The sequence below is a fragment of the Hemicordylus capensis genome, chromosome 3, assembly GCF_027244095.1.
Source record: "Hemicordylus capensis ecotype Gifberg chromosome 3, rHemCap1.1.pri, whole genome shotgun sequence".
NCBI lineage: Eukaryota > Metazoa > Chordata > Lepidosauria > Squamata > Cordylidae > Hemicordylus > Hemicordylus capensis.
This window is the reverse complement of record NC_069659.1, coordinates 139,423,349-139,711,706: the sequence shown is the minus strand read 5'-3', so window position 1 is coordinate 139,711,706 and position 288,358 is coordinate 139,423,349. Positions and strand designations below refer to the sequence as shown.

Below are 288,358 nucleotides of genomic sequence, written 5' to 3'. Positions count from 1 at the left end.
TATTATTGTTTATTTAATTTATATAGCGCCCTTCCAAAAATGGCTCAGGGTGGTTTACACCAAAACATCCATTACTGCTGTCGTGAACAGTGCTGTGCTTATCTTGTATACATGTAAGCTTTACATTGTCACAGACTATACACACCTTTTATTTCTCTTTCCCCATGTATATATAAACTTGGCAACTGAAGAAAACACTTTATGCATCTTTTTTTTTCTCCTCCACCAAGTAACCTTGCTGACCTGAGGAAATCTTCTGTCACATCTCAAGGATATTTTCAAGGCTATAATTCAGAGGACACAAGCAATATCAGTGTCTTCTACTCGTGAGAAAGGCACAGAGGCAAGGCATGCTTTCCTGACAGTGTCAAGAAAACATGAGATTTCTTGACACTCTGTCATTGCAAAGTTCCCAGTCTTGGGGCCCCCAAGGTGAGGTCACAAGTGAAATTTCACAGGTGATTGTTTTACACTTTTACTACAAGCAGGTGTGTGGGAAGCCGGCCACTCACCTTACCTGACATTCTGCTATAGCCAGCATGCATTGACTTAAGGACACTGGCTCAGTTATATAGTGAAGGTCCAGCTAAGATAGCATTTAAGGTCACAGGAGAGTTTCCCAAGCACCCATGTCGAGACATCCTTTAGTGACAGCAGGGCAAATGTGTTCTTGCCATGTCCCGGCCTTCAAAACGTGAGCCAGGCTGTGTTCAGCTGAACTGGCCCAGGATCACTGTGGCCGCCCAGTATTTGCAGTACCACAAGAATGTCTTTATCATCATTAATTTAGGGCTGCACACACACACGGCTATACACGCAGCTGAAACCCTGGGGTCCACAAATTGTAGCTGGGCTTGGGGGCCAACCACTGTTTTTGGTCACCACTACTCCATTCTCCCTCTTTGTCTAAAGCTGTCTCCTCCTCCTCATTATTATTATTATTATTTATTTGATTTGTATACCGCCCTTCCAAAATGGCTCAGGGCAGTTTACAATTAAAACACACCACTAAAACAGTAAAGAGCTAAAACAAATTAAAAAACAACAATAAACAATTTAAAAACATTTTAAAACAATTAAACAATTGCAGTGATTAAAAACCCCAAAATCGGATTTTGAATTTTAAAATAAACCAGAAATTAAAAACCCCACAATTTAGGAAGCTGAGAAAGCTTGGGTAAAAAGACGGGTTTTCAGGTGTTTTTTGAAAATTGCCAGAGATGGGGAGGATCGTATCTCAGCAGGGAGCACATTCCACAATCTTGGGGCAGCAACCGAGAAGCCCCGTCTCTGTGTAGCCATCAAACGAGTTGGCGGTAACTGGAGACGGACCTCCTCAGATGACCTCAATGGGCGGTGGGGCTCATAATGAAGAAGACGCTCTCTTAGGTACCCAGGGCCTAAGCCATTTAGGGCTTTTATAACTAGCACTTTGTATTTTGTCCGGAAACCTATTGGCAGCCAGCGTAACTCCATCAGTAAAGGAGTAGCATGGTCTCTCACAGATGACACAGAGACCAACCTGGCTGCCGCGTTCTGAACCAACTGAAGTTTCCGGACTACGTACAAAGGCAACCCCATGTAGAGCGCATTACAAAAGTCAAGTCTGGAGGTTACCAACAGATGTACTACTGTTTTGAGGTCACTGATCTCGAGAAACGGGCGCAGCTGGCGTATCAGCTGGAGCTGATAGAAAGCACCCCTGGCCACCACCTCAACCTGAGAAACCAGGGAGAGGTGTGAATCCAGAAGTACTCCCAGACTGCGAACCTGTTCCTTTTGGGGAAGTGTGACCCCATCTAGAACAGGCAGATCAAAATTGTCTCTAGAGTTCTGACCCCGCACAATAAGTACCTCCGTCTTAGCTGGATTCAGCTTCAGTTTATTCTCCCTCATCCAGCCCATTACTGCTTCCAGGCAGGCATTTAAGGAGGATAAACATATTTAAAACATATTTGTTTGGCCTGGCCTTCCAGGGCTTTAAAAAAATTTTTTTAATTTTTAATTTTTAATTTGATTTAGGGTTTTTAATTACTTAACACACACACCCCCGGCCTTGTGCAGATGGGAGGGAGTTTGTCCCAGCCTGTCCTGCACGAAGACCAGGAAGGGTTTCGTTTGACCCTTTTGGTCAAGGGGCGGGGTTTCAGCCAGGATTGACCGATCCCCGCCCCATTCTCCATTCTCTCTTCAGTTAGGACCAGGCAATCACAGGAGAAGGAGCTCTCCCCTCCCTCCCTCCCCGGTACAGAGCGGGTCTAGCGACTGGTCGCCTGAAGGGGCCGAGTAGGAATTTTTTGCTCCCAACGCATTGGCCACTGTTGGGGTTTTTTCCGCCTATTCCGTTCTGTGTCCTGGGTGCGTAGTTAGAGTTAGGTCAGCCACAATGGCAGGAACAGTGCGGGCGGGGTGGTAATTTGAGGGTTAGAACATCGGTGAGCACCCTTGGATATGTAAAAGGGGTGATTGGTTAATCGCTCCTTTGTAGCCTGTGCGGCACAGGGAGAATGATTGCCATGAACCCTGCTTCAGGACTTCTCCAACCTTTGGGCTGTGCGGTCCGGGGTGAACGAATGCCTAGAAGTATCCAGATCCTCTCTTACAGAAGGGGGGGTTGGCTTTGAAGGAATTGGGTATTGGGAATTGGGAATTGGGTGGAGTGTACCTGCCCATTCCCGAGCCAGGGTGTGTCACCCGGTAGGGCGCTGGGTAGGATTTCAGAGTTCTGACCTGCTTCTATTGGCCCGCACTGTTCTCTAAGGGTGATTAATCACCTGGTGTTCCAGTCTGCCATGCCTTGTGTAATAGTTAACAAAGTTGTGGCCCTTTTCTTCCATACTAAGTCTATGTGTTTTCTTGAGCTGGGGTCTGGGGACAATGTTTAATTTTTGTTTTAAAATATTTTTAAATTGTTAGTTGTTGTTTTATTGTTTTAATTTGTTTTAGCTTTTCATTGTTCTATAAGTTTGTCTTAATTGTAAACCGCCCTGAGCCATTTTGGAAGGGCGGTATATAAATCAAATCAAATCAAATCAATAAATAAATAATATGCCAGTTCCTGAAGAAGTTGACATGGAGAAGTAGATCTGGTAACACCTAGCTCCAAATCCCCTGATGATCTCTCCCAGCGGTTTCATGTAGATGTTAAAAAGCATTGGAGAAAGTACGGAGCCTTGAGGGACACCATACTTAAGCTCAGATTTTGAAGAGCAACAGTCTCCAATCGACACCATCTGGAATCTATCCGAGAGGTAGGAGCGGAACCACTGCAAAACAGTGCCTCCCACCCCCAACACCCTCAGACGTTCCAGAAGGATACTATGGTCAATAGTATTGAAAGCCGCTGGGAGGTCCAAAAGGACCAACAGAGTCACACTTCCTCTGTCAATTCCCAATTGGAGATCATCCATCAAGCCAACCAAGGCAGTCTCCACCCCATAGCCTGCCTGAAAACCAGTTTGAAATGGGTCTAGATAATCAGTTTCCTCCAAGACCACCTGGAGCTGAGAGGCCACCACCCTCTCAATTACCTTGCCCAGCCATGGAAGGTTGGAAACAGGCCTATAATTGCTCAACTCTGAGGGATCTAATGCAGGCTTCTTTAAAAGAGGTCTAATGATTGCCTCCTTAAGACAAGGAGGCATCCTGCCCTCCCTCAGAGAAGCGTTTATGATATCCACCAGGCTGTTTACAACAACCTCCCTGCTAGATCGAACAAGCCATGTTGGACAAGGGTCAAGAGAAGAAGTGGAAGGCCTCACCGCTCCACGCAGCTTGTCCACATCCTCTGGAGTCACAAACTGAAACCGATCCAGTTGAATCACATAAGAGGAGTCGTTGGGCACCTCCAGCTCAGACAACAAATTAATTGTGGAGTCTCCATCTAGGTCGGCCTGAATCCGAGCGATTTTATCTGCGAAAAACTCTTTAAACACATGACAGTGGGTAACTGATGACTCCAAATTCTGGTTCAAGGGAAGGGGGGCAGATACTAATCCCCTCACAACCCTGAACAACTCCGCTAGACATGAATTCTCAGAGGCAATACAGGCTGAAAAGAACCGCTTCTTTACCGCACGTATTGCCTGAGCATAGATCTTTAGATGTGCTCTATGTCGCAATCTGTCAGATTCGAGTCGAGTCTTCCTCCACTTGCGCTCCAGTCGCCTACCTTGCCGTTTCAGCCCCCGTAGATCTTCCGTACCAAGGGGCCAAATTTGAAGCGAGTCGGAGGGGATGCTTGGGAGCAATTGTGTCTACTGCCCTGGTGAGCAAGTTGTTCCAATTCTCAACCAGGGCATCAACAGGATCACCAGCTAAGCCAACATTAAATCCCTCCAAGGCTTCTTGGAATCTTAGTGGATCCAATAACCTCTTCAGGCGGACCATTCTAATCGGCCCCTCGCCCCTGCAGAGGTGGGAAGTGGTTGTAAGTCCAACCTTAACCAGATGGTGGTCTGTCCATGACAATGGGGAAATCACAGGAGTCCCCACCCACGGAACACCACCCTGATCTGAGTAAAATACCAAATCAAGCGTGTGACCTGCAATATGCGTTGGTCCAGAGACCACTTGGGATAGGCTCATAGTTGTCATGGCCACTATGAACTCCTGAGCTGCCCGGGACAGATTGGTCCCGAAATGAACATTGAAGTCCCCCAGCACCAAGAGTCTGGGAGACTCCAACGCGAGTTCCGCGACCAAGTCCGTGAGCTCAGTAGGAGATTCCACTGGGCAGCAGGGCGATCGGTACACCAATAGAAGTCCCAATCTATCCCTGGTCCCCAAACTCACACATTCAATATGGTCCGATACCCTGACAGGGACCCTGGTAAGGGAGATGTTATCCTTATAGACCACAGCTACCCCACCTCCCCACCCACGTCCCCTCACCTGCTCCTCTACAGAATATCCTGGAGGGAGAAGCTGGGACCAAACTAGACCACTAGCCTCCCCCAACCAAGTCTCTGTAATACATACCAGGTCGGCCCCTTCATCCATGATCAAATAATGGATGAGTTCAGATTTATTTTGGACCAACCTGGCATGGGAAAAGCTATGTGGGTTGTTGGCAGTGCTCCCTGAGGTCAGAGAGCTGGCAGGACAGCCGGAAGGGGAGACCGCTATTAAATTTCTGACTACCCTTCCCCTGGAACGGCCCGCTGACCTGCCAACATTACTTCTTCTATTCCCCACCACCACCGGGATGGCTGCCCCATAGTCAACGAAGGCACCCTCTGTCCCCCCTCCCCATCTTCAGATGAACCCAAACACATTACAGCAATTTCAACCCAAGTCTAAAACAGCTTAAAACTAATTAAACAGAAGCCCTCTAGCCCTCACCCTCATTCTCCCCCGAAGTGGCTCCCCCAAAGTGGTGACCCCACCGGTGGCGGGCCCACCGCCACAAGGAGCCTTCCTATAAAGCCCAAAACTGAGCAGGTGACCCGAGGAACAGCTGAGTCACTCAGGGGCTGGTCCCAGTCCTGCCCACACTTCCCACAGATGTTAACTTGAGGCTGCAGCCCCACAGGGGAAGCAAAAGCAGGCAGACAACAGCAGAAGGTACCCCAGCACTCACCTGGTCTCTCACTCCGGGCAGCACTGGGTGGGAGCTAGATGGACTCTCCCTTTCTCTCTCTGCTGGGTTTCTATCTAGGCTTCTTGCACATGCTTCCTAGGCTGCCCATGCTAGGGATATGCGCGAACCTGTTCGGAGGCCCTTTTATGAACCTCTGAACAGGTTCAAACACAGGCCGGTTTGAACGTTCAGCAGTGGGGGGGGGGGGAGTCGGACTTTAAGGGCAGGGGAGAATGCACATACCCCTCCCCCCACTTTCCCCCTCCCAGTGCTCGGTTCCTGTAAAATCCTTCAGGGCAGCAGCATACCTCCCTGCCGCCCCTGCCCCTCATCAGCTGGAATTGGCCGGAAGTACCTGGCGCACGTGCACACACCAGGTGCATGCACGCACATGTCACACACACGTCAGACAGGCTGGCACGCATGCCCGACACGGACATGCGTATCCCGTACTTCCGGCCACTACTGGCCGAACGGGGAAGGGGCAGCAGGGAGGTATGCTGCCGCCCCGAAGGATTTTACAGGAATCGAGTGCTGGCGGGGGGGAAGGGGAAGTGTACCCTCCCCCACCCTTAAAGTCTGACCCCCACCCCTTCAAACCACCCCCACCCAGTTCTGTGCACATCCCTAGCCCATGCTGACCCTGTCCCCATGTGTATTTCTGAAGGTGCCAGATCAGTAGAGCTAAAACTGGAGGAGAGCTTCACAGGCGGGAGTGGAAGTAGAACACAACATACAAGCACATCTTACTATGTGCAGAGAAGAAGTCCCAAGGCTGATAAATACAAAGGCTTTATTTAGTAGCTTCACTCCGTGGACCTAGTGATTATCTGCCTCAATGACTTCCTACAGCTATTTTTAAGACTCACAAGGGTTAGGGATAGTTTTTTAGTAGAAAAGCAGTGCAGGTAAGAAGCTTCAAGCAGCAGCCTCACAGCACAGCACTGGTGGGGGATTGTCTCCCCAAGAACTGCAAAACTGCATAACCCTATCCAGGCATTACTTATAGGGAGAAAGTGAATGTATGATGGGGTGCAGACTAGCCTTGCTCCCTGTGCCAAGGCACTCCCTGAACATGCTACTTGAATGTCCCTGTGTTAAGCAAAGGATTCAGATTCTGATCCAGATTCTTGATCATGGGACGATCTCTCCCCACAGTCAGTGTTTGCCTCTGCAGATAAGTGCTGAACACAGGACATTCAAGCAGCATGGTCAAGAGCGCATCAGTGTGAACGACAAGGCTAGCTGGCATGCTGCTGTTGCCTTCCATCCCATCACATGCTCCCTCTCCCCAGATAAGCAATCCTGAATAAGACTCATGTAATGTGTAGTTCCACCCTTGGGTAAGGGAATCATCCTGGGTCGCTATCATCATGGGTCACTGGAGGATGCACCTCTGCTCTGCCACAGGGCTCCTTCCACTGCTACTGAGTGACCTCCAATCCCTGCCTATCCCTGTGCTGGCCCGTCACCTCCCTGCTACAGAAGCTGGTCAAGATGGGCGACTGAGCTAGGCTCAGTTGTGAAGGCATGCTCTTTGGGAGGGAGGGAGGGCAGGCAGGCAGGCAGGCAGGCAGTAGGGAAGGTGCTGGATGGATAATGATTCATCAGAAGGGAAGGAGGCTGGTTGGTGGGCTGATTATGCAGTGCTAAAATGCTGCTTTCACAAAACAGCTGGCTTGCAAAGCCCAAGTGCCACTTCTACTCTCCTCAAGTCTCAGGCTAGCCAGGCTGGTTGTTTCAAATTATGCAGGCTCACACTTGCATAGTAAGGAAATAGTTTCTATTTGTTTCATTGTGCCAAATTAAATTCAGGGTTGCTCCTCAATCATCATATTTGGGGATCACTGACTGCAAGTATAATGTAAAAGGTTTGTGTGAAACAGCCATCACAGATCCACTACTGTTTACAGAGGATTCAATTCATACCTCAAGCAAGCCATCGATAATGACTAAGCTTATTGATAACATTATTACATCATAAGTATCACCGCAATGAAACATGTGAATTGCTCCAATTTATTGGACTACTGAAGATCACTGTGGCAATTTAACTTGGTAGCCTACAATTCTTGGAACAGAGAAGACTCAATTACTGTTGTCTACGGAAAGTTACGGACTGTAAGAAAACTCTTTAGAATACATACTGCACATTTGCCATTACATAAAAGAGAACAATGAATAAAAAATACTTAATGACTTTTATTAACAAGTGCAAGTTATGTTGCCAAGCAAAAAAAATATCCCCTTTGTAGTTCTTCCCACCAATCATTTACCACATGCCATATGTTGTTTCCTTTCAGGTTTGATACACTGACTCATGGCATCATCAGAGCCACACACTTCCTCAGAGTGGCAATCTTGTAGGAAGTGTTTGTTTGCCTGACATGACACATTTGTCTTGTTTATGTTCAAGGGATTTGGATAAAAATAATCTTTTCCAACAGAGAAGGATCCAAATGCAAAACGGTGAAAAGCAATCACATCAATAGATAATGCTTGTGGATCTCAAACTATAAACGTTTAACGAATATGCTTTGCTTTCAGTCCATCTGCTGAATTCTTAAGAAAAAAATATTTTATACAGAATTGGGGGAGAAGAGGGACACACCTGTCACAATAGGCAACTAGAGATGTTTTTAACAGAACAAGTATTTGTACAGTGGTTTTTTTGAGTATGCAAAATTCTCAACATGTATTCTCTTGATATAATCCTTACAACAACCCTGTAGATAAAGTGATGTTGTTTTCCCCACATTGTAGCTGGTGAGCTGGGGAGGGGGGCAGTTTTACAACGCTACCTATTTAGGTTATAGCAGAGGTGAAGTTTGAACTGGGGAAATCCTGATTTTTCAAGCAGTCTCTCAGCCTCTATGCTACACCAGCTGCTAAGAAGAGTATTCACTTTTGTGGCCACTACAGTTAATCCCATTGTATCCCAAACAACATACCATACTGTACATTCAGTCTTTAGAGTTCATCCAGCATGCTTACCTGGATGTCAGTCCTATGGACTTCCACAAAATTTAGATCAGCTTCAAATGTTAGAGCCTGTGAAAGCTTTCTTGCCACATCTCTGCTGTAATGTCTAAAGGATGTTGCACGTAGTGCAAAAGCTCTTTTTGCAGCCAGAATTTGCCCATTCTCTATGAGCAACTTTAATTTCAGGCATTTTGGTACAAGCATAAGAGACCTTGCACATCCTTTCACCATAATGTTCAAGGCTACCCTCCTTGTCAAATAAGTATGCATAGGGTTGCAACTGAATTTCACTACCAGTGAGGTAAAAAGCTACCTGTATAAGGCAGGTGTAAAATCCTAGAAAACAGCTATAACCAACCACATTATTGATTTAGAACAGTCCACCCAACACCAATTGGCACCAAACTGCCAACATTCGGAAGAAGAACCTGCTATGTTATTTCCACCTCATATTCACTTAGCATTTTGACGCAAGATGCACACTTGCTATAAAGATACAGTAGCACATCCTGAAGGTGACAGATGAGTGCAAGTCACCGAGTCCTTTGACATCAACAGCCAAGTTGACATTGTAATACATATGCTTAGGAAAACAGCCACAAGGACATCAGCTTTGTGCTGAGGTTTTGTATGGGCTCCCAGCACATTTCCAATAGCTACTCTTAAAAGTTCCTAGCAAATGGGAACTTGGCTTCACCAATTCAATAGAACAGATGAGAGGTCCTGAATGAAAATGAAAATCAAGATCTCCCATGACTAGCACACAAGCAAAAACCTATTCGGGGACAGGAAAGTAAGAAGTCTAAGAAATGTGATGGTAAGAACAACTACAATTAGGGCAAGCTCACCACTAGTCTGAAAGTAACATTATGGAATAACTTGCTTGTTTGAAACATCGATTACAAATCAGACACAACTTTCATATTACAGCCTACCAACACACAATGCTTTTCAGTGGATGAAGTTCAAACCATCAGCTGCAAGATTTTGAGAGAGAAATAACTGAATGATGAATCATCAAGTGATGCAAAAGCATGTGAATCAGCCCCTGAGCCCAGACACTGGCTTCTTGAAGGAAATATTTTTTACGTTAAACACACACACACACACACACACACACACAAACCCAGAATGATTTTCATAGTGTATACCAAAGGGCTTAATAATCCCAACTCCAAGCTTCCCACAGTCAGGTTATGAACACTTCATATTCATACTTGAACCATTTTTTCCTAACCATGCATACAAAAAAAATCTACATTAAATAGAGATTACAAAGCAAAATAGATATAAAAGACCAAGCTTTGGTGTGCAAGAATCAGCATGCTTTCTGCAAAGTAAAGTCTTGAGGACGTCAACAAACAGGTAGAGGGGGTGATCCAAGACATATCGTATCCATGGTTCATCAAAAAGCTTTAGAATCACTCTCCCACCAAAAGAAAAAAGCAATTAAGGGATTAGAAGATGCCTCTAAATACCAGGTGCAGGGGAGCAACAGCAAAAGAGAGGGCATGCTCTCACCTCTTGCCTGTAGGCTTCTCAGAGGCATCTGGTGGGCCACTATGTGAAACAAGATGCTAGACTAGATAGGCCTTGGGCCTGATCTTATGTTCTTAAGCTCTTCTGGATCAATACCTGTTTAAGGCTAACCACACAGTCCTAAGCATACTTAATTAGAAAGTGCCCCACTGAACTCAGCGAGACTTACTTTTGAGTATTAAGATTAGGCTGTAAAACCTCAGAAGGAAGAGGGTAGGAACAGACAGACACTTTTCACAATTGGGTGTGGTTCCCCCATTTAATAGGCAACTGTATCCCCCCCCCATTTATTGGGACTACACCTATTTCACTTACAAATTGTCTTAAATAATGAATAGCAAGTTGTGTTTGCAAATGGCACCAATTTAGGATAATAGACTCACAAAGCAGACTCTGAAATACTCCAAAAGGACCTATCCAGATTGGATAAGTGGGCAACAGGGATTCAGAAGAAGTTCAGTGTAGTAGGTACAAAATTAGGAACACTAAGATAAAAATGCCTACCTTCATATATGCACTTATAATGTCTAATATGGCATTTCATTGGTTTTCAATGAAATCTACTCCAACAACAAAATCTTTCTTGAATAGTTATAATTCAAGAAAGATCTTCTTGGAGTAGATTTCATTAAATGAAATCTAAGGAGAGGAGAACTAGTCTTGTGGTAGCAAGCATGACTTGTCCCCATAGCGAAGCAGGGTCTGCCTTGGTTGCATATGAATGGGAGACTTGATGTGTGAGCACTGCAAGATATTCCCCTCAGGGGATGAAGCCGCTCTGGGAAGAGCAGAAGGTTTCAAGTTCCCTCCCTGGCTTCTCCAAGATAGGGCTGAGAGAGATTCCTGCCTGCAACCTTGGAGAAGCCGCAGCCAGTCTGTGAAGACAATACTGAGCTAGATAGACCAATGGTCTGACTCAGTATATGGCAGTTTCCTATGTTCCTATACACCTAACTACCAGAACAAACAATAGGAAACATACATCATAATCAAGAACAGCTTTCTGGAATGACCCATCTAGTCATTGTTCAAGACAAAGTGCTGGACAAGATAGACTTTAAGACTTGTCTCGTTAGACTAAACTGTAAATAAACTGATAAACTTTTTAGACTAAACTGAAGCGTCTCCATTCTGTACCCACAATTACTGACACAGATTGAATTCCAACTCATAATCATTTATTTTATTTTATTTTATTTTAGCATTTATATACCGCCTTTCATTAAAAAGATAACCCCAAGGCAGTTTACAAAAGTTAAAAACATACAATAAAAAGACAATAAAAACATCATGTTAAAAGTATAAAAACATATAAAAACAGGCATAAAAACAACACAACAAATACAACAAATAAAAACACAGAGAAGCCACAGTAGAAAACGATCATGTAAAAGCCTGGGTAAAAAGCCAAGTCTTTAAAAGCTTTCTAAAAGCCGTAATGGAGTCCGAGGAACGAATGGACACTGGGAGAGCATTCCAGAGTCTGGGGGCAACAACAGAGAAGGCCCTGTCCCTAGTGCACGACAGCCGGGCCTCCCTCATTGTTGGCACCCGGAGCAGGGCCCCCTCAGATGTCCTTGTCAAGCGGGCAGCAACCCTTGGGAGCAGGCGGTCCCTCAAATACCCCGGGCCCAAACCGTTTAGGGCTTTAAAGGTCAAAACCAGCACCTTGAATTGGACCCGGAAACGAACCGGCAGCCAGTGCAGCTCTTTCAAAATGGGGGTGATATGTTCCCAACGGGCAGCTCCGGATAAAACCCTCGCTGCCGCGTTTTGCACTAGCTGCAGTTTCTGGATATTCTTCAAGGGCAGCCCCACGTAGAGCGCGTTACAGTAATCCAGCCGCGACGTGACTAAGGCGTGGGTAACCGTGGCCAGATCTGCCTTCTTGAGAAAGGGACACAGCTGGCGCACCAGCCGAAGCCGTGCAAAGGCACCCCTGGCCACCGCCTCCACCTGAGCTTCCAAAAGCAGAGCCGGGTCCAGTAGTACCCCCAAGCTGCGTACTTGCTCCTTCAAGGGGAGTGCAACCCCATCCAGAACCGGTAAAATCTCCTCATCCCGATTGGCTCTCCTACTGACCAACAGTACCTCCATCTTATCCAGATTCAATTTCAGTTTGTTAGCCCACATCCAACCCATCACGGCCTCCAGCCCCCGATTAAGGACATCCACCGCCTCCCTAGGATCAGATGACAAGGAGAGATAGAGCTGAGTGTCATCCGCATATTGCTGACAACTCAGTCCAAATCCCCGGATGACCTCTCCCAGCAGCTTCATGTAGATGTTAAACAGCATAGGGGACAAGACCGATCCCTGTGGAACCCCACAGGCCAACGGCCACGGGGCCAAGCAGTAGTCCCCCAGCACCACCTTCTGGACCCTCCCCTCAAGAAAGGACCAAAACCACTGCAACACAGTGCCTCAGATTCCCATACTCGAGAGGCGGCCCAGAAGGATACCATGGTCGATGGTATCGAACGCCGCCGAGAGGTCCAGCAGAACCAACAGGGACGCACTCCCCCTGTCTAGTTCCCGGTGTAGGTCATCCACTAGAGCGACCAAGGCAGTCTCAGTCCCATACCCGGGGCGGAAGCCAGATTGAAAAGGGTCCAGATAATCCGTATCATCCAAGACCCTCTGCAGCTGGGACGCCACCACACGCTCTATCACCTTGCCCAAAAAGGGGAGGTTAGACACAGGTCTATAGTTGTCCAGGTTGGAGGGATCAAGGGAGGGCTTTTTTAATAGAGGTCTTACCACCGCCTCCTTAAGGCACGATGGCATCCTGCCTTCCCTTAACGAAGCATTAACGATCACCTCCAGCCATCTACCTGTCCCCTCCCTGGCAGCTTTTATTAGCCATGAAGGGAAAGGGTCAAGAGCGCACGAAGTCGCCCGCACACTGCCCAGGATCTTGTCCACATCCTCAGGCCGCACCAACCGAAAAGAATCCAACACAACGGGACCAGATGGTACCAAAGGCACGTCTGCCAGAACTGCCAAAACTCTGGAGTCCAGGTCAGCACGGATGCAAGCTACTTTATCTGCAAAGCGACAGGCAAACCGATCACAAAGAGCTGTAGATGGCTCCTCCCCCATTGTCTGGGGGGATGTGTGGAGCAAGGTTTTCCCCACATGAAACAGCTCTGTTTGTCTGCACTGAGCAGACGCAATGGAGGCGGAGAAAAAGCATTTATTCGCCACCCCCACCGCCACGGAGTAGTCCCTAAAATGGGCTCTAGCCCGTGTTCGGTCGGATTCGTGATGACTCTTCCTCCAGCGACGCTCTAGCCGTCGTCCGAGTTGCTTCATCGCCCTAAGCTCCGAGGAAAACCAAGGAGAAGAACGGGCTCCACCAAGCCGGAGAGGGCGCTTGGTGGCAACCGTGTCAACAGCCCGGGCCATCTCTCCATTCCAGAGATCAACCAAGGCCTCGACAGGGTCACCAGCTCTGGACACTGGAAACTCCACAAGGGCCGTCTGAAATCCAAGCGGATCCATAAGCCTCCAGGGGTGGACCATCCTAAGCGGCCCACCACCCCTGCAGAGGGCAGACGGAGCAGTCAAACTAAACCCCACCAGGTGATGATCTGTCCATGACAAGGGAGTGGTCTCAAATTCCCCCACCTCCAGATCATTTATTTCCCGGTCGGCAAAAACCAGATCCAGAGTGTGTCCCGCCACGTGGGTAGGGCCCAATACCAATTGAGACAGGCCCATGGTTGCCATGGAGGCCATGAAATCCTGAGCCGCACCCACTAGGGGGGCCTCAACGTGGACATTGAAATCCCCCAAGACAATAAGCCTGGGGGAACCCAAGGCCACCTCCGAGACCACCCCCGCCAGCTCAGGAAGGGAGACTGAAGTGCAGCGGGGTGGTCGGTACACCAGCAGAATCCCCAGCCTATCTCGGAGGCCCACCCTCAAGGACAAACACTCAAAATTCTGAGATTGCCTGACCGGGCACCTGGAAACGGGGAGGGTCATGCATCAGGAGAGGTGAAAAATTCCATTTATAGTTTTAAGTCATCGTGATTGTAAGTATGAAAGAATGACTAGGATATTGTGAGAGGTAACAAGTCTGCATAAAGTGATATTTAGTAGGTACCCTTATACTATTATTAATCATCATCATGTCAATTATCAATAATGTTAAGTTGCATATTTTCAGTCATGTCAATGGGAATTCTTATACTGGCTCTGTTGACCATTTCTTTTGAATTTTGATGTAGTTTAGCTCTTTGGTTTGAAAGAGTTGCCAACCCCTGTTAAAGATCCAAGATATTTTGAAATGAAACCTCACAGTTTTCAGTGGGGTCAAAAAAGCAAAGCTACTTATGGAATGAGGCACCTGGGAAATCTAGCAGGCACACATGAATTGACATTGAAGTCATCCGATTGGTTCTGTGAGTGTTATACCCCTCCTCCCAGTACTGCTAGTACAGATAAAGCAGCTACTGGAAACCATGCAAATGAAGTATGCTGATTTAGCCATGTTCAATTTTGTATAATATGCAAGAAGTTACAACCCTCAATATAAAGCAAGATGGTCATTGTCTTATGAAACATTATAGCCCCCACTTTTAAATGGTCTGAGGTTTCACTTTTTAACAACTTTACTTTTTCTTTGCAGGTATTGAAAATAAAGTGTTCAATATGAATATTTTACTTCATTTGTTGAATCTGAAAGAAAATTTTGAATATTATATTTAACTCATCAATGTTCTGAATGAAATGGCACACCCATTTCCCAACACATTTCAGTAGTATTTTTACAAGATCACATAATTATGCTGAATGTACTCTGGCAAAAGTTATCACATCATTTTCAAACTAGAGCAGTATTTACCACCCAGATTTGCATTATATGATGGGCGTGAATTTCTGTTACAAATGTCAAGCTTTCTGTAATGGTAGAAAAAAGCAAAACTCCATTCTCCCTCTGGATTTAGTTTGTTAAAGGTATAGGCCTTGCCCTTTAACCCAGTACAGTCAAAATAATACCAGAGAGAGTTTTAATCTGCACCAGTGACATCTGTCGCTTACTTTCTAATGATGTGGTCTGGAAGTCATTCAACAACTAAAATAATAGCACATCTTTCAAACAAATTAAACTACCTTCTGTGGTAGCCCCACAACAACAGATTGCTGTGAATAGTCAGCAGCAGATTGAAACATTAGCAAATTGGAATATGAGAAATCTTTATTATGCTTAACACTTGTGATTTTATGTTCACTTTCTCAAGGTCTGTTTACTATGTTACCCACAAAACTAGTCCACCAGTATTGTTTGCATAAGTATGCCACACAATTCAAACCTTGGCTGTGTACAGTTGAAAGTTTTTCAGAGACCTGAAGAATTGCCACTACCAATAGAACACATGTGCAATTTTTTGACTAGCTGTGGTTGCCTTGAGCAACTTTTTAAGGACCACATGGGACAAGCATCACAGTGGACTGAAACACATAAAACATCACTGTTCTGTATTACAGGCAGTGATGACTCTACAATATCATCCTGGTGGCAAAACATGATCTAAAACCACCTAAAAGCAGCTGTATGTCATACTCCAACCTCATACAGTTAACTACATAGCTCTCCCATTGAATCCAGGATCTGTGCAACGTCATGTCACTTCTACGACTAGCACCCTGAAAGGCCAACAATGAGCATATGACATCCGCTCTATCTAGATCAAAAGAAGAGAGAAAAACAGGAGAGAGTGAGAAAGAAGTTTGATTTTGTTTTCTTAACTGTGTCTGGAAAAGATGATGCAGCTGCAAAAACCCGTTTGGCCCTCAAGATGTTATGTCAGGAAACCACCATCTACATTTGAAACAGCAACAGCTATCTCCCGTGTCCTTGCCTAGCCTGTTCTCTCTTGCGCTCCATCCTGGATAAGCATCTGACTCAAAGACTTTGCAGAATAATTGCAAGACAAACACAAGAGCGATCTCCTAAAAAGGATGGAAGTAGCCTCAATACACACAGAGCGCAAAATATAACAAGTTAAATGAAGTTTCACTGAGTCTCAAGGAAAATGCTAGTATGGTGCATTTAAGGCTTAAGACTTACAGTGGTGAGAAAGAGGAACCAAAAAGAAAAAGAAAGAAATTTCACCATGGCTGCATTGTGCCAACAGGAAATGGCAAGAAGAGGGGCAGCTTTAGACCATTATGGGATGGAACAACAACAACAACAGGAAACTAGCAAGAGTCAATGGAATGAGTCGAACAATAAAAGGATAATACATTCCAGTAAAATGTCAAGAACAGTCACACAAATGACAATTTTAATTAAAAGAAAGTTACAGTGGGCATATGCAGGGCAATAAGCAGAAATCTATCAACAGGTTTGGTCATAAGAAAAACTGCAGTGAACTCACTGCAAATTAGCAAACATGTAAGTCCTGCACCTATTAATATGCCACTGCCAAACTTTAAAATCCTCAATCCCATTAAGAAAATGACAATCCATAAACTGAGACTGACACACTGATTCTGGGGTGTCTAAGTTCAGCAACAGCACACACCATATAGCATCTGGCTAGTCACTACCAGAAACAGAACATGGACTAAAGTTTAGGGCTGTGCACAAATTATTTATTATTTGTTTTGTGCCCAAATCAATTCACCCCTGATTTGTTTTGTGTCCAAATCTGTCCCCCCGAATCACCCAATTTTATTTTGATTCGATTCAAAATTATTTTGATTCAGATTGGTTCAGACCACTTATAAAGATCCTAGGGGAACCAAATGTGGGTGGTGGAGAGGTCCTCATGGGTGCCACCTACAAACCATATTTCAAGGCAGTGGGGCACTTGGTTGATTAATTATTTCAATTTTTTTTTTTACTGGTTTTGTATATTTCCGCCATAGGAAATATTGGGGATTTGAAGTCACCTTATCCTAACCCTAACATGGATCTCCAGCTTTCTTTAAAAAAAACAACAACCCAAAAACAACCTAACCTCTAGCCCTTGTAGAAGTGGAGTTATGGAGCAAAATGTGTGGTCACTATTTTTCAAGTGTTTGGATTCTTTGGTGTCTAATAACTTTTTCTCATAATGAATCCCTATGAGGATTCATTGCACACCTTCATTTCTTCTGTTCATTTTGACCCCACTGCTTTGCGGGTGGGGGTGGGGAATTAGTGGCATGCCATGTGCCAACTACTTCCCAACCTGCAAGTCACTGGGTACTCAGTTTATATTTTAGGGATTTTTGAGGTGTTTAGGCTCTTTGGTGTGTAATGAATCCTCATAGGTATTCATTATGAGGAAAGGTTATTAGACACCAAAGAGTCTAAACATTTGGGGGGGAAATCCTAGAACATAAACTGAGTAGTACCCTACTGCCTTGCAGGTGGGTGTAGTTGGCACATGGCAGTTGACACATGGCAGTGTAGTTGGCACATGGCAGTGTAGTTGGCATGTGGCAGCTGGCACTGTCCAAAGACAGTCAAAATGAATAGAAGAAATGAAGGTGTGTAATGAATCCTCATAGGGATTCAGAAAATTTATTATACACGAAAGAATCCAAACACTTGAAAACTAGTGACCACACATTTTGCTCCATAACTCCACTTCTACAAGGGCTAGAGTTTAGCTTCTTTTTTTTTTTTTTTAATGAAAGCTGGGAATCTGGGAGAATTAATAGGAGGTATCCAAATCTCAAATCAATTTGAATCAAACCTGGTGCAATTCAATTTGGACCCAAGTCTAGCCAATGGATTACAGGGTGATTTGTTCGGTCTCCAAATCACTCAAATCAGCTAGATTCAGGTACAAATCGATTTGTACCCAAATCGATTCGCACATCCCTACTGGAGATACATTAGTCTGGTACAGCAAAGCAATTCTTACATCATTTTCAAATTTTATAAACGAGGCTCTTTCCTCGCATCTTGCTAGCCTGACATGTGATAAACCTTTGGTTTTGCAGTTTCACCCCTTCCTTCTACTTGTTGGCATCTTTGTCTGCTAGTAGTCCTTCTCCAGTGTAAACTGTTCCCCTCCCTGACCGTCCCTGCTGTGCATTTTTGTGTGTGCGCACATGCACAAAGCATATAAAGCTATGTAAATAGAAATCAAAATATCCAATGTTAATCCTTCTTAGAGCAGACCCATTAAAACAATTGGACTTGAGTTAGTCAGGAAAAAAAGCTTTAATCTTATGTCCACTACTTACCTGGGAGTAAGCTCCATTGAATTCAATGAGACTCACTTCTGAGTAGGCATGCAGAGTTTGCACCATTCTTTAAATACTTTTATTTCAATTAATCTACTATAAATGTCCAGATCAGTGAACGGAAAAGTAAGTAACTGCTATTTCATTTTAACTATTGGTTTCAACAAATTACAGAAGCGGCTTTAAGTACACAGCCCACAATACAACAACCCAAAAGGCAGTGTTGTGTAGAGGTCAGAATGTTGGACTTGGTTAAGAGCAGAGCTCAGGAAATACACCAGTCTACTTGTCTGTGATGAGTGAAAAATGATGCCCGGCAAGTGAAAAAAATCCTGACGAGTAATATACCAACATAGTTTGAAGAGTAAAAAAAATTTGGCTGGTGATCAGAGCCAACATTTCTTGACCCTGGATAACAGACTCAAATTTATATATCCTTTCAGCCATGAAACTCACAATGCAGTCATATGAGTCTCTTCAATCTAGAAAAGAGAAAAGAAACAGGAGAGAGAGAAAGGAAAGAAAAACCACGCACATAGGAAAATAAGTTATGGACAAGCTAGGGAGTGAAAGGGAGGAGGAAAACTGCCAAAAGAAAGCGACACAAACCAGAAGAAGAAAAGGGGAATGGAAAACAAAGAAACTGGAGAGATACAGACAAGAAAGGAAAAGGAAATGATGATGGAAGAAAATCAACAGCTAGGTGAGAGGAGTCAAAGTACTAGAGAGGGGGAAATACTACATAAGAAAGGGTAAGAGTCAGGAACAGCAAAATAGAAGAGAGCAAACGAAGTAAAAGGCAAAGAGATAAATAGTAATAAGAGAAAGAGAAATGGATGTGAGGGAGGTGATGTGTAGTTGTTCCATTGCCCCCATCCCCAGTCAGTTCAGTGCTGAGCCCTGAAACAAAAGAGGTGGAAAGCCGAGGGGGAGGGCAATAAAAGCCCCCTGAAAAGTTGAAAGGGACTCCACTATATAATCAAAAGGAGAGGTCAGAGCATTCTTCTGAGGCAATGGCATAGCAAGGTTGGAGTGAGTCCTGGTGCAAGTTCTGAATATCTGACCACCACCACCCGCCACACGTTATATCTTAGGTAACATGTAAATAGGAAAGGTAATAAATAAATAGGGCTAGAAAGGCAACTTTAGAAGAAAATGGTCCTCTGTAGTAAAGTACCAGGATATTATTGCTTTTAAAAAAAATCTAGAGTACTCCTTGCTTTATTTCTTTTACATCAAGACCAAATCTACCCTGGGTACCTGTCGATGTAGATCTAGTACAGAAAATATATAATCAGTTGTATTTTGGAACTCTTAAAATTGATTACACAGATATTCTGAAGAAAAGCACCATTTTTGTGCTTGCAGGGTCAAGTTCTGAGTTTTTAATTAACTATAATCAAGATGGACCTTAGAAGGTCTGACTTTGAATGAGGAGACAATTAGAGCTGTTGGTCTCTTTGCATGATGTTTAACTCCCTTTTTCTACATATAGATTTCAACCCACAACCCTGAGCCTCTGGGAAGCAGGGCAGGATATCAATATGACAGATAAATGCCAGATAATTGCATAAGAACATCCCTGCTGGATCAGGTTCAAAGCCCATCTAGTCCTGAATCCTGTTTCACACAGTGGCCCACCACCAGCTGCCCCTAAGAACCCCATAGGCAAGAGGTGAGGGCATGCCCTTTCTCCTGCTGTTGCTCCCCTGCAACTGGTATTCAGAGGCATCTTGTCTCCAACACTGGAGGTAGCCTATAGCCACCAAACTATTAGCCATTTTTAGACCTATCCTCCATGAATTTGTCTAAGCCCCTTTTAAAGCCGTTCAAACTAGCGGCCATCATCACATCCTATGAAGAATTCCATAGATTAATTACGTGCTATGTGAAACAGTACTTCCTTTTGTCAGTCCTAAATTTCCTGGCCATTAGTTTCATGGGATGACCCCTGGTTCTAGCATGAGAGACGGATAAAAATTTCCCCCTCTCTACTCCATGCATAATTTTATACACCTCTATCATGTGTCCCCATAGTCACCTCTTTTCCAAACTAAAAAGCCCCAGATGCTGTAGCCTTGCCTCATAAGGAAGGTGCTCCAGGCCGCTGATCATCTTGGCTGCCTTCTTCTGTACCTTATCCAGTTATACAAAATCCTTCTTAAGATACAATGCCCAGAAGTGTATACTCCAAATGTGGCCACATCATAGATTTTTATAAGGACATTATAATATTAGCATTTTCATTTTCGATCCCCTTCCTAATGATCCCTAGTATGGAATTTGCCTTTTTCACAGCTGCCGCACACAGAGTCAACACTTTCAATGAGCCGTCCACCACGACCTCAAGATCTCTCTGCTGGTCATTCACTGACAGCTCAGACCCCATCAGTGTATATGTGAAGTTGAGGTTTTTTGCTTCAATATGCATCACTTTACACTCGCTTATACTGAACCACATTTGCCATTTTGTCACTCACTCCCCCAGTTTGGAGAGATCCTTTTGGAGCTCCTCACAATCTGTTTTGGATTTCCCTACCCTAAATAGTTTAGTGTCATCTGCAAATCTGGCCACTTCACTGTTTACCCCAACTTCAAGGTCCTTTATGAATAAGTTAAAGCGCACTGGTCCCAGTACAGATTCCTGGCCTGGGGGACCCCACTTCTTACTTCCCTCAATTGTGAAACTGTCCATTTATTCTTACCCTCTGTTTCTTGTCCTTCAACCAGTTACCAATCCACAACAGAACCTGTCCCCTTATTCCATGACGGCTATTGACAACCCCTATGAACTTCAGCCACCAACCAAATGAAGGGATCATAACAGGGGGTTGCAACAGCATGGTTGCAACCCCCACTTACCTCCAGTCTACAGAAAAATCAACTGCAGGGATTTTTCTGCAAAAGCCACAGTATTCAACACTACCCCACCACTGCCATCTACAATAAGAGGGCAGAATTTCACCAAACTACACTGCAGGATTGTCAATGGAGACTTTCAGCCTCAGCCCAGCAATCCACATTGTGGGAACAGTCTCCTCCACATCATCAGCCCCCTCCCATATCAGCACCAGGAAGACAATAATACTGGACAGTATAACTCTCTGCTCCTGACTCAGGAAACATTTGCAAGATAATATTTTAAACTGGGGGTGGGGGGAGTCACCACAAGTTTTTCACCCATTTAAACCACTCAACACTCCTCTCTTGGTTTCTCTTGGCCCAAGGAAGTGGAGCAGAATGACGTACATCTGCCCAATCAATTCACAGTCACGGATTTTTTTTCAAGTCCTCCTCTGCCTGTCTCCTACAGCAACTGTTGCCACTTTTCACTGTAGGTTGTGTGTGTGCGTGCACTCGCGCTTGCTCCTCAGTGTGTGGTAGGGTTGGATGTAGACTTGATCCTGCAGCAAGGATGGAGAGCAACAAGCCCCCATAAAACAACTGATCCTCTGCCAAGCCGAGAGGTCTTCCTTGGATGCATTTAGGAAACACAAGCTCCCCACCCAGCCTGGTAAACCGACACCAAATTTCAAGGAGCTCTTACCTCTTGCTCCCTCCCCAGCCCAATTAAAAAACAATGGTCCACTCCCACCTCCCCTGTGTTTACTTTATCTGCGAGAGAGAAGTTGGGAATGGAAACGGCAAAAGGTCGGCTGCTTGTTGGAAAGCCTGTTTGCTTAACGTTCTGCCGCCACAGACTGACGGGTCTCGCGCAGTCAGTGCCTGCTGCTGGGAAACTCGTTGAGGACGGAGGGACTAGCGGCGCAGTAGCTATGGGGCGGGAGGGGGGGAGAACACGTGGGAGAAGAACTAGGGGAAAGGACCCTAGGGGTGGGGGGAGGCTTCCGGAAGCATGCGCCACGGAGCCCAGTCGGCTGAGGTGCAAAATAGCTCTTAAGGGGAGAGCCTTGTCATTCTCTGGCAGTCCCCTCCCGCTCTTCCTTCCAGGTGTCAAGGCTGGGGGGGGGCAGTGCCTCCTCTTGCGCCCCCCCCCCAAATTGGCTGGGGCAGTCACATCTGTCTTGCACTTTAGGGATAGATTCCTGTGAGGAAGCAAGGGCAAGCAGAACGGTCAGTGCCGTCCCGCGGCGAGGAAAAGCCCCAACAGCTGAAAAAGGCAACGGGACACTCCAGCCCGCCCCAAGCAGGCGGCCGCCGCTCTGCTCAGCCAGCACTTCTTGGAAAAAAGAGAGACACGTCTTCCCGCAGCGGACCGTGCAGCACCCTTAAATAAAGGCACCAAGCCAACCCTCTCCCGGTACCGGCCATCCTGTGGAGCTGTAGAGAGAGTCCCTGGTCAGTATGAAGAAGCGCCCTCCCCATTCCCTTTGTTACTCTCCCGCCTTTCTTTCGCGTACCTATTTTTATCCTGACGCTCTGAAACACCCGGAGCCCCTCTTCTTCCACCGCCATGGTGCAGCTGGCGCCTCAGCAGCGCCTCAGCTCCTCCGCCGAGAAAGAGAAAGAGGCCGGCTCCGTTGCTGCACTCGCTGCTTCGGATAGACTGCTGTGTACAAACGCGGCCAGGACGAGCGAGCGAGCGCGCTGCGCTTATCCCCGCCTTCGCCCTTCTCTTCAGAAGGCAGAGCGAGAACATCTCCACCAGCGGCCGCCCCCACAGCCGCCCTTTCATTGGCTAGCAAAAGGCCGGGAGGCGCCTCTCATTGGACAACCTCAAGCTGGCCGCTCCCTGTTGGGAGGGGGGGAAGACTTAGAAACCGAGAGACTTGTCTGGACCGAACAGCTGGAACGAGACAGGCTGGGCAAGGCAGGGCTGGCTAGCCGGCCCGGGGAATCCGCTTTATAAGCGGAGCCAGGGAAAGGTGCCTGCAGCATCCTCTTTTTCTCGGACTCCACAATCGTGAGCAACGGCAGGAAAAGGGCTGAGTAGACACCCCTGGAAATCCATTAAGGCTGCAGTCTATAAGCAGTATTATGCTCTAAGTCCCGACTGAATTTAGGAACACACTTCTGAGTAAATATGCTTAGGATCGCACTACCTATTTCTGCAAACTCTAGGGAAGGTGCATCTTCCTTTTATCTATTATGTGCAGGTGGGACTCCTGTACAAATACTCTTTATGTGGCAAAACAAAGGACATACTACTACTCCTAATACTGTTGCCATTTGAAAGGGTTTTTTCCTCCAGATTACTAGGCAAAGACTAGGAGCTCTTCTTCCAGAAGTGTTCCTTGTAGTGCCGTCCTGATCATTGCTTTTCTACTTTGAGTGCAAGCAGATTTGCATCACTATTTCCATACCTACATGCTTTTGTGTACATATGTCATACTATCCAGAAAGCTTATACAGCCTATGTAAAAAGATGGAACAGTAGCACTAGCAAGAATCCACACATGCAATTGTACGCTGTACCACAGTCTTCAAAAAAAGACAGGAAAACTCTTAATCATTTAAGCTCAGAGAAAATACAGGCTGACACATTTTAACTCTCCCCCCACCCCGCCAAGAGCAAATTAACAAAGCACCCCAGAATAAACACCTCATCTCAAAAGTGCCCTAAATTACACAGGCCCACTTATTTAACTTCACCACCAGCTTCCAGGCATTATCCAACAGTGGAATTGTGAGATCCCAGTAATCTTATTTTTTTGGTTTTGATAAGGTAGGCCACAACTAGTAAAAACTTTACTAACCTCAAGTTATTTAAATTCAATAATCTCTCAAAACAGTTCTGTTTTCCATGTGGCCATCAATCATCAAAGGAAAGAACAGTGACCATGTATCTCTATATTTAAATAATTTTAAAAGCCATTCTACAGATGTGCAAAATAGCTACTTCTCATTAATTAAGGGAAGTAAACCTATGCGAGTAAAGCTCTGTTTTATGTCATCTTCAAAGGGCTTTTTCTCATAGTTGCACAATAAAGGCTTATTTATTATATGCAGGTCATGTATTTAGCCCCTAGGCTGCACTTTTACTGTGGCCGAAACCATATTTCAGAAACACTAAAAGCACAATATTTTGTGCTTGGGAAATGCAAAATTATGGGAATCTTGTTCCTTTCTGCTGGAGTCAAATGTCTAGGTGCCAGGGGTGGGGAAAGGACCAGCAAAGGAGCACAACTATCCCACAGAGGAAGGTTGTCTCCCTACAGTAAGCCTATCCCATCCCTCATCTTGAGAAGGCAGATCTGGCCACAGATAGGTTACCCATGCTTTAGTTGCATTATGTCTGGGTAATTGCAATGCATGGGAGCCACCCTTGAAGAATAGCTGGAAACATTAGCTAGTGCAAAACATGGTGGCCAGGGTTCTTTCAAGAACCACTCACTGGGAGCATACCAATCTCATTTTAAAAGAGCTGCACACTGGTTGCCAATTTGTTTCTGGGTCCAATTCAAAGTGCTGTTTTTGACATTTAAAACTCTTTCCAGTTTGGATCCTAGATATCTGAGGGACCATCTTGTCCCAAATGTTTCTGCTAACCTAACAAAGTCACTGGAAGGGGAGAATGCTCCACATGTTGATACTTAAAGAAGCTCGTTGTCATATACACAAGTCAGAACCTTCTCAGCTGTTGCCTCCAGACTCTGGAACACAGAATGCTGTTCAGGGGATGTTCATTTGTTATCTACCCTTACTGCCTTCAGGACTCGAATAAAGACAATTTTATTTGCCCAAGCTTTTCTCCCTTAGGAGGTTTTATGGTTTTTACATAGTTGCTGACTGTGCTTGATTGCATTTAATTGTTTTCATTGTTGTGTGTTACTGTTTTAATGTTTACTATTTTTCCTGTATACCACTGTGAGATATGCTTTTAAAGACAATGTATACAAATAACTATGAATGAATGAATCAAATAAATAAATTTATTATGTGCAGGTGGAACTGGAAAGGGACTGTTCCACAAGTATTGTGTAAAGGTTCAAATTTATTTATTCATTCATTCATTTATCAAACTTATATACCGCCCAAACTTTTGTCCATGGTGGTTGAATGCATGCAGTTGGACCATGCTTTGACTAATAATAAAAAATAGCTCTTCAAGAGAGCTACTGGAACCTACAGAATATGATGGATGTTCAAGGTCTGGATAGCCATATTTTGAAGCATATGCCTTGGGGTCTTTCACACGACCTACCAGGCAGGTGGGGGGGAAGGCTTCCCAAACCTTGTCTTCACTCCTAGACAATCGTCCAAAACTCAGTGGGAGCATGGAGCGTGCTCTGATACAGTCAGCCCTGCTCCATGCAGCGCAGTCTGGAAACTCAGTGGGAGTGCAGAGCACGCTCTGATACAGTCAGCCCTGCTCCATGCAGCATGGCCAGGACTCTGTTTCCATGAATACCGTAATACACTGCACAACACATGCAGAATGCATTGGGGGATTCCCCCAGGAGACGGGCACTCTAGGCACCCATCTCTGTGTGCAGCCAAGCTGGAAGAAGCCCGTGCTCGCAGTTGAGCAAGTAGCCAGGAGTAAGGGAACATTTGTTCCTTTAACCTTGGCTAACAGCCAGGGTAAATAGCGGGGTTTGGCGGCACTGGCCCACCAGGATCGGGCCTAATCCTGCCAGTTGTCACACGCAGCCTTACCTGGCCTTGGCGTCCTTAGCCCAGGTTAGACCGCATGTGAGAACAGCCTCATTGTCTCTTTTCCTTTAAAATTTTGTTTTACCAATTATTTCTGCATGTTAGTCTGCAATAGATTTGGCATTCGTTTTGTCTGTTGCGGGGGGACAGGAAGAAAGGGACATTCTTGATATATTACACTCTAGGCTAGATTAATTAGACATATAATTTTATATACAATTATTAGGCTCCTCTCCTGTTCAAAATTCCTTTTTCAGAACTACTACAGGCACACAAAAGCACACAGAGCAACTGGTGGTGGTGGCGGCGGCTGGTGTTTTATCTAAGCAACGACTAATGTTTTTGCATAGCTGCTCTGTTTCTCATAGTGTTCTGCCACGGCCATTCATTTTAAAGTGAGAGGCTTGCAACCAAATATTGGATTATTTCAAATTATATCTCACTTTCAGCCTTCCTCGTCTCTTTGGGTTCCGGGATATGTCCTCCATTCCTCTCTGACCATTTCTCTCCTGGTTTTCATTCTCCTCTGAAATTCCTCAGTCTGGTCTTCTCCTGTTCCCATGTTATGTGTTCCTTTGAAACATACATCTCCTTAAGCTCAGTGGTAGAGCATTTATTTTGCATGCAGAAGGTCCCCAGTTCAATCTCTGGAAGCATCTCCAGATAGGTCTGGGAAAGACTCCTGCCTGAAACCCTGGAGAGCTGCTGCCAGTCAGTGTAGACAATACTGAACTAGATGGACCAAGAGTCTGGCTCAGTATAAAGGAGCTTCCTATGTTCCTAATCACTAGTTTTCTGATAATGCTGGCCATTTGAGCATTCATTGGTTTCAGATGATAAATCATGCAGTACCCTCAAATGTTTCAAAACATTGTTCAGTATTCATAGATAGGAGCCTTCATCGATTAGATGAAGGGACCCAAAGGAGTCCCTTAGAGTGCCCATTCTGACACCCTAAGGAGTTGTGTGTAAACTAGGCAAGAATGAGGTTAGTCCAGTTTACAGCTATTACTATGATTCCACCATAAAACTACCCACATTTATATCACAATTCTCAGCCTGCTTCCCAGGAGCTGAGGGGGTTGCCCCATTTTATCCTCACAACAGTTCCATAAGGAAAATTAGTCTCAAATTGCACAATGAGCTTCATACCTGACAATGCATTCAAATCTATGTCTCCACAATCCATGTCCAAGACTCTAACCACTATACCACACTGGCTCTATAAACAAAGACTGTTACCATCTGCTGAGTTTTTTATTTATCTCTAAGCAGCAGGACTCCAATACTAATGGTCAGCATAAGCTATACAGGATCAGAGATCTGTGCCCAATTCAGACATTACGTTACATCTGTGCCCTCTTCACATAGATTACACAGGTTTTATATATTTATTTATTATTGTAGACAAATAATAAATAAATACATAGAATTGAGAAATATTTATTTATTATTAAAATTTATTATTAAAATAGTACCTGCTAAACTGTTCCCAGATACTAAGTTACAGCAGGAAAACAAAGTTTTGTATGCAAGAAAGAGGAAACAGGCTTCTCTAGGAAAATGCAATGAAATCTTGAATGTTTCTACTATATAGCTGATTTCAATGGGATTAGTAATACCTAATCCAATATCTGGTGGTGTGTCGGTTACACTTGCAGGGTAGTGTGAGTTGGTGGTTCTCATCACAGGGACAAGACAGAAAGGCAGGGAAAAGGAGAGACAAGTGTGCCACTCGCAAGCCAGGAAACCAGGATAGTGTCTGGTTCCAAGAAAAGTCCAGAGGTGGTCAGGTCTCTAGGGTCCAATTCTCTAGGGTAGCCCAGCAGGTTGCACGGTTTGGGTCTGGAGACAAGTCCAAACTGCAAACTGGGATCTGATCTGGAACAAAAGCTGGAGCAAAAGCTGGAGCTGTTGGTATGGCTATAGCTAAAGGACATATACACACACACACCATTTGTTGGGGATTGGGCTAGAAATAGGCAAAATCATGCCTTCAGGCCTTCCACAGGTAACAACTCCTTGCTGTTGGGACTGAGATCCATGATTGACAAAAGAATTCATATTACTTTATTTGATCACCAGTACCTGTGAACTCAATTAACAATACAGTAAAATGGTTTGAGCAACCTGTACAGTCTAGCGGGAATGGGAGAGCTCAAGGCTTATCTAGCACACCAGGAAGACCTTCCAGGTGGGAAGATAAAGATTCTTTTGAAACTAACTACTGACCCTGTTCATCCACGCCAGACCATTAACACAGCAATAGTAGAGTGGGAGTGCTTCAGCCTTATTTGAATTCCTGTGAAGATGATTAGTGAAACTAATCCTTCCTGCCAAAAGAGGGAGTTTTACTATTCTCTTGAGAAATAGTCCTTCTCCCTAACTTGCATCTGCTCAGCCAGCCTCGTTCTCTGAATCAAGAGGAGCCATAGGGTCATATCTTGCAGTCGCTAGTTATCCTGACCTTGGGTAACAGTTACCCCATGTTGCTTGTGCTAAGCGACCAACTTGAGAGTTCTGCCAAATATGGGCATATGCAGAGTTTACAACCCCATAAGCTCCCATAACCAAGGTGGAGACTGCAAGCCTGCAGTTCCAAATCACATAGTGGGGTACTGTTTGTAGCCCCTAAACATGCTGTTCTAGCAACACCTGGATATTTTCATTGCCAATTAGCACTACTTATTCTCAGGGTCTCTGTATTGTTATATTCTTAATTTTTTGTGATATTTTTTGAGTTCTCATGATATTTTATTATTTTGCTGCCAATCTCCATTCATCTTATCAAATTCTCCTTGCATTCAAGACTCATTTTCATTTAAAACTCATACAATACAGTGACTTTGAAATACACAGGTAGGCACATAAGCCACAACAATTCAGTGTTCCCAGTACTAAATGTTACAAACCCCATAATGCAGCGTATGTTGCCACTAATATACACATCCATACTGATCCACTGAATTCCGTTTCAGATATGAAGATGCTTAATAAAATCTGTTCCCTAATTCTGGATCAAAACGGTTCAAACTACAGCTCAACAGAAGAATCTGAAGTAATACATACTACAAGTACAAGTGTCTCCTAGGCCACTTCAAGACAGGCTTCTTGCAACACTAGCCAGTCCTTGTTTTTCCACTTGCAGTCACATGCAGAACTGGAAAGTTCCTTCCACACCATAATAGATATAGCATATTTCTGGAAATGGTAGACTGACTTCCTTTTATGTCTCCCATTTCTGTGGTGTCTGTTGTATCTGAGTGCATGCCTCCTCCCACAAAAAGAAAAAAGAAGAAAAAAGAAAAAGAAGAAAATTTGCAGTGACAACAATCCACATATGTGGTCATCTGAAAAAAGTCAGTTTTTGTCTCCTAATAAATGTGACAATATAAGTGTCACAAATACAGATTGTCAACAGATAGATGATGATGTCATGTGAAACCCAAGAGAATATGTGAACCCTGGACTAAACATTCTGGCTGACATCCAGACTACCAAATTGGATGCAGAACATGAGTTGCATGCCCGCTGGAGGAACTAACATAATGGTGCATTGCCCAGCACACAGTGGGGAGGGCACATTTTGGGCCCCTAACTCCCTTTTCAGAGCACTGTGTGCCTGGTGAAAATATGTTCCTGAGGGTTGCACAGCCCTTGGGAACATAACTTTTGTGTGGCGTAGAGTGCCTCCAGAAAAAGCAGCAATATGAGGAGTTGAATGTCACCCAGTGCTCTTCCCGGAAGAGCTCTGCACCACACGAAGTATTCAGAGAGCTGTGTGACCCTCAGGAACATATTTCTAACAGGCACAGAGCACTTCCAAGGGAAGGTAGTGTTGGAGCTAGGACCCTGGCAGCATCAGCTCTCAGCTGCAATGTCTCATAGTGACCACTGGGGGGTTAGGGTCATGGATAAAAGTGCTGGACTCCTCCCCTCTTTTTTCTTCCTGTGTTATTTTTGTCTCTCCAGAGATGGCTGTTTGTTTTGGTCTCTCTTTTCAGCCATGAGCTACAGCTGAAATTAAGCTGCAGGCTTTTTCACATTTGTTTGTAAACTTTTCTTTAAATAAATCATTGTAGTTCTTCAATACTAATGAACTGTCTCAAGACCTCTTGCTTTGCTGCTTTCTCACCAAACTGGTTTTGCTTTGCTATTTGGGGACTGAACTGCTATTCTTCCCCTACAGGTAGAATCCCTGAAATTCACCCTCCCCACTGCACACTGAGTGCTGACTTCTTCAGGAAGGCTGCAGGTGCACAGCTCTCAGTTCCATGCCGGCTTTGGTAGTCTGGATTTCAGCCCTTGGAAGGGCCTCTAAGATAACTTACTCAAACAGGAAAGCTGAAAGAATCTGCTCTCTTGTCTTCCCACTTCTAGACCTCAAAACAATTGGTACTTAATTTCACTGATCTAAATGGAAAGCAATTTCCATTTAAATAGCAATTGATTTCAGGATCAGGGCCAAGCGTTTATTGGTGCTCTGTATCCAAAACTATATGCATTCATATTATAACTCTGCAGAAGATTCTGAAAGCTAAATTAGGCAACAGTCACAGAAGGTCATTTTCTGTGAGTAATTTCTGCCAGGCAAGGAAATCACTTCCTTTCAATGAGCTACAAGAGATTCCCCTTGAGAGGAAGTAGAGTTAAGAGATTTTCTAATTACTTTAACATAATGGAAACAGCTAACAAAAACATGGGATATGCCACACTGTATGTTCGTTCATATCTATTTACATTTCAACATTCTTGTGTAGGACTTCTTCACCATAAGTACTTTAAAGAGATCCTTCTAACATGCCCTGTTACGATTCTGGAACAACTTTATTAAAGTGTTTTTATAATCTCTATACGGATTGTGAAATTAAACATGGATATTAGCTTTGCCTTGAAGAGTATTATATTCACACGTCACTTCTCTAGGGCCCAGAGGAAGTGTGCCTCCGCCCTCTGCTGGCAAGATGTAAATCTATTTGTATATGGAATCTCTTATATGTCGCTTCAGCAATCCTCAGAGCTAGGGAAACAGGGACAGAAAACCTGTTGCTTCTTTTTCTACATCTTCTAATAATGCATGAAGTGGGAGTCATACATTTTGCCTGAAGCAAGATCTGTGAATGTGCTGTATTATTTGACCTTTTGTCCAGATAATGAAGTCATAGTAAAAGTTGCTTGCATCTATGGCTTTTGGTCATATTCTCAGTGGAATTGCTCTTTTCATGACACAGTTTTGATGTGGTTTGTTTGGGGTACAGTATATCTTATAAGACGTCCATAAAGATGGGTTTTTATGAGAAAAGTTTTGAAATTAAGTTCAGGTCAGAGGAAAAACTGCAGTAACCAAACAATTCAGTGTTAGAGGATGCTAACCAAAATAATAATCTGAATCCTCACATTCTCTTTAAAAATAAAAAAGAAAACATGTGTGGGGATAAGAACAATGAGGAATAGAGGCTGGTTCAAGAAAATCAGTTTTCTCACTTTATGATGATGTTTTGCATTTGTCACATAGAGGAGTTTAAGGAACTTTTTTTTAAAAAAAGGCTTCATTATATATTTAATGTCAAAAATCCATTTTGCTGATAAGCCTCACTGTATGGTAGCTTCTTTCACAAGATCAAGATACATGTGGATTTCAACTTTTCAGGAAAACCTACAACAGGTAATTGGCCATCTGCTGCCTCACAGATATGAGCAGGGACGTAGCAAGGTTGGAGTGGGCCCAGACACAAGATTTTAAAATGCCCCCCCCCCCCCGAAGCTCGGCTCATCCTAAATTATTTTTTTAAAGGTTTTGTAAATTGTGGACATGCAAGTCATTTATTGGTACTAGAGAAAGACATGCTGTTCTGGTATCTCCAGGTCTTAACACTCACATCAGTTTTGAAGAATGAATACAACTACAGGAAGCTCGGGCAGGTGCGTGGCTGGGGGAGTCAGTCATGTGACTTGCCTCAGGAGTCGGTCATGTGACTTGCCAAGGCAGTGGACCCCCAGACAACTGTCTCCCCTTGCCCTATTATAGCTATGCCCCTGGACATGAGTAATCACAACAACCCAAATTTTATACCAATAAATTCTATCTCAGGTAGGGTTGCCAACTGTCCTGCATCGTGCGGGATGTCCCTCTTTCCTGGGGAGAAATTCTCATCCTGTTCAGGACTCAATTTCTCCCTCTTTTTTACCTTTAAAAAAAACTTTTTAAAATGCCACTGTGCAGCAGCGGCGCAGTGGGGATGGATGGCGGCAAGAGCTCAGCAGCACGCCTACCTGTCAAACTATGACAGCAGGTGGGTCGCAGTGGGCGGTCGAGCACTCTAGAAGTAGGGAGCAGGCAGACTCAGAGTGGCAAAGAACTCCCTCCCTCGGCCTGACCTTCCTCCCAAATGAGGCAGAGCAGCCGATGTCACGGGCTTGCAATGATCTCAACTGCACAGGTACTCCTCACAGTTGCTTCAAGACAATGCCCCGAATGGATGGGCTCAGCGTTGTTCCTGCGCACACCCCACCACTGCCTGGGGAGGGGGAAGAAGGGCTGCTCCGCTCCCTCCGCAGCCACGGTAAGATTTTTTAAACAAAAAACCCATGGAGCTTTGACAGGGTGAGCACCCCAAAGAAAGTTTCGGGGGACCTCGCACAGGGAGGGAGTGCCTTGTGGCTGGGTGGTCTGGGCACCCAAGTTACCTTGGTGCACCCCTGTGTTCATATATATACCACACACAAAGCAGAGATAACATGATATTGAAATGTGGAATATTTCTGTTTCTCCCAACTTGAAAAGATTTTCAGAAAGTCTTCCTTTTGAATGAAATTGTGGGTGAAACCTTTTACCATATCTTGGTAGAGCCTCAGGGGCCAAATCTGGCCTGCAGGCTGCCAGTTAGCCACATCTAGATTACACAATTAATGCAATGGCTTTATCAAAAGTTGCTATAGAGATGGCTTGATAATCATGTTTTGCCCCTCAGTTCCAGTTGTACCTCAGCTAAACCAGAGCACATAATCCTCAGATTTAGGTTCTGGTCCCCACTCAGTCACAAACCTTACTAGGTCACCTTGGGCCAGTCATTCTGTCTCAGCTAATTCTACCTAAGGGGCTTCCAAGAAGATAAAAGTGTAGAACGCTTGTTCTTTTTGGAGGAAGAGCAGGGTAAACACTGAGATAGCTAGGATTAAAAGGTCTCTGAGTGTGCCTGCACAACACATGAGGGGAGGCAAATTTCCTTTATTCTTCCAGTGCCCCCAGCCCCTGAAAGTCACCAGTATTAAGATTCCTGTTTAGAAAAGGAGTTGAAGCATGTGTTAGAACACAATGTGAACTGTGAATCCAGCCTTTCAACTGTGGAATGCTATTAACTGACGTGGAAAAGCTCTGGTGTAAAATTATGCGGCAAATGTGCTGCACTGTGTCAGACTGCTCAGCAGTTTACCACATCAAATTCTGCCTTAATGTTCTGGGAAGTCAGAGACGGAAGAGCAAGAGAGAGAAAGCACCCAGCTTAGCATTCTTGACAGGCACTTAATCTCTGCTCCCTTGCTACAAGTATTCTCATTCCATTTGGCAGATTCAATAAATTTACCCTAGACATCTGAAACTGGAGTTGCCATCTTCTGAAGTTAAAAATACTGACCCTCTAGAAGAATTAGGCAGATCGGAGCCTGATGGGTCAGGTGTGGAGCCTGGAAGAATTTAAAAGTCAAGGGTGCAGCTAGAACAGAATCCAACAGGTCTCAGGAGTGGAGCAAAGATGGAGCCTGGGCAGTAATGGATAGCAGTGACATAACTAGGGGAGAGGCGGCCCGTGGTCACCCCTCTTCCCAGTGGCCCCTCAGAGTGAGGGATATAATGAAGAAAGGGGGGGCAGAGCTGGGGAGCCCTCAGAGGGTGGGGGCCCTGGGGGTTTTGAACCCATCTGCTCAATTATAGCTACACCCCTGATGAATAGAACCCAAGAGCTGTGGACTGGCAGAACCCTGAGTTTATTGGCATGTTGGGACCCACCCCAAACACTAAGTTCATGACAAATTTCCTACATCTGTCCAGTACGGATGTGCACAAAACTGATTTTGTATTTTGTTTCGGGCTCGAAACACTAGAAATGGGTCATTTCAACGTTGAAACGCTTTACACATCCCTACTGTCTGGTTACTCAGAGCCACTTACTTGCAGTAAGAGCTGGGGACAGCAACAGTTAAAACCAATCAGTTCCATTTATACTTTCAATGGCATATATTTTGCAGTTGGGCCAGCAGCTTCCAGACAACTGGATTAAAATTAATACATTTTTGTTTTGTTTTAAAAGAAAGCTGAGGTGTTCCTTCCGGGTATGATCATCACACATGGCGATCTAGGCTTCTGTTCATTATTTCTTACATGAAGTGTTTTCCATGTAATCATTTTCTAATGTGCAAGGTGGCCAGAAAACAGGTTTAACAAATGATAAGGGACACACTTTATTATGTGTCTTATGCTATACTAGTGGTTTTGTAGCCCGTTGGTTAACGGGCGCTAGTGGAGCTCTGCGCTCCAGATGTTCGCCGCCATTCCCTCTCCCGCCACCCCCCGGCGCCCGGGGGTCCGGCTGGGCCTGCCACTCACCGCCGCCCGCGGCTCCGGCCGGGCCCGCCACCTTCCGCCGCCCACGGCTCCGGCTGGGCCCGCCACCCACCGCGGCTCCGGCCTGGCCCACCGCTGCCCGGGCCCACCGCCGCATTGTTTTGTCTGCCGCCTCGTCCGGCGGCCATCCTGGGCGGCCAGAAGCGGCCGCCCCGAAGAAGCCGGGTAAGCGGCGGCACGGCCAGGCCTCGGCCATGGCTCTGCCACCGGGTGCTGGCGGTCCTGCCTCCCTGGCTCCTTCTGGCCATGCGCTTCGCGCATGCCCAGAAGAGGCCAGAGAGGCACGGACACACGCTTGGTGTCCGTCCACGGACGGACACCAAGCCTTTTATTAGATAGGATTATAAATATCACATCTGTGCAAGCCTATATTTACTGAAATACTATAAAAAGTATTACTAAGAAATCTATTACTTTTCCTTAATTGCTTAGTAACTGAAGTATAATTGTCCCAATGATTAATGTGCTGAATAGGGTTGCCCTTGGAATCTTAGCTTTAGATGCTTTGCAATTCCTTCAGCATATTGTTTAAAATACTGCCACCAGCCATTCAAGTTTTCCTCAGTGATACCATGACAACCACCACATGACCTGCTGCAAACATACCATAGTTGCCAGAGCTTAGTTCAAGAAGGTTCTTGCTGGTGACTCATTCTCTTTGAAATAGTCCAGATTTAAAGATGTTTTATATTGTTTAAAATGCATCGAGCCTACCAGCCCATTTTGCCATGTGGCAACAAATATCTTCAGCAAAAGTGGGACCAAGCTATCTATGAGGAACACAAGAAAAAGGTAAGCATGTCTCTCTAATAACAGAATCATACACACAGCCAAACCTGTTGAAGGGAAATATCTTTGCATTCCTGCCAAGAAAGACCTATTCACCATCACCTAACTAATTTTTAAATGAGCACTGTATGTTGCGCCACATTTTAAAGAATAACATAATAGCCTCAAAATTATTCTAAGCAAAAATGCAGATTTCCCCCCATATTCTGCAGGCCACTTCCTTCCAAGAAGATTTTTTTCTGTAATGGCGATTAATTTCCATGATGAAAAGGCATGCATTGATTAAAAGAAGCATGGATGTTCTACCATAGGTATATGGACCAGAAGCTCTATGTCTTTTCAGTTTCCTATGCCATCTTCAGAGCTTTTGCAACTTTTGGTTTTGCTGTAAATTGAAATGTTAGATAAAAATTAATCCCTTGACTGAGAACTTTTCCTGTGATCGTTATGGTTAAGAAGAAAAAAGAAAGAAAAATTATTTGTGGGGGCTTTTGCAATTATGTTATACTAGTATTTTTAAGCCCGTTATAACGGGCGCTAGCTTTCTATCCCGTCTTTTCTGTCTCTCTCTCTCTCTTTCTGTCTCTTCCCCCCCCTTGTCCCCTCTCTCTTTTTGTTTTTTGTTTTGTTGTTGTTCTCTGTTTTTGTTCTTCCTTATTTTGCTTTTACTTTTTTTTTGGGGGGGTGGATGAATAACGACCAAAATGGCCCATGAGAAGGTGGCCGCCCCCGCCTATCGCCCTCCTGCGCACCCAGCTGCCGGAGCCCACCTTACCCGCTCCAGCCTGAAGGAGAAGAGAGGAACTCGGAAACAGAGCTATTCTCTGTGTTAAGCTGCTGCCTATACTGTCGCAATGGACGCAATAGGCGTCCTTTGCGTCCATAGCGGCAGTTTGAGCAGTGACTTAGCACAGAGAGGAGCTCTGCTCGTGAGCTCCTCTCTTTTCCCTCGGGCTGGAGCGGGTAAGGTGGTCTTCAACAGCTGGGAGGGCGATAGGCGGGGGCGGCGACCTTCTCATGGGCCATTTTGGCCCTTAATCTTTTTTGGGGGGGAGCGGGGAAGGTGATTTTGGGCAGCTGGGAGGGCGGGTGAGCAGGCGGCGGCGGCTGTGAGCGGGCGGGAGCCTCGTTGGCGGCTTCGCCTCCACCTCGCCCAGCTTCATTTTGGGCAGCTGGGAGGGCGGGTGAGCAGGCGGCGGCGACGGCTGTGAGCGGGCGGGGGCCTCATTGGCGGCTTCACCGCCACCTCGCCCAGCTTCCCTGTCCCCCGTCTCGGTCTTCCCCCGCCGCCATTGCCCTCGCCTTTTTCAGGGCGGCCGCTTCTGGTTGCCTCGGCCTCCTCTCGCCGTGCCGCAGCTCATGGCTGAGGTGGCGGCTCCACCGCAGCCTCGGCCACTTTCCCCCGCCGCCACACACCGGCTAATGGCCGCCCGTGGCTGTGGGACACTGGTGTCTGAGGTCCTGTGTCCCTTGGGCTCTTCTGGGCCTGCGCTTCGCGCAGGCCCAGAACAGCCCAGGGAGGCAGGGACGCAGATCCCCAACATTCCAAAGCCACGGCCACTCACTTAGCCTTTTATTATATAGGATTATGATTATGATAATACACTTATCATAAATAATAGATAATTACAGCACAACACTGACTTCATTTCCTCTTTCAGACCAACAAACTGATAAAAAGTTGCTATTTTGTTATCTGAAGTTCTATCAGTCTGAATGATACTCTCTCAATCTATCTTAATCCCTTTCTTAACACTAATAAAAACACAAAATATCTATACATTGGATATGCATATATCTTGTTAACATTTAATTAGAATTTTAGGAAGTAGGAATTTATATCCATATTATCGGTCAGAGTTTATTAAAATTAACTCCTGGTGTCTATTATCTGGACAGCAACATCCTGACCCTAAATGTGCAAATACAAAAGTAGCTGAAAAAGCTTTGATCAGATAATGAGCTCTGCAATAGACTATTATGCAACACTCTTCTGAACATTTAGTGTTTCCTATAATCTAAATCTGATATCCTCAGGTTGTGAGCATTCAACCACACATTAACTCATTAAATTGTATCTTAGCCTAATTGTCTGGGCTCTAAGGCAAACATTTAAATCTTATCTGTACTACTAAATAACAGTCCTACATTTCTTTCCTACAGCACTAGGCTTAACACTTACGAAAAAGTAAAGAATTAAAAACATATTAAAATTAAATCTATTTATATTTATATTGCTAAAACCAAACTCCCAGGAGACCTTGTGCTATTATTAATTTATACTCATTCTAACCTACTGACTAGATAAGGGACTAGAACATCAATGAATAGCATTGTGTATTTATAATGTGTTTCTCTTGAGGAGCCAAATCCTGTAGGAAGATAAGTAACGTTATAAATGGGGAAAGTTTGGTTAGTCATTTGTCAAGTGTCATCACCCGGAAGTAATCTCAGACAGTCATTTAAAATTAGGTATCAGATATTTGACTACATTTTCAGATGTAGATAAAGATAATTACTAGGACACAAAATTAACACTTGACCTTGTGAATGCAATTGCTTTTGTATGTGTGAAAGGAAGAGGAATGAGTTTATAATAAACTGCAAAAAACTGAACTACGGAAGATGCAGAAACAGTGTAGATTAGCTAATCCAAACTATGTTTTTGAAATTCCAAAAGTTGGTAAATACTGCACTGACCAACCATACAGTTACCATCTCTGATTGAGGATATTCCTGGATATTTCCCCAAAAAAACCATATTTATTTATTTTTATGTATGTATGTATGTATTTATTTATTTCACATTACCAAGCCATTAAAATCTCCAGGATTACTTCCAATAGTCCGCTAGACATATATGCTGATTCCTAGAGACTCCAGAACAATTCAGGAGGGTTGTTAACCCTGAACCCTCATCACCCACTGTGAAAGAGCCTTTGCTTAGTAAGAAGGCAGTGAGTGAGATGCTGAGCATCCGAGCTTTAGCTAACAATAACCAGAAAATAAATTTCGGTTACAGCACCTGAATGAAAGGCCTTTCATTAAGCAATGTGATACAAAGAAAACTATTGTGGTATATAATTATACTGGCAACTTAAAAGCTGGTTCACACAAAACACCTGCAACATGGAAGTTACTTTAAATTGCTCCTTGTGTTGGCTGTCTCTGTATGCCAAGCAGTTTAGGAACCAAGTCTGCCCTTGCAGATCAGAAGCTTTTAATCACTACAGTACCACAAACCTCCCAAGCATGAGTCTACAGTGGTATAGAGAAAACTCCCAGTCTGCACACTGAGATTCTCTATTTCAGTCAGTGCTTACTCCCACTGTATTAAAGGGGCTCTTTCTTGTTGCTACAGGGATTTTTATTTACTTGGCAACCATTTCATTTCATTTTATGATGTTAATAATCTGCTCTTATTTATATGGCTCAGCATAAATGACTTTGAATAAGCATGGGCTGCCTGAGGAGGCAACATGCAAATATTTACTCGTGGGATGCACTTTTATTCATGATGCTGGAGCAGGGCTCTCTTTAGCAGCAAAAAAACCCACAAAGCCTCACATTTCATTTGACTTTGTTATAGTGAGTCTCAAGGTGTAGGAAGGAAGCTATGAACAGACCAAGAGGAATAGAGGAGGAATAAGAAACTAGGGTAATACATGAAAGAGGAAGGTGGTAAAAAATAGAGTTGGGAGAAGAAGAGCTTAGTGCTTCCCTTGCTAGTTGTCTGAGCTTCAACAAGAAATTCCTCCACTGCTCTCCACACCCTGTTAGAGAATCTCTGATGTGCAGGGCAAGCCTATGCATGTTTACTTGAAAGTAAGTCTCAGTGGCTGACATCCTTACTAAATGTACTAGAGGAAGATCTTTTGAAATTTAGTAGTCCTTTAGTAATTACCTTTTTAGGGTAATACCTGTGTTATGTTTTAGAGTAATTCAATCAGTCTACTTTGGATGTCAGGCATTGTGTTCAATGGAACTTGCACCCACAGGGCAAATTTAGAACAACTGCTATGTGGAATTGAAAAAACATACTGTATTTATCTTCCAAATAGCTTGCTCACAGAATACTCTATGCACTGGATTAATCTAGGGTCTAGTTCACAAAATGATATGACAGAGCTGGAAGAGATCTAAGAAGTTATTTTTTCAGGGTCTTCAATAGAAAGGTAGGATACTAGAAAATCCGATTTTCTAGTGCCAAAACTGTGGACTTACAATCACATGTTAATCCTGAATCTGTAATTCACCATCTTCTATTTTCTGGGTTCAAATTGTTACTCAGCATGAAGCCAACTAAGTAGTTAATAGACAGGTCATTAACCTAACCTTACCTCCTAGGGCTGTTTTGAGATAAAATGGAATCGCCCCATTTCCATTGCCCTGAGTTCCTTGGAAGAAGGATACAATACAAATGTGATGGATGCTTTTCTGACTGATCAATTTATTATTATTATTATTATTTTACATTTATATCCCGCTCTTCCTCCAAGGAGCCCAGAGCAGTGTACTACATACTTGAGTTTCTCCTCACAACAACCCTATGAAGTAGGTTAGGCTGAGAGAGAAGTGACTGGCCCAGAGTCACCCAGCTAGTATCATGGCTGAATGGGGATTTGAACTCGGGTTTCCCCGGTTCTAGTCCAGCACTCTAACCACTACACCACGCTGGCTCTCATGCATTTGGTATATATAATTTCAATAATCCTCACAACACTGAAAACTAATATTATCAATCCCATATTATACAAAAGGGGCTGCAGTTGACAGGAGAGCTGGTCTTGTGTTAGCAAGCATGAATTGTCCCCTTTGCTAAGCAGGGTCCACCCTGGTTGCATTTGAATGGGAGGCCATATGTGAGCAATGTAAGATATTCTCCTTAGGGGTTGGGGCTATTCTGGGAAGAGCATCTCCCAAGTTCCCTCCCTGGCAGCATCTCCAAGATAGGGCTGAGAGAGACTCCTGCCTGCAACCTTGGAGAAGCCACTGCCAGTCTGTGTAGACAATACTGAGCTAGATGGACCATGGTCTGACTCGGTATAGGGCAGCTTCCTATGTAGATAGTAGTGTGTTTAACAGCAGCCAGTATAATAATAAATGAACTGAGATTCAAGAACTTCCAACTCCTAAACACTACCTTAATACAGAAGTTCCCTTTAATTCCGCAACAAATACAAACCCAAAAAGCAGTCTTTTTTCCCCCCGGCTACAGATCCTGTTAGCTAAACCGGTGGTAGACACATCTACTCCTCCAACATATGGGCATCTTCATTTGAAGTTAAGAAAACTTAAGGTATGTTGCTGCTTAGGATTCTTAATCAATATATATGAATGAGCTAACATTCACTTAGGTTATCAAAATAAGTTGGTGTTGCAGAGACATAGCCTTACTTATTTTCAGCTTGATCCTATGCAAGCTTACTTAGAAGTAAATCCCACTGGAGTCTGGATTCAATGGGATTTGTGCCCTGGTAACAAATTCCAAAGGAATAGTCATGTTAATCTGGTGTAGTAAAAGCAACAAAGAGTAGTAGGGCCTTTATGATGATTATCACTTTCATTACGATACAAACTTTAATGAGATGGAGTTACAACCTAACTATTGATTGGAGAGCCAGCATGATGTAGTAGTTAGAGTGGAGAATCGGGGAGATCAAGTTCAAATCATCATCCAGCCATGGTAACTCTGGGCCAGTCACACCTCTCAGCCTAATCTACTTCACAGGGTTGTTGTGGACATAAACATAACCATGTAAACCACTCTGGGCTCCTTGGAGGAAGAGCAGGATATAAATGTAAAAATAAAGAAAATAAAGAAATAGAATGTATTTTTTAGTCTTTAGGTGCCACAGCACTCCATATATTTTCTTCCTAGTACATATGTTTAGGCTTTCACTCTTTATATTAAAAAAAAATTAATCTTAACATAAAGCGATGAGAAGAAGTGGTTTACAAAAAGTGATCCACATGTCAGCAATACTCACCTTCTGAAGAAACACTTTATGTCTTTTACCTTAAGCGTCTAGATCTGTGAATATATGAAGTACTGGGCTTTTTACCTAAACCAAGAATCTGAAGTATGCTTTTTTGTATACAGTGTCCATTGAAACCAATGCAACTAATTCCAAGCAAACATTATTAGATTATAGTATAAATCACTATAGCTAATGGCAATCACAGTTTACAGGTATGTTTAGATGCAATACTAAAGCATGGTTTGGTATTTTTAATGCATGTATTTATTTTTAAAAAATATATACTCTGCCTTTCCCTCCCCAAAAATGAGGTGTTCAGGGCAGCTAACAATAGTTAAAAAAAAAATGTAATCAGCAGCAGTTGGTGCAGGCACCGCCAGCGGGGCAGCAGGAGGCACCTTTAACTCTAAATGACTAGGTGCTTACCTCTCCTCCCACCGCACCTGAAAGCTGTTGTGAGTAGCGGCACACTACCCAGCACCTGCTGCGGCGAAGGACTGGCTCCGCCACTCAGCTGGCGGCCTCTGCACATGCTTGGAGGCCATTTGCTGGCCAAGCAAATGGCCTCTGCCAGCTGACTGGCGGAGCCAATCTTCCGTCGCAGCGGGTGCTGGGCAGGAGAGGTAAGCACCAAGTAATTTAGAGTTAAAGGTGCCTCCCACACGCCCCCGTTGGCACCCACACCAGCCGCTGCTGAATATAATAAAAACAAAAGCTCGTACAGCTATTGATACATTATCCGATTCCATCGACATTAAAAACCCTAAATCCATTCAGTGTAAAAAAAGCAGAATGAGAAAAAGCTGGGACCCACCCTCCCACAAAAGTACAGAAAGCCAAAGCGGAGGACTCAGCAGGCTCAATGGAACGGGTGGGTTTTCAACCACTTATGAAATACCGGCAGTGAGGGGAACAATCTGATTTCCTGTTCCAGGAAGTTCCACATGCTTTTCTGGCCACACAAAAGGCTCTTGTGTGTTGCCACCAAACAAACTTTTAAAGGTGGTGAAATTCCACCACCTTCAAAGGTTTTTTTGGGGGGGGGGGCAACACAGGGAATACACAAGAAGTCTCGTCCAGCTGGCCTCAGGAGGCAGGCAAATTCATATAGGAGTAGACAGTCCCTCAGTCTCAAGCCATTTTATGTACTGACCAGCACCTTCAAGGGTATCTGGAAACTAACTGGCAGCCAGCATCGTTATGCAGCAATGATATAATACAATTGTGATATCTGGTGATGAACAGCAGCCATGCAGCAATATTCTGCCTAAAATGATTTTCAAAGTGGTCTTTAAGGACAGTCCTGCGTAAAGCATATTATATTACAGTAATCCAGCCTCCATGTACAATGCATGAATAATAATAGCTAAGTAGAAAAAAAGCTAACACTGGGAGAAGACATGCTTGACCACAGCTGACACCTGAGTATCTAGGAACAAATTTAGGTCCAGGAGCACCTCCAAGCTATGAACGCGACCCTTCAAGGGAAATGAAATTCCATCCAGTACAGGCTGGCAAACCATAACAAGAATTCCAGGTCACCTGACCAGTAGTACTTTTATCTAGTCCAGATTTAATTTAAGCTTGATTTCCTTCATCTAGCCCACAATGATCCCAGACAGTGACCCAAAACTTCAGCAGTCCCCCCAGCTTGAGATGGTACAGAGGTATAGAGCTACAGTATATGTCATTCATATACTGCTGAGAATCAATCCAATTTATCTTGATGACCTCACACAGCAGTTTCATGTAGATGTTAAACAACATGGAAGACTAGATTGATCTCCATGGGGCACTATACACAAGAGGCCAAGGCACTGAGCAGGAGTCTCTCCAACACCACCTTCTGGAATTAACCCTGCAGGAAGGAGTGGAATCAACACAACACAGCAACCTCAGTACCCATGCCAACAAGAAGGATGATATCCAGAAGGATATCATGGCTGACAGTATAGAAAACTGTCAAGAGGTTCAACAGGGCGACATTCATCCTGTATGTTTCCTGATGTAGATCATTGACTAGGACAGTTAGGGTCATTTCCATTCCAAAGCCTGGCTGAAAGCCAAACTGAAGAGTTTTGTACAGGAATTCTTGAAATTGAGTCACAACTACCCACTAAACCTTGCCCCAGAATGGAAGGTTAGAGACTCCTAGAGTGCTGCATGATAGGCATTAGGGTCATGTGCTCCATTCTACCTACCCTTCCCTATATCCTCATACATGCCAATTGCCCCCTATAATTCCTGTTCCTTGCCAAACCATAGTCTTCCATTTTGTCCAAACCTGGTAAACTATGGCTTGCACACCCATTTTTTGCCTGGTTCAGATAAAATGACAATGATAGTTTGTCAAGAATGAGGAAGTGTGGGAGGGAAGCAGGCGAGGACAGGAGGAGCAAGAGGGACTGTGTAAGCCCAAGACTCCTTCATATAGTACTGGGTTTCCAACTCCAGTTGTTGCTGAGCTACAACTCCCATCATCCTCAGCTACAGTTTATTGCGCCATAGTTCTAGAAAGTAGGGGTGTGCATGATTCGTACACTGGGCGGTCCGGTCCGGGGGTGGGGGGTAACTTTAAGAGTGGCGGGAGGGTTTACTTACCCCTCCCGCTGCTTTCCGCTGTGGTGCCCGTAATGCTCTGTGTAATTGGGGCGGCTGGACACCTCCCTGCCGCCCCTTCCCCGACGTTACTTGCAAAACCCCCAGCAGTCCTTTGCACGTGCACGTCACAGAGATGAGCGTGTGCACGTCTCTGTGAAGTGCGCGCGCGCAAAGGACTGCTGGGGTTTTTGCAAGTAACGTTGGGGAAGGGGCGGCAGGGAGGTGTCCAGCCGCCTCAATTACACAGAGCATTACGGGCGCCACAGCAGAAAGCGGCGGGAGGGGTAAGTAAACCCTCCCGCCGCTCTTAAAGGTACCCCCACCCCTGGACCGGACCGCCCAGCTCCGGACCGGTCCAGGCCCATCCCTACTAGAAAGCAAAGATGACTTATCACTACTACCACCATGCAAAAGTTATCTTCTTTTGAAATATCTTTTCTTTCCTCCCAATTCTCACTGTGTTCTGAATTCCTGAAAATCTAATGACTGAACTATTTGAAAATTTAATCTAGATGCATACTAAAACACTCAGATTGTATGAAAGTCTGCCCAATCTGCCCATATTTTCTCAGCCCTTAGACTCTCAGGGGTGCACAACTGCAGGCCCTCTGCTCGTGTGGAGAACACAGTGAGAATCATGGCTGAGCTGAGTACAGACGAGGACTTCCAGGACCAAGACCAATATTATGTTCATTGTATCACACCAACACTTTATTATGGTGTCTTAGAGCTATCATATTGGGCCAATGCATGGAGTGGGAACTACCACTTGGTGCCAATATCATACATGAAAACATATCACTTATTCAACTCATCATAACAGGCACCACACTTGATTTTAGTTAGAAACAGGCTGAGAAGCTAGCAAAACAGTAACAGATGGCAAGACTCCTCTTATGTGGTTAGGTTGGATCAGTTCCAGTTTGTGACTCCTGAGGATGTGGACAAGCTGATTGGAATGGTGTGGCCCACCACCTGTCCTCTTGACCTTTGCCCGACATGGCTTGTTAGATCTAGCAGGGAGGTTGTTGTAGAAGGCCTGGTAGAGATCATAAATGCATCTCTGAGGGAAGGTAGGATGCCTCCTAGTCTTAAGGAGGCAATTATTAGACCGCTTCTGAAGAAGCCTACCTTTGATCCCTCGGAGCTGAGTAACTTCAGGCCTATCTCCAACCTTCCATGGCTGGGCAAGGTAATTGAGAGAGTGGTGGCCTCCCAGCTCCAGACAGTCTTGGAGAAAACTGATTATCTAGACCCATTTCAAACTGGCTTCCGGGCTGGCTATGGGGTGGAGACTGCCTTGGTCGGCCTGATGGATGATCTCCAACTGGGAATGGACAGAGGAAGTGTGACTCTGTTGGTCCTTTTGGACCTCTCGGTGGCTTTCAATACTATCGACCATAGTATCCTTCTAGAGCGTCTGGAGCGGTTGGGGGTGGGAGGCACTGCTTTGCAGTGGTTCCGCTCCTACCTCTCAGGCAAGTTCCAGATGGTGTCCATTGGAGACTGCTGTTCTTCAAAATCTGAACTTTTGTATGGTGTCCCTCAGGGCTCCGTATTGTCTCCAATGTTGTTTAACATCTACATGAAACCGCTGGGAGAGATCATCAGGAGATTTGGTGCAGGGTGCTATCAGTATGCTGATGACACCCAAATCTATTTCTCCATGTCAGCATCATCGGGAGAGGGCATAACCTCCCTAAATGCGGTAATGGGCTGGATGAGGGATAACAAACAGAGACCGAATCCAGATAAGACGGAGGTACTCATTGTGCGGGGTCGGAACTTGAGAGATAATTTTGATCTGCCTGTTCTGGATGGGGTCACACTTCCCCAGAAGGCACAGGTACGCAGTCTAGGGGTGCTTCTGGATCCAAGTCTCTCCTTGGTGTCCCAGGTTGAGACAGCGGCCAGAAGTGCCTTCTATCAGCTTCGGCTGATATGCCAGCTACGTCCGTTTCTTGAGTAAGACGACCTCAAAACAGTGGTACATCTGCTGGTAACCTCCAGACTGGATTACTGCAATGCGCTCTATGTGGGGCTGCCCTTGTACGTAGTCTGGAAACTACAGTTGGTCCAGAATGCGGCAGCCAGGGTGGTCTCTGGGTCATCCAGGAGAGACCATATTACTCCCGTATTGAAGGAGTTACACGGGCTGCCAATATGTTTCCATAACCTATAAAGCCCTAAACAGCTTGGGCCCTGGGTTTTTTTTTTAAGTGAACATCTTCTTCATTATGAACCCCTCCGCCCATTGATATCATCAGGAGAGGTCCGTCTGCATTTGCCACCGGCTTATCTGGTGGCTACTCAGGGACAGGCCTTCTCCTTTGCTGCCCTGAGGCTTTGGAATGCACTCCCTAGTGAAATAAGAGCCTCCCCATCTCTGATATCTTTTTAAAAGTCTCTAAAGATGCATTTCTTCACCCAGACTTTTAACTGATATTGTTTTGATTGTTTTAATGTTGTTTTTAGAATATTGTTTTAAAATTTTAAATTGTGTTTTAAATTACTTGCTTTTAAATTTTTTTGTTTTGTTTTTAATTAATGTTTTACTTTTAATCTTGTTGTAAACCGCCCAGAGACGTAAGTTTTGGGTGGTGTGAAAAATATGATAAATAAATAAATAAATAAATAAGAAATTGAGAGTTCTCTATGACTAGAGAAAGAGCTTAAATATTAGGTTCCAATTATAGTTAGCCTCATATGCTTGGTGAAGAGACTCCTGTGAAAACACATACCTGTTCCATGAGACAAATGTGAAGGATGCAGTAAGAGAATCTAAAGAAAAGGAAGGTGTTAATCAAGAAATCATAACAATCTACAGGTTTCCTGGTCTATCTGGCATGGTTATATGTTAGACTAATGAAGGAAATGTCCTGCACTAAACTCAATGTATTTGATTCATAAACGGAGTTTTCACAGTGAAGGACAGCCCAGTGTAAGGCTACAAGCTGATTACTGTGTCATAAGTTAATCTTGCATGCCTTTTCCTACTCCACGCATTGGCCTAGCCACATGAGCAACTGTAGTTCTATAATTTGTGAAAATCAGTGTGATATGGCCACTAGATGGACTAAGGGAAGGGAATCTCCAATTCCGATAGGCTAGAACTAATCATGAGTTGGTGTGTGGGGCCAAGGTCAATTTTCAGCTCTTTATTACATTAAAAAAATTAGCAATATTAATGAATGCAATTATTAATTACTTGTGGATCTTTCCCTTCTGTCAAGGGACCCACAGTTTTAACCAAGGGTAGTAATGAGGAAATAAACCCTGTTCCTGCTCTGTCACTGGAGCACCTGGAGTGCACCCCAGACCCAAACAAATGTCAAGTTCTTTCTTCTCCCAAAATCGCTATTGCTTTCAGGTTGTAGGCATGCTTACTGGGTACACTGTGGGATGTATTTCCAAGTAAATATGCATAGGATGGCATTGCCAAGCAGTTTATGGAGAGCACAGAGAATGGCCCACGTCCTGAGAAGAGAGAACTGAGTGAGTGACTTCTGACTTCTGGGGTATGCTCTGCCCACTGCCATTGCTGCTGCTCAAGAAGAAGCAACTGGCTCACTTGCTTGTCGGTCCATGGCTTCCACTTGCACATCATTTGGTCTCAAGTGGCCAAGTGCATTGAGCACTTGGAGAGGAGAGCTGGCCTTGTGGTAGCAAGCATGACTTGTTCCTTTAGCTAAACAGGGTCTGCCCTGGTTGCATATGAAAGGGAGACTAGAAGTGTGAGCATTGAAAGATATTCCTCTCAGGGGATGGAGCCACTCTGGGAAGAGCAGAAGGTTCCAAGTTCTCTCCCTGGCTTCTCCAAGATAGGGCTGAGAGAGATTCCTGCCTGCAACCTTGGAGAAGCCACTGCTAGTCTGTGAAGACAATACTGAGCTAGATAGACCAATGGTCTGACTCAGTATATGTATATGGCAGCTTCCTATGTTCCTATGTATGTTCCTAGCTGTTGCCGCTGCTCATCAGTAGGACAAGCCAAGAGTGCTTCATGGCTCCTGATGTTGCTGCAGGAGATTCCTACCTGGGGGCCAGCAAAAAAAAGTCCCCACAAGCCAGATTCAACCTTCAGGCCTTGTGTTGTGCAGATCTGGACGAAGGAGACCTGGGTTCAAATCCCCACTTAGCCATCAAACTCACAGAGTGGTCTCAGGCAAGCCATTATCTCTTAGTCTAACCTGCTTCATAAGGTTGTTGTGAGGATCATAAGGGGTAGTGCCTTGCATGCTGTCCTGACCTCTTGGAAGATAGGTGGGTTACAAATGTCGTACGTAAATGTACCTATCTTTGTCTGTGTATAAGGTTTTAATGTTTGAAACCATTTCAGATCTAATCATTTCTATAAACATCCATCAAATACATACTATTCTTTAATTCTACACAATAATCCCAGCATGGAAAAAGTCTTTTCATTAAAATAATGATATCACCATATTATCTTCAGGGCTCTGCATTTTTTATCCAATTTATTATGTCATATTACAATTAATATGCTTAGGTTATCCAGGTTTTTTCTGTTCCTAATTAATCCAGATAATTAAGAGTTATCCGTAAGTCTCCAGACCAAAGTTTACTAAATTTCTGTACTTTGTGCCTACCCTGAAGTCACATCCCACATGAGGCAAAATTGCAGATGTGAAATGAAGGACATGCATCATCAGTATCCTTTGCCAGAGGAAGCATAGATGAAACTGCTGTTTCTACAAGTACTATTCTTCTGTCTTTTTTAATGTATAAGCTTGAAAAGGAACGCCTGTCAATCATTGAGCGAGACAATCGTTTGCTGCTGGAGAAGATGGCTCACATCATGAGAACTCAAGGGAGAGTTGATAACAAAAATGATTATAAGGCCAAAAGGTAAAGTTTGCAATGAGACTGATACAGGGTTATCAAATTACTCTGACAGTGCTGATTGCGACAATGAATCTGTGTTAACAAGAACCTCTGGATTAATAAGAACCTTAGTTTCACAGACAAGGAGCCCAATTCACATGACTGGGCAGGCGGGCGGCTTCACTCCACTTACCTTCCCCTTAGATGACTAAGAGAGATTGTTGCTGGGAGCGCTGTCCATGCTCCTAAACGATACATCCCTGGAGAGCCAGGACGATGTGTCTTGGCCTCTGGGTACCCCACAGTGCACTGAGTGCAATGCCCGAGGGGGGGATTCCCACAGGAGGTGGGCGCTCTAAGCATGCATATCTATCTCAACGTGAGCTGCAAGCAAAGATACCAGGAGCCAGATTAAGGGAGCCTTTCTGCCCTTAACTTCAGCCAAGAACCAGGCTTCAGTGCTGGATTTGGCGCTGCAGCAGGCTTGGCTGCTTGTGAGAACAGCCTCAAGATTTCTGTCCTCCAAATGCTTAGTGAAAAGTAAATTTCAGTTCTCGTTCTTCTTTTAAAATCCATCAGGTCATGGAAGGGGTCTTCATTTAGACATTCTAAAAAGTGACAGTGTAAGAACCAGCACTTTACAGAGCCAGACTTCTCTTTTAAAAAGAATGTGCAAAGCCCAGTGGCAGAGCAGATCAGTGTTCTCTCTTAACAGGGATTTCCAGATGTTGTTGACTACAACTCCCACAATCCCCAGCCAACGGCCATTGCAGCTGGGAGTTGTAGTGAACAACATCTGAAAATCCCTGTTAGAGGGAACACTGGAGCAGATAGAAACATTAGTGGGGAAGAGGAACTGTAGCAATTTGGTAAATAAATGCAGCAGGAGGATTTAACTTCAGCTTGGAACCAATTTAGGACTAATACTGTTCATGTATTCTCCCAACTACACTTAAATATCCTTACACCCAAACTTCTATGTATATTAAGATTTTGGGTATTTCCCGATTGAGAGCTTTTTATAAATTCAAGAATGTATTTACAGATATAGTGATTTTGTGGCTGTCCAAATATATGCATGATTTGGGAGGGAATTGGGTGTGAGTAAGTAGGCATACAGAGGTTCTTGGTATTCAGGAGACCTGCCTGGGGCCAGTGAAAACCTCTTCCAGCCCTCCTTTGGAGCAGGCAGTACTACCTTGTTGAAAAACATCCGCTCCAAAAAAAACCACCCCACAAACCCCCCAGCTAGCCTTCAAAATAAATTTCCAGCTAACCTGCACATCCTTGTATATCACAAGTGGGTTTGGCAAGCTACTTCTCAGAAGTAGTGACACCCAGAGTATTCTGCATTAGCATTTCTACAATCTCCCCCATTTTACTTTTATTTACCATGTATAGTAAGTATAGGATAATCCTACCTTTCCAATAGCAACTGTACCTTTTTGCATCTTCCCTGGAACTAGATGCATTGTATTATTGGTTTTTATGGTTAATTTTAACTTTTATAATTCACTCTGGGATCTTTCATGGAAGTGTGGAAATAAATAAATGTCTTGCATTGGTTCATATTATCTTCTTTAGCTTAAACAGAGAAAAACGAGAGCAAGAATTACTGAGAGTGAGTCAAGAGAATTGTGCCATTCTGGAAAGGATTATAAAGTGTAAGCCTCAGTATAAAATCCAGAAGTGGAATGAAGACTGGCAAAAGGCTGAAAAATATATGGACAGTATTGCAAGATATCCTCGTGGATTATGCAAGACACAGGTAACCCCCTGCTTTTAAATGTGTACAGATGTTTGCAGCTCAGTGGTCTAGATCTTCTAGTTCCAGACTGGGCTTCTAGAAATTATTCAGTTAAGTAGAAGGAATCTATACCAATGTAAAGCTTTGAAATTTGTAAAGATGTAATCTGGGGCGCTGCACCCCCTGCTGGTCAACACTTGCATTTTGTGATTAACCCTTTCCCTTTCGAACTTCTTTTCTGGAGAATGGAGTTAATCATGAAAAGCAAGAGTTGACCAGCTGGGATCACAGCGTAAATCACACCAGGAGCCTTCTTCCCATGTGACCTCCTTCAGATCCTAAAAGAAAAGAATCTGTAGGAGTGTCTGAATTCTCTGTAAGCTATCGGCTTATATTTATTCACAAGCTCTCTTTATATAGTGTGTTTTACTGTTTCTAGAAAATCTCATAGAAATCAGCGAGCGCAGCCTCCCAGTGGCCTTTAGTCCTTGGCCTATAGCAGAATTCAGAGTGTTATTTGCTTTGGTTCTATAGTCCTTGGACAACTGGAAGTTGGAACAGAGTGTTCTTTCCTCAATGCAGTTAATGATACAGAAAGTATCATTTGTTTTCAATTGGAGCCATCACCATGACACTGTGTATGACATTCTTTTAAACAGACTTGATGCATCCTTACTAGATTATTTTAATAAAATAATCCAGATGACTAAACAAACCATGGTTTTCTCAGGCATGAATGTGACCTAGAATTTCTCATGTATTCCCTCCTCCCCTTACCTCCTCAGCTCACATATCCAGGGAGTCTTCATTTGGTTAAACAACTCCACATGTCACCAAACCTGGGAGCTGTTGTTTAACTGTGGTTTAAAAACCAGGATGTGCAGCCAAGAGTTAACTGATGCTTCACATTCTGGCTTGAAACTGCAACCTTCAAATTGAACAATCAAAACTATTATTCAACCCAATCAGCATGGGTTGATGTCAGAACTCTGCCCCAGAGGTGAGGAGATAAAGGAGAGGAGGTGGGAGGCTTCAAATCATGCTTATGACCCAACAAACCATGGTTTGCTTGGTTGTCTGAACTGACCCACTGTACTATTGAATCAGTTGATGAACAGATTAACCTGGAGTTTCCAAAGTACTGCATTTGCACCCTGTAGTGAAGGAGGTGTGTGTGAGTTTATAGCATATGTTATAGCATAACATATGGACTTCTGATGACTCGACCACTTATTTATTTGCTGCATTTTAATACTGTACTCTCTGCCTTGACAAAGGCACCCAAACCAAAAAAACAAACACGTTACATGAGATTTGCAAAGTATTGTTATCTCAAGCCATTGATGGTCTTTTTAAGAGCAGAGGACAAGAGCTCCCAGGCCTGGGTGCCTCCTTTCTTATTTCCCTCTCAGCAGGGCCAGCTTAAAGCAGTGGCCAAAGGCGCCGAGAGTTAATGGGCACCGAAAAGAGCCATGGCACACGCACAGCCAAGGCACCCCCTTGCCCCCTCTTGTACCGCACCCCTCTTCTCCCCAGCCAGTGTTTCAATGAACTGCTGATTGGGGAGGGATGGGAGAGGGTTCTCCCGGAAGGGGCCAATACTGGGGATAGGGCCTGCCAGCCGCTCAGCGCTTCTCGGTCAGATGTTCATGGAATCGCTGACCAGGAGCTGCTTTCCCTCCCTGCCTCCTCAGCAGACACAGGGGGCGAGTCTTTTGGGGGTTAAAAATACTAGGGCGCAGGGGACTATTTTGGCCAAGGGCGCCACAAGCCCTTGAGCCAGCACTCCCTTTCAGGGCACACTTGTCTTTCAGTACTCCTGGGAAGGTGGGGGAGGGGCTGCCCCAACAGCCCTCACAGGTCAAGGCTGGTCTTTATGGGAGCTGATGCTATGCCTTCCCCTGTCCTAGGCGCCTTTCTTGTCTTCCTCTCAGGGCACACAGGTCTTTCAGTACACCCCTTTCAGTACTCCCACTACTTTTTCCAGTAGTGTTTATGTTTTTGTCAGATATTTTGAGTGTCTAATAATTGTGCACTTCCACCCAAAGCATGCTGTGTGTTTGTTTATAAGTTCCACTGAGTTAAATGGTGCCCACTCTCAAGCAAATGTGCACAGGATTACATCCTTAATGGCTTATCAACATATGGTGTTTGAATTCGTAGGTGATATTAATATAACTTGAATGAAACTGCAAAAGTACAGCTTATAAATTGAGAGTAGTTTGTCTCTCATTAACTGCATTTGCTCCAGGACCTCTGCAGCCCAAAATCTGACATTAAATCCATACAAATGTTTTTCATTCTGCCAGTGTTGGCCAGAGCTCCAGCAGTCATAAACCACTAAAGATACTCCTTGAATTGAGGCTGATGAACTTCTATGGAATTTTGAGCTACAGCAATTTTACTTCAGTTTTTGCTGCTATATGATGTAGCTTATAATGAATCAAATATAGCTGAACGTAGTATTATAAAGTACTGGAGCAGTTACATAATTTTATTTATATTTGTCAAGATGTGAAATAAATCCAGAAATAATCAATCCAACTTACAGCTCACCCTGTGAAGAAATGGAAATGTGATTGCTACTGGAAACTTATTTGGGGAAGCAAGAAAAGTACAAATCTGTTCAGCTTACATAATGGGGACATAGTTTTGGTGTGTGAATTGGCTCTTAGTCAGAAGGAGGGCTTTTTATATATAATCTTCCTACCTTTTCTTTCTACTAGACATATATGCAAAAGTAATAATAATATTGACAAAATAAGAGTACAGTACCTATTTGCCTACCCACCCTCTAAGGTCAACTTTTATGTTTTTAACTCCCCAGTCCCCACCCCCAGGCCTGGTCTACCTCAAAGATCAGTAAAAGCAATTCTCAGAAGTTGGAGACTAGGAAAGGCACCTTCCCCTAAGAAGGATTTTAAGCCTGTTATCTTTTTGCAAAAGATAAGAGATTGTATGCACCACATAAGGAACAAACTGCAAGTTACAAAGCTGCCATCTAACATTTCTCACAAATCTCAAGAAACATGAAACTAAATTCCTGAACTCAGGAATTATTGCTTTTACAGGAAGCTGATAGTAATCCCTCCCCACACCTAAACACCATTCATTTCAATTCAATGAGCACTGACATGTGCTATGAGAACAAGTCTAGCCAACAACAGAATCATAGAGAAAGCCTAAAACAGGAGTATAACCTAAAATATGTCATCTACGAGGCTAATAAAAGCATTGATTATTTGAATATCATGTGATTTTTAGTGCTGGATTAATGTTTAAATTCTGATGGCTGAAAGGGCCTAGTCAGATTATCTTTTTTGTAATTATAGTACAAAAATGCATTTTTTCATTTTTTAAAAACGTGTCTCTTTAGAAGCACCTGCATTTATACTTTCTCTCCCTCTGCACAGAAACAAATGTTCAATGAAATGACACCAAAAAAAGACAGACAGAAAGATAAGCAGCTGAAAGATGAAAGTCTAACTAACAAGACAAAGGAAGGAGAAGAAATGACCTGCAAAAACAAAGAGGCAAATAATGAACATCAAAGAGAAAATCCAGTAGAAAAGGTGTAATCCAGCCAAAGGATATTACTAATAATATCCATTCCCCTGATAGAAGGGAAATCATCATCTGGAAATTATCCTAGTAATATGAAGGTTAGATACTAAAAACAGGTCATCTTTATTTTAAATATGCTGGTATGGTAACATATAAGCAGCTTGCTAGGGCAACAATCCTGTGCATACTTGAAATCTGTATGAATTAGATTTTCACTGAAATCAAAACTACAGTATTAATTATTCACCAGTTTTTAAAAACAACAAAAAAGACAACACAGTTATTAATAAGTGTTTTAATCATGCTAAGGTGACATCTCACATTTTATGAGCCATCTCCTGTCAATTATAACCAGCATATCTCACTTCTATTTATAGTTCTTGCACTCAGAAATAATATTTTTAATTATTCTGGTTGCTTGATCTTAGAGGTGCAGTACCATCCTTTTTATAGGGTTCATTGCATTCTATGATCTTTGGTGTACAGGAATTTGCTATTAACTGTTCTTTTTCTTGTTATTTTCCATGGGCATTGCATCAGTATGCTGTATTATCAGTATGTGTTTCAGTATGTGCTTCTAAACCTTGATATTTGGACCTCTTTTTCTACTTATGTTTGGTGGTGGTGCTCTTGCACCAACGTGTGTATCAAAACCCTAGCCCCATTTATGTGGATGTAACTGTACTAGCTGTCAATACTCTTCATGCCAGTGTCTAACTTGTGCAAAGCCTTGTACAGTATGCCTGGAACGCTTGCAGTATTATCAAATCCTGTTTTAGTGCACAATTACGTATGGGTTAGTTAGCAAGGGGCCAGAGTCAACCCATGGACCACCAAGGCTCTCTTTGGGGAAAGTCTAATGCATTTCAAGACTTCTTTTTAAATTTCACAAAGCAAAATACACAAAATAGAGTAAAAACAAACAGATTTGTATGTTTGAACAACATGCAAAATACAAAATATGTTACCAGTCACTGATATGAGAACATATACAGTATAAGCATATTCAATATATATTTGTGTTTTTATTTGTGTTTTATTGTCAAAAAGTTATACCATGGGGAAATTTTTCTACAACATGCAGGTCAATCTAGTCCTTAAAAGATATATGAGGAATGGATGACATTCTCTATACTATAGGGAATTGTCATACTATGGAGAAAATGGCATAAGAGCCTTTGCAATCTGGGGAAGAGAGCCACAGTCATGCTATTTTGGTAACTGTAACAGCAGAGACTGTAAATTTTGATAGTTTTAATATGTAAAAGATGTTTCCATGGGGGGATATTTTAAACTACCTATAGATCACACAAACCAAAGATCAAGTAGTCTTTCTTCTCCATATATTCACCTCCAGTATTTTCAGATTAAGCACTTATCCTATTATTTTCATTTATTTATTTAAAATACTTATATCCTGCTTTATGAAAGAGGCTTTCAAAATGGCTTATAAAGATTCTCACAATAAGTTACAATAAGTCATGGACAGAAATAACATAGTGTCTACGGGGTTCCAGGATCATTCATGCTGCCCAGTCATTAATTTTCGCTGGTATTGCCCTGTGGCACCACTTACTAGGCTGTAGTTCCCACTGAAGACTTCTGAGGCAAAGGAGTGGGGCTGAGCAGATGGAATTCACTGAGCCCATGATGGAAGCAGGTCTTCCCTTGAATACGATGCTTTATTTGTAGCACAGACCACCAATGTGGTCCAGAGAGACACAAGTCTCCTTTATTATACTAGCACATTCGTGATCTTGGATGAGGTCATGCTCTCTCTGAAAGACAAAGTCTGCAGCTTGATAGTGCTTCGGGACCCAACGCTGTCCTTGGAGGTGCAGGTGGCGGTGGTGTGCAGAAGCGCCTTTTACCAACTATGGCTAGTACGCCAGCTGCGACCCTACTTGGAGATGTTGGACCAGACCTCAGTCACTCATGCGTTGGTAACATCCAGATTGACTACTGCAATGCGCTCTACATGGGGCTGCCCGTTAAGACTGTTCGGAAGCTTCAGCTGTTTCAGAATGCTGCCACAAGGATGTTCGTGGGTACAAGTCTCTTCACGAGTATTACACCCATCCTGCATCAGCTTCATTGGCTACTGGTCCGCTTCCAGGCTAGATTCAAGGTGCTGGTATTGACCTTTAAAACCCTACATGGCTTGGGGCCAAAGTACCTGTCAGACCGCATTCGCCCATATGAATCTGCCAGGGCCCTCTGCTCATCTCCTCAGGCCCTGCTCATGGCCCCGCCACTAACAGAGATCTGGTTGGCGGGGACTAGAGACAGGGCCTTTCTGGTTGTGGCCCCTCAGCTTTGGAACACCCTCCCTGAGGAGCTTCACCATGCTCCCTCCCTCGGTGTTTTTAAAAAACATCTTAAAACACACCTTTTTAAGGAGGCTTTTTAATGCTCCATTTTTTTGTTATATCTGGTAGGTATTGTTATATAGCTATATCTATAACATTTTATATCCCGCTCTTCCTCCAAGGAGCCCAGAGCGGTGTACTACATACTTAAGTTACTCCTCACAACAATCCTGTGAAGTAGGTTAGGCTGAGAAAGAAGTGACTGGCCCAGCGTCACCCAGCAAGTATCATGGCTGAATGGGGATTTGAACTCGGATCTCCCCAGTCCTATTCCAGTACTCTAACCACTATACCACGCTGGCTTTTCAGTTTTTAGCTTTTAAAATAACCTTTAATTTGAACCTAATAATTATTGTGGTTTTTAATCTGACAACTTTTTTGTTTAATTTAGTTAATTGTTTTACTTGTATTGTATCTTGTATTGTATCTTATTATTGTGAGCTGCCCCAAGCAGTAGTGCACTTGAGGGGCAGGGGATAAATATTTTAAATAAACTAATTAATAGAATAGAATAGTTAAGATGGAGAGTAGCTTCAATATTCCATCATTATAAGCCCTGAACATTCTATTGCTTATAAAACAGAAACCACTGATCCCATTAGCCTGCTCATTAGCACACATCAACTAGGTGATAGTAGTTTAGGAGACATACTAGCTGTGAAAATCCATATGCTTTTGTGTATAAACAGAAAAGGGTCTGCTTGACAAAAAAGAATTGCAGCCACACTCCTCATCTTCAGAAAGGTTCCTATCTGAAATTAGGCAGCAGCAGTTATCACACCAGTTCTTCACCAATATTTTCTTCCTGTGCAGCTTTAGCTTCACAGGAGGATCTGTTTCAGAATCTGATTAATGCTGGTTTCCCTTTTGGGGGTCAGTAGCTGGAGGCTCTCCATCTTCAGTTTCCAAGAGGGGTGCAGGGTTGGTGTTACAGCGACCACAGTCACAGTCTAGCTTATCATCCTCGTCCATTGGGTCTGCCGTGAAGTTAGTTTCTGGAACCGGAACCTCACCTAAGGTCAGCCATCTGGTGGGTTTTCAGGCCAGTAGGAGGGTAGGACAGACTCACCAGTGTCATAGGCCTAGTGTTCACGGGTGTCTGCTGCAATGATAGGTCCATGGTCGCAGAGGGGTCCTTGCATCAGCTATGGTCTCTGTACAACAGTAAAATGGCCTCCTCTAAACATGCAAGCCCTAGTCTTGTTTGTAGAAGGGTAATTTCACCCTGTTTCGGCCAATAAAGTTACACAAAATTGAAAAATGGGCCCTCTTAAAAGTAAATAAATTGGATAAATGGTCTGAAATTTGGGATAACTTTCTTAATCTTTTCTTAGAATAAGAATCTTTCTGACCTATCCACATCTTAGTGCAATGGTGATTCTCCCTTCTTCTCTCCCTTTTTTCCTCTTCTGTTTTTTCTTTCTTTCTTTCCCCTTCCTCTTCTTTCTTGGGGGAGGGTATGGGGGCGGGGTGGGGGGCAACTTGGGCATGTTGTTGCAAAATATAAATTGTTATAAAATGTTTTAAAACATTAAACAAACAAACAAACAAACAAACAAGTTACACAAAATGGCCACCCAGCCATTATCACGCCTGCGCATTGGGACCTTTCTGAGCTCCAAAACCTATTCCTATTGGTCCAGGGTGGTGAGGCATGTTCATAGAGGGGTCACATGCCCACCTTCAGGACATGCCTGGTCATATTCTGGGATAGGAGTGGAGACTGGGGCCAAACTTCTGGGGGTGAGGACATATCCCTAGTTCTGAACCTTTCCGGTTACATAGGGGCCTCCTTTAACCATTTCCTGTGACGTAAGCCCCTCCTTTTACCATTTCCGGTGACATAAGCACATTCTGGCAGCTCCCATGACATCAGTACCCCACGTGGCACCATGATGTCATTCCCCAGCCACGTGCTTGTGTTTATACACAAAAGCACATGGATTTTGACAATTAGTATGTCTCCTAAACTACTGGTAATAAGAGGTACCACTCCTGCAAATTTGGTGGAGTTCTGAGGAAAAATGGCTTGGATACATCATACAGCAGCAATTCTTCACTACTGAATAGGGCTTTGCAGTGTTGGCAACTTATTTTCAGCCTGAGGAAGTCCTATTTAATTGTTTTTGTGGTCCCTTTAAGCAGTTTCAGCCATTTGGCTGCATGCTGGCGAAGTGTCTTTTATATATATTTCAGGGATCCCAAAAATGAATATTTTACTATTGTTCCTCAAAATAAAAATTTTAAAGGCAAAAAAATGCATCGATCTCACTAAGAACAGAAAAGAATCTGAACAGCAGCACTTGGAGTTGTAGTGCCCACAGCACTGCGCATAACCAGCATGGCAGCCAGCTCTTTCCCTGTCCAAGCCCCAGGAGGTACAGCCTTTCAACCTCTTTCCCTGCCCTCTTCTCTCTCCCTCCTTCTCCCACCTATACCTTTAACTGCTTGCTTCTGGCAACATACTGACTGGCTGTACAGAGTAGCCAACCCTGCACAGACAACTCGGGAGGAGTCCTTTTCAGTCCAGCCAAACCAAGTGCATATGATCCCTTCCAGCAGTCCACATCAAACTGGAATTGCGAAGGGCTTTTGCCCAAGAAAATCGAAGGAGGCGCTAGGATGTGTTCAGGTGCAGGGAAAATTTGTAAATCAAGCAGGTGAGCACTTGCAGAATGTTTCCAGTATGTTCCCAGTATGCCAGAAAACTTAGGACTGACAGAAGGAAACACTTTTTCACACTGCACATAATTAACCTATGGAATTCTCTGCCACAAGATGTGGAGATGGCCACCCCCTAGGTGGCTTTCATAGGGGCTTAGATAAATCCATGGAGGACAGGTCTATCAGTAGCTACTTGGCTGAGGCCTACAGGCCACCTCCAACATCAGAAGCAAGATTCCACAACATACCAGTTGCAGGGGGGCAAAAGAGAGGGCACATTGGGAATGTTTTAATAGGATTAAAATTGTGGTTTCCTTTATGAAGATTCATTTTTATTTATGATCATTCTGCATTTGTGTATCTATACTGATAACTATTTCCCTCCCCTGCAGCGTGGGAAAACAGTGCCAGGATTATGGATTATTGCTAGCTGGGGAAAGATGTTCAGTAGGGAAAGGAGGCCAGTAGGGTTGCACCTCTGTTCTTCATCAAAGTTAACGCAGATTGTCTGGTAATTTTGAGATTGGATTGACTCCTGTATTCTTCCCCCACAATGCCCTATTAAAATGGAATGCATTTTTTAAAAACCATAAAATAAATATCAACCTTAAGTTTAAGATGACAGTTAAGGTGCTGATAATTTTCACTCTCTCTCTAAAATTTTGCTATATAATTGCATACTTATAAAGGTAAGGAAATTAATGAGACTCCTACCTACCTGTCTGCACTACAGCTTGTTTTGGGGTGGAGGAGTGAGTGAATGAGGCTTCTTTAAACAACAGAAGCCTTTTAAAAGAAGAGGCCTTTTAAAAACATGCTAAGAGCCAATGTTACCCTTCTCTCTGCCCAGCATCCTATTTCCCACAATGTCCAGACAGATCTTCCTTTTTAACAAGCCTACAAATTCAGTAATAAAAAGTCTCTGGTTTAAGATGAGAGTGAAGATGGGTTTACATTTCCACTCCTGCTCTAAAAACCATTAAGATTCCCAGTTAAGAGTTAAGGCCCCACCCACACAGTGCTTTACCAATCAGAGGTAACAGAACAGAAGCACTGTGGTGATTGGGCAGTGGGGATTCCATGTGCAAATAGGGAACTAAGGGAAGAGAAGCAGGAAGCAAGTGAGGCAAGTGGCAGGGAAGGGGTGAGTGAGAGAGTGAGCAGGGAGAGAGAGCAGCAAGGAGGGGCCGATTGAGCGTTCAAGCGGTGGGGAGGGGTCAACTGAGCAAGCAAGCAGGGAGCAAGTGAGGCGAGCGGCGGGGAGGGGGTGAGCGAGCGGGAGGGGGTGGCTGACACTGAGCAATAAAACAGGAGCTGTGACAGGGTACAAGGAGAGCAACAAAGTCCTAGCTCACAAATGCTCTGTGTGGGTTCACTGTATCAAGTGTCATTTCATGTCACAGATCACTTTGCAAAATCACTGGTATCAGTCTAGACAAGTTTCTAGGACCCAAACTGCCTATTAAATCCACTGCAGATTATTTGAGAACTACAGGTGAATAGGTGAGAATTTAGGGTAGCACTATGCCTTGCAGAGATGTATCAGGCAGAAATTCATTTGGGGCATCTCTAAGAAGCGACTTGGGAAGCTGCACCTGTTGAATGTCTGCCTGGATGCATCCCTCCCCAACCCAATGTCCAGCTGAAGGACCAAGGCAAAGTGTTGGTAGATGGAGCATCATTTCTAAAGCCAGCATGATATACTGGCCTGTACAAAGTCTTTACAGCTTCTATGACGCACAAGTTAAGATGGGCACCTTAACTTGCAATTTCCATGCTTTTTAGAGCACAGATGGAAATGTAAACCCATCTTAACTCTTATCTTAAACCAGAGGGTTTTTAAATTACTGATTGTATTTGCATAACTTCCAGAACTCAATTTACTCAGGTAATGGAAGGCTGAATTTTTCATTAGAAAATATTAAAATTCTGCTAAGTATGGCATCAAGAGCAAAGAGTCAACATATTTCTTTCTGTCTTCATGCAATTTGTTGTCTGAAAAAAATTCTGTATGGGCATACTAGTAGAAACATGACCAAGAATATACCACAAAAATACAAATGGCCCTTGTGAATGGCAAATGTCATTGCCATCTCAAAAAGAATTATGTATTTAGCTAGCAAGAAATGCAACATCTTCTTCATGCACAGTATTATAATAGTGATACAGGTGGGACAGTGAAACTAGGCCACCTACAACAAGGCCGGAATTTCTGTAAATTTGAGGGATTCCCCAGGTATGCGGAAAAATAATCATGGCTAAATACAGCCTGATAAAGACTGAGTCTTTGCTTTCCAGGAGGCACAGAATGGTGAAGGCAACTGTACATCAACTGAGAGACCAAAAAGAAAAAGAAAAGAGGGAAAGTGGAGAGAGAGGCAGAATTGGCCCAATCAAGCCCCTAACAGCTCATAGTATCTTGGAATTGTTGGGAGAAAGCATCAGTGTTGCCTTCCCCCACCTCAACTATGTTATAATCTTATGAGATCTCTCACCACTTGGAAGTGAAAACAATGCTAAAGAGAATTAATTAGGAAAAATAGTTTCATCTGACTTAATTAATAAAACCACCCCACCCCCATCCTAGAGCACTCTTTAAGCTGCTATGAGGGAAGCCACAACAACTTACATTACCCTGGAATAGGGGAGGTGTGTGAAATTAGCCTTGGAGAGAAGGATTGTGTTTGCTACAAGGTGTGTATTCCCCCATCCCCATCTCACCACTCTCTATATAGCACCTGGAAGGAGAGGTAAAAACACCCCACTTCCTGCAATGAATTGCTCAGGTTCTAAGAACAGGTTGATCTAACACCAACCTAACATCTGGCAAGTAGATTGTTACCCACGAAATTGTATCATTAAACTCTCTTATAATCTTTTCAGTTAGGATACTACATACCCCAGCAATACAGCTCTCCATTGGGAAGCAACATTATTATTATTATTATTATTATTATTTCGATTTCTATACCGCCCCTCCAAAAATAGCTCAGGGCGGTTTACAAAGAGAAACAATAAATAAATAAGATGGCTCCCTGTCCCCAAAGGGCTCACATTCTAAAACGAATTGCGTGTGAACTGCTCCCCGATAAGTCACAGGGACTTCGGGGTAAATCTAGCTGATATGTGAATGCACCCTCTTCATTCTGGAGGAGATGCAAGTTAAAGGGCTTCAAAAGCCCCATGTGAAAAGCTTCCAGGTAAGGTCACATTGGCATATCAGCCAAAGCTGATAAAAGTCACTTCAAGCCACAGAGGCCACTTGAGCCTCTAGTGACAGTGCCGGATCAATGAGCACCCCCAGACTGTGAACCTGGTCCTTTAGGGGAATTGCAGCCCCATCTGGAACAGGCTGGACATAATTCACATTGTTCTTACTTTGTACCGATGGCACACGTACAGGAAATGATATGGTTAATTCATTTGGTAATACCTGCTATATTCACTACAAATTAAGAACAAAACATATGAACAGCCCTGCTGGATCAGGCCCAAGGCCCATCTAGTCCAGTACCCTGTTTCACACAGTGGCCCACCAGATGCCTCTGGAAAGTCCACAAGCAAGAACTGGAAGCATGCCCTTTCTCCTGCTGTTACTCCCCTGCAACTGGAAGTAAAATCAGGGGAGGTGGCCGTCCCTGGGAAACAAGGGGAGCCGTCAGCGAAGGAATGGACAACTAGAACAAAGTTACAGAGGGTTACATTACTGGGGTTCTAGTGACCAATTTGCTTAAAACTGGGAGAGACATAGGATTGGAATCCTTCCCAGGGAGATCTGGCTGGAATCTACCTATGGCTGGGCAGAGAAAACCCCAGACTGCCTCCTGGGGCAGTCTTTTGGATTAAGAGTTTCCATGGAGACTCTCCTCTCATCCTGGGAAAGAGTTGGCTGTCTTCCCCAAGGGATTAGGGCCTTTTCCATTATTCTAGTAAAAGCCAGAAGCTGCTAGGCTGGCTGGTCCATAAACAAACAGCCACCTCTGCTGATTTTACTTCCCAGAATGCAGTGCTTCCCCTTCATTTGCATGGTCTCACTTTAGGATAGCTCAGTAGATCTGTTTTAAGAATGAAGCCCTTTCCCCCTAATCCTTCCTAGTTTGTCTAATTCTACTGCTTTCTTTGACTCTGCTTCATTTACATAGCCTAGACCTGTCCCCTAACTAGGATGGATCTCCCCCTCTCCATCACACACAGAGAGACACTGCTCTCCCTTGGTCCTGGGGTGTTTATTGTCTCTGGTTGACTTTGTGACTGAAATGCTCTGTATTCTACATTTATTTATTTTTTGTAATTACATTAATATTATAATGTTATGAAAATTTTTCAATATAAATATCTTCTTTAAAAGAAAGAAATATGGCTGTTTCTGTGTGTATCTAAATATCCAGAGAGAGAATCTGAGAACCAAAATATTCGCTTGCCTTGAGCTCCTTCAAGCGAAAGAACTACTGTTTTCCCCCTCCAATTTTTTTCCACTATAATAGCTGTTAAGATCCCGAGACAAAATGCAGAACCCTCCTAACGCTCACTACGGAAATTAAGAACACCGTACCTCTCCCCGCATGCGGAACTTACGCGAAGCGTCCGTGTTTCCGACGGCGGGCAGGGTACAATTTTGAACGTTACTCCAAGAAGACGTTGAGGGGAGCGTAATCACCGACGGACTCATAGGGATCTGTGTGGAGCAACTGTTCCGAGGAACCCAGCAAGAGTTGAGAAAGGAGTGGGGCGTGGGGGTGTCCCGGGAACCCCCAGGCGCGAGGCAGCGACGAGATCCCTACGAAAGCAGGCGCGCGCCGCAGTGGGGGAGCCAGGCCGCTTCGACCAGTGACTGAGTGACGCGTCCCGCCGGCGCGCGCTGTGAAGAGATGAATCTGGAACGCCTGAGGAAGCGGGTGCGGCAGTACATCGACCAGGTGAGGCGGCGCCTTAGGGGGCGCCCTCTGCCCTCCGGCGCCAGGCAACGACGCTGCTGCTGCTGCTTGCGACTGACCCCTTTAGCGAACCGCCAAGACGACATGTGTTTTTGGCACAGTCAGCGCTTACCACCCGCCCCTTGTGAAAATTGACCATCAGGGGCCACGTGTAGGGTGTGTTTATGTGGCCTTTATGTCAACATATGCGAAACAGCCCAAGGCCAGGATTCCTCCCGCTGGGTGACCTATTAGGAAGCCATGAGCCATGACAGCCAGCCAGGGGGGTGACATAAATGACGAAAAGTTCCACTGGTTGAAGTAGTGTTTGACATGAAGTCGTGTCTGACATGCGGCATTAAAAATACAGAAGGCACTGCCTGCAGGGAAGGGGATAGCATCCCTTTTCTCAGCTGTGTGTTTAAAGTTGTTGGGGTTTTTTGCTGTTGTTTAAAATGATTAATAAAATGTAGTCGAACTTACTCTAATAAAATGTGCTCTTAGAGTTTATTTCAATTTTCAAATTTGCTTTTTGAAAACGGTTAGTAGGAGCAGTGCTTATATTCTAGTGGTTTTTATTACTGGCTTTCTGATCTATACAGTGACTAATGACCCAGAAGAGAAGTATATGCGGTAAAAATAACTGTTTATGTAATGATGTTAGATCAGAGTAGAGGGGAAACCGAAATTTCAAACCCCTTTTCAGGCAGAGACACAGCTTATGGTTCTGGGCAAGCCATTGTCCTTCAGTGTCAGTTCCTCATCTCATATTAAATTACCTGTTTCTCAGAACTGCAAAGGTGAACAAGATAAAATACAAAATGCTTTTGTCTTTAAAAGGTGATTGATACTCCTGCCCTTCAGACTTTTTATTATATAAAATGTAATGTGAGATTGTTACTCAATTTCTCTCAAACACTAATGTTCATTTAGTGAACTTGTATACTACTAGTGAACTACTAGTAGTATGAATTCACTAAAATGTGTTAAAAAAATTTCCTGTTGCCTAGCAACAAATCTGAGTATTAAAATAAGCCAAATTGAATTGCTCTTAATAACAACAAAAGCAACCCACTAATGTGCCATTTCAGGCTATAAGGCTAAGCATGATTACGTAAAAGTATTTCTAAACTGATGAATATTCAGAATCTAACAGATGGTTTCTCCTTATTGCCTCCTTCCCAGTGTTCTCCTTTGTTTAATTAATATCTCTGTCAAAATAAATCATCTGCATCGCTGGGACCAGTCATCTTTTTATTTTATTTTAAGGAAGGAATATTCTTTATTTTAAGAATATTTTATTTGTGTGCTCATATTCTTTGCAAGGTTTGGATTTCAAGGAACCCAGCCTGAATTGTAGGAAAGAAGCACCCAGCTAGAACTGTAGGCGGAAATGACAATTATTAATTATAAGAACAGCCCTGCTTTATCAGGCCCAAGGCCCATCTAGTCCAGCATCCTGTTTCACACAGTGGCCCACCAGATGCTGCTGGGAAGCCCACAGGCAGGAGCTGAGGGCATACCCTTTCTCCTGCTGTTACTCCCCTGCAACTGGTATTCAGAGGCATCCTACCTCTGAGGTTGGAGGTAGCCTGTAGCCCTCAGACTAGTAGCCATTGATAGATGGCTTCTCTATGAAGTTATCCAAACCCCTCTTAAAGCCATCCAGCTTGTTGGCTGTCACCATGTCTTGTGGCAGAGAATTCCACAAGTTGATTATGTGTTGTGTGAAAAAGTATTTCATTTTGTTGGTCCTAAATTTCTTGGCAATCAATTTCATGGGATGACCCCTGCTTCTAGTGTTATGCAATAGGGAGAAAAAATATCCACTTTCTCCACACCATGCATGATTTTATAGATCTCTATCATGTCTCCCCGCAGTCATCTTTTTTCTCAACTAAAAAGTGCCAGGTGTTGTAGCCTTGCCTCATAAGGAAGGAGCTCTAGTTCCCTGATCATCTTGGTTGCCCTCTTCTTCACTCTTACCAGTTCTACAATGTCCTTCTTTAAGTATGGTGACCAGAATTGTATGCAGAACTCCAAATATGCATCATAGTTTTGTATAATAAGGGCATTATAATATTAGCTGCTTTGTTTTCAGTCCCCTTCATGATGATGCCTAGTTGGGTTGTTTGTTTGTTGCCCCAATATGCATCACTTTACACTCGCCAAAGTTGAACCACATTTGCCATTTTGTCGCCCGCTCCCCCAGTTTGGAGAGATCCTTTTGGAGCTGCTCACAATCCGTTTTGGATTTCACTACCCTAAATAGTTTGATGTCATCTGCAAGTCTGGCCACCTCGCTGCTTACTCCAACTTGTAGATCATTTATGAATAAATTAAAAAGCACCGGTCCCCGTACAGATCCTTGGGGGACCCCACTTCTTACGTCCCTCCATTGTGAAAACTCTCCTTTTATACCTACCCTCTGTTTCCTGTCCTTCAACCAGTTAGCAATCCACACATGTACTTGTCCCCTTATCCCATGACAGCTAAGTTTTCTCAGGAGTCTTTGATGAGGAACTCTGTCGAAAGCTTTTTGGTAGTCCAAGTATAGTATGTCAACTGGATTACCTTTATCTACATACCTGTGACATTCTCAAAGAACTCCAAAAGGTTTGTGAGGCAAGATTTACCTTTGCAGAAGCTATGCTGGTTCTCCCCCAGCAGGGCCTGTTCTTCTATGTACTTTACAGTTTGATCCTTGAGGATGCTTTCCATCAATTTGCCTGGAACCGACATTAAGCTAACTGGCCTATAATACCCTAGATCACCCCTGGATCCCTTTTTGAAAATTGTTGTTACATTGGCTACTTTCCAGTCTTCCAGTACAGAGCCTGATTGTAGGGATAAGTTATATATATATTTGCAAGGAGGCTGGCAATTTCACATTTGAGTTCTTTAAGAACTCTTGGATGGATTCTGTCTGGCCCTGGTGTTTTGCTAGTTTTTAATTTTTTCAGACAGTTTAGAACATTATCTCCTGTCACCACTATCTGACACAGTGCTTTAGCCTGAGAAACCCGGTTCAGGAACAGGTATATACTCAGTATCCCCTGCCATGAAGACAGATGCAAAGACCTCATTTAGCTTTTCTACAACCTCCATATCCTGCTTAATAATCCCTTTCACTCTCTCATTGTTTAACCGTCCAACTGCCTCTCTGGCAGGTTTCCTGCTTCTGATGTATTAGAACATAAGAACAGCCCTGCTGTTAGGCCCATCTAATCCAGCATCCTGTTTCACACAGGATGCCTCTGGGGAGCCCACAGGCAAGAGGTATGTGCATGCACTCTCTCCTGCTTTTGTTCCCCTGCAACTGGTATTCAGAGGCATGTGTCTCTGAGGCTGGAGATGGCCCACAGCGACCAGACTAGTAGCCATTGATAGACCTGTCTGCCATGAATCTGTCTAAGCCCCTTTTAAAGCCATCTAAGCTGGTGGCCATCACCACATCCCATGGCAAGGAATTCCAAAGACTTATTACACGCTGTGTGAAAAAGTACTTCCTCTTGTTGGTCCTGAATTCCCCAAGCTTCAGTTTCATGGGACAACCCCTGGTTCTAGTGTTGTGAGAGAGGGAGAAAAAATTATCTCTGTCTACCCTCTCCACTCCATGCATAATTTTATACATTTCAATCATGTCTCCCTCTTTTCCAAGTTAAAGATGCTGTAGCCTAGCCTCATAAGGTAGGTGCCCCAGGCCCCCTGATCATTTTGGTTGCCCTCTTTTGCACCTTTTCCAATTCTGCAATATCCTTCTTAAGATACAGTGACCAAAGCTGTACACAGTACTCCAGATGTGGCCACACCATCGATTTGTAGAAGGGCATTATAATATTAGCATTTTTATTTTCAATCCCCTTCCTAATGCTTCCTAGCATGGAATTAGCTTTTTTCACAGCTGCCGCACACTGAGACGACACTTTCAATGAGCTGTCCACCACGACCCCAAGATCTCTCTCCTGGTCAGTCACTGACAGCTCAAATCCCATCAGTGTATATGTGAAGTTCAGGGGAGGGGGGATTGCCCCAATGTGCCTCACTTTACACTTGCTTACATTGAACCACATTTGCCATTTTGTCACCCAGTCCCAAGAGATCTCCAAACTTCTATTTAAATAAGTTTTTGTTATTCCCTGTGATGCATTTAGCTAAATGTTCCTCAAACTCTCTTTTCACCTCCCTTATTTTCACCTTGCATTTCTTTTGCCAGAACTTGTGTTCCTTTCTGTTCATTTGGGCAGGCCTTCCAATTTCTGAAATAAGTCTTCTTCCCCTTTATAACTTCCTTGACTTTACCTGTTAGCCATGCTGGCTGGCATCCTCCCAATTTTGGTGGAACTTTTCCTCCTTTTCGGTATACATTCTAACTGGGCTTCTAGTATTGTGGTTTTGAGTAAACTCCATGCATTTTGGAGCGAAGTGACTCTCCTGATTTTCCCTTTAATCTTTCTTTTCACCATACTCCTCATTTTGGAGAAGTTTCTTCTGAAATTCAAAGTGTCTGTGTTAGACTTCCTTTGTGATTCTCTCTCTGTATATATGCTGAATTTGATCGCACTATGGTCACTGTTCCCTAAAGGGTGCATGACAGTGACATCATGCACGAGGTCTTGGGTGCCACTCAGGATTAAATCCAAGGTCGCCTTCTCTCTAGTTGGTTCCATGGCCAACTGTTCTAGGGCATAGTCATTCATCGTATCTAGAAATTTTGACCTCTTTGTCATTACCTGACTGTGAATTTACCCAGTCTATGTGTGGGTAATTGAAGTCACCCATTATTACTGCCCTGTCTCTCCTTGACATCCTGATTTCCTTCTGCAACTCCCAGTCACTGTCAGTGTTTTGTTCCAGAAGGCGATAGCACGTCCCCAGTAGCACATTTCCTTTCAGACCTTCTATTGTTACCCACAGAGTTTCTGTGGAGGACTCCGGTCATTCTAGGTTTTCTAGCTTGTTAGATTCTATCCCTTCTTTAACATACAGTACTACTCCACCTCCAAGGCACCCCTCCCTGTCCTTTCAATAGAGTTTATATCTATGGATAACAGTGTCCCACTGGCTCTCACTGTTCCTCCATGTTTCTGTTATGCCCACTATATCTATTTCTTTGTTAGCAACCAAGCACTCCAGCTCGCCCATTTTGGATTGGAGGCTTCTGGCATTGGCACATATGCGCCTATACACTGAGTATTTATGTATTTAGATTTATATGTCGCCCTACTCCCATAGAACTCAGGGCGGCTTACAAGAAAACATATACAACAACACAATTTCATAAACATATATCTTACATAGCCTCATAAATTCCATATGACATAATAACGAAGGATTACAAGATCACTTTACGACCAGCTGTCTCAGTGACTGAACACTCGGCGGAACATTTCAGTCTTACATGCCTTACGAAAGGCCAACAGATAATGGAGAACTCTGATATTATCCGGGAGACTGTTCCATAGAGTATTTGATGTGTGCTGTCTTTCTTTTAACTCTTTGATCTCTTTGACGAGCTAGCACCGTCTTCTGTCCACTCTTTATGTGGTTCTACTCTGTCCCCTTCTGTTTTATCTGAATCTTTTACACCGTATTTGGTTCAGCAACTGCCATATCCTTTAAGGTGTGTGATGGTGTAAAAGTGCTCCTGGACCCAAAGCTCTCTCTGGTTTCTCAGGTTGAGGCAGTGGCCAGGAGCGCTTTTCAGCTACGTCCATTTCTAGAGGTGAATGAGATTAAAACAGTGGTACGTATGCTGGTAACCTCCAGACTTGACTATTGTAATTTGCTCTATGTGGGGCTGCCTTTGTACGTAGTCCGGAAACTACAATTGGTACAGAATGCAGCAGCCGGATTGGTCTCTAGGACAACATGAAGGGACCATATAACACCGGTGTAAAAAGAACTGCACTGGCTGCTGATATGTTTCCGGGTGAAATACAAAGTGCTGTTTATTACCTATAAAGCCCTTAATGACTTGGGTACAGGCTATTTAAGAGAGCGCCTCCTTTGTCATGAACCCTCCCACTTTTTACAATCTTCTGAAAAGGTACGGTTATGGATGCCACCAGCTCATCTGGTGACAACTTGGGACCGGGCTTTCTCTGTGACTGCCCTGGAGCTTTGGAATATGCTTGCTGAAATAAGTGCATCTCCTTCTCTATTTATTTTCAGGAAGACCCTCAAGACTTTCTTGTTCTCGCAAGCTTTTAATTAGAATTTTAATAATTTGTTTTATATTGTTTCTAACGTGTTTTATGTATTTTAACTTGTAGTTCTAATGTGGGGATTTGTACACCGCCCAGAGATATACATATCAGGCAGTATCAAAATATGATAGATAGATAAATAATTGTATATATATATATATATATATATATATATATATATATATATATATATATAAATATATATATATATATATATAAATGCTTATATCCTGCTCTTCCTCCAAGGAGCTCAGAGTGGTGTAGATGGTTATTTTTATCCTCACAACAACCCAGTGAGGTAGGTTATCCTGACTGGTCCAGAGTCTGACTGGTCCACACTGGTCCAGAATCAACCCTGACTGGTCCAGAGTCACCCAGTGAGTTTCATGGTTGAATGGGGATTCGAACTCCAGTCTTCCTGGTCCTAGGCCAGCACTCTAACCACTATGCTATGCTGGCTTTCAATTTATGTGCAGTCTCAGGAAACTCCCATACAAATAAGGCAAGCAATTCAGAGTTACATTCAAATAGTAAATCAAGGCAAGAATAACAGCTTACAATAAGCTTTTCAAGGCAAGAGCAATTAGCTCAAGGAACGCCCCTTTTGATCTAACCCTCCCTAAATTAATGGTTCACTCAGAGAATAACATGTTCTTTACCATATAATCCCTTGCAGAGAGACGTGGGATAGATGCAGGCCTCAGTTTGGCTAACTGGGCTTTTGGTTCTGGTACTGGGCAAGTCACCTGGGCTACAACCAGCGTGGTGTAGTGGCTAGAGTGCTGGACTAGGACCGGTGAGACCCGAGTTCAAATCCCCATTCAGCCATGAAACTAGCTGGGTGACTCTGGGCCAGTCACTTCTCTCTCAGCCTAACCTACTTCACAAGGTTGTTGTGAAAGAGAAACTCAGGTATGTAGTACACCGCTCTGGGCTCCTTGGAGGAAGAGCAGGATATAAATGTAAAATAATAATAATAATAAACATAACAGCAGCCCCTGAAGAACTGTCAGAGCCATCATCACCAGAAACCTCCCAAGAGACTTCTCACCCTTACTCTGGATCCCAGGCATCCAAATCATCATGCCCCAAGACTGCCCACTGGGAATCTCCACACAAATCTCTGCCAGCATAATCACAGAATGACACTCAAAAGGCCAGCATAAGGTCTGCTTTCTGACCTGGAATGTGGCAGGTTGGCACTCCAGCTGCAGTGATGTCTCTTTCAATGACTTCCTCACTGGATATGATGTCCTATTGGTACAGGAAACCTGGGCAGCCGAGGACCTCACACTCAACGGCTTCAGCTCATACTCATTGGGAGCAGAAGCCAGTGCAGGAAGGGGCAGACTTAAAGGTGGACTGGGAGTACTAGTCTTCACTATCCTGTGTGAAACATCAACAAGATTCTCCTCATTTGATCAACCCACTATGGCTGTAAAAACCCACTTCAGTCACTGTACCTTTCCAGTAATCAACATCTACCTATCCCCACCGAAGTGGAAATCCCAGGTCAGGAAATTGTGGTCTGATCTGGAATGCTACATAACCGACCTCTCTACCTTCCCCAATGCATGCATAGTAGTAGGCAGCAACTTCAATGCCAGACTAGGCCCTGACGTTGTTACTTTGTACACATGCTACCAGTGCTACCCACCCAACCCGGAAGTAGCTATACTCTCTTCATGCATCACTCAGACAGGAAGCCAAATTATACAGGACTCTGCCTGGCCCAAATAGCCAGTAGACTGAACCTCCACATCCTAAACAGCTCCCTTGAAAATGACCACACTGCTGAATTTACCTTCTGTCCTGGGAAAGGGATTAGTGTAATTAGTTATGCAATACTCTCCAGAAACCTCCTCCAATTCATAGACCACTTCGAGGTCACACCTAATTTGACAGTGACCATTTTCCAGTCTCCCTGTGACTAAAACCTTCCGTTCAGCAGGCCCACACCAAGACCCTATACCATCCACAGATCTTACCAGCAGGAAGAGCTTGCCACATCAGATGGTCACCACAATTGGACAAAGCAATAGTAGAACAACTAATTTCAGAACATTTCCTCCAACTGAATCCTGGAGAGCTACAGCTACCTAGTGCAGGAACTACAAAAGCATCTAACTCACAAAAACACACCTCGCCTCAAGCAGCACCTGCGCCACTCCAAACAAAAGAAAGGTCATTGCCAACTACAACGCCTAGAAAGTGAAGGCAAGGATCTTCATCTGCACAAGACCTCCTTAAGCAGAAGAGGCAATACAAGCAACTTCTCAAATACAAGAAAAGAGACACTATGAAAGACACCTAGACAAGTCTCATCCAAGCAGTCAGAACCAACGTCTTGGCCCTATTCTGGTACATCACCATGAATCACCACAGCAATGGACCGATGCACTTGGACAGGTGCATTCCACCAGAGGTCTGGGAAAGACATTTCAGAGAACTGTACAGAGATAAAGTAGGGGACTATAGATGTCCTTGGAGCAATATAGAAGACCTGCCTGCCTGGCCACTGGTGAAACCTGCAGAGGTCAAGGACCTGATCTCCCAACTTAGACCTGGGAAGGCACTTGGGGACGACCTAATCCCTCCTGAGCTGCTAATAAAATAACTCATGGTGGGCCTCCATCCTGGCCTTGCTGTTCACATTTATTGACAAGCACGGTCATATCCCTAGGGACTGGGGGCTAGCAGTCACTGTTCCCATCTTCAAAAAAGGTAGGAGGGATGACCCAGCTAACTATAGACCCATCAGCCTCATCAGCACAGTCAGCAAGCTCTACACCAGATATTTGTAGTGGAAACTAAAAGTCTGGCTCAAACTAGAAAAACTCCTAGTGGAAGAGCAGGTCGGATTCAGGGAGGGACAATCCACCATTGACCAATGCTTAGTGCTCCAGCAGTGAGAAATATCCCACCCACAATGCAGTTTTCCTGTATGCTGCCTCCATAGACCTCAAGTCTACATTTGATTCCATCTCACGAGCTTAGCTGTGGGAAAAATGGCATGCCTCTTCAATCGATTAGTGCCCGATATTTCTCATTCATATCTTTCATGACAGCATGACCCTGAAAGTCAGATGCAACCCCCAAGGTCATCTTACAAGCACAGTCTCTACCTGTAAAGTCATTAAGCAAGACTGCACACTTGCTCAGCTCCTATTCAACTTCTACATAAATGCCATGGTGGACCACTTAAACAACTTGGACTTTCATCCCCCTCCCTTAAGCTGGCAGAAAAACACATTTCCATCCTGCTTTATGCAGATGACACAGCTATTCTTTCCAGGACACCCATAGGTCTCAGAAGAGCATTGAAGACTCTTGCCCGATACTGCATGGAGGACCATCTGGAAATAAACTATCATAAAACATGGCCTTTCCCAGAAGACCAAAGACACACTCCTGGCATATAAATGGGAACACAATTGAGCCTGTTTCATGCTTCAAATACTTGGGGGTGGCTTTCCACGAATCCAGCACCAGGAAAGCCTACGGTAGCTATGTCACCCAAAACACCCAGAGGAGCACTGCTGCCATGCTAAAATTCTTCTGATCAAGAGTAAATACCCTGCAGCCCTCAAACTACTTGAAGCCAAGTTGCTGGCACAACTTCTCTACATAGCCTAACTGGACCCCACTCCAACATTGCCCCTCTGGAGCTTGTCCCATCCAAATTCCTAAGAACAATATTCCAAGTACCTTGCTGTGTTTCTAGTGCTGGCTAACAACTAGAGGCAGGCCTGGAGAAAGTGGAGGCTATATGACTATCCATAACTATTGGCTAAAACTATCCTTCCTTCCAATGGGCCTAGCCACCCTCTCCCCAATGCTGGAGGACCTATACCAATCTACTTGGAAGCAAACAATGCTGGAGAAGCTAACATCTCTCGGGTTCTCCCCCCCCCCCACTACTCTCCTTGGGCCATGAGCAGGCCAGGATGCTTCTTAGAGTGCATAATGGACGCAGAGCACCAAACTGATCTAAGCAGAGCCACAAACCTCACCAAAAGCCTAAGTATATAGTGGCACCCGCTACATACCTGGCACAGCTAGATACCTAGCACACCTAACCACAGAAGAGCCTTCGCCTTAGTTTCCTGCAGCACCCTTCCATCAGTTGTGTTAGATACAAGAAGATGCCCTTCCCCAAAAGACCATAATAAAGATTGATTGATTGATTGATAATTTTTCCTTGGCTCATAATTTGTTCATTTTAATCCAATCTGTAATGTTACATCACTGACATTGTATTAGCAACTGGAAGGTTCTTTCACCAGGAGAGTGAAAAGGTAAAAGGTAAAAGCACAAAAATTAGTTGGGGAATTAGACAGCAGGATATTTCTAAATGGAAACATATGAAGTGTTCTCAGAAATGCTGATTTTCCCCCCCAGTGCCCTTGGCAAATTGAGATTCTCAATGATAATATAAAACCAAGTACTTTCGATAGAAGCTTAAGGACTACAGCAGCTATTTCTTCTATAAACACTTGTTTCTCTCTCTCTCCTGAAAACAGCAACAATATCAAAGTGCTCTGTTTTGGGCAGATAAAGTAGCTTCACTGTCTCATGGTAAGTTTCAGGTTTTACATTTAATTCTATAATTACGATTTTATAATAATTTAACTTCTGAACTCTTTTGTAATTTCCCATTAATGAGCGTTTCTATATCATTTTCATTTTTAAAAAATTTCCTCTAAATGCTGTCGCTTAGTCATTTAGGTCTTTGATTGATTGTGCAACATATGTACAGGCATAATCTCAAATAAAGAATTGGAATGTGCCAGAACCATTAGATACAGTATCCAGATCTGGTTTATGTTGCTGCAAAATGTGTTTGACATTTAATTCCCCAGTGTAATGTATCTGTTTCCTGTCACGTGGTGGCTGATACACATGACTGTCCAAAATTTCAAGAACTTAGGTTGCAGTCCTGAACACACTTACCTGGGAGTAAATTCCATTGAACTTAATAGTATTTATTTCTGAGCAGACATGCATAGGCTAGTGTTGTTAGTTTATATATCAATGAGTGTAAAATATTGTAAAAAGATATATAAAATTCCAAGAATTGAATTTAATTTCATTGTAAAACCTTTTTTTTTTAGATGGATGAAAATATGAATATTATATCATAGTTTAATTTCTTCACTATATATATTTTAAATTCAAAAGTAAATATACCATTATTTCTGAAAGTACTATGTATTAAATATATCCTATATACTCAATATCAGAGTCATGATATTTATGAATTTTGGATCACATTTAATAAAGCTGTGTGGTTATCTTTAGAGGAACCACAAGACATCTATTGGTTGGCTCAGTGTCTTTACCTCACCGCTCAATACCACAGAGCAGCACATGCCCTTCGATCAAGAAAACTAGATAAGGTAAGATACTACAGACAAGTCTTGCTGGCTTCACTTTTTAGCTTTTTGTTTTACAGTTTACTAAGCTGGACATTCCCAAATTTTCTAGTTCTTCTGCCTACCTTGGAAACTAGACAATAAACTCCTGTTTGTATACATGAAAAATTTGCCCTATGATGAAACGATGTCACTTATAGCTAAGTTAACTTATGATATATGTGAGACAGATCAACATACACAACATAGGCATGCAGGAAAATAGGGACATGAAGAACTGTTGAAAGTGTCGTTGGTTGGCTGCATGGATAAAATAAGTATCTGACGCTGTGGAAGCAATGGGAGTAAAGTTCAAAATTCGTACAGCACAAATGGTAAATCAAATCACAAAACCATATATCCAGAGGTATTTTGCTAAAACAGACAGTGGATAGTCAAGTTATGGAAAAACAAGCAATGGAAAAAGATTTGTGTTGAAAGTACTCCTGTTTCCTAAATTGTGTTATTAATGCATAGAGAAATAGGATTCTTTCAATATTAAAAAGCAGCAGCATCTTTGTAGGCAGAAGGGAGAACCCTGAGAGAGAGTGTTCAGTGATAAAGGAAATGGAATAATTGACTGAAGGTATGTAGAATGGATCAAAGGGGTTGGATGAAAAACAATTAGTGGGAAATATCGAGAACCAGTGAATAATATGAGGTATATTCAAGGTCTTTACTCTTAATAAATTAGCCCTTTCCAGAGTACAAAATAATTTGAACAATATTTATTTCTCTCTTAGTTATATGAAGCATGTCGATATCTTGCTGCTAGATGTCATGTAAGTATTTACTTACAGATGAACCATATTGCAGGAAACCACATAGCAGAAGCTGCTATTATTGTTTATATACAGTGTTTTAACACAAAAAGTTCTCAAAGCACTAAACACAGACTATGCTAGTATATTTCTGATTAAGATAGAAATTTGAAAATACGAATGTTTTGAAATTCCTAGTTTAAAATATCCCACAATTTAAATTGTGGCTTCAGCTCTGTAATAGTTCATATCAAATCTGTGCTAAACAAAGGCTCAAAACAGTTAATATCAAACAGGAAAATATTGTTCCCTTTCCTGAAAACTCACTTTTAAATAAGACACATTGGTTAATATCCTGACTAAATTTATTCAAGGCATACCTAACTTGGCCTTTTACAACCATAAAAATACAACATATACCACTTTTCAGCAAAAGTTACCAAAGCAATTTACATAGATGAATGAATGAACGAGATGGATTCCTGTTCCCAAAGGGCTCACAATCTAAAAAGAAACTTAAAATAGACACCAGCAACAGTCACTGGAGGGGTACTGTGCTGGGGGTGGATAGGGCCAGTTGCTCTCCCCCTGCTAAATAAAGAGAATCACCACTTTTAAAAGGTGTCTCTTTGCCCAGTTGGCAGGGGCTAACTTTTAATTTGGGACTTCCTCAAGTAAATGTAGTCAGGATGTCAGCTAGTGAGAGTAGGGGCACAAAAGAAGAGCAACAAAAGGACAGAGAAAAGGATGGGGGACTATCTCTGAAATACGTTTGGAAAAAGAATCTATAGAGATGGGGTGGGACTAAAGGAGGCAGAAACCAGTTATAGAGAATAGGGTAGGCAGGTGGGTTGATGGAATTGAACGCATGAAGAGAAGGTTGGGGATTTGTAAGTTCTTGTAGATTTTTGAATTTTGGTTTGAGGTAGTTGTAACAACCATAAGATAAGTGGGGTGGTAGTGATGAAGCTGTTATGGAGCAGGTACTAACTAAGACATATAGTCTGCAAATGTATCTACTAATACAAATTCTCATCATCTTTGCATGACTACTTAAATCAGAAATGATTATATTCTTAACTTTGACTTTCTCTATTTAGTATGCTGCAAAAGAATATCAGCAGGCTCTTGATATTCTTGACATGGAAGAACCAATCAACAAAAGACTGTTTGAAAAATATTTTAAAGATGAAAGTGGACTGAAAGACTGTTCCAGTGATTGGGAAGTTTCACAATCCTCCGTGAGTAAAAATTATGTACACACACAGACATGGTAGTTCAGTGATTATAGTTAGAAGAATAGTTAGAGGACGTGGCAGCAACAATTATTGACATCTTCTCCATTAAATCTTAAGATCTTGACTAGATTAAAATAGAGCAGTGTTTCTCAACCACCGGTCCCTGGACCGCTGCCGGTCCCCGAAGGGTTGAGTGCCGGTCCCTGACTGGGAGTCAACCCCCCCCCACTGAAATCAAGGCACTCACTTACTCAATTTTGCACATGGCACGGAAGAGGAAGAGTATCACGGAGGCGTGGGACCCTTCTTGTGCCTTGCCTCCACGTGCTGCTGAGATCTTCCTACAGCTATCTTATTCCCTATCTTTACAGCTTCAAACTGTATGCGATGCGGGGGCATGGAGGAAAAAGTATGGCAGTGGGCGCCACTTGAAGGGCTGCTGGTTCTTGCATGCTCATTGTTTGCAGCCAAAGGTTGGTTGATTGAAACCCAGCTGCCTGTTGTGGTCGAGGAGCCTTGAGAGGGAACGCTGTTTCCCTCTTGCATCAGTGGGGCTTGCTTGTATGTTGTTTTCATTGGCCCCATGTAGCTTTTGAATTTTTCTAATGGCCCAACATCCCCTCTCCATTGAGTAATCACAAGCACCTCCACTCCAGACATACTGGAGACAAATTTGTTCACCCAGGCGTTTAGATTCAGGGGTTCTCAACCTTGGGTACCCAGACGTTGGTGGACTTCTACTCCCATAATCCCCAGCCATAATGGCCAAATGCCATTGTTGTTGGGGGTTATGGGAGTTTAACTGAGGGACCCAAGGTTAAGAACCCCTAATATTCCATGTTTGCAAAAGATTCCAAATTTAATTATTTTAATGCTTATATTATTTTCATTCTAAACTGCCCAGAGATGCAAGTTTTGGGCAGTATAGAAGTCTGATAGACAGACAGACAGACAGACAGACTTGAAACCCCTTTACTAACTGCTGGTCCGGGAAACTGCGCATGAAGAATGTAGCGGTCCTTGAAACTCTGCACGAAGAATTTAGCGGTCCTTGACTCCAAAAAGTTTGAGAAACACTGAAATAGAGTATTTTATATTTACAGGGGTTCCCACGGTGTGTTTTCAAATTGTATGCATGCTTTAAAAACAACAAAAACAAGCCACATGCCCACATCTTAGAGGCTACATGAGTGCTCATAGTACAGGCGTGATGTACCCACTAATTGACTAATTTTATAATTAATGTTTAGTATATTGTGTGTACAGTCTACTGGAAGATAATCAGATCCCTCATGGATGAAATGGTGTTTTACCTATCAGGTTTGATTTGTGCTCAAACTCAAATTGCAAACATTGGTTCAGTCTCTGACCTCCAACCATATTTTCCCACCAGATCAAGAGCTCTATTTGTCTTTTGCGGGGGAAGATCTATGATGCCCTTGATAATAGAACCCTGGCAACATTCAGCTACAAAGAGGCCTTGAAACTTGATGTTTACTGCTTTGAAGCTTTTGACCTTTTAACATCACACCACATGCTGACAGCACAAGAAGGTTTGTTTTTTCCTTTTCAAAGATACAAGAAATCTCTATCCATTGAACAAAATGTTAAATTACATCAGCTGTTTATTAAAGATACCAGCTGACATCCTAACTAATAAAGCACCGACGCAATAAGAGAAGCACCATGTAGCACCTGTGCTTCTGAAGAGTTCCAGCTTAATGCTGTACTGGTGATGGTGTGTGTTGTGGGGTGGGGGTTTAAACTGCCTTTCCTTCCCTCAGAATTCTCTGTGTCACCCAAAAATATGTCCCTGAGAGTTATGTGACCCTCGGGGATATATTTTTGGATGCCATCGAGTGCTTCCTGGAGGAGGGGATGTCATCAAATTCTGCCCCCACTCCTGAGTTAGCAGTGGAGCTGAGTTAGCTGAACATCTTAGAAGCACTGGTTCTTCATTAGTCAGGATGCCAGCTGCTTTTAAAAATAAACAATAATTGCTGGATAGAGCTGAAATATGTGCTGCTGTCTTGGCTATCTCAGGCCACCATTGCTCTTGTATACACATATGAAAAGAGTAGTTCTGTTACACTGTTGCATCACAGCAGTGATGCTTAGGGGAAGGGCTACACAGGGAGGGAGTAGTTCAAATGGTTAAATTTAGTTCTGAAAACTGTAGTGTAGGATACAGATGAAAGGAGGCAAAACCTGCCCCATATCCCGAAACTGGAGTCACCAGGAATAGGGAAAAATTTAGCTTCCATCCCCATTGAATCACTGAGCCAGTACTCTTTTGTGTTCTATATAATTGAATGACTAATACTTTTTATGGTGAAGATGGAGCAGGGCACTTCAGGACAGTGGTGGAGTAAGGGTTAAACCTGCTCACCATGTCTTAAGATTGAGTGATGAACTCCACTGACGAAATTTCTTCTGGGTGTAGTGTAACTTTGTGAACAGAGTGCACTGCTTTATCAATGCACTGAGATGGATTGCACCCTGATCCATTCCTTTGAGTCCTTACAGCATAATGACCTTCTCTCCACCGCTTCTTTGATGTTGTCATTATGGGCATTTCACAAGTAATAACAAAATCTAGTCCTCCAACTGACATATTACTCCTGCTAGTTTGGTTTTAACATCCCCTGCATGGTATAGACTATATAAAACAGTGGCTCTCAAACTGTGGGGCATCCATCTCCCTTATTGGGTTGTGGAGTGTGTTGGGGAGAAGTTCCTGGGAAGGGGAAGTTCTTGAGATAGGTGAAGCCTTTCTCTTCTGCTAGTTAAGACTTGGATAGGTTGAATGCCCCCTGGCAAAGTACCCTCACTGATTCACATTAGGATTGTAGGCATAACGGTATCACTATTATCACATTTTCCTGAGCAGAAAGTACAGGACGAACTCTTGTGTTAATATCTAGTGAAAGTTCTTGTGCCTGACCCCACCCCCACTCCTAAAAACCAAAGATGTCCTCCTGTTCTATTCCTCTAATGCTAGTGTAGTACTCTAGTTCTCAGATTGTTGCATGCAGCAGCCGAAGGCTACCTGAAACTGCATGTTTATCTCCACATATTCTCTTGTGAAACAGATTATTGGTGCCAGGGATGGGGCATGAGGTATAGGAAATTCAGAAGTAGGGCTAAGCTGAACAAGTTCAAGAGACACTGCTATAAAACTAATGTGATTATAAAATATGTTTTGTATCCCTTTGTGATTGTACTTGGTACTTATTGTGCTGACTTTGCACAGTACCCAAGATTTGCTGCAAATAAATGCAAGGGGAAAGATGTGCCAGTGCTGCTTCAGGCCACTATCTCAAAACATTTATTTTGTTTATTTTTTAAAAGACTTACTTTCCCATCCCAATATATGTGATGCTTAGTTTGCAGTGAGATATATTGCAAATTGTAGATCTATCTAGAGAATTGAGAGCACTTAGATACTTCTTATATTTCTCATCTTTTCCAAGGGTGGGTGGGGAGAAAATAAGCAATTTTGTACTGAAGTTCAATTTCAATATTGATATATTCAGAAAAAGAGCTTCTTGAATCGCTACCTCTTGGAAAACAGTGCACAGAAGAAGAACAAGTATTGTTACACTTTCTGTTTGAGAACAAACTTAAAAAGGTAATAGACTTATTTTAACATACGTTAAACCCTACCTTGACATTAAATATAAATTTGATTATAAGATCTAGTTACATACTGCTTAGTATATAGATCTAGTTACTTACTCTCTAGTTACATATTGTTTTTTTCATCAGGTTGGCATCAGTCAATATTGGTTACTTCAATGTTGGACATAAGTGAGAGTTATATGGCTGCCTAAAAAAAGTGAGCTAGATTAATTACTCTGTGGATGGAGAAGAGAGCAGGTTTTTCCTCTTCCATTCCCAAAAGAAGTTCAAGTCAATTTTAAGTCTTGCTTTTTGAATAGGTACTCCTTTTCATTCATCTTCAACTAGGAGAGATTAGTGTAATATGTGGACGTCAGCTGTAAACAGAGATTGCCTTATTGCAGCCCATGGGATCAGGATACTAGTGGTAGGATTTGACTGCAATTTAGAGGGTTAAGTGTACAGCTGGGTGCTTTTGTATATCTTTTGTCCTCAGTTTAAACATTTGGAGTTTTAAAACACAGATCTGTACAAATGTAAGTAAAAGCACTCGGGAACACAGATGGTAAGGGCTTCACTCATTATTTAATAACAACCAATGTCCATATTAAACTTTGATACAAGTACTGTAGCATGCTACATAACTATAATGGAATTTTAGAATATGTATTAATCTCATTAAGACCTTAGTGAGAAGACTTTCAAAATTATGACTTTCTCAGCTGCTGGATGAGGACATCTCACATGGGTTATCCTTCCAGCATTCTCCAGAGGCAGGACAAATAACTTAAGTCAAGCCTTTAGAAGGCAGGGAAGGATAGCCCCTCACAGTTCACTTTGTCCTGCTACTGCTCCAGAGAAGGAACTCCCTTGTTCTTTTCTAAGTTCTTCCTTTGTTGGTTCAGTGTTTATTGTGGGGTTTTTCCTTAAGCTTCTAACTGTTTCTCCCCCCACTTGCCCCCTCCCCCCTCGTGTGTGTGTGTGTGTGTGTGTGTGTGTGTGTGTGTGTGTAACACTGCTTTACTTCCTTCCTTCCTACTTTATCCCTCTCCTCCCCTCCCATCAGGGAGTGGAGTTCTACATATTTTGCTCCCGAAAAGGAAGAAAACTGCAGCATTCAATCTATCTGGTAAGCACTCAACACCACAAGTTGCTAGTGCACACCACTGGAGGCCTCTCTAAATGAGGCCTGCACCAGGTCCTTGCCAGAGCTGCAGGTGGGAAGGAAGGGTACAGACCCCATAGAGTTCTCTTCGGGTTCTCCGTTCCATGAGAAGACATGTGTCAGGAAGCATGATCGCCCTACAACCCCATGAAACAGGGAGGAGAGCCCAGGCGTCCAAACCCTCAGTGGGCTCAGTGGGGGTTTTGCAAGGCTGGAAAAAGCTGCAGGCGCCACCACATAAGCAGCCGTGCTGGGGAAAAGACAAGTTGACACCACAAAACCACGGGGGCACCATTAGTGGCTAACAGAGACTCTGCAGCATTTGGAGGATAGCGGGGAAATCCCAACTGGCGGGAACAATCCTCAAAGGCTGGAACCAGTTGAAATACCAGCTCTACCCCCGTTTCTATCCTCCCAAGGTGCCTCAACACCTGGTCCTTCTCACCTTACATGTCATGGTTCCTGGGCATGTTGGAAAAATCCTTACAGCAACATAAGCCCCTCAAACCTCCTAACACTCACAAAAAAACACCATATGCATGAAGAGGTGTCTTTATCCTCATCTGATGACTCCTCTTCTTCAGCCACTTCTAACAGTTCCCCAAAAAATACAAAGAAAAATTATAAGCGTAAGAAGACACAAACATCTAAAAGGCTTAAAAAGCTTGCATGTAAAGCAAAATGCAAAAGGGCTGACTCAGCTCACTCATTAGTCATATCTGAATATGATTCCCCAGACCGCCACCCTGGGAGGCCTGCTGAATCTCTATTGCTCCTGGGACCCAATAATCCAGTGGACACCCTGGTGGACATTCATGACAACCTAGTCCAGGAGGGGGATTCTAAGGAGGAAGGGGAATGATCTGACTGCTAACCTGTGGAGCTGCTTTCACACTCACACAGACTTTTCCCATCTGATAACTTCTCATAGTTGTTTTACAAAGCCCTACATACTCTAGGGCTTCAACAAGCACAGTCACAGGAACAACCAGTCCGTCAAAGGAATCACTGGTGCTACCTACGACCTCATATGATGATCTCCTGTTCCCTTTTCCTGAAACTTGCAGTGAAACATGAGTGGCAGGCTCCATCAGCACATAAAAATACTTGCAAATAAATTAGTTGCAAATAAATGTTATAGTTTTGTTCCCTCAGCTTCAGCTATGTTACAGACACTTCCAAATGATGCTTCTGTGGCAGCATTTACTTCAGGCATGGTCCTACCATATGGGATGGGGAATCCACTTTGAAAAACCCCACAAAGAAAGAACGAATCTCAACTCAAGAAGACTCACAAATCAACCTCACTCTCCATTAGAGCCTCCACTACAGCCTCAGTCATATCACAGACCTCTCTGCTATGGATGGATGAGCTCCTCCAGTCACCACCTCCTGATCCTACCAGACAGAGACAGATCCTGCTAAAAATCCAGAAGGCCCAGGCCTACATTGCAGATGCAACACTGGACGCGGTAAGTTTCGCATCACATTCCACAGCATTGACTGTGGTAGCCAAACACACATTGTGGCTCTAGCATTGGCATGTGGACTGTGCATCATGCAACAACTTGACGGCCATCCCATTTGCATCCTCAAAGTTGTTTAGGGATGAGGGACTGCAGGACAAGAAAAAGGCCCTTCCATCAGCTACGCACAGGGATGACAGATTGCCGGTGAGAAAGTTTTTTCAGGTTTCATCTCAGGGATAGAGACATGAGGCAACAATGCTCCCTCTGGAACAGACGTTTCCAGCCAAGGAACAAAGGCCCCAGACAGCGGTTTGGACAACAGCCCAAACCTCTACAGGCTTCCTGACTTACCAGATCTGGGTGTGGGAGGCCACCTATTTCACTTCTTTCGTGCCTGGGCGGCCTCCATTTCTGACAAATGGGTCCTGGACACCATCATGCACGGTTGCAAAATAGAGTTGTCAGTCCCCCACCTCCTGCCCGCCCCTCTCTCTGGGTCTAGCAAGGAATATGTGGTTAATTCGTGGTTGATTTTAAATTGTTAAATTGTTTTAAGTTTTTGTATGTATTTTAACTTGTTTTATACTATTGTTAACCACCCAGAGACTAAAGTTTGGGGCGGTGTACAAATGTAATAAATAAATAAAACCCAAGACCTGCTACTGGAAATAAAATACCTACTAAAAATCTCAGTGATAGAACCAGTACCAGTACACCAAAGGGGCGAGGGCATATCCTCTATTTTGTTTACTGTGCCCAAAAAAGATGGCTCGTTGAGAACTGTGTTAGACCTAAAATACCTCAACAAATGGGTAAAGCAGAGAAAGTTTTGCATGGAGATTCTTCGCTCCATTGCAAAAGCTCTACGCTGATCACCTAGCATTGGTGGATCTGACTGAGGCGTACCTCCACGTATCTATACACCCAGAGTGTCATCACCTATTTCGCTTCATGTACAATGGTCCACATTACCAGAACACCACGTTGCCATTCGGCCTTTCCTCAGTCCCAAGGATCTTTACCAAGGTCCTAGCACCATGGATCCACACATCTCGGACTTCAAAATATCAGAATCTTTGCATACCTGGAAGATCTACTCATTCGGTCTCCATCATCAGAATTGGCAGTTCTGAACCTCAGTACCACATTATGCACCCTGTCAGTTCACAGGTTCCTAGTCAACAGAGCAAAGAGCCATTTGACTCCATCAGCACAAATAAATCACCTTAGAGTTCTCATAGACACCCTACAGGACCGCCTGTTTTTGCCACAGGACCATGTCCTCAAGATTCAGTCTTTCATCCAACACATCCTGGCCATGTAGAAGGTTCCACTCATCACCCTGGCACAACTACTGGCTTTCATGGTGGTATCCTTTGAAGCAGTCCTGTGGCCACGCTTTCATCTTCATCAACTTCAGTGGTTTCTCCTACCACATCAGCAGGCGATAGCTCAACACCAGCAAACCAAAGTGCAATTACAACATTCCATCAGGGATTATTTACGCTGGTGGCTTCATCCTGTTCACCTATCCCAAGGCAAACCATTCCTGGATCATCCCAGGATCATTGTCATAACCGATGGAATTATGGCGGAGGGGGCACATTGTCTGCATTATTTGGTGCAAGGCAAGTGGACACCACAAGAAGCTCAACAGAGCATCAACTGGCTGGAACAGAGAGCTATACGCCTTGCACTGTGAACATTTCAGACCACAATCCTCCACCGTCATGTGTTGATCAGAACCGACAACACCACAGTGAAAGCACACATGAACCGCCAAGGAGGAAAACTTCACCACAGCAAGTTTGTGGTTCCTTCCAATATCTCCAGACCTCCTCAGCCAAGGTCCAGTGCTACACCAAGATCCAGAGTGGTTCATGCTTGCCACTTGGCGACTGAGCACAACATCTTGAAGAGCCATGACTATGCCTCCAAAGTCTTGGACACCATCCTGGCATCCCAAATGGCCTCCACCAGCAGGATATACCAGAGCACACGGTGTGTATTTCTCTATTGGTGTCATCAACGTAAGTTGGTGGTTGAGAAGTATGGCATTGCAGAACTCCTGCTGTTCCTTCAAGATGGTCTGAACAAGGGCTTGAAGGCGAACTCCATCAATCATGTGGTTACCCTGACCAAACTGTTGTCTCCATTTCCATCCGCATCTCTGGCAGTTCCTGAGAGGTGCCACTCTCTCTTCTCCTCCAGTCATACACAGATTCCCCTCATGAGACCTCCACAGGGTCCTTAGGGTCCTTCATGCACTTCCATTTAAGCCATCCCTCTCCATAGCTTGTCATTCAAGTTGGCGTTCCTCATTGCCATTACTTTGGCTAGGAGGGTATCCAAACTAAGAACACTGTCATCAAATCTGAGATTTTGTGTAGTTTCCTCAGACTCAGTTTGGCTGATCCTGGACCCGTCAGTCCTCCCCAAGGTGGCATCTGTCTTTCACTGTTCCCAGTACGTCGTCCTCCCTTCATTCTGTCCGAATCCTACCCACCCCAAGGAAAAGGAACGGCACAAGCTGGATGTACACTGCTGCCTCAAGATATACCTGTCCAGAACTTCTTCCTTCAGGTCCTCTGAGGCACTGTTTGTCTCATTCCTGCCATCTTCCATGGGACAACAAGTGTCAACCACCATTATTGCAAGATAGATCAAGGCATGCATCACACTAGCCTACGAGGTTCAACATCTGCCTACTCCTCTCAAGTTAACAACTCACTCTACATGATCAGCTGCCACATCTACTGTATCCTCTACAAATGCTCCAGTGGCTGAAATCTGTAGAGCAGCCACGTAGTCTTCTCCAACCACATTTACCAGGTATTACAAAGACATCCGCAAGTCCTCTCAAGCCACCTTTGGGAGATGTTTTCTTCAACATATTCTTCTGCCCCAGTAGCCAGTGATGCCCCTCTTCCTGGGTCTGTTTGCTGTGGTACAGCCCATGTGAGATGTCCTCATCTGGCAGCTGAGAAAGGATCATTGGTCACTCACCATGAGGGCTCCTTGCAGCCAGATTTGAGGACATCTTGACCCACCTGAGGGGCATCAGCGTCTACTGGTATGCACTTCCTTTGTTCTCTGTCTGGTATTCACCTTTCTCTTTATGTTTTTCTAACTGCTTGGCTTGACTAACTGGGAGGGGCTATCCTTCCCTGCCTTTTAAAGGTTTGGCTTAATTGATTTGTCATGTATCTGGAGCATGCCGGAAGATGACCTCAAATCTGGCAGCAAGAAGGCACCTTCACAGTGAGTGACCAATGCTCCTTTTCCTCATGTTCTATGATGGTGCAAAATATGAGAGCCTATGTACCTCTAGAGTGGATTGTGGATCTGAGCCATGACTTGGTTATTTCTTGTCTTTCAGTATAATAAACCCAGTGAAACATTGATTCCTGAATCTGTAGATGGTCTACAAGACAATCTGGATGTTGTAGTGTCTTTAGCAGAAAGACACTACTACAACTGCGATTTCAAAATGTGTTACAAGCTCACTTCTGTGTAAGCAGCTTTTGTTATAAAATAGTACTTATCTGACATAACTTTATGAGTTAATCTCAATCTGTGAGTGATTTATTAAATATGTATTGTGGAAGCTAGCTGATATTGTGCTATTGTGTTCTGCATACTAAATTGGTTAATAACTTCCTAGCATTTATCTCTCTATTTAATTTAAAACATAATATATTGTATAACTGTGGCCTGTGCTAAGTTCTATTCATTTTGGACATATGTGCAAGGAAATAACTGGAAAGCTTCAAGTAGTAATGCACTATCTGGGGTGGTATGAGTCTTGTGGTACCTTCAGTTTGCTTGCTACATTTCTCTGGCAATTAGAAGCTCCAAAGGAGGGGTGAGAGCCACTGTTTGTAGAGCACATAGTATAGGCACACAAAAACACTGACCCCTGCAGTTGTGTGTGTTTTAATCGTATCATTATTTTCTTGCAGGACATATTTGATTACATAGTTTCACACAGGATTATTTTCATGCTTTAATAAAACAATTGCATTATATTGTAAAGATTTAAAATATTGTAATAGGCATCTAAAGCAGGGCTTGCACAAAAGCACAAGCCATTTTCCCCCACCCTTTCCTTCTCTCTACAGCTCCCTGAAAATATATTCTTGAGAGTTGAGGGACCTTGAGGGTTGAGGGACAATGCGAAATACAGCACAGGTGGCTGCAAGGGGAGAGGGGAATTCCTGGAAACTGGATGGAGGCACCTTCTGTATTTGGTAATGAGGTGTTTCAGTTAGTTTTACAAGATTTCCCCCACTCCCCCTGTAGCCACCTGTGCTTCACCTTGTGCCATTGCCAAGGTTCCTTAATCCTTGGGAAAGGACTTCTGAAGGGGGGACTCACAAGATAGCAGAGAGGAGCAGGGGCCTAGAAAAAATGGCTTGTGCCATTGCTTGCGCACCACTGTGGATGCTATCCATGGAGTTCATGCTTTCAAAGAAGACAGAATATTCCAGAGAGCACTGTCCACACTCATATAAAGTGAATGACACTTTTAATAGTACTAGATTACCAAACAAAAAAAAACCCCATATGTCTTATTGAATTAACTTTTATGGTTAAATGTGAGACTTATTTATAGAGTGCAGTGATGAGCAATTCACAGTGCCCTCTTAATAAGGTAATATGTAATGGTCTCCCTTCCATCAATGATTAATGGAAGTGATGGCACCTTGAGACCACTTTCAGTGTCCACTGACTTCTGATCTTGTCCCCTGCTTTTGGCAAGGTGAGATTCTCATCCACTGCCACTTACCCACATGGTTTACATTTTCTGTTCATTCTGGAAACCTGTCCCCAACCTGGGAATCCAGATGTGTGTTTATGATGGAAGCATTCTCAGCCTGGTGGGGAGAAAGGATAAGCCTTTCAGGGGGGAAGTGACAGGTAAGGAAAAGGCTAAGTAGCACCTCACACAGCATTCACCCTGAAAACACCCCATCACCACTTGGATAAGAGAAACTGCCATCTGGCTTCCCAAACACTTTGTTCACCATTGAATATGTAATTTTGCCCAAAGAAATTAGTGAATAATACTAATATCTAGTTTTATATAAATTATAAATATATATTACAATCATTAATTATCATAAATATCTAGAGTTTTATATAATATAAGACAAACTGCAGCCTTTTCTGCATTTCTCAAATGCTTGGAGGATAGGAGGGATACAAAAATAAATAATGTTACAGTATGTTACAACAGCAATGATCTACTTAAGTAACTTAATTAAAATTGGGGGTCTTATTTCTGGATATTTTTAGAGTAATGGAAAAGGACCCCTTCCATGCCAGTTGTTTACCTGTGCATATTGGGACGCTTGTGGAGCTGAATAAAGCAAATGGTGAGAATTTCTTTTAGCATATGTCAATTATTTCTTATAAAAGGGACTCCAGGCATATTTTTCTGTTGTTCATCCCTCTACATGTTGCAATGTCTCCAGAGCTGGCTTCTTACCTCTGATAAAGTAGAAAATGTGAATTTTTGTAAGTAGTGATTGTTTGAGAGCTGTGAAGGAGAAAATATTTTCCTATGTTTTACAACTTACTTTTACCCTTTAACATTCTGTTGGCCAGCTTCCTTTTTACAGTAAAATGAATGCATCCTCTCCTTATGGGTTATTAGATCTATTTTTTGTGTTTTGATTTGAGAAAGAAGTGAACTTGTAGAGATACCTATAATCTTCCTTTGCAACAGAGAATAGATAAATGTGAAAAATAACTTGATGTTATGTAGGCTGCATTTTCATTGGCATGATTCTTCCGTTTTGGAGTGGTCAATTTTCCTCTGTAATTTTAGTGTTCAGGATGAATTTTCACATTAAGATTGATTTAGTTTGGATTATTATGTAAGCAGTTACCACAATGTATAAAATCAAATGCATTAAATATGGATAATAATAATGGATAATAATCTTTGTTAGCCGCTCCATAACCAACTGTTCTTTGATTGGCTCACAACACCTCATTAACATAAAATAAACACACACAACACATCAAAAGGCAGTGGGGAGAAAATGCAATACAATTTAAAATCTCTTTTAAAATCAGTTTAAAAATCAAAATTTAAAAGACCTAAGTCAACAAAAAAGTATTTACCTGGCATCTAAAAGAACATAGTGATGAAGCCAGGTGAACTTCACTGGGGAGGCTATTCCATATATGGGGTGCAACCACCAAAGAGGCCCTCTCACCTTATTTGGCAGGGGCACTCAGAGGAAGGTCTCCGAAGAAGATCTTTAGGTCCAGATTTAAGGATTTGATTTAACTACTAATGATGATGATAGATTCTTAAAAAAAAAAAAAAATTCTGGGTAGCTGATTCATCCTATTAGACTGCACATTTGTATTTTAAACCTTGGCTTGTATTCTAAGGAATATCCTCACCCCCTCCACAGCAAAGCAGCCCTCTGCACCTGAAAATCCAGTTCTAAGGGTCATGGAACCTTCCGTAACAGCATTATATGGTGTGTGGAGGGCTTAAGGAAAAATGGGTGATGGACTCTCTCTCTCTCTCTCTCTCTCACACACACACACACACACACACACACGTAAACAGAAGTGCCTTCTGTTTGTGCAAGAGCGGATTAGGATAAAAGCCTCTTATATTTAACAACTGTTAAGATGACGTTAAGTAGTTAATATTTGTCATTTTAAAAATATTGTCATTCAATTCTTACTCGTAATCTTGCACTTAATTTTTAGTGCAGAGCCAACAAATCTGTAGTAGTGACTTATCTGCATGGGAAAAGAGTTAAGTGCAAGAATTAATCTTGTTTAGGCAGTGATCCATACCAAGAGAAGGGAACTATTGATACGCTTATTCCTAGCAAAAAGGTTGGCTTCTTACCATAAAAGTGGGGGGAGGGAAAGTGATAGCCATGCAAAATAAATGGAAAAAAGAGAGCTTTGCTGATAAAAATGTGTTAGTGTTTAGGAGGTTTTCAGTGTAGTTGTAGCTGTTTTTTTGTAACTCTATATGTGCTAGCCATTAATATATTGAGCAGTAGTTGTTTGGAAGGATTTGTATTGAGATTATTTTTTAAAAACTGATCTCACTGGGTTAACTGATGTCCATGGTGCCTTTAAAAGTACCAGCCATGTTAGAAAATAATAATAAAAGTGGGATGCAGATTTTCCAGGTTTTTTTCTGGAAGATTTTCTCATGCACATTTTTTCTCTTTTGCATAACATTTGCATTGAATTTTTTCCTCAGAAAATGTTCTCAGAAAATTTTATAATGCATATTCTCTTAATGCCTTAAATGGATTGTGATCTGATCTGGCATGTTATTTGACATATTTATTTAGTTTCTTTTAAAGCCTTATTTATTTCCCAAGATGTATCTCAAAGGTTTTTCAAGTAGCTGAACTGAAATATTAGATTGGGGTTGTGGGGTGGGAATAACTAAAAACACTTAATGTGATTTAAATGTTATGCTGAAAGGAATGAACTTTAATAGGCCTGTGCATCAGAATCTCTGGCTCTGATAGAAATACACGCTCTCCTGGCATCGCATGGAAGTGGCTGCTCAGCTCCAGACAGTACTTGCTATTTCTGGCACCTGGTGGGGGGCACAATTTTCACCAGCATCTGAGGCTTCTAATAGGATGCTGGGAAGCTGTAAGATTGCTGGGAAGACGTGTGGAGACCACCTAGGAACTTCTTCCAGTGCTGAGGAAGCACTGTTTCCAGGTACGCCTATGTGCCCTCCCAGTGTCCTGTTAGTACCCTCCTGGCAATTCCACGCAGCTTCCAACATCCTATTCCCACTCTTTGATTCTGGGGGCAAGCGCCCGGCACCAGAAAGAGCAAGTATTGCCTGGTGCTGATTGTGTCAGGAGTGCCTGCCTCTGCATTTTGTCAGGGAGATAGGGTGCTGATTCCAGTGTACAGTACCGACAACTTTTATTGGAATGTTCAATAAAACATATAACTTCTCTCTTACATACTTCCTAAAGATAATCGCCTGAAAAACATTAATTACAACTGTAGAATTGCTAAGCTTCCCTAATACTGCATTGTAATTGACTTATGGTTACAAATCAATTTTATAAAACAATGACCAATGATTAGCATTGCAGATGATTTTCTCTGATCTGATTTCCCCTCTCCTCTGAAGCTTCTGGTGTGACACAAAAATATTGAGAGCCAACATAGCATAGTGGTTTGAGTGTTAGACTAGGACTGGGAAAACCTGAGTTCGAATCCCCATTCAACCATGAAACTCACTGCGTGACTCTAGGCCTGTCATGTATCTCTCAGCTTAACTTAACTCACAGGGTTGTTGTGAGGATAAAAATAACCATATATACCACTCTGAGCTCCTCGCAGGAAAAGCAGGATATACATTTAATAAATAAATAAATAAAAATATGTCCCTGGGGGTAATCTGGACCTTACACTACTGCATATAATTTTTATAAATGAAAGATTTCCCCACAGAAAAGTAAAGTATAGGGAAATGCTCCACCCATATCTCTGCATAAAAGGAAGAAGAGCAATAGAAGACATCACTATTTCTGTACAGTACTAATTTTGGTATCCAGCATGAGAGACTGCTAATGATGAATAGTATCCAGGATAAAAGTCACACAACCAGTATACTTATGGATGGGATGGTTTTCAGCAACATATTTGCAGAGGAGTTGCGGGGCTGCAGAAGGAATTGAGAATCGGCCTACTTCTGCTGTGTGAGCAGAAGCATTCTGCTCACATCGCTTTTAATCTGAATGTTTCCCAGTAATGATATTTCTAACACAGATATTATTTTTAAATGTATTACCATTTTTTTCCTCTCTCCTAGAACTTTTCTATCTTTCCCATAAACTGGTTGACTTGTACCCAAATAATCCTGTAAGTTGTATCTTTGTTTTTTGTTTCATATACTTTGTACTAGCATCAAAACACAAGTTAATTAGAATATATATTGTAGAATCCACAGAAAAACTGAAGGATAATGTTGCTGGAGGTACTGCTTCTTTGTTAGTGTTACATAAAGTAATAAACTAGACTTTTTAAATTGCACAAAATGAGGTAGGCCTGGTAGAGGAGGGGTTGTGTTGAACATCTCTCATGATGTCTTAAGTACTATTCACAAAGTATTTGACATTCACACAGCCCAGTCTATGCAGCACTGACAACTGCAAATGCTTTTTGGGAAAGTGGTTTTTCAGCAACAAAATACTATTGATTGAGCACTAGGAAAATAAGATATTGCCCTAAGAGAAGCACATTATTCATGAAAGTCACCTGTAACCCCTGCAACAAATGTCTAACAATACAAAACCTTTGGAACATTTTAAAGATATATGGAGGCAATTCTCACGCTCGCCAAAGTGTGGGCTAAGGGAGCCTAGCCCGCTTTTTGGTGATCGTGTGCTGCAACGGGAGCCACATGGCTTCCGGCAGCAAACTTCCCAAAGTACCCCTCCCCTTAGCTGAGGTTAATGGAGTGAGCGCTCCGTTAACCTCAGCATTTTGCTTGTGTGTTGCCGCAGCACGCAGTGACACACGAGTAGACACCCAACCAGGAGGCTGCAAGCAGCCTCCCAGGCTCGGGGGTCTCTCCAGGATGCCCCGTGTGCTCACGTGGGGCATACTGGAACTTCCGGGGGCTACGCGACCCCTGATCCCAGCAGCCCCCGCTGGCTCCGTGACGGAGCCAGCAGTTGTGTGGGTGGCCAATCCCCACTAACCCCACTCTCCCCGCTAACCCCCTTACAGTGAGTCTCACTGATTGTGAGACTCGCCTCATGGTCAAGGAAAAATATTTTCATTGCCTAAAATGAAAGCCTAACAAAGTTTTGATATTTCAAATAATGGCTATTCATTCTGCCTTTAAAATTCGATCTTATGTGGGGCTATTCAGTTCCCAAGAACTATGTCTAAATGAGCAATGGCATATTTTTTAGGATTATACACATTAAAAGGAGAGCTGTATTTCTTCAGTGAGCACTCATTCAAGTATGTTACCAATGTAAATGTAAGAACAACACAAATGCCAAAGCAGTTTGAGGTTCCACTCTTTAACAAACAAAAGTTGAAAGTCAGCCTGAATGGATGCAAGCCCTTGAGTTGTATGTCCTGGGCATCATCCTCAATAAGTGGCCTGAAGTTCAAACATTTGCAAAGTGCATATGCCTGTGTTTGCATAAATAGTGAAAGATTTGTCTGTCATTGATTTTTTATCATATCAGTAATCTGCTATATGCTTAATAATTTTTATTTGGTGACTAGGTCTCCTGGTTTGCAGTAGGATGCTATTATCTTATGGTTGGTCACAAAAACGAGCATGCCAGAAGATATCTTAGGTAAGCTTAAATTTACAAACCTTAAAGCTAAATGAAACAATCTTGTAAAATGTATACAGTTTTAAACATGTAAGAAACCCTATGCCTTGATGGAATAAGCAATTACAGGTCACAAGAATATTTGAAAACTAGAGTTTGCACAGTTTAGTAAATACTTGATCACTCTCAGCACTATTTTTCAAGCTTCCATTTTTTGCTAATATGCTATTAATATTACATATTTCACTGACCTTTATTTTGAGCATTTGTGTTTTGTGTTTCAGCAAAGCTACTACACTTGAGAGAACATATGGGCCAGCATGGATAGCATATGGACACTCATTTGCTGTTGAAAGTGAGCATGATCAAGCAATGGCTGCATACTTCACAGCAGCCCAACTAATGAAAGGGTATGTGAGAATCAAATTGCTATGTGATATTAATATAGCTTAATGAAATTGTCAGGTGGTCTGCTTTAGTGAAGGGTGTATCAAGATGGGGTAATCTTTTTTCCCCATTTAAAGTCGCTAACAAGGAAAAACAATCTGTCCTAAGAAGTCCTTACTGTTTGAGTTGTACTTTGCAATATCATTGATGACATTATCATAGGAATGTATTTGTTGCTCACGGTTGGTATCCCACACATCAATATTAGTGTGTTGTGGATCAGCTTATCAAACTATATAACACTAGTTCACATGCTTTTATTGAAACAAGAATGGTTTGCTATTGTGTATATCTTTGGTCAGGAGAGCCCTCAAAAGGCCTGGCCTTTCAGGGTTTTTAATTAGTTTTAATTGTTTTAATGCTATAACCTAGTTTCCAGGGTTTTTTAATTGTTTGTTTTTTATGATGTTTCAATGGTTAATTTATGTTTTATATTGTTTTTATTTATGTTTTAACTATTACTGGTTTTAATGGTTTTGTTTTAATTGTAAACTGCCCTGAGCCACTTTGGAAGGGCGGTATAAAAATCGAATAAATAATATGAATGAATGAATGAATGAATAAATATCTTCTTTATATATATTTCTCTAAGGCATACCCGTCACTAATCCCATGTGTGGCAGGTCTCGCAAGACTTTGCAAGCAGTTGCCCGGAGAGTGACGGGGATGTGGGAGAAAATGGTGGTGATAGCCAGCCATCTGGCAGGCAAATAAAAGGGCAGCAAATGGTGGCAGCCGGCCAGCCAAAGAAAGCGGTGGGGGCAGGCGGGCAGAAGACGAAGACGGCGGGGGGAAGAAGACAGACGGCTGGTGGGCGATGAAGATGGGGCAGGGGGGCAAAGAAGGTGGTGGGCGGGCAAAAAAGTGGAGGCGGGGTGGGCAGGGGGAGAAAGTGGCGTGTGAACTAGAGGCACAGATGCTCTGCGCCCAGCTAGTAGTAATATAGTTTTGTAGTTTGTCTATATCTGATATATTATATTTATCTTTATTCTTTTGCAGCTGCCATTTGCCAATGCTTTATATTGGACTGGAGTATGGCTTGACCAACAACTCAAAATTAGCTGAACGATTTTTCAGCCAAGCTTTATGTATTGCACCTGAAGATCCTTTTGTTATGCATGAAGTTGGGGTAGTAGCATTTCAGAATGGAGAGTAAGTTTCTTTTATTGTGGCTTATCTTTGTAGATACGGCACAATCTATGTATAATTTCCTTTTCTTGTTACCACTTCCATAGGAATGGCTATGTTAGTCTGTAGCAACAAAAACAATCTTGTGGCACCTTAATTTTTTCGTGGCATAAGCTTTTATGAACTAAAGTCCACTTCATCAGGTGTATGAAATGTACTTGTAATCCTTCTATATATACATGAGTACTGAACAAAAAATTTGAAAAGTAGTCAAATGGTAGGAAATGTGGAAGGCCAATCTGGTGATAAATGTAAATATGCTGATAATTCACATTAGGTGGCATCTTGAGTGGCACTAGGAGAAGATCGTTCATACAAGTCACTTTCTGAGTTTGCCTTCTCGTTGCATCCTCCAAGCCTCTTGAAGAGTTGTTTCTGAGGGTCAAGGGATTCAACCTTCAGTGTGTGACACAATGCCAGTGGCTGGAAATTAAGAAGGGAGTCCCTGGAAACTACACAGACACACCTTCTGCAAACAGAGCAGCCCTCTGAGGATACCTGTCTACTAAAGAGTGCATTTTATTTTTCTGATCGTAGTGGACATAGTTCACAAAAGCTTATGATACAACAAATGTGTTAATCTTTAAGGTGCCACAAAACTCGTTGTTATTTCTGGTTAGCTCCTCCATGTTTAGAAATCATCCTCCACTCATTAGTTTAAAATATTGCAGTGGCAGTGATCACTTTCCATTGCCATTGGCAAAAATACTGCTGGCTTGTGAAATTGAGAAAGTTAGACAATTAAAATCAAATACTGTTTAATATGTTGTTACTGCCATATGAGAGAGAGAGAGAGAGAATGCAAATTAGTTGGCATATACCACCTATCACAGTAACTGATAACTAGGTTGTTCATCCAGTATATTATTTTATCCCTCAGGTTTGTTTTTAAACTCTTGACTACTTCTCACTATTCTGTATCTTTTAATAACTTTTCTTACACTGTTAAGGATAGTTAACAAACAGTTACTTTGGAAACTCATATACAGGCGGTCCTCAACTTAAGAAGCTCTGATTGAAGATGAAAGGCACTTAAGACATTTGTAAATAGCCACCTTATTTCAACTTAACAATTGTATTTCAACTTTACAACACTTGCTGCAGGAGGGAAGGCTCTGCTTCATGACTACTGATGCACAGGCTAGAGGAGGAGGAGGCAACAATGGTGGCTCAGATTCACATTGTCATTGAGACTGGCAGTCCTGGTGGCAGCAGCTGCTGCACCTGAAACTGAGGACGCTTCCCTGCTGCCACTGCTGCTTCCACTCCTCCTCCTCCTTCTCCAGACTCAGCTGCTGCTGTGCTCTGATGGAGGGGGAGACAGCCCAGCCTATTCCCAGCTTCCACACACTGCTTCCTGCCCACCCCACTTTCTTCCCTGTCTGTTGCCCAGGAAGAGAAGGAGGTAAGCTACCCAGTTGCCTGCCTCCCTGCCTTCCATGGAAAAATGAGAGAGACCCAGGAAGGATGTGCATGGCACGTGTAAATATTAATATTAATAATAATAATAATAATAATTCAATTTCTATACCGCCCTTCCAAAAATGGCTCAGGGCGGTTTACAAAGAGAAATAAAACAAATAAGATGGCTCCCTGTCCCCAAAGGGCTCACATTCTAAAAAGAAACATAAGACACACACCAGCAACAGTCACTGGAAGTACTGTGCTGGGGGTGGATAGGGCCAGTTACTCTCCCCCTGCTAAATAAAGAGAATCACCATGGTAAAAGGTGCCTCTTTGCCCAGTTAGCAACTTCTGTTTCTCTACCATCACTTTCTCTGCTACATGTCTGCACATCTGGGACTAACACACCTCCAGATTTGACAGCAGCACGAAAAAAAATAGGATATTTGGCCTTGGTTCGGAAATCTAACCCCCATTTATAATATTGTTTCCTATGGAAAAATTGATTCTGATTTAAGATGATTCTTAAGAAACAGTTTAAGATGATTCTTAAGAAACAGTTTTCAGCAACCAGTTGTGTCGTAAGACTGAGGACTTCCTGTTCATCTGTGTATACCTTTTTAAAGAAAGTTACTATAGGTACTTTTAATGCTGGATGTTAATAACCTTCTCTGTACAGAGACTAAGAGAAAAAAAAGTTCCTTTAAAATAAAACATAGATTGTTAATTTGAAGGGATTTATCAGTTAGAAGAGATGAATCAGTAAGTGTGCTTTATCTTGGTGACCTCTTTCAGCTGGAAAACTGCAGAAAAGTGGTTTCTTGATGCATTAGAGAAAATTAAAGCCATTGGAAATGAGGTATTTTGATTATTCTTTTAGTCCTTATTAATATGATTGGCTACAACCCTGCCTTTGCCAGAAGATAACATGCTGGAACCCATCAGGGACGGGCTATGCCCAGCCATGAGCACCCTACTCAGAAATTATCCAACTCCTAGAAGCAAAACACATGCAGATCCCCACCTCATGCTTCAGTAGACCCGGACATATATTGATTTATCATCATAGCCAAGCATTCTGTGCTCCTCCCAGGAGTATCCAGACTCTGTCATTCAGGCTATTCATATTGAAAAGTGGAGCAAGACCATCACAGTGGGTTTATAGGTTTCTGACTGCCTCATGGGAAGTTGTGCATTTGGCTGTTGTGATCTGAAGGTGTGCAGGACACACTTCACTGTTCAGTCACCAATGGAGAGTGAGAGGGACCCAGGCTGTCCTCCACCATCTTTGTTCACTACTTGTATTGTTCAGATGCTACACATGTTCAGTGATCTCTAGTGACCAGCACAACCCAAGAATTTCAATTATTTTTTCCTGTGCTGGTTGCTAGATGTGTCCTAACTTTCCTCACCACTTAGCAATGGCTGTCTGATGTTGCAATCCACCCCTTGTGCACATGTTTTGACTTGAACAGGATTTTGGTACAGCTGCATATCTCAGTCGCTGTGCCGGTGGGTAGAATCGTAGCCATTATAGCCTTTCTGTAACATGTTACATAATTATTTATAATTAGGCCTATATTGGGCTACATCATTTATAGCTGGCATATAATTATACACACATCTAGATCCAGCAGCCCCTAACATTGCATAGCAAACTTCTTTACTAAGAGGAGCTTCATATATAGTTTGTGATATGCCTCTAAATACCAGTTGCAGGGGTGTAGCAGTAAGAGAGGGCATGTCCTCATCTCTAGCCTGTGGGGTTCCCAGAGGCATCTGGTGGGCCACTGTATGATGCTAGATGTTGGACTAGATGGGCCTTGGGCCTGATCCAGCCTGATGTATGGACCTTGACCTTGGGCTTGATCTAGCAGGGCTTTCCTTATATTCTTATGGCATTGAGGTCTGCCATTCAAAGAAAGGGGGGAAATCTTTTAATCTGCTCGGCTTGCCCAAGGACTTGGATGCACAAGTAGCTTTCTGGATCCTAGCACACAATTTTTTCATGCAATACATGGTTTCATGCCATTTGAAAGTGTTTTTATATACACACACACACCAGTTAAATTTTCCTTTATGAGACACACATTAAAATGTGGTTTTCACATATGATTTGTGCTTGTTTTGCAGGTGACGGTTGATAAGTGGGAACCTTTATTGAACAATTTGGGACATGTATGCAGAAAGCTCAAGTAAGTGGAAAAAACAGTATTTGACCAATTGTTATTACTTTCAAAAGCATTTGTATTTAATTGCATTGAGGGCCCAGTTTTATGTGTAGTTTACATTTTCAAGAGTTTATGTATTAATGGCATGTGACATCCTGAAAATTGCAGCTGTGTTTTTAAAAAGAAGAGTTCTAGTCCTTGTAGTTGAAGAGAGAAATTTGGAAATACTTTAGTAACATCTAACATGCTTTAGTAATATTCAGAAAGCCAAGGGCTGAATTGAGCTTCCAGTAGCCAGGGCTGAATCTTCAGTGTCCTTCAAAGTTCATGACTACTGTTGACTACATATCTACTAACGATGTTTTACTACTTCTGACAGCTTCAGTTTCCTTTTGTTTTCTTTCTCTTCACCTTGTGGAGTTTGGGTGGTGGTTGTTACTTTTAATGACAAAATTCTTGTCAATTGTGTTTTCTAGAGATTCTTTCTCTGAAAAAGGAATAGTAAATATGAAGTGACCCTTTAAATGTGAAATATGGTGGGATCTTGTTAATAGCAGCATACCTCTAAAATACTGCTATAGTTTTGTGATATAAGTGATATTTATTTATCTTAACAGAAAATATGAAGAAGCTCTTGAATACCATCGTCAAGCTCTAGTGCTGATTCCTCAAAATGCTTCTACCTATTCTGCCATTGGATACATACATAGTTTGATGGGCAACTTTGAAAGTGCAATTGATTATTTTCATACAGTATGTGTATACATTTTCTTTATGACAAAGTTCTTTGCTATTAACCTCCTGGTTACAGGGGTTTAAAGTAATATTTACCCCTTCTTAATGTTGTAACTTGTCTTGTTTAATCAGGCCCTTGGTCTTAGAAGGGATGATACATTTTCAGTTACCATGCTTGGACACTGCATAGAAATGTATATTGGCGATTCTGAAGCCTACATTGGTAAGTAGTTTTGTTGTTCTTACATTTCTGGTACAACTCAAATAATCCTATACCACTATGGGTGTTGGTACAGGAGAACCTCCTTATCCACGGTTCTGTTTCTCACGGTTTTGCATATCCACAGTTTAAAAATAGAGGACGAACCTTGTTAATCACGGGTAAGGGGTTCGCGTATCTGCAGTTTTTGGTGAGGAGTGAGAGGGAGAAAGGAGAAAAGGAGTGCTGGCCTTTTTCTCCTGTGAAGGCGGCATCCGGTTCTGGCTTTTCCCTGCAGCGGAAGTGCTGGCCTTTCTCCCTGCCAGGGCACACTAATGCAATATCCCCTGTAGAGCAAGGGCCGATTGCTAGCCACTTCCACACATGCTCTTCAAGCACTGGCCTCTCCCCCTGCGCTACTACCCATGCTCCTTGAGTGCTGCCGTCTGTCAGGCAAGAGGATGTCATGCGAACATGACATCCCTGTAGACTGGGTACCACTAGAGGCAGGACAGGGTTAGGGTTAGGATTTGGGTCTCACGAGACTTGTGAGGCCTGGGAGGAATAAGGCAGCCCTCACCCATCAGCCATGAGGGCCAGTTCTCTGAGGAAGACCCTCCTCATGCCAGTCCAGTCCTGCCCTGCCTCCAGTGGCCCCCCAGTCTACGGGGATTCCGCAGCACTCGAGGAGTGGGCAGGTGGAGACACCAGCACGAGGAGAGAGGCCAGGACTCGAGTAAGCAGGGCAGTGGCTGCCGATCGGCCCTCTGGTGGCCCCTGCTCTACAGGGGTATTGCATTAGTGCGCCCTGGCGGGGAGATATTGCATTAGCGTGCCCTGGCCAGCACTTAGGAGAAATCCCTGCTTGGGGCGAAAGGCCAGTGCTCCTTTCTTTTTCTTGCCCCCCTGCGTTTGCATTGAGTTAACATCCCGACATCCACAGTTTCATTATCTGCAGTGCTGGGCCAAGAACCTAACCCCACAGATAGCGAGGTCTACTTGTACAGTTGCTTTCAAAATAATACTGTATTCATTTATTTTGCCATGTTTGCTAATGATGCTGAGTTTGCTAATGATGCTGAGACTTAAAGGAAGGCAATTTCATAAGGTAAATACTAATTGGAGAAAGGTTTTCTTGACATAGAAACATACTGTGCACTAGGGATGTGCACAGAACAAAGCAGGGGTGGTTCGAAGGCGGCCTAAGTGTGCCGGGCACAGGCACGCACACATGACCACCATGTGTGCCCATGACATGTGCTCGTGCCCAGCGCATAGGCGCACCGGATACTTCCGGTTACTTCCAGGGCGGCAGGGAGGTATGCTGCTGCCCTGATGGACTTTGAGAAAAAACTTTGAGCGCGGGCAGGGGGGAAGTGGAGGGAGTGGTAAGTGTACCCTCCCCCACCCTTAAAGATGCACACACACGCCTTCAAACCGGCGGAACCGCCCACTGTTCGAACAGGCTCAGCAGCCCCCATAAAGGGACTCCAAACCAGTTCCATGCACATCCCTACTGTGCACTCTATGAATTGGCTAAGAAAGTTACAGAAATATTATATTTCTATCCTACTCTTCCTCCAAGGAGCTCAGGATGGCATACAACAGGGCTACATAACTTCAGCCCTCCAGCTGTTTTTGGATTACAGTTCCCATAATCCCCAGTCACAGTGGCCAATAGTTAAGGATTATGGAAGTTGTAATCCAGCATCTGCAAGGGGACTGAAGATGTGCAGTCCTGACTTAGAAGGTTCACTCCTCCCGACATACACACATCCAGCCATATATCCTCATGACCCTGTCAGATAGGTTAGGCTGTCCCAGTGTCATCCAGTGAGCTTCATGGCTGAGTGGGAATTTGGATCTGGGTATCTGATTATCTCATACTGCGCGGGAGATGGCAATGGTAAACCCCTCCTGTATTCTACCAAAGACAACCACAGGGCTCTGTGGTTGCCAGGAGTCGACACCGACTCAACGGCATCCTTTACGTTTATCTCTGCTCAAAGTCCAACACTCTAACCACTACCCCACACTGGTAATGAACTATGCATGGCGAAGCATTATGGTCCAGAGGGCTTGACAGAAAAGAATAGTTTAACACAGGCAGAAATTAATTGGGTACATTGAGAATTTTAACCTGGAGGTTTTATTTCAGGAACTGCAATTAAGGACAAATTAAGATGCTATGACTTTGATGTGCATACTATGAAGTCTTTAAAGAACATCATTTCTCCTGCATGGGATGTGTTGGAATTTGATATTGAAAAGCAAACTCTAGAAGAAAGTAGTATCATGGCACTAGAAGCACCACATCAGAGGAAAACTACAGAAGCACCTCCTCCATTAGATGAAACCTTTGAAATTGAAATGAATGAAAGTGATATGATGTTAGAAACATCCATGTCAGATCACAGTACGTGACTATAAAACAGATTTGTCATGTTATTTAAGCATTTTTGTTGCATCTTAGGAATCTACTACTTTTTAAATATACAATTACATAATACTCTTGACATCAGAGAACTGTGCAAGACTGTAACAATGTTTATTGTAAGAAATTTATCAATTTTATTCTGCAAAATTATACACCTTTTTAAAACTGTTCATTGCATCCTGTGACTGCTATTATAAAGAGACTGTGAATGTTTAAAAAAGTACTTGGTTTACAATATGTTGGTTTCTGTGTCCTAAAACTGATGAATTTATTGCTTTGGCTTTCCAGCTTTTTATGTTTACATGCTAAATATTTGTCACAATGCCCTCCTGCCAAGTTTAGGATTTTGATACAATATATTCTTTAAAAAGAATTAAAGTTTTCATAATTTTGTTCAACCCCTACATGCATTTGTGAAAAATATTTTTTATCCGTTGGATCCAGTTTATTTTTAATTAAATTGCTGGCAAATCATCTTAAGCATGGTAGTGAATGCTCTGAGTTCTGTTTGTCTTATATTTGTCATTTGCTTCAGCTTCTTTGCTGTTTGTACATACTGCCTGTATTTATCTATACTCCATGTATTTATAGTAGCAAGGTTACTGTTTAAATGAAAATCAAGTCTGGCTGCGTTACAGAAGTTTAAGAGGTTGTTAAAAAGAAATTCAGAGATGAGGGTGAGGAATGTTTTGAAATGGAAAATGGTCCTTGTTCACAGCTGGGTTAATTTATGAACAAATCTGAACTTGAAGCAGCAGCATCAGTAGAAAGCAGGCTAGTCTAGATGAAATTTGCAGAAAACATGGGATCAATTTTTATTTTTTTTAAAGACAGGACAGAACTGAGCTTGGAAGTCAGTTAACAGTTTAGGGAAGAAAATAAAGAGATCATAGAGCCAGGGTTCAAATCTGAATGCTAGATGGCATGCATCAAATGAGTAGTGCAGAACAGAGTCTCTAAGCATTAGCAAACCAGTCTTGCTTTTATTGTTTCCATGCTAGCTATAGGGGTTTTAGATGACCTAACAACTGACAAGAGAGAGTAATGAAATGTATGGATTGTAGGATATCTAGTTTCTAGGGTCTTTTGTTTGAGAGGACATCCTATGTGTGGCATTTTATACAAGGTTCTAGCAGGGAATCCACATCAAGCAAGATTCAAATTGTCTAGGGCTAAACATGGATAAGTGTATCTATAAGTATATCTAAATGTATCTATTCACCTGAAATCAGGCCTCCAGAACAGTTCACAGGGGGGAAAGTGGGGGGGGGAGCAATTTTAACAATTATTAAAAAACAACAAATACAACAGCAATAGCATACAAATAACCAGCAGCAGCAGCAGCAAGATCAGAATGATTCCATAAGAAGTATGTTCAAACAAAACTTCACATGTCTTTTGAAAATCCTCAGTGAGTGGACAAATTAATTCCATTAGCAAGTTCCAAAACCTGGGCACTGGTCTATGAAAAAACCCAGGCACAGATCCCACACGTTGCTGGGGAAAGGTACGTGCAACAGGGCATCGTCCCCTGCTGACCAGAGCCTGTAGGCAGCTTCATAGAGGAGACAGTCCTTCATATGTCCTGTTCCTAAACCATATATGGCCTTAAGGTTAAGAATCAGCATCTTAAGTTGAGTCTGGAAGCAATTTGGAAATCAGTACAGTTGCTAAAGCACTGGCATAATGTGGTCAAAGACCTGAGCTCCTGTTCATAATTTTGCTGCATTCTGTAGCCATTCCAGACACTTCTTAGGGGCATCCCCAAATACAGAACATCACAGTAGTCCAATCTGGATGTGATCAGGGCATGGGTAATTAGCAACACCATCCTCCTGAGAAGGCCAAAGGTGCTACACCAACTGAAGCTGGGCAAAAGCACTCCTTTTCACAACCGTCACTTGTTTATGCAGGAGCAAAGACAGGTTCAGAAGTACTCGCAAACTGTTCATCTGTCCCTTTACGAAGTACAAGCCCACCATAACAGGTTGATTGCCTCTTCTCAGACTGATCCGCTCTTCTAGTTTCAGTATATTAGCTCACACCCAGTCCTACAATTCATGACATTCACCATTATCCTGGAACTGAATAGAAAGAGAGAGAGCTGTGTGTCATCAGAATACTAGGCATGTGCACCATGGAAAATGTCGAATCTGATCTGATATTGGAATGGGATTTTGGGTGCCCTGGGGATGTCAGATATCCCCTTGGTGTCAGATTTCTGAAATCCTGACATAAATCCTGAATTCCAACATTGTGGCATTAATTCTGACAATCCCAACTCAATGTTTGGGACCTGATATTGGTTTGGAATTTTGGCTAATTTTTACCAATTCCCACATTGCAATTCTGACTTTTCATATGCCTATTGATAAATCAAAAACTCTGAACTACCCCTCCCAATAGTTTCATGTAGAGGTTAAACAGCACTGAGGACAAGATCCAACCCTGTGGCAACTTTAAGTTAAATGCCAAGCAGTCTAATACTATCCCCTCAAAACCGTATTTTCTTATCTTCTCAGATTAATGACAAGATTGCCTTCTAAAGTTGGCTTCAATGTAAATATAAAGGGATGGAAAATCATTAGGAAAATATTTTAAATCTGAAATCCACATGTTTTTGTCTAAATGTGACATTTTCCCACTGGCATGCAAAAATTGCTTTGGACTATAGGAAACTCATATAATAAAGTAGTACTGATAGGGCTTTTTATGCTTAACTTTTCCTGTATTAATGAAAGTTCAATACAAAAATATATTAAATCAGAAAAATGAATTTCTACATCTCAGATTAAAATTTAAATGTATCACTGTTCTCTGAAGTATGTCAGCCAATCAGAATTGTGACAGATAAGCACAGGCAAAGTATTCAAAGTGCTCAGCCTCTCCTCCATATTCTGCTGCCAAATCTCCTCTGTTGATGCTGTTTGCTAAAATCTAGGTAAATTCATGTATTACAGTCCCCTTCTATAACTCTATTAAAGATACTTAGATTAAGTTGTGCTATCTTGTTAATAGAATAAATATTTTTCCCAGGTAAAAGTGTATATAAGTAATATAATGCACATGTGCAAGATTTACTTTCCCTGCCAGATTGTGCTGCAGAATGTAATATTTGTTTAAGCCCTTCACCATGTTTCCAGCCCACTTTACTTAACTGAGGGCTAAACTACAAATAGTTAAATGTGTCAGAGCAGACATGCTTGAGTCCTCCCCCCTCCTCTAAAGAAGAAGCATGGGAGTGTTCTGGATCAGTACCACAGAATGGGATGAGAGGGCATTTAACCCTTTGCCCCAACCATGGTTCTTATGTAGCCTGTGTCTCCTCCCGCCACAGTGGCTGCTATTTGTCCCATGAGGAAAGCTTCCATCAGAGCCAATGGGATGATTTTATTTATTTATAAAAGACTTGTTTGGATGAGTTCACTATGAAATTTCTATCAATTTATATCCTTTTCCCTCATTTCAACTCATAGGTGTATACAGTAGTTACCATTATTATTTTGTGTCTTGCAAACTAAATCACAATGCAATTAATATGTTAACAGAGAAAAGGAAAAAAACGAAAGGTTGTGCCGTTGAGTCGGTGTCAGCTCCTGGCAACCACAGAGCTATTTGGTTTTCTTGGTAGAATACAGGAGTGGTTTACCATTGCCTTCTCCCACACAGTGTGAGACGATGCCTTTCATGCCTTCCCTATATCACTGCTGCCTGATATAGGAGTTTCCCATATACTGGAAACACACCAGCGGGGATTTGAAACAACAGCCTCCTGCTCTCTAGGCAGGTTGCTTCCCCACTGCACCATTAGCCTTTAAATCCCATGGAATTCAATGGAAGTTACTTAATGTAGGAGCTACTTAATGGCACAGAGGGGAAATGACTTGAGTAGCAAGCCAGAGGTTGCCGGTTTGAATCCCTGCTGGTATGTTTCCCAGTCTATGGGAAACACCTATATTGGGCTGCAGTGACACAGGAAGATGCTGAAAGGCATCATCTCATACTACATGGGAGGAGGCAATGGTAAACCCCTCCTGTATTCTACCAAAGACAACCACAGGGCTTTGTGGTGGCCAGGACTTGACACCGACTCAACGGCACGCTTTTACTTTACTTAATGTAGGGCATCAGTGGATGATGTTTAGATTATATTACCTACTTTTCTCCTCTTAAATTAATGTACAGAATGTGGCCTTTAGCACACTAGCCATACAGCTTAAGGGGGTTTGAGGAAAAACTTTTATTTGAAGCCTTTAATGAACTTCACCCTGCTGAAGCTCTGCCTAGTTTTTATAATACTGGCGGGGGAATGAATGAATGAACAACATAGAGACAAAGCCAGGGGTGTAGCTATAATTGAGAGGATGGGTTCAAAGAACCTGGGGAGGCCCCCAGCTCCACGCCTCCCTATTTTCTTCATTATCTTCCTCACTTTGAGGGGCCACCCGGGAGGGGGTGAAAATGGGCCCCCTCTCCCCTAGCTACGCCCCTGGACAAAGCCTTCCAATTTCTCCCTCTCAAAGGCGTCCCGATCCTGCTTGTCTTCTGTTTTAACGCGGCCATAATATTCTGCCATGCTCTAAAAACCCCATGGAAAAGTCTGATAAACGGGTAGTCAGCAGAGGTTGAGAGCCGCAGAGGTTTGGCAGCCGATTTTCACAAGGTAGTACGTGAGCCCCTTTGGGACAGGGAAACATCTTCTCATTCCTTTTGCGGAATTAGGAATAATCATAAAAAATAAGCCTACGGAGAGAATCTGGAGGGGCATATATTACCCAAAGGAATGAGTCAAAAAAAACCCTCTATGGACCTTAACCGGTAAGTGAGGGGAATAACAAATCAGTAGGGCTGTTCTTTCTGGTTTGCAGAGCGGTAACGAATCAGGGCGCGCAAACCATGCAGGACAACGAAGGGGAGCCGCTGCCTAAACATCGGTTTCCATCCTCGTCACTCGCAGGAGCTCCGTCGCTTAAAAAAAGAAAGAAAGAAAGAAAAGATTAAAGAAACCTCCCCAGCTCTCGCGAGACCCTCCTCGGAATGAGGGGCTGTTCTCGCGAGGCTTCCTGGCCAGGGCTGGCGGCGTTGGCGCCTTGGCGGTTGGCTGAACGATGAGGGCAACGGGAGGCCGAAAGAGCGGTGGAGCGCGGTAGTCGTGTCGGCGGCGGCGGCGGCGGCGCTGGGGCTACGGGCTGTCTCTGTGGGAAGCTCTCCCTACCACCGCTCCGCGGTCATGGAGGCTTCACTTCAACGGGAATCCCCGCGTCGTGTTTCAGAGGCGACCCCTCCGCCGTCCCCGGGGCCGCCTCTGCCGCCGCCTCCCCCTCCGCCGCCGCCGCCGCCTTCCAGTCTGGCGCTGCCAGGCAAACAGCAGCGCGAGGAGAAAAGAGCGGCGCTGAGTAAAGTGAGAAGGGGAGGGGGAGGGGTCCCCCTCCAGCACCAGGGACAGCGCGCGGGGAGGGAGGGGGGCGGCCCCAGGGGAGGAACATGGGGGAAGCCCGAACCCATGTGGGGAAGCAGGGGAGGCTGGCATTGGTGCCCGCAAGCAGAGCGCTGGAGTTTAGCCTGGGTTCAGGACCCTGGTCAGAGGCACAGCCAGCCTTGGCAGGATCTATCCCTTCCCTTTCCCCATCAGTGGCAATCAGTAGCCAGCATGGCCCAGGCAGTCACCATCTGACTGGAATCCAAAGAAAAGTCCATGACAGGGTTAAGGGCAGTGCAATCCAGTTTCAGCTGGAACGGGATTGTGCTGGTGAGCGGGGTATAAATTGGACGGGGATCCGTTTGCTTGAGGCTACGTGTTGGTTAACGAATTAAGGACTTTCCCAGAATTCTGTAGAAATAGTAATGATGCTAATGGAAGAAACGTGTTTTTTTTTTTTTTTTTAAGGAATATAATATGTTTATTCTGGTGGTATTACAGACATTGGACTGAGTACTGAGTGTACTGTTCCCTCAATTTTTGCATGTGATTCTTTGCAGGTAGTTATACGTCGCCTGCCTCCTAGTTTTACCAAAGAGCAGCTGGAGGAACAGCTCCATCCTCTTCCTGCTCATGATTATTTTGAATTTTGCACCTCTGATCACAGGTGAGGAAAACTTTTGTAGCATTAATCTTAAAATAGAAGTGGCACTTTATTTGTATTTACGTTTTGTCGTTAATACCAAATAGAATCCAGCTTTCAGCATTGTACAATTATGAAACAAAAAGAATTACAATGATGCTTTGCTGCACAATAGTGGCAGACAAACATAATATTAAAGCATACTAAAAAGATCCATAAGTGCATGGTGTGAAGCTGTCATTTTCTTTTACTATTGTGTATTGATGCAGGGCAAGGCAAATAATCTTGCCTTGTTTTTTTATCTGTTGAATGAGCTTCTCATTGTAGTGGCCTGTGACTAAATGCAATACAAGAGACTTGACTTACAAATTGGAGATGCATGCCATAACATACCATCACTTTTCATGAGCTTGGTGTGGCACACTGCACTTTGAGAGAATGATGCTTGCCAAAATGAGTACCTTAAAAATGTATTTTGTATGTTCTGGTTGCACTCCAAGTGGCCAGACCTTTGTGAACATTTAGACTGCTTTACACAATGGGCTCCTAGTGGGAGAGTACTATAAATGTGTTCAGATGCTTCTTTGCGCCTGTACTTTGCATCTTATTTTGATAGCTAGTACAGGTACCCACAGCTGCTCTTGCCTGAAGAGAGGGAAGAGCGACAGTAATGGGGGCTTGTAAGGAGAGCCTTTCTGTTTCTGTGTTTATTGCATTTCTATGCTGCCTTTCCCCCATTCAAAATATCCAGGGCAGTTTACAATTTAAAATACTAAAACTAAATATTAAAGGTACAAAAAACAGAACAGCAGAATTTCTCAGGCTGATTGTGGCCTCTTCAGCAGCTGACAGAATGAGCTCCATAATTTGGGTTTCTCCTCTTCTGCCTTCCCTTTAAGTAGCCCCTGGGAAAGTTTGGGAGAGGCTGACCCAGCTAGGCTCTTTCAGATCAGCACTGAATCCTTCACAATTTGCTGGCAGAAGCTCTTTGACCTGGGCTTTTCCTCTTATGCATTCCCCTAAGGGTTCACACATATTTTTTTTCTATGGTGTCTCATCTTCCTTTCCCAGTACATGACAAAATAAATAAATGAAACATACAGGTGTGGAAGAGAGAGTAAAAATCAAACAGCCCAAAATTGCAAATTTATCAAGTATGTAGAGCTGTTTTAGAGTTACATGATTTATTCTATATACAGAATTGTGATTCTCTGAGGATTAGTAAAAAAATCTGGATGGTTAGTACAAAACTGTGGGCACTTTCCCAACCTCCATACCTTTTGTTTCATCATCATGGAATATATCAGAGGTCCAACAGAAATACAACCTTTCTGTAATCAAGATATGGGATCTCTATTTAATTTATCACACTGCTCCATGGTCATGATCTTTTATCCTGTGCACACATGGAGAGCAAGGTGTGGAGAGGATACCATAAGACTTTGGTATAACCCTCCCTTCCCCTTTCATTCCTCCTCTGCTCCTGGCATGCCTCAGCTGTCAGCACTCACTGTTCTCCAAGCCCTTTTCTGCATAGGTTACTCTCGCTTAAGCAAGAGTATAGCTGCAGAAGCCTTGGCAAACACCAGATCCTGGAAGGTGAGGTGGAACCTTGTGGCTGAAAGATGGACTGGTTGCATCACAGCAAGCTGCTTCTGCACCCAGCACGCTGCTGTTGTCCAGGGTTGCTGACAGCAGCTTGATGGGGTGGGGAGAGTTATGATAGAATCTTACAGGAGCCACTCCACACTCTTATCTATCTATCTATCTATCTAGGGTGTAGCAATGTAGCCCAAGGATACGAGAAGTCCATTGCCTCACAAACCTGTCTCTATTTCATGGTAATTTTATATGATGTGTGAATATAAGGCTTGTCCTTGCCTTCTTTGAAATGCAAATGCAGTGCAGTCCTTTCACAGAAGATTAAAATTAATAGAATATGCGCTCTGCACTTACTTCCTTTTAGAAGACTGAGATAAATAACAGAAACCACTTATTTTTGTTACAGTCTTTATCCTCACCTCTACTCAAGAGCATACATTAATTTTAGAAATCCTGATGACATCCTTCTTTTTAGAGATCGCTTTGATGGCTATGTCTTCATTGACAATAAAGGTAACCTGTTAAAATACTATGGTCAGGATCCAGAGAACACCACAACTAGTTCGATGTGCTTTAGAGGCTGTTGGACTTGTATTTCCTTAAACAATAGCCACTTTTGCCACATTACAAACTAAAAAGTTAAATAAATCTTTCAAAAGTTCTAATCACAGTTAAATGTGTTTTATAAATCATATTTTTGTCGGCTATAGCCAAGGGTCAAGAGAATTCTTCCTTACAGCTTCCAGAATATCACATGACTTATAATCATAGTAGAGTTGTAAATCCAATTAAAGAGTTGCATGAGTCTCACTGATGATCAAGTCCAGTCTTTTCTCAGAGGCACAAATTCTATCCAAATTCTGTCCTTATCAATACTGTAGGCACACTCATTTTTCTGGTGCTGGAACCTTGAATACAGGGTTTTGTGTACGTGACTTGAAGACATCAGCTTTGAAGTTCTGCGAATACAATGTTCTACTTTCAAACTGGGGACTTTTACGTACTGGAGGTTTTACCATGAGTTTACGAGGAGGCTTTACTGCAAACTCAAAGTTGTCCCAAAAAACCGCTGCAAATAGTGGATTTTTTTAACCCTGGATATAAATCGGGCTACACTCTAATGCACAGTGAAAAACCCAAATTGCATGTTTACTGCTCCCCGATAACTAGCAGGGACCTCGGCGTAAAGCTAGCTGATATGTGAACACACCCCCTCCATTCCAGAGGAGATGCAAATTAAAGGACTTCAAAAGCCCCGAGTGAAATGCTTTCTGTTGACGTTTTCTGATAAAATTAGGACACAAACATTCTGCAATAATATTTGTGTAATTAACCATTACTAAGATGTATATGAATGTTAGGAGACTGAATTTCATTTTAAAATTAAATTTCCAGTGTACCATACACTACCTAGTAGTGGGTTTTTAATTTCCAGCATTGGAATCTTTGTTGCTATGTTTGTTGCTCTGAACTGTGGTATTTTTTTCCTTCTGTCAAGTTAAAAGAAATATGAAGGGGCTTATATGGCACAGCTGCCTACCAGCCCTGATCCAGCAACTAGTCATGTGTTAACTCTAGTGTCCTTGAATGAAAATGTATGAAAATGACACATCCAGTCAGATCAATGGAGCTCAAATGAGTATCACAATGTGGATGTAGCCCAGATACACTTTTGTATCCATATTGGCTGTATGTCTGGAAGCTTGCTTCTTTATGCAGATTTTCCTTGCTGGATTATGACAATTGATGATAAACCTAGATTGTGAAAAGCTAAGATGGCCCATTTTAATTCTGATTTTTGTGCTCCAGGCGACCTGAGATTGAAGTCTTATCAGTCTCAGATTTGTATATTAGTTACCCCCAAATCACTCAATTCATGTGTGACTTTTTAAAGGTTTAGAATATCCTGCTGTGGTTGAATTTGCACCATTTCAAAAGATTTCAAAAAAGAAACTGAAGAAGAAAGATGCAAAAGCTGGAAGCATAGAAGATGGTAAGTCGATTTTCTTGGCAGAAACATTTTCCTGAAGTACTTCAGTTATGTAATAGTTTTTCAGGTATTATTATTAAGAATATATTGACTTTTCAACATATATGTAATATATAACATGCAGTGCTTAACTTTCTTTTTAATATTTTTCTTCCACAGATCCAGAATATAGGAAGTTTTTAGAAAGTTACTGTGCTGAAGAAGAAAAAATTTGTGCCAACCCTGAGACATTGTTGGGAGAGATTGAGGCCAAAACAAGAGAGCTTATTGGTCTGTTTAGCTATTGTTGTTTCCCCTGCTATACATTTTATTGTCTCTTTTTTTTAGCAGAGATGGGTGTTCTTCTTAGACTTCTGGAAGGTATAGAATTAATATTCTATACCTTCCAGAAGTTTGTTTTTAATCCCTAGCTCAATTGCAGAAGTTTTGTAGTAAAAGAAACATCATTTGTTTGTTCTTTATGTTAGGGAGAGAGTAGAACTGGAATGCTAGCACTCTGCAGAACACCGCATTCAGACAGAGCCATGTATCTATGAGGAGGATGAGATTATTTCAATTATCTTTTTAAAAATCAAAATCTGTTGGTGGGCTAAACTAGAGGGAATAAAGGTGAAAAATCTTAAACACCAAATTACTCCATTGCAAAGACTTGTAGTGTACAGAAACATATTTTTTGCGTACAAAAACATATTTTGTATCTGTTACACTGACCTTTTTAAATAGATCTATGTGCTTCGGATTGTAACTGACCTCAAAGAGGCATTAAAATATGCTTTTCCCTATAAACCGCCACTTTTAATCCTAACCTGTGTTGCCTCATGAACTGAGTAGAGGGTTGGATTAGAAGAATTCCAAGTTCCCTTCCAACTTTAATATCCTTTGATTCTATTATCTTACAATAAAGAGGGGTTTGTTCTATGGTAGTTCAACCCTGCCTACTATCTGAAGTCTTTTTTTAAAGGGCATTGTTATTGAGCTCATACCTCTAGGATGTTTTGGGATGAAGGGAAAAATGTATGAGTAGGGTAGCAGGAACCTATAGAATGCCATAGGAATTAACACTGAAGGTAATTTCAGGTGCTAGATACAAACCCTGTATACTTGCATTCCTGTACAATAAAGAAATAATCATAATACAATTTCACATTTTTACATTAAATTGAAGTAATTATCAATAATTTATTTAAAAAAACAAAAAACCTCTCAATTAGGGTGCTTAATCAGGGTAGTTTCATGCTGCTTCAGAAACATCTGTATGAAGGAAACGTGAGTTAGCTAAATATGGTTTCTTCCCATGCCAATCTCTATGGAGTTTGACTATGCTCCTGTGAGAATGAACTGCAACCATTCAGCAGTCCCATATAGGTCCTCCTTACAGCTACTATTGGAACAACTTGTGATCAGACCATGGGGTAGTGGCTTCCATACCACTTCAGAAATGCATTCATCAGGCTTCCATAGCATTTGGGAGAGTTACTTTGGTTTGCACCTAATCTTATATTTTGGTTCACAATTTAACTCGACATCCTGACAACATCCTAACAAGCACACATGTTAGTAGAGTCTGTAGGACTCAGCAGGATCCCTTGTAACTCCCCCAATCCATGCACTGTTGCACAAGAGCACAAATACTTCCGAGTGCTGTTTATTCTCCAGCAGTGCTCTGGATGGCTTTAACTGAGATGATACGTGTGAAGTGCATTGAGCACTTAGGAAAAAGCGATACAAATATTAAGTATTATTATTACTAATACTACGCATATTTATATACTGCTTTTCAACAAACAAATTGATTGATTTAACCTGCAACTATGTTTATTGATTGATTTAACCTGTAACATGAAAACATCTAGGAGTCAATGGCTGACATCCAGATTAGCACTGTACTTGTGCAGCAGTGGCAAGATCCAGACTACCACTGCGCTGTCACATGAGTGGTGGGAGGGGCTATTTTCAACCATATCTCCTTCTCTCTGAAGTCCACTGTGCATCATGAAAAGATGTCCCTGAAAGTCACACGTACCTGGTCGCATGACAGTTTAGCAATAATCTGGATCTCACACTGTTGCATGAGTGCAGTGCTAGTCCAGATGTCAGCCCATGGTGGAAACACCAGAAATGTTGGTTTGCATGTTCCCTCATCTTTAAAGAGCCCCTGGTGGCGCAGTGGTAAAACTGCCGCCCTGTAACCAGAAGGTTACAAGTTCGATCCTGACCAGGGGCTCAAGGTTGACTCAGCCTTCCATCCTTCCGAGGTCGGTAAAATGAGTACCCAGAATGTTGGGGGCAATATGCTAAAAATCATTGTAAACCGCTTAGAGAGCTCCGGCTATAGAGCGGTATATAAATGTAAGTGCTATTGCTATTGCTAAAGAGGAACAAATGTTCCCACTAAAATCTAACATCGTAAGCCAAGGTGTGTGGAAATGGAAATGGCAAGTTAACTACATGGTCACCCATAATAAATTGGCCAGATTGAAAATTTGTCTTCCTTTCCCCACTGATTTCAATGTCTATTCTTCCTGGTTAAAAATAATGGTAAATATACATAGATGAGATCATACTATGTTGTGTTCAGGGGACTGATTGTTGTTTAATTCCTGTGACCTTTTTCGCAAATCTGTGGCATGAATTGGTAGAAATGTGCATTTCACTAACAGTATTTAAACACTTTTAAAAGGCCAATCTATGAGAGCTGCCAGCAATCTAAACCCATACCAATCAAGCAGAAGATGGAACACAAACATTGTACAATGTAAATTTGCCTTCATCTAAATGTTGTTGATGAGCCATGGGAGATGTTTTTATTGGACATTAAAATATGCAGTTAGTATACATCAAGTAATCTCAGCTGTGTGTCTCGCTTTACTGAGTACTGGGGACTCCTTAATGATAAGGAATCAATTACTTTCTAAAGTAATGGGCACTTTTATTATGTATGGCTTCATTATGAAACCATGTTCACTAGCACTTAGTAATCATGTTAAAGTTTAAGAGATAAAATGGTGAATAATTATGATTTTTTAAAGTTTACATTAGGAGTGGAACACTATATCATAACTTCTTGTGTTTTAGCTAGAAGAACAACACCCCTTTTGGAATACATTAAAAATAGAAAATTAGAAAAACAGGTATGTCTGTATTTTGGAATAAATCTTAACTGTTCTGTTTCAAGTTTTGTTCAATATTAGTACAAATCTATGTAAATAATTTTCTAACTTCTTAGAGAATACGAGAAGAGAAAAGGGAAGAACGAAGGAGGAGAGAATCAGAAAAGAAACGTCTTAGAGAAGATGAGAAACGGAAGCGGAGAGAGGAAGAAAGACGTAAAAGGAAAGAAGCTGAAAAGCAAAAGAAAATTGCTGAAAAAGAAATAAGGATAAAGGTAGTTCTGAGCACCTCCCTCAAGTTTTCAGTCTTTCTCCAGTCTCTCACTGATACTAGAATTGCAGTACAGATATATGCAGGTTGAATTCCCATGGTTTCACCTACTAACAGGCTACCAGCTTGCATTCCAATGTGGTTATTGCAAGGGGTACTATCGCTATTTGCAGTCTTCAGCCACCCCTACGATAACTACGTTTTCCCAGCCACCCCCACAAGCCTCCCTGTGCACCAGCTGAGAAGTGGGAGAGTGGCCATTTAAACCTCAGCTGATGGATGGGGAGGGTTAAAGTTTAAATGGCAACTCTCCCTGGTTCCAAGCTGACACATGGAGTTGCTTAAAGAGATGGTGCAAGTGGCCTGGTGCGTTTCCTGCCACCTCTGTAAACATCTTCACTCATCTGGGAAGCAGGGATGCTTAAAGAGGTAGCAGGAGAGGCATCCAGCCACTTGCACTGCCTCTTTAAGCCTCCCTGCACGCTAGCTGAGAAATGGAGAGAATGCAAGAGGCTGGGACATTTTTAAAGTGTCCTTTTTGGTCCACTTTTTAAGTGTCCCAGCCACTCATGCAGCTTGAGTGCAGAACCTAACTCAATTTTGGAGGTTAAGTTAAGCATTCCAATATCGTGGATGCACCATTTGCAGGACTTTCCGGGAACATAACCCCTGCAATATTGGATTGTTTCCTGTATTTTAGTTTAATACATAACCTTATCCTAAACATGTACATCTGGAATAAATTTCATTGATTTCAATGAAATCTGCTTCCACTAAGATTGCAGTATTAAGGGCACAAACCATCTTTTGGAACCACAGCAACAATATGTAAGTTTTACAATTTTTTTGAACTTTATACAGATTCCTTATTAGACTTGGATGTTCTGATAAAAAAATTAAATATCATAGAGACTGAAGGGCCAACCAATCCAACCCATTCCCAGGACCATCCTTCCACCAACACCAGCTGAGATATGTGGACAATGGTGAAGTCTCTGGGACACATCTAGACTAATACTCCCATTCACGCAAGAACATTCCACTTGTATGAGAGGAGAGGGGCAGTTTTCACTGATCCCCCTTTCCCTCTGCAGCCCCCTTCATCCCCCCAAACTATATCTCTGAGCATCCTCTGAAGGGCATTGGTGAAATTCACCCCTCTCCCTTTATGAGCCAAATATGCACAAATGGAACTACAGTATGCTGGATGCTGGCCTCTAAAATTTAAAGGTTGCTCAATAAGATTTTTAGGACTAGAAATGTAATGCTTCACAAAGTATTGACCCTTTTCCTGTCTAGATGCATATTTTATAATGTATATGGATCCTATTGTTCAGTGCAGACTGTGGACCATGTGGTGCAGAATTTGGATTTTTAGTGTTGATCATAGAGACCCAAGCCTATCTGAGCACTTCCTGACCCACAGAGCCTGTTTTGTTCACCACAGCAGGCCAGCCACCAGATGATGAGTGACTGCAGGCGAGTGCACGTATTGTCGGAGCCAACCAGCCAGTCAGGAGAGGCAACCAAGTTTGCCTTCCCGACAGGAAGTGCCTGCTTGTGCAGGTGGAGGGGACAGGGAAACGCCAAAGCCAAGCTTCACCTGGCGCCTTCAATCCTTGGGCCAGCTCTGCTGGCTAGATACACTGCAACATTATATTGCAGTTCCATTTATACTTTTCAAATAGAAAAATAGGCCATAGTTTTCAAGACATAAAGGTAGCATAACAATTCAAGCTGACATTAACAACTTGTAAAATAACTAACTATTCTGCTGACTAGCAAATCAGTGTGCAGAACTGGGTCCAAGGGCAAAAATACTCTGCTGGAATTTTGGGCCAACACTATGGAATAATGGGAAATAGCCAGGTGTGGACAAGACAGAATTCAATTCAATTTAACATAGCACTTAGTCAGCTGTGCTGGTTTAACCCTGAGGTTGCTTTGCTGGTCAATGACCGAATAAACTTATCTCTCTCCCTGAGGTTGCAGTCCTAGAAAGGAAACCCCAAGGCAGTCAGTGGGACTTAACTCTCAGCAAACATGAAAAGTTAAGACTGTGTTGTACATTCCTAATAAACTGTAGCAAGTCATCAAAATGGGGTTCAACCTGACAAGCAGGGCATGCCCTCAACTCCTGCCTGTAAGCTCCTAGTGGCATCTGGTGGGGCCACTCTGTGAAACAGGATGCTGGCCTAGATGGGCCATGGGCCTGATCCAGCAGGGCGGTTATGTTTTTAAGCAGCATAGCTGGGCAGCCTACCCCACAAAGAATGCTGCTGTAGCTAAGTCAGTGCAAGCCACTCTTTGCACCTTTGCATATTCACAGAATCAGAGCATAAGAATGCATTATACCTGTGAAAAATACAAATCTGTGGACTGTCTGAATCATTGCCCTTTTTAAAAAATTGGGCGTGACGGTGTTTAATGAATGGAGTTGTTTTGGAGGCGCTAAGAACAGGTCTCCATCAAGTAAGTGTGATATAAATGGATCTTCATGCATTTCTTTCTCTTTCACATTAACATGTTTTTAGAACTGTAATAACATTTTAGAAAACCCGAATATCTGTCTATTTTTAAATGTATTGTTTAGCTTCTTAAGAAACCTGAGAAAGGAGATGAGCAATCCACAGAAAAGCACAGAGAAAAAGAAAAAGCTGAAATAGAAGAGAACAAGTGGGAGAAATCACCAGGGCATGGGAGCATAAAATCCAAGCCACTGGAAAGTTCACTAAAGGAACTTAAGGAAAAGTAAGTTGTACTTTATCTTGAAGACTGAGTTACATCCTCAAGGCACTTTAAATCAATGCCCCCCCCCCATGAAATATCTTGTCTTGATTACTCAGATTTCCTATGTTCTAAGCTTAAGTCAGTCTCTCACTCTTCCTGGTGCTCAGGTGCTGGTAGTTGTCATGCTGAAACAGTCTGTGAGGCAAACTACACTAGATCTGATGTGCTTAACTTTTTAAAAAACTAAACAGCAGCAAAGCAGGAAGGCTGGACTGGAGCTGAGGAATGGTGGGGTAACTTTAATCCTTTGCCTCACCATGGTCTCAATCCTGATCTGATCCCCCCACAACTAATATTAGCCCCAAGAGAGAAACCCCATTGGCACCAATAGGAGCTTTTCTCCCAGGGCAAATAGCAGCCATGAGGATGGGCATGGGCGTAATGGGGGGGGCAGCCAGGGCATGTGCCCTAGGCACCACTGGGGGGGCGCCACACCAGTGCCTGCCACCCCCACCCCATTACCCACCTGCCCAGCCCCAAGGCCCCTCAGCCACTTGTCTGTTCACCTCTCCTGCCTGCCTTGCCCTCCGGCCTACAATCGGAGCAGCCTGCAAACTGTGACACAGCAGCTCCTTCTCTCCCCGCCTCTCAGCTGATCGGCGGGTGGGTGGGGCTTCCAGAGAGGCTTCCGTGCAGGCCTCCCTGAAGCCTGAACTCCAGTGCCCCGGCAGACAGCCAGCAAGGAAGGAAGAAGGAGGCAGGCCGAGTGGCCATCATTGGCTGCCTTTTACCCACCACAGTTCTCTCTGCCCAGCACAGACCAGCCTTTGCCTGCTTAATGGAGGTATGGTGTGAATTCCTTTTTGTGGTGTGTGCCCCCCCCCCCCGCTGATATATAGGGATCTGCTTGCTATAGGGCTTTGATTGGGGTGGGGGGAGACTGAGAAGTCTCTGAATATTTAATTTAAAGCAGATTGGGAAATTTGCTGGCTTTAAAAACAAAAACTATCTAAAAAGGCCTATAAGTGGCTTGTTTCATGGCAGAAAATTACAAAAACTTCTGGAACAAACAATATTATATTATATTTATTTATTTATTCATCCATTCATTCATTTATAAATGCACTTATGTTCAAGTTGTTTTGCAACCCAGAAGGTCTGAGTGAGAATTGTGAAGCATGTGTTGTGCTTTTATTTTATTTTATTTTTATTGTGTGTGGACTGCTCCCCAATAACCCACAGGGACTTCAGGGTAAATCTGGCCAACATGTGAATACAGCACCTCCATTCCAGAGGAGATGTGTGTTAAAGGGCTTTAAAAGCCTTGTGTGAAAAGCCTCCTGCAATCAAACTTTACTGGGTTTGTTCAGAATTCTGAGAAAACATACATAGACTCACACTCCATGGCTGAAAGTCTCCTTTTCTAATCTGCAGCAAGGGGGCCATTTTAATAATTAGTGTTTCTAGTGTGTTCTAGGCATTAAAAGTAGCACAAATATATAGTACTCAATGTATATCATTATACCGTATATACTTGAGTATAAGCCGATCCGAATATAAGCTGAGGTACCTAATTTTACCTAAGAAACCAAAAAACTGATTGACTCAAGTATAAGCCTAGGGTAGGAAATGCAGCAGCTACTGGTAAGTTTCAATAATCAAAATAAATGCCTATAAAATTACATTAATTGAGACAGCAGTTGGGTATATTGTGACCAGAATGTACAGTACTTTATTACAGGGGGACATTTTAGCACGGGCAAATAGATGACTCGAGTATAAGCCGAGGCTGATTTTTTCAGCACATTTTGGGTGCTGAAAAATTCGGCTTATACTCAAGTATATACGGTATATTGCAAAGTGTGCGTGTGTGTATTCAGTGAAATGTATTTCCAGGCAGAATACTTATTTTGAAATATCAGACTTAAATCCTTGGGGGCCTGGGGTGTGTGGAGGCCCTGGACTTTGAGGGGCTGAGGGCCCGTTTTAAAATCTCATCTCTGAGCCTATTCCAACCTTGCTATGCCCCTGGAGGAATAGATACATATGAATTGATCACTGCACATGGGTTTCTGCACAACACCTGCACAGAAGAAACTTCCATGTAGAAAATGTGTCTCTTGTAAATTAACCCTGAATTTCCCTTCCATGGCTGGGATATTTGAGAGTTAGAGTCAATAATAAAAGAACAGCAAACTGCTTGTGACAGGAAGGGTCAAATTACAATGATTTCTTAGTCTGGCAGGGGCTGGTTTTGGTCCTGGCAGAACTTGGCGGTCTGCTCCTGTTGCAAATTCCTCTGTCTAGTGTTGCAGACTAATGTATCCTCCTCCCTCCTGGTGCCAAAGTAAGCACTAGTGTGGTGAACGCGCATATACCCCATCATGAGCCAACAAGACAAAGGCTGACAGGAATCATTCACTGGTTTATAGACTCCCTCCACCCCGCCACCTTCTTCTTCCCCTATTTTGCTAGTGGCTATTTGGGCAGGTGATCCTCTAGGACATGTTTTTTAAAAAGCATGACATGAGACAGAAAATGACACTTGGAATCCTCAAGAGCCCCTGGTGGCGCAGTGGTAAAACTGCCGCCCTGTAACCAGAAGGTTACAAGTTCGATCCTGACCAGGGGCTCAAGGTTGACTCAGCCTTCCATCCTTCCGAGGTCGGTAAAATGAGTACCCAGAATGTTGGGGGCAATATGCTAAATCATTGTAAACCGCTTAGAGAGCTCCGGCTATAAAGCGGTATATAAATGTAAGTGCTATTACTATTGCTATGTAACTCTTGACTGTTGTTCTAAGTGTTTAACAGAGATGGCTCATGTTTTCAAGTTTTGATCAACAACCATGTCTAGATGGTACAGTGTTCTAGTCTAGATGGTACAGTGTTCCTTTTAACAGAGATTTCCAGATATTGTTGACTACAAGTCCCATCATCCCTGTTTGGACAGGGGTGCAATTTTAGTGCTTGCCCTAGGCGCTATTTTCCATAGATACGCCCCTGAGGATGAGACCTCAATCTGGATCAGGACTATTGTGGGGCCAAAGGGTTAAATCCTGCTCCCCATGCTAGGCTTGGAGAAAATCTATAAAGCTCTTTCACTGATAGGAAGATATGAAGTGTGCTGGGAGATTTGTTTTGGAATTGCATGACTCATCACCAGAGTTTTAGCTAGTTGATTTTCTTTCAATTCCATATTTTTCATTTCAAAAAATATTTACAGGTCACAAAATGATAGTGATAAAGAGCAAAGAGATTCAGAGAGAAGATTTCGTGAAAAAGAACCTGAGAGACAAAGGTATCGGTTGGATGATGGCCGAAAGCACAGAACTCATTATGAATTTGACAAGTTTGTGAGAAGGAATGAAGACGAGCTGAAATGGGGGAAAGGATGCAACCAAGATCGAGGGAAGAAAGCGAACTACAACTACAGCTTCACTGTGGACACAGTAGACAAACTGGGTAAAGAGGACAAGTGTGATGACATGGCATCCAAAAAGGAGCGCATAAGAAATAAGGTTCTTTTATTCATTTAGGATAATCTTTCATTAGTAAAATTACTTCAGGGTCACACAGGTCATGCTTTTGACGTAAATTTTTTAAGCAGTTTGGAGCTGCTTATTTATGTTTGCACTTTAAAAATACATGCCTTCATGAAGCACCATTGTTGAGATTTAGGCATTTTAAAAACCTTCTTTACCTGTTTTAACAAAAACACGGCACAATTCCTACATCCCATCTTCACCCTGTGCACTCCAAAGAAACCTGCTGTTATGTTTTAGCACAGGGTTTCCCAATGGGGTACTAGTATCCCTAGGGGTACTTAAAGAGCTCCCAGCGGGTATTCAGGGTAGGGATGTGCATAGAACTGTCTGGGGCGGTGCGGTTCAAATTCAAAATTGAACTGCCAGTCCATGAACCAGTTCATTAGAACTGGCCAGCAGTTTGGTTCGTGCAGTCAAAACGGTTGGGCCCAGTTTGAGTAGCTTTGCTTGTAAAGCAAAGAAGAGGGGTGGGGGGGCAGGCAAGAGGGCACCTTAGCGCCACCACACGTGCAGCACCGCAGTCCGCCACAGGCCAGTCCTAGTTTGAACTGTACCAAGCCCAGTTTGGATCAAACTGGTTCATAAGCACATAAGAACAGCCCTGCTGGATCAGGCCCAAGGCCCATCTACTCCAGCATCCTGTTTCCACAGTGGCCCACCGGATGCCACTGGAAGCCACAGGCAGGAGTTGAGGGCATGCTCTCCTGCTGTTACTCCCCTGCAACTGGTACTCAGAAACATCCTGCCTTTGAGGCAGGAGGTGGCCTAGAGCCCTCCACCTAGTAACCGTTGATAGACCTCTCCTCCATGAAGTTATCCAAACCCTTCTTAAAGCCATCCAGGTTGTTGGCTGTCACCACATCTTGTAGCAGAGAATTCCACAAGTGGATTATGTGTTATGTGAAAAAGTACTTTCATTTGTTGGTCCTAGATTTCCTGGCAATCAATTTCATGGGATGACCCGTGGTTCTAGTGTTATGCGAGAGGGAGAAGAATTTCTCTCTATCCACTTTCTCCACACCATGCATGATTTTATAGACCTCTATCATGTCTCCTGCAGTCGTCTTTTTTTCTAAACGAAAAAGCTCCAGGTGTTGTAGTCTTACATAATAAGAAAGGTGCTCTAAGCCCCTGATCATCTTGGTTGCCCTATTCTGCACCTTTTCCAGTTCTACAATGTCCTTTTTTAGATGTGGTGACCAGAATTGTACACAGTACACCAAGTGTGGTCGCATCATAGTTTTGTATAAGGGCATTATAATATTAGCCGTTTTATTTTCAATCCCCTTTCTAATGATCCCTAGCATGGAATTAGGCTTTTTCACAGCTGCCGCACATTGATTTGACACTTTCAATGAGCTGTCCACCACAACCCCAAGATCCCTCTCCTGGTCAGTCACCAACAGCTCAGATCCCATCAGTGTATACTTGAAGTTGGGGTTTTTCGTCCCAGTGTGCATCACCTTACACTTGCCAACACTGAACTGCATTTGCAACTTTGTCACCCACTCCCACAGTTTGGAGAGATCCTTTTGGAGCTCCTCACAATCCGTTTTGGATTTCACTACCCGAAAGAGTTTGGTATGATCTGTAAATCCGGCCACCTCGCTGCTTACCCCTGCTTCTAGATCATTTAGGAATAAATTAAAAAGCACCGGTCCCAGTACAGATCCCTGGGGGACCCCACTTCTTACTTCCCTCCATTGTGAAAACTCTCCATTTAAACCTACCCTCTGTTTCCTGTCCTTCAACCAGTTAACAATCCACACATGTACTTGTCTCCTTATCCCATGACTGCTAAGTTTTCTCAGGAGTCTTTGATGAGGAACTTTGTCAAAAGCTTTTTGGAAGTCCAGGTATACTATGTCAACTGGATCACCTTGATCCACACACTTGTTGACACTCTCAGAGAAGTCCAAAAGGTTGGTGAGGCAAGATTTACCTTTGCGGAAGCCATGCTGGCTCACTCCCAGCAGGGCCTGTTCTTCTAGGTGCTTTACAATTTGATCCTTGAGGATGCTTTCCATCAGTTTGCCTGGAACGGACGTTAAGCTAACCAGCCTGTAATTTCCCGGATCACCCCTGAATCCCTTTTTGAAAAGGTTTTCAGGTAGCTATGCTTACAAACAAAGCGGACCCCTAACTCTAAAGGGGTTTGAAGGGCAAGAGGGCACCTTGCTAGTGCAGTAGCAACTCCTCAGCGGTGGCCCTTCTGGACCCTGCTGGCACTCCCCCGCCCCTCAAAGTAGTGCAGGCCGGCAGGCAGTCCAGTTCCAGCCTCCATGCATGCGTGGAGGCCATTTAGATAAATTTGCATAGTGCACATGTGCAGAGGTCACACAGATGGCTGCTGCACATGCATGGTGGCCAGAACTGGGCCACCCGCTGGCCCACACTGCTGGGGGGGAGCACCAGCGGGCCTAGAGGGGCTACTGCTGGCGGTAAGGTGTCCTCTCCCCCACCCATCCCTCAAACCCCTTTAGAGTTAGGGATCTCCTTTGCTTGAGGCATAGCCACCCCAAACAGTTTGATCCTAACCGGGCTTGGTTCTGTTCAAACTCAGACTAACCTTGAACCAGTTCTGCACACCCCTAATTCAGAGCCTTCCTGCTTCTGCTCACCTCAGCCACATTGAGGATCACCAGCTTGAAGCCAATGCATCCTCAGTGATGTGTCTGCTGCAGAAGGGGAGGAAGGAGATGAAGACCCTCCTCCTGTGCTCCTGAGATTGGCTGACTGCATGCTGAAGCTCAGCATACCTTTCCCCTTTACCTGACTCAGAAAAATTGAGTTCTGACAGACTCAGCTGTGAGGGAAATGTTATTGCTGAGCATCAGTCAGCATTTCCCTCTCTGCTAATCCTGTCAGTCAAACTGAGAGAGAGATGTTCTGAAGAGTATGCTGTGGAGCCCTGGCCATGAGACTCTAGAGCATGGGAGAAAGCCACAGTGTTTAGCTGGTGTTTTTTAAACCTGCCCTGAAATCAAGCAAACTTGGATTGTATTTTCTTGCCAGTAACGCTGGCAACACTTACCTGTTAATTACACAATTTTGGGTTGTGGCTTATTAAAGAAACTGGGGGGTGGGGGACATCTTCACTGTGTCCTAGGGCCCACTCTAACCCTGCTCCACCCCATTTCCAGCCTACTCAAGTTATGATTCCCTTCACTTTCCTCCTCCTGAATTGAAATGAGAGCTTCTTATAGATAGCAGTTGAGAAATCCAGAGTTTTAGCATAGTTGTTATTGGGTAACTGCCCCCTGCTGCATGTTTCCCCCACTGGTGCCAAAATCACATGCACATTGTGCACTTCCGGTGGGACACTGACTGAGACGGCAAGGTGGTACGCTGCCACCCCACGCCAGCAATTTTGGTGGTGGTGCCAGTGGGGGAATGGAGGGTAAAGGCACCCTCCCTGCTCCTTAAAGGTAACACCCCTCCCCCCATGGCCAAACGCCAGACCTCTGGACCGGTTTGGCGGTACAGAAAAGGACTGCTGAACTGATTTGTGCACATCTCTGGTCTTGGATGCTGACAGGGCCATTTCTGATGGTTTTATAAAATAATAATAATAATAAATTTACAGACTTCTGCTTGCCTTGGGTATGAATATGTAGACACTCTGAGAATGCAGAAATCCTTACCATTGTGGGTGGGGGGACTGTTTCACTTCCAAACTGATAGGCACTCAACTGCCTGAATTCACTATTGACTTACACAACTGCAACCCGCAACAAAATGTTGCATCTTCCCAACTCTAATGCTCTTCTCTAGAACTAGAATACTACAAGGTGTTTAAGGTTCAAGCAGGCCAATTCTCTCTCCTCCACCATTCATTGTATTTTGATGTTTTTTCCAACAGATATGGTATCTCAACATTCCATGGTGAAGGCCACTGAGCATGCTCAATCCCCTTTGCTTTTGCTTTTAATTTACCAGCTTAGGTAATTCTGCATACCCAGGAAGACTTGAGTAGAAATGTAGAAATCATTATCTTACTTTTGGGTAGTCCCATTTTGTATACAATCTGATCGACCACCTGAGTTCACTATTAGTATGTAAAATAACAATTATGCCCATATTTGTTTTCTCTTAGTTGTTACGATGAATTTAAAATGAGGTCGTGGGTTGTGAAATTTTCTGTCAATCTCATGGGTATTTTGCTCTTGCCTATCACTCCCCCCACAATAAAAACCCCAGCAACCAGCCATCCTAATTTGTACTGAATCTTTTTACTTTGCTTTAGGGTCCCAGGAGCCAAAAGTGGGATGACCATTATAATCTTCTGTTTCCCCCATCTTTTTAAACGTGAAGAAGTTTGCCAACAAGACCCCTTTTTCCTGTATCAACTCAAATTAGGTATTTTGAGTTCTCCTGTATGGATAGATGATGGGTTTTCTCAAAGCCTTTATTTTCTTTCTACACAGGATCGGCCAGCCATGCAGCTGTACCAGCCAGGAGTTCGCATTCGAACACATACGGTGTCTACAAGTAGGTCCTATGATTGTTCTGAAAAGTCTTCCGAAGAAATGTACGACAGAAAATATGAGGCAGACAGTTCAACTGGAGGTGGTTCAGAGAAGAGTGAAGATGCAGAATGAAACAAAATGGGCAGAAACACTGACATTTAAAACTTCATGTCCCCACAGAATATTATGTTCTCAAAACTGGACCAGCATTACCAACAAAATAATGGCTTTTCTGTTCTAGCAGTAATTTTGGCCACATGCAACATTACATAAAGTTAATGAGAATCCCTTCATGAACAAATGAAAAACCTTGTTAGACGTAGGATCACATCAGAGATACATTTATTCTGTCTCTAGCTGTTGTGAGAGCTCTATGTGTGGGAAGACAACTTCCAACTTTGCTATGCATATAGATGCATATTTGATTGTGTATTATGATAATACTATCCCCAAGTTTGCTTTTTTGGTGGTTTTCATGTGAGTTATCACTGATATGTTATGCAGTCAAACATGTGTCTTTATGCTTGAAGGTGGGGAGTTCTCATATGAATAGACCATGCTTGGCTTGAGATGTGAGTGCTCATCTATAATATGACCCTGTTGAATATTTGCTATATTTCATGCAGAATTTGGAAGATTCTGATAGCTTCCTGCATATTTAAAATGTGTTTTGTAGAAAACATTTCCAAACATGTTTCACCTTTCCTGGCCTGTTAAACTGAGAGGAATTTTCTAGAAGTGTGTATTTCCATCAGTTTGAACTGAGGCACTTTAACTGTATTCTACACATTACGTTAACTACACAGGTCTCAGTTCTGCAAGACCACGAGAGTAAGGCATTATACAGAGTATAATTGAATGTTGCATCAATTGGGGAGCAAAATAAACTAAAATAAGTACCATAGCCTTGGTCCTGCTAGGAGTAAGTAATTTAGTCCTAATTTAGCAAGTGCATTAGTACATAGTGCACTGTAAGCAAATGACACCATCTTTACATTGAAATGATTCATATGGTTGTAATTAAGATAATGTTGAGATGATTTATTGCAGGGCAGAACTCAACTCATTGCAGGATCATGCATGGTTAAATATGGTAAATATTTGCAGGATGAGGTTAATAATTTGTACATTTATGTCCAGTGTCTGCAGGCCTCCGTACCTCATTACATTTACAACGATTTTCAGGGGCAAACTAGATGTTACTGCAACATGATCCCATACGCTATGATTCTGGGTCACCCTAACTGTCTATAAAGTGGCCGGCGGGTGGAGTGGGGATTAAATCACCAGCATAGCATGTGAGTGTGCTGGAGAGAGCTGAATTTTTCCCCTGCTTGTGCTTTTCCTCCAGAAAGTGCTTCCCTCCAGCTTTTTTTCCTCTTGAGTGGGAGTTACTTCCAGTTTCAGAAAACTGAGGGTTAATTCCAGTCTTTTTTTCCCCTGTCAAGGGCAAAAAATAGATTGGGGGAGGCAGTTTAAGGGGGGAAAGTCTGGGCAAGGGAGGGATTTAGTACTTCCACCCACCTATGCCACACTTTAAATCACACCCCTACACTTGTTTCACGGGATTTCAAAGGCAGTCTAGTTCTAGTATACAGGGCTGCTGTCATCAAAGGTAGTTTGCTGTTCTGTTTGCTGGAAAGTCAGGTGAGTGTCTGTTCTTTTTCAGTTTCTGAACTTTGTTGCCTTTTAATAGTTTTCATGTGCTTAAACCAAAAGGGTGTGTGTGGACCCATAAGCCTGAATACTTACTGTTGTATCTAACTTTCATGAAATGCCATTTTAAATGTTTTCCCCCACCTTTTTAATATGTGATTTTAATGACAATATTTTGTATGTTAATATTTTGTAGAATATGTTTTTACGTAAGTCACAAATGGAAATATGTATGTTGATATATATAAATAAGCTATGGAACAGAATGCATTTGAGGGAACTATGGCAATTCCTTCCTTTCATCGTGCTAGTTTAGAACAAGTTCTTTGATTGTATACGTTCTTGTTGCTAGTCTCTTCAGTGAGCACTCTACTTGCCTTCAGGGCAGAGCAGCACTCTGACAACACTGAGGTGGCTTTTTGTTTGTCTGAAACAAGATCTTATTTGACTACTTTTTTTACATCATGTCTTGAACCTTTTATTACTAATCATACTATCAACATTTGATTGTTCTAATGTTGAAAGTCCAGGAGATCATCTTTCTTCACAACAAAGAATAAACTGAGATCGGATCATCTGAGTAGTGCTTGGCCTGGGTTTTCCCCACTCCTTTCTGTTCAAAGATGATAAAGAAATAATTCAGAAATTAGCAGTACCAAAGTATACATTCAAAGGTACTGAACTGAGCTGTGGAAATTTGTGTTTGTGTTGTATGGTCACTTTGCTACCTATAGGTTCCAATTTTCCTGACAGAGCACTCTCAATTAGGGGTGTGCAATTCGGGTTTTCGGTGATTCGATTCGGGACCTGAACCGAATCACCCCTGTTCTGTTCTGTGCCCAAATATGGACTACCCGAATCACCCCTGATTAGGTTTGGATTTAATCCGAATCTGAATCTATTTGGGTCAGAAAAATGGGTCCCAGGGGCAAAATAGTGGGGTGGGGTGGTAGTGCCCAATGGGTGGAGGCTACCACCCAAATTTCAGGGGGATTGGGCAAAGGGCTGATTTTGGGGGAATTTTTGAAGTTTTAGTGTCTTTGGGGCAGTTTGGGGGCATAGCGTGGGATCTGGGCAAAAAGAGTGGGGTGGGGTAGTAGTGCCTAATGGGAGGAGGCTACCACCCCAATTTCAGAGTGATTGGGCAGAGGGCTGATTTTTGGGGAATTGTTGAAGTTTACGCGTCTTTAAGGTTTTTCTCCATAAAGAAGCATGGAGGTGTCAGCAAATGTATAGCTTCACGTCGGGGGCAAAGGGGTGGCCTAGAGCAGTGTGGGGCTGGTTGTAGTGCCAGGTAGGGGCAAGGAAGCTACCTGAATTTTTTCAAAGGATTTGGACAGAGGGCTGATTTTTGGTAAATTGTTGAAGATTACGCGTCTTTAAGCTTTTTCCTCATAAGGTATAATGGAGCTTTCAGCAGCCCCATAAGTGCACTTGGGGGGTGCTGGGGTGGCCCAGAGCGAGTGGTGGTGTAGTGCACATAGGGTGCCAACCACCCTATGTTCTGTTGAACAACAGGGTTCTGTTGTTTCTGAGGTATTCTGAGTGTGGATTCTATGATAACAAATGAGATTTTCAATGAAACACCACGAATCCACTCTAATTTGCCCAGATCCCACGCTATGCCCCTGATCTGCCCCAAAGACACTAAAACTTCAAAAAATTCCCCAAAAATCAGCCCTTTGCCCAATCCCCCTGCAATTGGGGTGGTAGCCTCCACCCATTAGGCACTACCACCCCACCCCACTATTTTGCCCCTGGGACCCGAAATTCGAGCAGACGTCAAATCAGACCTTTTTGCATTGAAATAAATGGATGCAAAAAGGCGGGAAATTCAAAGAGACGTCATCCCGAATCACCCGGATTTTTCGGGCACAAATTAGGGGTGATTCGGTTCGGGCACGAAAAATATCGGGGGGCATCGGGGGTGATTCGGTTCGGCCCCGAATCACCCGAAATTGCTCGTTTCGGGCACAAATTGATCTGTGCCTGAAACGTTTTGCACATCCCTACTCTCACTTTCAGTTACTCTTCTATTGTTTCTTGGTTGATAAACCAAGTAAACTGTATTACCTGATTTCTGCATGACCTGCCAATACAAATGTAGATGCATCTCTACATCTGCCTTGTGGTATTCGTCTGGGTGCACTGAACTGGTCTTTAGATCAGGTTAGGAAGGGTGCTTCTGGACAAACAGGTATCAGCAACAGATAGGGACACTTTTTATCAACTCATCTCTTATATTGTATTGTTAAGCTGCTCAGATATTTTATTGTAAACCTCCCAGAGACATGAGTTTTGGGTGGTATACAAATGTAAAATAAATATGTAGGCTATGCCCCTTCCTGGAGAAAAGAGATCTTGTGCTAATCTATACCTTTGGAACCTTTAGGATTGACTACTGTAATGCACTTTACACAGCTTTGCCCTTGAAGAGGACTTGGAAGCTTCAGCTACTACAGAATGCTATTGCCCAACTACCTTTTAGCTGAAAGACAGAAACACATTAAATTATGTAGTTGGCACAAAATAGGTTGATGAAATTAGTTTACAGGTCCAACTCAAGGTGGTGCTTCTTACCTTTAAAGCCCTTCACAGACTGGGTCTCACAGAGGCCACCTCTCTTTAAGAAACGCATCACTGTTTATGTTCCGTGAGACAAGTCCAGCTCTATATGTTCATACTACAGGTAAAGGTAAAGTGTGCCATCGAGTTGATTTTTACTCTTGGCGCCCACAGAGCTCTGTGGTTTTCTTTGGTAGAATACAGGAGGGCTTTACCATAGCCTCCTCCCGTGCAGTATGAGATGATGCCTTTCAGCATCTTCCTATATCGCTGCTCCGATATAGTACCAGCGGGGATTCGAACCGGCAACCTTCTGCTTGTTAGTCAAGCATTTCAGAGCAGGGTCTTTACTGCAATTACTTAGACTGTGAAAGGATCTCCGTGCAGTGGTCCAGAATTGCTGTTCTTGAGGCTTTCTAGAAAGCACCAAGAACCTATCTCTTTCAGGACCTATAGTGGGTGTTTCTGAAGTACTGAAACTACAGTACTTGAAACTGGTCCTGAAGTACTGTTGCTATAAAGTACTGGCTGACAATGACTAACAAAATACCAATGCTATGGAAGAAGCACCAGGGCTTCTGAAGAATTCTAGACTAATGTTTGTGCAAGGGTGGGAAACCTCCCTTTCCTCCAGAGATGCTCCATGTCATCAAAAAATATGTCCCTGAAGGCTGTGAAACCCTCAGACATATTTTTGGGTGCACAGCGCACTTTGAGGGGAAAGGGAGGTTTTTGAAACTTGTCCCAGAACCCACGGCATGAGTAGTGGAGATAGCGGAACTCTTCAGAAGGCACTGCTGCTTTTACCTGGAGGCTTTACACACAGGGCTTTTACTTCAAATCTCTTCTGGAATGGAGTGTACCTGTCCACATATTAGTTGCATTTATCCTGAAGTAGCTGCGGGCTATCAGGGACCAGTATTTATTTATTTATTTATTTATTACATTTATATCCCGCTCTTCCTCCAAGGAGCCCAGAGTGGTGTACTACATACTTGAGTTTTTCTTTCACAACAACCCTGTGAAGTAGGTTAGGCTGAGAGAGAAGTGACTGGCCCAGAGTCACCCAGCTAGTTTCATGGCTGAATGGGGATTTGAACTCGGGTCTCCCCGGTCCTAGTCCAGCACTCTAGCCACTACACCACGCTGGCTCTCCAGTACAGTACAGACAGGACTCTGTTTTCCCCCAGATTGAGGCTGCGCATTCTGGCTTAGCCCGCTGGCTTTTAAAAAAATCCTCTAGTTTCAGCTGCTTTGGGGGGAAAATCTGAGACTTCTGTTATGCTCTGCCACTTCTCCCTTGATGTATGGTGTGGCCATACCAGTAATTCAGCTTTTCAAAACTCAGTGAAGGGGAGTTGACATAGGCTTGATATACAGAATGGATGTAACCTGAGCCTTTTTGTCTGAGCTGATTCCATTAGCCTGCAATTCTCTTCATGACATAGAGAAACCTCTGGTTTCTGCTTTAAACTTCCCTGCCTCTTAAATCATCTAGTGTGTGTATGTGTGCAAGGTGGGGAGACATTAAGTGATGAACGCAGTCACTCACGAAGGCAAGGGTCAGCCATTCTGCTGTTTGATCCAGTTTTTGGTAACTTGTCATGCTAGTCTTCTGTTACTCCATAGCTCAAACTAAACAACAACAACAACGCTCTCTCGCCACTGCCTCCTCTCTGTGAGGTGATTTGTGATTGGTTGGAGGAAAATCCCAGAGCAAGCTGGTGGAAACGCACAGGAAAAAGATCTGCCAGGGATTGCGGAAAGGAGCCAACCCTATGTGCACTGTCAGTTTAAGCCCCCAAATTAAACATCTTGCAAATCTGCTGTGAAGCAAATTCACTCTTCAGTTACCCCATGGCATGAAGGCATGTGTGAATAACTCCGCGTAGCACCAATGTTTCATTAGTCAGGATGTCAGCCACAATTTTTAGTTATTATTGCTTAGGAGATGTGTTTAAAACAGGTTTATGGTTACTAATATAGTGTTGATTTGAAAACTGCCTCAGCTCTTGGTGATATGGAATACATGTTTTAAATACATGAATATATTCATGTAAAAACTATTGTCAAGAACCAGCAAGGGACATTCACACATGGAAGCAGGTTTCTAGAAAATTCACATACTGTACTGGAAGTGCACAGACTAGATACATCTGCACATCCAGATACAAAACATCTAATGCAATCCTCATCTTCACTATAGGTTATAAATGGGAACATGCATTGCAATGCAAATGTTACTGTCTTCCTCCAACTGGTGTTTGGTGCTGCTAGTTGCATCCAATGCAACAGTTGCATGTGACTTTATCAAGATAGGTCCCATTTCTCTATTTTTGAAAGAATTTATATTTACTCATGTAATTATTTTTTAAACTCTCAGGTCATGTGGTTTTCTGTGGTAGAATACAGGATGGGTTAACCATTGCTATCTCCCGCACAATATGAGATGAAGACTTTCAGCATCTTCTCATATCACTGCTGCCCTATATAGGTGTTTCCCATAGTTTGGGAGTACTGAAAGAAAAAGAAGTGCCAAAATACAGATGCTGTGTAGTATTTATTTTTAAATATATATTTTTAAAGATCATTCTGAGCTATATGCTCTTCATCAAGAACAAAACTATTATGTCACTCTAAAGAAATGGCTCAGCAGCTATACTAGCTTCACCCCCGCCCCACACACACACATTTTACACTCATCAGTAGATGCAGGCATTCCCCTTCCTCTGTGCACCAGCCTGTTGTATTTCTGCAATAACATTTCTTTCCTTTGAAGACTGTTTCTGTACATAGAATGCTGTGGCTGGATTGGGGTGCAGAGGTCTTGTGAGATAATCAATTTGCAGTATATTTTAGAAGAATGTGGTCTGTCTTCTCTGCATCTGTGTCAGATAGCCTGGTCTTTGCCTGAAATTCATTGGCTTTTTATAAGCTGGAATCATGGTTATTTTTACATCAAAGTTGTCTTTATCTTGCAATCGTTTTATTCTTTCCCAAAATTCTTCAGTGTTGCATAACTGAAAAATATTTGCAATGCAAATTAAACACGACACATTAGCAGGCCAGACGCTGATCTAATTCAAAATACACTTGGTTACTTTTAAGTCAACAGCATTAATGCTTCAGCTTCTGATCTATTTTAAAGCTGATATTATTCTGGCTCTTCATGGTAACCACCACTGGTAGTCTTCTCCTGTAAAGTGCCATTTAAACTGAAGACCATTTCTTGTTGCAGGTTGTCAGAACAGCTCAGAATTAAATAGCCATTTTAGAATTATTACCTGCTGAAACTTTTTACATGTTCTTGAGAATTGCTGAATATCTTCCATATTAAGAAATGACAAAATATGTATGATCAGACTCTCAGGCATTCGAATTAGGAAATCATAGTGTCCTTGACACAAATTGAGAGCGTAGTCCAGCATCTTGTTTCCAAAAATGTTTCTCAGTTGCTCTGAGTATTTAAAACACACACCAGAGAAGATTTTAAACACAAGGGCTGCAAAAAGCAACAGAGCATATCACATTCCTGACTCTTCTTAAAATGTTTTTGAAAGCTATGTTGATTAATGTAAAGTCACCAGTATATGTCCACAGAAAAACAGGGATCCCTCACAACTTCTCTATATGTATGGCAGAGTTTGTCACAATGTCAAAATGGGGGCACAGCGGGGTCACCCTCAAATGATAACTAGTTTTTCCGTTCAGGTTGTTGAACTAGCCGGTTATTCTAGCCTCCAGAAATAAATCACTTGGAGAAAAGCAATGAGAAAGGATGGAGTTACATATTTACTAAATGAAGATCCCCAAGCTAACTTGGCAAAGAGGCACCTTTTTAATGTGGTGATTCTCCTTATTTAGCAGGGGGAGAGCAACTGGCCCTATCCACCCCCAGCACAGCATCCCTCCAGTGACTGTTGCTGGTGTCTATCTTATGGTTCTTTTTAGACAGGGAGCCATCTTCTTTATATATTATTTCTCTGTGTAAACCGCCCTGAGCCATTTTTGGAAAGGGGGTATAGAAATCGAATTAATAATAATAATAAGATAGGAAACATAATAACTAGAATAAAATTGTATGGTTATATAAGCGAAAAGATTACCAAATACAAAGGGAAGTACAGGAGAAGACTAGGTAAACTTGAAGATTGTATAAAGTCTCTAACAAAGCAAGACTTCCTAAAATACAAGTTTAGGCTGCAATCCTATTCATACATGGGAGTAAGTCCCACAGAAATCAATGGATTTACTTTTAAGTATACTTGGATAGGATTAGGCTTTTACTTCCTTAGAGAAAGATTTATCTTGTAGTCATGGCCAGACACAGCATGTAGAATAGGGATGTGCACAAACCCATATTCAGATGGTTCAGTGGCAGTGGGGGGGGGGGTCTCTTTAAGGCACAGAGAGGGTGCTCATCACCCTGCCGCGTTTCCCCCAACCGGCACTGTCATCAAAAACTCTGGTGTGAGGCTGCTGCATACCTCCTTGCAGCCCCTGTCAGGGTCTTATGTGCACCGGCCACTTCCGGTAAGATGCTGACCGGGGCTGCAAGGAGGTATGCAGCAGCCCCACACCAGAGTTTTTGATGACAGTGCCGGTGGAGGAAATGTGATGGGGAGATGGGCACCCTCCCTGCTCCTTAAAAGTAAAACTCCCGACAAACTGTCTGAACATCAGATCTCCACACTGATTTGTGCACATCCCTAATGTAGAGTGAAAGCCTGCAACTTGTGGGGAGAGAATACACACACACCAAGCTTTCCTCAACTTTAAAATACCTAAGCATGCCTTAATTCTAAAAAATTACTTCAGCATTAAGTTTCATGTAATTACTTCCAGGTCATATGTACACACGTTACTAAATGTTTACTACAGCTACAGCCCCTACACGGCATAGTAATTCTTCCTAAAGACCTCTTCTTTCCGTCTGGCCCTCAAGAAGACTGCAGGAGAAAGAAAGCAAGCTGAGTAATATCAGGTGCCGCAGAGGATAGAGAGAAGAGCCTAGAGTGGCCTGACTTGTTCCTTCATCCCCCGGAGACTGAATAACTTCCAACATGTGTGCAGACTTCCTGGGGGAGGCGATTGAAAAGTGTGAGATTGAGCCATCAGCAGAGTTGCCACCAGTGGGGTTGCCCCTTTGGGTGCTACAAGGGTGTCTGGCTGTTTCCTTGTGGGTTTTTGGGGTGATCCCTAGTGAATGTGGTGACTACCCCGTTGGTTGCATTGGAGGAAGACTCACAATTAATCTGACCATACAGGGCTAGAGCCCATTTTATGGACTACTTTGTGGCAGTGGTGGTAAAGAACACTTACTTTCCTACCACCGTTGCTTCTGCACAGTGTAGATCAACTGAGCTGTTTTGAGAGACCCCCTCCCTCCCCCAACTGCTCCTGAGGGTTTGCGGAGGGCGAGCATCAGGAACAGTGTGAAATGCACTTCAGGGGCTACAGTGAAATGGGGAATCCTTGGGAACTGTCCAGAGGCACTTTCTTCAAGTGGAACTCTGGAACACATAAGTGCATGAGTTTCTGTACTAAAACTTCCTCCTTCCCATCCCTTCTGACACTTAAATGTTGGATGCACTCCCAGAATTTCTGGCATCCTTTGATCTAGAAGCAACACGTATAGTTGCTTATTCTTGGAAGACAATAGCTAAGATAAGAACAAACCCAAGTAGGGTGAAAGCGAGTGGCTGAAAGTTGCTTTTAAGCAGCATTTGTAGTCAAGCATGTAGATATAAGAAATAGAAATGAACATTAAAGCAACTGTTGCACTGGATAGTAAGAAATGAGAAATGCAGTCTAGCAACAGAATCTTCTTCAGAGTTCTTGGGATCAGGGATTCAGATGCAGCATTTGATTAACACTTAGAGAGAAGGTTGTAGGCTTACTATGGTAAAGTGAACAATGGACAATAATTATTGTTAGATGAATAGGGACTGGGGAATTTACTGCTTCCAGTTCATCTAGCCCAACAGGGAAGTGGGAAAGAGAAACTATTCCAGCCTGTAGACCAATAGTATGACTAAATCTAGCTTACTGTTTGACATGGCCATGAGCATACAAAGTTAATTAAGGTCCTATTACTCTGTTGGTTTTTAGGGTTGCCAGCTTGCCGAGAACAAGGTGGATGAGTGGCAAAAGTTACACTCAGGCTACTTTAGGTCCGCCACTGGTTCTGGCCTTTCCCCACTGGGCTCCTCTACACCAGTTCCATATTTTGTTCCAATTTTTCAAAGGTTGGCAGTCTTGTGACATCACAATCCCCTACCTCAGAAATCTCAGATATTTAAATGCATCAAACCTGGCAAACCTACAACCTTAACTATCATGGCTTCCCACTCCTCCCCACAATTTCTGGTAATCATAGTGGAGTGCTAAGGATTCTCCGTTAGATCACCAGCCTCTCTTCCTCAGTCATTTCCCAGGGTTCCCTGTGAAGAGAGAATGAAGTAAACCGGATTTAGTGGATATAACGTTAGTTTAACTTTTGCTCCCAAAAGAGGTGTTACTGTGAGGAGGGAGGAGTATGTACATGTTTGAAATAGTACATACCTCCTGAACTACTGGCAGGATTAATAAAACTACTTATTTGGGAGAGCAGATCCCTCCCAATGGTGCTTCTGCTGACTAGAACATTAAGGGACATCAGTGCAGAACTCCAACTTAAACAGGTGTTTGGCAATTCTACAATCGGATGGACTGGAAGGTTGACTAGAAAGCATTACACTACAGTGGGAAAATACAGTCATGAGAGTCCCCCATAAGTGTTTACTATTCTTGGCTTCTCTCACAAGTTGTCAATACCCAGACATTTAACAAACGAAAACTGCTACATTGAATTACCATACCAATAATAAGTGATTTAGCACAAAGTAGAGGACAAGCTGTCATGCTCATTATTATATTTAATACTAATCCCAAATTGCCCAGGCACGTCATATGAAGGGTGCATTGTTTTCTTTGAGCAGTTAGGTACAGAGTACTTCTTGTTCATGCACCTCAATGCATATACTGTAGCCCCTTGCACTTGGAATGCTTTTAAGGTTCCCGGTATAAATACACCAATTTGAAGTACAATTATTACTTTTCTCAGAAAGACAGAAGGACTTGCTGTGTGTACCTAAGGTATTTGGCATGATGAATGGATTTCTCCATAGCTACTGCATCTCACAGGCTAACACTATTCATCAAGTACATAACCTGAACAAACAGCTAATTCTTCAGAATGAATACCTTTAAAACAAAAGGGACAGGAAGAAATTAAACTAACCCTATGCAGTCTGCTTGCTTGGCATTGCATCCCATTAGTGTCAAATATTTCCCTGGAATAAACATTAGTATCATTAGGAAGGGGGTTGAAAATAAAAATGCTAGTATCATAATGCCCTTACACAAATCTATGGTGCAGCCACATCTGGAGTACTTTGTATAGTTCTAGTCACCGAATCTTAGGACATTGTAGAACTGGAAAAGATACAGAAGAGAGCAACCAAGACGATCAGGCACCTACAACAACCTCCTTATGAGGCAAGGCTATAACATCTTGAGCTTTTTCGTTTAGAAAAAGGGTGACTAAAGGGGATATATGATAGAGGTCTATAAAATTATGCATTGTGTGGAGAAAGAACTTTTTCTCCCTCTTTCTCAACACTAGAATGAGGGCTCATCATATGAAACTGATTGCCAGGAAATTTAGGACAGGCAAAAGGAAGTACTTTTCCACACAGCACATAATTAATCTATGGAATTCTCTTCCACAGGATGTAGTGATGGCCACGAGCTTGGATGGCTTTAAAGGGGGCTTAGACAATTTATGGAGGACAGCTCTATCAACATCTACTTATCTTGATGGCTATAGAATGCCTCTGAATACCAGCTGCAGGGGAGTAACAGCAGGAGAGGGGACATGCTTTCATCTCTTTACCTGTGGTCTGGTGGGCCACTGTGTGAAACAGGATGCTGGACTAGATTGGCCTTGGGCCTGATCCAGAAGGGCTGTTCTTATGCCAACTTGCTAACACAGAATGTAATTACTGTTTGCTGCTTCATAGGCAACTAAGGTAAGACTGAAGACCTGAGTTTGCAAATTACAACAAAGGGCTACATACAATGGACATTTACTAAGAAGAAAGAGGAGGAAGACAAGAGAGAGGATATTAAGAGGGAGTGAAAGACATGTAGAAATAACATCCCCCCAGAAGCACAGGGATCAGACTGCTACTGCAGCTAGGACAGATCGTGTGTGCTAGTAAATGCCACTAAAACACGAGTACACTAAAGAATGTTGCCTTTATATTAAAGTAGTTTACATGTTGGCTGTGTGATCCCTAATCATAGCACAATGCAGGGTGAAGACCAACTCCATCAAAATTAGGGCTACACCCTGTCTAAAGTATTTTAGCAATAGCAATAGCACTTACATTTATATACCGCTCTATAGCCGGAGCTCTCTAAGCGGTTTACAATGATTTAGCATATTGCCCCCAACATTCTGGGTACTCATTTTACCGACCTCGGAAGGATGGAAGGCTGAGTCAACCTTGAGCCCCTGGTCAGGATCGAACTTGTAACCTTCTGGTTACAGGGCGGCAGTTTTTTTTACCACTGCGCCACCAGGGGCTCTAAATTTTAACTAAATTAATTTGATTTTAATATATGCATATTACCAAAATGTCTGTATAGGTGTATTTTACATATATTGAAGTCAGCTCTTAGTTCACACAATTATCTCAGATACAGGGGTGTAACTACAGGAGAACAAGGTGGGACATTTGTCCCAGGGCTGCCAGAAAGGGGTCACCAGCTGTGTGACAACTCACTCTTCTCTATCCTGCTTCCACCTCTGACTCACTGGCATACCATTCACTCCTGACTGGAGGACATCTTGGCTCCAAGTCAAATGAGTCCTCTCTAGAAGAAAGAGGGGAGAAGCATCCAGCTTCCAGCAGCACCCCTCCTTCTTCCTCTCCTCATGACATGACTGACTAGCTAGGTGTTCAGGCTCACTCTACCCCTACCTCAGATACACTGACATTATCAGTCAGGGGAAAGCTCACTGATGCTCAGAGAAAGCACTTCCTTCACCATTGAGCCTATCAGTCAGGCTGAGAAAGGGGTGGACAGAGACCGAGCAGCTAGCCATCCAGTCACAAGAGAGGGGGCATTTTCACTTGTCCCAACGCTTCCTCCTACCTTGCTTGACTCCTGCTCAGACATAATATGTGCATACTTACTTTCCACTGCAGGTACCAGTGAGGAGAGCTGGTCTTGTGGTAGCAAGCATGACTTGTCCCCTTAGCTAAGGTTGCATATGAATGGGAGACTAGAAGGGTGAGCACTGTAAGGTATTCTCCTCAGGGGATGGAGCCATTCTGGGAAGAGCAGAAGCTTTCGAGTTCCTTCCCTGGCTTCTCCAAGATAGGGCTGAGAGAGATTCCTGCCTGCAACCTTGGAGATGCAGCTGTCAGTCTGTGAAGGCAATACTGAGCTAGATGGACCAATGGTCTGACTCAGTATATGGCAGCTTCCTATGTTCCGAGGCAGTTGTGAAAAGCTGGATGCAGAACTATGTGCGGTTCAGTTTGTCTCATGCCTCTGTAAGCGTCTTTTTCTTTTAACCTTGCTGTTCTTGCAGCGGTTTGTGTAACGCCATTCTATGCAAAGTTATGTGTTTGGCAGGCATTCGCTTTCAGATAACTGCCTTAGGACATGGCACTCATAGCTGAAAGCTAGCATAAAACAAGACTACTAAATTCCACACCAGAAGCAGTCACAAGAACATATTCTTAGTCTCTGTGGAACTCAGAAACAGGATTTGGCAGTCCCACTCCCATTTGCAAAAGGAAGCAAACATTTTAATTTCTGTAGACAGTTAATTTCTGCCCAGGACCAGCCCACCCATTAAAGCAAATTAAAGTGCACACTTAGGGCACAAAGCCAGTGGGGTGGCAACGGCCTGGTTCACATGGAGCCCAGGGTCACTGCCCATCCTCCTGGCCACAGCGAGAAGGAGGATGGGTACCAGGTGGGCACCAGGGAGCATGCACCTTCCTTCCTCGCCACTTGTACCCTCTTTGCAGCAGCACCAAAGAGGGCAGATGGGTGATGGGGGACACACACACCCCTACCCTCCTTGCCACCTCTACCCGCTGCTTTTGCGAAATGAGACAGAGAGGAGGGTGGGCAGGCGTTCCCCATCCCCCCAATCCCCTGCCCTCCTTACCACCACAAAGTGGTGGATAGAGGCCCTCTGCCTAGTGTGGTTGTGGGGGGCAGCCGGGCAGGCTTTACCTGGGGTGCACCTGACTCTTGGGCCAGCCCTGGCTGTGCCAGGTGCTTTCTGGTCAGTTTTCCAGAGTGGGGGAGATTGTTTGCAAGGGACTGATTTCTGAAGGGGAAAAACCCTTTGGGCAAGACCATTCTATGACACAAATACATGCACTATTAAACATTATATGAAAGTGATTGTCCCTACTATTAGTTTTTAAGCCCCTCAGAAATGTAGGCATTTGAGTTTAAGCTCATTTCAATGCCTTCAGGTATCCTTTAAGAATCTGCATGTCCTGTAGTGACAGTCTCACAAAAGCTTCCCAACAAACCACACAAAGGCTTCTCATCTTTCTCTTGTGATTGGTGTAGTGGTTAGCACAACTAATGGCTTCAGCAGTCTCATTATATGGCCTAGCCCTAGCCTTTTACCTCAGCCAATTCCACTAAACTGGATCCCAACCTGGGAGGGTGCAGCATCCATAATCTGTTTGGGAGGGCTCAGTAAGAAGATCAAAATCAAGGCTCTTTCTCCTTCTCCCAGAACTTCTGCATGCATTTTCCCATGGGTCTTTCCAGGCATTGTGCCCATCTTGTGGCATAGCAGTCATTGTACACCACAGAGGTGTCCAAGCAGATGTCTCCATTGTGAGGGAACTGAAGTTCCCATGGTTCTATGTGGACAACCCCTCTTGAAGAGGGGGTAACTTTCACCTACTCGTAGCATTTTAACTGCTATACCATTTTCTTCCCTATTTTTGTTTGGAAGGTGTGTTTTTGCCTCTGGAGCATACATCTCCCCAAAACTGAGCAGGGAGGAGAGAGATTATCTCCACAGCAATTATGTGGTAATTGGAATATTGCTTGTTATGGCTGTCTGTAACTAGGAAGATTGAATTCAATGGGGGCTGATTTTTGAGTAAACATGAAAAGGATCAGGGCAGCACAAAAAGTACCAAGATGACTGTTAAACATAGATGTGATGGTTGACGGAATTATTGTTTTTTTCAAGCTTTGCATTATTGGTTTGCACACACAATACTTGCTGTGTAATTGTTCATCCAGCAGAAAATCTTGATGAAGTTTCTTCACTTCTCTTGGAAAACCCCTTTCTTGATTAGGTCGAAAAGAAATTTTCCATGATTTCCAGATAACCTAAAGCACCAGGATTTAGAAGAATGAGTCAGGCTGTGCATTCTACTCCATTTTCTTTTGCTAACAGCCTGTTCAACTCAATGTAAGGCAGAAAATTAAGATCTTTGCTTTTAACCTAGATTTGCATAGGAATTAATTACATCTTGTATGAGAAGCAGAGTTTGATGGGATGACCACCTCCCCCCGCCCCACATAAAAACTTTTTAAACCTGCAGCAGATGGGCAAATATTTGAATGAGGTCCAGGAATGCTGGATTGCTACCTTTCCCCACCCCCTCTGACAGAGACCCTGTGCCTTTAATAGCAAGATGACAGGCAGAAGATCAACTTGTGCAGCTTTCACATATTTCTTGCTTTCCTCAACATTTCCAGAAAAGTAGCTGTGTCCATTACTTGTGGCACCTTAAAGACTAAACACTTATTGTGGCATAAACTTTAGTGCTCTAGAGCTCACTTCATCAGATGTGGAAGGAACTGTCATCCTCATTTGGAAGATATACATAGACAGAGAGAGAGAAAACATACACACTGTATAAACAGTGGGACCAAGTAGTCATTAACTGCAAGATGTATCATGACAAAACTATGTAAGCTTAGTTGTATACATTAACCATTAACAACAGCACTAATAGATGACAATGCAATCATCCTGGCTTAGTTAAATTAACCCCTGTAATGCAATAGGAAACCATTGTCTTGACTTGGGTCTAAATAAATAGGATCAGATTTCCTGCTAAGTTCTAATTCAGCACTTTCAGTGCTGGAATCTCCCTTTGAAGGTCTTTTATTAAATAATATACTGGGAGTCAAGAAACAGTCCAATCCAGGTATAACAAGAGATCTATGCCCTTTTACCTCCGTTTTGGTGATAGTCAAATGATGGAAGTCTTTGCTGGGAGAAGGTGCCTGAGTGTGAACTTCGCTAAGTTTCTCCTGCAGAAGGGAGGTCATTTTGGCTTTCTCTGCTTGCTTGCATGTTGCAAAGACTCCAAGGTTGTTTCCATGGACTTGATAGGATATACATAGACTTGAACTAAGCCCACTTCACGTGCTCTGTGCTGTAATGTCTGGTTTATGTTTGCATTCCTGAGGTCAGTTTCTTTACCTAGGGAGGACTCAGGTCTGCAAGAGTTAGTTACAACCCCATAAGTCGGTCAACAATAAGAAATAACACTAACAGCTGATTCTATGTGTGTTTTTAGAAGCAAGTCCCACTGATCTCAATGAGGCATTCTGCATTCTCCATTTTTCCGGAGTAGGAGAAATTCCTAGGGATAACTGCTACACAACCTTTCCTTGGAATGAGAGAATGCTCAAGATGGATGGCTATTAACAAATGTATGTTGAACCTGGAAGAGCAAGTACTCACTGGACAAGTACAGTCTTTAAAGCAGCATTCCCAGAGTTCCCACAACAGAAAACAGCACACCCTTGAAGCCCCACATTCAGCTGCAAGGACTCAAGACACCGACTCCCCCCCCCCACTCCGGCTACTACATTGTAGCCACCAACCGTTAAAGGCCATTAGGCAAGCTCTTTCACCTAGCTTTAGAAACATCGACTCGCCATCAGTGCTAATCAACAACATTTTTAGCTATTAGTAAAACAGATACTGTTCCAATGTCTTCATCTGACATCGCACAACAGCATTTCCATTACAAGGGCTTTCTCCCAAAATAGGATTGAAACTTATGAATTATACCTTAAAACCACCACTAAATAGTTATATGCTGTATACATGTAGTATCAAAATGTGCACGTCCCTTTAATACCACAGTTGTAGTCTCAGACCACTTAGAATTGTCTTTTTTACTTTAGAAGTTGCCAATGTCTTTAACAGCTGCAACACATACAGTAATCAACAGCTTAAGCCTTCCTCATAATTACATCTCTATACTAGAAAAGAGTAAGCCACCTAATGGCACTGCGGGGAAATGCCTTGATTAGCAAGCCAGAGGTTGCCGGTTCAAATCCCCGCTGGTATGTTTCCCAGACTATGGAAAAGTCCTATATTGGGCAGCAGCAATATAGGAAGATGCTGAAAGGCATCATCTAATACTGTGTGGGAGGAGGCAATGGCAAACCTTTCCTGTATTCTACCAAAGACAACCACAGGGCTCTGTGGTCACCAGGAGCTGACACTGACTCAGCGGCACACTTTACCTTTACCTAAGATATGGAAGTCCACTAGAAAAAAAAGAGCAACCTACTATTTTTCTTGGGTTGTGCAAATAGATACAGGAACTTGGTACCAAAGAAAGAAATCAAGGATTTACCAACCTTTTTACTGACCCTTTCCCCAGAGCCATTAATAACTCCTTGATCTGCAGCAATTAGTAGGTGATTAATTTACCTCCATCCTTCACCTGATAATGCCTGTATCACAAGCAGCTGTTAGAGGCACAGAAATGTCTTTCTTGGTCAGCTAGCAACTATGATTAAGTTGCAAAGATTGGTGGAGTATGCTATATCCTTACACAACCTTCTGGGTGCTTTCCAGACTAGCTGCTCCACAGAAACAAAATGCCTCCTTTCAGGCAAGTCGCATTCGAAACATAAACAGAAGGGGGAGCAGTCTCGCAGAAACTAACAACCTGAAAAAACAGCAACTTCTTTACGCCAGATATACAATGTTCTAGCTCTATATCGCAGCGATTAAATTCGAAGCAAGGCATTGGAAATGTGAACGGTACCCTGCTGTCTGCATAAGTGTGGAAGCACACTTCTGAGATACAATGTGACCCCATTGCAGGTTCTAATCTGGAAAGTGCCCTGGTGTGTTATCACCTCTCTTCTTGCTCTAACCATCTGCTTTTCCAAGGAATTCATTGTTATGAATAGCAGAAGGTATTTTGTGTTTAATTCCTTTATTGATGAGCTAGCATTTTTTCCAACAGCAAATTAAGATGCATCAGCGAAACCTTTGAGTGTATACACACCGTTGAAGAGTATTATGTACACATTATATAATATATTACTAACATCAATAATTATTTAGCTATTTATTGGATTGTCATTAGACTCTGACACGTATATGAATCTCATATTAAGAAACCTAAATTAAAGAACATAGTATGACTGTGAACCGCCCTGAGACTTTGGTTTGGGGCGGTATATAAATGTGTGTGTGTTTTTAAAAAAAATGGTGTGCCTCTATTAAAGTACTGATTTACGTTTTTTATCCCCTGAAAAAAATAAATATTTTTAAAAAGTTTACATAAGGATGGTAAAAGCTGGAGCAGAAAACAGCCGAAGGGCAAAATAGCAAGTCATTTAGGGCATAATCCTGCCAAAGTTAAACACACTTGCAACTATAAGCATATGCATAATTATCTGGAAATAAGTTCCATTGAGTCCTATGAGTTGCTCTCAAGTAATTGTGCATAAGATTATAGTATTAACTTTGGCAGGATCATGCCCCAAGTGCTCAGGTTTGGAATGCATGTTACATTGATTTCAGTGGGAACATTAAGCAAATACTTCAATCCCCGCTCTTAAAATCAATTGACATTTAAAGTGCATAACCTTGGCTGGACTGTGCCCTAATTCACTTATAATAATAGAATCATATAATTTTAGATGTTGAAGGGACCATGAAAGTCTAAAAGCCCACCACAATTGTTCTACTGTTGAACAGCTCTTACAATTAGGATATTTTCCTAATATCTAGACTAATCCTGCTTCCTTATAATTTTAATCCAATGGCTCTAGTCCTGCCTTCAGAAGCAACAGAGAACAAGTCTGCTCCTTCTTCTATGAGACAGCCCTTCAAATATCTGAAGATGGCTATCCTATTGGCTGACATCCAGAATAACATTGTGCTGGTACGATGGGGGATGAGTGATTTTTAACAATCTCCCCTTCCCTCTGAAGCCCACTTTGCCTCCCAAACGTATGTCCCTGAGGGTTCCATGAGCCTCAGAGACATTTTTGGGAGGAACATTGAGCTTCCGAAGGAAGAGTAGGTTGGTTAAAAGCATCCTTCTGCCATAGCGCCAGCACAGTGTTAGTCTAAATGTCAGCCATTTCCTCTTATTTTTCTCTTTTCCAGGCTAAACATACCCAGTTACTTGAACTGTTCCTCCTAGGACTTGGTTTCCAGACCCCCTATTCTGAACCCATTCCAGTTTGATCAGCATTCTTATTAGAATGCAGTGCGCAGAACTGGACAGGGTATTCCAAATGAGGTCTGACTAGCACAGAATAGTGGAACTATTACTTTTTGTGAGCTGGATGCTATTTTCTCATGTACTGCTGCCAAGCCTAGTCTCCCTCATCCTATGCTCGTCAATTTGATCTTTCTTCCTGTGAAGGAACAAGGCCTGAACCTCCTCTTTTTGTTCATAAGACTTCTGTATTGCAGTACAGAATTGTATTGCAATTGCTTTGCTTACTCCCTATGTTCTACAGTTTGGCTTTGGAGGGAGAAGAGACATACTGGTTTGATTTTGGAGGAAAGAGAGGGTTTGATTTGATTGGGTATGTTTTAAAATGCTGTAAACTGCCTAGAGACTTTGGTAGTGGTATACACATTTATTAAATAAGTATTAAAATGAATAAATAATGGAGGAAATGAGTTGTGTTGGTTGGTTTGTTTGGGGGGGAAATGGAGGGGAAAAGAGACTAATTTGATTTGGTATGTTTTTTATGCTGTAAACTGCCTAGAGACTTTGGTAGTGGGTGGTATACAAATTTACTATATAAATAAAATAATGGAGGGAACTTGAGCTGAAAAAATTTGGAGGGGAAAAGGAGACTATAAAGAGGCTGCCTTATTTAGTGCAATCCAAATTGGAGAGTCCAAGTGCAGGAGTTGCTGTTATAGTCTGAGAGAGAATCGGTGCTAGAAAGAGAACTGAGAAATCACTGGGAGAGTGGTGACTCTCCGGAGGACTGAATCACTCCTAAAGCATCTGAAGAAACAGTTTGGGACAGAACCCCCAGCACTGGGAAGGAAGAGCAGGCGCTGAGGTTGAGCCAGGGACTAGCCAGGCTTGCTGCAGAAGCTGACTACAGGTGATTGCAAGAGCACTCTGGGTAAGAAGTGTTGGGAATTCTCTCTGATAGGAGAAACCCTTTTTCATTGCAGCAGAGTGCACAGAGGCATAACACAGCGGAATTTAGTTAGGCATGCGTGTATGCTAAGAGTAAAGTAACTTGGAGCCAGTTCATAGTTTCAAATCAATATAAGTGGTATTTATTAGAGAACTCCATTCTAGATAGAAAAGTGAGGAGTTAGGATCTCTAATCTATCTATGTAGCTGGATGCAGATGGATTCTGCATCTCTGCACACATGGTGCAGGGAGAGGAACTTGCATGTTGCAAGGTAGAAAGAACAGGAAGAGAAGGGAGCGAGGAAGTACAAAGCAGGAAGTAAGTAATTTAGTCCCTAAGAGTAGCAATCTACATTCCAAAGGGATAGTGTCAGAGCAGTAGAGAAGGGATGATCAATGTCTTGACCCTCTACCCCTCTGACTCACTAGTCTGTCCTCCACTGTCTTTGAGACAAGAGACAGTGCAAAGTCCTTCACTTCCAACAAGAAGGACTTTGAGTGAGGGCCCAGTATTAGTGCAGGATCGATTGGCTGTGTTTTGCTCATATTTTATTTCTTCCTTGTGCTCATCTGGTTGCTGTTTTGTACAAGAACTATTGTTTTGAATTGAACTATTTTAAAGTAAGGTTTTCTTGTTTTGAAGTTAAAAATTTGTAGCTGCTGTTTGTTTCCCCACCCCACACTTAGAAGCCTTTCTACCCTACCTAACTCTGGATAACACCCAGGCTTGGAAGCCTGCTTTAGTAAACCCAGTCAGAAGGGAGGAAACCCAAAAGTCTACTTGGTGGCAGTGGTAAAATTTAGGATCACAGGCCTGGTTGAGACCAGTCTGTGAGAAGTGGTAACAGCACAGTGGGATCCGTGACCCTTACCCAAGTGCAAGGCTTTACTTTTGTCCCTGTTGAACTTCATTTTGTTGGGTCTTGCCCAATGTTCAAGCCTGTCCAAATTAGTTTGAATCTTGATTCTGTCTTCTAAGGTGTTAGCTATCCCCCACAGCTTGGTGTAGTCTGCAAATCTGATAAGCATTCCCTCTACTACTACTCCAGTTCATTTGTGAAAATGTTAAAACAGCACAGGGCTCTAGAGATGCCTTGTGGCACTCCACTCGATACCGTTTTCCAAGCTGACCTGGAGCCAGTGATGAACCAGCTGTGTATCCACTTAACAATAAGATCATGTAACCTGTATCTTATCATCAAGGGTGTCATGAATTGGCATAGCACATAACTATCGAATGTCTGGCAGTTTGTGGGATTAATATATTTATTTATTTATTTATTTATTTATTTAACATATATCTATACTGCACAAAACTTATTTCTCTGGGCAGTTTACAACAAAAAATGTCAACAGAAAAGTTAAAACATTAGTTAAAATAAATAAATGACAACAGAGAAATTAAAACATTGGTTAAAATAAATGACAGCAAAAAGTTAAAACATTACAACAATCCAAAATTTAAAAACAATCTATATATTTAATTCTCTTGGGACATGCGTGCCCAGGATTTGGCGGCGGAACTCTCGCGACACTCTGTGAGAGTTCCCCCTCTCTTCCTCACTCTGCCAGAAGACAGCCAGCCGGCCGGAGGAGAGGGGGAGAGAAAAGCGGCAGCCGGCCATGGGTAGGAGAGAAAGAAGGCGGCAGCAGCAGGCGGGTGGAGAGAGAGAAGAGCGGTGGCGGGTGGGCAAGAGAAAAGCGGCGGCGGTGGGAGGGCAGAGCGGGGGAAAGAAAAGGAATTTTTGGATCTCAGTTGATTAGCTATGGTTGAGGCCTTTTTTCACTTCTCACTGATTTTGTTGAGGTTGTCACTGGGTTATTTGGTCACTTTGCAATTGAGTGCAAATCAGGATTGGTTAATTGCAATGGTGTTGGGCTGGAGGGCTGTTATGGTGTGTGGGAATACGGAAGAAGGCTTGGTGATCTCATGACTCTTGGGCTGGATCCGCTCTCACTTGAAAACATGCCAGCAAATGCCACTCAGTGCCTTGCGACCTGGGTTGAGGTTGGCTGGCATGCATCCCCTCATCAGGGGTAACCTCGTGATCGAGATAAGGTTCAAACTGGTTCCGAGCCAAATCAAAGCCTGGTCCTTTGCCCTCCTGTGGGCATACCTCCTATGAGATTGACCCACATAGGGATACCCGCACTTTAGTTCATAGTTTAGGTGGATATTGTATGTATTGGATTGGGATGTGGTCCCAATTCTTCTTCTTCTTCTTATTATTATTACATTTATATCCCACTCTTCCTTCCAAGGAGCCCAGAGCGGTGTACTACATACTTAAGTTTCTCTTTCACAACAACCCTGTGAAGTAGGCTAAGCTGAGAGAGAAGTGACTGGCCCAGAGTCACCCAGCTAGTATCATGGCTGAATGGGAACTTGAACTCAGGTCTCCCTGGTCCTAGTCCGGCACTCTAACCACTACACCTGATCTCCTGCCCCATGGAACTGCAAGAAATTGAATTTCTTGCCATTCAAGAAAAAAGGTAATCTGGAGAGTCAAACTGCAGGTTTAAAAGAACTAAACATCTATCTGCACACATACAGTTTAACCAGTAGTGGCTCATCTTAATGAGCCAGGGGGCAGCAAGAGGCAGTTTGGGCTCCTTTCTCTCCCACACTGTCTTCAGGCTGGCCGTATGTTAAGAGCTGCACAGTTAAGCATGTTGTACCCAGACCCAGAATAATGTTGGAGTTTGCAGGGGTTAGATTATCTGCCTCACCTGCAACAGAAGTACACAAGTGAGAAGAGCACCGCTAATTAAGATTTTCTGGAGACATGGGTTAAAGTTTATTTAGGAAATAATATATCAGATAGAGGAAGTCTACATGCCTAGCTGCTAACTACATCAGGAGTGGGGGAAGGAAGAAGATGGAGGTCTTTTTCTCAGGTGAGAGAATGAAACCTTAAGATGATCAGTCTAAAAGAGGGGGAATCAAGACAGAGACAGAGTGGCCAGAGGGGATTCCTTTACTCCCCTAATGCCCCTAGTGGCCAATAGAGTTTCTGGGGCTAAGAATGGATGCCTTCAGAAGCTGCATCTCCAACAAATTTATTTAATGTATTTATATACCGCTTATGTCTCTGGGTGGTTTACAATAAAACAACAACAATTAAAACATTAAAATAATTTAAAATTCAACACATTGGATTGTGTTAAACATAGGCCACAACTTTATTAATCAAGCTTTAACTTATATCTAGTTATATCTAGGAATGTGGATGAGCCTAGAGACTACTCCAGGTTAAAGCACCAACCCCTAAAGATCAGAATGCCCCCAAAACAACATAGATCAGTATGGAGAAAGGAAAAGTGCATCCCCATCCAAAGCCAATTGAGTTGGGGATCACAAATTCCTACTTGGCCCCATTGACGACTGGCTTCCTCACACTGACCAACAAGAGGGATGAGTGGGGGCCAACCTGTGAACAAGAGAGGGCTAGCAAGAGGCTGGGGCTAACTTAGATGGTCCCTCCCGATGTCGCCTTGCTCAAGGGGCCTCAGGCTGCTGTCTCCAGTGCAACCCATGTGGCCTCATCAGGGGCCAGGAGCAACCCTGCTCCCCCTCCGACATCACTGGGAGCTGAAAGGAAGGAGCGCCATTCCCAATTACCCAATAAACAAAGACCATGAGGAGCAGAACAAGCAGCAACCACATGGAACAATCAGTACCATGCAACCATGACTTTAAAGAGTGGTCACCATACCCAGAAAGACACTAGACAAATCAGAGCTCAGTCACAACTGGATATGAATGAAAGCAATGCCCGTTCTGTCCCTGGGAAGGAAGCCCAGGATCACACTGAATGAGAGGAGAATGGTAAGGACAACAAAGTTTTAGGGAGCCCCTGTCTACTGCAGCCCCAAACCCACCCAGGACTTGGAGGCATGGTGATGTTTCAGAAGGGTATTTCTTGGATGGATCAGGTCCACCAGTCTCCCAGGAGCAGCACACGCCTCCAAGAAGCACAAACCAGTGTCAGTGGGGTTCCTCTGGTCCTCCTCCATTTCCACTCCAGCAGTCCAGCACACTCCCAACTTCAATTAAGGGATTGGGAAGGGTGGCGGGGGAGGAGAAGACTGTTTGCCAGAGTGCAAGCCAGGAAAATCTGCTTTATCTTGAACTCCCCACAGTGCAGCAAGCAACAATGCCCCAATTCTCACTAGGTCTTCAGCTCATCCCTCCCCTGCAAGCAAATGGGCAAGCTGCTATGGGCAAGCTATTTGCTTGCCCAGAGCAGACTGAAGGCCTTGCCCATCAGCAGGGCCTGCCAATGCAGGAGCCTGACTGGGCCAGTGTGGACGATACAGCCAGAGCAGTGGCCCACCCACACAACTGGTGTAATCTCCCCATCACTCACTTAGATACCTAGGAATGCCAGACTCAGGCAGGACTTCCTAAAGAGAGGAGTCTTTTCGCTATGGATTCCCCAGAGCTGCTCCCACGGTTGTGTGTCTGTGTCACTTACCACCTTCAAGACACAATAAATATGGAGAAGGCCCCTTTTGCTCAAGTAGAGGATGGTCTGGCTGAGGTGGACTAGCCAAGCCACAAGGAGCTTCCAGATCTTCTTCAAGGAGGCAACGTGTTGGTAAATTAGGAGCAGTTAAGAGAGGCCAAAACAGCAGAACACCCATAAGTCACTGGGGCCAGACCTCCTCTCAGTGAATGTTTGCAAATGTGCTTCGAACCTCAACAAAGAGGGCCACCTCTTCAGGGGAATGCTTCTCTGGATCTTTCTCCAGTCTCAAGATGGAAGCTGAATATTCTGTCAGCATGGGCACTGTGGAGGACGGTATGTGGAGGAGGGCCCTGCAACATACCAGAGGCTCTTGCTGAGTCCTGAGAGGGAGGCCTGGAAAGAGAAGACCTGACCTGAATCTTCCCATCACCACCACCACCCAGTCCTCCTGAGGAATCTTGACACTGGCCCTCTTACCTCACCAAGGGGGCCACTCCCTGGAGGCAGCTGCGAGCGCAGCACAAGGTTTCCCAACAGGTGGGGTTACCAGTGCCACCCTCTCCAGTGGAGGGAGTGGACAAGGGAGTGACTGATTTTGACCATGGGAGACAGACCACAGTGGTGAAGTATTTCCCACCTCACATAAGCCAGACCAGAACCTGTTTCTTCCTTCTAAAAGGAAGTACATCTCGGTAGAGTGAAAAGTGGGGAAGGAGGGGCAGGGAGGCAGGAATCCAGTCTTTGTGCTATAAGGCCTAGAATATCCTAATTTGAGTGACAGGAAGCTGAACTCTAAATAAAATGTCACTAAGCACTGCAATCAAAATAAGTAATATAAACTTGTTTGCTTCAATCATGCTAAGAATATTACTTGGCTGTATGTTGATGTTTCCACATGTGAGCAGAGGCTGGGAGGAGTCAGAGGGAGCAAGATAGAGGGGACAGATTTTGTGGCCTGAAGGACAAATGAAGAACTATGGGGAAGGACAGAGGGGCAGGCAAGGCACCAAACAAGGGTTGCCATATTTTGACCTGACCTCCTCCTGGGCCCAGATCAGTTATGGATCCAGAGATGGTCTCAGAGACAGGCAGTGGAGTCTCCTGATGGCCCTCAGCAGCTTCTCTGGGCAAATGCTAACTTGGAATCTGGCCCAGAGCTAAACATGTTACCCTCAATTTATCTCACTTCTTAGGTTTTCCCTATAAGAATGCTGTTAAATCTACAGGAGTAGAGCTAGAGATATACTGTAGCATAATCTCTTCCCTCACCTCCGCCTCTAACCACGGGAATGACTTTCCTCACAGCTCTCCCCCCCCCCTCAAACATTGCAGACACATTTTAAGAATCTCTCCAGAGCCAAGAGGGCAGCAAACTCAATCTTCCTTGACAAGGAATGGATGGAGTGAGGGGAATTCTGCAATTTCCATGCCAGCAAGCAGCTTCAATGAGCAACAGCACTTCTCTGGGTCTCCCCTGAAGCTGAGGGAAGGGACCACTGTGCTAGAGGAACTCCAACAGGCCAGAAATACTCCTCACTCAGAGTGGAAAATGGGACAAGTGGCCATATCCTGCACCCCTAGAAATGCTGGAGAAGTGAAGAAGGCGGCCTTTTTTCTGACACTTTCCCCAATGCCATGGCTTACATAGGAGGAAGATCTTGGCTCTCTCCATTCTTGATTCCCTTGGTGATGCTCTGCAGGCCTGAAATAATCTTATTGACCAGGCTGACCAGGAATTTGTGGAACCTTGCCTCCACTTTGCTGGCATGCTCCGCGGACTGGATGATCTCCTCAATCTTTTTTGTTGCTCTTGCCTGAGGAGAAGAGGAGGGGTCAGGCCTCACTACCTGACATGAGGGAGAGTTATGAGTCAGGAGACTTCTCAAGGCCACGCCAGTGCCATGGATATCTGCAGCCAAATCTGGGCCTGGAAGGTGCTGAGTCTGAATCAGGGTGCATGAATCAACTGCCTGAAACATCTGCAAGTGAAGAGGGCAAATCCCTCAAGCTCCCTCCTGTGAGGAAAGTGACTGCCATCAAAACCGCATGACCCTCCAGTCATGTGTAAGGAGGAGTCTTTTGCTTTGTTCTGGGGTGGAAGATCTATATAGAGAAACCTGACCCAGTGTATACTAAGCAATTTATTCAAATATGCTTGTAAGCCACTTGGAAGACCTCTTGGCCAATACAGAGACCTCATTCTGCCAGCCAGTCACAGGGAATTGTGTTGGAGAACCAACTTCTCTTCTCATATCATTGGGAAGCATCACTTCTACCTCTGGGCAAAGGCACCATCTGTCTCTCTATTGATCTTCGTGTAATTAGACAAAAGGTGGGGGGAAATGGTGGATAGGAAGGGCAGAGGTGTCAAAGGAAGTCACTCTTGATTTTCATTCCTTACCTCACCCAGATTGACTGAGAAGAACCAATCTGAAGTCAGCTGTCCTCTTTATTACCCTTCACTGATGTACCAGAGAAGAAAGAGAAAAGCTTTTGTTTCCATCTGTGGCCATTGAGACACCCTAGAAGCACACAAAGAGGGCATCAAAACAAAAGCCCTCCCCTGATGTTTCTTCCCAGCATCTGGTCATGTTAAGAACATGGGGGTCTTGCAGGGGCGTAGCAAGATTGGAGTGGGCCCAGAGACAAGATTTTAAGATGGGCCCCTCGCTGATATACACACACAAACACACTTCACAATATATAGTGCACTCACACTCACATGCCCATTATGAATATGGTGGATATCTAGTTCACATTGAATCTAGTTCACAGGGGCGGATCCAGTAGGAAATTACAGGGGGTGCAATGAGAATTCCCCCCCATAAAAGATTTCCCCGCTCCATATAAATATTGGGGCTTGGATTTTCTCTCTCTTGCAAATGTACTATGCCAGGGGGTGTCAAACTAAAATTTGGTGGTGGGCCAGATTAGCTTTTGAGGCACCTCTGGTGAGCCACACATAGCCTTGCGCCCACCTCACACCACCTATCTTCCTCCTCCTCTCTGCTCTTTCTCTCATTCCTTTTCTCCCCCCACCCTTAAATTAGCTGAATTCACTACTTTTACACAAAAATACACTCAGGGAAAGATTGAATTTTGTATTTTTAGAAGAAATTAGAAACATTCCCACTAATACCAACTTAGTATTAAGCTGGTATTTAGTAGTATTTCCATCATGGAAAATCCTATCACTCTTCCTGTCTCCCTTACAAAAGTGTTGCTATGTACTTAAAACATCCAGGGCTTGGGCCCACAACCTCTCCACGTTTTGATAATGAAACCCTTTCATGCTCTCTTAAAGGTATTCAACACTCTCCTCCCCACTAGCTTGCTTCACAGCTAAAAATGAATCTCCTTTTTCTCCTGCATCAGATTTCTCCTGTATCCTACGCACACAGCTGAGAACCAGGGTGGTGTAGTGATTAGAGTGTCAAGACTAGGACTGGGGGGCTTGCGTTTCCCGTTCAGTCATGAAACTCACTGTGGGACTTTAGCTGAGAGAGACACTCTCTCTCTCCCCTCCAAACCTGCCTCACAAGATTGCTGTGAGGATAAAAGTGGGGAGGAAGAACATGTACACTACTCTGACCTCTTTGGAGGAAGAACAGGATGTGTGTCATTCGTGTGTGTCTGTGTAACTTCATCACAAGTACTCCAATCCTAAGCATGTACTCAGAAGCACATTCAAATAGCGTTTTGTACACCAATCATAGCAGCATGCAATTCAGTTTGATCTTTTATTTAGTACATTTCATTTAAGCAAGAAAATCATATGCCAAAAAAATCATATGCAACTATAGTGTATGTCTATGTACTACAGTATATATACAATGTATAGTGTGTCTATACGCTACAGAAAGAAAAGCCACCATTTTGATTTCAAATCAAAGCCCCTGGTGAGCCCCTGGTGGCGCAGTGGTAAAACTGCCGCCCTGTAACCAGAAGGTTACAAGTTCGATCCTGACCAGGGGCTCAAGGTTGACTCAGCCTTCCATCCTTCCGAGGTCGGTAAAATGAGTACCCAGAATGTTGGGGGCAATATGCTAAATCATTGTAAACCACTTAGAGAGCTCTGGCTATAAAGCGGTATATAAATGTAAGTGCTATTGCTATTGCTAAATAGGACAGCAGAATGTCATATATGGAGTTACCCCAATTTTGCAGAATTTAAAGACAACCAATCATTTCATGTGCAATTTAAAAATGAGTTTCTTGTGAACTGATTTGCAAAGCCTTATTTTGAAGCAAGTATGCACAGTACAAAAAAAAGACTTTTGGTGGGGGAGCATGCTACAAGCACAAAGCAAAATAAAATAAAATAATAATGTTTAAAAGGGGAAACATGTTAAGAGAACCATCTATATTATTATTTCTCCAAAACGGGCCATGCGTGGCGACGTGGTAGGAAAGAGGCGATTGGCTGTTCTCCAAGACAGGCCATGCGTGGCGACGTGGTGGGAAGGAGGCGATTGGCTGAGTTTGCAAGCAGAAGCACCTGACTGGGCAGTGGGGATTCCATATGCAGAGTATGCAAGCAGAAGCACCTGATTGGGCAGTGGGGATTCCATATGCGGATAGGGAGAAGGAGCCTGTGAGAGCAGAAGCACCATGGTGATTGGGCAGTGGGGATTCCCTATGCAAATAAGGAGGAGGAACCTATGATGGTTAAGGTCAGTTGGAATGCAGCTGTTACTGGTCGGAAGATGTTCTGGATATAAAAGGATAGCAGGCAGGGGTCTGCAAAAAGACAGGTCCTGAGAGAGGAAAGAGCCCCTTCAGGATGATGTGAATTCAGTTCGTCCCTGGGTCCGCCTTTTAGCCAATCAAACAGACACAGTGGGAATCTCTTTTGAGGCAATTTATTGCACTGCAGTTGCAACAGGTAATCAGAGGGCTTTACGCTCTCAAACTGATTACAAATTGGTTATAGGTGCATCTTACATTTATACAAACAATCTGAATGATGCTGATACCCTAGACATAGTATACGTGGCAACAAAATGGTGGACTAAGTATCTAGTACGCATGCAAATGATTCATTGTTCATCTGGTGATCACTCCTTATTTGGTTACATCCTGTTTTCTTAACTGTCAGCAAAAGAACAATGAGAATCTTGTGAGAACCAAGTTTCATAGATACAATTTAGTGGAGAGAGATAATGACATTGATTATGAGAGGCCATGATGGCTCTGAGCTGAGCTGGGGTTACTTTAAGTCAAACTGAGGTTTTCTAAGTAAAAGGGAGTTACTTTGGTTTTCTAAAACACATCAAGGAGAAGGAGGATGCCATTGTGTAAATGAACAAAATCTGTTGACTCAGGGAGGGAGGAAGAAAAAACATGAAGGGAGGAGGAAGGAAGAGTGGAGAAGAGCAAGTGGAGAAGAGGGAAAGAGAAAAAGAAGGGAGGGGGAAGAGAGACAGAAGGAAGGGCAAGGGACGGGCCTGAGCCTGTCAGCAGCCTGACAGGGGAATGAGTGGCCATGGCGGCACTGGCAGCAAAGAAGGGTCCAGGCAACCACTGCTGCTGTTTGGGGCTACTGAGGCTATTGTAAGAGGGAGGCAGGCAGGCAAGGGATGATCCTGGGCCTGTCAGCAGCCTGAGAGGAACGAGCGGCCATGGTGGTGGCAGCAGCAAAGAATGGCCCAGTCAACCACTGCTGCTGCTCCTGAAGGGAGGAGCAGGAGCGGGGCTTGGGTGAGGGTGGGGAGGTCTCTGGGGATAGGGGGCTGCAGTTTGGCCAATAGGCAGCAGCAATGCTGCAGCCACGACCAAGGAAGGTGAGGAGGATGGAAGCAACGGGATGGAGAAGGAACAGGAGTGCAGCTCAGGTGAGGGTGGGGAGATCACTGAGGTGAGGGGAGCAATCAAGTACTAATACGCAGATGCTCTAGAGTGTGCAAGAGTTTCAGCATTGACGTGAAGAGAAATAATGGCAGTGGTCAGGATGCAGAGGTGGAGGGCGGGGTGAGTGGGCGGGGGGAGGGGGCGAGTGGGCGGGGGCGGGACGAGCGAGCATGGGGCGGGACAGGGGCGAGCGAGCGTGGGGCGGGGGAGGGGAGGGGGCGAGCTGCGGGGGGAGAGCGAGCGGCGGGGGAGAGCGAGCGGAGAGCAAGCGGCGGGTTGAGAGCACGCAGGGGCGAGCACGAGCGCGTGGGGGTGGGGGCGAGCAGGCGGGGGCGGGGCGAGCGGGCGGGGGGCGGGGCGAGCGGGCGGGGGTGGGGAGGGGCGAGCGAGCGGAGAGCGAGCGGCGGGGGGAGAGCGAGCAGGGAGTCATGTGATGTGCCTCAGGGGGAGGCTTTGAAGCAGTGGGGCCCCGAGATAACTGTCTCCCCATGTCTAACGGTAGTTACGCCCCTCTCGGAGCTCCCTCAGCTAATAGCCAGCAATAGAATAATCTTCCAAGAGTTGGTGTAACGATTGTTTAAAGCTAATGGCCACCCCCACATCTTGTGGCATAAATTATACAAGCAACTTCAACAGTGACTTGCTGTTGTCTGTCCTGCATCTGTTGCCAATCGGCTTCCTTGGGTAAACTACTCCTCCAGTTTTATCAGAGAGCAAGGAGGGGAGGAAACATCCCTCCATGGTGCTCAGAAATGAGTGAACTGCTACTGTCCTCTGCAGCCATAAGTTAAATGTCCCCCAGCTCCCTCCCAGCTCCTAGGAACATTGCTCCAATCCCTGGACCACTTCTGTAGCCTTTCAGCAGAAAAGACAGTACCTGCTGAGCTGGGGGTTGGTTTGCAGCCCCACACCTCGTCCTCGATGCTGTTGTGTCATCCTTGTTTGGAGAGGTCTTTCACACAATCAAAAACTGTGTTATATCCACATTTGGGAGGTGTGTGTGTTCCCAATTTTTTGTTGTGTGGAAGCAAAGTAGGACAAAAACCTGGGTAGAAATGATTGTGTGGAAGCAAGGCAAGCTACCCAGGTTTTCCTCTGACCTTGCTTCCACACAACTGAAAACTGGGAGCACACACAGCTTCCAAACCTGGATAGAACAGTTTATGACTATGTGAATGACTTCAGAGTGTTCTAGTGCTTGCTTTGACCTTTTTCACGTTCTGAGGAGAACCAAACCCAAGAAATGGGCTTAGTCCAGACAGCATCTTGTTCCAGGTGAGTAGGGCTTGATTACACCTTCCAGAGGAACAGGAAATTTTGGGTATTCCATCATGCTGTATGAGCTCTGAGGTTTCAGATTAATGGATGACCCACTAAAATAAGAACTACCTCTTAGAACAAAAAAAAGGCAAAAGGCATTTGGCATCTCTGCCCAACTGTGTCTCTCATCACATTTTTGGTCAGTTTCCAATGCTTCAACGGTCAATGTGTAATGGAATCCTGAATTTACTCCCATCTGACCAATCACAAGCCCTCCCATCCTGCAGCATCTAGAACTGGATTCATTCCACATTCTGTCTCCTACTGGGGAACAAGGGACATCCACCCACCCACCACAGCCCATCCACGTGAAGAAATTGATGTTTATTCTTGACCTCTGCAGAGGATGACTCTTCCACCATGTAGGTGTTCAGCAGCCTGTTGACAACCCATCTCTGTGGCTTCTGGATTCTGAGAGGAGAAACAAGAGACATGGCATAAGAACATCAATGGATACAAAAAACCCTGTAGATCAGATGACATGTATATCTAGTCTAGCACTCAGCTTCCAACAGTGGACATCCAGATACCTCCAGGAAGCCCACAGGCTGTGCATGGAGAAAAATCCCCTATTCTTGGTATCTTTCTGGTTTCTGAGTACATCCACACTGTTTAACTGCTGATTTTAAGGTTTCTAGTAGTTTTAGTTGGTTGTGAACTGCTTTGAGACCTGGTTATAGCTGGCATAAAAATGTGTCTAGATATATATCTTGTTATATGTAAATAAACCCAGAGAAATGAAGGTTCCATGGCTATCATGGCTAATAGACTTCAACTGGCCTTTCCTCCATGAATATGTCTAATCACCACATCCTGTGGCAGTGAATTCCATAGCTTTAGTTATATGGTGTGTGTGGAGGAAAAGCATTTCTTTGTCTCTGTTCTGCACCTAATGCCAATCAACTATTTGGGCTAAACTCCAGCCCTAGTGCAATGAGAGGGGCAAAAAAATATTCCTCCGTGGAACACAGACATTTAGCAAATGCTAAAGTTCCCCTGCAGGTTGTTTATGGCTAACTAAGAAGCCCCCAACCCTACCCCACAGACTTCCAGGGAAGGTAATCCAGTTCTAGGATCCCCGGAGTTGCCCTTCCAGTTGAGAAAAGAACCTGGATGAACTGGTGGTATATTCCCTTTCCAACCCCTCCTCCTCGACACTGGTGTGCATATCCTCAGCTCCCGGGATGAAAGAACTCTGTGAATGAGAGAGGGGAAAGAAATGAGTGCTCTGGCTCTCATTTTAACCTTTCCAGGAATTCAGAAGGCAAAAACGCCTGCCATTACTCAGTGTAGTAGTAGTAGAAGAAGAAGTTTATTACGGTCATTGACCAGTCATTACAGTTTGCATAATACGTTTACATTTTACAGAGTTTTGGAGTTAATAATACAAGCTTTACGCACTTTGCTAGCAATAAAACAAAACTTGGCCACAAGTGAGTTTAATGCAGGAAGTGGGCCAGAAGTGGCCCTTCTTATGTCCAAGAACAGCCACAGGGGAGGTCAATTCAACTCCACAGCATGACCATTTCCAAGGCAAATAGCTGTTCCAGAGGTAATATTTGGCAAGAAAACTACAGAGGGGGCAAGTGTACTACCCACCCTGCATACACTCTGCTGCCACATTGATTTAGGGTCAACCACCTGTGGCTGTTTTGTGACTTAGAGCAAACACTTCTAGTCCACTTAATGCTTTAATCCCATTTTTAATGAGGTGTTTGAACTACTGTGTAAAGGCCTGCAATTCTCCTACCCCCACTTATGCTGGATTTTTCTTTTTGAATTTATTTTTCTTTGTCATTCTATTCATTTCTCATTAGCTTAATTTATTTTCATTTTTTAAAATTCATTTTTGTTCTGCTTTTATTACCAAGAAGAAAAAAAAGAGCAAGTGTACTCTTGCTCTGGCAGTTCAGTCTGAACTGGAGATCCCAGGCGTACCCTCTCCTCCCTGAGGCCATTTTGTTTAGTCAGATGACCTGCAATGTGCCACCACTAGGATGCATTGTTGTTAGAAAGGAAGGAAGGAATGGCCGTCCTGATAGCAGACAATATTATATCAAAAATACAGTACAGTAGAAGTGTGACATAGATCATATTTTGAAACAACATATTTCCATGTTGAGAGGTGGAGGCTGAGCTTTGGTGCTTTGATACTACAAAGGAATGACTCCTTCCCTTTATAGTTTGTAAATTATTTTCTTTGTATTGGTTGTATGTTCCCTCTGAGGGGTTAAAAAGCTTTGCAGGGATTAAAAGTTTGCCACTTCTGATTAACAGCCAAGTCTGAGCTGTTTTGCAGCAGAGTTTTGGAGGGAATGTATCTAAGTGTTCTGGTTAGTTGTCTCCAGGCAGAAAAAGAAGGTTCTGAGGTAGGAATCACCTTGATTGGTCTGTGTACACCTTTGCGGGGGGGGGGGATAAGTGAGTAAATGGAATGAGAATTGAGAAAACCAGTGAAAAAAGAGGGGGGAGATCATGAGAAAGGAGATGGAGTAGGAGCTGGGGGAAGCAAGGTATGAAATGGTGAATGGAGGAGAGGGAAGGAGGGAAAGTAGGATGAAGAAGGAACTAGCAAGTAAAGAGGGATCCAGTGAGGCACAAGAAGAAAGGAGGGGAAAGGGAGGACATGACAGAGGCAGGCAGCAGTTCAGTGGAGTGGGGATGTTAAACATCAGGATCTAACTTGCAGGCTGAGTAATCCATTCAATAAGGGGCTAAAGCTGCTGAATAAATGACTTTTTAAGAATACTTGCATCAAAATAAGACTGTACAAATCAGTTGATGGGGAATTTTTAAAGCTGCCTTTCTCCCCTGCAGTGTTCCCTCAAGTTTTTTTCATCTGTTTGTGAAGATGAGCTTTGTTCTGGGTGGCAGTATCAATGCAGTGTGCGCACGCACATGCATTCAGAGTGGAGCCTAAAATTAGCTGAGCAGACATTAAAAAAACTTGTGTGCATGTGCACATGCAAAAGTCCGGGGGCGGGGGAGCCTGCCATTAATACTAATGAGGGAGGGGGTGCCGATTTATAGGTTGCAAGGGGGCACCAGAACCCTTCGCACTGGCCCTGAGTGGGAGACTGTTGCACTCCTTGCCTCTCTTAGCACTTCTGAGTCCACAATCACCTCTGGAAAGTTCAGGTGCTGCTTCCTTTGTAGTGAGGACTGGCATGTGTACTGTTTAGCTGAGCCCTGATTTCAAGCCCACCCCACTGAGCAAAATCCCTCCCATCTGGCTGCATCTGTGATTGGATACCTATCCTGGGGGAACATGACACACACTACAGTCCTCCCAAAAGCAGGAGTAAATGTTCATTCCTGACCTCTAAAAGGAAGAGGAGAAAAAGAGAGGAAGAAAAGGAAGAGGAGAAAAAGTGATCTGGCACTCACTTGGAGCTTTCTAGGGCTTCTGAGAGTCTAACTACATGCTACTTTCTCCCTTTACACTCTCTTCACTCTGTTATTACCGGAGAGGCTTCAAGCAGGAAGTGGGCATTATACATCCCAAAAGAGACATGGAGGAATCTTTGGAGGCAATATTCAGCATGAAAGTAGCGACGGTGTTATTCCCCCACTAACACATGCTGTGCTTCCACACTGAATTGGGGCCCCCAGGGTTCTTTTGTGGCTGAAAAAGACCACTTTCAGCTAACTTCATGCTTTAAGTCCACCCCTTAGGTACATATTTAAGGTAAAGGCCTGTACAAATCTATTTGTTTGCATTTGATCTTCCTTTTCCATTTCCATTTTGTTTATTTCTCATATATTTAGCTTAATTTGCTTATTTTTTTATTCAATATTTCTTTATTTATTATTCATTGTTTTTCTTTTGTTGTAATAAAAGCAACAGCATATTTCACTGTTAACCGTTAGATCTGGACAGAAGGACCAAGGTGTAGCCACCATCTCCTTGTGGCCATGTCACCCACACAGTGCCACCATTATGATGGAGTGTTGTTAAAAACATGGCTGCCAACATGGTGGTCATTCTGTTAGCCAAAATGCACTGCAGCAGCACCTAATCATATGTTTAAGTAAATGATTGTCAGAAGGTGGTTTAAATGATTGTCAGAAGGTGGTCGCCCATCCTGCAGCTTCTAAGACTAGAGCCATTCCACATTTTCTCTATGACTAGACAACACTGAGGACTGTAGAGGATTACAGCCTTTGTCTCTGAGCAAGCTCACATGAGGGAAATAAATGCTGAATCATCCCTGCTGAGCTGCCTGGCTAGGCTTCTCCTAAAACTATTCTGTATTATGGGTAGGTTCATAATGCTGCCACCACCACCCCTCTTATCGACAGAGCTTGAACCTCCCTGGGCTTGGGGTGGAATCCCAGGGGAAACTCTCCTTCTTTTGCTAATGGATAAGTACAATAATCTTCCACATGCAAGCCTACACATGGTGAGAGAACTGATAGCTGCTGAACGTTTGAGGATGTGTTCACACAAGAGAAATCCCCCTCCCCCTCTTTTCCTGAGTTAAAAACTCAAGAGAAGCTTGTAAAAAGAAAAGAACTAAAAAAAACCACCAGTTTTATTCAATTAGGAACATAGGAAACTGCCATAAACTGAGTCAGACCATTGGCCTATCTAGCTCAGTATTGTCTTCACAGACTGGCAGCCGCTTCTCCAAGGTTGCAGGCAGGAATCTCTCTCAGCCCTATCTTGGAGAAGCCAGGGAGGGAAATTGAAACCTTCTGCTCTTCCCAGAGCGGCTTCATCCCCTGAGGGGAATATCTTGCAGTGCTCACACATCAAGTCTCCCATTCAGATGCAACCAGGGCAGACCCTGCTTAGCTATGGGGACAAGTCATGCTTGCTACCACAAGACCAGCTCTCCTCTCCCAATTACGACAGACTGCTTCTGTCTGAGGCTTTCTCAGCTTTCTCAGTTAAGAATTCTTAGTAGAGTTATGAAAATAGGTTGCCTTAATAACAGAACAGTATCAGGCATATGCAAAAGCACACACACCAAAGAAATATAACATCCCACACGCAAACTCTGACTTAACAAACCTCTCCTTCGACTAACCTTCCCAAAGCCATAAGCCCTGACTCCTTGCCTTGAACTCACCAAACACCTGATGATGAATTCAAGCTTCTTATCCTCCTGACTTTCAAAGATCTGCAGAGTTATTCTCCTGCAGCCAGCCTCCATGGTCACATGTCGTTCTCCATCCTAGCTTCTTCACAAAGAACTACCTCCTTCCTGGCAACAGCGCTCTAGGTCCCACCCACCTGGTGTGCTGATTGGCTGATCTCTCAAATTCACCAGCCTGTCAGTCAAGACAAGGATTCACTTCTGGTTAACTCTTTAGAGGAAGGGGAGGCTGATCACTACAGGGACACACATGCCCAATCCACAGTCCTTGCAAGAGGGGGGCTGGATGTTCGTTTCTGACCTCTGCAAGGGATGACTCTTGTTCTGTAGTGGTTTAGAAGCCTCCTTGGAATGCAGCTTGGCCTCTGGACACTAAGAAAGCAGACACATTAGATAAGAATATTAGTGCTTAGAGAGATGAGGTGAATGGGACATGCAGCCCAGCACAAGCTGGTCCAAAGACAGCATTTAAAGTAGGAATCCAATATTTATTTCCTCACCAAAAGGAAAACAGTAATTATAAGAAATGCCAGTGTATGGGAGGTCAAGAATTGAAAGCTTATTCTTTGAATTTATTGTCATTTGTTCCGGAGTGCATTCCTTTCCCAGTGAATGGGGAAAATATGAATGGGACCCACTGGTATCTCTTTCCATTTATTCAAGAAAGGAATACACACATCTGCTAACATATGCTTTGGCTTGGAGAGGAACCAAACCCCATAAGTCTCCTTCATCCAGATGTCATCTTCTCTTCTATGCCCAGGGAATAGGGTTTGATCACACTTTCTAACATGAAAGAAAAGGTGGGCCCCAGAGTCAGAAGTGAGGACCATCAATCATGCTGTGGGGACTCTGGGATTTTACCTGAGGGGATGACTCTTGTATATTACAAAATATACTTCAATCAAGAGACACTTAGTAGATATGCTGGAAAGACCCTTCCATTCTGCTGCATCCAAAACAGGATCCATTCCATGCTCTGTCTATTTTGAAGAACAGTCTGGTGGAGGGGGAGACGCAACCCACAGTCCATCCATGTGAGAGACTGGGTGTTCATTCCTGACCTTTGCAGGGAATGATTCCTCTTCAGTGGCTGCATTCAACAGCTTCTTCAGTAGCCACTCCTGGGCTTCATCCCATCCCAACCACCAAAATTCTTGCCAATATGCAGCATCTAGATTCATTTCCCATTCTGGATCCATCCCATACTCTCTCTGCTATCAGTGGAAAAGCGATCTCCCTTCAGCCAGCCCTTTCACGTACAGGACGGGAATCTTGTACCTCACCTCACAAGACCATTGAGTGGCAACCGACTCGAGAAACATCTCGGCATCAGCATCCTCTGGCTTCAAGACACCGCAATGAGAAACAAGATACAATGGCATGAGTACCTCAGAAGTGTCCTGCTGGATCAGACCAAAGATGCATATGGCCCAGCATTCTGCTTCCAAGAGTGGACAGTCAGATGCTCCCAGGAAGTTATCCTCTGTAAATGTAAAGCTAGTGGACATCATCACATATTGCAGGAATGAATTCCGCTACAAGATGTATGAGGATGTTGTTTTTGTCTGTCCTGCACCAATTGCCAGTCAGCTGCTTCGGATGCAGCCCAGATTCAGTTGAGAGTGGGGCCGTGCTCAGAATTTCAAGAACAAACATCACGTCAGGGAACTTATGGCACTTCCTGTTCCAGGTGCTCATTCCCAATTCTGACACCTAGGACTGTGGATTCTTCAGTAATTGTGAATGAGATAGAAGAGAGCAGTGGGTGATGATAATGCCGTACCTCATTTTGTTCCCCGGGACCCATTAAGCACCCCCCATGTTCACCACCTTATTCATACTCACCACCTTGTTCATACTCAGTCCTGAAGGAGCACAATGGTGAGGAGAATGCAGGCAGAAGGCCCCTTCTTCCCCTCAAGAGAGAAGCCTTTTTTGCAGGGAGAGAAGTGCTCATGGACTGCGATGTTCCCCCACCAGCACTGAAGTGTGAATCTGGGTGTGGACACTTCTGTTCTGAATCTGAAACTCATCAAGAGAAAGAAGGCTCAGATTGCCCAGATCTTCTCCACCACTGCCTGCCAGAGTAGCTTTCCATGGAGACAGACAGGCTAAGCTATCAAGATAGCCCCCACTCAGAGACAGAGAGAGAGACTCCCCCATCCCCCGGCCAAGCAGTGACCACAGGCATGAGTGGAGAGGCAAAGGCAAACAGTAGTGCCAGGCAAGGGCCTGCAGGAAGCCAGCCTGCCAGCACATGCCTCCTTTACTTGCCACCACAAACACACACACCAGAGAGAGAGAGAGAGAGAGAGAGAGAGAGAGAGAGAGAGAGAGAGAGAGAGAGAGAGAGAGAATCACCACCAAAACAGTTCAGTCCAGAAAACACCAACAGGTAACAGTGAGTGAGTGAGGTGAGTGGGGTGAGTTGTGTATTCATTTAACTGAAGTGGCAGGATTGTCCATGAAAAATATATCTGCAGGTAGCGGGAAGTATCTTATTCAGAATGTCTTCTAAAAATACACACACACACAAAGTTTCCGGCTTTTCCTGAGCATATTCTGGTATAAAAAATAGTGCATTGCAGTTCATCTTGCAGCAGTGCCCCCAACCTGCAAAGGCCTTTTAAGTCCAGGCTCCAAAATTACCAGGTGCACCTCTGCAGACAGGGCATGAAGGTGACAACCCTCCCTACTCCTTTCCCTGCAAGAACATAATGAACATTTAAATTTCACTACCAGGAAGTATAGAGTGGCCAAAGGATGGGGTGTCCTGGCTATAACTTGAAGGATCTGGAAAGTGCAGCTTCCTCACCCCTGAAGCCCTCTGGTGTGACAAGCAGCACCTGCAGAACGTCCAGCCTCCATCACAATCTGTTGGAACCTCAGAACCATGGCGACCAGGTAAACCCACTCAGTACTGGGATCCAGTGCAGCAACTGCCAGTTTTTGAATCTATACAAATATCCCAGGGTCCAGTGGTGGCTGTGGGTGCACAAGCACAGCCCTTTAACTGCTCCTGTGACTTAAGCAGAATCCTGACATGTAGATTTTAAACTGGTGAAGAGTTTGCCATCTCTTTCGGCTAGAAAAGGCTTCACCGGCTCAACTATGTCAAGGCTTTTGTTAAAAGCAGAGGAGTTGGCCACATATTTTAAAAATTGGAACAATCTTACATTAATCGGTTAAATATAATACAAATGAATACAAAATATAACAAAACACTTCGTATTAACAAAATATCAGAATTATTTATCATTTCCATACTCATGTAAAGACCAGAGTTCTCTCTATTAAGTTCTATATAATAAATATATATTTTCCCATATAGGACAGAATTGTGGTTCTTTTCTCTGATTTCTCATTATCCTTACTTTGTCAGAAATCTTTTCTAATATTGCAATTGACTATACTTTATTATTCAGTCTCTCTGTGTTTAGGTTATCCAACAATTTCCATTGCTATGCTATATTTGCTTTCGCAGCCAGAATTGAAAAAATGATAAGTTCCTTATTTTTAAGTCTAGCATTATTCCCTGTAAATATATGTAACAGACCTAGCTCCAAGGAGCATTCTACTCTTTGATTCATTATTTTTGTTAATTTAATCAAAAATCTTCTTCCAAAAAGGTACAACCTTCTCACAAGTCCACCACATATGATAAGTACCTTTCTGTTTACATCCCCTCCAACATTGTATAGAATATTGATGAGAAATGTGCATTAGTACTGAAGGTGTGAGATACCAGCGATGTAATATTTTCCATTGAAGCTCTTGTATGGAGGCCGAGAGGAGCCCCCCTGGCTTCCATAGTGACTGCCACTACATCTCCTCTATATTTTTACCTAAATCAGTCTCTCACACATTCCTCAAACCTATTGGAGGATCACCAATCTCTACTTGTATTAATAATTTATATATATTTGAAATTATTCCCTTAGGTTGATTCAGATCGCTAAATATTAATTTCTCAAAATCTGTAAGTGGACAAATATCCAAATTCTCAACCCTGCTATCCAACAATATAGATCTAATCTGAAGCCAGAATAACCAAAGTAATTTATGTCCAATCCATTCTTCAACTTCTTCCTTCTTATATAACTTCTTACTATAAAAATCTCTTATTCTATAGAAACCACTCTGCCTCAATAACCGCATCCATAATTATCTACCCCAGCATCTAAGTATATGTTAATAAAGGTGTTAAAGGAGAGGTATCTCCTATCAATGTTGGAAATTTTCATTCCATATCTGAAACATATTTCTAGTGAATACATTCTTGATATTTTTACATTTTTAAATTTATTTGGATGAAAAAGCACTTGTCTTAAAAATTCTACTGATTCTTGCATCTCTTCTATTTGTATCCATTGCTTTGATGAATCTTCCATGATAAATGCAATCATATGATTTAATTGAGCTGCTTGATATAAATTAGGGAGTCCCCATTCACCCTGTGTTTGGGGCCTATAGAATATCTTTCTATTAAGTCTTGATGTTTTTGTATTAAAGCAAAACCTTTCAATTTTCTTTTACCATAACCTTAATACTTTGTCAGGGATTTCCATTGGAAGTGACTGAAATAAAAAATTAAGTTTTGGAAGAACTTTCATTTTTATAATTGCTGTTCTTCCCAATACATTAAAGTTTAGTGTTTTCCAATAGTTCATATCCTTGTTTACTAGAATGAAATTAATATTAAATAATTTATTAATATTTTTAGTTATATTAATACCTAAAAGATTTATACATTATTGGAATCCCTAGAGCATTAGAAACTGCTTTTTGTATATTAGGAGGTGTATGAAAAAACATGTTGAGATTTTCTAAAATTCACAGTTAATCCCAATACCTCCGCAAACTCATGCAATTATTTCTTTAAATATTCAGCAGATTGACTGGGTTCTACACGAGTTAGTATCATACCATCAGCAAATAAATTTAATAAATATGACTTATTCCCTAATTTAATCCTGCAATTCAGTTATTTGTTAGCAAAGCTATTGCTAACATTTCGAATGCCATATTAAATAATAAAGGTGACGGGGGCATCCTTGTTTTGTACCTCTAGAAATTAAAAACCACTCTGAGTTGAAGTTATTAATTCTAATTTGGGCTTTAGCTGGACTATAGAGCTGGTCAATCATAGTATTAAAAAAATGGACCAAATTTAAATTTCTTTAAAACAATGTTTTAAAAGGATGGCTCTAAACAGACAAAAGCTTTAAGTATATCTACAGAACATATTAGTAAAGAAGTTGACTTAACTTTAGATGTATAAATAATATTTAATCGCTTCCTAATAGAACTGAATATATTTCTCTTAGGAATAAACCCAGATTGATCTAAATGGACAATTTTATTCATAATTAATCTAAGATGGTTTGCCAGTAATTTGGTGTGTAACTTATACATTTCAATCCTACTATTAATATAAAAAACCGAAGTGACTTACAAGCAACAGAGCTCATTTAATCTCATTCAAAGTTGTTAAATTGTCTTAAGCAGCAGAGTAAGAAGCCCTCCAAAACAGAAAGGTCTTCACCAACCATTTAAAGATGGAGAGAGGCAGGAAGCCTCCCTGTAGGGGCATTGCTAGATACTTAAAAGATCCAGAGCATAGGCCCAAATCTCCCCCTTTAAAAATTAGACTCAATCCTACTGTCAGCATGAATAATTATGTATAGTTTTTAAAAGTCTCTAATAGTATAATACAGCACTTCTGAAGGGGTACACAGCAGAGAGCTGGGGAAGCCAGGAGCTCTCTCCCCTGCTCTGTGTAGGTGCCTCCACGGTTGCACCTCCTTGTTGGAAGAGGTTATGGAGGAGGGAAGGAACTTTATCTCATTTTTCTGTACATCTTTGCAGGGTTTAAAAAAAAATACATCGCAGCAAGTGCAGAGACACACGATAGCAGTAACACTTCTTGTGTCATAAGATTGTCTTTGTGTGCAGAACATAAGAACAGCCCTGCTGGATCAGGCCCAAGGCCCATCTAGTCCAGCATCTTGTTTCACACAGTAGCCCACCAGATGCCACTGGAGCCTACAGCAGGAGTTGAGGGCATGCCCTCTCTCCTGCTGTTACTCCCCTGCAATTGGAACTCAGAGGCAGCTTGCCTTTGAGCCTGGAGGTGGCCTATAGCAGGGATTCTCAATGCTGGGTCCCCAGATGTTATTGGACTTCAACTCCCATAATTCCCAGCCCCAGTGGCCTTTGATTGGGAATTATGGGAGTTGAAGTCCAAAAACATCTGGGGACCCAACATTGAGAATCCCTGGCCTATAGCCCTCTGACTAGTAGCCGTTGATAGACCTCTCCTCCATGAACTTATCCAAGCCCCTCTTAAAGCCATCCAGCTTGCTGGCTGTCACATCTTGTGGCAGAAAATTCCACAAGTTAATTATGCGTTGCATGAAAAAATACTTCCATTCGCTGGTCCTAAATTTCCTGGAAATCAATTTCATGGGATGACCCCTGGTTCTAGTGTAATGGGAGAGGGAGAAGAATTTCTCTCTATCTACTTTCTCCACACCATGCATGATTTTATAGACCTCTATCATGTCTCCCCACAGTCATCTTTTTTCTAAACTAAATAGCCCCAGGTGTTGTAGCCTTGCCTCATAAGAAAGGTGCTCTAGGCCCCTGATCATCTTGGTTGCCCTCTTCTGCACCTTTTCCAGTTCTACAATGTCTTTTTTTAGATGTGGTGACCAGAATTGTACACAGTACTCCAGGTGTGGCTGCACCATAGTTTTGTATAAGCAATAGCAATAGCACTCACATTTATATACCGCTTTATAGCCAGAGCTCTCTAAGCGGTTTACAATGATTTAGCATATTGCCCCCAACATTCTGAGTACTCATTTTACCGACCTCGGAAGGATGGAAGGCTGAGTCAACCTTGAGCCCCTGGTCAGGATCAAACTTGTAACCTTTTTTTGGTTACAGGGCAGCAGTTTTACCACTGCGCCACCAGGGGCTCTTCCTGGTGGGCATTATAATACTAGCAGTTTTATCTTCAACCCCCTTCCTAATGATCCCTAGCATGGAATTGACCTTTTCCACAGCTGCCGCACATTGAGTTGACACTTTCAACGAGCTGTCCACCACAACCCCAAGATCCCTCTCCTGGTCAGTCACCGACAGCTCAGATCCCATCAGCATATACATGAAATTGGGGGTTTTCATCCCAATGTGCATCACTTTACACTTGCCAGCACTGAAGCACATTTGCTACTCCCCTAGTTTGGAGAGAGCAAATTAAAGACTGAATACTAATCTGCTGGGATCATTGTAGTGATTGTTTTATTTTGAAATGAGAGGTGTTAATGAAACTGTAATCATGACATCCCAGAGTGCACACACACAATACATACCTCTTTTGTAGTACAGGTCTAACATGGTCATATATCTTCTGATTTTATTGCCAGAGCTTCTTAGAAGACAGTGAGTTGAAGACAATTACTCTTGTGCCAAGGTCCTAATCTCTTCTCTTTGCACAGAGACAAAAATGGCTTATTTGTCTTAAATAAATTTGTCTTAAAGTGTCACCTAGGAAGAACAGAATAGATTTTCTTTCTAGGCCTGTGTTCTTCATTGTAAGGCCCAGAGGCCGGTGGCAACCCAGTCAACACTAAATGTGGCTCCTAATTGTTTATTGGGCCTGTGTGCCACTTCGAGCAAAGCGGAATACTCTGCACAGTCCCCCTGGCACCATGTGACGAGAGAAGAGATTCTCACTGTACCTTGCTGAGCTTTGCCCAGTGCAGTGGGGAGGGGGCTCCTTTCAAGAAATTGCAGCACTCTGGAGCCCCTGCACCATCTCAAAAGGTATGCACAGAATGCTGGGAAGTGTAGCCCTTTCCCCACAGAGCTCTTAAGAGAGAGCTCTGTATCTCTTAAAGGGCCCTCCCAGCACTGAGAAAGCACAGCACTGTGTGGAGGCCAGCACAGTGGGAAATCGCTCTCACATTATTTATTTATTTATTAAACTTGTATACCGCCCCACACTCGTGTCTCTGGGCGGTTCACAATGATAAAACAGTTTTTAAAAAATCATAAAAACAATTAAAAACTAACAATTTAAAAATCAATCACAGAATTATAAACCTATACATTATTAAGATAAACATGGAAAGCTGGGTTGTTTTTTTTGCCCAAGTGGCCCCTGCTTGAAAAATATTAAAGATTACTGTTTTATGCATTTTCTTCATAACAAACAAGGATGTTTTGCTCTTCAGCTATAATTTTTTATTCTTGCTTTTTAGTTGCCATGCACTAGAGGGCAGCAAACATAAAACTTTGCCTAAAACTGCCTGATACACAGAGGAGCTGAACAATTCTATGCATGTTAATTCAGAGCTAAGTGTGTATAGGATTGCAGCCCAAGATACTTTTAATTAATGAATATACAAAAAGGTCTATTGTGGCACCATATAGATAAGCAAATTTATTGTGCCACAAACTTTTATGGACAAAAGCCTACTTCATCAAATACATGATCAGTTAGCAGATATCACACACATCTTCATGTGTACAGAGAAAACAAAAAGTTAAACAATAAGGCAAGAAGGCCATGAGATGCAAGAGATATGGTCTGTGACACAAGTTCAAATGTATACAAGATAAGTACAGTGATCATTCACAACAGGAGTAAAGGGCAATACTGCAATCTTCCTGGCTTTGCTTAAAGGAATCCTTGTCTATCCATAATATACCAAAGTATTAATGAACACTTGGAACACTTCCTCTGCTTCCATCTCCAAAGGTCTTTCCTCTACTTGAAATACAGCAATGACATCTTTATCATCTGGACCCAAAGGACGTCTCTGAGAAGGCTGCCAGACTGAAATGCTTAAACTGAGTACTAATCTGCTGGGATTTTATTTTGAAATGAGAAGTGTAATGAAACTGTGATTGGTGAACACCCCTGAATTTGCATGGGAGAGGACAGAGAGGACAGTTCTTCATGCCATTCTCCAGACCGACTTTCTTGCCTAGTCTGATCTGCCCAGTCTTCCTTGCAAATATAGGCAGCTTGGTCCACAGAGGAAGCACCCTCATGGATTCACCTCTAACCCCATCCAACCTTCTTATCCCTGCCTGTGACTGAGCTGTCCCCGAGGAACAAGGTCCTTCGGATGTTCCAGGAGCCCCAAGGTTTCTTCAGCTAGATCAGGTGATATGAACATTTGCCTGGCATGGTGGCCTCTGAACAGTAAATTGCCCAAGCAGCAGCTGGTAACTCCCACGCAGATGGTAAGCAGGGAGCACACAGGATCATGGAATTGGGATTTGATATACCCCAAAACCTGTCTTGGGGGGACATTCCAATTGACCTTTTTTGTTGAATAGGTGTGTTGAGTGGATTCCATTGTTGCTGATCGCTCTTCCTGAGTGTAACAATGTGGGAATTGCCAAGGCAAACCAAGGCTGATTGTCATGAAAATAGAGTGCATAGATGTGAAAAGAGGAAATCTGCATGGATAGAGAGTCCAACACTCCAATCAGTACTTTTAATTGGTGCATTTCGAGATCCTTATCGCTGACTCATCCTCTTTTGTGAGGGGGGAGAGTTACCTCCATGAGCTCTATCTGCTTTCCTCCTGCTGAAGAAGGCAGATAATTGGCACATTAGCTTGCTACTATCCTTTGCATAAGAAGGGGAGGGGCCAAGGAAAGTTCACTCTGAAGGCAGAGTGGCCTTGGCTGAAAGTTAACCTGCTTTAACTTTAACCTGTTTTAACGTTTATGGGGGATCCCAACATAGGGAGGGTGTGCATCTGCTCCCCTTTCCAATATGCTTGTTAGGAGCCAAATCTAGGGACTGGCCTACTGTCAACTAAGTGACCTGTCCCCATGTGCCATAAACAGAGAACTCATGATGCTGTGAGGCTCCTGAGCATATCAAGAGTGAGATCTCCAAGCCTGGAGACCCAAGCACAAGTAGAGTGGGGGCTCCTGGGAGCTGGCAGAAAAGCATTTTATTTATTTATTGTTAGATTTGTATACCGCCTTTCATTAAAAACAATCCCAAGGCGGTTTACAAAAGTTAAAACACATAATAAAAATGAGTTAAAAGTATTTAGCTAAAAATATAAAAACAATCTGATATTAAAATACATAATATACTACTATACGACTGTTAGTAGCAATGCTATGTTGCTACTAACAGATGACATCATCATTGCTACTAACAAATGACATCATCTATTATCTTCTATAGCAGTGTTTATCAAGCCACTGGATCATATGCAGGTTTCTCAGAAGCATATCAAGATTCCTTAATGAGAACAGTTATGTGAAGTACAGTACTGGTATCAGTTAATAGCACCCTACCCTTGTAATGTGCAGCTGCAGAAGAGTGTTGGGTATGTTTTAGAATCATGCCATGCTCTCTGTTCAGAAGCTAAGCCAGTGGGACCCAACAGACCTGATCCCACATCAGCTGAGAACATTTCCTAGATCCTCTGTAAAACCCAAAAATATTGGGGCAGAAGTTCAAGGGATTCCTCAGCAGGCAAGTGCAGAGAATTAATTTTGGCCCAACCATTACATAGTTAATCTGCTGATTACAAAGCTGATTTTTTTTTTTAAAAGCAAGCAATGCTGCATAAGAGAGAGAAATTACAGGCTAAGGCCAACAGTGAAGGGCAAAAATACATTGTCAATCACTGAGGTATGAAATCTGAACACCTCCAGATATGCAAACTGGATGCCTTGAAAGTGGGTGAAACTGGATTGGATGGGAAAGAAAAAAGAGAGAAAACAAAGTTCTGGATTAATCAGAAGCTGGATCCACAAACCTGTCCTCCAATTAGCAAGGAGTCTCTGGGCTAATATCTTGGAAGTGGGGGAAGAGTGGCTATTTTTTAGTTACTTTATGATAAGAGAAGCAGCAGCAGCAGCAGCCATACCACCATCCCAGAGACCAAGAAGCCCAGTTGGCCAAGAGAGCCAGAGGGTGACTGGGAACAGAAGATCCAAGGCCAAGAAAGGCCATTATTCCTGACCAAGACCCAGAAAGAGCAATGAGAGGAAGCCTACAGAGAGAAGGAGTCCCTCATGAAAAGCAACCCTTCAGTTGTACCCTGTGGGAGAAGAATCCTTCAGATTATGTGAGTGAACTAGGGCAGCATCAGTTTTGTTTAAGGGAACCAGCAAAGGAAGGAAGACTTTGAGGGGTAAAACTCAAAGTGTTAGAGAGGGTAATCTGTCTTTGGAATTTGTTTAGGGGAAAGTGCTAAACCAGCCCACCATTGCTTCATTCCTTCACTCTATAACTGTAACAAGCAAGCAACACAAGCAACTTGTACACTAACTCAAAACTTCAACATATTCTGTTCCTTACAATAAAGTTAATTTGTTGGGGTTCTTTTATACTTTGTTTCTGCTAATCTATTCTTTCCCACCCACAATACACACTTTCCCCCCAGGGTTTTGAAAAGGCCACTGGATAAGGCTGATAAATGGTGGTAGTAATTGAAGAGACAGCTTTTGGGGAATAATTCTCCTCAGCAATCACAAGTTGCTAAATAAAATGTGGTTCCTAAAGGCCATCTATCACACAAGTGGATGGGGAAAATGCTTCCTATGATAGTTAAAAAACAACAACACAAACAACCATTAGACCCACTTTCTTCCAGGTCCGTCCAAATTGTGCCAGGGCTGTACCACGGTGGGCTGCAGATGAGGCTCTCGCAATATTCATTGCTCCACCATTATTAAAAGAAGAAAAAAATACTACAGGTGGAAAACAAGTACGTTTGGGAGAAGACTAGACTAGAACTCTTCTCCCTGACATCCACCTTTCGATGCTGAGGGTTATTTCTGTATAATGAACCCTAGAAAACAACACACTTTGCCCTCACAGTCTGAAGCGGCACAGTCCAGATACAGCCTTACTACCTCGGTGGGAACGAAGCCGTGACAATTCCCTCCGCTCAGCGGGCTCATTCACTGCTTGGCTCCTCCCACTCCGGGCTTTTGGTGCGCCGTTTCCAACGTCTCCTCCCTTCGCGTGAAGGTTGTTCACCGAGAATTCTCCACCACGCGCCTGCGCCACACACTGCAAGGGGGCGGAGCAAATGCCGAGCAACCATTGGGTAGCAGCTGGAGGCCGTGAGCCAATAAAAGAAAGGCTATCGGGGCGCGCGCGCCCTCCTTTCCTCTTCCCTAGCCATTATTCCGTCCCCCTCCCCTTCTTGTGGAATCGCCGCCATTGTAGGAAAGCGCCTGAGAAGGACTGTCTCGCTTCGTAGTAATCCTTTTCTCCCAGGTACGTACTTACCGCTTCTCCCCTTCCCTGCTGCGCCCGCGTAGTCCGTGAACACCTGAGGAGGCAACAGGATGGGGGGAAACGGCTCTTCGTCTTCTTTATGGCGCTCGGAGACGCTTATCTTCGCTCCTCCCTCCTCTTAAATGATTTTACGCGCGACCCGCACAACATTGTTGGGTTGTTTGTCCCGTCCCCCATTCCGTACGAAGAGGCTGTTTGCGTGCGCGCAGTGAGAAGGCGCTACGCTCGCCGCCGCCGCCTTTTTTGTGTTTTCACGTACGCGCCCAGTCTCGCCTTCCTGGTGTCTCTTGCTCTGTTTCTCGCTCCCCCGTGGTTTGCTCTTCGTAAATATCTTAATAGTGCGTGCAGGGTTGACTAGGCCCCCTTACTAGGTTTGGCGAAGTAGTTTCTCGGCTTCTCGTGCCATATCTTTGCAAGGACCGCTCATACCTTATTGCACGTTCTATTTGCACTTATCTGTAGAGAGTGCTTCTTGTTTTTTTCATTGTAGCAGGTCCGTGGGCTCAGCTAAACTGTTGCTTCGGTAACATTGGAAGCCAAGGCCCATTTACGTGGAAGTAAGCCCCGTCGAATTTAGTGGGAGTATTTTCTGACTAAATGTATGTGTGTGTATATGATCGGACTGTAAGCCAAAAACCAGGTTGGGTTTTTTACCTAGGTGCTTTTTCTTATCACCAAAAAACTCCCAAATATTTAAATGGTCTAACGGAGGCATACATATTCAGGGTGCTCAACATAGATTCTTTTGCAGAGAATGGTAATAGTTAAGCCAATAACTAACTAATTGCTATTCATGTTATCTGGGCAGTCAAAGTTGATATACACTGAAATAATTAGTTGATACTTCCTGTTAACTTGCTAACAGAAATGGCTTCGCAGTAGTGTAAATAGATTTATTTAAAAAGTTAAATTCTCATACTGGAACTTTGATATCTCAAATAGGGCTTCCAATGGAGATGTGATATTCTGGAACAGGATTTGCCAACATGAAGAGTCTCCTTCCATTGGAGGATTAGGAACCATGGTAGTTAGACCAAAAGATAGGAATTGGTTGAGGGAATAGGTACAATACAAGGTAGAGGGAGGGGAATTACTCATTTTGCAATGTGAAGTAAGTTGAAAAGGGTTGTCATGTTTGGATTTATTCAGTAACAGTAGCATGTACTGGGCTATCACTTTGCCATTTTATTAAAGTAATCCTACTACATTGACCCTAGTGTGAAATCTTAATTCCGTTTGTAAGAATTTATTCTTAGATCAAAGACTTTGTTCCAATCCATCACTACAGAAGCTTATACTTAAGCATTATATCTGCTTTGGTTTTAGGTACAATTTCTTAAACCTGTTTTACTGTCCTGCTGCAGTAGTAATTTATTAAATGCAGATAGATAAAACCATGTTCATGTTTTATAGTAAAAGACAGTAACATGTACATAGTATTGTAGGTACACACCCTTACTTTTGGGCTATGACACTTTTGTGCTTTACTGATGTCACCTTCATCAGCTGAAAGGTTTCAATTTTTTGAGAGCATGCTTAATGGGGTCAATCTCTATAAATTGGAGATAACATATACCAAGCTGGCTTTCAAAATCCTTAAACTGGCTAAGAGTAATAAATAAAACTAGCTGGGCCGGGTGCAGATCATCTGCGCCTCTGATGGCCCACCTGGCCCGCTTCTCCCTCGCCACTTCCTCCTGGCGGCTGAGCCCACCCACCCCCATCCCTGTGGCTGGGCCGGGCCTGCCACCATCTGCCCATTCCAGTGGGCATTTTCTCCGCGTCCCATCGCTAGTCCGACAACTTCTTGCAAGAGCTGCCACGCATGGGGTTAGCAACGGGTATGCCTAGGAGAAATAAATAGATGGATTTTCTCTAGAAAAATGAAATAATGGCAAAATCAAACAGTGGAATAACTTTTAGCCAGTCAAAAAGATGTCTTTACATTTCTTAAAGAGCTCTGGATATGGAGATTTGTCACAAGGCCATACATGTATTTGAGGAGCTATGTGCGTAGTCTCTATGAGATAAGAGCACATGATAAAGCCAGTAGGCATGTGCCCGAAACGTTTCGGAGGCCATTGTAAAGGCCTCTGGAATGTTTCGGGCTAGGGGCCGTTTCGGCGCCGGCAGGGGTAGAACTTTAAGGGTGGGGGAGGGTGTACTCACCCCTCCCACCGCATTTCCCCTGCCGGCGCGCTGTCGGTTTTAAGCCCCTCGGGGCGGCAGCGTTCCTCCCTGCCACCCCGTTTCTGCCCTTGGCCAGAAGTGGCTGGAAGTTGCGAGTGCGCGTGCGCACGCCCCTCTGCCATATGTGCGCGCGCACAGCGTGCGCACACGCACTCGCCACTTCCGGCCAAGGGCAGAAACGGGGTGGCAGGGAGGAACGCTGCCGCCCCGAGGGGATTAAAACCAACAGCGCGCCGGCGGGGGAAATGCGGCGGGAGGGGTGAGTACACCCTCCCCCGCCCTTAAAACTCTACCCCCGCCGGCGCCGAAGATCGTCATGCACATCCCTAAAAGCCAGGACTGAGTGCTCTGGTCCTCAAATAAATGAATGTGGTGTGAGTGTACAATTGCACCTACCAATCTAAGAATTTTACTTAGTTTTTATGTGAGAAGCCATATGTTTTAAGGATTTAAATTTCTTATCTGTCATAATGGGCCAAAAATGGCCCAGCCTCTCATTTGGGTGGCAGGCGGGCCCACCTTGCTATTCCCTAAGGCATGCACATGCTCACAAGTTTTTGGATGTCAGCTCAGTTCATTTTCGATCCCAGGTTGAATCAGGAAGGCCCCATCCTGAATGCAGGTGCGCACACACTGCCTTAATACTGCCGTCCAGAACAAAACTCATTCTACACAGAGATGAAAAAAATCAGAGGGAGTACTGGCCCATGGAAGGAGCTTTTGCCGCCGTCTCTGCCATTATCCCCACCTCAGTCTCCCCCACCCCCCACCAGAGCTGCTAGAGCGCCCTGTGCCGCACAGCAACAGTTTCTAAAGGTTAAAAAAAGAAAAAGATTTAACTTGCCACCGCTCCAACCCCTCGAGCTGGGGCAGCAAATGTTTTTTGCCTATGGGTGGCAAAAATCTACTCTCCCCTTGCTCTCAGGAGCAGCATTGGCAGTTGATTGGCCCCTTCCTCACTGCTGCTATGGCACCTTCCTTTCTGTATCTCCTCTCCTCCTCTAGCTGCTTCTGGCCTGTGATTTCATTGGTTGCGGCGGAGGTGGGGCTTGGTTGCGGTGGGGGCAGGGCTTGCCATGTACCACCTAAGTGTTTTATATATAGAGAGAGTACTTTCCTTAAATGTTCACAGTACTCTGCATATATTATATTCGTAATCCTTATAGTAGTCTTTTAGGCAATTAGAGTTAGTTCCATATTGAAGATGGTCTAGAGCCAGCTAATGACTTCATGGTTAAATTGAGATTTGACCAGTTCACAGCTTGTGCTCTTGCTAATTGACTTGTATTATTTTGTATCTCCATCTGGCTTGGATTCAACCTCAGATCTGGCCTATCCATCTCTTTATTTTTTTTTATTGCTAACTTGGCAAAGAGGAACCTTTTAATGTAGTGATTCTCTTTATTTAGCAGGGGGAGAGTAACTGGCCCTATCCACCCCTAGCACAGTACCTCCAATGACTGTTGTTGGTGTGTCTATCTTATGTTTCTTTTTCAATTGTGAGCCCTTTGGGGAAAGGGAGCCATCTTATCTTCTTATTTATTTATTTATTTATTTCTCTGTGTAAACCGCCCTGAGCCATTTTTGGAAGGGCGGTATAGAAATCAAATTAAGTAAATGTTTGTTTGTTTGTTTATTAAATTTTTATACCACCTTTCATTAAAGCAATCCCGAGGCGGTTTACACTAAAATTAAAAACAGGACTATAAAAATGACAATTAAAATGTTAAGCTAAAATATAAAACAAATCTGACTAAAAAGATTTAAAATACAAGCATAAAAACTGTACAAAATACAAAGAAGCAGCAGTAGAGACAATCATATGAAAGCCTGGGTTAAAAGCCAAGATTTAACACGCTTTCTAAAAACTGTGATGGAGACCGAGAAGCGAATAGCCACTGGGAGAGCATTCCAGAGTCTGGGGACAGCAACAGAGAAGGCCTTGTCCCGCGTAGGAGTGTGCACGGTTCGGTCCGGCACAATTCAAAGGACCGCCGGACCGGTCCGGAGGTCTGGCTGGGCGGGGGGCTGTTGCTTTAAGCGGGGTGGTGGTAGTACTTACCCCCCCCGCCGCCGCTCTTCCCCCTCCGGCGCTAGTCAGTTGAAAAATCTTCTTGGGGCGGCAGAGTTCCTCCCTGCTGCCCCTGCCCCCGTCGTTGTTTCAAAAGCCTTGAACACAACTGACTAGCGCCGGAGAGGGAAGAGCGGTGGGGGTAAGTACTACCACCCTCCCACTTAAGGCAACAGTCCCCCCCATGCCAGACTGGGGGTGCCCCAGACCATGCACACCCCTAGTCCCGCGTGCACGACAACCGAGCCTCCCTCGTTTTTAGCACCCAGAGCACAGTCCCCTTTTATGACCTCGTCAAGCGGGCAGCAACCCTTGGGAGCAGGCGGTCCCTCAGGTATCCCAGGCCCAAACTGTTAAAGGCTTTAAAGGTCAAAACCAGCACCTTGAATTAGACTTGGAAACAAACTGGTAGCCAGTGCAGCTCTTTCAAAATGGGTGTGATGTGATCCTAATGGGCAGCTCCAGATAAAATCCTAGCTGCCGCATTTTGCACTAGCTGCAGTTTCTGTATATTCTTCAAGGGCAGCCCCGTATAGAGCGCATTACAGTAATCCAGCCGTGATATGACTAAGGCTTGGGTAACTGCCAGATCTGCCTTCTCGAGAAAGGGACACAGCTGGTGCATTAGCCGAAGCTGTGCAAAGGCACCCCTGGCCACCACCTCCCCCTGAGCTTCCAAAAGCAGAGCTGCGTCCAGCAGTACCCCCAAGCTGCATACTTGCTCCTTAAAGGGGAGTGTCACCCAGAACTGGTAAAATCTCCTCATCCCGATTGGCTCTCCTACTGACCAACATTACCTCCGTCTTGCCTGGATTCAGTCTCAGTTTATTAGCCCACATCCAACCCATCACAGCCTCTAGCCCCCGATTCAGGACATCCACTGCCTCCCTAGGATCAGGTGACAAGGAGAGATAGAGCTGAGTGTCATCCTTATATTGCTGACAACTCAGTCCAAGTCCCCGGATGACCTCTCCCAGCGGTTTCATGTAGATGCTAAACAGCATGGGGGACAAAACTGAACCCTGTGGGACCCCACAGGCCAATGGCCATGGAGCCAAGCAATAGTCCCCAGCACCACCTTCTGGACCCTCCCTCCAAGAAAGGATTGGAGCCACTCCAACGCAGTATCTCCAACTCCCATTCTCGAGAGGCAGCCCAGAAGGATACCTTGGTCGATGGTATCAAACGCCACTGAGAGGTCCAGCAGAACCAACAGGGATGCACTCCCCCTGTCCTGTTCCTGGCGTAGGTCATCCACTAGAGCGACCAAGGCAGTCTCAGTCCCATAACTGGGGCGGAAGCCAGATTGAAAAGGGTCCAGATAATCTATATCATCCAAGACCCTCTGCAGCTGGGACGCCACCACACGCTCTATCACCTTACCCAAAAAGAGAAGGTTAGAGACAGGTCTATAATTGTCTGGGTTGGCGGGATCAAGAGGGGGCTTTTAAAATAATGGTCTTACCATCGCCTCCTTGAGGCATGATGGCATCATGCCCTCCCTTAATGAAGCATTAATGATCACTTCCAGGCATCTGCCTGTACCCTCTTTGGCAGCTTTTATTAGCCATGAAGGACAAGGGTCAAGAGCACACGATGTCACCCGTACACTGCCCAGGATCTTGTCCACATCCTTAGGCTGCACCAACTGAAAAGAATCCAACACAATAGGACCAGATGGTACCAGAGGCACGTCTGCTGGAACTGCCAAAACTCTGGAGTCCAAATCAGTATGGATGCAAGCGACTTTATCTGCAAAGTGACACACAAAGTGATCACAATGGGCTGTAGATGATTCCTCCCCCATTACCTGTGGGGATGTGTGGAGCAATGTCTTTGCTACACGAAACAGCTCCGCTGGTCTGCACTGAGCAAATGCAATGGAGGCAGAGAAAAGCATTTCTTCACCACCCCCACTGCCACAGAGTAGTCCCTAAAATGGGCTCTAGCCCGTGTTTGGTCAGATTCGTCATGACTCTTTCTCCAGCGTTGTTCTACCTATCACCCGAGTTGTTTCATCACCCTACTGCCAAGGAAAACCAAGGAACAGAACTGGCTCCACCAGGCATTTAGTGTATCCAGGCAGGCATTTAGGGAAGTTGGGCCATTTCCTGATGAAGTTGACATGGAGAAATAGATTTGGTGTCATCAACATATTGATAACCCCCTGCGCCAAATCCCCTGATGATATCTCCCAGTGGTTTCATGTAGATTGAAAGCATTGGAGATATAATGGAGCCCTGCGGGGCGCAGTACAATAGCTCTTGTTTTGAAAAGCAACTCTCTAAGCAACACTGTCTGGAACCTAAGAGGAGTGAAACCATTGCAAAGCAGTGCCTTCCATTCCCAACCCCTTCAGGCGTTCCAGGAGGATACTATGGTCGATGGTATCAAATAGGGGTGTGCACAAAACTGGTTTCCCTGGATCGGTTCTAGTCTGAACCAGCCTCAAACCAGGCATGTTCACTTTTGCCCCCCTGAACAGACCCCTCAGCTTGATTTTGAGCTGGTTTGAGGGTTCTAAAGTAGGGGAAAAACATTTTTTGAAAAGCACTCTCCGCCTCGGGGGATGCTGCAAAGGCTGCTGGGGGGGGTGGTCTCTCTGGTTCCCCCGCGCCAGCCTCCCCTTGGTCTCAAATGGCCTGGTTCAGGCCTCTCTGTGCTGGTGGTGGCCATTTTGGAGGCCGTTGTGCATATGCATCTGCATGACCGGGTTGCACAGAGAAGCCCAGAATGGGACAGAAACTGCTTGAAATGGGCCATATGAGACTGGGGGAGGCCAGCGGGGGAGGGGGAACCACCAGAGAACCCTCCCCTGCAGCCATGGCAGCACCCTGCAGAGGCAGTGAGTGTTAATAAAAATAAATAAATCTGCTTTAGAACCCCTGAACCGGCTCTCGAGCCAGCTGGGGGGATTTGGCTCGAGCCCAACTGGGCCTGGTTCTGCTTGAGGGCAAGCCCTCTAGCTGGACCAGTTCAATAACGAACCAGCTCAAGGTCAAGCCAGGTCACACATCCTTAGTATCAAAAGCTGCCGAGAGATCTAAAAGGATCAACAGAATCACACAACAGAATCAAACAGAAGCTGCCGAGAGATCTAAAAGAATCAACAGAATTCCTCTGTTGATTTCTGATTTGAGATCATCCAGCAGGCTGAAGCCAGTTTGAAATGGTTCCAATTTTTGGATATAAGATACAGATTCAGAATGACTTCTACACTCAAAGAATGATTTAAAGAAATTGCAGTGGGGTTGCATCCTAGGTCATTCTGTGTAACAGTACACATGGACACCAAAAGTTCTTGTCTATTTTCATTTTCTCCTCCACAGACAAGGCAAAAGCCATGATATCCTGGAAGGCGCACACAGCTGACTATGAAATGCAACCATCTTGAAATTATCTGTTATAAAGAGAAGTAGCATGAGTTGCATATCAGTTACAATTGGATGTTTGTGAGCTTTCTGAATAAATGTCAGTGTTTTTATATGCATGATTAATTATACAAATAATCATTGCATTGATACATATATTTGTTCAGAATTCTAAGTTTATATTGAAACCAGTATAGCTTGTGTTGTAAATATGTAAGGGTTACCAGTTTTGAAATAAATGTACTTTGGTCATAACAAAATACAGTATGCTGAGTTTTTGAATAAATTGGCTCATTTAATAAGCTCCATGCATATTAAGATTACTTGGCACTAAAACAAATCTAAACAATTTAGAGTGCAAAATGTTTTTCTGTACTTTGCAAATGTTATATGAGTAACTGTACAATGGTCCTTCTGGGTTTGGCATTCTGTCTGTTTACTTATCTGAATGAAGAAGAAAAATCAAAATTTGAATAGTAAAGTCAAGGACCACTCTAAGCCTAATTCACAAGAACCCACACATTTCAACCAGTGTTATTTACCTGGAGTCAGTGGGGTATAGGTGAGGCTATTAATGTTACTTTGTTAAAATAAAGAAGTGGCTATGAACTAGCTACACATGCTGTGCAAACTGTTTATTCTGTTAGTCCTTCTGCAGTAGAAAGACCCATCTGGAAAAATGGGTAAACAGCTTAAATTGCCTTCACAGAATCTGCCAATGGCTTTGTAAACAATGAAGAAATTATGTTCAGAGTTCATTGTGCAAGGGGTCATAGGCTTAGAAAAGTTAGGGCCCGTCCCTGCCCCCAGTGAAAGGGTTTATTTTACTACTGCAGTGGATGGGAATAGGCAGATGTGCAGCATAATGCTGTGGATTGTGTCTCAAAACAAGGTCAGATTATTTGATTTTTCTTAGGATATATAATTCATTCACTGATCTGTCATTCATAGACCAAATTTTATATTGATTAGAACAATTTTCCTATATTTTAAAAGCTAAATATTTTTCCCTTTATTTCAGGTATCCTGGAGTTTACAGTTTGAAAGATGTGTAGTGTTATGCAAGCTGATAGTAGAAAAATGGACATATTGAAGATACTACATAAAGCAGAGCGCTTAGACTGTGATCACTGCAGTTTCAAAGGCTCTGACTATGAGACCGTACAGATTCACATGGGTACGATCCACCCTGAATTTTGTGATGAAATGGATACTGCTGGATTGGGGAAACTTATATTTTATCAGAAAAGTGCAAAGTTATTCCACTGCCACAAATGCTTTTTTACTAGCAAAATGTATTGTAATGTTTATTATCACATCACAGCACACCATGCAATGCCTGACAAGTGGAATGAAGAACAGAAGGGTTTGTTAGAAACAGACGTGGAATCCCTGAAAAAACCTCTATTTGTGGAACCTCAAAAACCTTTGCTATCTCCTGAGACACACAAACCCACCATGCCTCCAGAGACTCAAAAGCCTGTTGCTTCTGAACCCCTTACATCTGACACTGAATTATCCTCCAAGTTACAAAAGCCCATTTCAGTTACTTCTATGGAGCAACAGAAGGTTACTCTGGCTGTATGTCCAGAACCACAGAAACCCATCCCTGTGGTATCCTCGGAGCTTTCAAAACCTATTCCAGTAGCGTCACCGGAACCACTGAAACCAATCCCTTCTGTGTCTCCAGAGCCATTAAAACCCACACGAGCAGAATCCCCAGAGCCACCCAAGCCTGTCTGTACTTTGTCTCCAGAGCCACAAAAATCCACCACAGCCACATACATTGAGCCACAGAAACCCCTCCCTGTTGTACACCCAGAACTGCACATCCCTACCCCAGAGCCAGAAAAGCCTGCACCACTTCTATCTCTGGAACCCCAGAAACCCATTCCACCTGTATCTCCAGAGCCTCAAAGGTCTGCGCTGTCCGTGTCTCCTCCTGTGTCTGCATCAGAACCACAGAAATTTGCTCCAGCAGTCTCTCCTGAGCTCCGCAGGCACTCTCCGGCTGTTTCTCCTGAGCCCCGCAGGTACTCTCCAGCTCTCTCTCCTGAGCCCCGCAGGTACTCTCCAGCTGTCTCTCCTGAGCCAAAGAAACCTGCTGCTGCTCTGTCCTCAGAACCTCGTAGGCATATTCCTCAGATGCGGAGGCCCACTTCGGCGCTTTCACCTGAACCACGAAAACCTGAGCTAACACTCTCCCCAGATCCCTGGAGATCTGCCCCCAATATTACTCCAGATCCCTGGAGGCCTGCCCCCAGTATTTCTCATGAGCAACAAAAGTCTTCAATTACTGTCTCACCTTGGTCCCCTAAACCTTCCCCATCTATGTCACTTGAGTCCAGGAGGCCTGCTTCAGAGCCCCGAAGACCAGCCACTATGATGTCTCCAGAGCCTCAGAAGTTTGTGCCAGAGCCTTGGAAATCTACCTCCTTGCCTGAATCTCCAAAATCTAATCTTGCTTCTTCAGAGCCTTGGAAACCCATTTCTTCTGTTTATCCTGAGGGCTGGAAACCTGTTTATTCCCCTGACACATGGAGGCCGTCACCACCAGCAGCACCACCGCCTCCCCCTCCTTCTATGCCAGCTGAGCTTAGAAAGCCTGGTCCTCCTATGTCACCTGATCTTTGGAAACCTTCATTCTTTCCTGAGCAGCGTAAACCAACTCCCTCCATGTCTCCTGATCTCTGGAAATTTTCCCCTGAGTCCCGAAAGTCTGCTTTCTTTCCAGAGACTCAGAAGTCTGCCCCTTTTGTTTCCTCTGAGCTTCAAAAACGTGGTTTGTTTTCTGAACCTCGGAAACGGGCCCTGTTTTCTGAGCCTAAAAAACCTGTTCCTCCTGTTTCTCCTGAGATGCAAAAGCGTTCATTTTTCCATGAAACTCACATGTCTTTTCCTGAAGTCCCCAAACATGCTCTTTTTTCTGAATCTCACAGACCTACTCCTGTTTCTCCTGAGGCCCCAAAGCATGCCTTCTTCTCAGAGCCCCAGAAACATGTTGCCGTTTCTCCTGAAATTCAGGAGCATGTTCCTTTCTCAGAACCTCAGAAATCACCTGCTCTTTCTCATGAAATACTGAAGCCTCCTGCCACTTCTCCTGAAATCCAGAAACATGCTGCCTTCTCTGAACCCCAGAAGCTGCCTCCTGGTTCCCCTGAAAACCAAAGACCATTCTTTGCAGAGCCTCCAAAAAGTTCTCTTTCACCTGAGCTCCAAAAGCCTGCACCTTCTACAGATCAAAAGCAAGTCTTTGGTTCTGATGTTCACAAACCTGTGCCTGCTGTTTCCTCTGAGGCCCACAAAACTGACTTCACCCCCCCTGCTGCGCCTGTTTTTTCAGAACTGCAGGCACATACCGAATCTGGTAATAAAGATTTATTTGCTGAGCGCCCAGAGGAAGAGAATCCATTCAGTGGTCTATTAGCTCCAAAGGAACAGCCTATGCAAGCCAAGGAACCTATAGAAGATGTCTCATATTCTTGTCCAAAAAAGAAACCCAAGAGGGAAAGCCAGGAGGCTTCTAATACTGAGATAAATAGCAGTGAGAGTGCAAATGCAGAGATGGATACATCAGAGGTGAAGGAACAGGAATCAAACAGTGATCAGGAACAGTTTGATACTGAATCTCCTGATCTCAATAAACAGACTAAAACTGAGGCAGCTACTCCTACTCAGCCTCAGTGTGTCCTGCAGTTTACAGAGGAGAAGGAAGCTTTTATCTCGGAAGAAGAGATAGCAAAATATATGAAGCGTGGCAAAGGTAAATACTATTGCAAAATTTGTTGCTGTCGGGCTATGAAAAAAGGTGCTGTTTTGCATCATTTGGTTAACAAGCATAATGTCCACAGCCCATACAAGTGTGACATCTGTGGAAAGGCTTTTCTCTTGGAGTCTCACCTTAAAAACCATGTGGCTGCTCATGGTCAAAGTTTGCTTAAATGTCCACGTTGCAGTTTTGAGTCAAACTTTCCTAGAGGCTTTAAGAAACATTTAACCCATTGCCAAAGCCGTCATAATGAAGAAGCCAATAAGAAACAGCTGGATACCACTACTGAACCACCTAGTGAGAGCCGTCCTAGCGAAGAGGCCAGTAAGGTACCAGTGGAAGGCAGTGAACCATTGAAGGAATCACTCTCTGAACCACTTAATGAACAAACTCAGTGATCTTTGTTAGTAAATCAAAGTTCAGTAAATCTCCAAATATCAGTGACATTGTTGAATTTGTCTAACAAAGTGAAAAGTATGTGCTTCTATATATAATTATGTTAACACGTTACAATAAACTCAGTGGCCACAAGCCATTGCAAGGCTGAGTGTGCTCAAACCATTAATTTAAATGGACTCTAGCATGTTTAGCTTGTTTGTGACAGATATATTTAGCTTGTAGAAATTGTAACAAACACACTTTCAGGCATTGCCAAAATAATAAGCTTGTTCAGAGTGTCTTAAAAAGGGCAGGGGGAGGAATTCATTAAAAACTTAAAATATGCAGCTAGGGAAGAAGCAATCGGACAACTAGTCAATCCCATTTTAACTATAATTCCAAATTATATATTTGAAAAACATTGAGCAAGCTCTTAAAAATATTAAAGCATCGCCCAAATGAAAATTGGTTTAAGCGTTGCATGAAATAATATTGTTTGTCTGGAATTGTGATGATGTTTATAAGTATATGGGGGCGGGGGTTGAGTTCTCACCTTACTTAATTGCTTGCTTAGGTTTTTTTTTTTAATACTTGTGCTTCTGTTCTCCCATATTTGAAGCACAAATTAATGTGTGTGAATTAGCTAGATTAATTTCAGATGTAGTGGAAATACATATTTGCTGTCTTGTATCATTGTCTATATTGGAGATAAAGTGCATTTTAAGGAATGTTTTTTAAATAATTTTTAACAATAAACATAATTTGTGCACTTGGTTCTGTTCTATATGTTGAGTAATGTTCCATTCATTTATATTCAGATATTTATTACAGGATTAGTCTTCATTCACCAATATAGGGAAGTAATTCCATTTATCATGTAAATCCCATTTTCTGCATTTGTTTAAAAGAAAACTAAATGTCAACCTCAGTTGCAAAAATGTCAAAATTTACCTCACAGTTACATCCCATGTAATCTACCTGAGTACCAAGGCTGAATGTCAACTGGAGTGGTGATGCCATCCTGATCATATATGAATTAGCTCCGTCTTTGCCTCTCCACAGTGTTCTGGGGCCTTTGTATTTGGAACCCAAAGCATTAGAAAACTAGAGCCTCTGCTGTTTGCCCTTTGATTCTGTAGTACCAAAAGTCCAACAGTCTGCTGCTGCACTATGGATTCACTTGATTGGATCCAGAGGCACCCTTATATTAATGAAAAGACTTTTGCTCTTGGAAAAGTTCATTTGTGGAAGGGCTGTTTTATACTTTGTAATAAGAAGTTTTGTGAGAAAAACTTAAGTGAGAAGATGTTTTGCTTGTGCAGCTCCATGCAGAAGCAAAGTATATGAACTGCTATAGACACTGTTGTAGAACTGGATCAAATATCTAAGAGTTAATTGCATTAGTGGCTCCCACCCCCAACCCACCCTTTGCTTCTGCTTATGGTTTTTTTAATCTTATCTCATTGCAGTGGATTTATTGCAGGTCTCTTCCCCGCCCCCAATCTACCAAGAATGTTTGTGGGTGGGGTGGGTGTTTTGGTTTGTTTTGGTCATTTGAGGCTTGAACACAAGGAGGCTGTTCTCAAACACAGCTAAGGCTTGGCTGCAGGTGAGAACTGCCGGCGGCTGTTGGTGGCAAACCTGCCAAAGAGGCCCGCTGGTTAAACCAAACTAAGAGCACTTATGTGGTGCATTATGGGATTTCCAGGGGGCTGGGACAATGCATTCCCACCCCCAACCCTCTGTGCTTGTGTCCATCTGGGCATGCAATCCGCCCACCTCTGTGGGGGAGGTAGGTTTTAGCAGACTTCCTCCCCATGCAGCTGGTAGCCCTTCTCACTGATCATTTGAAAGAGCTCACCGTGTGTTACTAATAATGGTGTGAAACCATTATCATAACCCAGATAAAGATAAGCTCAGTTAAATTCTGTTGGTATCTTGAAACGTATGTGTGTATATGAAACTTAAGTTTTTATTTGTATAGATATTGGCTGTGATTCAGCGTTCTGTATGTGCACTTGGTGAGAGAACATATGGATGTTCAAGCCAGTTTGGTTTGAGGGCTAGACCTCAAACTGAGTCCAATTCAGCTCAAGGTCGTACCGAATCCCCCGGGCCAGTTCAGGCCTGGTTCGGTGTTGCCAGATGCTATTAAATTTGTTCCCCCCCCCCAATGTCACCTCCACTGAGGGCTTCTGTGGCCTTGGGGGGTCTCTGGAGGCTCCCTTTCCCCCACCTGCCTTCCCGTCTCCTTTTTGCATGTTTGGCCATTTTGGGGCTGCTGCGCATGTGCGTGATCCATTTACATAACTCGGGTCATTACCTTTTCATGCAAATGGCCAGCATCCATGTGCGACCTGGGTTGTGACCTGGTCATGCAAATGACCCGCATGCATGCATGGCAGCCCCCCAAATGGCCTCCATGTGTGCAAACAGGGCCCGTGGGAGGGAGCCTCCAGAGACACCTCCCCCCTGGTGGAACTGGTTTTGTGCACATCCCTAGGAGAACATGGGTAAGCTGAAGGTTTCTATGCAGTTTTCATCATACTGACTTGGATTACTGAAGAGAAGCCATTTTTCAGTGCAAGCAGCTAGAGCTGGAATTTCTACCAGTGTGTGAAAAGTAGTTTCAGCTGTCATTACAGCATTTTGTTTGTGCTGGTATACTGGTTTACTGGTATAAGACCTGTACATATTTAAACGATAAGAATCATTAGAAGAACCTTCACCAATCACACTCTAGTTGAAATGTGGAAGGGTTAAATTGGATCTGGATTTAATTTTGAAAAACGAGAAGAAAAAGAAACCATTGTCTGTGTGCAAATGTATTCAAATGGTTTGAATTCCCAGAGAGGTCATAGTGATCCCTTGTATAAGAATAGTGCCTGATCTGCATTTTTGTTTTCCTCCTAGAAGGTATGCTGAAGTTACATAAGGACATTTGGCCTTGTAGACACACAAAAAACTTACAGGGCCACATTTTTACATTGCCATCGTATAAATAGGAGCTAGCCATATGTGTTATATGTATATATTATTAAATGTGCAGGTATATATTTATGCCCTGTCAGCATAACTTTTTAAAGGCCATCAAAGCTGCTTACATAACTTGAAAACAAAACATGAACTTCTAAAAAAAATAATCATTTCATAACAAAATCAAAACGTTGGTATCTAAAAGTTGTGCTTGCAAACACATGTATAAATGTGGATTAAATTACACATGGACATGTTCTTGGTTAGATTTGTGTTTCTGTCCTTCAGGAGCTCAAGAGTGTTGTTTTGGAGTCTCAAAGCAATTATGTGAGAGAGGGTTAGGTTCAGTGTGTGGTACACAGAATTATCAAGTGATGCATATGCATTTGAAAAGGCCCCATTCCAAAGGACTGTGTGTGCCATAAGTTTTATCTGGGTATTTGATATGCAGATTTATGTACACATGCAAGCCCCCATTTGATGTTGCAGTGTCAAGTGATGAATGTGCATACATAAACCAGCACTTTGGGGCAGCCCTTCCACAGTCTCCCCAGAGACTGCTCAAGACTTGCATGCCCTAAAGAAGGGAAAAAACAGAGAGCCCAGGCCAGAGAAGCTTACATCATCAGCTCTTGAAGAAGACAACTCTGTTTTTTAATCTTTGTAAGTTATATTTTGTTGTTGAATACTTACTTTTAAACCACCTTGGGTGCCTTGATATAAAAATGGTATACAAATGCAATAAATAACCTATTCAGCTTTGAACAGACAACTGTAGCAGCAACTTGTCATGCTAATTTTTGGGGAACATTTTCTCCTAGTTCAACTATCAGGCATTTTACTAAAGAGCAACTGCTCTTTCCCAGAGCTAGATATGGATACATCAATAAAGTTTCCTGATATCCTCTGTTCTTGGTTCTTAGGACAATTTTAGGAAGATGAAATTGTGACATTACTCCAGAATTAGGCTACCTCCTTTTAAAAAAAATTTAAGTACATCCTCAGTACATTTGTCTTAAACTGCAAAAAGTGTCATGTCAGAATGGCTAATATACATGTTTCATAATGCAAAAGCCTTGCTTTTTTTAAACTGCTGTTGCACTAAATATGCATTTTGTGGTGTTGTTTTAAAAACAAAAAAATGGATGTGTGTAGTCTTTCACTATTAAATTTCCACAAATCAGACTGCTAAGATTCTCGAGTACAACCAAATGCTTTATTTGGGGCTGCCAGATCCATAGCAGGATGTGTGGGGCTAGGGTGGACCTGCCCCCTAAATTTTTCTGTGCCCTCCAATTCTTTACAAATAACTTAAATAACTGAATGTTGCTTGCTCTTAGGACTGATGGGGGCTAAATGAGCTGACCCCCTACTTTTTGGTGTTTCCCCTAAACATTTAGGCTGGCTAGGGCCCTGGAGGCTGCTTGCTATGGGGTTTTCTACCTGTGTTTAAAAATCTCTAAAAATGTTATTTCTTAACTCAATGAGCCAGTTCTTGGCTGCTTCTGCACTAGTATTAAATGTACTAGGTCATTTAGATGATCTTTTTAGAACTGCTTTTCTGGCAGCACAGCAATTTTTTCTTGACAGCTATTTAAATAATTTTATCTAAATCAATTTAAAGAGGGAAGTCCAAAGTAGTGAGCATTTTGCCAAAACGTAGGAGTTTGCAAGGAATTTCCAGGCATACAAGGCCAGAATATGTAAGAATGCCTAGCAGCTGCTGCAGCAACCACCTCTTTCCTTCTTAACAGCACTGCCTAAAGAGGTCTGGGGTTCTCTAACCTCTTCCAAACAAACAGAATTCATGTTTATGGCCCAATACTGGCTTTATCTGTTGAGAATTTTCCCTTACCTAGTATATGCTCATCTTTTGCCTTTAGCCCAGCCTCGTTTCTAATGAAGCATTTATGAGTGCTAATGGGTGGCTTGGTTTATTTTTAATGCCAAGTTTTTTTGTTTTTCCCCTGAACACTCTCTATATATGCCTGCCTGCCATTTTCCAACACTGTCACATTCTAGCATTATCAAGAAACAACCCAGCGTGAGCTTCCACCCCAAGGAGAACACTGAGTGCACCATTTTTCCTCCCATGTAAATGAATGGTTGCCATTCATTCCAATTGTGGGGGGAGGGAGGAATAAAGCACTATATAAAGAGACATTGTGATGAAAGCAAAATTTGCCCTCTACTGGCTAAATGGAGGGTCCTTTGTGCATACAGTACGTGAGCACATACATTAATGTCTCGGTGCAAAGAGATGTGCTGCAAAATCCAGGGGTCCTTGCAATAAAAGCCCTGCATCCACTCACATTCAGCTCATCCTAGTGATAGGTATTTTGCTAGTCATGTAAAAGAGCCCCCTCCTAAGCGTCTCTTCTTTGGTCATGGTGGTGTTCTGGTTCCGTTTGTTTGCCTGTCATCTAAATTGTTCACATTGGCAGCCCAGAATAATCAGTAAACTGGTGGCACCACTTGGAGCAGAGTGCAGAGAGATTGGTTCTCCACAAGACTTGGACATATGTCTCTAAAAGAACAAACGGAGTTGTACTGCAGTCAGCAGGATGCCTTCTCTCCCTTGTGAAAGTGGTCTTCCATCTCTTTGTATCTTGCTTGCCTCTTCCAGGGTAAGTGTGATTGTAGTGGTTAGAGTGTTTGATTAGAACTGGGCAGATCTGAGTTTAAATCCGCCATTCAGTCATGAAACTCACTGGGTAACTGGGCCTGTCACTACCCTACCTCACAGGCCTGTTGTGAGGATAAACATAACCATGCACATTGCTCTGGGCCCCTTGGAGGAAGAACAGGATATAAAAATAAATAAAATTGGATAATAAAAAAGGATAGACAATAAAAGGGTATGTGGAATCTCTTTTAAAAATGCAGTTGCAAAAAAGGCTAATATGATAACTGAACTTTAGTTTCCATGTCACAAAAAGCAATAGTTCAATGTTATGTTGCACTGGTCAGACATTTGGATACTTTTAACTACCAAGTGCCACACTGGAAGAAAGATGTAAAGTGTGCTGTAGAGTCGATGTCAACTCCTGGCGACCACAGAGCCATAATCAGGTCAGAAGGCGCCAATGGAAATGGTCAGTGGTCTAGAAAATAATAATGTCCTCTTATCCCATAAGAACATAACAGCCCTGCTGGATGTTCTGCCCAAAGCCCATCTACTCCAGCATCCTGTTTCACACAGTGGCCCACCAGATGCCACTGGAAGCCAGGAACTGCGGGCATGCCGTCTCTCCTGTTACTCCCCTGCAACTGGTACTCAGAGGCATCCTGCCTCTTGAGACTGGAGGTGGCAGGTAGCCCTCAGACTAATAGCCGTAGATAGACCTCTCCTCCATGAAGTTATCCAAAACCCTCTTAAAGCCATCCAAACTGTAGCCAATACCACATCTTGTGGCAGAGAATTCCACAAGTTGATTATGCTTTGTGTGAAAAAGTACTTCTGTTTGTTGGACCTAAATTTACTGGCAATCAATTTCATGGGATGCCCCCTGGCTCTAATGTTATGTGTGTGTGAGAGAGAAATTTCTCTACAACATGCATGATTTTATAGGCCTCTATCATGTCTTCCCACAGTTGTCTTTTTTCTAAACTAAAAAGCCCCAGGTGTTGCAGCCTTGCTTCATAAGGAAGGTGCTCTTGGCCAGGGATTCTCAACATTGGGTCCCTTGATGTTGTTGAACTTCAGCTCCCATAATCCCCAGGCCCAGTTGCCTTTGGTTGGGGATTATGGGAGTTAAAGTCCTATAACATCTGGGGACCCAACGTTGAGAATCCTTGCTCTAGGCCCCTGATCATCATGGTTGCCCTCTTCTGCACCTTTTCCAGTTCTACAATGTCCTTTTTTAGATGTGGTGATCAGAATTGTACGTAGTACTCCAGGGGTGGCCACACCATAGTTTTATATAAGGGCATTATAATATTAGCAGATTTATCTTCAACCCCCTTCTTAATGATCTCTAGCATGGAATTAGCCTTTTTCACAGCTGCCGCACATTGAGTGGACACTTTCAATGAGCTGTCTACCATGACCCCAAGATCCATCTCCTGGTCAGTCACCGACAGCTCAGATCCCATCAGTGTATACTTAAAGTTGGAGTTTTTTGTCCCAATGTGCATCATTTTATATTTGCCAACACTGAACTGCATTTGCCACTTTGTCACCCACTCCCCCAGTTTGGAGAGATCCTTTTGGAGCTCCTCACAATCTGTTTTGGATTTCACTACCCAAAAGAGCTTGGTATCATCTGTAAATTTGGCCACCTCGCTGCTTACCCCTGCTTCTAGATCATTTAGGAATAAATTAAAAAGCACCAGTCCCAGTACAGATCCCTGGGGGACCCCACTTCTTACTTCCCTCCATTGTGAAAACTCTCCATTTATACCTACCCTCTGATTCCTGTCCTTCAACCAGTTAGGAATCCACACATGTACTTGTCCCCTTCTCCCATGACCACTAAGTTTCCTCAGGAGTCTTTGATGAGGAACTTTGTCAAAAGCTTTTTGGAAGTCCAGGTATATTATGTCAACTGGATCACCTTGATCCACACACTAGTTGACACTCTCAAAGAACTCCAAAAGGTTGGTGAGGCAAGATTTACCTTTGCAGAAGCCATGCTGGTTCTCTCCCAGCAGGGCTTGTTTTATGTGCTTTACAATTTGATCCTTGAGGATGCTTTCCATCAATTTGCCTGGAACAGACCTTAAGCTAACTGGCCTGTAATTTCCCGGATCGCCCCTGGATCCCTTTTTGAAAATCGGTGTTACATTTGCTACTTTCTAGTCCTCCAGTACAGAGCCTGATTGCAGGGATAAGTTATATATATATATATATATTTGCAAGGAGGTTGGCAGTTTCACATTTGAGTTCTTTGGGGACTCTTGCATGCCATTCGGCCCTGGTGATTTGCTGGTTTTTAATTTTTCCAGACAGTTTAAAACAATCATGTCTTGTCATTTCTATCTGACTCAGTTCTTTAGCCTCCATCCCTGAAAAGCCTGGTTCAGGAACAGGTATATGCTCAGTATTCTCTGCCATGAAGACGGATGCAAAGAACTTATTTAGCTTCTCTGCTACCTCCATATTCTTCTTAATCCCTTTCACTCCCTCGTTGTCTAATGGTCCAGCTGCCTCCCTGGCAGGTTTCCTGCATCTGATGTATTTAAAGAAGTTTTTGTTATTTAGCTAAAAGCATCAAGGGGAATGTCTCTCAAACTCTTTTCATCTCCCTTATTGTCACCTTGCATTTCTTTTGCCATAGTTTGTGTTTCTTTTTGTTCTCTTCATTTGGACAGGCCTTCCAGTTTCGGAAGGAAGTCTTCTTCCCTTGTATGGCTTCCTTGACATTACCTGTTAGCCATGCTGGCATCCTCTTGGACTTAGTATTACCTTTCTTCCTTTTGGGTATACAATCCAACTGGGCTTCTAGTATTGTGGTTCTGAGTAAACTCCATGCATTCCAGAGTGAAGTGACTCTCCTGATATTCTCTTTCAGTTTTATTTTCACCATACTCCTCATTTTGGAGAAGCTTCCTCTTCTGAAATTCAAGAGCTAACTTGGCAAATAGGCACCTTTTTAATATGGTGATTATCTTTATTTAGCAGGGGAAGAGTAACTGGCCCTATCCACCCCCAGTACAGTACTTCCAGTGACTGTTACTGGTGTCTGTCTTATGTTTCTTTTTAGATTGTGAGCCCTTTGGGGACAGGAATCCATCTTATTGATTTGTTATTTCTCTGTGTAAACTGCCCTGAGCCATTTTTGGAGGGCAGTATAGAAATCGAATGTATGTATGAATGAATGAATGAAGAGGAATTTCTGTGTTAGACTTCCTTGCTTATTCAGTGTCTGTGTTAGACTTCCTTGCTGATTCTCTCCCAGCATGTATGCATGTACCCCATTAAATTGTTATTTTTTTCTTTGATCTATATGCTTTGCTAGCACTAGTTAACTGATTGGCAGTCATTTCAGATTATACACCTTGAGAAGGTGCATTAAAGTCAAGTAACACTTGGCTTTTGTCTCAGATTCTCAGCAAACAATATAACGCACAGCAGTCTATATGACCTTTTGCTGCTGCTGTTTTCTTTTGTTTTTTTTAATGAAAATATTTGCAGCTTTGGTAACAATAGACTTACCCAGGACTCCAGCCAGAGGAAAAACTTGAGGAGCAACTTTTTTTTTTTTGGTAGGGGACGGAAAGACACTTTTGGGAGCAATATGGATTTTTAGATTTGGCAGGGGGAATTCAGTAAAATGTGGGGCGGCAGGGGCGGGGGGGATGGAACTCAAATGCTTGGGGAGCTTACCCAATTGTCCAGTGATGTTGAAGAGCTGCTCAGGAACCCATTCTCCTTTCTTTAAGAACATTATGTTGCAAATCTAAACATACTTCGTAGGGTTAAACCTTATTGAACACAACAGGGCTGATTTTGGAGGAAATTTGCATAGGCACTGTTACAGATTTAAACAGCATTCTTATTCAGGCTCCAGTGTGTCATTTTTTTTATTTTTTTATTTTCTTCTTTTAAAACTGTGGTCAAAGCAGCTATGGACTCTATAGGAAGGGTCATCTTCTGGAGGCCCCTTTGTAAGGTAACCTCTGGGTGGGTCCCCCTGTCATGATTGCTTGCTGAGCCCAGTCCTGCCAGGGGACCAAAGTAGACACAAGCATTTGCCTCCCCAAGGCACTGGGACCTCAGTAGCTTTCAAGGGTGCCTTGTACTGACACAAGTCCTGTCCATAGGAGGTATGAATAGGTGGCATTTTAAACATAAAATGCCAATGGGTGATGGTTGTGATTTGAGTTGCCATATTCATTGGAGAGAATTCCTGGAGGCAACTCTCAAAAGGGGGCAAATTGAACCACCACCCTTTTTTGACCAGAATTGGAAGGAGTGCTTGACACTGGAGCTTGGCAGCTGCTTTACACATTTTTCCATACTGCGTTCTGTGCATAAGACAAAGTTAGGAGCATTTCACTTCAGTAAACGCAATCAAATATGCAAAATAACTATAATGACAGTAACAGAAATGCAGGTGAGAAATGAAAGAAACCTGTAGTTTGTGGACTACCTCTTCTTAGGCACAGCCCTCAGGGACATATTTTTGGGTAACACAGAGGGCTTCTGGAGAAAGAGGAGGTTGTTGACATCCTCCCCACTGACATACACCCTAGTATCAGTTCAGCTTTAGTCTGGAACTTTTCAGAATCACTGATGCTACACCGGTGTTTCTCGCATTGCACCATTGCTTTGTTAGGATGTCAGCCAATAATTTGGAGAGTCAAGTTAGAACCCAAGGGCATAGAGCACAGGGTGCACATCCTCAAAGCTCAGTTCACATTCCCTTTGTAACTTGAGGAAGTTGCTCTGCTACATCAGATATTCCCTAATGTGCAGCTATGCAACTCTTGCCCATGTTTTCCCCCCCAGCAGAAGTCAAGGGTCCCTAGCATAGTTAGAGACTCTCTTGTACCCTATTCCCTTAATTTTCCACTGTCAGACAGAAGGCCTGCTCACACGACCATTAGCAGCACACAATCAGAACCTCTGTTTGGGTCAGCAAACTCAGGAAACACATGATTAAGCCAGGCAAGGTGTCCATTGTTGAAAAGGGATCTGCAAGCATGGAAAGTCCTCCAAAGGCCTAGCAGGCCTTCCCAGAATGCTTTTTGCCAGTAGACTGGAAAGTCTCATTACATCAGCAGCTGCCCTCTGATTGGCCATGAAGGAGGAGAGGTGGACTCAGCCCTGCTGAAGCTGCTCCAGCTGCAGGATTATGGAGTGTGCTCTTTGCAGAGTAGCACATCCATGGACAGAACCCCTTGTAGCCACAGCTTTCTATTGTTTTCAAACCTGCTGGCTCCTGGTGATTGGACAGAAGAGGTAAGTAGATCCACATGATCCTCTCCTAACTTGGTTAACAGTAAAGTACGAATGCTGGGCTATTGTGTATTGAGCAATTTGAGCTGGATGGATTTTAGCAAGCGCAAAGTCACGCAAACCAGGGTAGAATGCCTGCTACCTTGAGTTTGATTATTGTGTGAACAGACCTATAGATTCTGGCTCTGGACACAAATGGCTAATTAATATTAAGGCCTGCCAAGAATGTGCAATTGATTAATATTTTTCCTTTGTAACTGATTGCTCAATAATCTATTAAAGATCAAACTGATTTGCATATTGCCAAAATCTCCATCTAAGTGCCTTTTTAAAATCTTGAAAGAAAACTAACTTAAAATGTAATTATTAAAAGCTCCCATTAATTGTTTAGGACAGTGGTTCCCAACCTGTGGTCCTCCAGATGTTGCTGATCTACAACTCCCATCATCCCCAGCCCCAATAAATTGTAGCTGGTGATATTGGGAGTTGTAGTTCAGCAACATCTGGAGGACCACAGGTTGGGAGCCTGTGGTTTAGAAGGATAGACCATCTTAAATAGTTATATTTTTGTTACCTATCACAATATCACAAAAAGAAAAGAGAACCAAGGTAGCCCTAAAAAATAAACAAGTGTGTCCTTAACTTGTAGCCTTAGTAATTTAGAATTGGCCTCATTATCAACCAATTGTAGCTTTTGGCCACAATCCAACACTACATTAGACATACTTAAATACAGTTTTAATCAGTGCTAGTGCTATGTGGAACTGTAGCCTTGGTAATTAATTTATTGAACAACACTTGTAGCCCTAATAAATAATTATAGCAATAATGCACATTTTAAAATGCTATATGGGTCATTCAAGTAGTTTTATGGATATATTCCTGTGAAAATGTCCTCAGCCTTAGAGAAATGGCAACTCCATATAAATCTGATTCCTGTTGTATGTGTAAGTGCTGGTTCAGCGGCTGGGATAAAGAGAAAGGCAACAGGATTAAAAAGGGAGATTGTACTTGATTTAACACAGGGATTTATCCAGGCTTTGTTCCATGGCAACTGAGCTAAGAATAATCAGTAGTGTAAACAGAATAGCTATAGTTTCTGGGAAAGTAGGGTGGGGAATTCAGAATAAATGTATACAGGTGAAACTCGGAAAATTAGAATATCGTGCAAAAGTCCATTAATTTCAGTAATGCAAATTAAAAGGTGAAACTGATATATGAGACAGACGCATTACATGCAAAGCGAGATAAGTCAAGCCTTAATTTGTTATAATTGTGATGATCATGGCGTACAGCTCATGAAAACCCCAAATCCGCAATCCCAGAAAATTAGAATATTATATGGAACCAAGAAGACAAGGATTGTAGAATAGAACAATATCGGACCTCCGAAAAGTATAAGCATGCATATGTATTCAGTACTTGGTTTGGGCCCCTTTTGCATCAATTACTGCCTCAATGCGGCGTGGCATGGATGCTATCAGCCTGTGGCACTGATGAGGTGTTATGGAAGACCAGGATGCTTCATTAGCGGCCTTCAGCTCTTCTGCATTGTTTGGTCTCATGTCTCTCATCCTTCTCTTGGCAATGCCCCATAGATTCTCTATGGGGTCAAGTCAGGCGAGTTTGCTGGTCAATCAAGCACAGTACACTGTATACTTTTCAGAGGTCCGATATTGTTCTATTCTACAATCCTTGTCTTCTTGGTTCCATGTAATATTCTAATTTTCTGGGATTGTGGATTTGGGGATTTCATGAGCTGTACGCCATGATCATCACAATTATAACAAATTAAGGCTTGACTTATCTCGCTTTGCATGTAATGCGTCTGTCTCATATATCAGTTTCACCTTTTAATTTGCATTACTGAAATTAATGGACTTTTGCACAATATTCTAATTTTCCAAGTTTCACCTGTAGGTGTTGTTAAATAAAAATGGCAATATTCAATTTATTCAGAAATTGTAAGTGCACTTTCAAGAGTAAAATGCAATCCTTTAGCCACATCTGGTTTTCTGGAAGGAAGTGCAAGCAATAAGGCATTTGCTTTGTTTATCAAAAGGTGTGTATCTGTTATGTTCATTGATCAGGGATAAATCTTAAAGTTAAATTAAAAGAAAGATTACTGACTCTCAAAAACAGCAACTGCAGCTGAAGAAGAGCTTGATTCATGTGATCAAGTCTTGATGCTGCTGCAGTCCCCTGAGACTGCCAAAAGGCATTATTGAAAGTTGAGGGACCCTCAGGAATGAGGTGGGCTGCAGAGGAAGGGAAAGGACCTTCCACTAGGAGAGCTCCACCAGTTTCTGGGTGCCCCCCAACCCCTGCAGTCCTCTGCAACACAGCCCACATTACTGCTGAGGGTCCCTTATCTCAGGTCAATGCCTTTCCGACAGGCTCAGGGGGCTGCAGTGGCACAAGAGTTGCTTTGACTAACTCTCTTAAGACTGGCATAATTCACATGGAACTTTCAGTAAGCACACATGCTTCCTTGAAAACTGATGATGGCAGCCCAACCAAGTGGATTGCCTTGGCATGTCAACACCAACTCAGTGGTGTAGCTAGGGCATGCGGCGGGGGCTGTGTTCTGCCTCACCCCCTGCAGCATGTGTTCCTCTCCCCCGGTGGTGTGTGTGCCTTTGGCCACCAGCTGCCTCTGCTGCACCGCCACTTCTTCTCCTGCCACCCACCACTGAACCTTCACTGCTCCTCCTGCAGCTTGCCATTGGGCTCGGGGGTTGCTTGGAAGAGGGGAGACCCCATTGCCTTCCCCTCTCCAGACAGGAATGGAACAGGACCTTTCTGCTTCCAAGTGCCTCCCAAACTTAATAAGAATGGAAAGTGCACATGCTATGCTAAGCACATGATGTCAATACAGGATTCGTGTGTACCCTCCATTCCCATCGGACTTGAGAGGCACTCTGAAACAGGGAAACCCCACTCTGTTCAGATCACCCCCTGCTTCCGAGTGTCCCCCAAGCCTGAGGGCAAGTGGTGGCGGCCGGCAGGAGTAGCAGCAGTGGGTGACAGGAGCCATGGCAGGCGTCAGCAGGCGACAGGCGCTGTAGTGGGCCATAGGAATTGCCTTAGAAAGTGGGGGATGGTGGGGACGGCAAGCAACTGAGGGGCCCTCAGTGGGCCCACCTCTCCCAGCAGTCCCTGTTCTTTGAAAACAGGTGAACATGGGTAGCTTTGCCCCTTACCAACTTCAAATTATGCAAATGCAACTCCTGAGCTGGTTCTCAGAACTTCCATCCCATACCCCCACACATAGACAGTGGGGATGTGCATGAACCAGTTTGGAGGCCCTTTTACAGGCCTCTGAACTGGTTCGAACAACTGGTGTTTTGGATGGTTCGAAGGCAGGGGAATAACTTTAAGGACAGGGGAGGGTGCTCTTACCCCTCCCGCTGCATTTCCCCTGTTGGTGCTACACTTTAAAAGGGTCTGGCAGGGCGGCAGTGTACCTCCCTGCCTCCTTCTTGCCTCGTTGGACCAGAAGTGACAGGAAGTACCCAATGCACATGTATGTCAGGTGCTTGCGTGCACATTGCACTTGCTCGTGTGCACCTCGGGTGAATGTGCGATGCGTGCACGCTTGTGTTGGGTACTTCCGGTCTGACGAGGCAATGAGGTGGGAGGGAGGTATACTGCCTCCCCGCCAGACCCTTTTAAAGTTTAGCACCAGTGGGGGGAACATGGTGGGAGGGGGTAAGAGCACCCTCTCCCTCCTTCAAGCCACCCCCCACTGTTTCCATGCACATCCCTAATACACAGAGAGGCAAGGTCCTGCCCCTTACACAACCATCAATTAAAGCAGTTAATTAAAGGGTTTAAAGCAGTATAGCAAGGAATCAGGGAGGCCAAGGATGTAATTGAGCAAGGGGGGACACTTGTCCCTGGGTGCCTGAGAGAGAGGTGGGGTTCCGTAGCTCAGTCTTCTGTAGCAAAGATATGGGGTGCAGGTGAAGAAGGCAAGGGGCCTGAAGGGCCCATCGGCCCATCTTCACTTTTTGTCCCAAAGCCAACTTCAGCTTTGCTGCACCCCTGAGGGCGAGTGAGAGAGAACTGTGCTAGCCAGTCTGCAGGATCTCTGCCTAGATCACTTTGGTCTGGATCTAAAGAACCACCCAGTTAGTTCAGTGAGTTCAAAGGCATCTTGGTCTACCTGTCCCCCAACAGCAGTACATTACATAGTGTAGTGTACCACACACACACACACACACACACACACACACACACACACACACACACACACACTCCTCTGCCAATGCCACATGGCAAACCACTTGTATTGAGGGGAGTGACCCAAAGTGGCTTACAACATAGCATGGAAACCTGCTGCCCAAGGAAAATAAGTCAAACATCCCACTAAGTATGCCCAAGTCCTTGGGCAAACCTGGAGTGGCTCTTTGGATCTCCATATTGCAAGATTTCTACTTTAAAAGAATTTTTTCCAATGAACTCTTTAAAATGAATGTGTATCACAAAAAATGTACATGTGTACAGATACAATGTAATGTTTGAATAGAGCTAGAATCCCTTGCATATCATAGCTTCACAGTGCAAATTTTTCTCTCTATTTCCATATATAATTGCCAACTGAGGATGTGGGTTCTAGTCCACAAAAGCTACAATAAATTTGTTAGTCTTTAAGGAGCTATAAGAGTCCTATGGACAGCCATGTCCTTTTGTTCCAGCAGAAACAGGACTTTCTGCTGTAACAAAAATGGCTGTCCATAGATGATGTAACCCACTATAACATAGGTCTGAATACCCTTTTAACACATACTATGGATCCTAGGCTAGGGTTAGGATTAGTTATTTTCCTATCCTGCTGGATTGCTCAGATTTGCTAGCCTCAACAAACCCCTGCCTTTATCCCCTGTTCATAAGAAACATACTTTCCCCTAGTCAAGGCCTCACTCACATCTATAAACTATATATTTTTAAAAATGAATCAGAACAGAGCTTCCAAATTATAAGTGTGGGCTATTCTTCAGGATGTTCTTTGATTTTTAATGAGAAGAAAAATAAGTTAATCAGAGTAGGTCCTGAGCAAGCATGTTGTAGAGCAGTAACCTGTCTGAGAGGGTGCAGATAGATCCCTACTCCTAAATTTAAGTAAATTGTTCAGAAAAGAGGGATATACCTTTCAAAAATAAAATAATTACAAATAAAATTTCTGACAGAGTTTTTCTTCCTCTCACTTTGTTACTCCCCTTCATGCCTTATCTAGACTGGCTTCATTCAAACATGCTAAGAACTGTTTTATGGAAATTTGAATCTGCAGAGGAAGGTGTACACCGCAAAGAGGTATCTCTGAATTCCAGCAAAACTGCATGTGAGGAGCAGATTTCTAAATTAAGCACAATTATCTCATGGGAATAAAAAGTTTATTTTAAGGGCATGTTTGAGGTCAAACAAAGCTGCCCCTTCAACTCCCTTTTTCTAAATACACTCTTTATTTTTAATCTTATTTATAGCTAATAGAGAACACTGACTTGTCATTTTATTTATTGGCTGGCATGGAAGCTAGTTATTATGTCTCTTGTTTTCAATAAATCCTGCCATAATGGAATTTCTAGCATGACGGCTTCCATCTGCTATGCAAAACAAGCACAGCCTTGCTTTCTAGGGTGGGGCTTTGACTCTGGCTGCAGACAAACACTCCTGAAAAAAATGGCCTGGAAAAAATGGAAAGATGGGTCAAACTTTGAAAGCTGTCCTTTTTAAAATGTTCACATGTGAAAAGAAGGGCTTTGCTTCTTAATTACAAATAACGTTAACTGAAATCCTGCAGGGGCAGTGAGATTAAAAACGGATGTTCACTGGCATTGCAGTTTGCTTTGTCCCAAGGCCTCTGATAAGACTTATACAAATACAAGAAACACAGATCTGATTCACACATGCATGTACACTACTTAATTTCTCTACATTGTACAGCTCCTGGCTAACAGCTAAATGTGTGACTCTATGGAAAACATCACATTTGAGGTGATACAAAGCTTAATCTGTGGCACTACACTTTTCTGATGACCTATTCAGAAACAACTCCATTTTTTGCTGCCTCCTCCTTTCCCATCCTTTCCTTTTTCTGACTCCACCCCCCACACTCTCTACAGGATCCCTTCCAGGACAAACTTCTAGATAACAAAACATTTAAAAAAATGCTAAATAGAATATAACAAATCCTTCTCTAAGAATGCTGAAAAGTGTATCAGCGGCAGACATGTAAAAAAAGAAAGAATTGTAACTGCTTCGGGCACTTGTAGAGGTAGAAAGATGGGAGATGAGTTCTCCTATAAAATAGATAAATAAATATAACCCTTCCCTAAATGACATTGCTACCACAAGACTGTTTCTCCTCTAAAACAAAGCAAGGCCACAAACTGACTGACTTAGTGGCCGAGATGTGAACATTACAGATAAAAAAGGGTACAAATATTTATAGAAGGCATCATTAAAATGACATTTAAAAAGGCGTAAAAGAGAGAAGCAAGAATGCACTGAGAAGTTATATGAAGAAACATGGAGGCATAAAATCATACAAGGGCAACTATAGAGATAGCAAGAGTTTGATCAATTTAGGGCAAGGTAAAAAACCAAGAAGCTGTGGGACCATAGTACTGTAGGAGTGCTGGGCTGCCATAAAGCACTCTGAGGTAGCAGGCAAAGGTGTGCTTGAGTTAGTCCATAAGGTAGGGTGCTGGGCACAAGCCTGTGGACATCATTCACTGGATTTTAATCACTGCTGCGCAGAATCTGGCAACACTGGACATGGTGGTGGGGTTGCTATCAGAAAGCAGTAAAGAGGTGTTAAATTGGTCCGTATGATCAGGATAATCACTTACGTAATAACAGTAGAATGACGATTGGCATGAATGTCCCTGAGGTACAGACACTGAAGGAGGGCATGACCTGTTGTTTCTACTTGCCCTGCATTGCAGGGGCATTAACATTCCAAGAGTGGGATCTTCCTGTATCATCCCTCAAGCACAGCTGAGGGAAGAACATGGCAGTGTCTCAGCATGAAGGCCCTCTTGTGCTTTGGGACTTCCAGTTGTGTTAGGTATACCACAGAAGAGGTAGTATATCTGAGTCCTTCACTGATGAGGAAGTTCAGGGCCTTGCCTATATCAGATTGGCGCTCTATGTCTGTAATACACTGTTTGAGAAGAACCTTGGCTAGATCATAGCCCATGTTAACTAGGAGGGGTGGGGATAGGCCCAGGAACAATATTTTAGTCCTAATTGACTGAGTGAGGGTAGAATAGGATGTGGCATAGGGTAGGGTTGGGATACCAAGGGAATAGGGAATTGGAAAAATGTATTCAGGATACAAGCCATCACGTTTCACCTTGGCGAAAGGTCATGCCAATGATATGTGCAGAACTGTGTACTTAACCTTCCTGCAATGTACGAATTTATTAATTTATTAATCAGGGGAAAGCCCCATGTTTGCAATCTAATGTAATGGGAAGGACAAAATCCAAATGTAAATTGGAATTAAAGAAGTTGCACACAGAGGGCAACACCTTTAATCTGTTTGGATTTAATTTCAAGGGATATAAACTCTACATACATCATTTTAATCATGAAGATAAGATTTTCAGAAATCTTAATTACTTAAATGAAACACATATTTTGGTCAGCGGCTGACATCCTGACTAATTTACTTGATGGAAATCCTATTGAAATTAAACAACCCTTTAATAGTACTACTCAGGAGTTGCTCTTAATTTGGATGTCAGCCAGTAACAGGAAGTGTGAAACCTGCAGTGCTGATTGGTTCTTTTCAGTGTCCCCCCCCCCATAGGTGCATCATTTAAGAATATGTAATTTACAAAATTAGAAGCTAGCCTGACAGGTCTTTCTGAGATTATATAACCTTGTGATTCAGGCAGTGCAATAAACACACCTGCTCAAACTTAAGAAAATCCACATGCAATAGAAAATCAGTTGATTATGTATTTGCAGAATGTTATAAATGACTACATTTACTACATTGTCCATTCTGTGTTTATTAATATATTGTTCTGCATACCAAGAACCGTTTCTAAATCAAGCATTGGAACAGAAAACTATTCTGATAAATGTTGCACACAAACAGGATGCTCTGAAAATATTATATTTCTGTGGGAAAATAAATCTTACTCTTTTCAGGTGGAAAACATAACATATTCAGCAGCAACAGCAAAACTTATTAATAAATGTCTCATATCCTCAAGAAGCAAATTCAACTGCAGAGTTTTCCATTAATCTGACAAACAATTGGTAAGATTGAGCCAAAGCTGAGCACTTGTAAATATACGAGCACTTGTTAAGTGGGCAAGGGTGGCTCCAGGCAGGGGGAGCATGCAACCCCCCCCCCACACACATACGCACTGCCTCCCCACTTGCCTCCCTTTGTTTATGAACTCAACAGGATTTATTTCAATGAAAATATGTTCAAGATGAGAGTGTCAGTGTGAAGTACAATATTATATCTGTTTCAAATATCTAACATGTGGGACACAGCTTGCCCCTCCAGAAATGCACTTGGCCCCTTCCATACCCCCTCAATTCCCCCTGCCCATTGCCACACCACAGTAAGCATGGGTTCAGATCTCTTCCACTGAAATAAATGGAGCTTAAAAGTGCATATTTTGGACTGCACTGTATCCATATTATGATGGGGAAATGGGACATCAGTGCTTTGTTAATGTGTAATATGTTGTTTTTAATTGTTTTGGAAATTAGACTTGTGTAATTCTAAACAGACTTTCTAGAGACTAAGACCCACTGAACACAGTAAAACTTACTTATGAAAAAATATGCATAGACATAAATAAAGGACATCCTGACTGAAACCAAAGGATATCAATAAAAAATAAATTAATTGACAAATTTGGTTCACAGATCTAAAAGTCACACTAGTTTGAGGATGATACACAGCCATTCTTTGAAAATATATAAATTGTTCCTGGGGCCATCTTCTTCCCATCTGTAATGAAGTCCAGCTGGGTTCTTTCCAGTTTCTGTTGACTGTATTAATGACTTCTTCCATAAGCAGCTCTTCTAAAATAATTAAAATAGCAAAAAAGGCTGGACCATTCATATGCACTTACCCTGCTGTAGTAACTTCTATACATGCTGGACTCCTATGTCTAAATATTTGAGAGAGTATAAATGAAGTTAAAATGAGCTGTGGTTATGACTTTTGTGTTCAAGCAGATAAAGGAATCCAGTAGACCTAGAGCTTAGCAGAAGCCATAGATGGGTAATTAGCAGCACTTTGATGGAATTAAGGCTCACTGAGAGTGGTGGCAGCAGCAAGTCTGGGACTGTAAATAGGTTACAGCAGGCATAGCTGAATGAAGATATAAGATCCATCAAGATTCAATAACCCCAAGGCTGTATGGGAGGTAGGTATGGAGGGGTTTGCCCTGGGGCTTCAGAATCCATGGGCAAGAGAGGGGCAGTGGTGAGGCACTTTGTCATCTTTCTCCCAGTGTATCCAAATATCTCAGTAAAGCTCTGTAGCAGTGAAGAGTGCTCTGCACCTCATGGTTTGCTACATGGAGATTATACCTCTGCAGGAAACTGTACCTAAGCCATGTGAACAGTTGTCATATGTGCCAAATGCATATGTTGCTAGAGCGGGCAGAACCCTGCACACAAATGGTGCTTGTCAAAAATTCACATCATACATGATTATTATGAATATGACAAAAATGTGTATACTGCTGTTCAACAAAAGTTCCCAAAGCAGTTTATAAATAAACAAATACATACAATGGGCTCACACTCTAAAAAAGAAATATGATAGACACCAGCAACAGCCACTGGATGGATGCCATGCTGGGGATGTATCGGTCCAGTTGCTCTCCCCCTGCTAAATAAAGAGAATCACCACTTTATTCAATCACAAGTGGTGCTTCTCTGTTCTTGTTTTGTTTTTGAAGAGAGTGTTAGAAATAGAATATTAATATTAAAGGAGGATGTAGTGGGGGAGGGATATAATTAGTATGACACATACCATGATGCAAAAAGGGAACTTAATACTTAAAATATTGTTAATATAAAGATAAGAGACTTTCTAGAGTGACATCTCCTCTTTTCCTTGGTCAAAGGAGTTTTCAAACAACAAGAAGGGTGGGGGAAGCAAATAGTTCTTTGTACCATTGTGAAACAAGCCTCCACTGATAAAGCCCCACTGTTTAAACAAGCAAGGGTGCTATAGAGCGGAGCTGAAAAATATCTTCCTGTGAACTATTTAACTGCCTAAGGCATAAGCTGACACTACACTGGACCAATCAAGAGCTTGGTGTCTTTAGGCCTATATGGTTTAAAACTTTCAACAATATATCTGTAGGAATAAATGGGGGGGGGCACATTTTCTGACTTGCTTTGATCAGCATCAGACCCAGACATTTCAAACATTCTTGAGCTTTAGGAATGTGTTCCTGATGCTGAATGTGTTTCTGATGCCACCCGATACACTTCATACATTCTTGAGCTTTAAGAATGCGTTCTTGATGTAGCTGTATCTCAGTCTGTGGAATGTTGTCTCCTTACCTGGTCCAATCTCCTTCCGCTTAGCTTGTCACAAAATCCTACACAGCTATGGACACCACTTCAGCAGCTTTAACAGAGCTTGCATAAACTTGTGATCCCAACAAGACCGATGCAGCACCAGACAGGCCAGGTATTCTGGCCAACCAATAAACGACAATTCTCTGTTTTTGCTGAGTCATCATACATGTATGGTGAACTGAGTTCAGTTTGGTGGGTCCCAAGTTGTGCAGTTCTCATTTAATATGGGCAAGAGCTCAGGTGAGCATAGGCTTGAAGCTGGTTTTCAAATACATACATAAAAAGAAGAGAAATTTGAACAACTTTTCCTGTACCAGAGAAGGCCTAATTCATAGGGTGAAGGATTTCCAAATGTTACAAGCAGTGTCGGATACCTCTCATTTTAGAAGTAAAGCATTGGGTGTCATCGGCCACATGCCTGGCCTTTTTTCTTTATAGATGAGTACAGGTATCTCATTTGGTGAGTTTGGAGGAGTCATCAGAAGTTAAAAAGATGGCATTATACCAAGAGAAACCTAGGTGGGAGGCACATGAAATACATTATTGTGGAGTCATGAAGGCATTCAGAGAAATACATGGCACTTGAATTTAATTAATTACATTTCTTCAGGCTATGCTAGGCATTCTGCCTAGAACATGGAGTTTGGTGAGGTGCAACAATGTTAGCTTTACTAACATTTTGTAGGTGGAAATTCGTTAATTTGAAGAGGCTGAAAAGCTACATATTCTTCTAATATTCAGCACTGGATCTCAGAATTGGTATATTAGCTTCTCAAAGAAGGATTGTTTTCAGCAGAAGAAAAGCTAGAATTATTCAAACAAATTATGCTGACAGGGCCAGTTCTGGGGATGAGGGAGCCCTTGATAGAGTACCATCTAGTAGTCTCCACACTACATCAGGGCCACCCCCAAGGTCCTTAGGGGCCCTGGGGGGCTTACTTTGGTAGCAGCAGAGTTAGGTTTTTTCCACTGCCAGCTGTGTTCCTTCTGGTGCCAGGTGCCTGACAGCTGCCATCTTGGTTTCTTACAATGTCCAGATGTATAATTTAAAGTCTATATATGGTGTCTGAGCTCCAGGCAGAATGAAAACAATTATTTAGATCCATTTCAGTCCAGCTTCCAGCCTGGGTATGGGACAGAAATTGTCTCGGTCTCCATGATGGATGACCTGCACTGGGAAATAGACAAGGGAGTGTGACTGTTGGTTCTCCTGGACCTCTCCACGGTTTTTGATACCATAATCCATGGTATGGGTTGGGACTTGGGGCACTGTTTTACAGTGGCTCCAGTCAGGGGTGTAGCTAGGGGAAAGGGGGCCCATGAATAAAATAGGGAGGGGTGGTGCTGGGGGGCCCTCAGGAGCTGCAGGGCCCAGGTTCTTTGAACCCATCCACTCAATTATAGCTACACCCCTGGCTCCAGACTTACTTGGAGGGCCGTTGCCAGAAGGTGGTGCTAGGGGATGCCTGTTCCATCACTTGACCATTAATCTGTGCCGTGCCACAAGGTTATATCCTGTCTCCTATGTGGTTTAACATTTACATGAAACTACTGGGAGAGGTCATCTATAGACTTGGACTGCACTGTCATCAGTATGATGATGATGATGAGGCATGCTGATGACACCAGCTCTACTTATAATTTAAATCTGCTGGTGCCAGGGTAGCAGCTGATGTCCTGAACCAGAGTCTGGAGCCTGTTCTGGGTTGAATGGGAGTGAACAAACTGAAACTTAATCCAGATAAGAGGGAGGTACTTTGGGCCAGTAAAACTGGTGATCCAAGTAGTGAAGTACATCTGGTTTTGGATAGGGTTGAACTCTGACAACCCGGTCCCAAAATGGACATTTGCATTCCACGCCACCAACAGCCTGGTCCACTCCAATGCCAACTCTGCAACCAGGTCTGTCAGCTCAGTTAGGGACTCCACTGGACAACAGGAAGGATCGATAGAAGTCCCAATCTATCCTTGTTCCCTAGACTTAGGAACACACATTCAATATAGGCCAATTCCCTGACAGAGATCCTGGTAAGAGAAATAGTATTCTTATAGACCACAGCCACCCCACCTCCCTACCTATATCCTCTCACCTGTTCCACTACGGAGTAACCTACTGGGATGAACTGGGACCAAACCAGGCCACTAGCCTCTCCCAACCAGGTCTCTGTAACGCACACTAGGTCGGCATCTTCATCCAAGATCAAGTCATGGATGATTTCAGACTTATTTTGGACTGACCTGACATTACAAAGCAATAAGGTGAGGTTCTATGGGTTGTAGGCACTGCTTTCCAAGGTCAAAGAGGTGGAAGGCCTGATTGAGGGGGAAATCATGATCAAATTACTAAATTCCCTTCCCCTATCATGACCTGTTGACCTGTCAGTGCCAAATCTTGATTGATTCCCCACCACTACTGGAATAGCTGCCCCAGAGACACCCCTTGCCTCTCCATATCTGGATGACCCAAGACCTACACCAGGCTCAGCTAATCACAGGGCAGGAACAACGTAACAGAAGGGTCTCTTCCAGGTGTCTTAAAACAATGTATTGGCCGGCCCCCTTTGGTGGTGGCCTTTGACGGCCACCTGCTTGCCAGCAACTTCTCTTAAGGGCCAAAGAGTTGAAAAGCCCAAGCAGCTATATGTGGTGCCAGTATTATGTTGGTATACTTATAAAGTATAATATTAGATCCTCCTCCATTAGTAATCTCTTCTAATTGTGAACAATACTGAAAGTTGAACTAACAACAAGTAGAGGGGCCAGAATACCCTTTAAAAAATGATAGCTTCTTTTTGTAATTCTCTGTGTGTATATAAACACAGAAAGCATTACGAAAACAATAACTCAATTTTACACAGTAAAATAAACAGATTGTTCATTTAAAAACCAAGGAATTTCCCTTTGGCCGTTTGGACTGCAATTCCACACATGTTCTGTACATTCACCCAACTACTCTTGACAGGAAAGAAAGCATTCAAGTAGCATCATGTCTGTCATACCAATGATGTGTTCATGCTTCAGAAGTTACTGTGCTGCTTGGGTGGAGCAACTAAAAGGTTACTATGGCAACACCACAGCCTGACTCAGAGCTTTTGAGTTGTTTTGTGCTGTTATTGTGGTGTCCCCTCCAACTCCAGTCAGTAGAGAGCTGGTGAATGATACCTTTGTGTAATACTGGGGCAAATGTTTAAATTGCAAACCAGAGGAACAGGAACAATCTCCCAGAAATTGTCACAGGGAGATAAGGACATTCCATAAATGAACTCTAGATTTGGTTGTGTACCAAAAAAAGCCAGGGGGCCCACATTGTTCAATTAAGTACCAGACACGCTGTATGAACTTTCATGTCCTACAACTATTGAGCTGTCATCAAGCTTGGCACAATTCACATCACTAGGACAATGTATGGATGCAACCACACATGTTGTTTACCCTTATGCTTTAACTACTCTTTTGTTCACACAGCCATGACGACAGCTCTATTGTTCCAAAAAGCAGAACATTTTTCATTCTTCCAAAGAGAATATTGAGGTTAAATTATATACAGTGCTTTTCATTTTTAACTTTATTACCAAGCTTAGCTGCTAAACCTCACAACAAGGTAGACAAGCTAAAAACCACATTCTAACCTATGGTAATGATAATCACTTAAACACTCAAAATTAGTTCAATTTGATTAAAATTATTTCGTTTTATCTGGTTTATACAAAGAAATTAGATCACAATCCTGTCAAAGTTAAGCACTTTCAAAAATCCTTTCAATTTCATTTAGAATTAAACAATGCAATATATCCACATACATTCCAGGAGTCTCAGGGCCAAAACAGCTGGTGATTTGTTTACTTGCATGTCTGATCTATTCATGTCTAAACCATTGGCGGGGCAGGGTGGGGAGCAGGCAGGCATCTACTGTTTACAACACAAAAAGGCCATAGTATAGGTGAGGATTGCTGAATTCTCCACATCTATCTGGATTTATTCTGCAATTCCAGGCTCTCTTCTTCCCAGTTCAAGCTGAAAGAAAAGTGCCTCAAGCAACAATATGGGTGAGATAAAACAGCAGTTATGCCCTGCTTGCACCTTTTGTAAGAAAATGTAAACAGAGTAGCCATGTTAAGAATAAACAGGGCTATTCCCCCCCCGCCGCCCCAATCACATCAGTTTGGCCTATAGTGATGGGTATTTTTAGATTATAATTCAGACACGTTTTTAGCATATTTTCAAAGTGTGGAGATGATATCACCATTGTCGAGTTCACCATAAAAATGGAATACAAGTCTGTCGGGATTTTCTATAATTTGTCTCTTGAGAAAAGTTGCCAATAGCAGTGATCTCCAACCTACTCCCACTGTAGTTTATATAAAAATGCCTTCTTTGTTTAGAATGTAGGTGTAATAGTATTCCCCTAGAAAATGAATGAATGAATTGTCAATTTTCTTGCTTTCACTGTTTATAGATTCTGTGGTAAGCCCTTACTGTAGTCAGTATAATTGCACTCTGAAATACATACTGTAGACTAAGCAAATCAAAATTCAACATTCAGAATAAATTGTGGGAAATAGCTTTCCTCTCTAATCACCAGAAGCTACAGCCATAGATCCTGAACTTCAGCAGTGAGCAGACATGACCTTCCATTTTTCTGGAACCATAAAGAATATAACATTTATATATAACCTTCAGCAGCAAGCACACAAGGCATTCCATTTTTCTGGAACCTATAAAGCCCTAAACAGCTTGGGCCCTGGGTATTTAAGAGAATGTCTTCATTATGAGCCACAGCACTCATTGAAGTCATCTGGAGAGGTCTGTCTCCACAGGGACAAGCCTTCTCAGTTGCTGCCCCAAGATTGTGGAATGCACCCACTACTGAAATACGATCCTCCCCATCTCTGGCAATTTTTAAAAAGCATTTGAAAACCCACCTCTTCACCCAAGTTTTTCCAGCTTTTTAAATATTTAGGTTTTAATCTGTTTTGACTTTTTAAATTGTTTAAATTGTTTTTAAGTTTTATGTATGTTTTAACTTGTATGTTATTGTTAACTGCCCAGAAATGAAAGTTTGGGGCGGTGTACAAATTTGATAAAATAAATAAATAACCTTGCCCTTAACATGATACCTGCAAGCCTCAGGAAGTCCAGCTTTAAAATTAAGCTGCAGATTCCTCAGAAGCACACACACGTCAGCTTTGAACAATTGTTGACTATTAATATCAGGACTCATCTGCTGCCTCATGCTTTTGAATCTCATCCACAGCCCCTTAGTTTTCTTCTGTTCTTGTCAGGATGACGACAACAACTATTTATAGACTGCTTTTCAACAAAAGTTCCCAAAGCAGTTTACATAGAAATAAATAAATAAAATGGCTCCCTGACTCCAAAGGACTCACCATCTAAAAAAGAGACATAAGATAGACACCAGCAACAGCCACTGGAGGAATGCTGTGCTGGGGATGGATAAAGCCAGTTGCTCTCCCTCTGCCTGCTAAATAAAGAAAATGGCCACTTTAAAAAGGTGCCCCTTTGCTCAGTTGGCAGAGGATCCAGAGCAGGCGGCGACCGGCGGGGGGAACTAGAGGTGCTGATGGTCTGCGCCTGGTTCAGCTAGCATACATATACATACATATATATATAATTCTCTTAAACATACCCATCGCTAATCCCATGTGTGGCAGCTCTTGCGAGAGTTTGTGAAGGAAGGGAGAAGGGAAGGAACGCAGGAAAGCAGCAGCTGGATGGCCAAGAGAAAGCAGCAGCGGCAGAACTGACTGAAGGGATGGAGATGGGGATCAGGCGGGGGAGGTGGGAGAGAACAAACCAATGTATAGGGTAAGGGTTTTTATTTTATTTTGCATATATTTTCTAGCTTACTAAAGACATGGCATATCAGGAAATACTTGAGAGCTAAATGCCAGCTGCATACAAACTGAAAACTTAGTCATGGGTTGGTATGAAAAACACTGACAATCTGCAATCCCCTTGTAATCAAAGATAATTCACAGCTAGGCCAGGGATTCTCAACATTGGGTCCCCAGATGTTATTGGACTTCAGCTCCCATAATCCCCAGCCAAAGGCCACTGGGCATGGGGATTATGGGAGCTGAAGTCCAATAACATCTGGAGACCCAATGTTGAGAATCCCTGAGCTAGGCAGCAGTACTCTTCTGGTTGTGTTAAGCTCCTTATCAGCTATCTGTTTTTCTCTAAGTCAGCTGCTCTTCTGAAGAGCCAACTGTCCCCTGCTCCTAAAATTATGAATTAGCTAATTTCAGATACACATCTGTCCCAGTAAAAGTGACAGGGCAGCTACTCAATAGGTCAGTTTACTGCATGTATTAGAGTACTGAATGACAATTTTCTCCTTTCCATTAAAAAAAAAAATTTCAAATGGGTTCCAGTCACTCTCAGATATTTGCCAATTTATCATCATCTTCTAAATATTGAAGAGTTAATACCCAGTATTAGTCTATTTCAACATTTGGTATCTGATAGTTAATATCTGTTTAGGACATGCAATAGTATTCATAGGTCATATACCACTGTGCCTCACAATGGTTTTTATACTGTATACCATCAGGAAATGTTATCCCCAGCAATTTGTCTGCTAAAGAACCCCTTCTGTGCCAGAGAACTCTGGCATAAATATACATACCCACATGTCATCAGGAGAGTGTTACCTTAGGATGTAGAAGGAATACCTGCAAGTCAGCAGTAGGGGTATGGTGGCAAGGCTGGAAAACAATGCACCATGATTTAGTCCACTTTAAAAAAAAACTGTAGAGATTTCAGTGTATGAGTTTACAACATTCCTTCCTGAGCAACAAAAAAACTCATGACCAACACATTCCAGTAATCTTGTTCCTGTGTGTTCTTTGTATGTCCCAACTCAGCAACACATCAGCAATGTTTTTTGTCTGGAATTTAAAGAGTAGTCACCCTGCCCTTGATTTTTGAAACTTTGTTATTCCTGCTTAATGACCCTCAAATATTTTCAGCCTCTTATGGGCATAAAGCGGAATCTGTCTGTTCAGAACTTAGTACAATTCTGATCACAATGTTGGTCTAAAAGCAATTCCAAGAAGAAACATTTGTGTGTGTGTGGGGAGTTCCCACAGGTACTCATGAGTAATTTTAACTTTAAAAATCCATAAACAACATCTATCATAACACATTTTGAGCGTACTAGGTTTTCAAGGAATCTCAGGACTTTTACTGCAAATGCTAACAGAGAAAGAAAGGAGGAATTGATTCTGCCTGAGATTGCCTTTGTATTTATTGGAGAGCCAGCAAAGATCACATTATGCTTGTAGATATTTATTAGAAGTCAGCCCTGAGCACCTTGGGACTTCTTTTCTTGTTTTCATGCATGCCACCCTCTTTGGTTTCAAAGTAGTAGAAGCATGTGAGGGTAAGACAAAAGAACATTCAAAGCCCAGATGTTCACCAAAGTTCCTCTGGAAAGTTAATGTGGATTTTAGACTTGCCCTGGGGAAAATTGCACGCCCCACACATTTTTTGTTCCTGACACCTCCTTCCTTTTATATCCCCATTCTGCAGCAGCTACGAAGAATAAGTTATTCATCACTAGGGACAGGGTAGAACAAGTTTTAGAGGAACTGTGGCAGGGAAAAAAGAGCCACAAAAGCTGATGATGATGACGCAAGGGAAAATGGTAGCTACTAGTTAAAATCCCCATTCAGTCAAATACTTGCTGAGTGACTCTGGGCCAGACATTTCTCTCTCAGCCTAACCTACTTCACAGGGTTGTTGTGAGGAGAAACATAAGTTCGTAGTACACTGCTTTGGGCTCCTTGGAGGAAGAGCAGGATATAAAATGTAATAAATAAATAAATAGTTTTCTTTTAAAATTGTGTTGCTCTTTTCCCCATGAGTAGGAAATTTTGTACTTTCCCAACATCTGTAACATCAAAATAATTATTATAGCTGGTTCACAAAATTAAGTAAGATGGTAAAATAAGCCTGTGGAACACAATTTGAAGAAAACTTTTCAGGGCTTCCACTGCCAATTATGCTTCCAGAAAACCCATGTGTTATTAAAATCCTTTTTAGGTTGTGTTGTCAGATGAACAGGTTGACTCATTTGCAGCATGCAACTTGACCAACAGATCAGATTAGAGTCTGAATGGGGAAATATTGGGACTTTTTTGTGGTTTTCTCCAGCAAGATTAAAATTCCATTAAAATGAGTTAGAACACCAGCTGGGCTAAATCATGTTAACAAAAAACAAAAACAAAAAGCTACACTTAACACATTAGGAAGCCATTCAACCACTGGCAGAGATATTGTACTTTTTTTACTGCTATCTTAGTCACCCTTCTACATGTAAGGAAAAGAAAATTTCAGTTATGTTGCTAAAGGTAAGCCAGCACCATCAGCAGCCTGATTTTTTAAAAATGTCGTTTCCAGTAAAAAACATAACCACATGAAAGAACACACAAGCTTGCTGGTGATGCTGCTTACATTCTATGAACTTAGTTTTGTTGTGTCATGTCAAGGACACCATGTGTCTGATGTAATGAATTTGTAACAAGATGTGTTGTGGAATTGCAGACTTTGTAGCACTGTGGCTATCAATGAAGTGAGATGGCCCATGCATCTAGGGCAGAAATAAAAGGGTAAGCAACTGGTATATGAATTCCCTCCTCAGGGGATCCCCCCAGCTTGCTTGCATTGGTCCTTTTAGGTAAGCCTTGAAGATTGTTCTGCCAGATCCAAAAGAACTGGAGATGGTGGACTGTGACAACTGTCTAGAATCAAACCCAGAATCATGTATGCTTTTTTCATGGCAGTATTCTTTTTAGGGGTGGGGAAAGGAATTGTGAAAATAACAGGTAGCTTTTCCTCTGTGTGTACCCTTACAGGAACACTGAAGACGACAATTTAATTAACAACTGCCTAGAACTTTCTAGAAACACAAGTTGGCAATTACAAAGCAAGTCTGTGTTTTTCTATAAAATGAAAAGTGAAATCTGCATGTTTGGTATGTAGTCAAGTATTAATCAACTGAGCACACTGCCAGGGTCAGGAAGTCAGAGAGAGATTATAAAAGCAGTATTAAAAAATATGAGTATAATGAATATAAAAGCATAAGTTCAGTAAATTATCTTGGCAAAATAATAATAAATTGAATCATTTGGAACTAGGTACCATAAGTAGTGCAGCTGCTTGACTAACAAGCAGAAGGTTGCTGGTTCAAATCCCCACTGGGAAACACCTATATCGGGCAGCAGCAATATAGGAAGATGCTGAATGGCATAATCTCATACTGCACAGGAGGCGGCAATGGTAAACCTCTCCTGTATGCTACCAAAGAAAACCATAGGGCTCTGTGGATGCCAGGAGTTGAAGTTGACTTGATGGCACACTTTACCTTTACTGCCCATTCTCAGTATCAAACAAATATAGTCCATATACATGCTTTATCTTGAAGTCATGAGAATAGCTGATACATCACTGATTATTTTAATCCACATCAGAGGCATTGACACATTGTACCAGATCCAGACTAAGAACTGAAAGCTTTGTTCCGCAGAGACCTTTACGGGATCCAGAGAAGAGTGAGTGCTTAATGCAGAATTGCATGTAACTGGAGATGTGATCGTGTCAACTGTCTAATGCAATAAAATAACCAAGAGAACATCCAATGTCGCTCTTTACTTAATCCAACTCATATAGACTTCCACGTCATTATTAGAAAAGCAGATACAATGTTATTCAATAACTCCACAATAAAAAGAACTATTGACACTTTATTTCCATAAAAGGTTTTACATTGATATTCTTCACCTAACCACTCATTCAGGCACATATTAAGATTTGTGTTTATCAATGCAGTTTTAGGGAACATGATCTCCAAAGAATTAGGTAAAGTTAACAAAATTAGAGCCTGCTCTCATAAAGATTTATGTGGGAAGTAGCTCCAACTGATTTCAATGGGACTTACTCCCAAGTTAATAGGTATAGGATTGTAGCTCTGCAGCACAATCCTGGATATATTTATTCAGAAGTAATTCTCACCATATTCAGTGGGGCTTACTCCCAGGTAAGTGTGCACAGGATTACAGCTTTAATCTCATTTCACACTTCTGCAGATAGATACAAGTATTCTGGTTTTGTACCACACCAAGCATTCTGTACAACATTACCCACATTAAATGTTGCTGTAACTTAAGTCAGAAGTACCATTACGAAGTACTGCTTTCCTCAGGAGAAGCTTTTGATGCAAGAGTCACACTTTGGGTTGTATATAAAGTAGGATCAACGTTCCACTGAAATTGAGACAAGTTCATCTTCACTAATTTTAATACAACCCTTAAGAAACAAAGTGCAGTAACTACAGCGAATGTAGAGTCAGCAGTAAAAACAAAGGTTTCGTAATAGGGTATTGTAAATTATACTACAGCCATCTGGAAGTGTCTAGAATGTAGCTAAAGCAGAACATTGTCAGCTTTTTTCACCTACATAACTGACATTTACTTCTATATCAATCTTAAAATACTTCAGTGGAAGAGACATCAAGGATGGATATTCAGATGCATCTACTACCCTTATCTCCTCATCTGCCATAGGCTGGGTAAGCTTCTTCTCATACCTACAGGCATACATTTCTGGTAACAAGTACAGATACCATCATGCCAAAAATCAGCTGCCCATCAAAAGTGACTATCACACACAATTGTAGCTGTGGGAAGAGGTGTATATCCAAATGTGCAAACCCACCATTAGTGTTTAGAATCAGACTTTTATACTTGTAAGTTTTTGAAACTGAAACATTGTGATGCACCATCACATCATACTGACCAATTATTGTCACTAGTTTATGACAGAGCCCTTAGCTAGTACACAAAAATTGTCAAAAGTGCCAAGGCATCAACAGTTCCAAGAATCTAAAGCCCAAAATATTTTTCTATGACTATTACCAAACCAAGATTAACAGCATAAACAAGTGTTGAGACTTACTACATCAACATTTAAACAGACAGTACCTATAAAAATACAACCTCGTATCAGCTATACCCATAATTTAAGGTAAAGTCAACATTTAAAAATGTAAATGTGTAAAACATGGTCCTTTTAGAGATGACACAAGAAAGTTGGTTAACAATATTCAGGTTATTTTTAAAGAAATCCATAATACAGGTATTCTATTTTGGACTATTCTGCACTGCAGAATTGTCAACCTATATTCTTTGCTACAAGATTAAACATCTAGTGCTATAGTGCAGAGTGACACTTTGGGATAATTACTTTGCTACAATAAGTTACACATTGGCAGAAGACGGAGACTCCGTTCTAGCCTCTGTCCTATTGAAATGTGAGCAGAAGTGCTTAACACACTCCTTTCTTTGTAGTTTGCAATGTTTAACAAAAGGCACATGTAATTATAGCTTATAAATTAAAATTGAAAATGCCTTTGCATTTGTTCTAGCTTGTGTGCATAAGGAAGCACCAAAGTAGTGTGGTAGATTGTATAATGTTCCTTTACTATCCATTTACTTTCTTCCAGCAAGGATTTTAGGAAGTATCAGTTGTAGGCCTATGCAAGCAGTTAAGACTTCAGTGCTGACAAGCTTTATAACAACTTTTGCCAGGCTTCTCCCACAAAAGTTTTTGGCAAAGTGAAAAAAGCTAATAGACATTTTCCTTCTTCCCACTTAAACATACAACACTAAAAGAGAAAGTTAGCACCCTATACATCACTTGGATGTATGCAGTCTATAATGAAGATCCAACAAGCAATTAAAGCTGCAGTTACTAAATTGCTTACTAGAGCAGCTTCAGGCTTCTTACCATACCTCTGTTATAATCCCAAAAAGCAAATTGTGAAGCAAGAGGCAGGCAGAAATACTTTACATGTTCTCTCTTTAGCATAACATCTGAAAATAAGTTGCAAAAGCATGGTAAGAGGGCTGGCTACTCCTCTTCTGCAATTTACAGAGGCTCACCCGATAATGTCCAAAGCCACTTTTAGAAAAATACTGACTGACAAAGAATGTGCATTCTGGGGGACTGTGGGGTGTGTGATGGAAGTCCTTGTGCAACTCCCCCAGCCCCTATATGAGTGCTGCTGTGCAAGAGCCCTTAGAGCCTGGAGCACTCCCTATGCTCCAGAAAGACTCTGCAAGTTTGGAAACATGTTTCTGATCTTGCAGAACCCTTCCGAACATGGGGAGAGCTTCAGACTCTAAGGGCTCTTAGAGGGTGGGGGAGTCACACAAGGGCCCCCACAGTGTCCCAAAGCATGCATGCTTCAATAGCTAGGCTGTCAGCCACTATTTCTGTCCATGGAACTGCTTTCTAACTAGATTAGCACAAAACTCCAAAATATCTGGCAAACTAGTTGAGAAGTATGCTTTAGCAAGTCTTGCATTTTATTTGGCAACATTTGACATTATATTTGCAGCAGCAGTATCTGAGGACCAGCCCCAATATCTTTATTCTCTGAGGGAAATTGCTAATAAATTTAATCATTCATGTTTTGAGAAATGTCTGACTTTGCAAAAGAGGTACAATTTTGACTTAAGACATTAGTATTTCATTTAAGAACAGGAAATTCTTAAAGTTTCAAGCTAAGAACAAGATTTGCTGATGCTTTTCTAACACAGAATTATTTGCTCTTTTAAGAAAAGAGAGAGGGGGAATCTATTAAGCAACTTACTTGCCAAGCAAGTAAAGAAAGCTTATAAGAGATTCCATAAGACTTCGGCAAATGTCCATGTGCTTTTAGGATTTTAATGGGTTATCTGTTCTACTGGATGTGCACAGAAGACATTTTGCAACCAGTAATGCGCTAATACAGGTAGAACTACCATATTTTGTTCTATATGCACTTGTATACTAGACAGAGTATATCCACAGGTGCAGCAGCAAGCATATATTCTTCTCCTACTTCTATAGTTTTAGATCAAAACAAGTGTTTCAGAGTGCTGCGAGGCTTATTTAATGAGAATATCACATCTTATTATAGTTCTATGAATCTCTTCTGTTCATACCTTCTGGCCCCAAAGATTTTACGATTGAATGAAATGCACCCAATGCTGAACAAATTCATTAGCACAGATCCAAGATCAATAGAGATGTGCAAATTGATTCAAGCTCAAAATAGGCTATTGAGCATTGCGAGCTCAAAATGAAACCCTTAAAATAAAGGACCTGCTTCAAGCTCAAAATGCAATATCTCCATTTCAAATTGAATTGATTGAGTATTTCAAGCACCATTTTGAGGCCTGTTTTTCCAGGGAGAGGTGGTCTCTGCCAGCCCTCCTCCCCGGACATAGTGCACTGGTCCGCCTCGGAGGACTGATCTACCTGCCAACTCAATTGGTAGACCAGCTCTTCCCAGAAAAACAGGCATCGAGATGGTGCTCAAAACACTCAAATCAATTCAAGTTTTTTGAGGTCAATTAGTCAAAACAGCTGTTAGCCATGGTTTTGACAAATAGAAGATTTTGCTATTCAAATTGAGCTTGAAACAAAATTGCAAATTCCATTTTGATCCTTAAGATTCTACATCAAAATAATTATTAACTGGGATTCAAAAGTTTGTTGAGGTCTCCCATTATTAAGAAAGGAAGAGCCTTTCCCTTCTCAGAACCAAGGCAAGGAAAACTCAGCTCCTCTAGTGCAACCATTCAGTGAAAGAAGTCTGTTTGTTCAAGATATTGTCACAACTTAAATGATGTTCACACATCCACTGGACAGCTGACCAGAGTCCTGGCTCTCGCAATATATTCATGCTGAACATAAAGCACAATTAGTGCTTCCACTGCCTTGGAAGTGTACTCAACATTCAAACATATGTAAATCAAAATCCATATACATTAAAGAAAATAAAGATGTATTTAGCTTTAGGATGCAATCCGTACTGCACTTGAGTTAGTGACACAACTCCTGTTGGACTTTTATAGCTCTTGATTACACAACTCAGGTTGGAATCCAGATTAACACTGCACAAACTAATGTTGCATGCGCTCCCTCATTATTCTGTATATGCAACCTCCTCTCGGGGAGAGAGGCAAATTTTCTCCCCCCTGGACATATTTTCGAGAGTTAAAGGTGGAATATTTTTCTGCAACATTAGTCTGGATGCCAGCCTCAGTCTATATTGTAATCTGTCATGTGATTGTTTAGAAAACACATGCTTTAAAGAACGCATGCCTATCTTTGGGTCAAACTATTTGTCACAAGGGAAACAAGCTATTCCCAGTGCCCATTTCCCTTAATGCTTATGTGGAATATTCATATGTACTGTAGTGTGCATATCTGCATTTGACACAGATCCTTTCCCTATCCACCAATTCTTCTCTGCAAATCGCACCCCAGCCACAATTTTTCCCCCTCTTCTAGTTGGAGCAAGCCTCAAGGAGATGACAAGGGAGAAATGATACACATGGGGTGTGTATGTTTTACTATCCTCAACCCACCTAGCTATCTATAACTGGCACTCACCACTCGATTTCTTTTTATCTGTAAACATGGGATTGTACCACATATTAAAGATAACCTAGTTTGGCCCTAGAGGTTTTCTCACTGGGGTGAGAAACTTGCTTCCAGACTGTATCACTTCAGGCTGTTGATGTGGGCTCCATGATTACAGCTCTTCCATGCCACACTTTCATTTAAAAGACACTAGAGAAGAACTCTAGTCTAGTTTTATCACCAACAGGCAAGTATTCTACTTGCATGGGTTACCATTTAATCATCTATAAGCCTCCACCACCTGCTGTCTACAGTAGTACAACTCAGATTCATTTACCAATTCAGTGAGGTTGTTATGTACCTCCAGAAGCAGCGGCTCCTAGTACAGTACCAATACATATGGGATGAAACATAAAATTTGGTCCAAGTAAAAGATACTAAGACCCTGAAACCTATATTTTAAAGCAAGGTAGCCTGGTCAGCTTGATAACCTATTAGAAGTACCACTTCAACCACCACTGACTGTACTTACAGCCTTGGAAAATGTTTAATCTCAACATTCTGAATATATCCTATTTAGCCTGCATCCTATCATTTAAAGGCAACTACCTTTCAGATTATCCTCAAGCACCACAATCTGGGTAAAGGAAGAGATATCCAGGCTGCCCTACTCTGGTATACCAAATGTTACTGGGTTCTACCCAAACACATTGGACTTAGGTCTGAGTTTGAAGGAGGCTTTTAGGGATTTTTCTTGCCCTTCCTCTTCGGTGTCTCCCTGGAAAGAAGGTGTAGTGTGGATAATCTGAGTGCGGAACCGGATTTTGTTGAGCCGAGGTTTTATCCTGCCGCTGCCAGAGGTTTTCCTGCTTAGTTCTTTGCCCTTGCCAGGTACTCCTGTCCCCTCTCCCGACTCGCCTTCGTCCCTGTGGTGGAGATGCGAGAGTTTGTAAGTGATGAGGTTGGAGGGTAGCACCTTTGACAGTCTCCAGCGGCCACTACCGTTGGGCGCCCCGCAGTCGGTCTCGTCCTGCAGGGCCCCAACGAGGCTGCCCACTTCCTCAGCGGTGCCACGGCTCAGGTAGTGCGAGGCCTTGCGGCCACTGTAGTCGCGAATGTCCACGTCGGCGTCGTAGGCGCCCACCAGCAACTTGACTACCTCCAGGTGGCCGTGCATGGCGGCCAGGTGCAGGGCCGTGTAGCCCCCGCTGGTACGCGCGTTGATGTTGACAGGCAGGCGGTGCCGGTGAGCGAAATTGACCAGCATGGCCAGCAGCTCGTGGCGCCCGTGCTTGGCGGCCCAGTGTAGGCAGGTGAAGCCCGTGATGAAGTCCCGCTTAGAGAACAGCCCCGGCTCGCAGCTCAACAGCCCCTCCAGGTTTTCCCAGCGACCCTCCGAGGCGCACAGCATCCACGCGTGCTCCAGTGGATCCAGCGCCACCGAGCCTCCGCTACCGCTCTCGTCCTCGGCAGAAGAGGAAGCCAGCGAGGCGCTGTCCGAGTCCCCTCCGCCTCGGCTGCTGCCGCCGCCGCCGCTGCTACTACCCCGCGGGAGCAAACCGCTGCGCTTCAGCTGAGGGGAGCTCCCCAGCATCCGCTCCCGGAAGTTTTTGCTCCCGCACCTCGAGACATTGGGGGTTGCGGGGATACCGCTGCCTGCAGCAGCAGCAGCAGCAGCAAGGCTCCCAACCAGTGGCGAGCAAGGCGACGAATCCTCGGGCTGGGCCCCGCCGCTGCCCGCGCAGGGCTCCTCTTCAGCCTCGGCCACTTCTCCCTCGCCGCCCGGCAGCCCCGCTGTGTCAGAAGAGGGGCCACCCATACCGCTCTTTCGGCCTCCTCCTTCGCCTTCAGGGAGGTCCAGGCTCGGCTGGGGTCCCTTCGTGCCACTGGGCGAGGGTGGCTCCTCAGGGAGCCGCTGCGTGGGGGCCGGGGGGCTGCTACCCCCGGGCACAGACTCGCCCGAGGGGGCCGAAGCATCGGAGACGCTCCCTTGCGCCGCCGCCGCCCCCCTCTTGCCCTCTTCCCCCTTGAGCGCCTCAGCCACGGGGAGAGCAGCATCCCCACTCCGGTGCGTCCTGTTGCGGTTGCCGCTGCCGTCTTGTGGCTCAGGCGGGAGATGCGGAGCCTCCACCGTCGTTAGCTCGGTGGTCGCGGCTGCCACGACGGGAGCGACGCCGGCAGCGGAGGCCGCGCTGGACTCAGCATTGCTGCTGCTGCTGCTGCTGGCCGCCGCGCTCCGGTATTTCTTGCGCAGCTGCACGTACTTGGCCCCCGAGCCGGGCTCCTGCCGCACTACGGCCACGGCGTTGACCAGCTCCTTAAAGCACTCGCGGGCCCGGGCGCGGCGCTGGGGCTCCGGGGAGTTGAGGAAGCCGCGGAAATGCTCCAACAGGTCCGCGTTGCGCGCTCGGCCGCCACGCTCCGCCAGGAAGCGCAGCACGGCGTCCTGGTCCAGCTCCACCGAGGCAGCCATCGGAGCCGGACACCGTCTCCGTCTCCCGCCTCTAGTGCTCAGCAGCAGCAGCAGCACCAAAGCCTCCTTTCGCTCCTCCGCGACGGCGGTACTGCTGGCATCGCCACCGCCTTAAGACGCCCTCGGCGGCGCCGGCGGCAGGCTCAAATCACAGCCGCGCTGACGCCCGTCCCTCGCCGCCCTCCCCATACCCTGCAGGGCGCTCGCCTCACCCCACCTTTCTCTCACACGTGACCCCAGGAGGAGGAGGCGCCTATCCGCAGAGTTTACACTTGATAATGGCAACGGAAACAGCAGAGCGACCCCCTCAGGAGAGGCTATTAATTACTCGCAACCCCTCAACGGCTCCGGCACCAGCTCCTCCTCGGACGGGGGAGGGATCAACACGCGACCACGCCCCCATCGGCGCCCCTCCCGTTTTAACGCCCGCCGACAGCCAGGTAGCTCCTCCTCCCGCCTGGAGCGTTCGTTTGCTCCATCTCTACCGCCCCTCCTTGCCGAAACGCGATTGGCTGTGCTTTCGTACCGCCCTTCTCTTCACGAGGCCTTTCATTGACGCCGGCTGCATTCCAGCTATTGGGATTGGAGTTGGGAATTCTGCGCTCGCTCCTACCATCCCCACCTCCCTCTGCTCTTTGTGGCGCGCGGTGACCCCTCCCCTCATGTCATGGCTTCCTCCGATGTGGCCCGGCAGCTGGTAAGTCCCGCGCGCGCTGGAGGGGGGCGAATGTTGAGGTGGACGGCGATCCCCGCCAACGGCCTTCCTCGGGTTCGATCTCCATGCGTGCTTCACCTGGGAGCAGTTCCGTTGGACTTTCTCCCGGGTGAAGCAAGAAACACGAGGTTGAATTTGCTGGGCTGCGCGATCCAGTGCAGTGCAGGGCTGGGCGTGCCTAAGGTCCTGGACTTCAGGGGGTTTGGGCTTGCCTAACTCGGCAGTAGATCACTCGGGTTGCGAGTGTGTGGCCGTGAGGTAAGGCTCCTTCCCCCACCCCACCCCCCCAGCTTCCCTTCTTTTCGCAACTGTTCGGGCTTCTCTTCCCATCCTCCCGTCCCTTGCCTGCTTTCGTGGCGGCATCCCCACAGGCTCCTTTTTTTCTGGCTGCCCTGCCGTAGCGCCGGTGCGATCCCTTTCAATCTTTATCTCTTTCTCGAGACCGCCAGTAGGGGCGTAAACTTTTCCAGGGCTCCCCGTTCCCCAAGGAAAACTTTCCCTTCCCTAAAACGAGTTCTGTGACTATCTAGACCTTTAGAAACAAAGAACGTCCACAAGCGAAACCCCGAATGTCTCGGAATGACGTCACACAATCGAAAATAGATATAACTTCACGGCAAAGCCTTCCGCAAGCAGCCCCATCCTGTGCATCTTGATCACTCGTTTTGAAAATAGTGCACGAATTCATCAAAACCCTTGGCTTCTCTAACAAGTTTTTCCAAAACCAGGCTTGTGGCACCCTAAGGATTAACAGATTTATTGTGGCAATAAATTTTCATGGGTGTAGAGCCTAGCCCTCTTCATCCGATGCACGGTCTTGCTATCCTTTGGCTCCTATGACATACTTTTAGTTTTTCTCATGTATTGCTCTCACAGAGCTTCAGATTTCCCACACGTTACCTTGTTTTGCCTCCTGTTCTGTAATAGAATGCCTGAGTTCTTCTCTTCTAGCCTTCATGTTCAGGTGCTTAAACTCTGCCTTTATGGTTTTCTCAAAGCCAGTTGACTCAACCTCAAATCAAATCAATCTTTATTACGCTCATAGATCAGCATAAAGTATAAGGGGTGATTACATATTAAAAGTATATATTAAAAGCCTAGGGATTAATAACACAATACAAGCATATGATAAAAGACTATAAAAATCAGAAATAGATTAAAATAAAACTATGGCTGTCTAAAACAAAAGCAAGACCGCAAACTAAATGACCCTTAATGGTTAGATCTGAAGATTGCAGTTGACAGTAGTTAATAGGGGTAAAAAAATTGATACAAATGTTTATAAAAGGCATCATAAAGACATAAAAAAGCAAAAATGCATCAAGAAGTTATATGAAAGGTGTAGAGGCATAAAAGACATAAAAACCGATACAAGTGCAACTATAGGCATAGTAAGAGCTTTATCAATTTAAGGCAAAGTAAAAAGCCAAGAAGCTGTGGGACTGTAGGGCTGCCATGAAGCACTCTGAAGCAACAGGCAAAGGGCATGCTGGAGTTAGTCCATAAAGTTGTGTGCTGGGCATGAGCAAGAAGTCATCATCCACCGGATTATAATTGCAGCTGCGCAGAACCAGGCAATACTGTAAGTGGTGGCAATTGACTCAATCAAATTGAGGGTTGGGGTTGGGAGAGCTGTTGTGCAATCATGTGCACACTTGCTAGGAAGGGAGCCCCTCTGAACATAGTGGGATTTACTTTTGAGTAAACACACACAGGCTCATGTGCCAAGTGCTTCGTTCAGGCCTCCTCAGATCAAGTGGTTCACCTGGTTCTGGGCTATACTTCAGACTGTAGGACAGGAATTACTCAACTGAATATTTATTTATTTATAACATTTTATATCCTGCTCTTCCTCCAAGGAGCCCAGAGCTGTGTACTACATACTTATGTTTCTCCTCACAACAACCCTGTGAAGTAGGTTAGGCTGAGAGAGAAATGTCTGGCCCAGAATCACCCAGCAAGTATCATGGCTGAATGGGGATTTGTACTCGTGTCTCCCTGGTCCTAGTCCAGCACTCTAACCACTACACCACGTTGGCCAGAAAAATTCCCTATCCATAGAAAACTGGGTGCCATGGAGAAAGCTCAGCTAGAATCATTCTCCCTGACAACTAGTTATCTTCGTACAAGGAATGTTGTTGTATGAATGAGCATTCAGTCTTATGAGCTGCCACCCACAGACTGAAGTGATACAGCCACCTTCTCATCTGCTGTTTGTGAGAACTAGACCTTCGTAAGGGCTGGGATAGTCAGCTTAATCCAGTTTCCCACTGAATTTAACTTTACCAAAACTGTGTTCAACAGCTTTGGGATTATGTACCGTAAAGTTGTGCCCTCGAGTCAGTGTTGACTCCTGGCGACCACAGAGCCATGTGATCTTCTTTAGTAGAATACAGGAGGGGTTTACTGTTGTCTCCTCCCTTGCAGTGTGAGATGATGCCTTTCAGCAACTTCCTATATCACTGCTGCTCAATATAGGTGTTTACCAGCAGGGATTCGAACCAGCAACCTCTTGCTTACTAGGCAAGTCATTTCTCTGCTGCACCATTAGCCAATTGTTAGCATAGTAAATGTGTTTTATGACTTGGACAGATACTGAAGTAGCTGTTAGGGCATGTGCTGCCGGATGCTATATGGATGCTTTCATTTTGCATTCACAATATGCTTGTTTATGTGAACTGTCCCTCATTTACCAGTACATGGCCTCTGAATAACTTCCAGTGCTTATGTACAACACTTCTCTTTTCCCAAAGTTTTTCCTCCATGCCCCTGTTCTGTGTGTTGTTTGCACATAACATAAGTAATCTCTAACCAAGAGATGTCCTCCAGCCCTGTGAACACTATGCTCTTGCCTTAAAACAAATAAATTAGCAAGCACCTATCTGTTCTTCACATGCTGTCTTGCATTTGCTAGGGCTCGAGTATGATTTCTCCTCATAATAATCTTACTGTTGTGCAGGTTTTTGTGGGCATTTGAAATGTTGAAATGAATTGTACAGAGATAGTGCCTGAGCATGACCATGGACTATTGCTGTCATGGAATGTAGATATAATAGACGTAGTGTTAGGAGAGAGACAAATGCCTCAATTAATGTTTGTTTCTGTAGCTTCCATCCTTGAAGGATCTTTCAGTTGCTTAAGAAAAGAAAACAAGTTAAGCATTCTAAGACTGTTAGTTGTCGAACTATTTCCCTGTTAGAATTTTGTCACTGGAGTGACCCTGAAAATCTTTGCCTTATCCAAGCACAGCTTTGATGTTAGGGTGGATTTCTGTGTCTTAGAGTTGTAGCACAGGGAGTGGCTATTTGTTCATTTTGCCAAGCTTTTATTGCCTGGTCTACAGCTTCTGCATGCTTAGCCAACCACTATGCTCAGTCAATATGACTTTGCTGAAACTAGCTGTTTACTGCATGTCAGTTGGTACTGATTTGAAATTTTTAAAATTCACAGCTCATCTGTGCTGTCTACATGGGAGACATCAGGCATAAATCAGTGTGGTGTTGTGCTTAAATCTGTACATTTAAGGCTACAGTCCTGTGCATGTTTACTCTAGGATTGTATGGATTTAAGCACACACCACACCAATGCCTCCCATGTAAATATTGAACCTTAATTTAAGCTCCATTGCAGTCTGTGGGGCTTACTTCTGGATAAATGTGCAGAGGATTGGGCTGTAATTCTATGCATGCTTATCTAAGAGCAGGACGGATAAAACCTGATGATTATAAACCATTGAATAATTATATTTTAAACTCAGTTAGGTCTCTTTTAAAAACCAGGTTACTTTTAAAGGCAAATCAGAATATAAGACAAAAAGGTAACATCTGCACCTGTAATATCTTAAAACTAAATGATGACATTCATCAAACATATTGAGTTAAAAGCTGCTTTTCTATGTAAAAGGAAAAATTGGCAAAAAAATATGATAGTCAAGTGTAAAGTAAGGTACAGTGTGCCGTCAAGTTGATTTCGACTCCTGGCGCACACAGAGCCCTGTGGTTGTCTTTGGTAGAATACAGGAGGGGTTTACCATTGCCTCCTCCTGCTTAGTATGAGATGATGCCTTTCGGCATCTTTCTATATTGCTGCTGCCCGATACAGTACCAGCGGGGATTCGAACTGGCAACCATCAAGCATTTCCCAGCTGCACCACTTAAGGAAACCTTAGTCAAATGTCATTTTAGTCAATTATATAGTTGTGTGAGGAAGCGGCAGCAGGAGCAAACGGGCCAGCAAGCCGGTCAGAAACCACAAGCGGGGGGGGGGAGAGAAGCGAGAGGGCGGGCGGTGGTTAGAGACGCCATTATAAATGACATTATAAGGATGCAATTGTAAATACAGTTGCTAGGGGAGTAGGCCTCATTGGATACACTGAGATTTAATTCTGATGAAACATGCAAAGGAATGTAGCAGAGGCAAACCTCACTAATCGCTGACCCAGCATCCATGGTTTCATGTATCTGCGGTTGGGTATTTCCCACCCGACCTCTGTATACATGATAACAATTGGCAATTAAAGGGTTAAGACTCACATATCCGTGGGTCGGGGATGGGAAGAAATGACCCCTGAGGTCACTTCCACTTGCCAGTTTGAGGACAGGAGCCATTTTGTGGCTCATCTGTATTATTAATCCCCGTAGACGTGCCTCTGTGGGGATGTGTCCCGGCAACCCAGCGGATTGGCTAGGAAGCCGAGGCGCCGGATTGGCTGGGCGGCGGAGCTCACGTGCGGCAGGATTCATGAGGCTGTTGAGCTGCTGCCCAGGGAAATGGCGGATGCGCGGGCAGACGGCATCGGGACTGGCCGTGGCGGGCACTATGCAGCCGCCGGTGTGAGGAAGCGGCAGCAGGAGCAAATGGGCCAGCAAGCCGGTCAGAAACCACAAGCGGGGAGAGGGGGGGAGAGAAGCGAGAGGGCGGGCGGTGGCTAGAGACGCCTGAGGGAAGAGTTAGGGAGAGGGGGCTGAAGGGGGGTAGCCAGGGAGAACTAGGGGTGTAGATGCTATGTGCATCTATGTGCACTATGTGCATCTAGTCAGCTAGTGTTTGTGAAAACAACTAAAATAATGTGATTTTTCATGTTTAAAAAAACAAACAAAAACAAACTCCATGATTTTGGGGGGACATTGCTGAACAGCTGGGTACACAACGAGCATGGTTGGGCACTCCTTCCTCCATTTCCAGTCCTTTTTGTCCCATTTTTTGCTGCCTCAGGAACCTAACCCCCCAATTCCCATTGCCCTAATGCCTCTTTATCCACAGTTTTGCTATCAGTGGCCCCTCTGTGGATAACGGGGGCTCTCCTCTATAAGTCAGGATAAGCAATACAGATGCTAGGATTCAGAAAGTGCCGTGTTGTATCTCACCAGAACCATCAACTAAGCCTATATTGGTGATTTTTAAAAACTCCTGTGTTATGCCCTCCAGCTGACTGAGCTCTGCAATACGTTCAGCTCTCAAATCTTGAATGTCTTTGATTTTACCAGCCAAAAAACATAGACATTTATTTCCTACCTCATGGGGGTGGTGGAAAAAACACACACAGAGTGAAGGATTTTGTTAAAATATATTTCTAAAATCTAAATACTCAATGAATTGGACACTGTTTTGGTGTAAAAACCAAACTGGGATCACTTAGTAAATTACAAGTAGACAAGAAACAAAGCAAGCATTTTTATATTTGGAGCTCTGGCAGTCTTTAGAATGCCTATATAGAGTTGTTCATTGCGTCAGTTTGGATCTCATTCAGTTTTACTGGCACTGTATAGCCACTCCACCCATGAGATGACTAACTGGTGCCAGTTTGATTCTGAGTAGCAAAGCAGTGTAAGAGCTTCTAACATTTTCTTGGAGTCAAATGGCCCTTTAGTAATGTAGCTGTGAGTAACTTTGCATTGTACCAGCAGTACTTTGAATATTTTGAGTGTTGGATTTTACAGCACATGCACTGATGTGAACTTATTTTTGTACCATACTTAGCAGAAGTAGACGATAGAGCAATTAATCTTCATTGTTGCCTGTGGTAACTATTGCCCTTTAAAAACCAAAACCAAAAAAATCAGTTGCAGCTGTGCATGATGTAAGTGGATGCTGCAGTGTAAGGACAGTCTTCTGCAGGTGTAGATTATGTGGGTTTATATTATTGTGTGGATTAGAAAAAAAGTAATGAAAAATGAAACATGGCATTTGCATTCATTATATCAAAGGCAAATAAAATATAAATAACTTCTAGCAAAGATGTTTTAATGTTCAAGCTTGCAAAAGTTTTGAACATGATTTCAGTATCTTTAGCAGACATTGAATCATTTAGTTTCCTGATTAAAACTTGCATCTACAAGTATCCTCTTTGGCAGAAGTTCAGGAACACAGAGAAATAAACGACATTTGATAGGCATGTTGCAGCATTGTTGCAAAGTGAAGAATGGCTCTAGCTGGATGATTAGCCATGTAATGGTATCCTGTTTTTTGCGGATGTGTTTATTTCAATGCAGTGATCATTTTAGGGGAAATAATTACTCTTGTCAAACTGAACTATGAAGAACTGCAAAACAGCAAGTTGTGTCTTCTTCACCAGGAGGTTCCCCAGACTGGGGGCTTTACAGAGAGAGGAAGTGGTATAATTTAGGATGAGTGTATATTTATTTTATTTTTTATTTAGTTTGACGTTTTATATCCTGCTCTTCCTCCAAGGAGCCCAGAGAAGTGTACTACATACCTAAGTTTCTCCTCACAACAACCCTGTGAAGTAGGTTAGGCTGAGAGAGAAGTGACTGGCCCAGAGTCACCCAGCTAGTTTCATGGCTGAATGGGGATTTGAACTCGGGTCTTCCTGGTCCTAGTTCAGCACTCTAACCACTACACCACATTGGCCAGAAAAATTCCCTATCCATAGAAAACTGGGTGCCATGGAGAAAGCTCAGCTAGAATAATTCTCCCTGACAACTAGTTATCTTTGTACAAGGAATGTTGTTGTATGAATGAGCATTCAGTCTTATGAGCTGCCACCCACAGACTGAAGTGATGCAGCCAAGTCTCATGGCTGAATGGGGTTTTGAATTCGGGTCTCCCCGGTCCTAGTCCAGCATTCTAACCACTACACCACACTGGCTCTCCAGTGTGCATACAAAGTGCATACAAGCATAAATAAGCATAAACCAGAGTAAATCAAGGCCATTCACATTGCTGCCTTTTATTACGGTTGATTATGCTTCGTTACGGTTTTTCAAACATTGGTTTGTTCACACAGCCGGCTCCCCCCACGTCCATCCTGCCCATTTCTGGCCAATAGGGTTGTAGAGGAGGCCCCCACTTCCTGCTTTCTATTGGGACATTCACTGGTGCCCAGGTATTGAAGAGAATGTGGGGAGTACACATGTGTACACCAAATGTAATTTTCTGTCTTTAAAAAAAATAAATCCCAGTGTTCTTGCTCAACAGTAAGTGCATGCTAGATCAATTGGAAACTCCAGCTACTGTAATGGAGCACTAACTCCAAAGCATGTTTTGTGGTCTCACTAGGGATGGGGCCAGCAGGTGGGAAACTTCTCTCTGGAATGGAAGCGTATTTCATTCTTACTGTCTCCTGGAGATTTTGTTAAAATATTTTTTCCACATCAGCAGTACACTACACCAGATCACCAGTACACTACTGCAACTGGAAGATCTACCACATCACTACCTAGTTGAAAAGGATATTTCATGGGACAGCAGGGCACCACACAGACACCAGAGAACTATTATTACTATTTTCTTTATCAGCGTTGTTGGGTTGCTTTGATGTATTGCTGTTCTTGCACAAGAACACCGTGGAGGAGTTGTGTTTTTTTAAGGAAAACCAAATGGAAGGGAAAGCAAACTTCCTGATTCCCCGCTCTAGCTCTGCTTTTTCTGTGTACTAGACATAAAGTCTCCAACATTCCCCCTCATCTCCCACTACAGAGCTTGAAACCTGCGCTGGATTTGCAGTAGCTGGACCTTCCTGTCCTGCTACTATGAATATTTATATACCTCTCTTCAACCAAAGTTCACAAAGTGGTTTACAAAGAAAAATAAATAATACAGTGTATTTCCGATAGAATGCTAGAACACTGGGAAATATTCTATCTATCTATCTATCTATCTATCTCTCAGTATTAGATGGAGCTCTGGACCATCTAGTAGGCTGCAGGGCGCAGGAAGCAAGTCTGTCCAGGAGTGGAATTGAGAGGGGTGGCCACTCCCAGACAGGTTTTCACACCTCAATCTCACTCTTAATCTCAGGAGTGTCTCCAGCTTGTCTGCGGGTGGCTCCACAAAAATTTACTTCATCACAAAAGTAATAAATACTTTATTTACCACAAAATTTTGTGATAAAAGTAATAACAATTTTTGGAGTATCACACACATCAGTTTTCAACACTCCCCAAAAGTTCATCTTTAAAAAGACTTGCATATTACACATTAAGGTTCAATTGTCATGAAAAAGGCTGAATAATGCCCCTGGGTGTATAAATAGCACCTTGCTGTTACTTTACTGAAGTTGCTGTAAATCCCTCCTCATCTGAACTCCCTCCCCACCCCCCAAATCCTAATTGTAGTGAAGCAGGAGTAAATTGCACTTTGGAAAAGCTCCAGTACACTTTAAAAGTATGTAAGAATTACACCTCAATTTTTTAAAAAATGGTTGGAATCAAAAACATTTTCCAAAGGGTCAGTTGAAATTTCCTACCGTAGGCAATGCAAACGGTGCCTTTACCTGGTTTGGTTACGTTATGGCTGACATGGGTAGCCCTTCATCGATGTTAAGGGCCTGCTGGGGCGGCTATGCAACTCGAAAGATAACTAACAGGGCTGTGTAGTGCAACAGGGCTGCTGTGGAATGAGCTCTTTCCATTGTTTCCAAGACAAAAAGCGCTCTACAGCTGCTTGGAAGTGCAGCAGTCCTGTTGTGTTACACCATCAGGACTGCCCTTCACATTGCACAGCAGTCCCGGCAGGTCCTGTCAACAGAGGGCTGTCGGTCATGTCAGCCATCCTTTGGAGAACAGAGTGGACTTGTTAATGAATTGGTCATTGATACTCCTTCTCCTAGGGTATTCATCTCTGCAGAACAGCCTTGCTGCCCTTTGGGTTTTAAATACCCCAGATTAACTTTAGCTAGTCCGATCTTGGTCTTACTCTAACCCCTAGCACAGGGGTTCTCAGATTTGAATTCCCAGATGTTGTTGGACTCCCATCATCGCCATAGCCAAAGGCCGTAGGGAATGACTTATTGTAAGGGCTTTCCTCTGTTGCTACTTAGGGCCACTTGTCACATGCAAACAGGTTGTGTCTTTTCTTGGTCTCTCCTGTGGGGAAGCTATAGTTTGGGTTGTACTACACATGAGAACAGAACACAGACATTGTCCTGGTCCTGATGACTGTAAAAAAGTGTAGTCATAGTTTATGAAAATGCCTGCAGTTTTTCTCTGTGAGCAGCTCTTGTTCACATTTGGGCTTCCCTATGCAATCCTGTGCAGAGGAGGCAGAGGGCTGCAGGGGACCAGCCATTTTGCATACATGAAATGACCTGTAGTTTGTAATCCTATGCAGGAGTAAGTAAGTGGCTTTGAACAGAGTGGGGTTTATTTCTGAGTAAGCATGCAGCAGGGAAGTAACATTCCTAGGGAGCAAGAGTTTGCTGGTTCGAATCCCCGCTGGTATGTTTCTCAGCCTATGGGCAGCAGTGATATAGGAAGATGCTGAAAGGCATCATCTCACACTGCACGGGAGATGACAGTGGTAAACCCCTCTTGTATTCTACCAAAGAAAACCACAGGGCTCTGTGGTTGCCAGGAGTCGACACCAACTCTGAGGGCACAAATTTACTTTAAGTTTTAGAAGGAACATTGACAAGGAGAGAAATAAAAGTATGTTGATTTCTAGGGAGATGAAGTAATGCTAGCTTTAGATAGAATTTGTCAGGATATGATAAAAGGCAGTTCCACAAAATCAGCTAGTAACTCGTGTTGTAACTGTTTTGGCTTAGATAATTCTATCAGTTTTAGTTTGGGTAGTATGTAGAAAATGGAATATTTACTACATTTATATTCCACCTTCTTCCATCCAGTAGCGGCTCATCCTAACAAGCCAGAGGGGCCACCAAACAAGGTGCAGCTACCTTGGGTTTTCAGCAGCTCCATTTGTGCCTCCCCCCCTGCCCCCTGCCCAGCGTTAATGTAAGCCATCCTGCCTGCAGGATAGCCATTCATCCGATAGAGCTGTGCTGGCTGGTTAATCATTGACCAGCCTACACAGCTCTACCTGATGAATGGCTAGCCTGCAGACTCATTATGGCTGCTCTCATTAACCCAGGAGTGGGATTGGAGAGAAAGGTGAAAATGTAGCTGCCAGGAACCAGAGGCAGCTATACCTCGTTTGGTAGCCCATGGCTCATTGGGACAAGCTGCTCCTGCTTCTGTCGTATAATTCAAAGTGGCATGCATGGGGACTAGTGTGATTTCTTCTCCAAATGCAAGGTGTCAGACATTTTGCGGACATTTTGCAGATGTCAGTCTCTGCACTTGTTGTTTTTGTGCTGAAAACCTTCTGCAAGAGACCTTATACTGTTTTTCTAATATACTATACAACAATGTGTGTTACATCCTGTGTCTTTAGAGTGTTGTGCTTTAATTTTCTCTCTCTAATTGTTTGTTCTGCTCTCCCCCCCCCCAGCGCTATCAATACGATATTGGAATGAGGGCACCCTCTAATTCCCCGCAAGATAATCAGGATGTAAAGAGAGTGAGTAAAGACACAAATGATTGTACTTCATATTACTATTTTAGGTAATATATAGATGATGTGCTTAAGGTCAAATGGAATGATATAAACCTGGTCAAGTGTGCTCTGTGTGAATTGCAGTAGTTCTCTATAAAAGGTATCAATTGAAATTTTAAAAATCCCCCAAATATCAAGTTTCTCTAGGCTAGATTATAATTCAGTTTGGCAATATGACTCTGACTACACTGTATGGCCATAAGCATTAGTAATAGACTACAGCTAATTATGGCCATTGTCTTGTAGTATTTTTAGTCATTGTATTTGGTGCTTGCTTATGAATGATTGAAGGTATATTTTAAGGGTACACCCCACCACTGTTTTCCCATTGTGGTTGTACACAATAGAACCTCCTGCATATCTTTATTTTCCATAAAAACTCCACCAGCTTCCTGAGTACATGCAGTCTCATGTATTTAAACAGAAAGGAAAACTACTGACTAAGAGAGAGCTTAACACTCTGATTCTAAACGCATTACCTAAAAGTAAGTCCTATTAATGTGAATGAAACCTGATTTCATTTTAATATGCTCAGGGTTGAGAGCAAGATGGAAGATCTACATGGTCAGTGGTCCCTCTAATTTCCCCCCCATCTCTGTGCGGAATGAGTTTTGTTCTGGGCGGCAGTATCAAGGCAGTGTGCGTGCACTTGCATTCAGAATGGGGCTTTCCAGGTCCAACCTGAGCGGAATCTAAAATGAACTGAGCAGAAATCCAAAAACTTGTGAGTACGTGCAAACGTGCATACCTTGGAGGGAACAGTGTACATGGGCTATGGAATATTTGAGAAAGGAAAGATGTTGACATAATTGCATCCACAGAATGAGATGTGGATGTTGTTAGATCCAGCTCTGCTCTATTTTGATATATAGGAATCTCACAAGTACTCTCCTTCACCTATGTTCTTTAGTAGTAGAAGACTCAGAGGTGGTGTGGAGTCTGTGATGACCAAAGGTAATGGCTGGCTGCTAAATCAGCACCTCCCTGCACATTCAAAGTGCCAAAGTCAGTACCCATGATGCTTTGGTCTCGTCCGGTGACTCCTGATGTGATCCTGGATCGTGCATCCCCCATGGATTGACACTGAGCTTCGACATCCACTTAGACATCTTAGACAACCAGCTAGGGTATCGTCCACTTGGCGTCGAGAGCATTCCCTTTCACCAGCCATGATGCTGAAGCAGTCACCTTCTTCAGTGGCTCACCCGACTCCACAAGGGGCTCACCCGACTCCACAAGCTTCCCATCCTTCGCCGATTTCCTTTAGTGTCGATGTTGAGGACGGCAACATGGAAGCCAATTTGGGACCAGGCGATGCCCAACGATTGTTGAACTTGCTTGACTCTAGTGAAAGCACACTTTCGAGCTCCACCTTCTATGGGTTTTTGAGCCACAGGCTTGATGCCAAAGGTGGTGGCATGGCTTTGTCGATGCCAAAGACGCCATGTGCTTTGATTTCATCAGCATTTCAGCCTTTTCATCCTACAGTGAGCCAACTTTTGACACCACAACCTACAAATCCACATGTCTAGAGGGCAACCAGAGAATATGTAACCACGCAAGGCTTATTTTGTGACTGGGGTGGCGGAGATGCTGCGTAGCTGCATTCTCCGGAACTTCCCTCAGACTACCAGGACTACAAACTTTAGAAAGCTCAACACCAACTCTTTCTGTCAATGGACCCTGCAGGCACTCAAGTTACTCCTCTGGACCTGCCTACCCTGATTGCACCATTGGTTTCAACGTTGACTCAAGTCACCCCATTGCCAATGCTGGCTCTGGTTCTGACTTCTATATTGATGTAGGTTACCCCTCTGATTTTAGACATGAGACTGGAGCTTCCTATCTTGCTGTCTTGCACTTCCACACAGACTGCAGAAATGCTTCGACCTTGACCACAAAACAGTCGTCCAGCTGAACATGACACGACTTCTTCCTCCACCCATACAGTGTCTTAAGAAGAAGGTCCCTGCTCCTTCTGGTCGTCCCACTGTAATACTAACAGAGGACCATGAATCTGATTCTTCCACTTCTTTGACTTCAAGTTCATCTGCGTCCTGATGAACCGCCTCTCAAGGTGGTACCAATGATAACATTTCTCTGAATGAAGAGATGCATTCGGACCACCGACAAATCTCTGAGATGGCGTTGGCACTTGGCCTGGAATTAAAAAAGCAAACTCTGGACGTAGAGGATCTAGTTTACAGGTTCCTCAGTTCTGAAGCTTCGACCCAGTCAATTCATCTACCTGTGCTGCTGGTTATATCCACAGTGGCCAAATCTGCATGGCAAACCTACAAACCTGCTCCGACCTCTAAGCATCTGGAGAATTTATATAGGATTCAGGAGGACGAGGATTACTTCCTCCTTAAGCCAATTCAATTGTGGTGGATTGTGCATTTTCCTCCAAATCTGGGAGATAACACAGAGCACATAGAGGGATGCATGTTGGACATCTTAGGACAAAAAATGTATTCCATATCGTGTCTTGTGGTAAAAATTGCTAATTATATGGCCTGCTTTGCCAAATACACACATTCTCTCTGGGATGATCTCTTCCAAGAACAAGCTGACCTTTCACCAGAGGAGTTACTGGCAAAGTTTAATGACATCCATACTAAAGTGATACTCCTCACTCGTCAACAGTTGGCCAGTGTCAAATACTTAGCAGAGACTGTGTCTCGAACCCTAGCTGGTGCTATTGTACTGATGAGGCGTGCCTGGCTACGCTCAACCGTGCTGCAGCCCGACATGAGGGACAGAGTAGAAAATTTGCCTTTTGATGGGAAGGGTCTTTTCTGTGAGACAATGGATGCCACGATGGAATCCATTAAAAAGTCAAAGTCAACAGCAAAAACGTTTTCAGCACCTGCCCAATCATTCACACCTAAGTACTGCCAAAATGCCCAGCGGCAGTATTTACATAAACAAACTGACAAGAGAGACTTCTGCAAATCTTAGCAACATTTCGGAAGGAAGCCTTTCAACCAAACGTCCAGGGCTTCACAAGCTCAGCGTCCTAAACCTGCTGATTCCAACAAACAGCATCTTTGATCATGGGGTCAGTCCACTGATTCACCTCACTCAAGAGCCTCTACTATCGACTTTTCTCCAAAATACCATCTTAGCCACCTCCAGCATCAGGCTGGTAAGTCATGCCTTCACGTGGCGCAACATAACATCAGTCTGCTGGGTCCTTCGCATAGTCCAGATGGACTATGCCATAGAGCTCGAGACCCTACCAGAATTCAGTGGGATCAAGTACACGCCTGCATCCCCATTACTGATGGAGGAAGTTCAGACTCTCTTGCACAAGGGGGTGATATCACCTGTTTGGTGGACAGATCAGTGGTGGAGCTTTTACTCCCATTACTGCCAGGTCCCCAGGCGAGAATGGGGCCTGAGACCAATCATGGATCTACGGTGGCTGAACCATCCTGTGGATGTGCACAGGTTTTGCATGGTGACGTTGCAGAGCATCCTTCCTCTCATCCATGGGGAGGGATGGTCCACAATCTACCAGTACAATGTCCTGCCATTTGGACTGTTGATGGCGCCCTTTGTATTTACGAAGGCGCCCTGTGTATTTACGCCCTGTGCATGGCTGTCGTAGTGGCTCACCTTTGGGCACAAGGCATAACCATTTTTCCATTCCTGGATGACTGGCTTTTGACAGGAAGGCAAAAAACTGAGTTAGCTTTGCAGGTCTCGACAATCCTGAGTTTACTCAAGGATCTGGGCATTCAGGTCAGCTGGTTGAAGTCCAGACTAGAGCCAGCCAAGCAAATGACCTACATATGAATGGTCCTCGATGCACAGCTACAATGTGCATTTCTGTCTGAGGAACGCTTCCTCCGCATCAAGGCACTGGTGATTTCATTCATGGGGCAGCCCAGACAAAAACCCCACAAAGTACAAAAACTAGGATTCATGGCATCATGTAACTCCACTGTGCACTTTGCCAAACTACGTCTCTGACGTCTCCAACTTTGGTTTCTCTCCATTTTTTGTTCAGTGGACAATGTCAGATGCTACTAACAATTCCGCTGCCGATCCTGGTGTCCCTACAGTGGTGGACAAAACGGACCAATCTGCTGTCTGGAGTCCCCTTCTGGGGACCCCAACCTTCTGCATGGCTGACAGCGGACACGTCCTTATGGGGTTGAGGAGCCCATTGCAGGGATCTTCAAGCTCAAAGCCTGTGGTCTCTGAGCTACTGCCAGATGCACATCAATTTCTTGGAGCTCCTGGAGGTGTTTCAGGATTTCAAATGTTTTCAGCCATCCCTGACAGGCCAGCATGTCCAGGTCAGCCTGGACAATGCCACAGCAATTGCCTACTTAAACCATCAAGGAAGGATGGTCTCTCCCTCCCTTTGCATGCTCAGTCTGCAGATTTGGAACTGGTTCATTCCGTGGCAGATAGGCCTGGTTGCAATTCACACCAAAGGAGTAGAAAACACCCTGGTGGTCCACCTCAGCAGGTCCTCACTTTATCTGCAGCAACACAAATGGGAAGTTAACTTCCAATACCTCCATCCGTCGTTCTGTGCCTGGGGTACACCAGAAATCGACCTGTTTGCTATGCCCGCAAACAGGAAGTACCCCCAGTACTGTTCAAGGGCGGGCATTGGTTGTGGCTCCACAGGGGATGCTTTCCAGTTCAACTTGGATCGACGGTTTCTATACATTTTTCTGCCCTACGCTCTGCTAAACATAGTACTTGCGAAAATCCATCAGGAATCTGCAGACTGCATCTTGATTGCACCATGGTGGCCCTGGCAGCCATGGTTCCAATAGGCACTCAGACTGTCGAAGGGTTGCCCCAATGCGAGGATCTTCTACAAGAAAGCGGAAGGCTACACCATCCTGCCATAAAAAAATCTGAACTTGACTGTGTGGAGGATAATCTCTTGATTGACAATCTCCTTAATGACCGAGAGAAATCTACTTATGTAAAACTACAATAGCAAGTGGAAGCGGTTCAGACTTTATGCTCAGGAACATGGTTTCCTGCCTAGTGCTGCTACTTCCTGAGAAGTCTTGCTCTACCTCGCATCTCTGAAGCACAGTAACCTGGCCGGTGTCTCCATCAAAGTTAGGAACATAGGAAATGGCCATATACTGAGTCAGACCATTGGTCTATCTAGCTCAGTATTGTCTTCACAGACTGGTAGCGGTTTCTCCAAGGTTGCAGGCAGGAATCTCTCTCAGCCCTGTCTTGGAGAAGCCAGAGAGGGAACTTGAAGCCTTCTGCTCTTCCCAGAGCAGCTTCATCCCCTGAGAGGAATATCTTACAGTGCTCACACATCAAGTCTCCCATTCATATGCAACCAGGGCAGACCCTGCTTATCTGTGGGGGCAAGTCATGCTTGCTGCCACAAGACCAGCTCTCCTCTCCTCACCTGGCTGCTGTTCACCTGGCCGCTGTCTCTGCTTGTCATCCCAGATGGGACAGGAAAACTGTCTTCTCTCATCTGGACTCAAAGCAATTCCTTAAGGGGTTAAACAACCTTTACCTGCCTATCTGGCAGCCCACTGATTAATGGAGCCTATCCCTTGCCCTTTCAGCCCCGACAGAGCCCCCATCCAAGCCCATGGCTATGGTACCTTCGAAAATGGTGACTCTCAAGTGGTTAGCTATAACGAAGGCTCACTGTGTCAGCAAGCTCAATGTACTATGTATAGATGTCCCTATGCAAAATTCCATGAGGACAAGGTGGTGCTTCGCATGGACCCCGAATTCAGGCCTAAAGTGGTCACTAACTTCCATATTAATAGTGACACTGTCTTGCCTACCTTCTTCCGGAATCCCACAATGTCTCTCGAACGCTCATTGCATTCCTTGGATGTGAGATGTGTTCTCCTCTTCTACTTGAAACTGACCAAGCCCTATAGAAAGACAAAACAGCTTTTTGTGGGTTACAAGGGTAACATAAAAGGTTGCCAAAGATCAAGACAGAGACACTCACATTGGATCGTGGAGTTGATTTTTTTTTGGCTTATGAGCACCAAAAAGTGGACCCTCCTAAAACTATATGGGCCCACTCTACTAAGGCTTATGCTACCTCTGCTGCCCAAATGGCAGGAATTGAGCTCAGGGACATCTGCATTGCAGCTTACCTAGTTGCATACCTTTGTCAAACATTGTGCCTTGGACCTTCACTCTCCAGCTCAGGCCAACTTTGGGAGGGGTTTGCTGAAAAGGGTCTTACCTTAGCATACTATGCCCACCTCTAGACTGACAGCTCGTTAGTCACCCATTCTTATGGCTGCAACGGATCACAATCCAGATAAACAGGTCGATCACCTGTAACCAATGATCTGGTAGTGATCTGTTGCAGTCATAAGACCTTCCCGCTGTCCCTGCTGCAGTATGCGAAGTGTCAACATTTGTGGAAATGTACACTGCTGCCATACGATGCTTGGATTCCAGTGTTGGTCCTCCAGAAACTGAGGAGAAAATGCTAGCCCATCCGAACTGAGGAAATGCACCACGTGCAAGGGGCAGAGCTAAGTGCTTCGAGGAGCTAGTCAATTCTGCCTGAATGTTCCCTCACAGGCACAGAACCCATTCTTATGGCTTCAGCGGATCACTACCAGATCAGTGGTTACAGGTGAACAACCTGTTTTTTTAAAATGTTGTGCATAAATGGTGTTTAACAATGTGCTCTTGGTTGTGTCCACTTGGTGTGTGTTGTGAGAAATAAGTGTCTTTCTTAGCAATTGTATACCCCAAGCTGTAGCCTAGGGCAGGAATCTCTGAACTCTTCTTATTGACAGAAAGACAAAAAAGAGTGTGCAAGAGGAGGATAGAAGTGAAAGGATTTGGAATGGAACAAAGAAAGGGGACAGGAAGCTTCTGGAATTCATAGACAAATAAAAGTGGTTCTGGAAAGGAGGAAGCTGAGTGATGCAGCTGGAATAGAGAAGCAAAACGGTGTAGGTAGTGCCTCCTGATATCAGTTGACCTTTCTGGCATCTCCAAGATAGGGCTGAGAGCAATTCCTGCCTGAACAACCTTGGAAAAGCCGCTGCCAGTCTTTGTAAACAATACTGAGCTAAATAGACCAATGGTCTGATTCAGTATATGGCAGCTGCCTATGTTCCTGTGACTGTTAGAGGCTATTCACACACACATGCAAAACTGGGGTAAGGGAGCCCAGCCTGGATTTACACACACGTGTGAACTGCCGGGATAGAGTCCTATCCTGGCAGTACCATGGCAGCAAACCCGCCTATGAAGCCTCCCTTTAAAATGAGGTTAAGGGAGCAAGGGCTCCCTTAACCTCATTTTTGTGACCGTCTGTCAGCCACAGCTGGCAAGCAGTCATGGCTAGCAGGCTCGGGGGCGGGGGGTCTTTATTGGAGCTCCGGGGGTGGACGACATGGGGCAATGCATCCCAACACCCTGGTCATCGGAGCAATCAGCAGCAGCTGGTGATCGTCTGGGCAGGCAATCAGCCCTCCCAGAGGCAAGGACTTGCTCATCTGTGGGAGATGTAAGCTTTTTGAGGCTTTATCCCCATGCCATGTTGAAGCCTTTTCTCTGCTTGTGAGAAAGGGCTCTCAGTGTCTGATGTTACTGGGCCATGGTGGTGTGTATTGTATTCAGTTGTTCAGTCCTAAGCCTCAATAAGCTGAGAAGCAAAGCTTTATAGTAAGTAGCCTGGACATCCTAAAGGAACATAACTTATACTTCCTTTATGGCCTTATACTTGTCAGCAATCATGTATGCTTTTTTAATCCTGTTGGCAGACTATCTGCCCCCATTTAATTTTATTTGGTTGGGAAAAAAGTTAACTCAAATGGCACATTGTAATGCACAAGCTATAAAATATGTTGGGTGCTCTCTTGCTTGGAGCTGGAAATGATTCTCTAGTGAATCTGCTTTTTACAATAGTCTTGTAGCCTTGCATTCCTTAAACTTATTTATGTTCCTCTTTTTTTCTACAGCTGAATTGCCGGTCTTTATCCTTGTCTGGTCATGTTGGTTTTGATAGCTTACCAGATCAGTTGGTTAACAAATCTATCCATCAGGGTTTCTGCTTCAACATTCTCTGTATTGGTAAGCGAAATATACCTTTCTATGGCTGTCAGCAGCAAAAGAAAGCTCTTTCTTGTTAAAATGTCCGAAACAATGAACAATGATTACATTGCTGCCACTTTCCATTGGATAGTGATTATAAGATAGTTATGTGTCGTAACTGAACTTAATTATGCCTTTTTATTATCCTTAATTGTTTCCCATCATAAACTTTACAATCAACTTTTGTTTATCTTTTTATGTGATATTGCTTCTTTATGGTTAGCGGCAGTTACTCATATGGTTTCTAGTTCTATTTAAAATGTACAGTGTGTATATCATTGTATTTAACAAACTGATCTCTGTAGGGATCTATGGTCCCTCACAACTGGGTCTTCTGCGCCTGTGCAGGAGGCCTGCGTAAGAATCTATAGCTTCATTTAGGTGCTCTCTGGACCTTGTAAAGCATAGTGATATCGGAGCCTGCTAAGCCGGCTGCAGAGCACCTCCAGTTCCTTCTTGTCTGCCACTTGTGTTGCCTTGTGAAGGATCTGCTCCTCTTCCCTTGTTCCTGTTAGAAAGTGAATATTGTTATTTGGCCTGTTTTCTTGATTTTGACTTGGACTGTTTTCTAACAGCTCTTTATCTGACCTTTCTGTTTTTGACCTGGAATGTATTTTTGACTATTTTTCTGTCTCTCGGATTTACTGCTCTTTGTGGATTGTTTGACTTTGGACTGTGTTTGATTGCTGTCTGGATTGTGTTCTGGACTTGGCATTCTAACTCTGATTTGACTGACCTTGGATAGTTTTTTTAGACTTGGCTAAAGGTGTGCGACCTTTAGGCACTATGCCCTCTTCTGACAGCCATGCTGATCGCCTCATATGTTTGGGGGATATTCATAATACCAGTACGTGCAAGGTCTTTTCATCGTTTAAGAAAAAGACCAGTTTAAGTAGGGAATTATGACTGAAGGCCTCTTTGTATGAAAATATTCTCCGCCTGGGAACTCAGAGGCCAAGCCCGTCACCGTTGCCAAAATCTGCGGTATCTAGCCTCTCAGCACTGTTGGCACCTGCCTCGGCACTGACCCCATCAACATCCTCTGTTTCTGCAAACGGGGAATTTAGGAATTCCTTGGAAAGAGGCTCAGGTTCTACTTTCAAAGGCTATACCTTGTCCCAGGGTCTTGACACTGACAAATCCAGTTTGCCTCTGCCTGTTCCGAAGACCCGTACAGGTGGCCCTTCTACCTCAACATCAGCTTGCCCATTGGCTGTGCCCTGGAGGGAGCGTTTCCACTTTTCGGCCTCCCATGTCCCTAGGGACCCCCTGGAAGATAGCAGCTCCTCAGGGGCCTTTGACACACCGCATTTGAGGGCGAGGGAGTGTTTCCGCTCACGCTTTTTTAACAATTTCCCAGCATTGCCATATGACTTCAAAGAATATAGACTGTGGAAATTCATGCGCCTCCAGGGGGCTCTTCCAATGCCTCTTACTCTGGATCCTGCTGACCCTTTTAAACACCCTGCCACACTGACTGCCCTTTCGAGGCTTGCTATGCCGATGCACAGGGCGCCACCGCCTATATCTGTGCTGCCAGTATTGCCTGCACCTCAGCTCCCATCTGTGCCTGCATCTCCTCAAGCTCCTGCTCCTCTGAAGGCCCTGGATCCTGCGACCTCTGTGATATTGTCTGTGCCTGGACAGCCTGTTCTTCCTGCAGGGCCTCGCCCCTGGACTCCATTGCCTGAGGATCCTGATACTGATGGGGAGTCTTATGCGTCCGATCCTGACTCTGAGGTCCCAAAAGCTCAACTGGGCATGTCGCCAGAAAGTAACTTGGCAAACCAACTGTCTAATTCTCCAACGGAGGAGACTAAATCCTTCCGGGTGCAAATATAGGAGATGGCGAGGGCTTTAGGCCTGGAGGCACCCCCTCCTGAGGATACAATCAAGTATCCTGATTATGGCTACTTTTCTTCCACATCTGTAGCTCAACCTACTGCATTGTCCATGCTCCCAAAGCTGCTTGGTCTGCCCCAGTAACATCCACTCTTCCTTGTAAAAAGATGGAGAGTCTGTATTGGGTCCCAGAGGCTTCTTGCCCGTTTCTGTTCAAACACGCAGCACTGAACCCGCTGGTGGTGGATTGTGCACTGTGAGCGAAGTCCACTTGGAAACATTCAGCTCCGGTGGATAAGGAAGGCTGGAAATTAGCCTCTATGGCGAGGAGATTCTACTCCTCTGCTTGTCTTTCCCTTAAGGTTGCCAACTACTTGGCCTGCCTGGTAAAGTATCAGCAGTCCCTCTGGGACACGTTAAAGGATAACATTGCTGATCTACCTGAGCCCCTTAAGGCCAAGTTACTGTTGACACTCTCCAAGTCTGCTGATCTTACCAGGCAGCACCTGAGCACAGCCAAGCACCTTATGGAAGTGGGCTTCAAGGTGCTGGCTGGGTCAGTCGCTATCCGTCGCCATGCCTGGCTCAGGTCCGCTCCTCTGGAGCCTGGCATGATGGGTAAAATTTAATATCTGTTTGACGGCAAGAGACTCTTCTTGAAGGACACAGACAAGATGATGGAGAAACTGGAGAGGAGAGCTGGTTGGAGAGGAGAGCTGGTCTTGTGGTAGCAAGCATGACTTGTCCCCATAGCTAAGCAGGGTCTGCCCTGGTTGCATATGAATGGGAGACTTGATGTGTGAGCACTGCAAGATATTCCCCTCAGGGGATGAAGCCGCTCTGGGAAGAGCAGAAGGTTCCAAGTTCCCTCTCTGGCTTCTCCAAGATAGGGCTGAGAGAGATTCCTGCCTGCAACCTTGGAGAAGCTGCTGCCAGTCTGTGAAGACAATACTGAGCTAGAGAGACCAATGGTCTGACTCAGTATATGGCAGTTTCCTATGTTCCTAAACTGAAAAAAGTCTCATTATAGAGCTCAGACTTTCAATCAGTCTCAAACCCTTGACCTTCCAGCACAGGTACCGCCCCGGTTATAATCTGCAGTACCAATCCTGGTCTTCCCAAGATAGAGGAGGTTTCAGATGAGGGTCTAGGCAGTACTCTAGGCACTCCTTCCATCAGTGCCAGAAGGGCTGACAGAAATTGAAGCCTTAGGACCAATCCAAGCAGTCCTTCTAATGATAAGGGCCTGGAAGTATCTATCCCCATTACCTCAGCTTCTATCCGTCTTCCTCCCTTCCTGGTGCCAAGTAACATCAGACACATGGGTGTTGTTCATAGTGGCTAGTGGCTAAGCTTTTGAACTTGACTCTCTACCCGCCCATGCGGGCATAAAATACACCCACTCAACTCCTGTCTTTGGTGGTTTCTTTGCTACTTCAAAAAGATGCCATTGAACCAGTTTCATCTTCTTCCATTCTGGCTATTATTCCAGATACTTCTAGGTTCCTAAGCATGATGGAGGGATCAGTCTCATCCTAGACTTGAGGAAGTTGAACAGGTTTGTCAAAACTTCAAAGTTTCACATGATCTTCCTGCAGTCCATTCTCCCATTGTTGTGGGAAGAGGAGTGGTTTTTGTCCCTAAACCTAAAGGCCTTGGCATCGCCAGTTTCTATGTTTTTGCCTGGGCACAAAGGTGTACCAATACAAGGTGCTCCCATTTGGCCTTTGTACCGCCCCTAGAGTTTTCACAAAGTGCATGGCGGCTGTCATTGCCTATCTGCACGTACAGGGCATTTCTGTGTTCCTCTTTCTTGATGATCGGCTTGTCACGGCTAGAGAGATGTCTAAGAGAGATGTCTACCCTGATACTCAACCTTCAACTTTCTCTCTCTCTCTCCTGGCTGTTCTGGAGCTCAGTGTCAATCTGAAGAAATCTGTCCCGACCCCCCAGCAAGTCATCCAGTACATTGGTGCGATCTTGGATGCCGGCCAGAAGCGTGCATGCTTACCTGTAGAACACATCCAGGCAATTTCCTCCATGGTGATCATTTTCCAGTCTTTCCCCAGGCAATGGGCTTGGTCCATCCAACACCTGCTGGGGCTCATTGCCTTGTGCACCACTGCTGTGGTGAATGCATGTTTGAGGATTCTAGCGACTACAACTCTGGCTGCTTCTGTCTTCTGTCTGAATTTAGGCAGTCAAAACAAGTGGTTAGTCGTACCGGATGATGTCTTGCGAGACCTGTTCCGGTGGTCCCTGCCTGATTCCCTTTCACAAGGGGTTCCTTTTCAGGAACTGAACCCTACAATATCAGTCATTAACAATGCTTCTATGCACAGTTGGGGTGCTCACTGTGGTTTCCTCCAGGCATGGGGCCTTTGGAACTCCCGCAGCAGGGAGTTCTTTTAAGAGCTCTTAGCTGTTTTCCTTGCTTTCAAGGCATTCCTACCCATTATCCAGGGCCAGGTTGTTCAGGTCCACATTGATAATACTACGGCTGTCGCCTACTTGAACCATTAGTGGGGCAAGTCCCTGAATAACCTTACATTGCAATTGTGAGAATGGTGCCTGAGATCTGATATCCCACCCTTGGCAATACATATTAAGGGGGAGGATAACATTTTGGTTGACTCCCTTAGCCGGGATCACTCCTTCTCTACTCTCCATGAGTGAGAACTGAATGACTCTGTTCTGTCAGATGTGTTTGACTCCTGAGCTGTCCCTTTTGTTTACTTATTTGCCACTGCGCAAAATGCGGAGTGTTCTCTGTTCTGTTCTAGTGTGGGCATCGGCCCGGACACCCTAGGAGATGTCTTTCAGCTGCAATGGAAGGACAGGCTTCTTTCCTTCCTTTCCACTAATGTCCGGGGTGGTGGGGAAGATACTGCAAGAGCACATTCAGTGCATCCTGGTCTGCCCCTGGTGGCCCAGGCAACCCTGGTTCTGCGCTCTTCTTCGGCTATGCGGTGACTCCTACCTTCGCCTTCCACCTCGATGGGACCTCCTCACAAGAGACGGGGGTCTGGTCCTACACCATGCCCTTCGGACACTCTCGCTAACAGCATGGAGTCTGAACTTTTAGATGAGATCCTGTTAAATGAGAGAAAGCCCTCTATGAGATGGGACTATATGTGCAAATGGAAGCTTTTCACATTCTATGCATCTGCCAAGGGCTTTGACCCGCTCCAGGCTTCAGTCTGCCAAATACTTCTCTAATTTGCCTCTCTCAAGGGTTTGGGTCTTCAAACACCTCCATTAAGGTTCACCTTGCTGCCATCTTGGCTCGCCACCCAGGCTGGGATGGCACGTCGGTTTTTGTTCACCCCCGACTAAGCATTTTTTGAATTGGGTTAACAACCTGTATCCTCCCAATGTGGCTCTGGTTGAGTCTTGGAGTCTCTCACTTGTGCTGTCCACACTTATAGGGGCCCCCTTCCAACCCCTGTTGTCCTCCATGAAACTGCTGTGCCTAATGACTGCCTTCCTTGTGGCCATCACGTCTGCGAGACTTGTAAGTGAACTCATTGCTCTAAAGGCTGATTCCTCATATATTAAATTTTACCCAGACAAGGTGGTTCTGCATCCAGATCCTGCCTGTTGCCCTAAAAGCATGTTGGACTTTCACATCAGCCATGACATTGTGCTGCTTACGTTCTTCTGTGACTCATCTATGCATCTTGAGCATTCTATGAACGCCCTAGATGTCCACAGGTGTCTCTTTTAGTTCCTGGATTGCACAAAGGCATTCAGGCGTTCTAACAAACTGTCCATCTCCTATGCAGGAGCTAGTAAAGGTTCTGCCATTTCTAGACAAAGATTGTCCAACTGGCTGGTGCAACTGATTTTCTTCTGTTATAAGAAGCAAGGCATTCAGCTGCCCTCTAAAATTTGGGCACATTCCACTAGGTCCATGGCTACCTCACTGCCCACATGTCAGGCATCAGTGTGAAGGACATTTGGAGGGCTGCCACCTGGTCCTCAGACCTGCCTTTTTTCTGTCACTATGCTGTGGATTTGCATTTTGCTTCAAAGGCCAAATTTGGTTGGGCAGTCTTAAAGAACGTACTGTAACCACTAGCACCCACCTCCTTTTTATGGGAGCTAGTCACTCACCCAGTTGTGAGGGACCATGGATCCCTAAAAAGATAAACCGGTTGCTTACCTGTAACTTTTATGATCTCTGTGGGGATCCATGGTCACTCACAACACCTGCCCAGCCATCCCCTCTGCTTGCTTGACATGAACTGTTTACTTACCTGTGCTGCTGTGGCTTGTCTACTGTCTTCTCTATCTCTCAATGTTATCCGTCCTTTTGCAGTGGCTGATTCAGGAACCGAAGAGGGAGGTGCTCTACAGCCAGCTTTGTAGGCTCTAATTTCACTATGCCGTAAAGGGCTGGAGAGCGCCTATACGGAGCTATAGATTCTTCCGAGGGCCTCCTGCACAGGCGCAGAAGACCCCGTTGTAAGTGACCATGGAGCCCTAAGCAACCTGTTTTTTCATGATCATCACTATATTTAATTGATGAAGATGCTGTTCCATTTCTTTTTCCTTAAAGTTTCAGCTTTTGGTGAAATACTTGTCAGCTAAAAGGCCAGAGAAATATTAGCAAAAGTTCTCTTTTTCTCAGGACTGATATAAAGCAGTCCATAGGCTGATGCCAGGCCCTGACCTGATGTTTGAGAAACAGTGTCCTGGGGACTTTAATAAGGGTGGCAATAAATCTAAACCTTATTTCCAAACTGCCAGTGCCGGTGCAGTTCTGAAGACAGTTAAACTGAGACTTGGCGCAAACTTCAGTCCTAGAATTTACAGTAAATGTCAATCAGAAGAAAATATTCTGGAAACTTCAAAACTTGCAAGCACTGTGGCATCAGGACTTGGCTTCAAACCAGTGCTGTGCATACCAAACTTAATCCCATCCCCATATGTTTCAGGAACAAAAAATAGCCAATGGAGTCATATCCTTCCCAAATAAATATGGTGTGGAGGAAGGAAAAGCTTGTGAGGTTTGTTGATTTCTTCTAGTGGAATCACTTTGTAATAGGTTTGGTTCCTTTCCTGCTAGAGGAGTTATCAGGAAAGTAACTTGCCAGCTTACCATCAATTACTGCAGCCTAGGTGCTGTTTGCAAAAGATGAGAGCTGAGGTGAAATTGGGGGATTAGGGAGAAGGAAGAGAAGGAAATAAAAATTTGGGTGAAAAATAAACCAGAAGGGGACAGAGTAGAGCAGATGGACAGCTAGTCAAAAAGGTCAAATGGCAGTAAGGGAGATATCATATGCCAATGCCAGGTAAGACACTCTGTGTATAGGTGTTTATATAACCATGCCAGAAGTCTCCAAGCCAAGATGGGAAAGCTGGAGTGCTTGGTTGCTAATAAAAACATAGATATAGTGAGCATAACGGAAACCTGTTGGTATGGCGAGAACCACTGGGGACACTGTTATTCCTGGGTACAAAATCTACAGAAAAGACAGGGATCAGACGATTGGGGGTGGAGTAGCACTGTGTATTAAAGAAGGGATAGAATCCAAGAAGTTAGAAAACCCAGGAGGACCGAAGTCTTCCACAGAATCATTATGGGTGACAATACGAGAAAGGAAATGTGTTACTAGGGACATGCTGTCGCACCCTGGATCAAAGTGCTGAGAGTGACGTGGAGTTGGAGAAGCAGATCAGAGAGGCGTCAAAAGAGACAGGGCTGCAATAATGGGTGACTTCAATTACCTTCACATAGACTGGGCAAATTCATGTGGAGGTTTTGACAGAGAGGCCAAATATCTAGACATTCTAAATGACTGTGCCTTAGAACAGTTGGTAGTGGAACCAACCAGAGAGCAGGTAACCTTGGACTTAATCCTGAGTGATGCCCAGTGTTCTCTCTATGGCGTGTGCTCACACATTTTTTTATGTCCACTCAGTTAATTTTAGATCCTACTCCTGTTGAATCAGGAAGGCCCCATTCTGAATGCATGTGAGCACACACAGCCCTGATACTGCCGCCTAGAACAAAATTCATTTCACACACAGATGAACAAAATTAGAGAGAAAACTGGCGGTGCCCAGGACCTGGTGTGAGATGTCAGTTGTGGAACCACTGGTGGATAGTGACCATAGTGTGATCCAATTGAGCTTGTATGCAAGTGGAGTACTGCCAAGGAAGTCCAACACAGATGTGTTGGACTTCAGAAGAGGAAGCTTCTCAAAAATGAGGGGACTGGTAAAAAGGAAGCTGAAAAGGAAAGTCAGGAGGGTCAGATCACTCCAGAAAGAATGGAACATATTTTTGCAAGTAAACGAGCACTTTTGTGGGAAGTAGAGATTGGCAAACGCAGCAGAACTCTGGATCTACTAAATACTGTAGAGGTGCTTTACGTGCAGCACCTATGCACCATTAGTGGAGCTATCAGCCAGTATAATTCGTTTCTCTGATTTGTGACATAAAAGTACTTTTTTTTTTTTACCTCTCTGATTTTAGGGGAGACAGGCATTGGAAAATCAACGTTGATTGATAGCTTGTTTAATACCTGTTTTGATGACCGTATGTCAACACACTTTCAGCCGAATGTAAGACTTAAAGCTGAGACATACGAACTCCGGGAAAGCAATGTTCGGTTGAAGCTAACCATTGTAAATACAGTTGGATTTGGTGATCAGATAAACAAAGATGATAGGTTAGTATGTCTCACTCAAATAATTTATCTTAATTTGCACAATGACCTGCTCTTTGAACATTGATGTATTCATCATTGATGCATTGGTATGATTACTGATATCATTTAATATAATGTAATATTTAAGGAACTGCAGACTAGCTTTTTCAAACTTTTGCTTCTTATTGGAACTTGGTCAGGATCCAAAGAACTACTTTATGTTTGTGCAAAGACTTTTATGTGCCCATTGAAACTTCTGGTCCACAGGCCACATTATAGAGTGTGGTATCCTAAGAAAAGATACAGGCTGTTTTGGAGAAAATTGATTATCTAGACCCATTTCAAACTGGATTTTGGGTGGGCTACGGTGTGGAGATTGCCTTGGTCAGCCTGATGGATCTCCTATTAGGAATTGACAGAGGCAGTGTGAAACTGTTGGTCCTTTTGGATCTCTCTGTGGCTTTCAGTACTATCAACCATAATATCCTTCTGGAGTATCTGAAGGGGTTGGGAGGCACTACTTTGCAGTGGTTCCACTCCTGCCTCTTGGCAGATTCCAGATGGTGTCCCTTGGAGACTGTTGCTCTTAAAAATCTGAACTTGTATATATGGTGTCTCCCAGGGCTCCGTATTGTCTCAAATATTCTTTAACATCTACATGAAACCACTAGAAGATATCATCGGGAGATTTGGTGCAGGGTGTTATCAGTCTACTGATGATACCAAAATCTATTTTCCCATGTCAGTGTCATCAGGAGAAGGCATAACTTCCCTAAATACCTGCCTGGAGGCAGTGATGGGCTGGATGAGGGATAACAAACTGAGACTGACTTCCAGATAAGATGGAGGTACTTATTGTGTGGGGTCACAACTCCAGGGATTATTTTGATCTGCCGGTTCTGGATGGGGTAAAACTTCCCCAGAAGGAACAGGTACGCAGTCTGGGGGTGTTTCCAGATCCAAACCTCCCTCTAATGTCCCAGGTTTAGGTGGTGGCCAGAAGTGCTTTTAATCAGCTTTGCTGATACTCTAGCTGCGTCTGTTTCTTGAGATAAACAACCTCAGAACAATGGTACAAATTCTGGTAACTTCCAGACGACTACTGCAACGTGTTCTATGTGGGGGTGCCTTTTATGTAGTCCGAAAACTTCAGATGGTACAGAATGCGGCAGCCTGGTTGGTCTCTGGGTCATCTCTGAGAGACCATATTACTCTTATACTGAAAGAGCTACACTGGCTACCAGTAAGTTTCTGGGCAAAATACAAGGTGCTGTTTGTAACCTGTAAAGCCCTAAACAGCTTAGGTGCTGTGTACTTAAGAGAACGTCTTCTTCGCTATGAGCCCACCGCCCAATGAGATCTTCTGGAGAGGTTCGTTTGCGGTTGCCACCAGCTTGTCTGGTGACTACACAGGGACGGGCCTTTTCTATTGCTGTCCCAAGACACTGGAACACACTTCCTGCTGAAATAAGAGCCTCCCCATCTTTGACAACTTCAAATAGTCTTTAAAGACTCATCTTTTCACCCAAGTGTTTTAACTTGACTCTGGTTTTAAATTGTGTTAAAGTTTTTATTTTTAATGTTTGTTATGTTGTTGTAAACCACCAAGAGAAGGAAGTTTGGGGTGGTATACAAATTTTTAAAAATAAAGTTAGGAATCCTGAGTTTCTTCCCTTGCTGGAACTGAACGAATGGTTATTTGAAGCCACCTAATGGCGCAGCGGGGAAATGCTTGACTAACAAGCAGAAGGTTGATGGTACTATATCAGGCAGCAGCGATATAGGAATATGCTGAAAGGCATCATCTCATACTGTGTGGGAGATAGCTCCTGTATTCTGCCAAAGAAAACCACAGGGCTCTGTGGTTGCCAGGAGTCGACATCGACTTCACGGCACACTTTACCTTTGAATCCTGGCCATTTTTCCAGAATTAATTGACTTCCAAATAATTGGCAGATCCAGTGAAAGTTAGTGGAGCCTAGTTGCTGTGGTGCATAGAACTAAAGTACCTTTGAAACAGTTGTGCTCCAGCTCCACTGAAAGCATTTAACTTGTGCTGGATTGTGTTCATAGAGCAGGCGTGCTCAACCTAGCCCTCCCCCAGCTGTTTTTGGACTACAGTTTCCATAATCCTCAGCCACAGTGGCCAATAGCCAGGGCTTATGCGAATTGTAGGCCAACATCTGCAGGAGAGCTGAAGTTGAGCAGCCCTGCCATAGAGTTTCAGCTTATGATAACAATATTCTGATCAGGAGGACAGCTGGTATACTTTACAGTTTTCTGAGCAATGGATATAGTAGAATTTCTAAAAAGTAGGGATGGGTTAAATACAGTTTTAGTTTATAACCTTCTGACAGTTTGTGTACATCCATGTATTGAAGAGGCACTTGACTCCTGTTTTTAACACTGTCTTTTTCTTCCTCCAGCTATCAGCCAATAGTGGATTACATAGATGAACAATTTGAGGCTTACCTCCAGGAAGAGCTGAAAATTAAACGCTCCTTATATAATTACCATGACACTCGCATCCATGTGTGCCTTTACTTTATTTCACCCACAGGGCATTCTCTTAAAACTCTTGATTTATTAACCATGAAAACTCTTGATAGTAAGGTAAGATTTGAAAACAACTGTAACAAATACTTTCTTGTAACTTATCTCTTTACAATTCAGATAAGGTCTTTTTAAATAGAGTGCCTTTATGTAAGAACTTTCAATCTGACATTTTTACTTAGTGTAATTGATCCTTTTAAGAATTGTTGCATTAGTGTTAAGGTTGAAGAAATGTTTCAGTAAAAATAGCTATTGCATAGGGTGAGGTGAAGCTGAGTATGCGTTTCTCTATATTAAGTTTTTATTTAAATAAAGTTGGTCATAAACAAATGGAGGAGAGACTTCAGAAGCAGTGGAGAATGAGTTACTCAGAGATAGTGTGGAAGATAGCTTTGGTTATCTTTTGAAAGAACTAAATCACTTGTCCCTGAGAGAAAGTCGCAAGACTTGAAGGTTAAACTTTGGGTTAATCATTCTTTGTAAACCTCTGAAATAGCTTCTTTTTATTCTTCTGTTTGGTGCCTTCCCATATTTTCTTCTGAGCAGAAAACTTTTACCATAAAACAAGAGAAGCAATAATTGTACCTAATGTGCTTCACAACAGAGCTGTTGCGGGGTAGTTTGCTATGTAGTGAAGTCCATGCTTGGGTGCAGTGAAAACTCTGAGTGTTCTCTCCCCACCCAATCTAAATCAGGCCCCTCCTGCAAATGGTATTTAACTGGGGTGGGGGGGAAACAAATCAAGACAAGGAGGACTGAAGTATGTGTTTAACATAACAAATAAGCCCAATTCAGACATTATACTGTACGAGTGTACAGATGTCAGTACATTCGTACATGTGTTTGTGTGAATGACTGTACCTGTGTTCATTTTAAAAGTGAACCTGGATACAGGCCCTTCAAATGCATTTTACAGATAGGAACAGTCCTTCTGTACCTGCATTCAACATAACTTGTGAATGAATAACTGTACCTGCGTAACCTGTACAATTGTCATACGTCTGTTGAACATAATGTGTAAGTGGGCCTATAGTTTGGCCTTTATTTGTTTAAGACATCTTTCCTGGAAAGAGCGGTTGATGCTTGTTCTTTTGAGGCTCTAATGACATTAATGGCATTGGCATTTCACCTGTATCCTTACTGTGGGCAGCATCCCTGCATGTACTTGCACAATGGGAGAAGTTCCACAGGGAGCAGAGGCAGTTTTCAGAGAGCCTCTCTTCTTTGCAGCCCACCTGTGTCTCTGAAAATATTTCCTCACAGTTGGGGAACTCGCGGGGACATATTCTCAGGATGTGGGGGAGGCTGAAGAAGGGAAGGGGAGCTGCCCAATATCACCCCTCCCACCTCCTTGCACAAATTGAATTTCTTCTGCTCAGGCAAGTACTAGTTGGGATGCTGTCTATGACTATGGCTTTAAATCCATGTCAAGATCATATTAATACTTCACTGTGTACGTTCATACTTAGTTGGAAAAGCTCATCTAAGAATCAGTCAAGTAAAAATAAAATTATTCTCTAGACATATACTCTACATCAACATATTTTTAGCAAAGATTTAAGCTGCCTTAGATGTGCTAGTATGCTGATCTCATCCCGTACCAAGATATTGCAGAAATGAACTTTTCTGGAAGACAAGGGCAATTATTCAGCATTTTACACTATCTAGTTTTGATAAATTACGCTTCATAGCATGGCAGCAGCAATATAGCAGGGAAATGGAACCAACTGGTGCCAACAAACTGCATAACTGTGGCCTTTGACATATATTGAGGTTATCTTTTGGTTATTTGAAATGCCATGTCTTGGCAAAGTCTACAATTGTTTGCTTTTGAGAAAGTGACCTTCAGAATCAGATGCAATTTAAACTGGCATAGTGGTGATTTAGTATTTGAATTAATATCAGTCCTTCAGGATGGGTGTTGGAACACTTACTTGGACAAGAGGCAATTCACATTTGGTTACATTTCTAAGGTCTTGGGTCTAAGGTGCATTAATACAATTTTAATGAAAGATTGATTACTGTAAAGGTTGCAATGTATACTGTTCATGATCTGTTGCCTTGTTGGTTTTTCCAGTGAAGCCTTAGGTCACAATGTCTGGATTATCTGATCCATGTCTTTAGCTGGCAGTAATAACCTATCATGGAACATGGAGCTCACATTGCTGGCTGTGGTAGGTAGGTGAGCACTGAGCTTTCCTTGCCACAACCAATAATGAGAGCGCATTCTTCTGCATGCATAGCTAGATCTTGCAGAGTAAATTTAGTATAAAGTTTAGCAAAGTTAGTCAAATAAGTACATTTTTAACTTGGGCCTCTCATGGGTCAGTTCATTGGATTGTGGTCACTTGCATGACAGTATTTCTGATTTTATAATGGTTTGATATGGATCTATTGAAATATTGCAGTGTTCCAAGCTGTGCTTTGTGTTAGTACATTTAGAATTTACTTCAGCAGTTTTTTTGCTGTAATTTCATTGTGCAAGATGTTCCTTGCTAATTAAAGAAATTGCTTATCATACTTCTAAGATCAAATACCATAAACTAAACACCGTATTCCACAGAGGGAGTGAAAATTTCATTTTAAATTTTAGGACAGTCTTCCACATATGTTTAAATACTAAATCATAGTGCTTTAGCGAGTTCTATTTAAAGTAATGACTTTTCTAAAGCTGCAATTAATCACCATAAATAGTACAACTGAATGTAGACATTTAGGTAAGGTAATTAAAACTCTAGGGTGGTAACTTGAGGAAAGTGAACTCCTTATTAATTTGCTAGTCATCAGCTCATTCTTTACTGGATTCAGCTTCTGACTGGCTAGTATGGCCTAGTTCTCACTGAAGTGGTAAAGCTGTAACTGGGCTATGGTGCCAGATTGTGGATAGGGATTCACGTTACTGAATACTTCTCCATATAGAAAAGAACATGCAGTATATGCTTATCAGAGGGAAGGGATCTAGCCTAGACTTTCCCCTGACAAGCTAGTTCTCTGTTAGCAGGAACCTTTTTTCAAGTGTCCAGGGGGTATTCTGTCATGTGAGTACTCACTTGTAGTCTGGAGTCTTACAGCCCAGACACAGGTGTGCACCTCAGTAAGAATTAGGCCTCTATATCTGCAACTAAACAAGGAAGCTTTGATTGTGAAGTTTCATATCATCCCATTTGATTGCTGGCTAAATCTGTGGCTCTGTGAACCAGTAGTAGCTGGCATGTTAGATAAAAGTCTTTGTTCACAAAGACTATTAAGTTAGCAGTCTTAATCAATATGTATTTGTTAATGACTGATAGGAAGAATATGTATTTTTACAGGATAATAACTATTTATGAAAACCCATGGCATCAAACATGAGCTGGAAAATAAACACTCATTTTGGAATAGGCCTCTTTTGGGCTTTAGCTAATTCTGTGTTTAAAAACAAAAAACAAAACCATATTGGTCACTGTACAAACCAATGTTGCATGCACTGAATGAGGGGTGGGTGGGGATTTTTGTGTAGTCCTCTCCCTTCTTCTGTAACCCTCTGTGTCTGCAAAGAGGCACCTTTTAAAGTGGTGATTCTCTTATATTTAGCAGGGGGAAAGCAAAATATCCTATCCAGTCTCAGCACAGCAGCTCTCCACTGGCTGTTGTTGGTATCTGCCTTATGTTTCTTTTGGATTGTGAGCCCTTTGGGGGCAGGGGACCATTTTGTTTATGTATTTTTCTTTGTTAACCGCTTTGTGAACTTTGTTTGAAGAGTGGTATATAAATATTCATCATCATCATTCTTAAACGTATGTCCTTGAGGGTCTTGCAACCCCCAAGGTGTATTTTCAGGAGACAAAGAGAGCTCTAGAGGAAACGGAGAATTGGCTAAAATCAGATCTCCTGCTTTTAAGCATGTGAAATGAAATTTGGCACATGCATTGCTAGTTTGACTGTCAGCTGTTCTTTTTGGGAGCACACAATTTTTGTTCAAAATAGGAAACTGATTTTAAAATAGCAGCTCATTTTATAAACAATGTACAACTTGACAGTTGCTTTTCAGGTCTGGATACTGTTAACACAGTTGGCCTGTTTGCACAATACAGCCCCTGCCTCATGAGATAATGAAGGAGCTGTGCTGAGAATGCATCCTCCATAGATGTCCCAGCCCATCCCTTTATTGTGGACGACCTGTTCATCTGAATGACCTCTATACATGTGTTTCAGATATTTGTTTAAAATATCTATTTGGATTAACCGCTCACCTCATGTGATAGTAGGACATGCTGGGGCAGCCATGGAGGATGTCCTGATGTATGTGCCTCATCGTTTTCCCTTCATAAGCACAGGTACTGGGGGCTGTATTGTGTGGACCAGCCCCAAATCACTGAGGAACATACTTTATTGTTAGTCCAGTTGCCTGTAGAATGTTCCTCAGTGGCTCTTGGAATAGCTAGACAGGACATGGTCAAACGGGCTGAAGAGGGCCATGGGCTAGGCCCCTTTCAATTCTAGTCTCTCTTCTCTCACCACACAACTGTTTTAGCCATCTCCCTACTTCTTCCATTTGTATTTCTCACCAAAGATATGTGCAGAAGTGGAAGCTAGGTTATAGAGGGCTCTCTCAGCTAGCTAGAAAGTCAGGTTTTTAAAAAAAGTTTAGATGTGGTAGTTGAACTTTTAGCTGAGTCACAGTAGAACATTTATAAGTGGAGAGAGAGGCTACAAAAGAAATTGCAAGGAACTGTATAATCTTTCCTAGAACTTTAATTGAATGGCAGGCAGACATGGATGCTAGCTTTCTGTATCTCTTATTAAAAGTTTTCACTTGCTGATGATTACATAAATCTCTTTAGAAGATCAAATCTGTCAGCTTGCAGAGAAGGTATATTCAAATTGTTTGGCCCATAAATGAGAGAGACAAAACAATAGGCACTTGCAGGAATGTATTTAATAGTAGTAATATACTGTAGCTAGTTGGAGAATGAAGAAGCAATTGCAAACAAGGAACGCTTTATGGAAATTGTTACCTCTTTGATGTGTAGCTTGTTTTGCAACCACTCTCATCCCTTTCCCATACCCCCAGTGTGCAGAATATGTCTCACGTAGATTTCATACACCAATCCCCTGCCCCCAGATGCCCCTTTATTTGGTGGCAGCTGCCACTGCTTGTTCCTCCTGCCGCCGCCGCCACTCAACCTGCTTTCCCTGCCTTTTAAAAAGGCTGGGAGCAGGGCACAGAGTGGAAGGAAGTGTTTGGGGGATCCATCCTTCCTTCCTTTTCAAAAGGCAGGGAGAATGGGAAGAGAGGTTCCAAGAGAAGTGAGTGGTGGCAGTGGCAGCTGGACTCATTAATCGGGTCAGTGAGGTAAGTGGGGGCTATTGCAGGAGGCTAATCTGCCTCCATCAGCCCACCACCTGAGGCAACCAGTTCACTGAGCCTCATTAGTGAGCCAGCCATGTTTTGTTTTGCTTTCAAAATTAGACAAAAGTGTCAAAACAGGCTGAAAGTATTAATTCCATTAACATGGTACAAGTTCCAAACTATCTATGTGCATTGATAGAAGTGATAGGCAGTAAATTTTCTCTAAAGTTTTCTCTGAAAGTAGCTCCAGTTGCGGAAGAGAGAATCTGTTATTCAGTTTTTTAAAATCAGCTTGCTTTTCCAGTGGCAGAAGCTGTGGGGACGAAAAACATTCTAATTGCATGTAGGGTTTGAGCATATGTTTATATCTGTTCTTTGGATCACAGCCATATGTTGTAATTTTTTTTTTAAAAAAAATGACAGTATTTAAAATATTTTGGTTTCTTACAGGTGAACATTATTCCTGTTATAGCCAAAGCAGATACTGTTTCTAAATCTGAACTACAGAAGTTTAAGATCAAAATTATGAGTGAACTGGTCAGTAATGGAGTCCAGATATATCAGTTTCCAACAGATGATGAGAGCATTGCTAAAATTAATGCCACCATGAATGTGAGTACTTTACTAACCTGCAATGTTGTCTTCAAAATAAATGTGAACTGTCACTGTTTGCCACGGTTGTGCTTATTGTTTGTGTCCTCAAGGCTGTATAAAGGCTGGAATTTACAACTGAGCATTTTGTGTTCAGCATTTTGGAATGCTTCATTCCTCTTCAAGGTTTCTGTCCTCTTACTTGGTATCTATATGGCAGCTTCTTAGTAGAATGAAAGGCAGTTATCAGTAGCATTGCTTGAAAGGCCATTCCTGCGAGGCCTTTGACTGCCCTGTCTCCTCTCCCTGCCCCCCTCCCAGGCTAGAACCATGCAAGAGCTGATGACTGGGGTTCTTTAAGAGAAGTTCATCATCCCCAAATACGCCCTGCTTGATTCCAAGCTGCTTTGAGATACACCTGCATCAGCCTTGACGGTTACACCAGCAAATGGAATGGAATTGCTTAAGGATCATTGCAAATTGTGGGACTTTGAAGCACCATGTATGGCAATGCACCATTCTGTCGTGTATCTGCTATTTGTCAGAGTTGTCATATACCTTCATGTGGAGTATCTTTTGATATTGGAGTCTACCATCAAGGATGGCCTAAGGACAGTTTCTCTGCAGTAGCTTTTCTGGCTAATGGTTACAATACAGATGAAAGCACGAGCAGTAGTCTTCCGTGTAGTTGCAAGGAACAATCTTTGACTGAAGAATTAGGAAATGGACCCAGGCTCTCAGTTACGTCACACCATTTCCCCCTTTACTGGCAACAAATTGTCTGGAATTTGAAGTTCCCTTGGAGGCTGTCCTTGACAAGACAAATAGGTAGAAGAAATCCTAAAACACCAAACCATTCTGGAACTACATGCAGTGGACCTGCTCAGTCAGCTTACCGCAAGGGAGAGAAGTGAAAAAGATCAATACAATATCCATCCTCCCACCCCCATCATCTCAGTGAAGCTGTAGTGTGCTTTGGAGTTGTTAGGAACCTAGGAACAGTTTCATCAGCCCAGGAAAACCTTTTAACACTTATTAGAGATTTGAACAATAGAATCTGTTCTCTCAGTGTCTACTCAGTACTTTTTACAGCACCAAAAAGAAGCAAGGACAGAACCGGCTTCAGGGGCCCTGGGCACACTGCCCCGAGAGAGTTGCTCTGCTGCCACCACACAAAAGCAATGGATGTACACATGGCCTCAGGGATCAGCAGTGGGCCCTCAGTGGTGCTGACCCCTGACACCATAGGGATATGGAATTGTTAAGGCTTTGAACTTTTCTGACTTTTTTTTTCATCTGATACATTGGAATTTTAAAGAACTGAGAGCTCAGTACTTGACCTATTCCACACTGACACTTTCTTATTTTTTAGTTGGTGTTAAGACATTTACTGCAGTTGGGTTATATGTTACATAAATTGTATTTTATAAGCGTTTTTCGTTGTTATTTTGATAGCTTATTTACTCTGTTTCTCAGGGGCACTTGCCATTTGCTATAGTAGGAAGTACGGAAGAGGTAAAGATTGGAAACAAAACTGTAAAAGCTCGCCAGTATCCTTGGGGCATTGTGCAAGGTAAACAAATGTTTGACTCCTCATTTATCCACAGTTCTGCTCCCAAGGCTGTCAGCGGATTAAACAGATTTTGGTTTATCTAGTTAACGGTCTCCTCCTGTGCATGGCTGAAAGTGTCAGATTTCCACAAGACAAGATGACAGTGTCACTGCTTAGAGGGGCTGTGTCAACCCCTCCCAATGGTCAGGTCGTGTTGTTGCGGAGCTCTGACATTCTGCCAGACCTCCCCTCCTCTTTCTTTCCCTTCTTTCTGTGTAACTGAGTGGAGCCAGGGGGCAGTGCTGCCTCACTCACTCTAGAGCAGGGGTAGACAATGTGCGGCTCTCCAGATGTTGCTGAACTACAACCCCCATCATTCCCAGTTGTAATAAATTGTGGCTGGGGATGATGGCAGTTGTAGTTCAGCAACATCTGGAGTGCCACACGTTGCCTACCCCTGCTGTAGAGGAGAGCTGGTCTTGTGGTAGCAAGCATGACTTGTCCCCATAGCTAAGCAGGGTCTGCCCTGGTTGCATCTGAATGGGAGACTTGATGTGTGAGCACTGCAAGATATTCCCCTCAGGGGATGGAGCCACTCTGGGAAGAGCAGAAGGTTTCAAGTTCCCTCCCTGGCTTCTCCAAGATAGGGCTGAGAGAGATTCCTGCCTGCAACCTTGGAGAAGCCGCTGCCAGTCTGTGAAGACAATACTGAGCTAGATAGACCAATGGTCTGACTCAGTATATGGCAGTTTCCTATGTTCCTATGCCTTCCCGGCTTGAGGCTTTAGTGTAAAGCTAACTTTTAGCTGTCATCCTAGGTGCCTGAGTGGCCTGGGTAACCCCAGAAATGGGTGGCCATCTCAGGCACCTAGCAGCTTGATGTGTTTGGGATTAACAGAGCTTTCATTGACTTCATATTCCTTTGCAAGGAAGGTTACATTCTTGAAACACCAAAATTCTATTCTATTGGGCTAGTTCCTTGCCTGGTTCATTGATATGCTTTTAAAGACTGTGATTAAAACTCTAGTTAATAGTTATAACATGATCTTTTTCCTTGGTCAGCCCATTATTAAGTGGAGTGATGCTACACACAAGTGGCTATTTGGCTGCTGTAAATCCAAACCACTCATTTCCAGACTTTGATGAGCTTAAACCTGTACACTAAAACAAAAATCTGATCCCATGCATAGTCCTATTAGTACATAAATATGAATTGCTTGCATATTAAGAGACATAAACCAGCCAAAGAAATAAGGACATTGTCGTTTCCTTAGTGCCAACATTACCCTTGTGACATTTTAATTTGTCACTTTAGTGGAGAATGAGAATCACTGTGATTTTGTGAAGCTTCGGGAGATGCTGATTTGTACAAATATGGAAGATCTGCGAGAACAGACTCATATGCGCCACTATGAGTTGTACCGGCGCTGCAAATTGGAGGAGATGGGCTTTCGAGACACTGATCCAGAAAATAAACCTGTCAGGTGAGTGAGCCTTTCCTGTGTTTCAGTAGTGAAAGCACTGACTCCGTCTCCTTGTTATGACTCTCTACTTGGAGCAACAAGAGGGAAAACCTAATCATGGATAGATAACATTTGAAATTGTGATTGAAAAATTAAATGAAAAAAATTATATTTAACTAGGCCTCATTCTGGACTGTACATTTGATGGGCCACCTCTATTTTCTATTGGTGGTTGGTTGGGCAGTGTGAAAGATATGATGGGCAGCAACAGAAAGATCGGGAACAGAGCTGTTATTAGAGAGTAAATTAGCACAAGGGGGGAATGTCTGACTGTCTGGTGAAACAGTGGATTAATGGCAAAGCAAATCTGCTGCCGTGTTGCGCAGTGCCCTGTCTGGACTACAGCAGCAATCTGTGATCCTTCTGGTTTGGGCATGCTGCTTCAGTGCTGGGGATGTTGACTTCTGTGGCTATGTAATAATATCGGGGCTGCCTCTTCTGAGCAAGAGGCTGACCAAAGTGGAGACAATATTTTTTTAGCCAAGAATGGCTTGAGGAATGATGTTGATTATAGCAAGTCTTTGGGTGGCCCTCTGTTAAAGTACTCCAAATGAATTGTATGATCCCTTTTGTGAAGGTCAGAACAGTAGACATAAAGTTGTTTTCTAATTTCTTTCAGAAGTCCTTCTGGCAGTGTCAGTTCTTCATTCATGTGCACTATCCTCTTTTCCTTTTATTTTGTCTTTGCAACTAATGTAAGTAAATCCATGTTCTCTCTCTCTCTCTCTCTCTCTCTCTCTCTCTCTCTCTCTCTCTCTCTCTCTCTCTCTCTCTCTAATATTTTCTGTATCCTTTTTCCTTCATGCTTCCTTCTTGCTGCTGCTCTTCTTCTCCTGTTACTAATATCTGAAACAGAAGCTGTGCTACTAATGCCCTTCAAGATCAGAAAGCTGAAGCAATAATTGAGTAGACTGGAATTCACTGGCACAGTTTTGAAATGGTTAGATTTCTTGCCATGCAGATAGCTGTTGAGTATTTGTGGTAATTCAAGGCAGGTATTTTCAAAATGTTTTAGAGTTGATGGGAAACCCCTGTGTTATGCAATGCAACTTTATTTTTTATTATTAAGTAAACATGGATCACCTTATCCTGTGTTATAAGAAAGATGTTTTGGAGACCATCTGTTCAAACACAAGGCAGTAATAGGATTGTCAAGATTTAAGACAAATGCTGACAGATGCTATTCCAGACTCCTCTTAAGATTTAATCTCCAGGGAAGGAAGTTCCACAGATTTCAGGGCAATTTGTGCAGTCTTCAGCAATTCTTAGCATTCAGGATGATTCATGCTTGACCCAGCAGTTGCTGTTGTGAACACAAAGTGTGAAGGGGAGAGAGACCGGCCATATCCCAAAATCTCCCTGGTGCATGTCTACTAGTTCTTTCCCCCCACACTTCAGTAACACTGGTATAGACACAACTAGTATGTAACAGGCAGATTGTCTCATAAGGACATGTCTGCCCTGTTTTGTTTTGTTTTTATCATAAGTCAGTGTGGATTAGAGGTGTTCATAAAGCACACCTGACCTACCATACAGTGCATTAACTAGGCTTTAATGTATATTTGATCTACTCTGTTGTCTGTACTGCAGACATCTGGAATTGATGTAAATACTGAGTTAGCATACTGAAAATTGTACTGGTTTGAAGAGGAACCATTTTCTCCACCAGCGTTTTACAGCTTTCAGTGGTTTTAAGGCTGTAACCTGTGTAATTTACGGGACATGTGTTGTGTATGAGACATCACTGGAGCAGGAGAGGAGTGGGCCAGCTGAGAACATGTACTTTGTCCCAGCTGGGCCATTCACCAAACCAAGGAAGTCCTCTGGTCCTAGGCTGTAGCTAGGCCAAGGATTGTTCAGTTGAGTAAAAAAAATGAAGAAAAGGGATTCTTGTCTCCCCTAATATTTATTTATTTATTTATTTTGTTCAATTTCTAGACTGCCCTTACAGAATAGCTCAGGGCGATTCACAAATATCATAAAACAGTTAAAATCAATCAATAATTGGGAATAAAGATTTTAAAATACAACAAAGCAGCTAAAAACTACAACAATTCAAAACCTTATAAAAACCTGATACATTAAAAACCCTTTAAAACAATTTTAAAAACCCTGGAAGGCTAGGCCGAACAGGTAGGTCTTTAGGGCTCTCCTAAATGCCAATAAAGAATTCAAGCTACGGATTTCTGCAGGGAGCGCATTCCACAATCTAGGAGCGATTACAGAGAAGGCCTGCCTCTGGGTTGCCACCAGGCAAGCCAGTGGCAACTGGAGCCAGACCACCTCAGATGATCTTAGCGTGCAGTGGGGATCAGACCGAAGAAGGCGCTCTCTAAGGTAACCTGGACCTAAGCCGTTCAGGGCTTTAAAGGTAATAACCAGCACTTTATATTTTACCTGGAAACATATTGGCAGCCGGTGCAGCTGTTTCAAAACAGGCATAACATGGTCTCTCCGAATTTCCCTGGAGACCAGCCTGGCTGCTGCATTTTGAACTAACTGAAGTTTCCGAACTATATACAAAGACAGCCCCACATAAAGCATGTTACAATAATCAAGTCTGGAGGTTACCAGATGGTCCACCACTGTTCTGAGGTCATCCTCTTCAAGGAATGGACGCAGCTATCGAATCAGCCTAAGCTGATAAACTGTACTCCTGGCTACAGTCTCCACCTGAGATACCAGGGTGACGTCCGGATCCAGGAGTACCCTCAAGCTGCGTACCTGCTCCTTCCGGCGGAGTGTGACCCCATCCAGCACAGGGAGATCTAACTCATCCCTCAGATTCTGAGCCCCTACAATGAGCACCTCCGTCTTGCTTGGATTCAGCTTCAATTTGTTATCCCTCATCCAGCCCATTACTGCCTGTAGGCAGGCTTTTAGGGAATGAACACCATTTCCTGATGAAGCAGATGAAAGAGAGAAGTAGATTTGGATGTCATCAGCATACTGATAACATCTAGCACCAAATCTCCTGATGACCTTCTCCCAGCAGTTTCATGTAGATATTGAAAAGCATTGGTGATGGAATGTAGCCCTGAGGGACTCCATATAACAGCTCTTGTTTAGCTCCCTTATGGCCCATTCACCAGTCTTTTACTTGTTCTCTTTTACTTCACATGACTGTGCCTTTCTGGTTTTGGGCAAAAGTGTAATAGCACATTTGTGTTTACTGTTTATTTGTTTATTTCGGCCCAAGGCCAGCATATTAAAAAAAAAAAAAACCACACAACAGCAAGAATATGTGAACATTTGTGAAAGATAGTACATAGGGACACATGACAATTTGTGGGGAATGGCAATGCATCCACATTTCTCCCTCCTCTCGCCACAAGTTTGTGCATTCTTGTACATCTGCACATGTACAACCATAAACTGGAGATGGACAAACACATTTAACAGGTATGGAAAACATTCCCTCCTTCTGCCCCGTCCCCACGCACACATGCGCATGGTTAGTGAAGGGGATGTGACAGATGGAGGGAAACTCTTTAACTCTGAAATGGTTATCTGCTTGTAGGTCACTAATAAATTATTTTGGGTTATTTCTTTTGGTATATTAATGCAATTTCCTTAACATTTGTAAAAAAGCCACATTGATATGGACATTGATATGGATATATTTAAATGGACTTTTGATAGAAATTCATGCTGAAGCATTTTCTTGTGCATATTTTTAGAAACCGGAATGCATTTTTGCAGAATTGGCATAAAACTGTGCAAATTGTATTCAGCTAGAATATCACCTGAGAGAAAGGATTAAATAAATTCACACATGTTTGACGCACACACAATCTGTGTACTTTGAAAACATATATAGATTTTTATGCACGTACCATTATTCAAACATTGTGATCAATGCACATACAGTAGTGTATTTTCTTTCTGAACCCTGCATTTGAGGGGGCTGTACCCAGGTTCATTTTTTAATGAATGCATGTACAGTCATTCACCCACAAACATGCACGTAAGGCTATGCAAAGATTTGGTTTTGAAACAACAGATCCGAATTAGCTAGACATATCGCCTCTAGCTCCATGGGAGTAGTGACTCCCAGTGCTTATCTCTATATAGAGTGGTCCCACGCACAGCAGCAGTGCGAGCTATTAAGATAATTTGGCGCCACAGGAAGCTCCAGTGATGTCTTTAAAGGTGTGTGGGAAGTGTAGTTCTTCACAGCACTTTTCTCCATTCTACAGATAGTCTACAAACTAGCTTAGAGGCTGTTCATTTGAAAAAACCTAAGTTTGGGTATGTTTGTTAAACCCATTGTGACCAATTTGTGAAACACTTTGCCAATTTAAAATTGGGTGTCTGTTTCGACTTGGACCACTGTTGTGCAGTAGCTGTGCCAGAAGAGTTGAAAGTTTTCTTTTATCGAGTTTTGATGGATGCTTTTCATTTTTTTAAATCTGAAGATATGATGAGAGTCTTGGAGAATTGCAGCAAACCATGTGTGTGCTCAATAATTAGCCAACATGGGCCGGAGCTGTGGGCAACATAGGCAGATAATGCATTTTTAAGAGAGGGCAATTTTCCATCTGTATTGAAGAATGCTGTGGTGCACCCTTTGTTGAAGAGGGTTGCCTGAGATGTTAACTTCTTTGTATCGAATGTTTCATTTTGGGGCAAGATTTTCCAGTGTATGGTGGTTGCTCAGTTTCAGTCTTCCTGGATGAAACTGATTATCTGGACGCTTTTCAGTCAAGTTTCGTATTGGTTTTTTGGGTTGACACTGCCTTGGTCAAGCTAGTGCACAATTTGTCACGGCATATGGATAGGGCGAGTGTGACCCTGTTTAAGTCTCCTGGACCTTTAAGCAGCCTTTGGCACCAGTGGCACTTGGCCTATGGGGTACCACAAAGTTCAGTTTTGTCCCCTGAGCTGCTTAACATTTTGATGAGAACTGGTTGTTATAGCTATATTACCCTGATATTGTTCTAATAACATTGGCTGCGTATTTGTCTCTGAGCTCAGTTCCAGGTGTACTACCTTTTGAAGACTGTTCAGAAACTGCATTTGGTCTAAAATACAGCCCCTAAGTTGCTAAATGGGGATGGACACTGGGAACACATCTCACCAGTGCTTAAACAACCATAGTGGCTTCTAGTCAATTTCTGGGAACAAGTCAAAGTAGGCATTTGCTTATGGCAGCAAAATTTGAAGAGTGGCAAATTTTGCTGCTCCTCTCTGGGGCCGGCGGCACACATGTGGAGAAAGGCCCCAAACAGGCTGCAGACGGGGCTATTCAGTCATTTGGGAAGGAGGAGGGGAGCTGGAAGGAGCTTGCTCCCGCCACAGCTGCCCCCGTTACCCCAGCCTGCCATGCAGCGGCATTGTGTTAGAAGGTCAAAGGGGAACCTTCCCCTCACCCCCCACCCTCCCTGCAGCCCCCCTCTCCACTCAGCTGTGTTTTTAAGTAGGTGAAAGGGGCGCCTTTCCCCTCACCCTCCCGCGTTCCCCACAGCTGCTGTGGCCGCCACCTCCTCCCCAGAGAGGGGTGGAGAATCCTTGGCCACATCCTTGTGTTGTCAGCTACTTTGGGTTCATTTGTAAGAGAGGCAGGCTATAATTTTTTAAACAGATAAATCTTGAGTTCTAGATTTTTTTTAAAAAAAATTGCTTAAATTAAGTTCTTGGATGATAGTTTGCATTAGCTTGTATGTAGGTAGGACATTAACAGATTGTATGGTGAGTATTATGCAATCTGTTGATCACTGGCTAAAAGCTTAGTGGGGGCTGAATTTGCCACCAGCCATTTCTTATCTTAGCTTTGACATAGTGTCTCAATTTTAAATTTGCATCCTTTTTCAATGAATTACCGTGCATACAGTATATAAAAATGACTCTGGTGTCTGGCTGTACTATTGCAGGAGGGGTGGCAGCTAATCAGGGGTACATAAGAATAGCCCTGCTCGATCAGGCTCAAGGCCTATCTGGTCCAGCATCCTGTTTCACAAAGTGGCCCACTAGATGCCACTGAGAAGCCCCATAGCCAGTGGTGAGGACTTTCCCTCACTCCTGCCATTGCTCCCTTGCAACTGGTATTTAGCAGCATCTTGCTTCTGAGGCTGGAGGTGGCCTATAGCCACCAGACTAGTAGCCATTGATAGACCTGTCCTCCATGAATTTGTTTAAGCCCCTTTTAAAGCCATCCAAGTTAGTGACCATCACAACACCCTGTGGCCCTAAGTTAATTATGCACTGTGTGAAAAAGTACTTTCGTTAGTCCTAAATTTTCTGACCTTCAGTTTCATGGGATGACCCCTGGTTCTAGCGTTGTGAGAGAGGGAGAAAAATTTCTCTGTCCACTCTCTCTACTCCATGCATAATTTTATACACCTCTATCATGTCTCCCTGTAGTTGCCTCTTTTCCAAACTAAAGAGTCCCAGATGCTGTAGCCTTGCCTCATAAGGATGCTGCTCCAGGCCTCTGATCATCTTGGTTGCCCTCTTCTGCACCTTTTCCAGTTCTGCAATGCCCTACTTAAGATATGGTGACCAGAACTGAACACAGTACTCCAAATGTGGCCACACCATTGATCTGTATAAGGGTATTATAACACTAGTATTTTTATTTTCAATCTCCTTTGTAGTGATCCCTAGCATGGAATTTGCCTTTTTCACAGCTGCCACGCACTGAGTTGACCATTTCAATGAGCTGGCCACCATTACCCTCAAGATGTCTCTCTCACCAACAGCTCAGACCCCATATAAAATTCTGGCTGTACTGCCAGCTCTTTGACCTCGGGGAGTACTGCCAACAACCCACATAGCCTTTTGCTGCTCCTCTGTAATGCCAGGTCAGTCCAAAATAAATCTGAACTCATCCATGATTTGATCATGAATGAAGGGGCTGACCTGGTATGTATTACCTAGACTTGGTTGGGGGAGGCTAGTGGTCCAGTTTGGTCCCAGCTTCTCCCTCCAAGATATTCTGTAGAGGAGCAGGTGAGGGGACGTGGGCGTCGAGGTGGGGTGGCTGTGGTCTATAGGGATGACATCTCCCTTACCAGGGTCCCTGTCAGGGTATCAGACCATATTGAATGTGTGTACTTGAGTTTGGGGACCAGGGATAGATTGGGACTTCTGTTGGTGTACTGATCGCCCCGCTGCCCAGCGGAATCCCTTACTGAGCTCATGGACTTGGTCGCGGAACTCGCGTTGGAGTCTCCCAGACTCTTGGTGCTGGGGGACTTCAATGTTCACTTCGGGACCAATCTGTCCGGGGTAGCTCAGGAGATCATAGCGGCCATGACAACTATGGGACTATCCCAAGTGGTCTCTGGACCGACGCATATTGCAGGTCACACGCTTGATTTGGTATTTTACTCAGATCAGGGTGGTGTTCCGTGGTTGGGGACTCCTGTAATTTCCCCATTGTCATGGAAATGTCTTAACTTAACTTTAACTTAACTTAACTGTCTGGTTAAGGTTGGACTTACAACCACTTCCCACCTCCTCAGGGGCGAGGGGCCCATTAGAATGGTCTGTCCGAATAGGTTATTGGATCCACTAAGATTCCAAGAAGTCTTGGAGGGATTTAATGTTGGCTTAGCTGGTGATCCTGTTGATGCCCTGGTTGAGAATTGGAACAACTTGCTCACCAGGACAGTAGACATGATTGCTCCCAAGCGTTCCCTCCGACCCGCTTCAAATTTGGCCGCTTGGTATACGGAAGATCTACGGGGGCTGAAACGGCAAGGTAGGTGACTAGAGCGCAAGTGGAGGAAGACTCGACTCGAATCTGACAGATTGCCACATAGAGCACATCTAAAGATCTATGCTCAGGCAGTATGTGCGGCAAAGAGGCGGTTCTTTTCTGCCCGTATTGCCTCTGCGAGTTCACGTCCAGTGGAGTTGTTCAGGGTTGTGAGGGGATTAGTATCTGCCCCCTCCCTTGAACCAGAATTTGGAGTCATCAGTTATCCACTGTCATGTGTTTAAAGGGTTTTTCGCAGATAAAATCTCTCGGATTCGGGCCAACCTAGATAGAGACTCCACAGTTACTTTGCTGTCTGAGCTGGTGGTGCCCAACGACTCCTCTTATGTGATTCGACTGGATCGGTTTCAGTTTGTGACTCCAGAGGATGTGGACAAGCTGCTTGGAGCAGTGAGGCCTACCATTTGTTCTCTTGACCCTTGTCCAACATGGCTTGTTTGATCTAGCAGGGAGGTTGTTGTAAACAGCCTGGTGGAAATCATAATGCTTCTCTGAGGGAGGGCAGGATGCCTCCTTGTCTTAAGGAGGCAATCATTAGACCTCTTCTAAAGAAGCCTGCATTAGATCCCTTGGAGTTGAGCAATTATAGGCCTGTTTCCAATCTCCCATGGCTGGGCAAGGTAATTGAGAGGGTGGTGGCCTCTCCACTCCAGGCGGTCTTGGAGGAAACTGATTATCTAGACCTATTTCAAACTGGTTTTCGGGTGGTCTGTGGGGTGGAGACTGCTTTGGTCGGCCTGATGGATGACCTTTACCAGGGAATCAACAGAGGGAGTGTGACTCTGCTGGTCCTTTTGGATCTCTCGGCAGCTTTCGATACTATCGACCATAGTATCCTTCTGGAACATCTGAGGGGGTTAGGGGTGGGAGGCACTGTTCTACTCCTACCTCTCGCTCCTACCTCTCGGATAGATTGGAGACTGTTGCTCTTCAAAATCTGAGCTTAAGTATGGTGTCCCTCAAGGCTCCGTACTTTTCTCCAATGCTTTTTAACATCTACATGAAACCGCTGGGAGAGATCATCAGAGGATTTGGAGCTGGGTGTTACCAGTATGCTGATGACTCCCAGATCTACTTCTCCATGTCAACTTCTTCAGGAACGGCATATCCTCCCTAAATGCCTGCCTGGAAGCAGTAATGGGCTGGATGAGGGAGAATAAACTGAAGCTGAATCCAGATAAGATGGAGGTACTTATTGTGCGGGGTCAGAACTCTAGAGATGATTTTGATCTGCCTGTTCTAGATGGGGGTCACACTTCACCAAAAGGAACAAGTTCGCAATCTGGGAGTACTTCTGGATTCACATCTCTCCCTAGTATCTCAGGTTGAGTTGGTGGCCGGGGTGCTTTCTATCAGCTCCGGCTGATACGCCAGCTGCGCCCGTTTCTCGAGATCAATGACCTCAAAACTGTGGTACATCTGTTGGTAACCTCCAGACTTGACTTTTGTAATGTGCTCTACGTGGGGCCACCTTTGTACGTAGTCCGGAAACTTCCGTTGGTTCAGAACGCGGCAGCCAGGTTGGTCTCTGGGTCATCTCGGAGAGACCATGTTACTCCTTTACTGATGGAGTTACACTTGCTGCCAATAGGTTTCCGGACAAAAAACAAAGTGCTACTTATAACTTACAAAGCCCTAAACGGCTTAGGTCCTGGGTATCTAAGAGAGCGTCTTCTTCATTATGAGCCCCACTGCCCATTGAGGTCATCTGGAGAGGTCCGTCTCCAGTTGCCGCCAACCCGTTTGGTGGCTACACAGAGACGGGCCTTCTCGGTCGCTGCCCCGAGATTGTGGAATGCGCTCCCTGCTGAGATATGATCCTCCCCATCGCTGGCAATTTCCAAAGAACACCTGAAAACCCTTCTTTTCACCCAAGCTTTCTCAGCTTCCTAAATTGTGGGGGTTTTAATATCTGGTCTATTTTAAAATTCAAAACCCGATTTTGGGGTTTTTAATCACTGTAATTGTTTAATTGTTGTTTTAAAATGTTTTTAAATTGTTAATTGTTATATTGTATTTTAATTTTTTTAGCTCTTTATTGTTTTAGTGGTTTGTTTTAATTGTAAACTGCCCTGAGCCATTTTGGAAGGGCGGTATACAAATAAAATAAATCATCATCATCATCAGTGTATATGTGAGGTTGGGTTTTTTTGCCCCAATATGCTTCACTTAACACTTGTTTACATTGAACCCGCATTTGCCATTTTGTCACCCACTCCCCCAGTTTGAAGACATCTTTTTGTCTGTGAACAGATTTTTCACAATCTGTTTAGGATTTCACTAGCCTGAATAGTTTAGTGTCATCTGCAAATTTGGCCACTTGGCTGCTTACCCCAATTTCTAGATCATTTATGAACATGTTAAAGAGCACTGATCCCAGTACAGATCTTTGGGGGACCCCACTTCTTCCCTCCATTGTGAAAACTGTCCATTTATTCCTACCCTCTGTTTCCTGTCCTTCATCCAGTTAGTGATCCACACATGACCCTGTCCCCTTATCCCATGACTGCTAAGTTTACGCAAGAGCCTTTGGATGAGGAAGGACATTGTAGAACTGTAGAACGACTGTAGAACTACTTTTGGTGTTGGATTCTGTTGCCAAGATGGTTTTTGTAAATGTTTCATTGAAGCAATCTTAAGCACTGGGTGTGTAATAAAAAAAGAATTGCAGAGGAAATCAGCAGCATTAATTTGTTTTGAGAGTCAAAAGTGCTAGATATTATCTGGATTCCCAGATTAGGATGCTCAAGCTCTGTTTGGGCACAGCAGTTTCTGCATTCATCTCAAATCCCTTGGGAATAACCTTCCCCCACCCTCATGAACAGACACAGGATTACAATTTGGAGAGTTAAATTTTTTTAGAGGTTTTGTTTTTTAGGGTATTCATTAATATTTTTATTTGAGATGGATTCAAAATCGGAATAGCTTATTTCTCTGTTAATAAATCTCATCCAGAAAAATTTGAAAATATTCCCAATAGAAATAACATTTTATTGTGATTACATCAAAATGAATAATTACATCATTCATTCATGTATTCATTTTGATTACATCAAAATGAATAAAATGCTGGATTGTTCTATAGAAATCAATTGAGAAATGATCCAGGAACACCTAATGAAATGTAAATACAGCAAGGTCATATATAATTACGTATTGAGTAACAAATGCTCTTTTTTGTAGATCTCATGATTACAGAAATAAGAGCAGGCCAGTCATATATTATGGCTAGATAATAGTTTTTGATGGGATTCAAAGCATCATCATCTGTCTTGTATACAAGTAATTGTGGGGGGAGGGGTGCATGTCTTTCTGCCTGTTGTGGTGCTCTGACTTACACCCCAATTTTATTTAATGGCTGCCATCCAGACTAACGAAGCACTTGTATAAATGTGTTGCACTAGCTCAACACTCCAGACAAAAGTTGTGCTAATGCGAGCATTCTTGTGCTTGTGCAACAAGGTGTGCAACCTCATATGTTTTGCAGGGAACCTTTGCATAAGAGTGGCAGAGTACAGTTTTGAGCAACCCCCATTACTTCATGCAGGTATGTGATTAATGAAGTGCTTGTACAACAAAAAAAAGCTACACTAATGCAAAAAGATCACATAGCTGTGATCTTCTTGCATTACTGTAGCTTTCTTTGTTGTGCAAGCACTTCGTTAATCTGGACGTCAGCCATTGTGTATTTAATGATGATGATAATAATAGCATCTGTATAGAGCTTCAAAGTGTTCAGAATGCTTCATGTGAATTTATCTTGCAAGACTTTCAACAACCCTAAGGTAAAGTAAGGTATTATTATCTTCTAGGGATGTGCACGATATTTATCGGCGCCGGCGGGGGTAGGGCTTTAAGGGCGGGGGAGAGTGTACTCACCCCCCCCGCCGCGTTTCCCCCGCCGGCGCTCTCCGAATTTGAAGCCCCTCGGGGCGGCAGCGTTCCTCCTTGCCGCCCCGTTTGCCCCCTCGGCCGGAAGTGGCCGGAAGTTCCAAGCGCGCGTGCGCCCGTCGTGCGCGCGCACGCGCGCTCGGAACTTCCGGCCACTTCCGGCCGAGGGGGCAAACGGGGCGGCAAGGAGGAACGCTGCCGCCCCGAGGGGCTTCAAATTCGGAGAGCGCCGGCGGGGGAAACGCGGCGGGGGGGGGTGAGTACACTCTCCCCCGCCCTTAAAGCCCTACCCCCGCCGGCGCCGTATCACCGAATCTGCCCCGACACCCGAAACGTTTCGGCGGCCTTTTCAATGGCTGCCGAAACGTTTCGGGCACAAGCCTATTATCTTCACCTTGCCGATGGGGACATGCGGCTGAGAGAGAGTGACTTGCCTAAGGCCATCTAATGAGTTCATGGCAGAGGTGAGCTTCAAATGGGAGAGTTCCTGATTTGTAGCTTAGTCTCTTAGCCACTATGCCACACCAGCTCTCCAGTTTTTGTCCTTCCTCCGAAGAGCTCAGGGTGGCATACTGGTCCTCATGTTAGCCTTGTAGTAATCCTGTAGATAATGCTGTGCCACAGGTGTGATTGGCCCAAGATCATTCAGAGAGGTTCGTGACTGAGGACAGATATGAGCCTTGATCTCTCCATTCTTATGTCCAGCTCTGAAGGTGGCCCTAACCAGTGTTCCCTCTAGCCAGGATTCCCAGATGTGGTTGACTGACAGAATGTTGACTGACAGAATGTTGACTGACAGAATATTGTTGACTACAACTCCCAGCATCTCCAGCTGCAGTAGTCTTTGATTAGGAATTATGGGAGTTGTAGTCAACAACATCTGGAAATCCCTGTTAGAGGGATACTGGCTAAAACTCAAATCTGAGACATCACATGTCTAAAAAAAAAGATTTAGGCTAAGTCTGATGAATGACAATCAGTCTGAGAACATGATTTGAAAGAGCACTAAATGCAGTCTTTACTCCATTTTGAGAGTGAGGGAGTATTGTACATTTTAAAAACATATTGGCCAAAATGCAACATTCTTTAAGTGTTGAGGACCTCAAACATGTAAACATTACAGGAATACATTAATATGAGGTGTTGGTATGTGCTAAACCACAAGTCTAAAATTTAAAAATTAAATACACGGTTTTGACAGGGTATTGACAGAGATTCACATACTAGGTGCTATAGAAATGTGATAAATTAATATTGTAGAGAAAATGTGAATTTACTTTGTTTTCAGAAGTAATAAATGTTAGCACTTGAATGGCACCAAATGCTCAGAATATTTCTGTGAGTAATAATAAGATTAAATTAACTTCTTAGACAGTAGCAGAACTTGATGGATCTACACCTTTGTTTTTAGGGGGCCAGTACAAAAACTTTGTTCAGATAGCAAAAAGACGTCTCATAGAGAAAGGTAGGTAGTCTTATAGTGTAGTGTGATTGATTATGGTCTTAGGTGTACAAATATTTTAAACTCTTTTTAAAAAAAGTGGTAGTGTGGTCTTATCTGATCTGGTAATGTCAAGATTCCAGTATTAATTAATAAATCACTTTAAGTGTAACTTAAAATGTTTCCCAACAATTCCCGTGCCTTACAAATATCAGACGATTTGGCATTCAGCGTACATATTACACTGAAATTCTATAGCAATATCTGAAATGTCCGCTGTCATCCAGTCAGTCTTTATTTACAATAGCGGTTGTAATATTAACAGTTAGGATAGAAGATATAATAATCTTGGAAGAACAAGGTTGCTGGCAGTTAACTTACCTAGCCACTTGATAGATAAGAATCAAACTACATGTAGTATTTAAGTTGCCATTAGTTCTGGTGGACTTAGTTTTCTTCTGTGAATAGCAGATAGGGACTGGGGGGAGTGAGATTTACACTTACCACAACAGTCCTGATCCAGTTGCTATCTACTTTGGGGGGTGGGGAGTGCCTATTGGTGCCAATGGGAGCTTTTTGTGGAGTGCAAATAGCCGCTGAATTGAGACCCTTGCAGATTGGGTGAGGATAAGATTGAAGCCTCATCCCTCCACCCCTGCCTTGCAGTAGTCTGAAATGGCAAGGGACCAATCCAGCTGCTATTGCCTAAATAAAAGCTATGCCCATCAGGATTAATTATACTCTAAGTGTCCTGTGTAGTTTGAGCAACATCAGTAGATTGAAGATAATATCTTGTTCCTGCTATCATTTTTCTGAAAGGACATTTTTGTCTGCTCCCTCCTATGTATTGAGGTGGTGAAGATCAGAAGCTACCTTTCCAGAATCTTTTTTGGTTGCAGGATGAGTTCTTTTTCCTTTGCTCTTCTGATGCACCTATCTGGCTTTGAACACATTGCTGGTTTTTGTCCCCCACCACTCCACCCAGCTTTTTAAATATTCAGATTCCTTGCATATTTATCTGGTTTAACATTTATTCATTGTTTTGGTTTTTTTTGTTACAAAAACAAAAAGGGAGGGTTGCATCATGTTTGCCACGAGGGTCCAGCACTCTGGTTGTTGTGGGAAATGGGAATAACTATTGTTCTTGAGCTCCCTTCTCTGAGGAGCATTTGTTCGTCTGACCAAAATGGAGCGAGTGCAGATCCACAATAGGCTCCATCTCTGTGTGTCTAGATGCACCCTAAATTAATAATGACGAAGCAACAGCTGAATTTGTAATCCCTGGATTGAAGTGTGGCAAAACAAGGTAGCAAGTATGCACACTGGATGATGAATGAAAAAGTCCTCTGTAAGGAAATTATAATACCTTTTACTGAACTAGTCGTGTGGTATAAAGGAAGCAATAGCATCTTAACACTAGGGTTACTTGTTTTTTAGCTGACGAGCATCTTTTCTAAATGAAAAGGGCACCTTTGCTGTTTACTGAATGCTGTGAGTAGAAGACTTGGACAAATTCCAGCTCTTGCCATTGTGTTTGTTACAGTGAGATTGGAATCAGCTTTCAACTTTAAGATCAGCAAGTTTTTATTGTTTGCCTAACTCAGAATTGGCTCTGTACTGGAAATTGACTTTATAGGAAGGACAGCTGATGGGGATAAAGCTGTTGGTGTGCCAGAAAGGAAGTACACATCCATCAGCCCCAGAGGAAGCTTTAAAATGTTGCCCTTGAAATCAAAGAAGGGATTCCAAATGTGCATGTAGAAAAGAGAGAAATATTGGAGCAAGGAGAATGTGACAACATCAAAGTGCAGAGGAGGCACCATCTCCGTAGTCTATGAAGTACTCCAATAATTCTCAAAGAAATGAGCCCACCTTTTAGTGGAGCACATAGGATGCATTGTGGTGTAATTTAACTAATTTTCTTACAATGGCATTAATTTACTTTGGCAAGACTTTCTTTTGAGTTTTTGTATTAGGAATAAGGAACCCAGCCAACCTCGGTTAGCTTGTTCCCTTCTATTTCATACACCATGGCCTATCTTAAGCCTCAGTGTTCCTAAAGCTGGTACACACATTTGCCATAATTATGGTAGATGAGGTGAGGCAGCAAGCAGTGCACACACGCATGTGTGCACACCTACACCCATATATGTGGCACATAAATTATGTCACATGTTATGCTGGCTACTCTGGTATCCATAGTCTTGTGCTGCAAAAAGGGATGGAAGGGTCACAGAAACTGAATTATTGTACATGTGGTTATATGTGTATAATGCATCATATGCAGATTCAATGTTGCGTGCATGGGCCCTGCTGCTCTACCACGTTTGAACCACCCAGAATCTTCTGTAATGCTGCATGTGAGGAATTCTGCAGAGGTCCCCCAACCCCAATGGTGGGTGTAGATTTTTGAAAACCTCAGTTTTCAGTGTTGGATCCAAAGGCACCCTTCTGCATGTAAAAGCTGCCTTTCACTCACAGAAGAACTATTCTGTATCTCATGTTAGAGCCTTGAGGAGGAAAAGTGAAACTTAATTAAGCATGAGCACTACTACAGAACCCTGCATAGAGTTCAATCGGTGAACTCTTGCAAAAGCTTTTGTAGTACGTTGTATATGTCTGGTGACAAGGAGATATGAAAATGGGAAGGTGGCGCCTCAGAGGTTCCCATGCTCAGGGAGTGGTGCTTCCATGCGTTTCATGACTGCCTGCCTCTTCTTTTTGGCCTTCAGTAATGCTTGTACTTAAAACACCTACTAGCCACATAAATGTCTCTTATTAAAAGAAAATTCTACAAAAACTTAATATTAGATTCTGCTTAAGTACATAGATAAACATATTTTGTGCAAACTATGAAAGATGAAAGCAACATACATACTTTATTTTTATTGAATTAAGAATTTGAATCTCCTTAGTCTAGTTTAAATTTCAGTATTTGTTTTCAGCCAAATACTCAAAGGCTATTCAGCTACACCTGCCCAAACTGTGCTCTTCTCTCTGTGTCCTCGTGTTTTGGGTTGTTATTTTTTTGTGATCTATGCTTTTTATTTGGCAGATCTTTGCTTGTTGGATCAGCTTGGTCTTCATGCTCCCATTATGCAGTCAAATATGAAAGCTTTAAGATGGTAACTTCTTTAAAAAGTGTTCTTTAAGGCATGGCACAGCCACACAGCTGAAGGGAATTCAGGATTCCACTTGAAAATATTAAAGAAATTGGAAGATGTTTCTTGACTCCCATAACTGGCAAATTTTGAGAAGTCATACTCATCCTATTTATTCCTTTTACTATAGTATGAATATCAGTTCTGATCTTTAGCATATCACATTCTGACCTTGCAGGGTTCTTAAAACGCAAATTATTTTCCACAAAAGAGCATTAAGCTACTGCAGCTGTTATGAGTGTGAGAATATCTCAAATGAAGCTTTAAAGACTGGATTTTTTTCATTACCAAATGCAAAACCATCTTGTAACCACTTGAATAACCTATGCTGTTATCTCATTCAATTGTGCTCAGAACTGCTAAACTGCTTGGTGAAGAACTGGTAGTCTTGTTATTAAGATGGAGATTGAATTAACTAATAACTTGCATATGCTTACTTGAAAAGATTAGAATCTACAAAAGGACAGACATATCTGAGAATGCATATAAATGTGTGCATGAGTGGAATATAATAGGAATTGCATGCTATTGCATCTTATAGTATAATAGTGGCTATTTATGCTTTATGATCTTCAGTCTACAGGAGACTTATGAAGCTAAACGGCATGAATTCCTTGGTGAATTGCAGAGGAAAGAAGAGGAGATGAGGCAAATGTTTGTGCAGAGGGTCAAAGAGAAAGAAGCACTGCTGAAAGAAGCTGAGCGAGAAGTGAGCTCACCTCTCTTCTTTCTTTGATGTGGTGGCTGCAGTAGCTCCAACAGATTAGATGTTTACTTAAGAAAAAGACAGAATGCAGTGGCTCTGTTCCAGTGAAGGGACATGGTGGAGACAGCTTCATGTACAGCTGGCACTTTGCCATCTCCACCACCAAAGATACAAGGTGCTTGTATGTGGTATTGACTCCTGCAGATGTGTGTTGGATCCTGGCCATGAGATTAGGACAGGATTACCAGATTCTGATTTGGATATGGACCTGATATATTTTATAGTATTACATTGTGTTTTTAAAGCTTCTTTGTAAGTCACTTTTAATTCACATGTGAAGAAAAGTGGCATATAAATTTTTAAATAATTGCTTATATCGTGCCAGAGATGAGCTCTTCTGAGACAGCTCCCTGTCTCTGCCACAGGACTGTGGTGGACCTATCTATTTATTCCTTCAGAAGCTGTGGTGGAGAGCTGGAACCCCATGTAATACATGATGTAACAAGAGTACTCCCCACTGCAGTAAATGAGCAGAAATTTGCTATTAAGCTTTTGATGTGCTTTGTTCCTAGGACCTATGAAATGAAACAGAAATTGAAAGATTGAGGCATTATAGGGAGCATGCTTAAGTTCCATTCAGTAGGAATAGTTTCACTGAACACCAGGACATTCTTGGTGTACAAGGACAAGAATTTGCATGTTGCTGCAGGATCACAAATCAAGATAATTTTAGTCATTCTCCTCCGTCTAATTATTTACATATCTGGAAGGATGGTTAATAGTTGTCATTATGGGGGGGGAAATGGTTGTCATTAACTCAGTGTTGAGCGCACACAACTCTTAACATTTATCAGTCTCTGTAGCTTGCTGTGTGATTACTGAGGATAGTGGGTTAAGCACTAGACTACCATCTTGTGGCTAAAGTGAAATGTTGGTGCTTGATTTCTTCTAATAGCTACAAGTGAAGTTTGAGCATTTGAAACGACTTCATCAAGAAGAGAGAATGAAAGTGGAGGAGAAGAGGAAGCTTCTGGAAGATGAAATTATTGCATTTAATAAAAGAAAAGCTGCTTCAGACATACTCCAAGGGCAGACATTTGCTGCCACACCAACTGTTACTTTAAAAAAAGATAAGGATCGCAAAAAGTGAGTAGTAGACTTCAGATGTGAATAGGGAAAACTGTGTTCAGACAAGTATTTTATTCAGACTGCATTATTCAGGTTGCAAGTATTAAAAACAATCCTTCAGTTTCAAATTGTTTGAGACAGTCTTGCTGATGTTATCAGGCACTTCTTATGAGAATTCTTCTTTGTATTTTTTTTTCCCCCTAAGGGATCAAGGTTTTCGGCTTGAGCTCCTGTGCTTTGATGTCAGAGATCAGGAAGTTGTGAACGTACAGCAAGAGAGAGAAAGAGAGAAGTTAGAAAGGGACAGAATCTCTCACAGGGAATACAACAAATAGTCTTTGGAAGCAGTTTACAAATGTTATGTGGTTAGGGTATGTTAGTTTTCAAAGTTGTAGAAAACAGAATCCATGTTTACAGTATCTTCAGTTTTTGCAGCTTTTTCATTCTTAGTATTATGGGAATTCACAACTCTCTTTGCAGTTTTTTAATCATAGCAAGATACTATGGATTTATGAACTGAAAAATTGGGTTTGTGAGATGCCATATGGAAGCTGTTGCTCTTACTGGCTGTCGCATCATGACTCAGTTCACTTGAGAAAGTTCCAACTTGTCCTTTTAATTTCAGTGGAGCTTCCTTGAGTAAATTTAGTTGGAGTATCAGCCACTAATCTACTTAAAATCCCAACTACAATAAGAAATAATTGCAGGTTGATGTTTTGGCAATTAAACACATTTTCACTGGCACCAGAAATCTGCCTTAAATAAATAGCCATTGCATGGTTTGTTGGTTTGTTTTAAAAAATAAAACAAATCACTATTCATTTTCTTAGTGGTAAACTATATTTTTAATTCAAATTTGCAGAGAAGTCCAGAAAAATTGCTTGCTAGCAACCATTTCTAATAGCTCACTGGTTCATATATGTTAGTCATTTGTTGTTGAGGGTCAGGAGGGAAGTGGGAGAGAATCAACCTTTGTAAAGCTGCCTGCTTGGTTGCCTATAGGAGAGCCTTGCTTGCTACAGGTAGCCAAGTGAGCAGCTGTTTACAGGTCTGGCTTAGTTATGACTATAATAAAATTTGCATACATTTGCACTCTCTCCATTTGCATCAGAACTCCTAGATCCTGAATTATCAGGTGATCTGCATATGACAGCAAAATAAGCTGTGGATGATTGGAGATATGATCATGGCTAATCTTAAGTCATTTCAGGATGCAATGAATACAATGCAGGGGATTGTTACATAAGAAACATAAGAACAGCCCTGCTGGATCAGGCCCAAGGCCCATCTAGTCCAGCATCCTGTTTCGCACAGTGGCCCACCAGATGCCGCTGGAAGCCACAGACAGGAGTTGAGGGTGTGCCCTCTCACCTGCCATTACTCCCCTGCAACTGGTACTCAGAGGCATCCTCTGAGTACTCTGAGGCATCCTCTGAGTTAAATACTCTCACCTGGTTCTCAGTTATTAAATATAGCTAAATTAAGGAGATTTTTAAAAATCTTTTGGAAAATTCATCTACTCTTAATTGCTTCTTAAGGAAACTATAGAAAATAGCTGAGATGACATTATCAAATTATATTGGAATAAGAGAGAATAGACAAGTGGATAGATTGTGGGGAAACTATTGTTTTGTACATTACTTGAATGAGAAAGGGAATGACAATGTACAGTTATTTTCTATACTGTAAACAGAATAAAAAATTAAAAGTAATATAGAAGATATTGACAATGCCTATGTAGCATTATCTGGTACACTTTCTGATACTAGCATTATCTATTAGATAATTCTAGTACTTTCTGATACTAGCATTATCTAGTACATTGTAGCATTATCTGGTACACCTACTTTCTGATATTAATCTAGCATGCATATGTTCAAGAATGTTAGACTAAAGACCATATCAAATTTAAGTGGAAGTGTGGGTGTTGTATATCAGAATTGAATCAAATGTACACAAAACATGGCATAGTCTTTTCTGGAATGTACCACTCCATCTTCAGTGGGGTTTACATTTCCTTCATGTAGATAACTAGCATATTGAAGAGAAGGCTACACTAAAACCTTTCCCCCTGACCTGCTTGTTTTCATGTGCAGTTGAGTTTGAGATAGAGGGAGCATTAAAACATATGAACCCAACCTGTCATAGCAGGTAAATAGTACAGTCTGAAATGTTACATGTGGTATTTTTCTACATTTGAGTGAGTTGAAGTTTTCTGTACTTGGTAAACATGGTTCTCTTGAAGACAAAAGTTTAATAGTGTACATAGCCTTTGCTTTCTGTGGAGAAAGGAACAACTAATGCACTTTTTTCTGTTTCAGTTCTGGCTTTATGTGAAACCGAAGATACACGAAAAAATGGTTTACGAGTGTCTATGAAGAAACATTTTTCTTACTTAATGCAAGCTAACTTGAAAACTGACCACTACTTAACAAAGGAAAAGTATATTAAAGTGTGTAATCAGTTTTACATACTATGCTGTAGGTTGCTGTTGCGTTAATATATTTAAATGGACATTTCTTTTAAGCGGCTATTGATATGCACTTAAAACTTTATGTACCCATGGCCAAGTTGCATGCACTTTGAGTGCTAAACCAAAGACCATTGTGCCATAAAACAGTTTTCATTCAAGTGATGAATACTGTAGTACAAAAGTATTCAGTGAATATATACTGTTTCAAAGAATTGGTGCCTGTTTGATATGTTAGCCATATATCATTAATGTTACTTTTGAAGCATTTATTGAACTGTAGAAAAATATGTAAACCTGTTTAAATAACCACTTTTCTGACAATGTTTTTATAAGGGCACTTTCTAGTTTTGTGATAATGTTTTCGAATTAAAATGGATCATGGTTGCCTTTCAGCCCTGCAGTATTCATGTAAGCGTAGGTATGACTTGAAAATGCACGTTGAGAGTTAACTTATCAAAATATTTCTCCTATGTGAACAGTCTTTCATGGTCTTCAGTTAACAAACACATGTTACCCATGGTGTGACAACTGAAGATTAAAAAAACAAAAACAACCCCCACCCCCATTAAAACAGGATTTATTTAATGAGGATCCTAACAATTTCAAATTCACTTCTCACGTGATAGAGCAAATTACCTGGGCCTCCCAAAATGTTTTATTACTTTGTGGACTGTTTTATGGACTTACACAACCAGCTGCAGCATCTTTCAAAACACACTCTAGGGCCACAATCTTATGTGCACTTTCTAGGGAGTAAGTTCTATTGAACTGAGCTGATCTTACTTCTGAGTAAACAGAGATAGGATTGTACTCTAAATGTAACCATAACTTACATTGTCATACTGCTTAGGCAACTGAACTAACTGATAGTTTAAAATAATTGCTAATTTTCTTGTGGTTCCTGTTACCTAATAAACAGCAGCTGCTGTTTGTGTCATCCTCATAGATACCTACACACCTGTTGTTTTTTTTTTAATGCTTATATAAATGCATAATTTGACAAATAAAAATATACTTGCTTAAATATTTAGTAATTGTGGATGTTGCTATAATATTATTGCAATCTTTGGATCTTTTGATGAGCACTTTGTCCTACTCATTCATGCTGCTTTATAAACGAGGTGTACTGACCTTGGTTAAATGATTATGAAATTCAACTGATGAAACAAACCCATGGTTATCAGGATATACTGGGAAAGAATGTTCATTGCCAAATCTTGTTTAAATTTTAATTTTCAGCAACTGTCACCTGGGAAATCAGGTCAACCCTGATTTTCCTGGCACTCTGAACCGTGTGTGTTCCAGGCTTATAAGAATTTTTCCTCAGAACTTTCTGTGAAACTATGAGGTTGGCTTATGTTGTTTTTGGTGCACAATACATACTACACTGTTACCAAGATACCACTACTGTGATACTTTCTCAGTCCTATATACTCTTCTGTACAATGAGTGGGAAAGCACAGGAGACACTGTTCTCTGTGTGTTTGTCCTTTAGGCTATATACATAAATGGTAGTTTAATTGTATGCTACAACTAATGGCCCTGGATAGGGATCCCCATCTGTCCAGTTATGGGAGACCAAATGAACCATGTGATATGGATGGACATCCCAGTGCGCATGTGGGTTGTGTGTATGGGAAGTCACCTTCTGTGTGTGGGTTCTCCCTTTCTGAATAAGAGAGAAACGTCCCTCTCCCACTTGGGCAGCCATCACCTAATTGTGAGGGGAAGTTCATCCAAACTGTCCAGTGGCTTTAAAGTAGTATTCAAAC

At 43.3% G+C, this 288,358-nt stretch overlaps 8 protein-coding genes and 2 long non-coding RNA genes across 53 annotated transcripts in view; 5 read left to right on the top strand and 5 right to left on the bottom strand.

Annotated features, from left to right (window-relative positions):
- Positions 1 to 63,687, bottom strand: part of RASA3 (RAS p21 protein activator 3) — a 302,321-nt gene extending 238,634 nt beyond the window's left edge. Inside the window, exon 1 of one of the 2 annotated variants that reach the window (XM_053309444.1) lies at positions 63,585 to 63,687. Coding sequence is in view for 1 of the 2 variants with exons in the window: in XM_053309443.1 (XP_053165418.1) it covers positions 22,657 to 22,711 (55 nt within the window). In the remaining variant the exon portion in view is untranslated. Of the gene's footprint in view, positions 1 to 22,656; positions 22,855 to 63,584 lie in introns of those variants that run through there. The other variant, XM_053309443.1, reaches the window with a different exon arrangement.
- CFAP97D2 (CFAP97 domain containing 2) lies at positions 35,088 to 55,011 on the top strand. Of its 2 annotated transcripts, XM_053309452.1 has the most exons (5): positions 35,088 to 35,264; positions 40,480 to 40,560; positions 48,594 to 48,712; positions 50,273 to 50,456; positions 53,849 to 55,011. In XM_053309452.1, exons 1-5 carry the CDS (start codon positions 35,172 to 35,174, stop codon positions 54,011 to 54,013), a joined length of 642 nt encoding a protein of 213 aa, XP_053165427.1. In that variant the 5' UTR covers positions 35,088 to 35,171; the 3' UTR covers positions 54,014 to 55,011. The 2 variants fall into 2 exon arrangements, with proteins under 2 accessions (XP_053165427.1, XP_053165428.1); XM_053309453.1 differs by lacking the exon at positions 40,480 to 40,560.
- An 8-nt stretch (positions 63,688 to 63,695) lies between the features above and the next one.
- Positions 63,696 to 103,208, top strand: CDC16 (cell division cycle 16). 2 transcript variants are annotated; one of them, XM_053309447.1, is made up of 18 exons: positions 63,696 to 63,948; positions 74,678 to 74,732; positions 75,456 to 75,553; positions 76,312 to 76,350; positions 77,430 to 77,570; positions 78,961 to 79,120; positions 81,104 to 81,198; positions 87,202 to 87,335; positions 89,121 to 89,200; positions 92,662 to 92,711; positions 94,095 to 94,168; positions 94,432 to 94,557; positions 95,594 to 95,746; positions 97,982 to 98,045; positions 99,320 to 99,381; positions 99,975 to 100,110; positions 100,225 to 100,315; positions 102,450 to 103,208. In XM_053309447.1, exons 1-18 carry the CDS (start codon positions 63,901 to 63,903, stop codon positions 102,713 to 102,715), a joined length of 1,872 nt encoding a protein of 623 aa, XP_053165422.1. In that variant the 5' UTR covers positions 63,696 to 63,900; the 3' UTR covers positions 102,716 to 103,208. The 2 variants fall into 2 exon arrangements, with proteins under 2 accessions (XP_053165422.1, XP_053165423.1); XM_053309448.1 differs by lacking the exon at positions 63,696 to 63,948 and adding an exon at positions 63,974 to 64,122.
- Positions 102,816 to 107,677, bottom strand: LOC128350775 (uncharacterized). Of its 2 annotated transcripts, none has more exons than XR_008319452.1 (2): positions 107,539 to 107,677; positions 102,816 to 104,812 (listed from the first exon to the last, which is right to left on the bottom strand). It is a non-coding gene; the product is annotated as an uncharacterized LOC128350775 (long non-coding RNA). The 2 variants fall into 2 exon arrangements; XR_008319451.1 differs by having other exon boundaries at positions 107,504 to 107,642.
- Positions 107,678 to 107,794: 117 nt separating this feature from the next.
- On the top strand, positions 107,795 to 128,745 carry UPF3A (UPF3A regulator of nonsense mediated mRNA decay). Of its 3 annotated transcripts, XM_053309450.1 has the most exons (11): positions 107,795 to 107,873; positions 108,062 to 108,129; positions 108,708 to 108,814; positions 110,799 to 110,905; positions 112,287 to 112,385; positions 112,542 to 112,652; positions 115,458 to 115,513; positions 115,609 to 115,767; positions 118,357 to 118,514; positions 121,719 to 122,013; positions 126,468 to 128,745. In XM_053309450.1, exons 1-11 carry the CDS (start codon positions 107,837 to 107,839, stop codon positions 126,639 to 126,641), a joined length of 1,371 nt encoding a protein of 456 aa, XP_053165425.1. In that variant the 5' UTR covers positions 107,795 to 107,836; the 3' UTR covers positions 126,642 to 128,745. The 3 variants fall into 3 exon arrangements, with proteins under 3 accessions (XP_053165425.1, XP_053165426.1, XP_053165424.1); XM_053309451.1 differs by lacking the exon at positions 107,795 to 107,873 and having other exon boundaries at positions 107,959 to 108,129; positions 121,719 to 121,957; XM_053309449.1 differs by lacking the exon at positions 107,795 to 107,873 and having other exon boundaries at positions 107,959 to 108,129.
- A 4,526-nt stretch (positions 128,746 to 133,271) lies between these two features.
- On the bottom strand, positions 133,272 to 176,424 carry LOC128350022 (F-box only protein 36-like). Of its 27 annotated transcripts, XM_053307526.1 has the most exons (8): positions 171,345 to 175,845; positions 165,811 to 165,987; positions 164,264 to 164,334; positions 159,196 to 159,271; positions 143,019 to 143,285; positions 142,055 to 142,163; positions 134,015 to 134,187; positions 133,272 to 133,750 (listed from the first exon to the last, which is right to left on the bottom strand). In XM_053307526.1, exons 5-8 carry the CDS (start codon positions 143,112 to 143,114, stop codon positions 133,586 to 133,588), a joined length of 543 nt encoding a protein of 180 aa, XP_053163501.1. In that variant the 5' UTR covers positions 143,115 to 143,285; positions 159,196 to 159,271; positions 164,264 to 164,334; positions 165,811 to 165,987; positions 171,345 to 175,845; the 3' UTR covers positions 133,272 to 133,585. The 27 variants fall into 27 exon arrangements, 16 of the variants coding, with proteins under 16 accessions (XP_053163501.1, XP_053163498.1, XP_053163497.1 ...); XM_053307523.1 differs by having other exon boundaries at positions 159,970 to 165,987; XM_053307522.1 differs by having other exon boundaries at positions 163,936 to 165,987.
- On the top strand, positions 176,097 to 188,829 carry CHAMP1 (chromosome alignment maintaining phosphoprotein 1). The gene is made up of 2 exons (XM_053307514.1): positions 176,097 to 176,245; positions 184,920 to 188,829. Exon 2 carries the CDS (start codon positions 184,946 to 184,948, stop codon positions 188,063 to 188,065), a length of 3,120 nt encoding a protein of 1,039 aa, XP_053163489.1. The 5' UTR covers positions 176,097 to 176,245; positions 184,920 to 184,945; the 3' UTR covers positions 188,066 to 188,829.
- An 18,103-nt stretch (positions 188,830 to 206,932) lies between these two features.
- LOC128348992 (uncharacterized) lies at positions 206,933 to 210,013 on the bottom strand. Of its 2 annotated transcripts, none has more exons than XR_008318474.1 (2): positions 209,485 to 210,013; positions 206,933 to 207,984 (listed from the first exon to the last, which is right to left on the bottom strand). It is a non-coding gene; the product is annotated as an uncharacterized LOC128348992 (long non-coding RNA). The 2 variants fall into 2 exon arrangements; XR_008318473.1 differs by having other exon boundaries at positions 209,877 to 210,012.
- Positions 210,014 to 219,256: 9,243 nt separating this feature from the next.
- On the bottom strand, positions 219,257 to 226,937 carry SOWAHC (sosondowah ankyrin repeat domain family member C). Its single transcript, XM_053307604.1, has one exon. The coding sequence runs from the start codon at positions 226,409 to 226,411 to the stop codon at positions 224,636 to 224,638; it is 1,776 nt and encodes a 591-aa protein (XP_053163579.1). The 5' UTR covers positions 226,412 to 226,937; the 3' UTR covers positions 219,257 to 224,635.
- Positions 226,675 to 287,616, top strand: SEPTIN10 (septin 10). 11 transcript variants are annotated; one of them, XM_053307605.1, is made up of 13 exons: positions 226,675 to 226,851; positions 237,819 to 237,887; positions 245,879 to 245,990; positions 254,338 to 254,533; positions 256,939 to 257,125; positions 262,848 to 263,009; positions 264,465 to 264,561; positions 265,856 to 266,024; positions 279,089 to 279,142; positions 282,856 to 282,988; positions 283,941 to 284,131; positions 284,319 to 284,484; positions 286,435 to 287,616. In XM_053307605.1, exons 1-12 carry the CDS (start codon positions 226,690 to 226,692, stop codon positions 284,446 to 284,448), a joined length of 1,662 nt encoding a protein of 553 aa, XP_053163580.1. In that variant the 5' UTR covers positions 226,675 to 226,689; the 3' UTR covers positions 284,449 to 284,484; positions 286,435 to 287,616. The 11 variants fall into 11 exon arrangements, 10 of the variants coding, with proteins under 10 accessions (XP_053163580.1, XP_053163581.1, XP_053163582.1 ...); XM_053307608.1 differs by lacking the exon at positions 226,675 to 226,851 and adding an exon at positions 226,941 to 227,108; XM_053307609.1 differs by lacking the exon at positions 226,675 to 226,851 and adding an exon at positions 227,153 to 227,384.
- The last annotated feature ends 742 nt before the right edge of the window (positions 287,617 to 288,358 follow it).

Coding starts and splice junctions, on each gene's coding strand:
- CFAP97D2 (XM_053309452.1), top strand. CDS start 35,172: ATGCATCGAGCCTACCAGCCCATTTTGCCATGTGGCAACAAATATCTT. Junction 40,561..48,593: donor TGAAGTTAAGAAAACTTAAG/GTATGTTGCTGC, acceptor TTAATGTATAAG/CTTGAAAAGGAACGCCTGTC. Junction 50,457..53,848: donor GTGGATTATGCAAGACACAG/GTAACCCCCTGC, acceptor CCCTCTGCACAG/AAACAAATGTTCAATGAAAT.
- CDC16 (XM_053309447.1), top strand. CDS start 63,901: ATGAATCTGGAACGCCTGAGGAAGCGGGTGCGGCAGTACATCGACCAG. Junction 76,351..77,429: donor ATCTTGCTGCTAGATGTCAT/GTAAGTATTTAC, acceptor TTCTCTATTTAG/TATGCTGCAAAAGAATATCA. Junction 95,747..97,981: donor GTAGCATTTCAGAATGGAGA/GTAAGTTTCTTT, acceptor GACCTCTTTCAG/CTGGAAAACTGCAGAAAAGT.
- UPF3A (XM_053309449.1), top strand. CDS start 107,959: ATGGAGGCTTCACTTCAACGGGAATCCCCGCGTCGTGTTTCAGAGGCG. Junction 108,130..108,707: donor AAAGAGCGGCGCTGAGTAAA/GTGAGAAGGGGA, acceptor GATTCTTTGCAG/GTAGTTATACGTCGCCTGCC. Junction 115,768..118,356: donor AAAAAGAAATAAGGATAAAG/GTAGTTCTGAGC, acceptor TGTATTGTTTAG/CTTCTTAAGAAACCTGAGAA.
- LOC128350022 (XM_053307521.1), bottom strand. CDS start 165,476: ATGATGTCCACTAGCTTTACATTTACAGAGGATAACTTCCTGGGAGCA. Junction 159,272..164,263: donor AAGAGTCATCCCTTGCAGAG/GTCAGAAACGAA, acceptor TTCTCCTCTCAG/AATCCAGAAGCCACAGAGAT. Junction 156,283..159,195: donor AAGAGTCATCCTCTGCAGAG/GTCAAGAATAAA, acceptor CTGCTCTCACAG/GCTCCTTCTCCCTATCCGCA.
- CHAMP1 (XM_053307514.1), top strand. CDS start 184,946: ATGTGTAGTGTTATGCAAGCTGATAGTAGAAAAATGGACATATTGAAG.
- SOWAHC (XM_053307604.1), bottom strand. CDS start 226,411: ATGGCTGCCTCGGTGGAGCTGGACCAGGACGCCGTGCTGCGCTTCCTG.
- SEPTIN10 (XM_053307605.1), top strand. CDS start 226,690: ATGGCAACGGAAACAGCAGAGCGACCCCCTCAGGAGAGGCTATTAATT. Junction 226,852..237,818: donor TAACGCCCGCCGACAGCCAG/GTAGCTCCTCCT, acceptor CCCCCCCCCCAG/CGCTATCAATACGATATTGG. Junction 266,025..279,088: donor CCAGAAAATAAACCTGTCAG/GTGAGTGAGCCT, acceptor CTTTGTTTTTAG/GGGGCCAGTACAAAAACTTT.